Source organism: Molothrus ater, chromosome 23, assembly GCF_012460135.2.
Source record: "Molothrus ater isolate BHLD 08-10-18 breed brown headed cowbird chromosome 23, BPBGC_Mater_1.1, whole genome shotgun sequence".
NCBI classification, from domain to species: domain Eukaryota; kingdom Metazoa; phylum Chordata; class Aves; order Passeriformes; family Icteridae; genus Molothrus; species Molothrus ater.
This window is the reverse complement of record NC_050500.2, coordinates 4733720-4981337: the sequence shown is the minus strand read 5'-3', so window position 1 is coordinate 4981337 and position 247618 is coordinate 4733720. Positions and strand designations below refer to the sequence as shown.

General features: G+C 42.3%; 8 protein-coding genes across 14 annotated transcripts; 6 read left to right on the top strand and 2 right to left on the bottom strand.

The window, feature by feature from the left end:
* Positions 1–24995: 24995 nt before the first annotated feature.
* Positions 24996–30274, bottom strand: LOC118695093 (chymotrypsin-like elastase family member 2A). The gene is made up of 7 exons (XM_036396488.1): positions 30232–30274; positions 29910–29998; positions 28859–28956; positions 27830–27958; positions 26545–26681; positions 25712–25857; positions 24996–25190 (listed from the first exon to the last, which is right to left on the bottom strand). Exons 1-7 carry the CDS (start codon positions 30272–30274, stop codon positions 24996–24998), a joined length of 837 nt encoding a protein of 278 aa, XP_036252381.1.
* A 3975-nt stretch (positions 30275–34249) lies between these two features.
* KIAA2013 (KIAA2013 ortholog) lies at positions 34250–38786 on the bottom strand. The gene is given in 4 exon segments (XM_036396349.2): positions 34250–34385; positions 35860–36713; positions 37707–38527; positions 38529–38786. Coding segments are annotated over 4 exon segments (1848 nt in total). The 5' UTR covers positions 38675–38786; the 3' UTR covers positions 34250–34358.
* Positions 38787–43789: 5003 nt separating this feature from the next.
* PLOD1 (procollagen-lysine,2-oxoglutarate 5-dioxygenase 1) lies at positions 43790–64152 on the top strand. Its single transcript, XM_036396440.2, has 19 exons — positions 43790–43889; positions 48529–48620; positions 50231–50367; positions 51034–51197; positions 51403–51515; positions 52845–52908; positions 53991–54088; positions 54418–54519; positions 54627–54758; positions 55047–55168; positions 55848–55952; positions 56391–56516; positions 57340–57481; positions 58055–58168; positions 58443–58508; positions 58809–58913; positions 59090–59236; positions 59949–60074; positions 62692–64152. The coding sequence occupies exons 1-19, from the start codon at positions 43805–43807 to the stop codon at positions 62845–62847; spliced, it is 2196 nt and encodes a 731-aa protein (XP_036252333.1). The 5' UTR covers positions 43790–43804; the 3' UTR covers positions 62848–64152.
* A 988-nt stretch (positions 64153–65140) lies between these two features.
* MFN2 (mitofusin 2) lies at positions 65141–77566 on the top strand. Of its 2 annotated transcripts, none has more exons than XM_036396200.2 (19): positions 65141–65182; positions 66160–66314; positions 66818–66996; positions 67677–67812; positions 68158–68320; positions 68818–68942; positions 69251–69359; positions 69452–69559; positions 69912–70065; positions 70306–70373; positions 70528–70649; positions 70977–71103; positions 71273–71377; positions 71789–71891; positions 72524–72744; positions 72882–73031; positions 73271–73467; positions 73814–73948; positions 74600–77566. In XM_036396200.2, the coding sequence occupies exons 3-19, from the start codon at positions 66822–66824 to the stop codon at positions 74667–74669; spliced, it is 2268 nt and encodes a 755-aa protein (XP_036252093.1). In that variant the 5' UTR covers positions 65141–65182; positions 66160–66314; positions 66818–66821; the 3' UTR covers positions 74670–77566. The 2 variants fall into 2 exon arrangements, with proteins under 2 accessions (XP_036252093.1, XP_036252094.1); XM_036396201.2 differs by lacking the exon at positions 65141–65182 and adding an exon at positions 65254–65271.
* Positions 77567–79302: 1736 nt separating this feature from the next.
* Positions 79303–87874, top strand: MIIP (migration and invasion inhibitory protein). Its single transcript, XM_036396465.2, is given in 12 exon segments — positions 79303–79377; positions 80747–80898; positions 81000–81181; positions 81736–81907; positions 81910–82199; positions 82831–82933; positions 83386–83497; positions 83699–83757; positions 84193–84322; positions 85115–85211; positions 85994–86101; positions 87308–87874. Coding segments are annotated over 10 exon segments (1260 nt in total). The 5' UTR covers positions 79303–79377; positions 80747–80898; positions 81000–81010; the 3' UTR covers positions 87326–87874.
* A 7981-nt stretch (positions 87875–95855) lies between these two features.
* On the top strand, positions 95856–114709 carry TNFRSF8 (TNF receptor superfamily member 8). Its single transcript, XM_036396320.1, has 11 exons — positions 95856–95947; positions 102571–102661; positions 104877–105002; positions 106633–106782; positions 106880–106973; positions 107589–107863; positions 108104–108214; positions 108816–108863; positions 110456–110481; positions 112011–112218; positions 113359–114709. Exons 1-11 carry the CDS (start codon positions 95876–95878, stop codon positions 113601–113603), a joined length of 1446 nt encoding a protein of 481 aa, XP_036252213.1. The 5' UTR covers positions 95856–95875; the 3' UTR covers positions 113604–114709.
* Positions 114710–116656: 1947 nt separating this feature from the next.
* TNFRSF1B (TNF receptor superfamily member 1B) lies at positions 116657–131926 on the top strand. 2 transcript variants are annotated; one of them, XM_036396395.1, is made up of 10 exons: positions 116657–116785; positions 122401–122503; positions 124639–124767; positions 126262–126411; positions 127143–127236; positions 127319–127506; positions 128226–128300; positions 128841–128878; positions 129456–129723; positions 130290–131926. In XM_036396395.1, the coding sequence occupies exons 1-10, from the start codon at positions 116672–116674 to the stop codon at positions 130586–130588; spliced, it is 1458 nt and encodes a 485-aa protein (XP_036252288.1). In that variant the 5' UTR covers positions 116657–116671; the 3' UTR covers positions 130589–131926. The 2 variants fall into 2 exon arrangements, with proteins under 2 accessions (XP_036252288.1, XP_036252289.1); XM_036396396.1 differs by lacking the exon at positions 126262–126411.
* Positions 131927–132796: 870 nt separating this feature from the next.
* VPS13D (vacuolar protein sorting 13 homolog D) lies at positions 132797–234460 on the top strand. 5 transcript variants are annotated; one of them, XM_036396092.2, is made up of 70 exons: positions 132797–132874; positions 135278–135446; positions 136322–136399; positions 136628–136818; positions 137142–137222; positions 137557–137673; positions 137883–137987; positions 138318–138488; positions 139106–139206; positions 139651–139819; positions 141149–141241; positions 142175–142385; positions 142912–143091; positions 143308–143438; positions 144109–144181; positions 144675–144839; positions 146059–146189; positions 146529–146661; positions 147249–149471; positions 149806–149957; positions 150737–151771; positions 152475–152565; positions 153120–153246; positions 154734–154914; positions 156332–156514; positions 159245–159461; positions 159924–160134; positions 160391–160562; positions 161732–161844; positions 162387–162596; positions 164839–165101; positions 165308–165441; positions 165724–165879; positions 166451–166673; positions 167017–167091; positions 167784–167987; positions 168445–168534; positions 169835–169975; positions 171158–171280; positions 171890–171964; positions 174227–174332; positions 175081–175233; positions 175813–175948; positions 176942–176989; positions 177727–177877; positions 178983–179193; positions 180300–180547; positions 181577–181768; positions 183025–183151; positions 183622–183764; positions 184602–184732; positions 186015–186190; positions 186306–186429; positions 186985–187220; positions 187974–188082; positions 188701–188861; positions 190551–190659; positions 191419–191598; positions 192310–192426; positions 192759–192908; positions 193059–193208; positions 194032–194128; positions 195678–195826; positions 198543–198677; positions 199019–199186; positions 212220–212352; positions 214576–214771; positions 229166–229297; positions 233027–233267; positions 233901–234460. In XM_036396092.2, the coding sequence occupies exons 2-70, from the start codon at positions 135350–135352 to the stop codon at positions 234030–234032; spliced, it is 13167 nt and encodes a 4388-aa protein (XP_036251985.1). In that variant the 5' UTR covers positions 132797–132874; positions 135278–135349; the 3' UTR covers positions 234033–234460. The 5 variants fall into 5 exon arrangements, with proteins under 5 accessions (XP_036251985.1, XP_036251984.1, XP_036251987.1 ...); XM_036396091.2 differs by having other exon boundaries at positions 159242–159461; XM_036396094.2 differs by lacking the exon at positions 171890–171964.
* Positions 234461–247618: the final 13158 nt, after the last annotated feature.

Here is a 247618-nt window from a genome sequence, read left to right as displayed (position 1 = left end):
CATTTCTAGAAATGGCTAAACAGCTACAGGAATGAAATGGCACCTGTCCTAGAAGTTGCAGTGGTTGTTTACTTCCCTTCTCCCTCCCCTAACAGACTGGTGATGAACCTAAAAATAACCTAACTAACTAAAAATGTAATCATTACATAAAGCCTGTCCTCCACAAAACCCTCAGCAAATTTTCTTCAGCCTGTCAGAGTGGCACTGTACATAACCTAAATTTTGTATTCCCAGAGCAGGATCCCAATTGTCCATTAGTTTTGACATATCTCAGGTTTGTGGATTGTGTTTGACTAGAGAGTGGTGTAGGTCAGTGCCTGTGTTTTGAAAATAGGGAGGTAAACTGCCCTGATTTTTGTCCAGGATTCAGCATGTATTCTTCTTTTTCCTGCTAACATTTATGGTCCTTTTCATCAGTGCTTCTTATCACTTCAGGTACAACTGCACACTTACATGTACCTGTTGCCCTGTTCTTCTAAAGTCCTTCTAAGCCTTCTGATGTTTACATTTTTGTAATGGAGTTTCTCACTCACTTTTCATGTAAATAATAATTGATTTACATTCCTTTCTGGAGAAGAGAATTGATGGACCAGTGTGGCTGGAGAGGTGGCAATTTCATCCTCCAATCCATGGTCACTTTTGAAAGTCTATAAATACTGGAGTTTGAAAATAAACTGCCCTCTCTTTACCTTGGACATCTCAGCATGTGAGTGTCATTCATTTTGTGTCCTATTGCAACATGGACATGAACAGTTGCTCAATAACCCACTCTTGCTTATTGTGATTAGGAGGCAAATCCTTCCTGTTGAGAACTGCAAGCAGTTGTTTGTGCCAGGATGGCCGTGCTGGAATTCTGCAGTGGATGCACATCAGGCTGCATGTGGGCAGAGTCCCCTTCTTGCCTTGGGTGGGTGAGCTGCAGTGGGGAGGATGCAGCTTCACCCAGAGCTTGGAAAAGCAAAGCTGCTCTCTCCCTCAGCAACTCGGGGTGGCTGCTCTTATCACCCTCTGCTCTTGATTTGACAACCTTTCTTTGTTTTCCCAGAAAATACTCACCGTGATTGCCAAGCTTCTGGAAATAGCTGGAGCCTTTTGTGGTGGAGGGTGGCGTGGCTGTGGGCCAGAGGGACAGGATATTTTAGCTGTTGCTTCTCAGCACAGCGTGATTGGCAAGCAGCCTTTCAAAAACTGACACTCCTAAAGCTGTGATAAGGTGCTCAGGCTACAGGGCTGGAGGCTGTGCTCATGCTTGAGATAAAGTTCACTGTCAGCAGCACATTCACACCTCCCCTGTCACACCAGGCAGCCCCTGGCCCTGCCATTCCCACCAGGCACTTGCAAAGCCTCAGCCCGGGGGGATCAGGCCCTGGGCTGTGCCCACAGGGGCTGCACAGCTCCCTGTGCCCTTGGGATGACATTGAGCTGGTTACAGGGAATTCTGTGGGGTGGCAGAGATTTGTCACTAAGGATTGTCACCCACAACTTTGGACTCAAGCCCTTTCCCTTGGGATGCACTGTCTGGATAGAAGAGGAATGGGTGGAGTAAGAGCCTGAATGAGGGATGTGGGACTCCAGGCAGCTCTTAAAAATGCAGTTTATTGTATTCAAGGTGTTACAGCAGCCCAGGGTTGTGGGTGACAGAGCCTGTGCCTACAGCAATCAGCTCCAGCTGCAGGCCTGGAGACCCACATCCCTCATTCAGGCTCTTATTGATCCTTCTTATTAATGGCACCCCACGTTGGGCATCACTGTAAGAGCCTAAATGAGAGATGTGGGACTCCAGGGGCTCTCCAAAATGCAGTTTATTACATCCAAGATGTTACAGCAGCCCAGGGTTGTGGGTGACAGAGCTGTGCCTACAGCTGTCAGCTCCAGCTGCAGGCCTGGAGACCCTTTGGTTTAGGTTACAATGCATTCTAGACTTTTCTTTTGGTTACATTGCATTCTATACTTTGCTGAGCATCTTAATACAGTAGAACCAATCTATACCTTAACTTTCATCTATAGCTCATCATAACTACTATAATTCCCATATTCATGTTACTGTTCTCCAATCACTCAAAGTCAGTGCATTACAGTTTAAGCCAGAAGTTGTTTTTCAGTTTTCTTACAGTGGAAAATTCTGAGACCTTTTTTCTACTTGCCACATTTGCTGACTTGTTTGCCTGTGCTCTCTTTGTGCTTGGTAAAAACATCTTCTTGTTTGGGGTGGGTTTATCCTTTGCTCTAAGCCATAAAAACCCCTTCTAACTCACACACCCTTTGCCTCCTTGGTTATCCAGTGAGACTGGCTCAGCAATTATTTTCTTCTCTATCAAAACTTGCTTTCATTTCTATTCCTTCTTCAGATTCTACATTCAGAAATCTTTCTGCTAAGCACACATATCTGTGAGACTTTCTTGTCAAACTTTCATCCTTCCCAACAGGTGGAGTAGTGTATGCCAGGGGTGAGCTGTGGCATGTACAGTGCCATGGTTGCTTCCCATGTTGGTGCAAACACCAAATTTTGCATTCTCTGAAACAACAGAAATCGTGGGCAGGCAGTTAAATCTTCCTGTGGATGCTGAAGAAAGCAATGATTTCTCCCAAGTTACTTACAATCTCACTTTGTAAAAGTTAATTTGGAGTCAATTGTTTCGTGTCTATGGGCTGGCAGAGTTTTCTGGAATTACAGAAATTCATTAAATTAATTTACAGGGACAAAAGGCACTTGTGTTAAGCAACTGAATGCCACCAGAAAATCCTTGTGGCTGTGCCAATGGGCAAAAGAATCATTCCTGTAACCAAAATAGTTTAATCACTGCAAAACCCAGAGTTTAAACCAGTCCTTCAGGATGAGGGCAGCTTCAAAGGCTTCTACCTACACATATGGGTCAGCTTCAGCTCACAAAAATTCTCCTTTGTAATGTGTCATTCCCACCCTTCAAATGGACTTCTATGGATGGAGAAAATGAGCAGAATTTTTCACCAAGGTTCTCTGTTCACTGAGTCATTGGAGAATTGAGGTTGCCCCTCAGGTTAATATGGCTGTGGACTGGGTTGGGAAGCCAAGAAGCTGGTTGCTGTTGATCAGCTGCACAGGTACAGCTGCAGTTCTCTCTCCCTCTCTTGAAGTGTTTCAGTCCAAACCTCAACCTGGATGGGACTAAAATCTCTACTGTTATAAATGTTACAGCTCTGTTGATGCAGGGAAGGCTTTGGCTCATTGCACCATTGGCACACAATCTGCTTTTTATAGAAAATAGTGCTTCATTGCTTTCTGAACCAGGGGAGAACCCTCCAGAGGGCCTTCATTTGAGCACTCAAAACCCATCTTAGAAAAAAACTGCTTTATGAACAGTTGCTACACTTTAAATGCCTTAACTGTTCAGTTAAAACCAACACATCAGTATGGGCAGCACAGAGAGAGGCCACAGGACCTCAGAGGCAGAAAATGTTTTTAGTATTCCTTTCCCACTGGAGATTCTTCACATAACTTCAGTGATGTTTGACCAAGAGGATTTGTTTTACCCTGTCACCTCCCTGAGGATAACAGCAACACATTTTTTGCATGGTGTTGAAGTGTGAGGACCATTGTGAGCCATGACATCATATCTCAGGCCAGAGCAGAACAGGAAATGACCAAGAAGGCCAAAAATATTGGCCATGGGAAGAATGAACATTCTTCAGCCTAGATAGGTCAGATGCACCTGACAAGGGTAATGGGACAAGGAGATCTTTCACACTGTAGCACATGGTGATATTGTAGTGCTGAGAGATGGTTTGTGAGGGGTGAATCAGGGTGCAAATCCTCTAGATGACATGCTAATAAAGCAGAGCTGCTCTCACAAAGTGAGGAGTAAAGGGAATCTGGGTCTGAATAACTCCAAATCTGACCTTTATTTAACTTCAGGAGGGTCAAAATGAATTCTGGGTCCAACTTCCAAACACAGCTAGAACAGTAATTCCCCTCCAGATATACCAAAACTCCCAGTGAGACAATTGTATAAAATTAAATTAATATAAAATATATTAATATAAATTTATGATTAATATAAAATAATAAATAATTATAATATATAATTATATATATTTATATATTATATATTTTATATATATTGTATATATATTATATATAATTATATATATAATTATATAAATAAATAAATAATATAGAATATATTAATATTAACCAAGAGATATTAACATCTATATTAATATTAATAATATTTATAAAAGAAAATATATTAATGGCTATCTATGGCTTTTTTGGGAGGTAGAAGAGAAGGAAGGTTGTCTCCTGACAAGGGGAGAAAAACAGCAAGCTATATTTTCTAGAAAATTTAATGGTGTTTTGCAAAAATAAATAATTATAAATATTGTTTCATAAGCTGAATAGTTTCAACTATTTTTAATTGGTTAGTCAGTTTAAAATAATTTTTTAAAAAGGGAGTCAGGGGGGTTTATAAGCTAAACTATCTGTGAGGTCTTAGTGACTGAGTTATACAGCTGAAGGCTTTTTTTGGTCCAAAGTTCCATGAGTTGATCACTGAAGTCAGAGCCAGGATGAATTTCGGGTTAATGGGCTGCCTCATTTGGACTCATTTTTCCCATAGCACAGGAAACCTTCATTAAAGTTCCAACAGAGCTGACTTCCAGGTAAGTCTCATGTTCCCTTGCTGCTGGTTTTGTAGGTTCTCTGAATTGCTACACACACATCACTCTGCTCATCTTTCACCTTGTGTCAAGTATTGAGAGCAGGATCACTTAAACTAAGACTCAGCTGCTTTAGGTCTTTTATGCTGTAATTCTAAGGGGGGCATCCAATTACATTTGTATGCCAAGGATTGACCAAGGATTTGCTTTGAGAAGAGGAATGGGTTCCACTGTGATGATCTGGCCTGCAGTCTAAGCAATTGTCTGCATTTCTCCCCTCCAAAAACCTGTGTGTGATGCACCCCTATGGCACAAAGCAAGGTTGTTGTCTCTGCATCTCTACAGTCACTGAGGCAAGAATGGCTAAAGAGCTTTTGCAGGTACTCAGTAATTGCCTCATGACCAGAAAGTTTCTACTGGAAGAGAGAGTCTGCATTTCCAACTTTCATTCTTCCCCACTCTAACACTGTGTGGCTTTCCAGAGCTATTTTTCACACATCCCTAATCACTGTGCAGTGATAGTTGCCTCCTCAAGCCAGGTCTCATAAGCTTTTTGAGGTCTATTACTCACCCAGGATAGCTCAGCTACCTTTGGAGGCATAAAATCAGCAAGATGGCTTTTTTTGCAGTTGGAAACAAAAAGGTTTAATAAAAGGCAAAATAACAAACAGAGAAAAACCAAGCCAAGTGCAAGAAGTTCTTGCTCCTGGTGAAACACCTCACAAAAGCCATTTGTTTCTTTGTTCACTTCTTTTTCGAGCAAATTGCCCAGGCAAGACTTTTTAGCTTCTGTCCAATTAGCTATCCTTAAGTTTGAGGTGAAGTTCCTCAGGCCTATGAAGTGTCTTTTTCACCTAATGGAGGAGAGAAACTTCTGGGCTTCTTTCCTTTTTTAAGGGGACAAAAGTTAGTTTTGTCACTCTGGAGTACAGTGTAGGAGCACATTCCTGTAGTTTTCTTTAAACCTCAGAAAAAGGGCAAGAGAGAGAGCTTGATCTGCTACTCCTTAGCTTAGCTTCAGAGCAAGCACCTTCACTGAGGAAAGGAAACATCCCAACCCTCCAGGCTGAGCTTTTCTAGGCCCAGTGCCCACCAGTTTGTTCCTTCATGATCCCACCAGCCTGAGGTGTGAAGCACAACTGTTGCTTGTGGCATTCACATTCTCTGAAATAATCCCTTCACCCAGGATTTTTCTCTTGGGAAGCTGAGAAACCTCAAAGAAAATGAAAACAATTCTGATCTCATTTGCTTCTCCTGTGTTGTGCTCACATGTGGAATGTGGTTGGAGATTGTTTACCCACAGGTGATTGTTCCATTGGATTCTGCTGTGAGTTGTTTTCACTCTGGTCAATTGTGTCAGGACTCTGGAAGAGTCACAAGTTTTCATTATTATCTTTTTAGCCTTCTGTAAGTATCCCTTCTGTATTCTTTAGTATAGTAAAGTATTCTTTGATAGAATATAGTGTTATAAAGTAATAAATCAGCCTTCTGAGAACATGGAGCCCAATTCATCATTCCTGCCTTTGGTGAGACACTCCCAGCAAACACAATAGTTGCTGAGCCATGTGTGGAAGGCAGACAGCTCAGAAGGCAGGAATTCCTGGAGCAGTGAGAGGAGGGGGTATGACAGGAAGAGGAGGCTGATACTTTGCTGAACAGGCCCTCACCAATAGAGCAGGAATAGCAGTTCTGTGTCCTGGCCCCAGATTCCCTTATCTGGGAGTGTGGGTGGTGGGTCCTGTCCACACGTCTGCCTCACACCCTGCTCCTCTCTCACTGCCCCCAGATACAGAGTGCCTTGAACAAGTTCCAGTGCTCCATCCCTGAGCTTGAACAAGTTCCAGTGCTCCATCCCTGAGCTTCCCAGGACTCTTCCATGCAGCAGCCAGGTGACATCACTGCCGAGGCGCTTCCTGTGTCACATTCCCACTGGAGAGCCTCCTGCCAAGTCCTTGTCATTCCACACAGACTTTTTAGGAACAAATGGTCTAATTTTAACCTGCCTGCCACAAACACCTTCCTGAAATAAGTTCTTACTCTCTCCTGCCTTGTGCATGTACTTGAGAGTTTAAAAACAAAATCCCTCATCCGTAGGGTCCAGAGCTGAGGCCTGTGAGCTGGAGGAAGGAGCAGGAGCCTGTGCCAAAAAATGCTGTCATTGTCAGACCCATCCTGAGTTTCTCTGGGTCTGCATTGAAGGCACTGAGACAGGAGTTCATGTTCACACTCAGGTGTTTATTATTTCTTATCAGTGAAAACAGTCTCACTGCTGTGAGTTCTGCAGCTTTTCATTAGAAGGCACAAAATGGCCACAATCTCTTGGTACAAGGGCTTTTCAGACTAAACTGTCCAGTTAAGAGCTGACACCTGGATTATTTCCCTTTTATAACCCAATAACTGATCCCAAAGAGCTGCAATGTGGATTTTTCTGTGCAATCACAAAACATCACCCAAACCCATGAAGAAGGAAGAAGGTATAGAAGAACAACCTGCCTCCACCCTAAAACCACCATCTTGCTTCATATTTATTTCTATATTCTAAAATCCCAAACTCTAAGTTTTCCACCCTGTGGCAAGAATTTTGTCAGACTGACTGATTTAAATGAGCTGGTTTTGTTTCCAGATTCCCATTCTCCACTCATTTTGACACATTTTTATTAGCCAGCTTCTTAACTCCCTGAGAAGCAGTGCAGAGCTTGCAGGTTGGGTAGCTTACTAATGGGTTTGGGAATAAGGATCAGCTGGAAGCTGACAAATACTCCAGAACAAGGATGTGCTGTTTTCTATTTCATCTTTTCAATTTTCCTCTATTTTCCCCTGCTCTCTGGTTTCAAGTGCCCATTCCCATTTGTCTTTCAACAAAGACTTGTTTGGGCCTTTTAGCTTATCTGTCCTTCATCTCGAGAGGAAAATGCTGTGATGGCTCAGAGGTGTTTCCTTTGCCTTTCCCTGGCTGTGGCTGTGTGTGCCTGCAGTGCCAGCTCTCCCAGGGCCCTTTCCCATTCCTTTCCCATTCCTTTTCCTTTTCCTTTCCTTTTCTCTTTCCCATTCCGTTTCCCTTTCCCCCTCCTTTCCCTCTCCTTTCCCCCTCCCTTACCCTCTCCCTTTCCCTTTCTTCCCTTTCCCTATTTCTCTTTCCCTTTCTCTTATTTCCCTTTCCCATTCCATTTCCCTTTTTTCCCTTTCCCTCTCCCTTTCCCTTTCCCATTCCCTTTCCCTTATTTCCCTATTTCCCTTATTTCCCTTATTTCCCTATTTCCTTTATTTCCCTTATTTCCCTATTTCCTTTATTTCCCTTTCCCTTATTTCCCGTTTTTCCCTTATTTCCCTATTTCCCTTTCCCTTATTTCCCTTATTTCCCTATTTCCTTTATTTCCCTTATCCTTATTTCCCTTATTTCCCGTTTTTCCCTTATTTCCCTTATTTCCCTATTTCCCTTATTTCCCCGATTTCCCGGTCCCTGCCGTGTTTGGTCCCGCAGCGCCGCCTGGCGGCCGCTCAGGGAAGCGCAGTTTGCTGTCCCGGGCGGATCCAGCTGTGGCGTTCCCACATCTGGCGAGAGGAGCCCGGCCCTTCATTTCCCAGGCTCTGCATCCCGTGTGTCTCAGCAGTATGACTGATCCCGGATGGCTAAAATACCCCGTCTGATCTTTATGGAAATGAAGCTTTTGAGAAGCTGTCTTTGTTTGTCAGACTCTGTTTGCCAGACTTTATTCCTGCAGGATTTCTCTGTGCCTTTGGCTAGGCTGAAATCCCCCAGAATAAACTTGAGACTCTGAGTTAGCCCGGTCCAGAGCAAGGTTTTCAGTCCACAAGATGTTTCAAGTCAGTCTCAGAGTTAAGCCAGACAACCTGGTACAGCCTTAACCTTCATCAGTCCAAGCCTTGCTGTATGTTAGACATAAACAACACGAGAATCTTTGGGAGCAAGCCACCACATCAAAGCATCAGCCACATGCACAGCAAGGAGCACATCACTTCCTTCTTGCCTGAGAAAGGCAAAGGGATGCTCAGAGCTGAACCAAAGAGTGTTTTGTTAATAAGCACTAATTGCTGTCTATCAAGCACACACATTTTTTTCTAATTTAAAAATCCACACTGAAGCCTCTGAAGAGATGAAGATCAGAACAGGCTCAATTTTCCATGCAAATAATTTGCTTCTGATCTTGACCCAGGATTTTCATAACAATTGGAGGCAGCATGGGGGCTGCTGTGTCTCTGAGCCACAGGGCCCAGCTGTCCCTCTCCCCATGGGGTTCCTTTCATGCCTGCCTCTGAAGGGATCTCTGCACCTGAGACATTTTCCTTCACTGAGCTGAAAATCATGTCTCTTCAAACACATTTATTTCTGTCTCTCCTTTTCCTGTTTTTTTTTTTTTTTTTTTGTGATTTTTTTTCCACATTTGATCCCATTTCCTGAGTGGTAACAGGAACCAGATGAAAAGATTCCAGCCTTTCAGTCAATATTGGACATCAACCCAGATTTATATATGTTTGAGTACATGGGGTTCTGTGCTTAAATCTATTTGGGCACACCTGTGCAGGTTCCATACATCTCAGTAATATCAAGATCAGGCATCTTAAAAACACAAAACATCCCCATCTCCCTGCATTCAAGAGACTGACTTTAAAAAGAGGGATTTTGGGGAGTTTTGTTTGTTTGTTTGTTTGTTTGTTTGTTTTGGAAGTGAATTTCCAGGATGCAGCATGCTGTAATGTGATTTACCTTCGTTTTCTTTGGTGTGAAAGTATTGGAGCAACTTCCAAGCTACCTTAATGGAAAATCTGAACCACATGCTTGCAGATACCTTTTAACAGAAATTAAATTGTATTTGCGTGGATGTAAATATTCCATGTAGACAGGTTCTGGGATTTGGGGATGTGGGAGGGAAAGTCGTGCTTGAGATTAGTGAAGTATTTTATTAGGTTGTTTTATCAAGCTGTAAGCCTGGAGGGATCCTTGTGGCCATTGATGCAAAGTCCTGCATGAATTGAAGCACTGAATTTGCCTGAAATATTTTTTGCTTGAACTGGCAAATATATTTTTAGAACAACACCTGACCTTGATTCATAAACCACCATGCTGGAGTTAGTTCTGTGTTTCATTCTTTCTCATGTAGAAATATGCATGTTACATTTATCATGAGGACTTCAGCCTCCAATTTTATTTACTTTTGTACAAAAGCAAACAATTCTTCAGCCAACCTTCAGAGATGCTGCTTGGAGCCACACACCCACACATCCTGCAGTGCCTTTCTCTGACCTGACTTAAAGAAACAGCTCTTGGCCTTGGCTCTGCAAGGACTGAATTTATATGAGCTATACTCCAACCAACTTCCTTTGAAACTCATAAAGCTACTTTATTTGGGGGAAAAAATAAATTATTAAAAGCAAAGACTAAGAAATTATCAAAACCAAGACGAATTGCAGCTTTTCAAGCTTGACTTCCTCTTAAATTCACCCCTTCGTTTGTGTGGCCTTTTGCAGCCATTAAGCACTGCCTTGCCTCCTTTAGAAAGAACTTTAATCTGCTAAATCTCTTTTGCTCTACATGAACCTGTCAGCTGAGAGAAGGGACAGGCCAAACCCTATCCCCCACATTTCTGCTTCTGTTCCCTCTTCCTGGAATTGCTAAAAGAAGGCAGCAGGCAGGATGGGGTTAATTAGTTGTGCAGCTCTCATGCAAATGAATTGAACTCTGCCCAGAGTTCCTAACTGGGGAAGTAACTCAGTTTGCTTTGATTTCTCTGAGTCATACATAGAAAGGGAATTTACTGCTCTTCACTACAGAGACTCTTCCTCCAGCAAGGAAATGGCAAATTTCAGTTTAATGGGAGAAGCAGCTTCTCTCTCTCATATCTGCCACAGAGCTGGACTGCATCTTTGCCTCACCACCAAGAGACTGATAATGGAAAAAAAATACATGTATGGAGAGGAGATTCCACTGTAGGGGAGAGAAACTGGGAAGACAAAATGCTACAGAAACTTCCTAGAAGAAATTCAGCGTTGTCCTCGCTTTATTCATACCTCTGAAACAATAATCAAAAAGAGTTATTACCTTCTCCATCAGGATTTGGCTACTCCCTCTCCTACTGTCTAAAGTGCCACATTTTTCAAGCTGTGGTTCCCTGGGGAGTGGTAAAGGCCATTTTGAAATAAGCAGCTTGCTGTGATGTGGCAGGGTCTCAAAGCCCTGGACTTTGGTGGCTGCATTCTGTGGCACCTACAGCCATAAATCTAGAATGGCTTTAGTGAAGTGAAAGAGCTTAAAAGTTCATATTCTACCTCCCAGTCATGGTCGTGGTGGAGCCCCACCTGCACTTCAGTAGCTTCTTCTTGTTTTGAGGCACCTTCCTAAATTTCTACAGCTGTGTTAGGTTCCCACATGAACATACTAGCTAAAAATACCAGCTGTGGCTAGGAGCAAACAGAGAATGGTATTTCAAGGAGCTGTGTGTGCCTGGCACAGCCCAGTCACTTCTTCTGCTGTCACATCTCACCTACACAACCTGGAAGGAGCTCGTTTTCCCATGGTCTTTTAGTACCATGGCACCTGTGCTCTAAATTGGCCCCTTTGCCACCTTCCCCCAGAGCAGGTGAGCCCAGAGGAAGGAGATTCTCCTGGAGGCTGTGCTGGGAGCTCTGCTGGAAGCCACTGCTCTGCTTTTGGCTCATCCCATGGGTGACACTCCCAGGGCTCCAGTCTGGTCTGGAACTGCTTGGGCTGTGAGTGCCTGGGCTCAGCTCATCCCGAGACAGGGCAGGGCTCTGTGCAGCTGGAGCTGCTCCCACAGCAGCCTGTTGGCAGAGAGAAGCACACATTAGAGCTGGTTTATACATATTACAGCTGTTTTGTTCACCTTACAGCTGTTTTGCACACATTAGAGCAGTTTTACACACGGCAGAATTGGTTTACACACAGCAGAGCTATTTTACACACATTAAAGGTGTTTTACACACAGCAGAGATATTTTACACACATTAGAGCAGTTTTACCCACAGCAGAGCTATTTTACACACAGGACAGCAGTTTTACACACAGCAGAGCTCTTTTACACACAGCAGAGATATTTTATACACATTAGAGCAGTTTTATACACATTACAGCTGTTTTGCACACATTAGAGCAGTTTTGCACATATTACAGCTGTTTCACACACATTGGAGCTGTTTTACACACATTAGAGCAGTTTACACAGCAGAGCTGTTTCACACACATTAAAGCAGTTTTACACACATTAAAGCAGTTTTACACATATTACAGCTGTTTTACACACATTAGAGCACTTTTGCACACATTAGAGCAGTTTTACACATATTACAGCTGTTTCACACACATTGGAGCTGTTTTACACACATTAAAGCAGTTTCACACACATTACAGCTGTTTCACACAAATTAGAGATGTTTCACACACATTACAGCTGTTTCACACACATTACAGCTGTTTCACACACATTAGAGCAGTTTTACACACATTAGAGCAGTTTTACACATATTACAGCTGTTTCACACACATTACAGCTGTTTCACACACATTAGAGATGTTTCACACACATTAGAGCAGTTTTACACAGCAGAGCCCCCTCCTTCCAGTCAAATATTCAATTTCCACATGCCCCAGCCTGTAGTGAGTGCTTTGTTCTCTAGGAAGGCTCCCCCAGCCAGATGTTCACCTCCTTACTTGTTGGACAGATCCCTGGCTACTTTCCATCTTTTTTTTCTTGGAGATTGCTGGATTCCAGTGGCACACCAGGCTGTCATTTTGAACACTGTAGTTCTTGTTCCCAAGAAGCCAGTAGGTTTTCATTTTCCCTTTGCCCTGGACAAGAAAAGGAGAGAGGAGAAAAAGCTGTTTTCATGAGATATGAAGCAGAGCAGGGATCACTATGGCCAGAGCTACTCCCTGTCCTGCATTTATTATCTCTCCTTCTCTCATAAATGGCTGCTGATCAGGGAAAGAATTATAATTTTAATATATTTATTTTTTATATATTTTTATATTTTTATTTATTATAATATTATAATTTATGTGCAGTTTGAGTGCTAATAATCTCTTCTGTTCAGGCACTGCTTTGCTGGTCACTGGCAGTGTTGCTAAGGGTTTAAAATCAGCTTTAACCCATGTGTCTTTGACTGAATCCTTACACTCTTTGCCACACTCCTGTGCTTCCATGCAGGCACAGACACAGCAGCCATGTCTCAAAGCACACAGAACACTTTTTCTTCAACTTTGAGGAGCAATGTGTAGCCACTTCCAATTGAATTAGCAAAAGAACCTTGGGGACACAGTTAAAAGTTGATGTGCTCTTCACAGAAGAGCAATGGCCAAAATTATCATCTCCTCCCTATCCCATTGAATGCCTTTATTGCTATAAAGTTACAGAAAAAATTGTTACCTTGACTTCAATTTCTCCTCTCAGTTCAATTTCATAGGCATCGTCTGTGAGAAGGGCTTCGTATGTGGCAGAGCTGATGTGGATCTTCTGTGCTAGGATTGAGAGCAAAGCAGGGATGAATGATTCCCTGAATCCCAGAGAAAACACACCAGCCCTCCTGCATTCATCAGGGAGCCTCCTGTTTCCACCTCCTGGTGAAAAACGCCAATCGCTTGGTTTTTAAAATTTTTGAAGCTTAATGTTAAAATGGTTATAAAAATATATATAAATATATATAAAATGGTTATAAAAATAGTAATACAATTAGAGTAATAATAATTTGGACAATTTGGATTAGGACAATATGAGACAATAACAACAAAGAGTTACTGACAGTCCAGGTACCTCTTTCTGGGCAAAATAAGCCCAAGAAAGGACCCACGTTAACAGAGGATTAACCCTTAAAAGCAACAGCCAGTTGCATATTCATACACCTCATCCATGATGCATAAATTCCATTCAAACACAGGATTCTGTCTGGGCAGTGTCAGCTTCTTCCTCTGAATCCTGACTGTGCCTTTATGACTGAGCAAGGCAGGAAGAGGTTTGTTTTGCCTGATAATGGAGCAATAAATTCTCTTTCTCTGAAAGATCCAGGTGTCCTGTGGCTGCTACCTCTGTGGGAGTACCTCACTCTTTTCTTAAAAAAATATCCCACATACATAGGTCCTATTTTAACTACAAAAGTTACCCTTTAACTACAAATCTACATTTACCATACTATTAATGGTAAATTAATAGTAAATAAATTTTACCATAATATTAATGGTAAATACCATGCTGTTAATGCAGCACTACTAACCAATAGAACATAATACATCTAGTAAATATCTGTGTAGAACCATAGAATATGCACTTTCCACATCCTCTTTTGGCATGAAGGGATGTGACTCTACATGGCCATGCCAATGCACAAGAGTTTCCCTTGTCCATTTGCTAACTGGTGCATGTGCAGGAGCAGTGGGGATGGCAGCTCAAGGAAGGGCTCCTTCCTTAGATGGATGATAATTCATTCTGTGCCCTGGGTTGGTCCCAGAGGGTGCTCCTGTGTGGATGCCATGGGGCAGAGAGAGAGAAACAGCAAGTGTTTCTCACAGCGGCTTGTGAGAATTTTCAGGGAGTTGTAAAGATGTGATACCTTGTTAAGTATAAGCAATCTGCAGGTGGTGTTTTTCTACTTCTTCTTTCTGTTTTTCTCAAGGACAGTGTATGAGGAAGATGTTTTTGTTAACGAGCCAATCAAATAGAATCTATCGTATCACTCTATAAAACCACGTGGTTCTCTTGAATTAAACCTTCTTTGTTCTTTCTACAACACTGCCTCCCACCTGTTCCTGTGTCACTATAAAAACTGTGTGGTTCTCTTGAATAAAACCTTCTTTACTCCTTCTACATCCTGCTTCTCACCTGTTCCTGTGTCACTATAAAAACCGTGTGACTCTCTTGTAAAAAACCTTCTTTGCTCTTTCTACAATCCTGCCTCTCACCTGGTCCTGTGTCATTATAAACACTGTGTGGTTCTCTTAAATAAAACCTTTGCTCTTTCTACAATCCTGCCTGCTGCCTGTTCCTGTGTCTCTATAAAAACTGCATGGCTCTCTTGTATAAAACCTTCTTTGCTCTTTCTACCATCCTGCTTCTCACCTGTTCCTGTGCCATTATAAAAACTGTGTGCTTCTCTTGAATAAAGCCTTCTTTGCTCATTCTACAATCCTGCCTGCTGCCTGTTCCTGTGCCATTCTCAGCACTCAGTGTCACTCCTTCTCCTCCACAGACCTTATTTCCCCCTTGGCTGTGCCTGATGTGAGGGTGTTTGGGGATTTCCTTGCCCTGCAGTGCCCCAGGGGTGCAGAGTGCAGGTGTGGGTCTGGCTGGAGGGGGGATCCTGCCCAGGCACTCACGCAGGCTGGTGGATTCCATGCGGGAGGCTGTGTTCACAGTGTCCCCAAAGAGGCAGTAACGAGGCATCTTGTACCCCACCACTCCAGCTACACAGGCTCCTGAGAAAACACAAGGCAGAGACACCCCAAAAAGAAGCAAGTGGTAAGAAGCAGTGAGAAGTAAGTGCAGGGCAGTGTCAAATGCCTCTGCCTCTGCCTCTGCCAGTCACTCTGTATCCTCAGAGAGATGTGGTGACTGGGAGTGCTCTGTGCATCTGGGGCCTGGCTGCACAGCATTCACTCAGTGAGAGGAGTCACAGTTTGATTTGTGTCCTGGATTGCCAAGCAAATTGTATTCTATTTGCCATCTGGATGGCACTTGTCTTCTGTTCATTGGGCAGTTTTCCTTATCTCTTCCACACCCACTCCTCCCTCAGGAGGGGACACCTGCTGATCGCAGGCTATTGAATGTCACTGCATGACTGATAAGAGCAATGGGAAATGCTCTGCCCAGAGGGAGGAGCCAAGCATAAATTTTAAATTAAGGGGCTCTCAGCAAAAATATGGGAGCAGGAATAACAGTTCTTTTTTAGCGAAGAAAATAAAAGGACAAAATAAACAATGCAGTGGACTAGAACAACACTGACAGGGTCAGAACCCAACCTGACACCCTGTGGGTCAGGCTGTTGGCAGCAGAGCCATTGGAATTGTGGCTCAGCCCTCCTGCAGTGCCAGGGCTGGTTCTGCTGGAGCAGGGATCCTGGAGAAAGGTGCAGTCTCTGCCTCTGAAGATCCAGGGCAAGAGGCAGCTGCTGTTCCTCTGGGCAATCCAGTGCAGAAGCTGTGCTGGTGTTCCAGAATCTCCAGATTATATCCAGGTAGGAATGCTTGGCTGGTGTTCCAGAATCTCCAGATTATATCCAGGTAGGAATGCTTGGCTCCTCCCTCTGGGCTCACATCTCCCAATGGGATGCTGTAGTTCTTATCAGCCATGCAGGGACATTCAATAGCTGTTATCAGCAGATGTCTTATCAGCCATGCAGTGACATTCAATAGCTGTTATCAGCAGATGTCTCCCCATTGTGGAAGAGATAAGGAAAACTGCCCACTTAAGAGAAGACAACTGCCATGCAGATGGCAAACAGAACAAACAGAACACAATTTGCTTGACAATCCAGGACATTCTCACATAACTGACCGTGCCCTGCTGTGTTTTCCTGCTGCCCTCCCCCCAGCCCTGTGTTACCTGTGTGGATCCCAGCCCTGAGCTCCAGCCTGCCCGCGGGCATGTGAGGGATCACCACCTGCCGCACGGCTGCCACCAGGTCCAGGGCCATCTTGGCAATCTCGTCGGCGTGTCTGCTGCCATTCCTCTCTGGCAGGCCACTCACCACCATGTAGGCATCCCCAATGGTTTCCACCTAGTAGGAAGGGGCACCTGTCACTAAGTGGCAGGCACGGAGCTTGATAGGATAGGGATGAAATGTTTTTAAAATCATGGAATATTCAGGAGAGTTAGAAAGGCAGGGTAGGCCTGGTAGGCCCTGGGAAAATGTTAAGGTAGGCCTTGGGAATATGTTAGGCTGCACCTGTATAATCATTCAATGACTATGATAAATTATATGATAAATTATATGATTGTTAGATGTGATGATTGTTTGGCCATTGGATTTAATTCTTGTTTAATCATAACAAGAATCATGTTTGGGGGTTTGATGGAAATGACAAAAATCCATGCTTGGATGAAACCAATGTATACAATAGGACAATATCAGTTTAATAATTAATATGTAGTTATATAATGTTATATAAAGTAGTAGGTTATATGAAGTTTTATATAAGGGTATAAAACCATGTTCATCCCGAAACCATGGTGGGTCAGATTTGGGTTTGTACCCCTGACACCCAGAGCTCTTCAATAAAAGCACTTTTTTATATATTTGCACATATAATATGCAGATTATATTATCTGCATGTAATCATTCCAGATTATGTGTTCCTGAATGCTAACAAGCTTTCCTTTGGAAAGAAAATCAGAGTAAAATCTGTTTTAGCTGTCCAGCACTCGCCTGTCACTATAGGACATGAAATAATATGACACGGACACGCTGCTCTTCTTAAGGTAAAAAAGGCACTTTTAATTTCTGACTCCAACTTTTATAGATTTCTAAAAGTGTCAGTGGATTGGAGGGTGACAGTGCCACCTCTCCAATGACACTGGACAAACCAACAGTCCATCAAATTTCTCCTCCTCCATAAAAGAATGCAAAACAAGAAGTTATTTACATAAAGTGTGTGAGAAAATTCATTACAAAAATATAAACACAAAACACTTAGAAAAACTTAAAAATCAAAGCAACACTTGCCAAAATGTGGTGTAGGATGGCAGGTCTTGTGTTTCATGGATTTGAACTCCTGGCCTGGGGTATTTGATATTCAGCACAAAACAGAGTTAGAAAGATTTCAGCAGTTTGCAGATCCCTTTCCTGTGGGTTTGTACTCACCTTGTACACATCATAAGACTCAATCCTGGTGTCAAAGCAGACATAGAGATTGTTGAGCATCTCAACCACTTGCAGGGGAGTACAGGAGGCAGCAATGCTTGTGAAGCCCACAATGTCAGAGAAAAAGATGGTCACCTGTCACAGGAGAAGGAGAGCATGAGGCCAAGATCTCCAGGCAACACTGGTGAAGCCTTTGGGGAGTTTGGGGATTTGTGAAATCTTGAGCCTAAGCCACAGTCTGCACCAGTCTTGCACAGCTCAATAGAAACCATCCTAAATTAACAAGTTGTGACTCTGAATTTTTTTCTACTACTTTGAAGATAAAATTATTCTTATCTCCAAAGTTTAGCACCTGCACGTCTGCAAATACCTCATCCTAATGGGAGACTGAAAGTCAAATGCTTTTAAAAGCGATTTAAACTGTGATAGAGATAAAACTAGGTACCAAAAAACCCAGTGAAATAAAATCTTAGTTGCTGGCTCTGTTCTTGTTGAATTAGAAAGTATTAACTGGGTTTTGTTTCATTTTCAAATTATGTTTGTCATGATCAAGTAATTTACCGAAAGAAATCACTTAAAAAAATCAAACATAAAAGAAAGAATAGAATTGAGGAAGAGAAATGTGTGCTGCAGCTGTTGGCAAAGAATTTTCTTCTCTGTGCTGTCTGACTTGTGTCAGTGTTTAAACTCAAATCATCCTTGCTAATACCAATTAATCTGGAAGGGCCAGCTTTTCACTCTGCCTTGGTTCAGCACTTTTGATGTCATGACTATTGTGGATTATAATTAATTGTGCAATTACAGGTTGTTGTTTTGATAATGATGCCTACAGATTAAATGCAGACATTTAGTGCTGTGTTTCACAGCTGAAAGTAAAGGGGTGTCCAGGGAGAAAGAGAGAATAGAATTGCAGTTATTGTAGCATGAGGATTTGGGCCGAGGGCTTTGCAGCACAGCTGCTAAATTCAACACTGGCAGCAGCAATTCTTTTATTCTTCATATTTTACAAGGAGGAAATTAATTTCTTTCTCCTATGAACTCACGATCCAGTGGTGCTGTCTGGCCGTTGTGGGAGGATCCTAAACAGCAAGACAATTTGCCAGTACAGGATGTTTGATGTCCAAAGCTATGAATTTGGAAATCTCAGCTTTTCTTCCTTCCCCATCAGCCTGGGTGCTCCATGGCATCCTGCACAGCTCTTTCCAAAAGCCACCAGCAGTACTTGGATTTCCATCCACGCTCGACTCCAGCTACGAACCCAGGACGCTCCGAACTGTGACAAGGTAGGAGCTGTTTTGGGGGAATAAATACTTTTACACCCTTGGTGGCAACATCCTTTCCATTTGCTCACCTGGTCATAGTTTTCTGCCTCAACTTTTTGGCATTTCCTGAGCTGCTTGGCCACAGATTTTGGCAGCATCTGGTGCAGGAGGTCCTCGGCCAGGCGCCTCTCCCTTTTCAAATCCTCTGTCTTTTCCTTGAGGTTCCTGGCATAATTGTGGATCCAATCTGTCATTTGCTTGAAGGACATCAGTACAATGGGGTAAATGAGACAGGCAACCACCAGCAGACTGATCTTGAGGCTTATTGTGGACAGGATTTCCCTGGATTTCCTGTGCAGCTTTTCCTGCCCCTCCTGCAGCAGACATCTCTGTGCATGGTGCAATCCCCTCACTGTGCCTTCCAGGGACACAAAGTCACCCAGGAATGGGCTAAAGAAAGTGATTCCTTCAAAATGGGTGAAATGGAGTGACAGATTGACATTGTCTGTCCAGCACTTTTGTGCAGTCTCTGAGGAGAAGAGAGCATAGCTCAGAGTGGCCAAGTGCTGGTGCAGTGTGGTTTGAAGGCTCCCAGGGGCTGGCACTGGCTGAGCTTTGAGCACAGCTTCTCTGATTTGGAGGAAGAGTTTGAAAGCCACCGTGTCTGCCCAGTCAGGATTGTGTCTCATGGCTTTGATTTCCTCAGGGGGGCTCCTGAAACGCTCCAGCAGTTCAGAGATGGCTCTGGACAGCACCTGCCAGGCTTCAGCAACCCCTGAGATGTTCAGTTGGTGTCTCAGGTCAGTAGTGTAAAATCTACAAATGGAGATTCTCTCCTCCTTGCACTGGCAATTCTCACAGTACAGTTCTGCCTCACTTGCCATACAGAGGGAGTGTAAATTCCCCAAGGGCTGAGATTGGAATGATCTGTTCCTGGTGTGTGCTGCTGGGAGCAGCCAGCTGTGCCTCTCCTCCTGCAGGACAGAGATGAGCTGAGCAGCCCAAAGCTTGTCACAGGAGGCAAGTTCCTGAAGGGCTTTGCCTGTGTTCTTCCACATTTCCAAGCTGTTGCTCAAATCAAAAGAAATGGCCCCGAGGAGGCTGCAGAGGGAGACCATGCATGCTGTCAAAATCCTTTGAACTGTTTTTCTACCACCAGCATTAGAAGAGGGAAAACACCTAAAAAAAAAAAAAGAATTAAAAAAAATTAAATTAAAAAAAACAGTGGCATTGTCTGATCCTGAGAGTGTTTCTTCCAGCTCCTGAAACCAGTGGAGCTGGTTTTTTATATAAAAAAACTGTGTTTTTTTATATATCACTAGCAGTGATATTTAACAAATCCCATGCATTCTGAAAGCAAAAGGAGCATACATTATCTGGATTTTTTTAAGATATATTTTATTACCTTTTGTTCCACCTCATATTAATTTTAAAAGAGAAGCTGTATTTAGAGACTGCTTCCTTGACACACTCTGATCTGAAGAACCAGATGAATGATACAGTTTTTCTGTGAGAAAAAAAGCGAATAAAACCATTTTCTGTAGATTTTATTCTCGGTGATACTTCTCTCCAAATCTTAAGGAAGGTCATGAAAATATAAGTTACTTATTCCCCCAGTGATTCCAGTGATCACAAACTGGAACTGTTGATTTTTTAAAATCAGATTTTGAGAATTTGTTCTTAATAGGCATTTCCATATGGTGATTAATTACTGTTGATATGTTCAAATGAGCTCAGATGTCTTTTATAATATTTGCTATATATTTCATATGGGAAATTAATCACATTTCTATTTTCAGCTTTTACTGAAGCATTTGCACATCCAATTTTTATTCTTTGAGCTTCATGATTACCTTCTGTCTGTCTTTCCTACTGCACATAATGGACATCATGCTCCACACAACAAAGTGACCTCTAATGATTTTAATTTTCAAAATTATTATTCCATCATTAACAATCTTACTCCAATGATACTCATGGAAAAAACCTCAGGATGTTATGCTGGAGCTGGTGACTCCTGAATAACTGGGTAATCCTTATTTCCACTGGTAAAGAACAAAGTTCTGCATAGAAAAGCTGATTGAAAAAAGCCCTCCTCAGATCCCCTGTTCTTTCAGATATAGGAAATCACACTTTTAGTCAGGCAAATAAAATCCAATAAAACCTATTATTTCTCAGCAGAGGCTGATATCAAGGAAAACAAATTCTTGCTGGGCAGAATGGTTATCAATGGTTGTAAAGTAGAAGTGATAACAATACTGTCCCCAAAGATGATAAACAGCCATGCTTTCTCTTGCTAATTTAATACCATTTCTGTTTAATAATATATTTACTTTCAGTCCAAAGGTTAACATCTGCAAAACATCAAACTAAAAGGAACTGCAAGCCTAGAAAATGTATCTCTGAGGATTTCTGTCCTCACATCAAACTTCCAACCTTTTCCTTACTCTATCTCCTGCTTTAGGTCACTTGCCCTCCATTTATAATCATTCCTTTTACTTTTGAAAACATCTAGTACGTGCTGGGGGGAGAAGAAAAGCACAACAAAAACCCACCTTGGTTTTATACTGCCTATAAAGAAATATTAAGAGGTTCTTTAATTGAATTTATTGAGACTAATAAGAAAAACACAACAAAAACCAACTTGATTTTATACTGCCTGTCTTCTACAACAAAAGAAATATTAAGAGGGTCTTTATTGAGATCTATTTCTCACCCAAGATAGCTCAGCTACCTTTAGAGGCATAAAATCAGCAGGATGGCTTCTGTGGTAGTGTTGGAAACAAAAAGGTTTAATAAAAAGTAAAATAACAAACTCTTTACAGAAAAAAAACGATCTAAGTGCAAGATCCCTCTTGCCCCTATTAAAACACCTCACAAAAGCAATTAGTTTCTTTGCTCTCTTCTTTTTCTAGTAAATTGCCTAAGCAAGACTTTGGGTCCTGTCCAATTAACTATCCTTAAGTTTGAAGTGAAATCACAGAATCCCAGAATGATGAGGTTGGAAGAGACCTCTGAGATCATCGAGCCCAACCTATGCCCCAACACCTCAACCAGGCTATAGCACCCAGTGCCATGTCCAGGCTTTTATAAACACATCCAGAGATGGTGATTCTGCCACCTCCCTGGGAAAAGCATTCCAGTACTTTATTGTTCTTTTGGTGAAAAATTTCCTCCTAATATCCAACCTGTACCTTCCCTGTGACATAGCTTGGGACTGTGTCCTCTGGTTCTGTCAAATCCCCCAAGCCTATGAAATGCCTTTTCCACCTCATCGAGGGAAAAAAAAAACAAACTTCTGAGCTTATTTCCTTTTTAAAAAGACAAAAAATTAGTGTTGTCCCTCCGTCAACAAAGAACCCATTCCTACAATTCTGCTTTGCCATGGCAGCTGACAGTGCCCACTCTGAGCTGAATGACTAAAAAAGGAGCTGAATCCTTCACCTGAATGACCAAAAAAGGAGCTGAATCCTTCACCTGAATGACCAAAAAAGGAGCTGAATCCTTCACCTGAATGACCAAAAAAGGAGCTGAATTCTCCACCTGAATGACCAAAAAAGGAGCAGCAGGGCCATGGGGGAGACAGGTCGGCCCTCAGAGCTGGCTCTTGCTGTAAGAATCCGTGACTGCAGGGGCTGTTTGGGGGAAAAAGGGGGAGATCGTGTGGTGATAGGATACAAACCATGCGAACAGCGCGAATTACCAAACACCAAGTGCGAACAACTAAATAACTATTTAACTATTTATTTATACAACACCTTGCCCTTGCTGCCTTGTAGATGCCAGGTACAAAAGCTCTGGGAAAGCATCGCACTCACCTGCAGGGACCTGCGGGCTGCTCTGCCGCCTTCCCTCCGGGCATCCCCAGCTCCGAGGAGTCCCAGCCCAGCCTCAGGCTCCCGCTGCTGCCTCCAGCCCTGCGGTGCCTCCCTGCACCTCCTCCCGAGCCCCCGGAGGTGTTTCTGGTGATGCTCTGACTCTTCCCCCTGCCCACCCTCTGCAGAGCGGTGTCAGAGCCCAGGACATTGCTCTGGCTGCCCTGGAGGACTCCAGACCCTGGCAGGGGGCTCGGAGACCTTGGCATGGAATCAAAAACACCTGTGCCTTTGATTTTGGTCCATGGAAACAATTCCCAACTTTGTGTGAGGAGTTACAAGCCACAAGAGTTTGAGGAGGATGATAGTTAATTTGTCACAGGGTGAAAAAGTAGAATTTTGGGATTTTAGAATGGGGGTTCAAGAGGCAAGATGGAGGAATCTGGGCTTGTCCTGTCCTTCTTCTCCTTCTTCTTGTCCTCCATCTTCTGTGTGATGGTGGCACTTTTGGATTGGTTTAGAGTAGAGACAGACTGTCTAACATGGGTGATAGGTATTGGAAAATTATTGTAAATAAAGCACACATAGTTCTTAGTATAAAAAGCCGACACCACCCCAAGGACAGTCAGTGTGCCACAAACTGACCTGCTGGACAGATCTCAGCAGGTCAGAGAAAGAATGGAACAGATAAGCAAAAAATAAACAACCTTGAAAAGCAGAACTGATGAATCTCGACTTCTTCAGGCACGGGGCTGGGAAAAAAGACTCTTTAATATCTCGAGAGCCATTTCAGCAATAACAAACCCAACAGAAAGAACCTCACACAGCCTTCTCCTCCCTCTCCCTGCGTCTGCCCAAGGCACTTAGCAAGCAAAGAGCTGAAATCACAAAAGGAGCTGATAATCACTAGAGCTGATATCACCTAAGCTTGCTAAGGTAGCCTGAGGCTGGGAGCAGCCTGGGAACCCGAACAGGCTGTGCTGAACAGGACTGTGATATCCAGACCCCCTTGCAGCCTGCCAGGGATACCCCTGGGAAAAATGCACATTTTATAATTGGCTTTTCGCAAATATTCAAATGAATATGATATGTGTTATGTTAGAAAGTTATGCTGTATTAATGTTCTTAAGTAGTGTGTTAAATATAGTTTTAGGTTATAACAAAATGTTGAAATAGAAGCTGTGCTATGTAGGATACTATTTTCTAAAGAAAGGACTCACAGTGAGATAGCAGCCATAGGACACCTTATTGCTCCATTATCAGGCAAAACAAACTTCTTCCTGCCTCCCTCAGTCCTGAAGATGCTGTCAGGATTCAGAGGAAGAAGCTGACACTGCCCAGACAGAATCCTGTGTTTGGATGGAATTTATGCATCATGTGTGAGGTGTATGAATATGCAACAGGCTGTTGCTTTTAAGGGTTAATCCTCTGTTAACGTGGGTCCTTTTTCGGGCTTATTTTGTCCAGAAAGAGGTACCCAGACTGTCCCTAACTCTTTGTTTTTATTGTCTCATATTGTCCTAATCTAAATTGTCCAAATTATTATTACTGTAATTGTATTACTATTTTTATAACCATTTCATTACTATTAAATTTTAATTTAAAACCAGGTGATTGGTGTTTTCCACACCCTGAAAGCCAGTGGAGGCCGCATTGAGGTGGGAAAAGCTCTGTGTGAAAGCATCACTCCCACACTCACCTGCAGGGACCTGCTGCCTCCTCTGCTGCCCACCCTCCACAGAGGGGCTCACACCTTCCCCCAGGTGAGTCTGGCAAGCTCCAGCCCGAGGCAGGGGACAGGGAAAAATACCCAGTGTTACCCCCAGAAACAGGCTCTGGGCTTGCCAACAGTCAGGAAAAAATGACAGAGACGTTTTGTTTTCACCTTGCAAAAATTACAGTTTATTTAACTAGCATTTGGTTTAATATCTGTGTTGTTAAAAGTGTAATTTGCCAGGTTTTTTTGATCAAAGGTCATTTGGTATCTCCTCCAGTTCTCAGTGGATTAGTTGCTTGCCATAACCTACAAAAATGTAAAACAAGAGAAAAATCAGATCATGAGCTGCAGGAATTTGTGAACAGTATGTGCTGTGTCCAAGTCACAGGATTTAAATAAGTAAAATAAGATTTTTGCTTCTCAATCAAAATTTATATTAAATTAAAAGATGTTTGACATTCCAGACTTGAGCTGCATGTGCTACCTTTTTAGGGTGCAATTGCAACAATCAGTGTATTGATGAATGCAAATTTGAGTAATCACTTCTGAAATATATGGTAAATCTTTATGACCACAACAAAGCTCTAGGATAAAGGGAGAATGCATTCCTACTATCAAAACTTATTTGAATAAGTGAAAAAGAATTTGATATCTGTTTCAGAGGAGGATACTCTCAATTGGTCATGGTTGAATCAGGCGTGAAATCCCAGTGAGAGGGCCCCAGCACAGCCAGGTGTGTGGATGTCACCCTGGTTTTCTTAAAGTTTTTCTGCAGCAGCTGCTCACCTGCGCGATCCAGCTGTTGTAGGCAGAGACCCTGGTGAACACAGAGGGTTTGTGGTAGTAGTTGCAGCTGAGAGAGGAGCCGAAGCTGACGATGCCGTGCACTTCCCAGGTGCCATCAGCCTTCTGGCAGTTCAGGGGGCCACCAGAGTCACCCTGGCAGGAAGGGGAACAGAGTCAGAGGGTGAGCAGCTCCCTCTGTGGGGTTTTCAACCTTTCCTTCCCATCAGGCCTGTTTGCTCAGGGTCACTGCATTTCTCTTCGCAGAGAAAAGCAAGGCACGATTCTTCCCAAGAATATTTCTGGGTTTCACATTCTCTGAACCTCAGAGAAAGGAAAAACAATTCTTATTTGCTGTGCCTGTATTTGTGCCAAAGTAGGATGCAATATGGGGATTGTTCACCCACAGTGATGGGGTTTTGTTCCCTTGGCCTGTCAGGGACAGGTGTGTGTGTGTTGGGACTGTCACTGACAGTCACGGGATTCTGTGCAGTGTGTGCAGAGTTAAGTGCTTAGCAACTTCAGTTTAGATCTAATGTAATATAATATAGAATAATATAGTATAATAAAGTAATTAATTAGCCTTCTGATAAGATGGAGTCAGATGCATCATTCTCTCCCCTCGTTAGGGATCCCAAATTCAATAATCTAAACCCAAGCCCTGAGAGTGGACTCACGTTGCAGCTGGAGGTGATTCCATCCCCACCAGCACAAACCATGGTGGGTTTCACAGTCGTTCCCCACCAGGAAGATTTGGAGCAGGTGGCATAATCCACCACCAGCAGAAGGCCTTGCTGCAGGTCATCAGGAAGGGGTCCATTAGCTGAGAGAGAACAGAAACACAGGGCCATGGTGGTAGCTGGCATTGAAGGGAGAATAAAACTGCTCTGCTAAATGGTGTCTGGGTACCATCACTCCAGGTAAAGCACTCCATAGGGGCTATATTAAAGGAGAAGCTGTTATAGGTATGAATGTCCCTTAGTTCCATTCTTTCATATACACCTTCACTTGCTAAAAATTTGCATTCCATTAAAAAAGTCTCATTGTTAGAGAAACAAAGAGCTGCTCTATTTTCAGGAGTTTGCAATTTACTTATCCCTCAAGGAATTGCCTCCTGAGCCAAGCTGAAACCTCTGCTCGACTCTGAGAATTTCTTCACTTCACATCTATTCCCTTGTGTGCCTTCAGATATTCATCAGGTGTGTTGGGATTGGCAAATGCACCTGTCTGCACACTATTAACATTTGCATTACAATAGCTCCTAAAAGCTCAATAAAGGCCCCTCAGGTGCATTACCAGCTCTGTTACAAGGAAAATAAATTTCAAAAGGAAAAATCATAGTGTGTGAGTGAAGTGGGGCCTAATATAACAAACTACCTCACTACACTGAGTTTTGAGAGGATCTTAAACACCATTAATAATCTTTGCCATCAATCTCAGATGAGAAGCAACTTCTGAAAGGTGTTTTTATTTTTTAATTTCCTGGTTTTGCAAATAGCCAAGTACTCACTCTGCAGTCTCCCCCAGCCAGTGACATAGCAGGCAGTGTTGGAGGACAGGATGCTCTGGGCAGGGGGCAGGCAGGCCAGCTGGATGTGGTCGCTCAGGGTGACGTGCTGAGAGAGTTTGATCAGAGCAATGTCGTACCTGTGGGGCAGAGAGAGGGAAGGTGAAAAGGTTTCCAAAATGGATTAGGACACAACAGCCTGAGTGCTCAGCAGTTACACAGCTCCTGGCCTATGTCACTGTGAGATTTTCTGAAAAATCCCTTTGCCAGGATTTCTCTTCTCCTGGGAGGTGTAGAAGCCTCAGAGAAAAATGTAAATAATAATGATCTGATTGCTTCTCCTGTGTTTGGCTGCTTTGGAATGTGGCTGGGGATTGTTTACCAACAGGTGAATATTTGATTGGTTCCATGTGAATTATTTTTAATTAACGACCAATCACCTTCAGCTGTGTCAGACTCTGAGGAGTCAGTCACCAGATTTCCTTATCATTCTTGTTAAACCTTCTGTCTGTATCCTTCTCTAGTATAATTTTAGTATAGCATAATATAATATAATATATATAATATATTATATAATATAACATAATATAACATAATATATCAGCCTTCTGAGAACATGGAGTCAAATTCTCATCTCTCACCTCATCCTGGGGACCTCACAAACCCCACAGGCCTATTCCAAAGAGAAGCAAGGGAGCAAAGGCCAGTGCACAAACAGCAAAGATTCCTGCACCCCAAAGCAATTCCTGGGAAATCCATGGGCTGTAAGGCTGTTCCCTGCAGAACTGCCTGTTTTTCTGATGGAAGAGAGCTGTCTTTTATAGGTTTTTTTTCACCAAAACCAAGCATATGTTAGGACTCAGTCCAAGGACTGGAACTGAGGGGATTTCTTTGTTACTGCCCTTAGCCTGCAGCAGGACACAGGGGTCCTTCAGCCACATGGACTTTAGTGATCCATAATTCTGGGTCTCTGCTGCTGGCAGGAGGGCTTCAAAGCTGCTGTATGAAATGCTTCATTCCCTTGCATTGTAGAGGAGATATCATTGCATGTAACAGCTTCTGACCCGAGCATGAACGTGAAAATGGCTTCTGGAAACATTATTAATTAGTAAAAAATCAATATTGTTAATTGCTTTGTATTCTCTTGAGGGGGAAGGTAGAAACTGGACACTGTAACAGGAGGCTCTAAACATGAATTTAATGACCATAACTCCAGATGGGTGGGATTCAGGCAGTTTGATTTTTACCCTCCACCTAAAAACTGAAAAAATACCTTCCACCAGCTTACCCATTTGCAACATTGTTTGGATTCCAGTACGGATGAACAACGATCTTTGCTGGAGAAACTGCAACTGATCCTTCTTCCTGAGCTGCCAGGTTGTATTTTCCAAGAAGCACTTTATAGGTCAGAGTAGAACTGGGCAAGAAAAGGGTGAACACTCAGTTATGCAGCTGCACCTTTGGCTCCTGAGGGACTCGGTAAGAACACTCCTGACTGTAATCTCTCATCACAGGCAGGGTTTGTCTGGAGCTGAGCCAGTGATTTGCTAAGGGCAAAGATTGTGCTCTGGACTTGAGAATCAATCCATCTCTGAGCTGTCCTCTCAACTCCTGCTCAAGGCTTCCTGAACACATTCAAGGTGCCTCCAATCTTTGCAATATTCAGCTCACATTCTTCAATGCAGTAACAATTTGGACTTTTTTTTAACAGCTTCAGTAATGAATAACTGTGTGACAGATATAATATGCAGTATTTATAATAATAACATGCAGCCAATCCTTCTTGTTTCATATTATATATTTATAATATTTGCTACAAATTAATGTTACAATAACCCCAGAGCAAAATGGGGTTGTATTTGTGGAAGCAGCTTTGATGGTGCAATGACATTGCTGTACCTGATAATTTGTTTGTTACACTGCCACACATTATGAAGAGTTTATGAAAATTATTGGTATATTCAAAATATTTGTGATTATTTCTTCAGGGAGTGGATTGATTAGTTAACTTGTGGATCTCACTGACACATATTACAGAAACAGGCAACATAGCTGAATTTTAATAGCAGCTTGAAAACAGAAAGATGTTTGTAGTTTGTTTATGGAAATGAAGAATATATAATTCAGGTAACTGGGGCTTTTTTCCCCTTTTACATTAAGAATATAAAGAGATATTCTCCTGACTTTTAATCAAAAGATATGATGCAAAACTCAGAGCTTGCAACTGGGAAATGGAGAACTGGCATTGATGTGGTTTTCACTCATCTCTTTCAGCTCCTGTGCTTCTTCCTGGGTCAGATTTACCTTCATAACTCACCTGATGCAGTGGGCAGCTGTCATCACCCAGTTGGTGGCAATCAGGGTTCCCCCACAGGTGTGACTCCACTTGCCATTGGCATTGTATTGAAGGGAGACCTGGGATTGAAGAACCAAGTAAGGCTCAGGCTTTTACTCACTCACTTTTCCTCACTGTGCTTTGTTCCTGCACCCAGAGCACAACTTGCTGATGGTGGAAGGCTTTGAAGTTCCCAACTCCTGGCCACAGAAAGGTTTTCCCTCCTTCCCTATCATCCAAAGCTTGATTTTTAAAATACATCTTGCTTAAATAGCCCAAGTCTACTTGACTTAAAATGAGAGCCTGCATGACTGTCACAGCACATGCTGCAGTCAGTAGGGCCACAATACAGAATTGCAGAAGATTTAAGCTTTCTCCCATGTCAGTAGGGCCACAATACAGAATTGCAGAAGATTTAAGCTTTCTCCCATGTCAGTAGGGCCACAATACAGAATTGCAGAAGATTTAAGCTTTCTCCCATGTCAGTAGGGCCACAATACAGAATTGCAGAAGATTTAAGCTTTCTCCCATGTCAGTAGGGCCACAATACAGAATTGCAGAAGATTTAAGCTTTCTCCCACACTCAGTAACATCATTCCACAGCAGAAGGCTTCAAGCATCTGCCCATACTCAGTAACACCATAGCACATCAGAGAGCTTCAAGGGGCTTGATCTTTAGCCCAACATTTTACCCCCCTCATGTCCATGCACTGCACCCCTCTGTTCCTTTTGGTGGGCACTCCATGGCTCACTACCTTCAGTGCTGCTCACCTGCTTTTCACAGCTGTGCCCATGGGGCTCTGCAGCAGCCCCACTGCCAGTGACCACAAACTGGGCACCTAAACATTACCAGCAAAATGCAGCACACTCAGAGCTTTTTTAAGAAGACTGGAAAATTTAGGATTGATCAGAACGGAAGAGTCAAAAGGCGTCAGGCAAGATGCATCAAATGGAATTGGTTTGTTCAGTTCAGTTGTGCTGTGCAGAGAGAGCACAGCCCCAGCTGTTGCAGGGAAAGCACAGAATCACCAACCTGCCAGGGCCAGCTGTATGGCCTTGCATTTTGCCCTCCAACAACTCTGGACACAAAAGGTGGGTAGGCAGGAACCCCGCAGCCGAAGGCTAGAAGACATACAAATAGAATGTGTGTTCTGAAAGAAGGTTTAGAAAAGTATCTGTAAAGTATCAAACAGCACAGCACCCAGTTACTCTTTCAAGAGACCCTTGTAATGAACACCCTCCGCTGTATCCTTTTCTTTGATGCAGAATATTCAATTTGTCTAAAAAAAGGAAAGTTGGGTTTAGATTTTAATTAACTTGATCATTTAAAATTAAAGCAGAAGTTGGACACGTACCTGCAGAGGCCAGAGCCAGCACAGCAAAGAGGACTCCAAGCATGGTGCCAGTTCCTGGGTGCCAGTTCCTGGGTGCTGTGGGCTGCAGGCTCAGCTCTGTGCCATTTTATATGGTGCCCTCAATCTCTGGAACACATGACTTTAGATGCAGAGCTGTTCCAATACTAATGGAAAACTTGTATCACTGTGGGATAATTCTTTATGTACATAAAATCCTCATTTAGGTGGACCTTGGATACAGGCTATATAAACAACTTAGTTAAAAATAATTCTAAATTTGATGCTTATTATCTGTAGCAGCTGTGTGCATTTCCATTGCCTTGAAATTTCATCACAAGGTGTCCACAGAAGGACAATGTTAAATTAATAATTCTAACACTTGGTGATATGTCAGCAGTAAGTGCCTGATCTGTTGGGACAGTGATAGAGTCAGATGTGTTGGTGGAGATCAGCATTAGCTGATCTCTAGAGGCTCCCCTCCTACCTTGGTTATTGTACAATTATACAACTCCTTGGGATTTTATTTTGGTTTGGGGTCTTGGTTTGCTTTGTTTTGTTTTGTTTGTTTGTTTGTTTGTTTTGTGTGTAACTGAATGGTATCTACCACATTGTACTGACTGAAAACCTGTATTTTCTTTCCCAGATCAAGTTGCAATGTGCTTTAGCAGGCCAGACTTCTCCAGCACACCAGACTCTAACCACTTTGAAGTGGAACTTCAAGCTTTGAAGCAATACTTCAAGCCATGCAAAGAAACAGCTGTCCATGATGAAGCTGAAATCCTGGTATGCTCTGGTGAGTCAGACTCCATTCCTTCCCTATTTCCCTTTGTTAGATCAGTGGCCCTGAAGAGAACAGGGTTCCCTGCAGCATTGCAAATGAGCCTGTGCACCCCCAGAGCAGAGCTGGAAACCACTGTGAGCTTGCTCATGAGAAGAGCAAAGCACTTCCACTCACAGGACAAAGCAGGCAAGAGCAGGCATTGACACCACTCCAGAGATGCTGCCACAAAAAGAAGTGTCCAAATTCATTACTGACATTTGAGATCAGTGACTGGATATCAATGCTTTCACCTTGTCCCTTTTTTTCTTTTTTCTTTTTATCTTCTACTACAGGAATTTTCCATCCTCTGTCACCTTTGCATCCACCAACCATTCTCTGGTTATTTGAAAAACAAACATCTCCATCCCATAAACCAGGACACTCATCATAGGGAACAAACTTACTAGAATGGAAACAAATATCATAATGTCAGTTTTACAACCAGACTTGTGTTGTACACAGACACCAAACAAGGGGTACAAAAATGCTGAAATAAATCTAATGTTTAATGTCAGGATTAATAAGCAGCAAAATCCCTGATTTCCAGAGCTCCCATTCAGCAGTAGGTACTGTGCTGGATGAAAGATGCCTGGAGCACACATGTGGAAGGCAGAAATAGAGAATGCTTTGCTGATTTATCTGCTTCTAAATAATGTATAAATAATGTATTTTCCTACCCAGACAACAGCAATTGAGGAAGCTGCATTTTGAATTGCAAATTGGATCAACCAAACCCTGTTCTGGCATCTTGTATTTATTATCTGACAAAAGCAGAAACCAGGATTAACAGCGCAGAATTGAGATTCTAAATTTTTTTCCATTAATTTGTTGGCTCTTTTCTCAGTGTCTGAATTTACAAGCTAAACAACATTATGTGCTCAGTTTAACTTCCATGTCACTATCATTTTCATGATACATAAAGTGTAAATTTCAGATGGTCAGTTACTATTTTAACTTGCTTTGTTTGTTGTGTGCTTGTAAATGTGGAATTTTGTTTAGTTCTTTAAGCATTTCTGCATTTCACAAATATAACCTTCTGCTCTCTTGCATACTGTAAATAGAGAAACGCTGTTTCTTTTCCCCCTTCTTCATGAGGAATTCTGAAACAGTTATTCTGTTATGGAGGAAATTCTTATAGGAATCCTAATATATTTAATGTAAATAAATATGACCTTCTTCTCTCTTGCATACTGTAAATAGAGAAACGTTTCTTTTCCCCCTTCTTCATGGAGGAATTCTGAAATAGTTATTCTGTTATGGAGGAAATTCTTATAGGAATCCTAATATATTTAATGTAAATAAATATGACCTTCTGCTCTCTTGCATACTGTAAATAGAGAAATGTTGTTTCTTTTTCCCTCTCTTCATGGAGGAATTCTGAAACAGTTCTTTTGTTATGGAGGAAATTCTCATAGGAATCCTGATATATTTAATGTAAAACACTCTCAAAGCTGTTTTGTTTTTTGTTCTGTTCATGCTTTATGTGATGATAGCTTATCCATCTTTTCCAGGCCTGAACAGTTTTCCTTGGACTCCATGGGTGTCAGGCTGCTGGCAATTCTGCCAGGAAATATCAAATGGCTCAGCCTTCAGCTGATACCATGTTGGCTTGGAAAGAGCCCCCTGGAAGCTCTTATCATCTTCATGCCAGATATTTCACAGAAACTAAGCAGCTCATGGAACTTTGGTGAGAAAGAGAAGGAGCTTCTGGTATGTTCTGTTAAAGCAAATAGTAGATATCTCCCTCAATGCACAATGTACCTGTGTACAATTTAAAATGGATTCTGTTGCTTCCCTGTCTTTATTCCCTTGAAGGGCAGTAACTCTGTTGTACTAATTAGTAAATGGAATTGTCTGCAGAAAAGTTAGACACTGAAATCTGCTTTCCTGAGGGTTGCTTTTCATCTTAACCAGACAGTAACCCCTCTGGAAATCTGAAGTTAAATCCTGACCCAGTTTTAACTTGGGACCCCTAACTGTGCCAGATTTATTATTACTTGCAGGGTGGCTGTTAAACTCCTGCTTGATGGTTCCCTGGGATCGTTTCTGTGTTCCTCAAAGTAAAGTTTGGCCTTCATTCCTCAGGATAGAACAAGGTTATACTGAGCAAGGAAATGGAGATCAGCTTTACCCTGAGTGTTTTTGTCACTTGTTGTGCCTTCCAAATTGTCTTATATCCATTGATATATTATTTTCCACACTGTATTTGCAGTCAATACTGGCCACAGATGTAACATAAGGCCCTGCTTATCTCAACTGGGTGGGGAGCAACAGCAGGAGAGAACAGACACAAACCCAACAAAAACCCCAACCACACTTCAGCAATCAGATTAGACTGAAAGATATTTATTTAGAAACAACAGCTTTGGTATTTTAAAACCAAACAACCTGTAAGTCACTAGAAAGTGGGGTGTCTTCCCCCATAGCCAAAACAAATCAATGCACAAAGTCTCAATAGGTTTAGAATAAGAAACCTGTAGATCAGCATTTCCAAGTGCATATCCAGAAAACAATTTCATTAAATTGATTTTGCACTCTACAGTCATAAAACCTGTTACCAGAACTTATAGACAGTTAAAACTGTTAGATATTGACAGTTCAATTGACTGTAACTAAAGTGGAGGAAAAATTAACATACTCCCCCTCCCCCCAAGCAATAAATTACAAACTGTATACCAGAAAGGAAGTTACACTAAAGTTTTCTAGTTAACTCTCAGAAGGGAATCATTATCCTTTATTTTTTCTGTAGAACTAAAAAAAAAAAAAAAAAAAAACCCCAAAAAACAACAGATCAAAATATCCAAGGTCTTAGTATATCTTCAAGTATTTTCACCAAATAGATTACTCCTAGGGAACTGGACAGCTTACAGGGAAAGGACACATCTGTTACACAAGCTTCTGCGATAAACAGTTGAATCACCACACCTTCCAAGTCTCAGATTCCTGTAATAGCAAGGCACAGAAGGATTGTTGCTTTCAAATGCTCCTTGTTCTCAGCTGCAATATTGCCAGGTGTCTTGTGCAAACGGAGGCTGCAAGCAGGACTAAGTTCACTTGGCCAAGGGGATGTTCCCATTCCGTGACTGGAACAGGGTGTTATTTCAAGACCATCTATCTTGCTCACTGCTACAGATTCTGAGCTCCAGCTGCCTTCCACTTCTTCCCTGTTTCTGGAATCAAGTTCTGCATCACCTTCATTTGAAGCAGGTCCAGCTGAGAGGAGGCAGCAGAGCTGTGTGCTCTGCAGTGCCCAGGAGGATGAGGAGCCAGGTCAGCCCTCGCTGTGGCTGTGCAGCCTCTGGGCACGTCAGCGGGCAGAGTCGGGGACAGCCACCTGCAGCAAGGGTTAACAGGTCATGGTAAAGGCAGGAGGCAAGGCTTGGAGATGACAAAGGCAACTGGATAGACAACAGTGAAAGGACACAATGACATAATTCCAAGGACACATTTTAGGGGTGTTACACAGTAACTGACATCACCTCCTAACCCCTTCCTCCCTTTGCACTGAGGTTCTGATCATGATCAGAGGCTTCTAACTGCATTGTCTGATTTCCATTTCTATCCTACCTCTTCCTAGGTCAGTTTGTCTGGCTACAAGCACCTCCCACTCCATCTTTTATTGGATCACAGGTATTCAGACCTGCTTGGGATCAGGCTTGATCTCCAGTGCTCAAAATGACAAAACCAGTGAGCTGACAGGGAAACTTGCAGCTCACTTTAAATACCAGCTGTCAAGTTTAGTTCAATACCTTCTGTTCAGCCTTAGCTATCCAAAATCAAATTTGATTTTATAATTTGGAGTAACAGCACAATCTATAGCTAGAACTTTTCCTCTGACAGCTGTTTAACTACCATCTCCTTTTTTTTCTAAATGAAAGCTACATTTAACTCAGTCCAGCCCTCAGGAGGGAAGCCTCTGAACAGCACAACTAGCTCACAGTAAATCCAGCCTGGTCTTGCATTTCCACTTCATATCAACACACATAATCAGAAATTCCCAGTACTAAGAGCAGAACTCACCATCTACTGTCTATTCTGTGCTAAGTTTTTACAGCAAATAAGTTTTCCAAGGCAACTCAGAACAACTTGAAATTCTTTACACCCAGGTAAGATGAGCCTGGAGCTCTGGCTCCAGAACTTGGAGCCAGAACCTTCAACTCACAGTAAAAAGCACTCAGTACTTTCCTTAACACAGCTTTGTATTTTGTCTGACTGGGAGAAACACCCATTCAGCATCCTCCCAAAATGTTGGTGGTAAGTGTGGTGTGATGGAGGCTGCACAGTGTCTGTAATGTGAACACCTACCACAAGTCCCAGCATGTCAGCAGCTTCACCCCCAACACCAGCCTGCCTTTGGGTGTTGCTGTGGACACCTCACACATCCAGAGCAGGCAGGCAGGTGTGCAGGTCTCCACACAGCAGTACAGACAAGTACAGCAGCTCTCTCACTCGTTTTTTGGTACTGATTAACAAGAATCATCTCATGGCAACTGCAAGTGCTGGCCTAGAAACAAGCAATGTCCTACACTGATGTGTGTGTGGGAAAAGGACAGAAAGCTGTGTCTGCCTCCACCTGCAGCCTCACAAATGTCTAAGGACAGATGATGAATTTATCTTTTCTAATGATTCTGAGCCCTACTGCTCCAATCCCTGCCCTAATCCTCCTTGCAAGAAGAGGTCACAGATTGCTTGTTTCAAGAGAGGCTGAAAATCCTCACAGTCCAAGAGAGAGCCTGCCCAGGCACAGCTGACACAACATCAGGCTGACAACACTCAGTGGACAGCAGCCAAAGGCAGCAGTTTTATACCTTACTCCTGAAGAGGGGCTTGGCTCCCGGCCCACAATACTCGTTGTAGATGAGTTTGAACAGAAACAAATGAAACAAAGTAATTAAGGAGGCCACACTGAACCAGAACAGGAAGGGTAAGCCTGGGTATTGCTTGGCCATGTGTTCCTCATGAGCTAGAATAGCTTTTAGGTGGAGTGTGTGTCTTAGGTCCTGCAAGTGGACCAAATCTGTTGATATATAAAGCAGTGGTGTGATGGGCTGAGTGACCATGACGGGGAAGGTGTGACCTCGTGCCTCTGAGGTGAGCTCCACGGGCTCGTTCATGCAGCCTGCCTCACAGGCATACAGTCTGACAGGCTTCTCCTGGAACTTCACAGACACGTGCAAGAAGGGCTTTCCTTCTGCATCCAGGAGAACAGCTAAACTGATCAAGTCCTTGTTGTAATGGATGCCACGTAAGGAGTAGCTGTTATGGAGCACATCAGGGTCAGCCTGAAACTGAAGATGGTTTTCTGTGAACTGCAGACCCCCAAAACTAAGCACCATTCCCTGCATCAGCCCGTGCACTCCAGCTGTCACAAGGCCCTTGCAGCCCCGTTTTTGGAGAGTCAGCTTCCACAGGTCTGAGAGCTGCAGGATCTGGCTGACACTGGTCAGCCTGGGTGGCCACAGGTTCTGGGCGTGCATGGTGGCGTGGCCACTGAAGCAGTGGTCAGCATACTTCAGGCTGGCCTCAATCTTCTCCCTGTCCTCACCAGCAAGGAGAGGGTCCAGCAGGGGGGCTGGCACAGTTGACAGCACGTAGTAGAGGGTCATGTTGACAGTCTCACTGGATGGGGTATGTGCATCTGTGATCTTCCTCATTTCAATCCCTGGAGCAAAAGAAAACAACCAATAGTCAGGAATTAACTAGGAGGAAAAGAAGATCAAACATGCACACTGATGCTCAATATGGTGTTCTTTATCTATAAAACACCAAAGTGTGTCGCCCTGATTTTTTAAGATTTTCTAAGCCTTCTGATGTTTACATTCTTGTAACGAATTTTCTCACACACTTTCTGTAAATAACTTAGTGCTTTGCATTCTTTTATAGAGGAAGAGAAATTTGATGGACTGTTGGTTTGTCCAGTGTCATTGGAGAGGTGGCACTTTCACCCTCCAATCCACTGTCACTTTTAGAAAATAAATATAAAAGTTAGAATCAGAAAATAAACTTCCCTTTTTCTCCACCTTGAGAGCAGCAGTGTGTGTGCTCATGTTGTTTCGTGTCCTATAGTAACAAAAGTGAAATGTTTCCTTGTGTTTGTCTAAAAGACACTCTCTCTGCTACTTGGCAGTTTGGAAGCCAAGCTCCCACTAAGAAAAAGCTAATTTAATATACAGATGCCTTACAGGCCTGTCATCATGACTCTGCAAGAATGATCTGTCAAAAGAATATAATCTTGTTATAAAATAACAAGTTATACATTATTTGGTCAGCTACTCTTTTATGTAAGACATTAAAATCTTAAGAAAAAGCATCTTTGTAGAATGGCCCTTAATCTCCATGCAGAATCTGTCTTTTATGCTATCACTAAAGGTCAGCTTTATTTCCAACTGACATGCAGGCAAATCAGTGAAGTTCCTGAAGCCACAGGAAGCAGTACACACAGAATAATGATTATAAATGTTCTTCTACCACTTTCTATACATAGTCAGGTGTACTCCAGTGTAAGATAAGCTGGGTTCCAAACCAGAAACACTGTTTTACTATCCCACAGCCCATCAGGAAGACCAGAGTCTCTGGAGACCTCAGGAACCAGGACACTGAGCTTTCAGACACCCTCTGAAGCCACCCCATGGAAATTGAGCATCACTTTCCTTACCTGAAATGAACAAGTCAGACCAGGTCTGCTGGTGCTCCTGGAAAAGATCTTCCACCCCCATCTGCATCACCTCCAGCATCTCTTTCTTGGCTGCCTCCCTCAGCTTGCTGAAGGTCTCCTCCAGCCTGGACACCTCGATGGGCTCCGAGGTGTACACCACGGACAGCACGGTCTCGTCAAAGTGCGACTCGGGCGCGACCTGCACCCGGCTCACGAGTTTCTTGGCAGCCACCACCACCAGCACCACCTTGGGGCTGCCGGCCAGCAGCAGGCGGCCGGAGGAGAGCAGGAACTGCCGCTCCTCCACCTTCTCCAGGCTGGTGGTGAAGCGCCCGCCCAGCGCGGACGCGGCGGCGGGAGCCGAGGCCTCGAAGGCGGCCACCCGCACGGTGGGGTTGGCGATGCGGATGCGCTGCAGGTAGAGGTGCGGCCGGCTCCGGTGGGCCACCACCTCCTCCCGCACCGTCACGCAGTCCCCGGCGCCGGGCCCCGTCTGCACGCAGCGCAACCTCCGCACGGCCCCGTCCCGCAGCGCCGCCAGCGCCGCCCGCGCCTCGCCGCGCCCGCCCAGCGCTCTCAGCCGCACCAGCGCCGGGTACTCGGTGGCGAGCGGCGGGCCCGCAGCGGGCCCCGCGGGCCGCACCCAGAGCCGCCCCGCCGACACGTCCAGCAGCAGGAACCCGTTACCGGCCACCGCCAGCCCCGGGGGCTCGCCGGCCCCGGCCGCCTCCTCAGGCAGCGGCAGCGCATCGCCGCGCTGGGTCTGCTCCCGCCAGGCGCCCGAGGCCGCCTGCACGCAGAGCGCGGCGGGGCCCCAGGGCTCGGCCCCGCGCCCCGCGCCCCGCGCCCGCGCCTGCGCCCAGGTACCAGTAGGCGACGAGCAACAGCACCAGCAGCAGCAGCAGGCGCCGCGCCCAGCTGCTGGACAGCAGCCCCGGCAGCCCCTTCAGCCGCTGCTGCAGCCACATGGGCGGCGGCGGCGGGCGAGCCCCGGCCCAGTCCTTCCCGGCCCCGGCCCCGCCGCACCGGCCCTAGGCCGCCATGGCCGCCGCGCCACAGGCAGCTCCGCCGCGCTTGGCGGCGCTTGGCGGCGCTTTGCGACAGCCGCGCCCTCCGGCCCTCAGGGGGCGCTTGGCCGGGAGACGCGGCCCGGCCCCGGAACCACCGGGAACCGCCGGGAACCCGGCAGGGAAACACCGGAACCGCCGGGAACCCGGCTGGCACAGCCCCGGAAGCGCCGGGAACCCCGGCTGGCACAGCCCGGGAACCGCCGGGAACGCCAGCTGCGAAACCCCCGGAACCGCCGGGAACCCGGCTGGCAAAGCCCGGAACCGCCGGGAACCCGGCTGTGAAACCCCCGGAACCGCCGGGAACCCGGCTGGCACAGCCCCAGAACCGCCGGGAACGCCAGCTGTGAAACCCCCGGAACCGCCGGGATCCCGACTGGCAAAGCCCGGAACCGCCGGGAACCCCGGCTGCGAAACCCCCGGCTTCCAAGCTCCCGGTTTCCAACCCCCCCGGCTCCAGGTCCCCCCTTGCCCGGGCCCCCCCCGGCTCCCGGTCCCTCCCGTTACCGGGACCCCTCTCGGCTCCGAGCCCCCTCAGCTCCGGGCCCGCCGCACCCTGCCCTGCTCCCTCTGCGGTGTCCGTGGTGCCCTCGGGCAGCTGCAGCCCACGCTGGGGTTCAGTGTCTCCTCCCCGGGTCACTGCACCGATCGAAAAGGCCTGGAGGGGTTTTCCGTGATTCCCGTGGCAGTTTAGTGGCTTGCCACCACAGGCTATGCGGGAAAGGAAATTTTTTTCTATCAAACTCTGTCCCACTGTGTCGTAAATAATGGAACAAACTTTCTCAGATGCCTTAGATGGGCACAGGAACGCTTCGTGTCCAGAGCAGTGCTCGAAAGACAAAACGGGTTTCAAGCAAGTCAGGCAGAAACACTGTGAGTTAGGGTGAAATGTGAAATTCTCGACCAGGTTGAGGCAATGAACCAGCTCAAAAAATGGAAACAGAGGAGACACGTTCTTAATTTCTTCCTACAAATGAGCTGTTTGACTGGGGGGTGGGTGGGGAGAGCACTGGAATCCTAAACAGTGGATGAGACTCCATTCACTGCAGGTTTCAATGGGCTGGTGTCGCTTTAGGACACGAAATAAAATGACACAGACACTGGAATCTCCAGGATAAAAAGAAGAGTGTTTAATTCCTGACTCCAACATTTATTGATTTCCAAAAGTGACAGTGGATTGGAGGGTGACAGTGCCACCTCTCCAATGACACTGGACAAACCAACAGTCCATCAAATTTCTCTTCCTCCAGAAAAGAATGCAAAACAGTAAGTATTTACAGAAATATGTAAAATATAAAATTATATAAATATCATATAAAAATACAAAATATAAAATAAAATAATATAGAAAAGATAAACATCAGAAGGCTTAGAAGAACTTAAAAAACCAAAACAGGCTGGTGGTGTCAGCTTTGAGGCTGCTGTAGGAGCAGAGCTCTGGCCCTTCCAGTTTTCAGGAAGCTGCTGCTCTGCCTGGAGCACGTGTTGCACGTACTCACTGCAACATCTGCATTGGCAGCTGGCTCTGCTTAAAAAGACAGGCAGCCAGCTCACAAATGTGAAAAATGTGTATTTTATGATTGGCTTTTCGCAAATATTCAAATGAATATTATATGTGTTGTGTTAGAAAGTTATGCTGTGTTAATTCTCTTAAGTAGTGTGTTAAATATAGTTTTAGGTTATAACAAAATGTTAAAATAGAAGCTATGCTATGGAGGATACTTTTTTTCCTAAAGAAAGGACTTGCACTGAGATAGCAGCCACAGGACACCTGAATCTTTCAGAGAAAGAGAATTTATTGCTCCATTATCAGGAGAAACAAACTTCTGCCTGCCTCTCTCAGGTAGGACGATGTCATCAGGATTCAGAGGAAGAAGCTGACACTGCCCAGACAGAATCCTGTGTTTGGATGGAATTTATGCATCATGTGTGAGGTGTATGAATATGCAACAGGCTGTTGCTTTTAAGGGTTAATCCTCTGTTAATGTGGGTCCTTTTTTGGGGCTTATTTTGCCCAGAAAAGATACTCAGACTGTCCCTAACTCTTTGTTTTTATTGTCTCATATCGTCCTAAATCCAAATTGTCCAAATTATTATTACTCTAATTATATTACTATTTTTATCAGCATTTTATTACTATTAAACTTTTAAAATTTTAAAAACCAAGTGATTGGCATTTTTCACACAGATCAGCACAAACACACAAAGAGGGGGGAATATGCTTGCTGGGTTGGCATCGCTGCAGAATACAAAGCTGTCAAACAGAGACAGCCTGGCTACAGCAGCATAAACAATGAGGCATTCATGATTTGGAGTGTGCAAAACCGCTTTCGTTGTAGACTGGAGAGATTTAACTTCATTAAAATGAGAAACTTGCAATTTTAAAAATCCACGTTGAGTTGCAGACCTCAGTCTGAGGTCTGAAGGTGAAGGAGGGAACATCTATGCTGTGGCTCCTGCCTTAAACTGTTGAAGCTGCTACAGATTTATTTATTTTTGCAGGCTTTGTCTGAGCCTGCAAAGTACTGAAGAAATCTAAAGTGAAAGTATGTTCTTTTTAGTTTTTTGATTTAGGGAAACTGGCAGCTTTGCAAAAGGAAGTTTTCTGAAATCATCATCTTAGAGAGAACTAGGGTTGTTGCCTGGAATGCTCATGGCTTCAGCATGACAACTGTTCTGTATGCCTGGTAATTATGAGGGAATTCCTGCACTGGGGAGAAGGAATGGAAGGAACAGTGCTTTGAACACACTCAAGAATATTCTCAGTGAACAAACACACAAACAGTAGTGGGAATTCTTTGGGATGATGCTATTATGGATCATGGAGAATATCTGTTAGCTACAGTGTAACCCTTCTAATGTGCTTGATTTTTTTTTTCCTCGTCGTGCCTTCTTGTTTTATGTTTGTTTGTTTGTTTGTTCTTAACCTGAACCCTGTTATATCTGTGATTCCTGTTGATTTAAAGAGATGATTTACTGATAGGCCTCACATAGGATCTCTGTCAGATCTGGTGTCCTGCAGGCTCAAAAGGGTTTCCCTACATCTAAACCTTACATGCACTGCAGTGTAGAAATGACCATAAAGCAAATGTTAATTTTAAGATGTGTAACTTTCTAAGGCAGGATTATTTTGTTTATTCTCAAGGGCAGAATGAAATAGAAAAAGATGCCTACATAGGGGACCAGAGCTACAGCAAGAAAACCCAATACAAGGCCACAGAGATTAATGTAAGACTTAAAGATGTGTATAAGGCCAGAGAAAACCAGCTACTCCAGGAAACAAAACCACTGCAGACTTTGTGTTCACCAAGGAAATATGGGAGGTGACAGGTAGGAAGAAGGTATTTAATTAGGCTTCCAGTTTCTAGAGCTGTGCATAAAATTATAATCCATTTCTGCTTTGCTTTTTATATATAAATATCCCATAAGTGTCAGCCAGCTGCAGCCCAGCAGTAGCTGAAGCTGGCCAGAGGTGACTCCTCTCCTCCTATACCAGCGTTTGCTCAATGTGGTGGTCCCAGTTGTGGGTTTTTCTGGGTCTGGATTGAAGGCACTGAGACAGGAGTTCATGTTCACACTCAGGTGTTTATCATTTCTTATCAGTAAAACAGTCTCACTGCTGTGAGTTCTGCAGCTTTTCATGAGAAGGCACAAAATGGCCAACAATCTCTTGGTACAAGGGCTTTTCAGACTAAACTGTCCAATTAAGAGCTGACACCTGGATTATTTTCCCTTTTAACCCAGTAACTGATCCCACAGAGCTGCAGTGCAGACTTTTCTGCCCCATTACAAAATGCCACCCAAACCCATGGAGAAGGAGGAAGAAGAAGCATGAAGAAGAAACCCAGGACAACACCCTGTGCCCTCCATCTTGCTGCCATCCACAACATACTGAAAATCCCAAAACCTTAATTTCTCACCCAGTGACACACCTGCACTGCTCTCTAGAATCTATTTCACACTTTTGTGGATTCCAGTCTATTCTGGAGTTTAGGAAACTTTCTCCATGAATGAGGGTCAGAGTCAGTGCTGCCCTGGGGGTCAGGGCAGCCCCAGAGCAGACACAGAAATATTCCCAGAGCCCTGGGTTTCCACAGCTCAATGCCTCTTTGCCCCTCTGCTCATCCATTGCCCGCTGCCCGGCCCCCGCAGGATCCCGCACCCTGGGTGTGAAAAACGCCAATCACTTGTTTTTAGAACTTTAAAAGTTTAATAGTAATAACATGGTTCTAAAAATAGTAATACAAATTGAGTGATAATAATTTGGACAAATTGAATTAGGACAATATGAGACAATGGAGACAAAGAGTTACAGACAGTCTGGGTACCTCTTTCTGGGCAGCACGAGCCCAAAAAAGGACCCACGTTAACAAAGGATTAACCATTAAAAACAATAGCTTGTTGCATGTTCATACACTTCATACATGATGCATAAATTCCATTCAAACAGAGGATTCTGTCTGGTCATCAGCTTCTTCCTCTGAATCCTAACAGCGCCTTCAAGGCAGGAATTTCTCCTGATAAAGGAGCAATAAATTCTCTTTCTCTGAAAGATTCAGGTGTCCTGTGGCTGCAAGTCCTTTCTTTAAAAAAAGTATCCTACATAGCATAATTTCTATTTTAACATTTTTTTATAACCTAAAGCTATATTTAACACACTACTTAAGAGAATTAACACAGCATTACTGTCTAACACAACACGTATAATATTCACTTTAATATTTGCAAAAAGCCAATAATAAAATACACATTTTTCACACCGGGATGTGAAAAATGCGTATTTTATTTATTTTTAATCCGCTGCAGCTCCGGGATCAAACCCACGAGCTCACCTCGCTGTTCCCTCGCTTTACCAGGATCCCCCAGCCCTGCCCCGGCTCCCTCCCGCCTCTTGCGGGGGCTGCCCGGGAGGAGGAGCCGGCGCCTCCGCGCTTCCTCCAGGGCGGGTCTGGTGCGTGGCACAGCTCCGGCAGCCCCGCTCCGTCCCGCAGGCACCGCTCCTGCTCTGTGTGCGCAGGAGAAGCCGCTTCCATGGTGCCTCCGGCCGTGCTGCTGCTGCTCTGGGCGGTGCTGGCGCTGCTCGGGCCGGGGAGCGGCCGTGCCTCGCAGCAGGAAGGTACGGGGGGTGCTCGGGGCACCGGCAGCACGGAGGGCATTGGTACCACGGGGTGGGGGATTGGTACCACGGGGGGCTGCTCGGGCCACGGGGGATACTGGCAGCACTGGGGGGCATTGGCAGTATGGGGGGGGATTGGCAGCACTGGGGGGCATTGGCAGTATGGGGGGGGATTGGCAGCACTGGGGGGATTGGCAGCACTGGGGGGGGATTGGCAGCACTGGGGGGGATTGGCAGTATGGGGGGGATTGGCAGCACTGGGGGGGGATTGGCAGCACTGGGGGGGAATTGGCAGTATGGGGGGGGTTGGCAGCACTGGGGGGGATTGGCAGTATGGGGGGGATTGGCAGTATGGGGGGGATTGGCAGCACTGGGGGGGAATTGGCAGTATGGGGGGGGTTGGCAGTATGGGGGGGATTGGCGGCACTGGGGGGGGATTGGCAGCACTGGGGGGGATTGGCAGCACTGGGGGGGGATTGGCATTATGGGGGGGATTGGCAGCACTGGGGGGGATTGGCAGTATGGGGGGGGTTGGCAGTATGGGGGGGATACCGGCAGTATGGAGGGGATTGGCAGTATGGGGGGGATTGGCAGTATGGGGGGGAAGTTGGTAGCACGGGGGGGATACCGGCAGCACCGGAGGGGAGGGGCCCGGCAGCATTGGGGGCTGCTCGGGGCACGGGGGGCACCGGCAGCACCGGGGGAGATTGGCAGCACTTGGGGGGACCAGCAGCACGGGGGGGATGCTCGGGGCACTGGGGGATACCGGCAGCACTGGGGGGGCACCGGCAGCACGGGGAGCCGGCTGATGGACGGGCTCAGCCGCCCTGGCTGCCCGGCACTGCCCGGGCCGAGCCTGCGGCACTGTGAGCCCCTGGGCAGCACCTGGAGCCTCGGGCAGCTCGGTGAGACAGCATCCATCATTCCAGCCCCGTGAAGGACTCTCGGTCCTTCTTCCCACCTGCGTCAGCCACTCCCTGGTTTTGAGCTTAGGCAGTTCAAGAATTCAAGAATTTTGAACTTAGGTGGTTCAAGAATTCAAGAATTTTGAGCTTAGACGGTTCAAGAATTGGGTTACCCGAGGGTGTTTGATTCCAGACTGGCCACACTGTGACTCAAGATCAGGGATGCTCCTAAAATAGCATCAGTTTGTGTCTGCCCTGTAAACAGTCAGTAAAGCTCTAGAGTGGCTGGTAGAACAGCAGAGGATTAGGGCAGCTTCACAATGTCAGCTGCACTGACAAAGTGGTTCATACTCTGTCACTCTGCCAAGAAGTTTGGATAATTATCTCTGTCTTCATTAGAGAAGTGGCAATTAGGAGGAGATTTCATCTTGTTGTGTGTAATATTTCCCTTCACAGTGAGATTCTGGTATAACTATCTTTATGTACATTACTTAATACAGTTAATGTGCATCTGTGGGGGTGTTGGGAGTTCCTTGGCTACAGTGGTGTAATTAAAACAAAGGATCTCTGTGCTATCCTGCCTTCCTTGCACATCCCAAATCTTCCATGGTTTTAGTATGCATTAGAGATACAAAACTGAGGGCTGGGAAAGAGAATGAGGTAAATTGGTTAGGAAGAGGAATTTGGAATTAGCTGTTATCTGAACCATCACTTTTGGCATGGCTGAAAGAGAAAATGCCTCATCTTTTCTGTGCCTCAGCTTCTCCAGAGTAATGTGAGAGTAGTGATACCTCTTCTCTCTTGGATGTTATTTTATATCTCTGCAAAAGCTCTCAACATAGTTATTTGTAATTGATAGAATTTAGAAAAATTATTCTGTAAATGTAATACAAAGATTATATTATCCACTGTTTAATTGTGCACAGTTGATTTTTTTTCTATTTGATCCCCATATTAATGTTATTTTCTTAGACACTGTCTTAACAGGAAGTGACACAGTAAGATTTCCCAAATCACAGCCTGAGGATAAATTCATTCCTTGTCCTGAAATGCAGCTGCAGCTGTGCTTTCCCTGTGTAGTTAGGGCAGAAGTAAATAACTTTCTTTTTTTTTTCTTTTTTTTTTTTTTTGTTCTGAACTCATCTGGTCTCTGATTTTTATTCTTTATAAAAACTCAGATGTTTACTGAATCATTTCATTGTGATCTTGGTATCAAGGTTCCTGATCCAGTGCTTTGTTCTTACAGAATCCTTTTCATCTATAGAGCTCTAAAACCTTCACAAAAGAGGTAAATATCCTCTTCTATCATTCTACAGATGGAAAAGCAGGGATAGCTGCATTAGCTCCTTGTTGCATAGCAGAACCAGCAATACAGTCCAGCTCCCCAGCTTCTGAGTCCAGTGCTTGCTTTGCTTTTTGCAGCCATGCCATTATTAAAAGTATTTCTACAATTTCTAGTTGCTAGTGTGGCCCAGGGAGCCTCTGGGCCCAGGAGGCCTGGCTCAGCAGAACAAGCTGCATTTCTACATGTGGAAGTTGGCTGTGATATGGGAAACAGAGATGCATCAATCTGTTTAGGGAGTATTGAAAGTAAGAGGGTTTCCTGCTCTGTCCTTGAAAGTATCCATCAGCTGCAAGAGTGTTCAGCAAAATCTTTGTGAAAGAGGGGAAAGGGTTAAAGCAGAAGGAGTGGAGGCAACATAGCACAAACTCCAGTGCTGGGCTGAAGGAATGTCTCTTGGGATGGAAAGCTGTGGCTACTGCACAGAGTTCTTAGAACAGAAACTGAGCTTAGTGTCTCTGTGTCCTTTCTCACAGGAATCTGTGACTTGGGATTCTGCTGGGGATGAGAGTGGGCTTTGTGCTGGTTTTTCGTGCTCCTCTGAGTTCACAAACTGCGTGGGGAGAACTTTTCTGTCGTAGAAATAGGACACCACTTCCTGTGCTGTGTGAGCCTTTGGCACTCATCCTGTCCAGCAAATTTTGGCAGTCAAGTCATAAACAGTGTGTGGCTTCTTTGGGATGGCAGCACAAAAATGAATTGGTGATTTATTTAATGTGAGATGCCTGAGATTTTGGGCTGAAATAATTGCATAGCAGTCAGGATCCTTTCCTTTCCCTCCTTTCCCTCCTTTCCCTCCTTTCCCTCCTTTCCCTCCTTTCCCTCCTTTCCCTCCTTTCCCTCCTTTCCCTCCTTTCCCTCCTTTCCCTCCTTTCCCTCCTTTCCCTCCTTTCCCTCCTTTCCCTCCTTTCCCTCCTTTCCCTCCTTTCCCTCCTTTCCCTCCTTCTCTTATTATTATAATATGCTTTCTCCCCTCATGTACTAGAATTTGGGGGTTGTCTGCATTCCTCTCTGACAAACCCATGCTTGTCCCCCTCTTCCTTGGCAATATGATCCTCACTTTCTCAGGATCCATGAGCTCAGAGATCTCTCAAAGAGCTGCCATGGCTTTCTGTGTGCCATCATATGGCTAGAAACCTTAAAGGCTTTAACATATTCCCTGAGGAAATATGTATTTTAATCATTTATTTGCTGCCTCTGACTGGGCTGGACACAAGGCACTGGAGTGTGCTGGAGGTGCTGGGTTAGGAATGCACTTCATATGTCTAAAAATCTGCCCTTAAAAACTTCACCTCTATTGGATTCATATTCTTTTATTTATCACTTTGTGCATGTGTCTCATAAATACAATTAGACCTGACTTATTGATTGTTCTCAAGCTCTCTTCTCTTTTTTATTCTGAATCAGGTAAAGGATTTGAGGAATTTCTTTGGTGATATCTCCTTTCCTCCTGACTTGGAGTCTTATACTTATTTTTCACTTCTGCTGCCTTTGTGAGGTCCATCTAAACTTCTAGATCCTTCCTCTCTAAGACTAGGCAGAATATCAGTTTGGGTACCTGAGGGAGATACATCTGGTACATCCATTGAAAAAAAATCATTGTTCCAAAAGAAGCCTGCTGAGGCCAAGAAAATGTCCTTTCAGTTTTTCCTGGTATTTTCTGATGTTTAAAACGGATGGCCAGGATTTGCATTGAAGCACTGTTGCCAGAGCCTATACAAATTCCTACTTCAGCAAAACTGTGAAGGTGAAGTACAACATTTCATCATTGCAATGAGGAAAGCAGAAATTCCACGTAAAAATCATATTCCAGGGTACCACAGAGAAACTTCTGAAAGAGAACTTCAGGATTAAGTTTTATCCTTTTTAAGGGACTGGAAATGAAAAGCAAGTTTGGGAGGAGAATGTAAATTAAAATTATAGCACAATTAAAGTCACATTGAATATGTATTAAAAACTGGAAAATGCCTCAGGAATGGAGTAGAAAACTGAAGCAGCCATGGAGAGGGAAAAATAACATTTAATCTAATTTTGGTTTTCCCTACATCCAGTCAATGCTGAGTGACAAAAAAGCAGCTCTGTGGGGAACAGAAAGTCAAAACTGCATTAAATTGATGACTTTCAAATGGGCATTTTGTAGTACTTCTGTTTTTTTTATCTTCAAGTTTAATTTCTTCTGTACTTGTGTGAGAGAAGAGAATTGTAGCTTTCACTAGCAGGGCAAAAAACCCACTAAATTAATTTTATTCTTTTTTTACCTCAGAACTCAGGCAATGAAATTGTATCTTTACATAATCTCTCATTTTATACCCACAATCAAGTTAGGTGTGGAACCAGCAGGTTGTGGAAACCACACAAGCTGAGTATCTGTTGTGCTTTCCCCTGTGTGCAGAAAATCTGCTGGTTCTGACTGTGGCCACCAAGCAGACTGAGGGATTCCAGCGGTTCAGAAGATCAGCCCAATTCTTCAACTACAAAGTCCAGGTGATTTCTAGCACCTTCCATGGGGGTTGGTTATCAAATTTTCAGGGAAATCCCTGACGAGGGAAGGAATGATGCATCTGACTCCATCTTATCAGAAGGCAAATTAATTACTTTATTATACTGTATTATTCTATACTATATTACATTATATTGTGCTACATCTGAACTGAATCTGCCAAGCCAGGGGTTCAGGAGTGCAGCACATCACCTGGAGCAGCTGAAAACCCTGCCCTGATCCACATCAGGCTTCTTTGCACTAAGGATTACCATTAATGACTGGCTTAGGCTAGGAAAGACATTTTTGAATATAGTAGATATTTTTGTCCTCGATGAGGGGGAGAGAAGATGCATCTGACTCTATCTTATCAGAAGGCTAATTAATTACTTTATTATACTATATTATTCTATGTTATATTATATTGCATCTAACCTGAATCTGCCAAGCACTCAACTCCACACAACTGTACAGAATTTTGTGACTGTCAGTGGCAGTCCTCACACACACACACACACACACACACCTGGCCCTGATAGGCCAAGGAAACAAAGCCCCATCACTGTGGGTAAGCAATCCCCATATTGCATTCTACTTTGGCACAAACACAGGCACAGCAAATGGGAAGAATTGTTTTTCCTTTCTCTGAGGTTCAGAGAATGTGAAACCCAGAAATAATTCTTGGGAAGAATTATGCCTTGCTTTTCTCTGTGCAGAGAAATGTGGCAACAGTTGGTCAAAGGGAATTTCAAATTGTGGAATGGATCAGCCTTGGCCCCACAGTGATTAAATAAAAGCTCAAGAGAGGACACACATCTGCTCAGCTGGCTGAAAAGTGCTGTGACTGGGTTATTTCTGCAGTGTCCTGAGTGTTGGCTTGGGGTGAGATCCATAACTCCTGCTCAAGGGAGCCTCATGGCACTTTTCCATTGCACTGCCAGGACACACAGTACAGGGTGTGCTCCTGTCCCTGTGGCCAGGAGTGCTTTGTGTTACCTTGTGACCCTGATTGTCCAGCCCAGAGGCTGGATCCAAGGCTGCCTAGTCCATTTGTCCTGCAGCTGTTATCTTTGCTGTGATTTGCACTGGGAGTTATCAGAACCACCAAGTTTGTGGGTTCTGGTTCTTTCCCGTGAGCCTTGCTGGGAAAGTGCCCTGTTGAGGTGACCCTGTGTGGAATTCCCATTTTCTGGAAAAATCCCTTCTCCCAGGATTTTTCTCCTGGGAAGCTGAAAACTCTCAGAGGAAAAGAAAACAATTGTTGTCTCATTTGATTCTCCTGTGTTTTGCTGCTTTGGAATGTGTTTGGAGATTGTTTACCCACAGGTGATTGTTGCATTGGATTCTGCTGGGAATTATTTTGACTCTCTGGCCAATCACAGCCAAGCTGTGTCAGGACTCTGGAGAGAGTCACAAGTTTTCATTATTATATTTTTAGCCTTCTGTAAGTATCCTTTCTGTATTCTTTAGTATAGTTTAGTTCAGCATTCTTTAATATAATATAGCATGATAAAATAATAAATTAACCTTCTGAGACCATGGAGTCAGATTCATCATTCCTTCCTTCATCTGGGGGCAATGCAAATGCAGTAACCCTGTGCCTGTTGCTGTGTAGGTGCTGGGGCTGGATGAGGAGTGGCAGGGTGGAGATGACCAGCAGCCAGCTGGAGGGGGGCAGAAGGTTCGTCTCCTCAAGTCAGCTCTGAAGCAGCACGGGGATAAGGAGGATTTGATCATCCTTTTTGTGGAAAGGTAATGCTTGCAAAGAATTTGCCATGAACTGAATCTTACAGTGGTTTGGATGGGTTCTCACTGAGAAGAGATGAACTGTGAAATCAATTGCTTTTGAAAAGTGTGTCCAGATATCTGGTGGTTTGTTTTGTTTTTTTTTTTTTTTTTTTTTCCCTGAATGCTCTGTGGTTTCCTGGCAATTGCTCAGAGCTGCATCCGTGGCACTTGGGAAGGGCTGATCTGAACAGGCTGATGCCAATTCCTGCATGAAGTTGATAGTGTTGTACCTGATTCTGCCACAGTGGAATTTGGCTGCCTCCATCTGCAGAGAATGAGCAGACAATTCCTATGGAACTAGGCAGGCCTTTCTTACCAGAGTTATTTGTTTTATAAGGTGAAGTAGGCTGCAGCACGTCCTGAGAGCCAAGAATTAGTCTCCAGAGAGGTGGAGAGAGAAAAGGAAGAGTTGGAGTCTCAGTGTCTTTTCATATGCCCAGCATACAAATAAGACTACACTTTATTAGTTGCATTACCAAAAATGTAATACTGTTAAGCAGAATTAATACTGTTAAACAGAACTAAAAGAAAGATTCCCAAAGAATTATCTGTTTCTAGAAACATTTCTCAATGACATGTTTTTCTGACTCCATTCCTTTTGTCCTTTTTTTTGTCTGTCTCTCTCTCTAGCTATGATGTGCTCTTTGCTTCAGGCCCCACAGAACTGCTGAAGAAGTTCAGACAAGCCAAAAGCAAGGTGGTTTTCTCAGCAGAGAATTACATCTATCCTGACAGAAAGCTGGAAGCCAAGTACCCTCAGGTGCGAGATGGAAAGCGCTTCCTGGGTTCTGGAGGTGAGACACAGAGCTTGCTTTCAGCTTTCTCCTCCTATTTGACCTTTGTGGGAGAAGTGGCAAAGCAAACTGAAAGGTGATGAGTCTGCAGCAGCACAGGGTGTAGTGAGATTTCATGTGAGAGAAGTGAAAGTAGATGTATACAGGAGTATTTCTATTTTTTGGTCATCTGGGTTGAAACACCTCCTCATCCTTATTCCCACAGGCTTCATAGGTTATGCTCCAAACCTGAAGAAGCTTGTGGAGGAGTGGAAAGGAGAGGATGATGACAGTGACCAGCTCTTCTATACAAGAATCTTCTTGGATCCAGAAAAAAGAGTAGGTGTATCTTGATTCTGAGTTGGTGAAAATTTGCATTCTAGCCAGTACCCCCATTTTCTGGTATCAGCAGTTTTTCTATTTAAGCATAAAATGTGGATGGGAAGAGAGATGTCTGAAAACAAATCTTACTGGAGGCTCATGCCACTATCTGTAGGTGCTGGTGTTTAAAGCCATTGAGTGTGGAGGAACTAACCAGCCTCCTCCCAGGGGATGAGAAACTGCAGAGTGCAGTGCTGCCTTAGAGACAGCCAGCCTAGCACTGAAGTACCTTTTAGGAAAATGCCATATAATATCTACAGAAGCCTGGAATGGACCCTGGAAGCAGCACTGTGATTCCAGCACTGTGTGGTGCACTGGCCAGACCATGCAGCCCACAGGTCATTCTGGTTCTGGTGTCCCTGCCCAGCTGGGCATTACAGAGGCCAGTCTGTCCCTGGGGACAGACCAAATGCATGGAGAACTCAAACTGTAGCAGCAATTAAATCAAGAGGGAACATTTGAAATAGGGACCTGCTCTCAGACTAGAGAGACACTTGAAATTTTTTGCCAGCAAGGCTGGTAGAAAATTTAGAACAGCTGGTAGAAAATTTAGAACTTTTTTAGTTGCCCAAATCTGAGTATGGCCTGTGATACTTTCACATGAGCAGTCCCTTTAATGTTCTCATCTGCAGTTCTGGCCCTGTGCCACGCAAGGGCTGAGTAATTCCCCAGACTTGGCACTCAGACAGTGGATGTTAGCACCCTGCTGTCCTTTCCAGTAATCAGTCTTACAGATGCCTGCAGGGACACAGAATTCTGTTAAGTCAGAGCTGCATTTTAGTCCCACTCAGAGTGTGACTTGCAGCAGGAGATAAAAACAAAGATTGCACAAGCTGATCTTGCACCTTCCTCTGGTTTGACACTGGTACCTGGGGCAATGCTCAGGGTCATGCTTGCCCTGTGGATAGAAGGCAAGAAACTTTTCACAGCAGATGTTTTTGGCATTCCTGTGTATTTTATGTATTCTGGTTTATATGACTGTGTGTAAGTCTACTTCATTCATATGATGCAGATTTATTGACACACCCACAGCAGCTTTAAAAGAGGGGGAGAGGGGGTTTGCATAGTTTTGCCTAATAGAATATATTTAACTTGTTCTTGGAAATGGTGAGTTGTCCCAGATTTGAATTAAAATTATGATTATCTGGGAATGTTTAAGGCTGCAGAGTTTGGAGAGTTTACAAATGTCTATAGGAATGGGATATATCTTCACTGAGCATAGGGTCTGTTGTATGCAAAGATGGATGCCTTTTGTGTTCTAATTAAGGTTATCTAATTCTTTTAAAGGAAAGTATCAACATCAGTCTAGACCACAGAAGCCGGATCTTCCAAAACCTAAATGGAGCATTAGGTGAGATGGAAGGAAGGAGCTCATTTCTCCTTGGAATGCAACTTGCATGTTGACACCAGAAATAAAGTTATGGCTGAAGGGATTGTATTTCTGAAATGGCTGTCCCCACAGAAAAAGCTTTACTAAAAGTCTCTGCCAGAGTTCTGGGATTTGTTTGCAATTCCATTGAGAGCAACTGTGCTCTCATTGCAATTCCTTCCCCACTTCAGGGAATGCAGGTCAGGTTTTTCATCTCACACCTCCCAGCCACTTTGATCTCCAGGCATGTCAGATTGCATTAGCCTTGGGGATTGAAACTGGGAGGGACTTCAGTGCAAGTAATAACACAGAGCCCTGCCTAGGGCTCACCTGCCTTTCTGCTTCAGAGCCATGCTGGAATGCCATGGGAGGTGAGAAGCAGCCAGATATGCCTGTGAGCACTCACTGATTGTACCAGGCTTCTGACCTGACCTGCTCATTGATTTTGCTGGTCCTGGCAAGAGGGATTCAGTTACTTTCCTATCAATGCTGCCTAATGTTTTCAGTCTTGTCCCATTCCATCTTTATTCTGGTCAAGTAAAAAGTGATAATGGCAGTGTAGTTTTTGGCTCCTGTGCTCGTTATGTCAGTGACAGACTGCAGCTTGTATCTGTGCTAGTCTTTTTTCCAAAGGATTTTGTGGGGTTGTGTTGAGGCAACGTCCTCAATTATCTCTGCCAGAGGATGGACTTTTGTGAGGGGTGACAGAGAGAGAGAGACATCAGGTGCATAGAACACTTAGGTGAGAAGGGCCTGAGTCCTCCCATCAATAGCTGTCCCTGTCATCAGTAGCTGCTCCTCACTGCCAGTTTTGAAAGAACCTTTCAGTATGGCTTCTGCCAACTCCCAGTCATTTTCCAGCTTCCCAGGCATCCTCCTGTTACTTCACAGGATCATTCTGAATATTTTTCTCCTTTAAAGATTTTGTCTGCAGCCCTTAAACTACTTGTGCACGGTTATCCATTGTCCACACTTTTCATTTTTCAGCAGTTTTCTGTATAAATGAGGCATTGTGCTTCTAATTATCAATAAAAGCCTTAAGATGATGATAATGTCATTTCCAGATGAGATAGTTCTGAAGTTTGAAAACGCACGAGTGAGAGCAAGAAACTTGTTATATGACACTCTGCCTGTGGTGATCCATGGAAATGGACCCACCAAGGTAAGTGGACTGTCCTGAGAGAAAGATTTGTTCTGTGTTTGTTGCAAAGTGACCCTTTAGGCTCAATGGATCAGGTTACTGCCTCCACATAGACTGACTTTCCCTGTGTACATTTACATTTGAGAAACAATATCAGTCCAGGCCCATAGCAGCAAGATGGTTCTGGTTCAAAGACCCACATGTAGCTGGATGCTCAGGCTGTCCTGTTTTTCAGATTCCTTAGTTCATGGAGAAGGTTAACAAAGTTCAAATGTGACCCCACAGTGGGGATGCACACAAAGAAACTCCCCTGCCCTGTAATGCACAATCTGGCAAACTTGCTTTTGCAGCTGCAGCTGAACTACCTGGGGAACTACATTCCTCAAGTGTGGACATTTGAGACTGGCTGCACAGTGTGCGATGAAGGTCTGCGAAGCCTCTCGGGGTTTAAGGTAAGGCTGCTGTGTTTATTCAGAGCTCTCAAAACAAGTCTTAAAATTGTTATGTGTCTGATGTTAAACATGACTCACCACTGCTCTCCTCTTGTCCCTGAATGCAGGATGAGGCACTGCCAATGATTCTGATTGGCATTTTCATCGAGCAGCCCACCCCATTCCTCTCCCAGTTCTTCTTGCGGCTTCGTAACCTTCGTTACCCAAAGCAGCGAATCCAGCTCTTCATTCACAACCATGTAAGTGAGGTTGGCTTGTGATGGGCTTAGCAAATGTGGGGAAAATGTACACCTCATCCTCTACTCTAGGCACTTTTGCAGCCTTGGGCTAGACTTCCAGGCTGTGTAATCACAGTTATTGTCTGCAACCCACAGGATTGTGTACTTATCTGCAGTGACACCCACCAAGCTGTAAACCAGTGGGAATGGGTGTAAGAGCTGTTGCCCAGCTACTCATTTTGAAGGCAAGAGGCTGAGTGGCCTGGATGAGCCCATCTTATTAAGTGTTTTTCCTTACTTTTGGAATAGGAGGAGCATCACTTGATGGAGGTGGACTCCTTTGTGGAGGAGCATGGCACAGAATATCTCGCTGTCAAAGTAATCGGACCAGATGATGAGGTGGAGAATGCTGAGGCACGTAACTTGGGCATGTAAGTGAAGAGGCCATACATGATAGCTGGCAGAGACAGCCTGTGTCCAAACTAAGACATCTGTTTGTTCTCAGGATCATCCCTATCAAGTGATTGCTCTTCTTTTCTCCGTCACCCTTTCAGTTTTTCTGGCATTAACTCTGATGCCGTTATATATTGGGAAAAAAGCAGCTTCCATACCAGCTCACTTTGTCCAGTTTCAGAAACTAAGTTCTCACTGGTCCTTTGTTCTGACAGAAGGATAGCCCTGTATCTCCTGCCCTCATCTATATGCCCAGTCACAGAGCACAAAGGATATGCACCCATATCTCTGAAGAGAAGGAGTGCTGTAGCAAAACTAAGACTAGTGGGAGAGTATCTTCCTGTCTGTGATCAGGAGGTTTGAGCTCAGGTGTGGATTTGGACCAGATGTAAATAGGAATCTCAGTTCCTATTTACAAACCTTCAGTTTGAGCTGAAGAAACAGTTTGCTAAATGTGATTTTGGCTGTGTCTCAGTATCAGTTATTGGATACTGAATCTGATGTGCTTGTACTATGCTGGCCCTCTGGGTTGTACATTAAACCAAACTTCTCTGAGCACCCAGAAGACCTTTAGACTACAAGGTGAAGGCGTTCTTGGTGCTCTGTCCTTTGTCTTCCTCTGGTTTAGGATGTGACTTTCCTTTTCTCTGCCTGCAGGGATTTGTGCAGGAAGGATCCTGACTGTGACTATTACTTTAGCCTGGATGCTGAGGTAGTTCTGAAGAACAAAGAGACTCTGAGGATCCTGATTGAACAGAACAAGTGAGTTCTTTGGTCTGAGCAATGCTTACTGGTCATCTCACATGAGGAATTCAGTGCACATCCCTGAGATGTTTAGGGAACAAGAAGAGCTATGCCAGAGATGTTAGCCAAACACCTCTTATGTGGTTTTTTTTTTTCACTGTAATTGTAATCCCTGGATTTTAGGCAGGGGATGTAAATCATCCTTAGCTTTGTTTTTATATAGTCACTAGAACAAATTGGATTCTGACAGACCTGGTGCAGTGTCTAGTCAGAGAGGAGATTGGGACCATATTAACCCTTTCTTATGGGGCATTTCATTCCAACAGAGTTAACAAAACAGCAACTCTGTGAGTGAGGGAGGAAACAGCTCTTACAGTACTGTGGTTTGTAAACATTTTCCTTTTCTTCCTGTGGTAACATCCTGTACTGCAATTCCTTTTTCTTTCGTGCTTCCAGGCTGGTGATTGCCCCCCTGGTCAGCCGTCATGAGAAGCTGTGGTCCAATTTCTGGGGAGCCCTGAGCCCCGATGGATACTACGCCCGCTCGGAAGATTACGTGGATATTGTTCAAAGGAGGAGAGTGTGAGTGTGCAAAGGGAGCTTTTCACTGATAAAATCCCTCAAATGCAAAGCTTGCTGCAGCACATTGTCATCAAACTAATGTCCAAGAACCAGAGAGTGCAAATGTCTTTGTGTATAGGAAAGGAAATCTCTGCTCCCATTTGGAAGTTGCTTTCTATTCTGCCCTGAGCAGAGACAATAACATACTTGGGGCAGACTTTCTGTTGATCAGAGTAAGGGTTTGAGAGTGCTGACTGCTGAAATCATCTCATCTTACTCAAGTCATGTTTTCCCACCTGGGGGTTATAGTTAGTGTGATCCTTAAAATCCTGTAAAGTGCTGCTTAATCTCTGTCAAATCAATTTTCAGGTGATCTTTGAATGGAAGATTCACAAAATTGAGTTGTTGATTCATTCATATTCTTGAGGGACCCTCTTTTTTTATAGGCCACAATAATTTTTTTTATTTACTAGCCTATAAAAAAGAGAGACCCTCTTTTTTTATAGACCAGTAAATGCTGGAAATCAGCTTATGCACTTTTGGCTGGTTCAGTTTCTTTAAATCACTGGAAAAAATATGTTGATCTCTCTGGGAAGAGATTCAAGCCACTAATTACATTCCTAGCAAAAACACACAGTAGCAATTAATTGCTTTCCTGGTGGACTAGCATTTGTGCAGCTTAAAAGCTGTGGGCAGTACAAGTGATTTTTTCTGGAATGCCAATCTCTATTGGTGTGGTTTCTTCCTACTGTTCTGAGCTGGCTCATTTAGGCAAGCCTGGCTGATGCTGCAGTGCTGCCTGTCATCCTCAGTGGTATCTCACTTTTCTTCTGCTGTGTTTCAGTGGGCTCTGGAATGTTCCCTACATCAGCAGTGTTTACATGGTTAAAGGCAAGGCTCTGCGCTCGGAGCTGGAGCAGGGGGATCTGTTCCACAGTGGCAAGCTGGATGCTGACATGGCTCTGTGCCACAACATTCGCAGCCAGGTCAGTCAAGGAGAGATCCTGCCAGGGGAGAGCTGCCTGCCAGGCTGAAGGGGACAGGATTAAGCAGTTTCAAGGCATTCAGCTCTGCCAGGGCAGGGGTAGGGTGAACTCGTAGTAGTCAGTACAGTGCAGACTTTGGAACAGCTTGGGATTTCTGTGAAATGATGTGTAGCCATGGACCACTAAATGTAAATAACTCTTACTAGTCAGTACAGTGCAGATTTTGGAACAGCTTGGCATTTCTGTCTTGCTGTCAAACCTTGTGTAGCCATGCACCACTAAATGTGGATAACATTTTTGTTCTTAGGCCTTTTCAGGACTGCTCTAAATGGGATTGAGAGGGTAAGAAGGAAGACCCTAATCTCACAGCTGCTGCTCTCCTGTGCTTCCAGCCCTGGCTGACAGGACACAGAGTTACTGTCTCTGTCTGTAACCTTTCAGAGTTTCTCATGTGCAGGGTGGAAATAAAACTGAAAGAATGAATAAATTAACAGCTTGGAGAACTGTCCAGTGCTTGGTTTCACAGTGGCTCTCAGAAATACGAAGCCTTTATTATTTCTCTCTGTCCTGCAGGGAGTCTTTATGTACCTGACAAACCAGCATCAGTTTGGACACATACTGTCCCTGGAGAATTACCAGACAAGTCACCTCCACAACGACCTCTGGCAAATATTCAGCAATCCTGAGGTGAGATAACCTGCATACTCAGAAGGCACAGCAATGTGGGAAGATCTGATATTGGCTTCATCACTATGGGAAGCCCAGGCTTTGTAATAATGGTGACTCTCAGGTGGGATGAAGAGCACAGGCACAAAATTTGAAGAGAACATGTTTTTGGGATTCATAACACATGGATCTTCAAAGCCTGTGAAATACTGCTTGCATGAGTGCCTGGCCTTTTATTACCTCTTTAAGCAGGGGCCCCACAGAAATTAGTGGTTTGTTTCTCTTCTGATTGCAGGATTGGAGAGAAAAGTACATCCATGAAAACTACACAGCAGCTCTGAAAGGAAAATTGGTAGAAATGGTAAGAAAACATCATTCTTATCCATCAGAATGGGAAATGAGCTTTAGGACAATGCTTTATCATCATTATTGTAATTCTCAGGAATAAGCAGTTGAGCATAGGAAACATGACCTTGAAATACTTTTAGACCTAAATCATTCCAGCTTTCTTAAGTAGGAGTGGGGTACATAAATCAGAGGACAAATTTCTATCCTCAGTATTTTAGTTTCCTTCCACTCAGTCTGCACTCATTTTAGCCCTACTTCTTTTGCCTCAAGCACCTCCTTGTTTCTGCTGTTCTCACCTGTCTGTTATCTGCAGCCCTGCCCAGATGTTTACTGGTTCCCCATATTCACTGACACTGCCTGTGATGAGCTGGTGGAAGAAATGGAACATTATGGCCAGTGGTCCACAGGTGACAACACGGTAAGTAAAGGCAGGAGCTCTTTTGAGTTCTGGGCTCCACCATCTTCTATGCATTTTTCTATGCATTTTCCTGCAAATTCTGATAAACAAACATCATATTTATTTGTACAAGTACTTTTCATTCCTGAATTCCAAGGTTCCCATCTTTACAGGTATTTCTGCTGATTCTATTTCAGGACAGCAGAATACAAGGAGGATATGAGAATGTCCCAACTATTGACATACACATGAACCAAATTGGCTTTGAAAGAGAATGGTATAAGTTTCTTCTGGACTATATTGCACCCATCACAGAAAAGCTGTACCCAGGATACTACACCAAGGTATGTTTGTTGTATGCAGGGCAACCCCAACATCTGGGAATGATTGGCAACTCACTCCATTGATTCAGAATGCTGAACATTTGCTTTATTAAAACTGTATTATATTACATTATACTATACTACACTAAAGAGATACTAAAAGGATACTAAGAAAAACCTGTGACTGTCTCCAGTCAGGATGCAGCTTGGACCTAATAGGCCAATTAATATAAACAATCATCACCAGAATCCAATTACCAAATCCCTTCAGGTAAACAATCTTCCTACCATGTGCAAAAACAATAGGAGCAGTGAATAAGAGATAAGAATTGTTTTCTCTTCTCCTCTCTGTGCTTCTCACTGCCTTCCCATGAAAAATCCTTGGGAAAGCTTGTGCCTGCTGCTCTCTGTAAAGAGAGCTGAGGCCACAGTGTGTCCACCTTAACAGCAAAACTCATGGTGAGCTCAGCACCTCCTCCAGCTGCAGTTTTGTGACAAGAATGCTCCAGCAATACACACAGCTATTTCCCAGCACAGAGGAATTGACCCTGCAGTGTGACCCAAGTATGTGCATTAGGAAATAGGCAAAAATCAGGCAGAAGAATGTCATTGAGAAATTGCCTTTCTCCTTTAGCAGTGGGATGCAATTTCAGTGTCAGCCCCTGCTCTGCAGCTCAGAAGCCACAGACCCCTGTAGCCCTCTAACAGAGTGCTCTTTGTCCTTCTCTCTCAGACCCAGTTTGAGCTGGCCTTTGTGGTTCGCTACAAACCTGACGAGCAGCCATCCCTGGTGCCCCACCACGACGCCTCCACCTTCACCATCAACATTGCCTTGAACAGAGTGGGCATAGACTACGAGGTGAGTGCCTGCCAGGGCTTCAGGAGTGCAGCACAGCACCTGGAGCAGCTGAAAACCCTGCCCTGACCCACATCAGGCTTCTTTGTACTAAGAATTACAATTAATGGCTGTAAGAATTCCTGGGGGCCTGTTGGGATCCAATCCAGCTTGCTATGGACCCCAGCCCACACGAGAAGTGCTCTTCTCCACGTGGGGACAAGTGCTAATTTTATTTCCTTGATAGGAGACACCAGATCATCCAGGTGACCCCCCCCAGGTGGAAAAAAGAGGGTGATGCCTCATGGCAGGAGACTTTTAATCCTGGGGGAATGGGGAGTGGAGGAAGAGGAATATAGTGGGTATTTTTGCCTCTGATGAGGGGAGAGAATGATTCATCTGACTCTATCTTATCAGAAGGCTAATTAATTACTTTATTATACTATATTATTCTATATTATATTACACTATGTTACATTACATCTAACCTGAATCTGCCAAGCACTCCACTGCACAGAATCTCGTGACAGTCAGCCAACAGTCCTGACACACACACACACACACACACCTGGCCCTGATAGGCCAAGGAAACAAAACCCCATCACTGTGGGTAAACAATCCCCATATTGCATTCTACTTTGGCACAAACACAGGCACAGCAAGTGATAAGAATTGTGTTTTCTTTCTCTGAGGTTCAGAGAATGTGAAACCCAGAAATATTCTTGGGAAGAATTGTGCCTTGCTTTTCTCTGTGAAGAGAAATGTGGCAACATTTGAATGCATCAGAATATGGGAGAGTCCCCAAACACCTTGTCACATTTGCAGAAGTGCTGTGATGTCACATTCACATTCTCTGAAATAATCCCTTTGCCCAGAATTTTTCTCCTGGGAAGCTGAGAAGCCTCAGAGGAAAATGAAGACAATTAGTATCTCATTTGCTTCTCCTCTGTTTTGCTCATTTGGAATGTGTTTGGAGATTGTTTACCCACAGGTGATTGTTCCATTGGATTCTGCTGTGAGTTGTTTTGACTCTTTGGCCAATCAGGGCCAAGCTGTGTCGGGACTCTGGAAAGAGTCACGAGTTTTCATTATTATCTTTTTAGCCTTCTGTAAGAATCCTCTCTGTATTCTTTAGTATAGTATAGTATTCTTTAATATAATATAGTATGATAAAATAATAAATTAACCTTCTGAGAACATGGAGTCAGATTCATCATTCCTTCCTCTGTCTGGGGGGAACACAAATGTCTTAATTCAGGACATCCCTCTGGGTGTCCTAGATTGCCAAGACCCCTGCCAAAGAGCTCAGAGACCCTGGCACAGAGCTCAAAATGCCTCTAGTTTTGATTATAACCCATGAAGCAAATTACCAACCTTATATAAAGATCTGCAAGCCATGACATTTTAAGTAGGATGATAGTGAATTTATCATGGAGTGAAAAATAGATTTTTGAAGTTTTTAGCTTGGAGGTACAGGGAGCAAGATAGAAGAATCTGGGCGTGTCCAGCCTTTCTCCTTCTTCTTCTTGGCCTCCATCTTCTGCTGTGATGTTGGCATTTTTAGATTGGTTTAGAGTAGAAGCTCACTGTCTAACATAAGTGATAGGTATTAGAAAGTAATTATAAATATTGTACACATAGTTTTTAGTATAAAGACATAACACCGCCCTGGGGCAGGCAGAGTGCCTCTGACTGTCCTGCTGAACAGACCTCGGCAGGTCAGGAGAAAGAATTTTATAGATAAGAAACAATGAACAACCTTGAGACCGAGAACTGAAGAGCCCTGACTCCTCTTCGACTGCCAGACTGAGAAAAGAGACTTTCCAACACATCTCAGGGTCACTCTGAGCAGCTAAAGTCCCGAAACACAAATACAGCACTGTCAGAAGGCAGGGACCCCTTCCCTGAGGCGCTTTTTCCAAGCTGATGTGTCTCTGGTGTCCCACCAGGGAGGAGGCTGATGTGTCCCTTGTGGAGGCTGATGTGTCTCTGGTGTCCCACCAGGAAGGAGGCTGAGTGTCTCTGGTAGAGGTTCATGTGTCCCTTGTGTCCCCCCAGGGAGGACTCTTGAGTGTCTCTGGTGGAGGCTGATGTGTCTCTGGTGTTCCACCAGGGCGGAGGCTGATGTGTCTCTTGTGGAGGCTGATGTGTCCCTTGTGTCCCTTCAGGGAGGACACTGATGTGTCTCTGGTGGAGGCTGATGTGTCCCTTGTGGAGACTGAGTGTCTCTGCTGGAGGTTCATGTGTCCCTTGTGTCCCCCCATGGAGGACACTGAGTGTCTCTGCTGGAGGTTCATGTGTCCCTTGTGTCCCCCCATGGAGGACACTGAGTGTCTCTGCTGGAGGTTCATGTGTCCCTTGTGTCCCCCCATGGAGGACACTGAGTGTCTCTGGTTCAGGTTCATGTGTCCCTTGTGTCCCCTCATGGAGGACACTGAGTGTCTCTGGTTCAGGTTCATGTGTCCCTTGTGTCCCCCCATGGAGGACACTGAGTGTCTCTGCTGGAGGTTCATGTGTCCCTTGTGTCCCCCCATGGAGGACACTGAGTGTCTCTGCTGGAGGTTCATGTGTCCCTTGTGTCCCCCCATGGAGGACACTGAGTGTCTCTGCTGGAGGTTCATGTGTCCCTTGTGTCCCCCAGGGCGGAGGCTGCCGGTTCCTGCGCTACAACTGCTCCATCCGAGCCCCGAGGAAGGGCTGGACCCTGATGCACCCCGGCCGCCTGACCCACTACCACGAGGGGCTGCCCACCACCAGAGGAACGCGCTACATCGCCGTGTCCTTCATCGACCCCTAGAGCTCTGCTCCCCAGGGAGGAGAGGCCCTTTCCCTGCTGACTTTGAGTAGAAACAGGGAATGTTGCTGAGAGTTTCTGAGGCGTTGTTCAGAGATATTTGGATTTGATTTTTATATGATTTTTAATGTGATTTTTATTGATATTCTAAGACTCCACTGCTGGAGGACTTCACTCTCTGACACTGCAGGTAATATCTAGGAATATTGCTGTAGAAGTCCAAAGGAGATTTTGTGCCTTCATTTTTGATTCTGCTCCTCATCCACTGTTTCTTGAAAGTGCTGTTTACTTGAACTTTCTTCAGTGATTCATTGGCTTTAAAAAATGTTTTTTTGGAACAGAAATCCAGCTTTTAGGAGGCAAGTTACAAGCTGGAAGCCTGTTTTCATCCACAGCATGTACGGGACTGGATGTTACACAATAATTCCTGGATATTATTCCAAATATAAACCAATCAGGGAGCTGACTCCAGGAGTTATAACAGTTAAGTGTCACACCAAATGAAGCTGAGTTGGAAGAGCCTGAAGATCATCTGATTCTTTACCTCTTTGCTGTCTTTGCAAGCAAATCACAAAATTCAAAGCGGCAGCAGTGGTAACATAGGTGCTTCTGGTTAGCTAAGGGAAGGTCCTCTGATGGTGCTTTACCTCTGGGATTGGACTGAAGAGATAAAAAACCTCCCTACCTTCTGTTTCTCCAGCTAAGAGCAGCAGGCATACCCACACAAATTCATGCCATGTCAATATGTAGATTAAATCTAAGAAAGGGAAGGCTGGGAACAGCTCCATCAGTCAGGGGGGCTTCTCTCAGAATTGTCTGTTCTGTACCATGTTACAATAGCCAAAAGCTCTGATCATTCTCTGGATAACAACCCAGAGGTCCCAGTGGTCTTTGGTGACCTCATTCCATTTGTCAGAGATTGTTTTAATAATTTTCTTTGATGGCCCATTCACATTAGATGGAAAGAGCTGTTCTCTGGTTCTTAGAGGTAATAATTATTCAGTGTTTTTATTGTTTGAGATTGAAAACCAAAACACTCCATTGCAGAAACTTCTCCAATGGGGTCAAAGCTGATAGAAATGAGTGGTTGGGAAGTGCTGAGAGATTGGGGTGAGCCAGTAGTTATAAAAATATATCCAGACTAGACCTGTGGTTAGAGAGTGAAGGGGCAGAAACCTTTTCTGCCTGTGCCTGTGGGATACCTGCTCTGCTTATCAGACACCATTATGCCAGAATAGTGTGTTTCACAAGCAATAAATTCATAGAGTGATTGTCCTTAGGGGAAAAAAAATAATTATGTGCCTTTTAGTTGTGTGTCTCCAGCTTCTGCTGCCTGATTGTCAGAGTAGAGCCTTTCTTCTGGGACGGGTCACTCTAATGGGGCAGAACAGCTTCAGACATGGAAGGGGACAGACAGCTTTCCCAACTGCTTTCCTTGAGCTTTTTAGGTCTATTTTGAGGCCATACACTCACCCGTGCCCAGGAGAGAAAAATCCAGGCAGGGGCAAGAATTTGAGAAGTAAAACTGTACTTAAAGTCGTGTTATGTGAAATGCAGAACTGTTAAATGCCTGTTACCAAACGAAGGGATTGATCAGCAAGTCAGAGATGTCCAAAATGTGTATTATGTATTTATTCAGCAGCAGGTTTTTTGGTTTGGGGTTTTTTTTTTGGTAGGTTTTTTTTTTTTGTTTGTTTTGTGGTTTGGTTTCTTGGGGTTTTTTTGGGGTTTTTTTTGTTATTGGTTTTGGTTTTCTGGTTTTTTTTGGGGGGGGTGCTTTTTGTTTGTTTTGTTTGTTTGTTTGTTGGGGTTTTTTGTTTTGGGGTGGGTTTTTTTGTTTGATTGGTTTTTGTGGGTTTTTTCTTTTGGTTTTCTGGGTTTTTTTGGGTTGGATTTTTTTTTGTTCAGTGTTTTGGGGTTTTTTGTTGTTGTTGTTTTTTGTTTTATTTTTATTTTGGGGGGTTTCGTTGTTTTTTGGTGGGGTTTTGTTGTTTTTGGGGGTTTTTTGGGGTTTTTTGATTTTGTTTTGGTTTTTTTTTTTTGTTTGGGTTTTTTTGTTGTTTTGTTGTGTGTTTCCTCGGGCCGGTTCGGTGGTGGCGTTAACGAGCTGTACGGTTTGAGCACGGGGAACTCGCATTAAACCTTTCCCGTGACCCTTTCCCGGTCTGTGGGCTCTGTTCCTCTGCTGGGCCCGGGCCGCCGCTCGCTATCAGGCCTGGGACTACAACTCCCAGCGTGCCCCGCGCGCGGCGCGCGGCGATGACGCACACCTCCTACGCACCTCCCGGGCGACGGCGCCGCGGGGTGACATGGCGGCTGTGCGGGAGCGGCGGTGAAGGTGAGCCACGGGCGGGGCCGGCCTGAGGGGACCTTGGCAGCTGCTCCAGGCTGGCTCAGTGTCTCTGAGGGTCGCCTCCGGAGCAGCAGGTATAGGGACAGGGACAAGGGCAGGGACGGGTGAGCGTCGGACCCGCTGGGGCAGGGTCCTGAGGGGGCGCGAGGAGGGCGCTTCCCGCCCTTTCCTCCCGCCCCTGAGGGCTGAGGGAATGCGGCGTCCGGCCGGGGCGTCAACCCAAAGCGTTCTGTGGGCACCGGTATGGCGGGGGAGCAGGGCCCAGAGCATCCCTGAGGCATACCGGGATGGCGGGGGAGCAGGGCCCAGAGCATCCCTGAGGCATACCGGGATGGCGGGGGAGCAGGGCCCAGAGCGTCCCTGAGGCACACCGGGATGGTGAGGGAACAGCCGGGGGCATTCTCCGGGGACACCGGGATGGCGGGGGAGCAGAGCCGGGGACACTCTCTGGGCACACCGGGATGGCGGGGGAGCAGAGCCCAGAGCATCCCTGAGGCACACCGGGATGGCAGGGGAGCAGGGCCCAGAGCATCCCTGAGGCACACCAGGATGGTGAGGGAATGGATCCCGGGGCATTCTCCGGGCACACCGGGATGGCGGGGGAGCAGGGCCCAGAGCGTCCCTGAGGCACGCCGGGATGGTGAGGGAACAGCCGGGGGCATTCTCCGGGCACACCGGGATGGCGGGGGAGCAGAACCAGGGACGCTCTCTGGGCACACCGGGATGGCGGGGGAGCAGAGCCCAGAGCATCCCTGAGGCACACCGGGATGACAGGGGAGCAGGGCCCAGAGCATCCCTGAGGCACATCAGGATGGTGAGGGAATGGATCCCGGGGCATTCTCCGGGCACACCGGGATGGCGCGGGAGCAGAGCCGGGGACATTCTCCGGGCACACCGGAGCAGAGCCCGTGACGGCGGAGCTCGGTGGCCTCTGTCCGTCATCCACGGTCGCTCTGCCACAGGGGTGGAGACCGGCTGGACTCGGCGTCGCCGAAGGAGCTGCGGGACCGAGTGCGGCCGGGGCGAGGGAGAAGGCAGGGAAAACTGCTGCCGTTTGTTCTCGAGAGGGCCTCAAGCTGGCCATGCGTGACTTGTGAAAACGTAACTCATCCTGAAAGTAAGCGGAGGATGGGGAGGAGTGATCGCTGCGAGCCTGATTATTGGAAGGGAGAAAGAAAGAGTTTTGGTTTTTTTTTCCTGATGAGTTGTATAAAATGGAACAATTTCTTTATGAAGGACAGAAGATAGTCCTTCAAATTTATCTAGTTCTTGTAAAGATGCTCGGTTGGACCACAGAGTCATGGAATGGTTTGGGTTGGGAGGGACCTTAAAGATTATCCACTTTCACCTCTGCTATGGGCAGGGACACGTTCTGCCAGACAAGGCGGATCAAGTCCTGTCCAACCTGGCCTTGAGCACTTCCAGGGATGGGGCAGCCACAGCTTCTCTGTGAAACCTCTGCCAGGGCCTCACCATCCTCACAGGGAGGAATTTCTTCCCAATATCCCATCTAACCTGCCCTGTGTACGTGGAAAGCCTTTCCCCCTTGTCCTGTCACTACACCCCTTGGACAGGTGGTGACACTTGGTGACACTGCTCTTTGCTGGATTTTTCCTGTAGCGCAATGTCCCTGCTGTTTACTCGTTCCAACTCAATAGTTGCAGTGAAGAAGGATAAAAGACACATGGCTGAGGTAAATGCTTCTCCACTTAAACATTTTGTCACTGCAAAGAAGAAAATCAATGGTATCTTTGAACAGTTGGCTGCATACATCAACGAGAGCTCCTCGTTCCTAGAAGGTAATTTGAGTTCTTGGACTATGAGTGTGTAACAGTGCTCTACCTACATATGATTCCCCCAAAACACACACCACCCCCTCAGTCAGTTAAACAGAACTGCTAAATCTGTGTTTATTTATACATGCATGTCTGTTTATGCATTCATGTTTGTAAGAAAAAATGAAAATTGTTGAATTTGGGTGGAGTTCAGGTTCATATTTGAAGATGAGAAGTTCATGCATGTTAAGAAACTGAGCTAGTTAGGGAGCTATGCTTGGTTTTTATGTTTGGGAGATTTTTAATTAATTACACAACCCCAGTAGGTATTTTTTGCCTGTAATCCTTTCACTATTCTTGCCTGGACACATCATTGCTACTGACATGTAACATACACCAGTAATTGGCTTTAACAGCTTAAGGCACAGACAGATTTTATCTCTAAGGGTGCTGGCCTGTTTGCAGTGTTGGCTGTTGTGTTCAAGGCAGTCCCAAGAATGAACAGTTATGAGATACACAAAAGAGTCCATTTGATAAATCCTATTATAAAATTGCTTCAGGGTGTCATTGCCTATGTCAAGAACACCCATGTGAGCTGTGGGACACAGATAAATGTTAAGTGATACCATGGCAGAGAGAGGTTTCACCCAGGTCTGACCCAGATGGCTTCTGGCATTCAGAGGCATGATCTATTTTGATTTTAGAAACACACAAGAATGCAGAGCTTGATCCTGTCACCACAGAAGAGCAGGTACTGGAAGTCAAAGGCTACCTGTCAAAAGTCAGTGGTATTAGTGAAGTGTTGGCAAGACGACACATGAAAGTTGCTTTTTTTGGGAGGTGAGTCACATGCTTGTGTTGCCTATGCTGCCCATTCAGGAAAGCATTTGAGTATTGTAGCCAGTAAAAAATATTTATATAAACACTAGTGCTTTAGCTTTTGCTTGTAATGTCCTTGATACAGGTGCTCTTGTAAATTGGAAACAAGTATTGTATCACATAATTCTTCAATTTGAAGAATTCTTTAAATAGGGAAATAAAAAAGTCTTTTTGCAGGTTGCCTCTGGCACCTAAATTGTTAATGGCTCTGATACAGCTTGGCTGTAGAGAACTTGCTTTTGTAACATCAAAATGAGCACACCTAGCTCTTGAAAGCCTGAAACACTGTCCTTAATCTGGCTGCAGGACAAGCAATGGGAAGAGCACTGTGATAAATGCCATGCTGTGGGACAAGGTTCTCCCTTCAGGAATTGGACACACCACTAATTGCTTCCTGCGTGTAGAAGGGACAGATGGACACGAGGCTTTCCTGCTGACTGAAGGTTCAGAGGAGAAGAAGAGTGTAAAGGTACAATTTCCTTAAACATAAGGTTAAGGATAAGAGCTCTTCAGAAATGTCAGAAAAGGAAAGAAAAAAAAAATTCACAGTTAAGGATTTTAATCATTAAAGGAGTGGAGAAGAAGAATGAGTCTTTATTAGATGTAAGAAGCAAGTTGCAGAATGGGGACTTGTTTGTTTTATGGAAGAGATGATAGGTTGTATTTCTCAGAGATAGGAGGGAACAGTGACTCAGGAAGTTCTGAGCTTTGTATAACTGACAGAATCACAGACTTCCTGGTAATTCCTCAGTATCCTTTCCTGACAGGAAAAATCTCTCACAAACTCTCACTAGCAGTTGTCTTTTTGCTAGGACATTCAAGAAGGTTTTATGTGGAAAACCTTCCAGAGAGAATATAATTTGAACTTGGGCTTTATCTCAAATTGTCTGTGAAGGGCCCTGAAGGGAGGATAAATGTGTTAGTGGGTCTTGGCAAACAGGAAATGTTATTTCCATCTCTTCCTAGACCGTGAACCAGCTGGCTCATGCCCTTCATCAGGATGAACATCTGAATGCTGGCAGCCTAGTCAGTGTAATGTGGCCCAATTCCAAATGTTCTCTCCTAAAGGACGACCTGGTGCTGATGGACAGGTGAGAAATAGCTTTCTTTCCTTTCCTGCTTATCACAGACTAAGTATGGAAATGTTTTCAAATATGTATTTAACAAGCCTCCAGGGAATTGACCCTGTTCTAATCTAAGACAGTGACCAAAGTCCCTTGCTGTAATTAACAGTGTGATTTTCTTGATCATTACTTCCTTTTAGCCTGTACTCTGTCACCTCAGGATAGTGTAGCTCAGACATGGGAAATTAATGCTCTGAAAAGCTTTTACTAACTATTTAAATTTTGGTTTTGCTGTATTCACAGCACAGTAATATCTCATTTCTCTTTATTTCTAGCCCTGGCATTGATGTAACCACAGAGCTGGACAGCTGGATTGACAAATTCTGTCTTGATGCTGATGTATTTGTTTTGGTGGCAAATTCTGAATCAACATTGATGCAAACTGTATGTGCAAGTCCACTTGTTCAATGAATTTGGCTATAGGTTAAAAATATTTGACATATTAATTTAAAGAGGTTTTGTTTCATTTTCCTCAGGAGAAGCAGTTCTTTCACAAGGTGAATGAACGTCTGTCTCGACCCAATATATTTATTTTAAACAACCGTTGGGATGCATCTGCCTCTGAACCAGAATACATGGAGGAGGTTTGTGATGTGTTTAAAGTACTTTTCTTTGCATGGATATTATGGAGTCTGTTTTGACTCTGGTCCTTGGGGATGCAATCATTATCACCTGAGTGTGGAGACTCAAGGGAACATAGACTAGTGATCAGGACATGAATCTAGAAATTTCTGAGCAGGAAATCAAGAGTCTCACAAAAGTTAGATCACTTTAGAAAACCTCTGGAAAATTCCATAAAATAACAAATTTTTTTTTTTCTTCAATGCTGTCTTTGGTAGCTTAGACCAGCAGAGGTCATTGGGGTGCCTGGTCTAACCTTTAGGGATGGATAGTGTGGATTTAACTGCATGTGTGGTTTCTGATGGCTTCCCCCAGGTGCGCCGGCAGCACATGGAGCGCTGCACCAGCTTCCTGGTGGATGAGCTGGGTGTGGTGGACCGAGCCCAGGCAGGGGATCGGATTTTCTTTGTGTCTGCAAAAGAAGTGCTGAATGCCAGGATTCAGAGGGCTCAAGGGATGCCAGAAGGAGGTGAGGAAAGCTAGCAGAAACTTTCCATTGACTTATAGAGATGTAAATAGAGAGTATCTTGTTTCAAAAAATGTATAAAATTGAGTATGCCAAATTATTAATAAGGCTATCATAACAGAAGGGGTGACTTAGTAGCACTTTTACATTGGCTTCAGTGTAAAGCAAGAGCATTTCTTCATGTCCAACATCTGATTGCTTTCTCAAGATTTAAATGGTTGTTTTGTGCATTCCTTCTCTCAGGTGGAGCATTGGCAGATGGATTTCAAGTAAGAATGCTGGAATTTCAAAGCTTCGAGAGGAGGTTTGAGGTGAGCATTATGTGTGCCGAACTTTTGGTTAGATTTTACTCCTGAAAGACTGGCACTCATGGGGACATATTTTGGAAATGGATTGTAGAGGAAGGAGAAATTGTGTTTGTATGGTTCTGCCTGCTGCTAATCTTGGGCTGCCTTTTGTATACAGGAATGTATCTCCCAGTCAGCAGTGAAAACAAAATTCGAGCAGCATACGGTGAGAGCGAAGCAGATTGCGGAAGATGTTCGCCTCATCATGGACTCCGTGCACGTTGCTGCCCAGGAACAGCGGTGAGAACTCTGCTGGTGCTTGCATTACTGCACTTTGTATTCTGGGAGAAATGTGAGGGAACATGAGTGTTTGAAATGCAAAGCAGAATCCAGCATGTTTGAGAGCAGGAAGGACGTGTATTGGTGGTCTTGCTTCTAGTGTGTTATGGAAATATTGGGAAAAGGACCTTATTTTTGTCCTGTGCCATGACTGTGTAATGCTTTGCAGATATTGACATGTTTTGTTACTGGGCAGGAAAATCTGTCTTATTTCTGGAACTCAAATATATTTATAGATAAAAAATGCATTTATTTGGCATTTTGATGCACAGGTTTTTTTTTCACCAGAGTTTACTGCCTGGAAATGCGAGAGGAACGTCAGGATCGCCTCGGTTTCATTGACAAACAGCTGGAGCTCCTTACTCAAGACTACAAGCGGAAAATCAAACAAATCACTGAAGAGGTGGAGAGGCAGGTAAGGAGGAGTGTCTGCAGAAAACTGCAGTCTGAAAGGGCTACCAGCATGGTGGGGAAAATGCACAGTGCTGACAAAGCTTTGAAGTACTAACAACGTGGGAGTTACATATGGGAAGAGGAGAAAAGCTTTCAGAAGCTCTGTTTTCTCTCCTGTGCTATTTCTCTAGGTGTCCAATGCAATGGCAGAAGAAATCAGACGGCTCTCAGTGTTGGTAGATGAATACCAAGCAGACTTCCACCCATCTCAAGTAGTTCTTAAAGTGTACAAGACTGTAAGTGATGTTTGCTTAAGCAATTTAAGAGACCTTTTTTAGCTCTGAGTAATTATGCCAGCTCATTGTTAGACATTTCAATCTTCCAACTAGGATAGAGCTAAAGCTTTAGTTTTTTAATAATCTCAGTAATAAATTGATACACATTATATATCATACTATATAGATTGAACAGAACTTTTCCTGAACTAAATTCTATGAGATTTTTTAAATTTGCCTTTTCATCCCCTTCACTGAAAAATGGGGGGAGGTATGATATTAATGTTAGAACACTGGGCAGACAGATTGTGTGCTCTTGTTTTGGGAGAGTCTTTTTAACTAGCAACTCTTTTAACTCTTTTAACTAGCACCTTCAGCCTGCATCTTAGCTATGTTTATTCTAATCTTAATAACCCTTTCTTTATTTGTCAGGAGCTGCATAAACACATCGAGGAAGGCCTGGGCCGTAACATGTCAGATCGTTGCTCCAGTGCTATCACAACTTCCCTGCAGACAGTGCAGCAAGAAATGATAGGTCAGCTCCACAGGCAATACTGCCCTTTCTCTTCCCTTGAATTGCATTTTGAAATAACTATAGGTAGATGTTCTGGGTTTCTCATTAATCCGATGGCTGACGTGCAGCTGACACCACCTTAGTTTCCATCTTGATGAGTAATGCTGTTGTGCAGAGGACTAGTTCTGTGTCTGAGCTTATGCAGTGATTTCCTAATGAATGTGTACAGTCACACTGTAACCCTCATGACAGAGTGGAACTGTGGCAAAATCTGGAAGATGCTCACACCAAATCCTAATGAAATACAACTTACTTGGAACTAGGTGCCTGTCTGAATATGGTGCCTAAAGAACTGGGTTTCAGATTTTGTTTTCCTTGCTAATCTGTAAACTTCACCAGCTACCTGTAAGGATTTGAAGAGTCCATGGAAAGATTTCCTTCTGGGCTGGTCTGAAGAACCAAGAATTGAATAATAATTGATGATGTATCTCTTACTTTGCAACATGCTTGGCTTATGAAATTTAGCATACTAAGAAAACTGACTGTAGAGGATGAAACAATCCATAAGCACCTTGATTATAGAATACAAGACCAGTTAATTCTTGTGACCTCACCAGCTGTTTTTTGCATGTTTTTGTTTTCTCTCTGTGTAGATGGTTTAAAACCCCTCCTCCCAGTCTCTGTGCGGGGCCAGATCGATATGTTAATTCCCCGGCAGTGCTTCAGGCTCAGCTATGACCTGAACTGTGACAAGCTCTGTGCTGACTTCCAGGAGGACATAGAATTCCATTTCTCTCTCGGATGGACAATGCTGGTGAACAGATTTTTGGGACCAAAGAATGGTCGTCGGGCCTTGATGGGCTATAATGACCAGGTAGAGTGCCTCACTGAGTGACGGGGGTAGATTCTCATTATTTCAATGGCTGCTGAAGTTCCTTGGTGGGAAGAGCAGTAATTCACCTCCTTTTATTCTCTTCTTTGATTTTGTTTTGTCCCTGCTTTTCTGATTAGGTTCAGCGCCCTTTAACACCAGCAAATCCCAGCCTGCCTCCTTTGCCTCAGGGCTCTATGACCCAGGAAGAGCTCATGGTGTCCATGGTGACTGGACTGGCCTCTTTAACTTCCCGAACTTCCATGGGGATCATCGTGGTTGGTGGTGTGGTATGTGTGCATTCTAGGTAGCATTTTTATAACTTAAGTTGGAGCACTGATGTAAAAAGCACTTGCACTGCCAAATCCTGTAGATATTTGCTATTGACAGATAGGGTTCTCTATTTTCTATTTTCTCCTTTGATCTTCCATTTGAGTACAGTGAGCTGATTTTGCAATGCTCTGTGCACCATTGTTGGCAGTGAATATCAGTAATATTGTGCAATTTGTTTATCCTTGTGCTTCTTTAGGTCTGGAAGGCTGTGGGTTGGAGACTGATTGCTCTCTCTTTTGGCCTTTATGGGCTGCTCTACGTGTACGAGCGCCTCACCTGGACCACCAAAGCCAAGGAGAGAGCTTTCAAGAGGCAGTTTGTGGAGTATGCTGGGGAGAAACTGCAGCTCATCGTCAGCTACACGGGCTCCAACTGCAGCCACCAAGTCCAGCAGTGAGTTCCCTGTATTCAGCTAACACTTTATGGAAATTCTCTTGTGGGTTTTTTAGTGCTATTACTTCTATTCATGCTGAATTCCAGATTTTCAAAAATGTAATGACACCTGTTTTAAAATAATATTACTTTTATTTTGAATACGTAGTGTTTGGTTGCTGTTAGTCATTAGTCATAATAAACTTCCATGTCTCAAATCAAAATGCTCTGACATGTTCTTGTGCAGAAGTGTAAGGATGAGTGTCTGAGTCACAATGCCATCATCCCTATACATCAAAGGGATTTATTCCTTGAATGTGCTGCTTGATCTTACTTTCCCTTATACTCAACTCTTCTTGTTTCATAGAGAGCTTGCTGGAACGTTTGCTCATTTGTGTCAGCAAGTGGATGTCACACGGGACAATCTTGAGCAAGAAATTTCTGCCATGAATAAAAAAATAGAAGTTTTGGATTCACTGCAGAGCAAAGCAAAACTGCTCAGGTGAGATTTGATTATTCCATATAATTGTTTTTCATGTGATTGCCCCAGGATGTTCATATGAGCTGTGCCTTAGAGTTCATTCTGTCTTAGTCATAGCACTTCATGTGCAGCTGTCAGCACTTGTCCCTACCAGGTCATGTTCCCTTTCACTAGGTACTTTCCATTGGACTGTTGACAGTCATTTAAAACTTCTGTCTCACAAGGCACCTTTTTCTTCCTGTTTTTTATTTTTTTGGAATTACAGTTCCTTCCCATTTATGACAACGTACAGTCTTCCACTCCTACAAGCTCCTTCAGGCCCTTATAAAATTATGCAAAAAGTCTTGCCTTCACCTTTGCACTCAGTTGTCTGCTGCTTTCTTTACCCTGCAGAGGATGTTGGGAAGACTTTTTCAAACATTCCTTACCTACACAGTAAGGCCAATGAAGTTGTGTCCAAAATCTCTGTCTAAACCTCAAAGCTTAGTGACTGACAGCAGGCAAGCATCCTTGACCTGCAGAGGAATGCCAGCAGCCTTTTGGAATGAACCTCTGGCACTCCATGCCTTGCTGTGTACTCATTTTTGTTGCACTTTTTTCTGACTGGCTTGAGAAATGAGAAAGACTTCCTTCACTGTTTCATTCACCTAACAAAACTTTCTGTCCTTACAGGAACAAAGCGGGTTGGCTTGACAGCGAGCTCAACATGTTCACACATCAGTACCTGCAGCAAAGCAGATAGTGTGAGAAAAAGAGAAAAACAACAGTTTCCCTTCAGTGCTCTCTTAATTACTGCAGAGAACATGGTGGGTGATGGAATTCCCTAAAGGGAATGAGCGAGAGCAAGTTGCTGTGTTTCCAGTTGCTGTGTGAACAGTAGGGTTCTGCTTCCCTGTTCTGTGTCCCACCTCCAAACACTACCTGTTAATAACTCTTCTTTTTCCTTGTGAGACCAGGCTGTTTCAGGAGGAGTGTGTGCTTTATACATTTACAGGGGGCTTTTACTGTACTTTATTTTGCTTTAAACAAATTTAAAGCAATCAAGCAAATGTTTATCAGGTTAAAAGTTATTCTGACACATCTTTATGGAGTCATTTGTTTTACTTCATAAAGACAGAAGTTTTGAAGCCCCAGGCTGACGTATGTGTGACAAGCAGCTGTTTGACTAAACACAGATCCCACGCACACAGACATGGTGGTGGTTTCACAAAGCATTTGTAGCCCACACAGGCTTGTCTGAGGTTGACATTCCGTTATTCTAGAACATAACTGAAAATCACAGTGTCACTGCATTGAAAGGTTTACTGCTCTCAGGATGCTTAAACCTGTGAACAAAACCCAGTTCTCCTCTGGAGCAGGAGGGATTAAGATTTTGCTTTGGTAAGCTTAGTGAATTTGGAGTTAGTTTCTTCCTTTTAAGAGCTCTTTAATAACACAGTCTGGCCCATTTCCCATCGTGGACAAATAGTTTGCAAAGACAGAACTAGTTCCTGTGAAGGAGATAGTGCTGATGATTTGGCAGCTTGTTGATGAAGAAAACTAGGAAAGAGAAGCCAGTTGACACAATGTAAAGCACTGCATGATGAGCTCAGTTGATGAATGTGGGTTTTTTTTGGAAAAGCACAGCTGTCTTTCTGGAAGCAGGCCTGTGGAATTCCATTACCACTATTTGGCCACAAGAACAGCATGTGGATGACACGCTGTAAGAGATGTTGCTTTATGTAGAGTTCCCACAGGATGTACAGTCTGGGCAGCAATAGGATTTGGTATTTTTCTCTTCTGTTAAAAGTATCAGAACATGCTGGCAAGTACAGCTCCTCTGGGGTGGGGGGAGTCGTGGCTCTTGTAGTTCATGCCAGGGCAAGAATGGCTTAAAGCAATTTAGTTTTTTAAATACATTCTTTATTTGCAAATACATGAAATTAATTGTTGAGTTTTGCTCTGATGCATTTGGAATATAATAATTGGGAATTGTAAGGACTTGAGTCTCTTCCAGTCAGAATTGGCAGAGAAGAAATTCTGGCTGATTGTAGGAGCTTGAGTAGGATTAAGTTCCTCTACTGCAAGCTTCTTTCTTCCCTTGTAGGTCAGTATTTTGCCATGTGTTGGTTACAATCTTTCTGTTGCCTACAAAATATCTGAGGAATCCAGAATCAGATCCTGTAGTTCTGAGCTTAGTGACAACCTAAATCTCTTCAGCATCACACACATAGAATATGGGCTGTCCTGGAGCAGGTCCCAGCTGAATTCTGACCTGTTGAGCAGTGGTGTTTTTCATATTGACAAAGAGACTTTTCCCTTGAAAATGGCTTTAGGATTTCTCATTCATGCTCAGGTGTGAATATATGTGCCTGTGATAAGTCCCATGTTTTTCATATCATGGAACTTCCAGAAGGAAGCTGCCTGGTACTTGAGGGAGTAAAAATAGTGAAATGTCAGTAAGTACTTCTTAGGTAAGGCTGTTCTGAGATTTGTAGAAAGACTTGAGGTATCTTGATTGTGTAGGAGCTGGCAGTGAGACATCCCTAGAATGCAGAAAGGAAACAAACCTTTCCCTTCCAGTAGAAAGCTTTGACTCCAATTCAAACTGAAAAGCTCTTTCTGTCAGAAGGTTTTTTTTGACCTTGACTGGGTTCCCTGGGCATCCACCAGGATGGGAATATAGATTTGATCAAATCTGAGAACGAGCAAGAAAGAAATTGGAGTCCCTGCTTTTGGAAGTGGGTACTCTGAGCCTGTGGTGAAGTATATTGGAGTAAGTGGGATCATCTAGTCTTCCTCTGCTGCAGGTCTTGTTGAATAAATTTGAATCTTCAGTCTCTCAATCTGTCACATACACAGCTGCAATAAGCTATGTTCTGTTCTACTGAGTCCCGAATACACAAAGATATTGTCAATTCCAGGTCAAGGCAGAGGATGAGGTTCTACTGCTTAGCAGCTCATGACTTTTTAGCAGCTTTTGATGAGGCAGTGTTATCTCTTCAGCAGCCTTCAGAGGAAATCTGATAAATGAGCTGACCTTTAAGGGAGTGTCTTATCTGTGAAGGGAAAAGAGACTGATGGGTTCCTAGTTCGCAGTGTTTGGCTGCTGTGTGTGTGATGCTGCTCAGGCCTGGGTGCTGCTGGCATTCTCACTGCAGAGCTGAAGCCTGACCTACAGAATGGGGGAAAGAATCACTTGAACTTTTTCAGAAGCAAAACTCCTAACATGTGTGAGTGTAACCCTTGTCCTGGAAGCCCTAGTGATTGAGAATCAAACTTTTAACAGACAGGCCTATAAGCTGGATTCTTCTGAAACAAATTACAGCTGTACTTCTTTAATTGAGAGTGGTGGAGGAATGAACACTATCATGAGTTTGTTCTCTTCTGATTTTCATAAAGAATGCTAAACTATTGCTTAAGACAGGTAATTCCAGAAACAGTCTTCCCCAAACTCCCATTTAAAGAAGGTCAGCTAAATGCACTTTTATCTTATTGCTGCTACTTACTTTTCCTGTTGTATTATGTTGATGGAGCTCTTCGAAATACTCTTACCAGTGAGTTTTCTCTGCTGTATTTAAGGTGATAAATTTGCATGAGTTAGTCCTGTAACAGTGCTGTAAACAATGGAAACCAAAATAAAAATGAATTGGAAAAACATTTCTCCTGATGTGTCCTGCATGTTGTGATACAGTCTCCCAGTGTAAGCATATCAGCTTACATCAGTATGTACAGCTTTGCTGCTTTGTGTTACTGAATTGCATGTTTGACACTTGTGACCTTTTTCTGTGTTCTTACTTTGAAAATTAACAAGGAGACCAGTGATATTGAATTGCCTGATAGGAAGTTTTAGTTGCAGTAAAATTGTGAGTGTTGAATCAATGATTTCTTGAGAAAATTGTCGGAAATAATAGTGAGCAACTACTGGGTTGGTGGCCTGAAACTCTGGTGCATCAGCATCCTCAGCTGGTAAGTTACATCGGGCGAGTTAGAGAAGGCCAGATTTCCTGTGACGTGGTTCCAAAATATTAGGGAAATTAATCCACAAACACCAGAGGTTTATGTCCGAAAAGGAGACAGAGGAGTCCCTTCTGGCTTTATTCCAATAAAGGCAGAGGCCATGGGGCATTCCCCTCAATCTCTCCAGTTTTTGGAGGATGCAGCCTCCTTTTAATCCCAATTTCCAGCCACATTTCCCTTCTCTCTTTCCCCATTGGCTGAGGTACTTGAGAGGTTCAGACTTCCCAGAATGCCTGATACCAAAGATTGCCCTCTAATGTATAACCCTCTCTTTTCATTTTTAATTCTTATAGAATTTAGGGGTTTTTCTTCCCTATTGTTTCTTCCATCTCTCAATGTCTAATCTCATTTATCAGCAAACCTAAAATTTATTCATAAAAGCAAATCTCTTTTTCCATTCATCAATCAGTGGAATCCTTCCAGTTATTTATCTCCCAGTGCTGGTTTTATCTACCAGCAGCCTCACAGCTGGTTTGTAAAGACAAATCTGCTATTCCTCTCAGACACAACTCCTTTGGCCTGTGGGGGGGTGCTGGGGCTATGCGGCCCTTCTGACACGGAGCGTTGGGAGCAGGACGGTGTCAGGGCTCTGTCCCGGGCCGGGCCGGCCCCTCAGGGTAGTGCCAGGGCTCTGTCCCGAGCCAAGCAGGCCTCTCAGGGTCACATCAAGGCTCTGTCCCGAGTTCTACCCTGGCCAGGCCGGGCCAGGCCCCGCAGGGTCGCACCAGGGCTCTGTCCCGGGCCGGGCAGGCCCCTCAGGGTCACATCAAGGCTCTGTCCCGATCTCTATCCTGGCCAGGCCAGGCAGGCCCCTCAGGGTAGTGCCAGGGCTCTGTCCCGAGTTCTACCCTGGCCAGGTCGGGCCAGGCCCCGCAGGGTCGCACCAGGGCTCTTTTCCGGGCCGGGCAGGCCCCTCAGGGTAGTGCCAGGGCTCTGTTCTGGGCCGGGCAGGCCCCTCAGGGTAGTGCCAGGGCTCTGTCCCGAGCTCTACCCTGGCCAGGCCGGGCAGGCCCCGCAGGGTCGCACCAGGGCTCTGTCCCGAGCCAAGCAGGCCTCTCAGGGTCACATCAAGGCTCTGTCCCGAGTTCTACCCTGGCCAGGTCGGGCCAGGCCCCGCAGGGTCGCACCAGGGCTCTGTTCCGGGCCGGGCAGGCCCCGCAGGGTCGCACCAGGGCTCTGTCCCGGGCCGGGCAGGCCTCTCAGGGTCATATCAAGGCTCTGTCCCGAGCTCTACTCCGCGGCCGGGCCGCGGCTCTGCCCCAGCCCTACCCTGCGGCCCGCGGCCGGGCCGGGCAGGCCCCGAGCATGCCGGGAGCCGTGGGGCGGGCCCGCCCGCTGGAACGGCCGCGCCGGGGCGGCCCGGGGGAATCCCGGCGGCGGCTGGAGCTGGGCGGGCATCCCCCGGCTCCCGGAGCGGGCGGGCAGCCCCCGGAGCGGCGGGGGCGGCGCAGGTGGGCCGGGGAACGCGGGGCCGGCGCGGGGACTTTGAACGCCTCAGCCCCGGGGCCGCAGGGCCGGGCGGGACTCGCGGGCTCCCCGCACTGCCAGGGAGGGAGGAAGGAAGGAGTTCACCGATCTCTGCCGCTGCCCGACCGGCCTCTCGGATAGGAAAGGGGAATTTTACAATTTTAAAATGCTCGGGCTCTCGTTTGTGAGGATGGGACGTCCGAGCCAGCGCATCTGTGCAGAGCAGCGCGGAGTTTGAACAACCTCCTCGCAGGGTTCTCAGCTCCCCACACAACCGTTGTTTATTAACTGCGGGAGGCCAAGCTCCTTTTCAGAAAGATTTCAAATTACAGCAGTTTCATAAACCTGAGCCCCCGGGGCTGGACATGAAGGTTTTGTAGATTATGCCAAGAGTGGACCTCATCTGGTAAAACCCTTCCAGAAAGTCCCTTGACTGATGTTATTTTCCGAGTATTTGCTTTCTGATAAGCAATGATGAGTGGATGCTCATCAAATCTATTAGCTTTGTCCTGTGAAGGCTGTGAAAACTACTGTTTTTTCCAAATTGTCTCGAATTTAGTGCCTCAACACTGATATTTCTGTTTTATGTTTTGTAGTGAGTGCACCTCTCCCTTATTTTTTGCAACAAAGAGATGTTGTAGTTTGTTGATAGTTAGCACTGCTCTTGATTCCTCCCACTGCTGTTGTATCACATGTGCATTTGATTCCTCATGTCCAGTTGCCAAGGTAGCAGATGCAAAAACAAATTAGATGAGCTTTGCAGAAGTATTTGGGGATCCTTTAGAACAAAAGGTCCCAGAGAAACATAAAGTCTTCTTGAGGACATAATTTATCAGTCTAGCCAAAAGCAGTGTGGGAGTTCGGGTTTAGGGTTTGCAGCTGTTTTATTTTAAAATTCACTTTCTCCAAATTTAGAGGAGCTTGCAATATTGTAAAGATGTTGAACAGTGTGACAGCCTTTCAGTCAAACTAGGTTTTATTTATTTATCTGTTAATTAACTCCTTTTCACCTCCCTCTTCTAATAAAAGGGCATCCCTTTATGGGATTTAATTTAATTAATTTGTGGGATTGGAATTGCCTGAACTGTAGTCCTGAGTCATGGTTGAGCCTTTTGGAGCCTTCCTGGCCAGCTTTGACTCTGTATTTCTTTTGGATGTAGGAGATATTCACATTAATTAGTTATACTTTGAACTTACAAGCATCCTGGTGTTACCACAATATCAATTTCAATGCTTCAAAAGAACATTACAGCAGGATTGCATAAGTATGTCCTAAATAACAGCCTCTAAACCAAATATCTCTTATCTAGGTTTTTGATGTGAATTTTTTGTGTTTACTGTTTCCTCTGTCAGAGTTTCTTTGTTTAGTCAGCTCCCAGTTTCTGAGTGCAAAATATTTGGCAGTTTATCCAAGGGGAGAGAAGCATCTTGTGGTGCTGGTTCTGAGCATAAGGAGTTGTGACACTGGCTGATTTCTCAGGGGCAAAATCAACATTTCAACAGCTGTAAGTATTTTTTAGCAAAATTCCCCTGAAAGCGTGTCTGCTTCTTCACTTATTGCAGTGAATTTATGTAGTTCACTCTCCTTCTGGCTTTACATTAAAAGGTTTTTGTAGGATGGACTTGGAGCTCCTGAAGAGGCTGCGCCAAGCCAGCCAGGACCTTCTGCAGAGGCTGAGAATGAAGCAGGAGAAGATGAGAAAAGAACTTCCCAGAAAGCAGCTCCTTCCAGCATCTCATCATGGCATTGCATCTGCTGAGAGATTGATCCTCTTGTCCAGGAGAGTGGTATGTGCTAGAAATTCAGGGAGCAAATGGGCCTTTATGACAGACAGCAGCTCTGCCTGTGCTTTGGTGTGGTCAAGGAGGCATATGGGCATGGAAGAGCTCTTGGAAAGTGGTATGTGGAATATGGAGTCTGTCCTTTGGTTGTTGTTTGCTCTGTGGTCTCAATCTCTTCTCCTGGCAAAGGGTTTGGAGATCAATTCCTGCCTAAGAAAGGCAACTTTCTTCTTCTAAGATAGGAATGAGCATTGTGGAACAAAATCATTTTGTTTCTTCTAAGCACGAGGGCTGAAAGTTCAATGGTTCCTGAAATTGGGAAAAGCTGCATTTAAGGAAAAGCAGGGAAAAGCTTCCATTGGAAGTGGATCTCTTTCTTACACTCTCCAGAACATAAGGATTTTTCTTTTTCCCCTGTAGGAATTTAAAGGAGTGAACAGACTAGAATGGTTGATTCTAGAACAGAATCTAGAGAGGTTGATTTAGTGAGTGAAATGTTCTTACAAAAGGTGTTTGTAGTCTGGCTGATGACAATGTATTAAGAGAGTCTGTCCTCACAGAAGGAAAATCGGGTGGATGCAGTAAAATCTGACCCTGGAATAAAGGTGCCTGTGGAACCCAGAGCTGGCCCAGCCCTCAGTTCATCTCCTAAACACAGCAGCAGTGCCAGAGGGGTACAGCAACAACAAGCAAAGACACAGGAAGGAGCAGGTTTCAATTCCAACTTTCCTGGGAAGAGAAGAATGTTATGCCAGTGTCTGCAGTCATCATGTCTGGCAGAGACATCTCCAGAGAGAATGGGGATGGTGGTGCTCAAGGAAGTCCAGAGGAAGAATCCTCCTTCCTGGGGCATGGAGAGAACAGAAAACAGTCTGCTCTGCTGCATGCTTTCCATGAGAAATGTCATCCAGGGCCATCACTGAGCAGAGTGCAAAATAAAGAGACTGGTGAGCAGCACGTGGTCATCAGAGAGCCCCACAGCCCTAAGTCAGTCTTGCTGATGCCTCAGTCCAAAGAGTTGAAGGTAAATGTTAAACCAATGCTTTTCTTATTTTCCTAAGTCAACAGAATGATGAGGAGGAAGGGCTGGGTGAATGTTACCTCTCCTGTTCCCACTGTGTAAATTGGAAGTTGGGGTCAGAGCTGTTCCCAGCCAGGGGCTGTTGGCAGTTTGTTCAGGCCCTGCTTTCCGAGCCAGTGAACTGAAGACCAGAAATCTGTAACACTTGACTGGGAAGTGTTGTCTGGCTTTTGCACATGTCATCCACATGCTGAGGCAGAGCAGGCAGGTGCAGTGCTGCTGTCCCACAGTTTGTCTCCTTAGGCATGAAGGGCAGGCCCTGGCTGTGATCATCCTCCATGGCAGCACAGGTTGCCTTATCTTTGGTGATGTGTGATGCAGCTCAGCATTTTGTTTAAAGCTCTGAAAAATCCTGCCTTATTTGGGCAAGTCCCTGTCTCCTCTTTCTGTTTTATTTATTGACAAGACAAAGAGCTGGTGAGCAAATACTCAAATTTGCAAATGAGTAGAGGCATAGATGGAATCCAGTCTCAAACTAAGGCACAGCTGTCCCATCTGCTGGTTGTCTCCTCAGCTGTGCCTTTGAGTGTCCTGTCAGGTGATTAGGAAGTTGTCATGAATTGTTTTCTTTCAGAAGGAAACTCGTCATGTGACTTTTCAGCCTGACCCTAAAGAAGATGCCATGCCTGTCAGCAGCTGGTCTGCCCGTCCTTTCCTGGGCTATGACTGGATTGCAGGTGAATCCTAACTCTGAAGCAAAGCTCTCAGTGTGATATGGTGATATTTAGAGTTAAAATACAGCTTCTGACCCCTTTGGGGTGTGATGGAACTGCTGTCCTAGGGCCAATGGAGCAGGTCCCAGCAAAGGGGCTGCAGCTTTTTCTGAGGCCCCTCTCCACCTCACTAGAGGTGACCTGTGCTTACCTGGAGTGGTGAAGTGGCAGTGGGATGGGAATTCAGGCAGCAAATGGCAAAGCCTGGTGAGGTCAGAAGGGATAGCAAATACCTGGAATGAATGAGTGCAATAAGGGACCCAAACCACACAGTAAATCTCTGGCTTGACGTGATCTGCCCTTCTCATTTTCATTATTTTGTTTGGACTGTATCTTGTGAGGCTTGCTTTGGTACCTTCCCAAATTTTGTAAATCATTGAAAATCATTAATCATTCTCTTTCCTTGGTGTTCTCAGGGCTTCTTGATACAAAATCTCCAGTAACAGAAAAATCTGAGCAGTACTTTGCTGAGCTGCACGAGTTCCGACAGTCCAACAGAGAAACCTGCATTCATCAGCAGCACCTGGAGTAAGTGGGAATGGGGAAGGGCTGAAGCCTCAATGCTCAGTCCCTTAGTAACCCCTGTAGTAATGATAAGCATAATCTGATTGGAGCAGGACATTGTGAGTGTCTTTATTTACCTCTCAGTCATGTGTGCTTGGAAGAGGCAGTGCTGTTCATAGGGCCAGCCCCTCTGTCACTGACTGATTTCCTTGTGTGTTTCTGTAGGCCTGAGGATTACACAGCTCCTGAACAAGAACTGGATTTGATAATTGGTTCTCATAAGTGTAAGATCATATTTCTTCCTAATGCAATTTCTGTGAATAAAGAACTAAGCAGTCTTTACCTGTCATCCTGAGAGAGCACCACGTCATGCAAGACCAGCCAGAATGTGTTATTGTCAGCTGCAGCTTTTCAGCCAGACTTAACATCCTACTCCAAAGATACTTGAGTCTTCTAAGGATCCACTCTCAGTGTCATTTTAATTTGTTAGGGTTTCTTGTAATTGGCTAATCTTCTGTTTCTAAATTGAAGAGGTTGAAGTTTTGGTTTTGCTTTTTAGGAACTGACTTGGGGACAGGAAATGTATAAGATATTTCAGGAAAAGCAGCTCTTTTTATAGAATGCAGATGTGGTGCTGTGATAGAACACAGTTTTTTTGGCTGGGTTCAGGGACCTTGTGACAAACAAGAACCCTGCTGAAAGTTTGTTGCTGTGTGCAGGTGTTTACTGTTATGGATTAAACGAGCGCCTCTTTACCACCCCTGGGGATTCAGAAGCTGCCTGCCCTGTGTGTAAGATCCCACGTAGCCACCAGCCCCCAGGGACACTGGAGGAGCCAACCCACGTCAAGTAAATAAGAATTCCTGCTTTGTAATGTGCACAAATCAAGGAAACAATAGAGAATAAAATCTGATCAGGTGAAAAGAGCACCCCAACAGTTCTGTAGAAAGTTCCTGTTTTCAAGGCAGAGATATTTTGCTTAAAAACTCCTTACTAATTTTTTCTATAAGCATGAACAGTTTTGAAACCAATCAGAAATGCATGTTTTGTCTGAATTTGGTCCAGAATCTGAATGTACATGTAAAATGTCTATTGCCCTAATCCAGAATGGTTCACTCTGGGGTTAGACCCTTGGGTTCTGAGTGGGAAGGCATGCACATTCCTTGTGCCCTTGCCAGAGGTGTGGGCAGTTACTTCCTACACCTTCCTTTTTCCTTGGAACACAAGCCCTGTGAGGAATATTTGAAGGAGCTGGGGGTGTTTAGCCTGGAGAGGAGGAGGCTCAGAGGTGACCTCATTGCTCTCTACAACTTCCTGAAAGGAGGTTGCAGACAGGTGGGGTTGGTCTCTTCCACCAGGCAGCACTGACAGAATCAAAGGACACAGTCTCCAGCTACATCAGGGAGGTACAGGTTGGATATTAGGAGGAAATTTTTCACCAAAAGAGTAATAAAGTACTGGAATGCTCTTCCTAGGGAGGTGGTAGAATCACCATCTCTGGATGTGTTTAAAAAAGCCTGGTCAGGCAGTTGGTGCTATAGCCTGGTTGAGGTGTGAGGGCATAGGTTGGACTCGATGATCTTAGAGGTCTCTTCCAACCTCATTATTCTGTGATTCTGTGATTCCCTTGTGTGGTTCCAGGGTCAGCATTCCCAGGGGTGCCCTTTTGCCAGCCCACAAGTACAGAGCCCATCGCAGGAGGAGCTTTCAGCCCACAGATGATCTTGCACTGTCCTCGGTAAGTTGCTGCCTTCCTGCTGAAGGCCCAACCCCAGCTGGTCCTTGATTTATAGCAAGAAGGAAAGAAAATCTGGGACTCATTCCCTTGGCAGAGTTTCCACTATAATTTTTGATACGCATCAGTGAGATAGCCAGAACATCCTTTGGTGTGTTCTGAGTTCATGCCTTGCTGTGAGTGACATAAAGTGTGTGACAGATTTCCAATGCTTTACACTGCACAAAAGGAAATGCCATGTGGAGATTTGGCTGACTTGTTTCAGGCACTGGCCTCTCAAGAGGATGAAGCACAGCTAAGAGTGCCTGTGTTTGTTTCCACAGACATTAAGGAGTCTGAAAGGCGAGTGTCTATAAAGTATTCACAAAATCAGTAGTGGCAAGGGTGGATTTAAAACTGCTGTTGTGTTGCTGTATTCTGTTCCAGTCAATGCTGCAGGCAGTATTGTTAATTTAACCTAACCCTGGCCTGGAGATTTCCAGGGAAGAGGTGGGAGGGAGCTTAGTTTTGTGGTTTAGGGAACTGGATGAGTCAGTTGAGACAGGTTCAGAGGGGTTAGGTGCTTGAGTTCTCAAAGTGAGAGATCAGTTTAGAAAAGTGGAAGAGAACTGTTTAGTTCTCTTTTATTTGAGATTTCATTTATCATTATCTGTTAGTCATATCAAACTCCTCAAAAAACAATAGAATAATTACTCAGTTAAACCTCCCTATGCAGAAGTTACTTCTGAACAATAACAGGCCATAATAGATAAAAAAGGGAACAGCATTCCCATCTTTTTCCACAGCATTGCCTGGCTGGCTGGGAAAACATGATTCCTTCCAGCAGCACTCTGCTGAGCAGTTTGGATCTGAGAGCCTCCCTGGAAGAGAAGCCTTCTCCCTCCCCTCACCTGGTAAGCACAGCCTCTGGAGTCCCAGGAGATGTTGGGTGTCAGCATTATATTTTCTGAAAAATCCCTTTGCCAGGATTTCTTCTCCTGGGAAGCTGAGAAGCCTCAGAGAAACTGAAAACAATAATTAATCAATAACAATAATTATCTGATTTGCTTCTCCTGTATTTTGCTGCTTTGGAATGTGGTTGGAGATTGTTTATCCAACATGTGAATTGTTTTAACTTAATGACCAATCACAGTCCAGCTGTGTCAGGATTCTGGAGAGTCACAAGTTTCTCATTAGTATCTTGTTAAAGCCTTCTGTAAGAATCCCTTCTCTATTCTTTAGTATAGTTTAGTATAGCATTCTTTAATATCATAAAATAATAAATTAGCCTTCTAAGAACATGGAGTCAGATTCATCATTTCCTTCCTGCCACAGGGGACCCTGAAAATACCACAAATGGTGACACCAGACGTTGGTTGTAGCCTGAGCTGAAGAACAGACCCTGGAGACAGGCAGAGTTCACAGCCAGGGCTGAATACAGAAGAATCTCCTGAGTTTTCCCAGACAGCTCAACACAATTTCTTTTTATGTTAATTATACAAAAAGGGATTTTTCAGAAAATATGATGGTGCCAGTTGGGAATTGCACAAATGGAAATTGCAGCCCCATCTCCAAAGGGTGTGGTTATTGAGGGCTGAGCAAACAAAAATGCCTGGAGAGCATCTCCTCATCACTAGTGGGAAATGCTTTCCTTCTGCTCACTGGTGTGCACAGAGACAAAAAAGCAAATGGAGCTGAGTAACTGGCAAAAGCCTGTTCAGCTCAAGTCTTCATCAAAATGGGAAAAGTCACTTTGGCATTCTTTGATTAATATCCTCTTTATTTGGATTCCAGCACCCAGTGTCCAGATTGTCAGGAGAAGCCAGAACTGACAAGTTCCTACACTGCCTCCCCTGGCACACCTGAGGTTTAGCAGAGCAAGCCAGGACACCAGGCAGCAGCCTCAGCTCAGACCCCACTCCCTCAACACTCTGCATCATGACTGCCCTGGGGAAGGGATGGGCACAGCACGTGGAAACAACTCAGAAACAAAGCAATTTGGATAAAAATAAATATTGCACCAGATTTTCCCCAGTTTTCATAGTCATGTGCTTATGTGAGCAACCAATAGACAGATCTGAGTTTGTACAGTTCACTTTACATTTTTTTGCCTTTTACAGCTACTGAGAGCTGCATGAAGTGTCCCAGCTGGGGCTGGATAAAGTCATGTGTGCAGGATCATTGGTGCATCTGCCACCTCAACTGAGTGACCAGCAGTGGCACTAACTCTGAATGCCAGGGTGAGGAACTGGCCTGTGAAGGGCCTGGCTCAGTGGAGTGACACAAATATGTTTACTTCCAAATATTCGAAATGTGAAACACAGTTTTCTAGCCTGTTAAACTTGAGTTCCACAATGATTTGTAAAAATTTTAAAAATTCAGTTTCTTCTCAGTGCAATGTGTGTAGCTACAGAGTGTAGTACATCAGAGTAACTTGGAATGTGAAAAAAATGTTAAAGTAAAATGAGATTTTATTCATCAGTGAGCTAGATAATGCCTTAAAGTGGTTGCACAATTTGCTTACCTCTACTTTTCCAAGTTTTCTGGAGATAAACCAAAAAAGCATTTTAGAATTTTTAAATTGTACCAAACCAAGCTATTTCACATAGTGTGATTTGTTTGAACTTTATATGATCTTACTTTCCATGTCTGAAAACAATAAAACTGATGTTTTATTTTGCTTTGAATTTTCTGAAACAGAAGTTCCTGCCTCAAATGTATTTTAGGGAGCTAACTTGAGAGAATTAATTTCATTTGTGCAGCTTCTTGGCATTCACTTACTTTTATATGAAATACATTATTTATTAAATCAAATGCATGAAAATACTTTTTTAAACAAGGAGAGGAACACTGGAAGCATGATTTAGCATGACTTTAGCTTTGGGTTATGTATCTGTAGGGTCAACTGAATGGAATTGGTCACATAATTTCCATTATTGGGAATACTAACTTAAAACTAAACTAATCCAGTGACTATAGAACACTAGGTGCCAAATTTTATTCCAAATGGGACAAATTCTTTCTTCAAACATTTTTACTACTTTGCCTTCAAACTCAAGGCATCATAAACATTTCCTTAATTGATCCTGAAATAAATTACAGCAAGCCTGTCTCATACTATAAACAGAGAAAAGGTAATGCTGTAGATGGAGTAACCTGTGTTAGATCTCTCTGGTGCTGGCAGCAGTGCCATTGGAATTGTGGCTCAGCCCTCCTGCAGTGCCAGGGCTGGTTCTGCTGGAGCAGGGATCCTGGAGAAAGGTGCAGTCTCTGCCTCTGAAGATCCAGGGCAAGAGGCAGCTACTGTTCCTCTGGGGAATCCAGTGCAGAAGCCGTGCTGGTGTTCCAGAATCTCCAGATTCTATCCAGGTAGGAATGCTTGACTGGTGTTCCAGAATCTCCAGATTCTATCCAGGTAGGAATGCTTGGCTGGTGTTCCAGAATCTCCAGATTATATCCAGGCAGGAATGCTTGGCTCCTCCCTCTGGGCTCACATCTCCCAGTGGGATGCTGTAGTTCTTATCAGCCATGCAGGGACATTCCATAGCTGCTATCAGCAGGTGTCCCCCTCCCTAGGGAGGAGTGATCTCTTGTGGAAGAGATAAGGAAAACTGCCCACTTAGAAGACAACTTCCATCCAGATGGTAATAGCATAAATCTTGCCTTGCAGTCTGGAACAAGGGTGGGTACAGGAATGTTTTGTTCTGCAATAATGAGGTTTGCACGGGGCCTTTGTCCTGCAGCATCTTACACAGTCCTGGAGAACAGAACCTTTCATGCAGGGGATGGGACTGAGATGTCACCTGGGGGCACACTGTAAAGGAACACCTCTTACTGCTTGGAAACTTGCATTTCAGACAGTGTTAAAGCAGCTTCTGCACTTGGACTGTGGACTCTGTGCTGGAGGCAGTGCTGGATCTGCATTTCCAGGGAAAACAGAGAGTGGGGGGTCTGTGGGGTTCATTGGGATCGTAGGGTTCAGGAATACTGAAATGTTTTGAGGCCAAGAGTTTCCTAAGCCTCAAAATTATACAAACACTGGACTTGGTTGTGTAGGCACAGAAGTATGGGATAGCTTGTCTGCTATTCCTGGAGGTAGGCTTGACCTGGATTTATATTTTTTCCCATATTTAGCACTAGGAACACACTGGTTTAGTCTGGGCAGCTGTGTACCCTGTTAATGGCTGGCTCTCTGTGTGCTCATTCGTGTCAGTTCTCTTCTGCCTGATGTTTTTGTAGTAAAGCTGGTGGTTTAGTTCCCCTTGCTGACTGTGTTTCATAAATATAACACTGATTCATGAGATGGGAAATCCAGCTTTGCTTAATTAGACATATTAGATGCAGTAAATGATGTGTTTGTGAGTACTTTGAACAGAGCAATGTAGTTCAGCTGTTAAAATACAGCTCCCACCTACTTTTCAGTACCAGTGTTAGATGGTCTTTAGTGTTTGTTTGCCTTCTCCTATTAAGATCATTTTTGTGGTGTCTCAGGATCAGGTGTTTCTTGCTGCCAGTAAGAATTAATATCAAGAGTTTTCTGATTTATGTGTTCTGTTTTGTTATCAGCACATCAAGCAGTGACTCTCCCCAGAACTCCCAGGTGAAACAGCTGCATGTGGCTTGAACTTGCTTTTTGAATCATTTGCAAACTTTGATTTTGGGGGCTTTCATCTCTTTGGAACTTGTGTTTTCAAAGCCCATAAGGATTTGTTTTCAAAGTGTCTCAAATTTAAAAACACAAGAGAAGTTCTGTCTTTTCTCTTTGGAGTCAAACCCCTCGATTTCACCAGCTCCCTGGATAATGGCTGACCAAAACTAAGGACTTGGTTTCCTCCCTTCCAGAGCAAAATTGCCAGGAAGAGGAAAACAACACCCTAAATTTTTAAGGCTGAGATGCTCAATAAGTCAGAGTAAAGAAGTTTTACAGTCTTTAGAAAAACTACATCCTGAAAATCTTCCCCTTTGATTCTTTCACAAAAATTATTTCATATTTCCCAAATTTCTTTTGTTTGTGTCCACAAAGGAAAGTTCATCTGGTTTCTGTTATTAGGTAAACTTTAAAACTCAGCTTTTAGATGAGGAGAACCAGAGTACCAAGAAAGGATGTGAGCTACCCCAGAGGTCTGTGACACTGTGGGGAACAGATGAGTCCCACTTCTGTGTTTTAACCCACTGGCCAGTCTTCCCCAAACTTTTTTTATTTTCTATTTGGGACTAAAATACCTAGAATTGGAGCTCTTGGTGCTTTTCCAAATTGCTTTACCAAGAGCTTTTTCTATGGAGAGTGACCATGTGTAACTGTACCACCATTCCAGAAGCTGTAGTCAGAATTACTGAAAGTGCAGACATGGTGTGATCTCTCATCTAAGGTCATTTCTCTCTCCCTCCCTCTCCTCTCTGTCTCTCTCAGCCTGTGGACAGTAATTCTGTGATATGATTTTGGTTTCTTTCATGGAAGCCACTGCTTTCTTAAGAGAACTGAATTCTCTGTCAGCTCTTCTCATTTTTCAGTCTGACTCAAAATGTTCTTTAGTTTTGAAGCTACTATGGGGCAGTAAAAGACATTTTATACAGATTTTTTGTTGTTACATTAGTTATTTTGTCCCTTTATGTAAGGCAGTAGAATTAGTTAAGATAATGAAAACAAAGGTATAAGATTTTTTTGTCCACATAAAATTTATCTAAATGACACGTAAAGGAGTGTAAGTGGAAATTAAGACCTGTTATCTTTATTATTAATATGGTAACCTTTTTTTTTTCCTGATGGTACCCTATTTTAAGCCATTGCTACATTTTAACAAGAGTGCAAGAAGAGCTTTAAACCATCTTCATTTTTGATCACAATGGAGAAATATACTAAGGTAAATTGCTGAATCAAAACAGACCTCAGATCATGTTCTCAAGAGTACCTGCAGTGTATTTAATCCATTAAAGTGACATAATTAAATGGATTGACAAATATTTCATCCTAAGAATGAGAAGTGTATGGGTCACCAAATAAATATCAGTACCAGAGTGGCAGAGAGGGACAGAATTTTGTCAATCTGTGGCATAAATGAGGGTTTATTTCTTCCATGTGCAATTTCAAATACTGTGTCAGCTACAGCCAGTTCAAACCCCAATGAGTGGCTGTGATGGATCTTGGTGAGATCCCATGGCACCAGTGCTACTCTCCCTCCTGTCTGTTCTCTGTGGCTGCGGAAAGATTTATTGAGAAGTTCAGTATATACATTAAAAAATTAAAAATTTATATATATATATATATATATATATATATATGTATATATATATATATATATATATATATATATATATATATATATATATATATATATATATATATGTATATATTATATAATATATACAAATACATATTTTTAATATATTTATATATATTTATATATATTTATATATTATAGATATATAGATATTTTCTAGATATTATATTTTATATATTTACTGAGAAGTTCAGTATATATATTTTTAAAAATATAATATATAATATATGAACTATATAATATATATTTATATTTTATATTATATATTATATATTATATAATATATTATATGTAAACATATATTTTTATATATAATATATAATATATAATATATTATATTCTTATAATATATATATTTTATATAATATATTATGTAGATATATTATATATGTTATATTATTTATATTTTATATTATATATTTTATATTATAGATATATTTCCTGAGAAGTTCAGTATATCTAAAATCATCGAGACCCTGTGTTTTGTTACCACAGTGTCACTGTCTGGGGTACCCAGGCACAGAGCTCTCCAATGGCTAAAATGCCAAAATAATCAAGAAAGGCAGCCAGAAAATAATTCTTGGCTTCTTTCCTTTCTTCATTTCTTGCTTTCCTTCTTTTAAACATGAGCTTCTCTGCACTTCTCATTGCAGGAAATGCCTTCATTTCTCTTCTCTTTTTTCATTTGACCCCAAGGTGTGTAGAGTGTGTCTCAACCAGCCCTGCCTTCAGTACTCCTGGGGCCCCTTAGGAAGTTTCAAGCTCTGGCATTGTTTCATCTGGTAATGGGCAAGAGTTTGGTGATTTTTTTTGTCAGCATACTGCTGGCAAAATGCTCTTGATGCTGTTTCAGTGGTCCTAAAAGTACAAGAGAGACAGAGTTAGGTGATGATAGGGGTTCCCTATAAGGGATTCTTTATATTATCCTTTATAAGGTTATCCCTATAGATAGATAGATAGATATATCCCTATAGATAGATAGACATATCCTTATAAATAAAGATTATCCTTCATAAGGGTCCTTATAGCACACAGCACACTCGATGGAAAGTGCCAAAGATGCACATGTAACATAAAGCAGATACAATTTTTATTTGTTTATCAAATTACCATAACTGACAAGAGTCCCCAGTTAGAGGCATAATGGTGAAGTAACTCCTCCCTGCTTCTACCCTTTTCTGAAACCCTGCACCCTCTTGGACAGGAGCTAAAGTTTCTTTATGAAAATGTGTCTCAGAGAGCTGGTTTCAGCCTTGTCTCCCAGAGAGCCAAACCTTGGATCCCCAGGGCTTGGAGCCCCCAGGGTATTTATTTCTGTCTAAGAGAGTGGGTAAAATGCTAGCTATGGATACAACAATAGGCTACAGAGCTACAAATATATATGTAAAGAATATAGAGAATATATAAAGGCAAAAATCAATTTGGCATCACTCTGAATAGCAATACTGACAGACACTGAAATACAAATTTTAGACAAGGTATTTTAATATGTATCCTTTTAAATTTCATGGTCTCTTTTATCTGTCAGGAGTTTAGAGATGACACTTCTCTTGGTGGTTTTTTTTCCCCTCTTATACACAGCTAGATACATATGAACTGAACATACATATTTAAAAGCAGAAGAAACCATGGTAAAAGTACCACATGAGCTATTTCAAAATTAGAAAATGTCATGATTGCTTTTGCTTGAGTATGTGTGTATCAATGATCTTTCTGGAGTATTCCATTGCTGAAAGGCTCTCACTGCTAGAGCACAGAGAACAGACATTGCTGAAGGAATGTTTTGGGCATGTGGTGGAGACTTTCCTTTGTGGCTTATTTGGGTCTCTGCATTCTCTTGCTCCAGGTGCCAAGTGGCATTTGAACAACCCCTGACTGACAGGGTTTTCTGAATTAAAATAGAAAATGCCAAGAAAGCTTGTCTGAGGGCATCACTACCTTCAACACCTAAAGCAAAAGTGATCCAGCTGCCAGAGACAGATATGTGTAATAAATAAAGATTATAAATAATAACAGCATGCTCACAGGGGCCTGACAGACATTGTCCTGTGATGGAAGACCAGAGAATGAGGGGTTGGTTATTTGCTTCTATTTGTTCTGTGGGGTTTTTTCATATTAACAGAGGAGGTTATTTTCTAGGAAATAGAGCCACTATGTAGAGAACAGTAGCGTGGGTTTGTTGTAAAATGGAGGTGATTCTTCCAGTTACTGATAGGGCTTCTTTTGGAAAGCCCCTTTTGTTGTATTTGAAATCAAAATACACCAAGTCTGAAAAAATGCATTCACTTGGAAATGCACACAGGCTGTGATGTTCCTGTGGGACAACCTCTTCACCCTCTTTATTTGTGTTGCTTTTGTTACACACTTGTAATAACATTTTGTCATGTAACAGCCTTTCTGAAAAGCCAGCAGCAACAATAAGCACTTCCTATCCTGTTAAATATCTAGTTCAATCAAGAAAGAACTGAATGATTAAGAAGTTCAAGGAAGAATGGCAGCTGGGAAGTCCAGTTTCACTTTGGAGTTTTTCTTCTCAGGAGCATTAAGGAGCCTTTCCCTCAGTGAGTGCCACCAGACACTTGTCTCTTTATCCAAGATCATCTTGTTCCATGAACCTTTGTAAAACTTAATGGCATTGCCCTCTCAGAGAAATTTAATTGAAGTTATCCAATGGGTTAAAAAGTGATTGATGCCATTCATTAAAAAGGAATGAATAGACCTATATATAAAATATTCTTGGTATGCTCGTTTCAGTTTTCCTATGGAAAATAGGCCAGAAATCTCTCCCTGGTGCCAGTTCTGGGAAAGTCTTTTACATACAGAGTTTTGTACTCAACATCAGTCATGGTTGCATCAGATCCTTTGAATTCAGCAGTGTAACTTAAACCTTCCAGGCTCTCTGTGATGTTGGTGCCTGTCCTTTAGTTAGAAAAGCTTGACAAGGCTTGATAAGAGGAAAAAAACACAGAGGGGAGGGAAAAAATACAAACAGATCTCATCAGTTGTCCTGACTACTGTGTTATTTGACACTGCATTAATAAATTGGGATAATTACCTAATAGCATATTACTACAGAAGATTAAGGTGTGTTCTAGCCCATAACTTAATCAGGAAAATCAAGATTTGGCATTGAAATTCTTAGTTGTCTCTAGACCTATAAGGCATATCTACCCCAAGAACTTCTGCAGCTAAGAGAGCTTAGAAACTGAGCAGTGCCCTGGCAGAGTGAAGAGATGCATTGTGTGTCACAGACATCAGGCTGAAAATGCCTGGGCTTTGTATGATGGAATTCTGGAGAAAAAAATCGAGGTAGTTAAAATTGCTGCAGCTCTGAGTTGAAAATATTTACACAGGGTCCCTGTGGAATGCTCATCTTTGGTGCTTGGTGGTGATGGCAGTGAGGTGGCTGTGGATCTTTAGTAAAATAATAATAATTTATCTGACTTTCAGTATTTTCTCATTTCTTTTGTTGTTGTTGATAAGGGTGAGAAGCAAAGAAAAAACAGCTCAGCGGTGTGAGAATTCAAATTGTCATTATTTTCCTGTGTACCTCAGAGGGTTTTCAAGGCATTTTGTCTTTTTGAAGTGGCTAACCTTCACTTTTGACTATACTAGGGCAGATAAGGAGGCTTCATGACATCTTCAACCAACTGAAACATTTCCAGGCATCAGAACAAAAACCATCCAGAGTAACAAATGAAAGTGAGTGAAACAATGGGTGCAGTCTTAAGGATGATTGTCCTCAGCAGGAATTTTAGTTTCTCCTGGGATTGGAGGAAAGGGAAGCTTTCTCAGGGGGAAGGTCTGTAGTATGTTGGTATTTGAAGTGTGTAAAGCCTGAATCTTAGAGGAGTCACCATGGTTGGTGGTGACTCTTCACCCACTCATCCAAACAGGAGTAGAATGACTGTACTGAAAGAATTAGAGTTTCTAACTGGGAACTTCCTTGAGGCTTGGTTGCAACTTTGAAAAAGTGACTGCTGGCTGGGGCAGGGCTTGGACTTGTGCCTGGCCAAGGCTTTGGGGTGGTGAGGAGCTCTCAGAGGGCAGCACAGATGACTCAGGAGCCTGTGCACAGCCAGCCCTGTGCCTTGGGTGACAACCTTGACTCTCACAAGCGACTGGCAGAAACTGACAGCACCAGGACTGGGCATTGAGGCAGTTTTGGTTTGTTCTATTTTTACTTTGCTCTTTTGGGGCAGCCCCCCTCCCCTTCCTTCTCAATTGTTTCCTCAGCTCAATTGAGTCTCAAAGCCTGCCTGTCTTGAGCAGCTGTGATGTCTCTGGACTGAAGGAACAGGCAAGGAGCATGACTTGGTGGGACTGTGGAAGGGTCTCAGCCTCCAGAAGGGACAACCCATCTGTGTCACCTGCAGTGCTGGCAGCCAGGGGCATCTAACAGCCCCTCAGATGGCTGCCTGCAGCCTGCCTCTGGGACTGTGGCTGCTGCTGCTGCTCCAGGACATCCAGACCACCCCACAGGTAAGGCAGGGGGACAGCAGGAGCCTGCCTGGTGAGCTCTGGGGCACCTGGGGGTGCAGAGTCACCCTGCCCTCAGCTGGGTGTTGGGGTGGGTGTCCACAGAAGCAGGGTTTGTGTAGCACTGTGGGTTAAAGGTGGTGAGCAGAGCTCTCAGGAGATAAAGGCATAAAGCAGAGCAGCCAGGGGAATTTGCCCTCTCTGGGATCTTTGCAGGCAGGACTGTGGGATAGGAGCTGGGATCTGCATCTGGTTGGCACTGCTGGAGCTGCTGCAGCTCCAGGCACATAATCAACAAGTGAGAGTTCTCTGAGGAGAAAAAGAAACAAAGCAGCTTGGGAGTGAGGAAAGGTTTCATAGGGCTGGGGTTTTTTTTATTTTTCCTGTGTGCTCAGTGCCAGGCACATCCTTGCAGAGCTTGGGCCAGAGGGCTGCTGCCCACTCTGCTGATGCAAGTCAGGAGGGGCAAATTGAAAGGTGTAGAGGCTAAACAATAATAGACCTTTTCCTTTACACCCCCCTCACCCCACTGACACTGACTTCCTCATGAATCCACTACTATTTCTGAATCAAAAATCACTTCAAATAGACACAACCCACTAGCTGCACTCAGCTGATGCTGTAGATGCACAGCAGCTCCCTGCTCTAATCTTATCAGCTCTTGTGGGTTTGCTTCCACCCACACACTGCCACTGATCCCCTCCTCCCGTGGATCACATGGCAGTGAGCCCTCAGCACCTGGCATAAATCCAGGTGATTTCCCTCAGTGACACTGTAAAATTCACATTTAAAGAGCAGAAAGGTCAGGCACAGAGAGGCTGCCCAGGTGAGGTCAAGTAGGTGAGTTTTTGCATGGAGTGTTGGATCAGAAATGAGCTATATCCCCTTAGAGTGGAAATACCAGCATGTATTGGCCTAAAACACCTGTCAGTACATGGGAACTAAAAACTCCAGCACATCACTTGGGCTGCCAGATTTTTTTACAAGACACTGACTCCAGTGAAATCTTTGAAAATAACCAAGTTCTGTGCCCTCTTCATAGACATTGAAAAAGATCCCCCTGGTTCTTTTGGTAGGAGTGGGAGTTTGCTGTTGTGTCCTCTGTTGTAAATTCCCCTCCCACATTGTGAATTTGGTTTACTTTCCCCACGTTATCTGTCCTGCCACTGTCTCCTCCCTGAGGTACAGAGGATGAGTGTTCTGTGGGGTTGGAGTCTGCAATCCTTGCTCACCAGGGGAATGCTTGGGAAGGGATTCAGATCAGCTTCTCCAGTGTGCTGAATGCAGACTGCTTCAGGAGGAAAGCCAGTAGAAACAAAAAGATGATATTCTTCCTCTTTGACATCACTTTTGGTGGTTTGTTCACAAAGTGAATGGGGCAGAGAGAAAATTTGGTTTTCTGGCACTCATTGTCAATATTCAGAGTCACTGTAAACTTATCACAGACCTTTCTGGGAGGAGGACCTGGCTTTGCACTCTCCTGCAGCAATATTTGCTCTTACTGCTAATGGAGTACAAGTGATACTTTCTAATGTGAGCAAGTCACTCTTTAGTGGTCATATTTCTAAACCATGTTCCATCTTACCTCAGTCCACAGTTTGGGTTTTGTTTCTTTTTATATTCAGAGAACTCTCACTTGTTATAATGTCTTTACTATTAAGCAAATGAAGCTTGACTACTTGAAGCTGTAGATTATCAGCTTTTTCTGTGCTGTCAGAATTTGGATAGAGCTTGACAGGCAGTTAACTGTTTTGCTGCAGTATTAGTCAGTTCTAGAATAGCCACTGCTGGTAGATTTTTTTCTTTTTTACTGTAATATGCTTTCTTCCTGACTTACAGCTCATTTGTAGCAAGCCCCATTTCTTACTCTGCCTCACATCACTTTTTCTCTATGAGTTCAAAAAACCATAAATAAATGAGTCAAACCTTGTCCTGACTGAATTGCAGAGTAGCCACTGAATTCAGCACCACTTTTACAGCTCCATTTTTTAAATTGGAATAGCAAACATTTCTGTAGAAAGTCAGAAGAGCTGCAAAAAGCCTATTTCCTAAAACAAATTCTCTCAAGCAAGTGCTGAAAAACCCAAATACTTTTGATCTATATGTTTGCTTTATTTAATTGGTCCTTGATCTGCAATGCATTCAGAAAAGAAAAACAAAATTGTTGACTTGCTGAGTGACTGAAAGCTCTGAACCAGTGCATTCCTGTGCATGTTGTCCCAGAGCAGTCCAGGCAGGATAGGAATTGTCATCTTTCCTTTCACAAGATGTGTTCCAGCTCCTGCTAAATCCAAAGCTTTATTTGAACAGAAAGTCAGAGAGAAGGATAAATACCTACTGTCCACCACAGCCACATGCCTTACTGCAATACGTGTGTGATCTTGGAATGGTAAAGGGTTTTTTTATAATTCACATTTACAAACAGAAGTCTAAGTTCTAATGGCAATTGCAGATGTTATTGCAATAAAACTGGTATTTTTTCATTGACCCCTTAGGGAGTGCTGGGGACCAACCTTCCTGCTGAGTTAAGAGCAGAACTTTGCATCATTGTGTTGCTGTTGCAGGTCACATTAGGAGTCAAACAGCTTCAGAATTTGGAGGGACAAAGATGACAGGGATGGGGGCATGGTGACTGATGCTGAGCACTGACATGAATGTTATTTATCACTGAAAGGATCTATGCTAATTTTTACACTCATGAAACACCTCTACTGAGCAGATGCTGACTAACAGGCATTTTGCTTATGGATTAGATGTGATGGGGTCTTCAGAAGGTGATTTCCCAGTCATAGACATCCTGCTGTGATTTGTTAAAATGAATTTCTGCTGGATTAAGGGGTTTTTTTTGATTTTGAGATGGGGTAATTGTGAAAAACACCCATCACTTGTTTTTGGAATTTTTAAAGTTTAACAGTAATAAAATGGTTATAAAAATAGCAATATAATTAGAGTAATAAAAATTTGAACAATTGGGATTTAGGACAATATGAGACAATAAAAACAAAGAGTTAGGGACACTCCAGGGGCTTTTCTGGGCAAAATAAGCCCGAAAAAAGACCCACATTGACAGAGGATTAACCCTTAAAAGCAACAGCCTGTTGCATATTCATACACCTCATCCATGATGCATAAATTCCGTTCAAACACAGGATTCTGTCTGGGCAGTGTCAGCTTCTTCCTCTGAATCCTAATGGTGTCTTCAGGGCTGAGCAAGGCAGGCAGAAGTTCATTTCTCCTGATAATGGAGCAATAAATTCTCTTTCTCTGAAAGATCCAGGTGTCCTGTGGCTGCTATCTCAGTGGGAGTACCTCATTCCTCTCTTTAAAAAAAGTATCTTACATAGCACAGTTTCTATTTTAACATTACGTTATAACCTAAAACTATATTTAACACACTACTTAAGAAAATTACCACAGCGTAACTTTCTGACACAACACATATCATATTCATTTTAATATTTGCGAAAAGCCAATCATAAAATCTGCATTTCTCACAGTAATTGAGAGATGTTCTTTCACAGCAGAGCACCTTTGGCTCAGTAACAGTACAGAGAGGTCCAAAGCTGTGCTTGCAGCTGGCCCCTCGTCAGCAGCATTTGTGGAGGAGGCAGGGATGAGCTGTGTGCTGTGGGCGACTGCAGAGCAGAGCTGCCCTCCCGTGGAAAGGGGGAAGATAAATCTGAGTACCCTCTCATGGGTACACCTGCAGATTCTGTTCAGTATGTAGGCCTACTTTGTGATTTATCACTGCACTACCACCAGGTCAAGTCCGTCATCAGAATGTGCACTGTTGGAACCAGGAGCAGAATCTAATACTAAACTCCTGATTTTCATATTCTTGGCATGGTAACTGTTAAAAAAAGCTCTCATACATTAAAAAAGTTCTCTCAGATTTTTACACAAACACTATTCTTTTAGATTTATATATATTCTTATTAGATTTATATATTTATAAAATTTAAACCCCAAACCAGACAATTAAATAAGCTGTAAGCTTATGTGCTGCATTAGTAATTCAATAATTCAAGAGCTTCTATTCTTGTTTAAAATTCATTTGCAGCCAGAGTTGGTTGCCCAGGAGAACCAGGAAGAAAAAATTCGGTGTTTGTAGTGACTTCCCACAGCTCTTGCAGAGAACCTAATCCAGGCTAATTTAGCCACAACCACGATGCTATTGCTTCTGGAATTTTCTTTCTAGAAACAGTTAATTCACAAAGTAACTCGGGACTGAGTGGTCATTTCTGGGAGTGTCTGTGTGGCAATGGCCCCCTGCACAAAGAGGTGAGAATTCTATTTGTAGGGTGCCTTGACAAAGGAGGGAATGATGCATCTGACTCCATGTTCTTAGAAGGCTAATTTATTACTTCATTATACTATATTATATATATTAGATATATTAGATTTATATATTTATAAAATTTATATTATATCTATAAAATATATATTTTTATATAAATATATAAAATTATAAATTATTTTATATAAATATAAAAATATCTTTATATATAAAATATATATTTATATTTATAAATATAAATAAATATAAAATATATTTTATATTTATATATAAATATAAATTATATATATTAGATTTATATATTTATAAAATTTATATTCTATCTATAAATAATGCTTTTATATTTGTATATTAATATATGAAATCATAAATTATTTATATAAAAATATAAATATATTTTAATATAAAATATATTTTATATTTATATACATAAATATATATAAATAAATATAAATTATTTATATATAAATATATAAAAGTTATAAACTATAAAATAATATCTAGAAAGTGTATATATTTTATATTTATTATTTTATATTTTATAATTTATATATTTTATATATAAATTATATATATAATATTTATATATGTAAAGAATACTAAACTATACTAAAGAATACAGAAAGGATACTTACTGAATGCTAAAAAGATAATAATGAACACTCATTACTCTTTCCAGAGCCGTGACACAACAATATCAGTTATGTAGTGATGAAAGGTTATTTCTGAAATTGGCCAATGAGTCAAAACAACTCACACTGGAGTCTAAAAAGGCAATTACCTGGGGGTAAACAAATTTCAGACATTCTAGACGAGCACAACACAGGAGAAGCAAATGAGATAAGAATTGTTTTCCTTTTCTCCGAGGCCTCTCAGCTTCCCAGGAGAACAATCCTGGGCAAAGGGATTTTTCCAGAGAACGCGAATGCCACACGTGATGAGGAGACACCAGAGCCCTCTCCTCCAGTCTGGGGCTTCCTCCCCAGAGCAGGAGAACACCAGGTGCACCTTTTAAAGGTGGTTTGAGTCAGGCTGAGCAGCAGAAACTCCTGCTCTGGCCTCTACAGGCAGCTACAAAATGTGCCTGTAGGGCAGCCCAGGGGTCACAGGGCAGGGATGTGTCACAGCTCCCACTTCTGTTACTGCACTTGGATGAAATTTCATGGTTTCGATGTGTTTCTATTTCTTGTTCTTCTGTTAATTTCCTCCTTGACTGAAAGCTCCTGTTTTCTGATGGAAGTTACATCATTTTTATATTTTGTGTATATTAAATAGGAGAACAGGCTGTGGAATGAGTTAGGAATGAGATTCTGCACAATGCACAAAGGTGACAGCAAGTATTGTTTCATAGACCAGTGGGAAATTCACTGGCCGAAAGTGAGATGTGGAGTTTCTGAGATATTTAACTGCTCTACCAGTATCGTGTGGGAAAATCTCCAGGGGATTTATCAATTCTTAACAAAAAAACCCCCAAACCCCCCCCCACAAAAAAATCACTATTTATACCTTCTAGTAAATACTGAAAATGAATTTCAGATAACAACACTTTTAGGGGATTCTTAAGGGAGATGCCAAGTTCAAAAATCAGATTTTTTCATCAGAACACTTGTAGCACTGTAATTTCCCAGAGCGTGTAGTGGCCCAGCCATACGAAAACTAAATCTTATCATGTGCTTCTTGTTAGAAGTTGTAGCTGGGTCTCATTTTGTAAGTTAATATCAAAACTATTTAATGGGTTTTTTAAAAAGTAAATAAATATTGGCTATGTAGTGATGAAAGGTTATTTCTGAAAACCTCCACTCACAACAGAAGTGGGATTAGTTATTTGAATAAGGGCTTCATCATGGGAGTATTTGCATTCTTTTCAAGGCAAAATCCTCTTGCAGGATTTGTCCCTAAATGATAAATAAAATAATGTATTGGTTTATAATACACACTTAGATTGCTAAATTCAAACAGAATGACTGCATAAGTAACAGAAAACTTGGATACTGCAAACAGGAATGACCTCTGTGGATTACACCAAATCCTCAGCTCCAATTAACATGAAATAATTTTAGGGTGGTAATTTTTTTAATTTTTTTTAATTTTAGGACAGTTTGTTTTGGGTTTTTTTTTTTCTAACTGCAATTAGCATTGCAATTTTGCAATGTTTCCAAAGGAAATGCAGACAATAATTTAGTTGCTTTGGGAATACTTGCATTTTCAAAAGACTGTGGGCTTTTCCTTACCATCTGCCACCACCATTGCTTGAGACAGGCATTGGGATCTGCTCTAGCACAGAATTAATTGTTTTCTAATTGTGCCTTTTGTCTCTTTCAATTTCCAGCAATCCTTAACCCCACCTCATTCCTGTGGCACACGAGAGAATTGGTTCTATGATGAAACTTCACAAAACTGCTGTTACCAGTGTCCCTCAGGTATGTTTATAATTCAGTTTATTATTATATAATTTATATGGAGCCCTTCTCATGGAGACAGCAGGAAGCCTGTGTCTCTGCAGAGCTGTATTTTGTCCCTGAAGAAAGGGGCAGTTTCATTAATCCCTCTCTAATGAGGCTCCAGATGTGAATCTCCTCTGCACTGTCCTGCTCCTGGGCAGTCTGCATGCAAACCAGACAACCTGACAGACTTTTAATGGGATTTTATCACTTCACTTGACACTGAAGTAGCCAGGTCAAAGAATTAATTTCAAACTTGCCTGTAAGAGCCTAAATGAGAGATGTGGGACTCCAGGGGCTCTCCAAAATGCAGTTTATTGTATCTAAGATGTTACAGCAGCCCAGGGTTGTGGGTGACAGAGCCTGTGCCTACAGCTCTCAGCTCCAACTGCAGGCCTGGAGACCCTTTGGTTTTGGTTACAATGCATTCTAGACTTTTCTTTTGGTTACAATGCATTATAGACTTTTCTTTGCTGAGCATCTTAATACAGTAGAACCAATCTATACTTTAACTATTATCTATAGCTCATCATAACTACTATAATTACCATATTTATGTTACTGTTCTCCAATCACTACAAGTCAGTACATTACAATTTAAGCCAGAAGTTGTTTTTCAGTTTTCTTGCAGTGGAAAATTCTGAGACCTTTTTTCTACTTGCCACATTTGCTGACTTGTTTGCCTGTGCTCTCTTTCTGCTTGGTAAAAACATCTTCTTGTTTGGGGTGGGTTTATCCTTTGCTCTAAGCCATAAAAACCCCTTCTAACTAACAGACCCTTTGCCTCCTTGGTTATCCAGTGAGACTGGCTCAGCAATTCTTTTCTTCTCTATCAAAACTTGCTTCCATCTCTATTCCTTCATCAGACTCTACATTTAAAAATCTTTCTGCTAAGCACACATATCTGTGAGACTTTCTTGTCAAACTTTCATCCTTCCCAACACTTGCCCCTGGGTGGGAATTAGCACAGTGAAATTAGGCTAAATGAGTTTCTTCTCAGAGATAAAAAAATATAAAATGAAGGTATGGAAAATCTGACATTATTCTCACAGTCACAACAGTTTGCAAAGTGTCTCACAGGAGGAAACAGGCCTTGTCAGGAGCCACATTCTGCTGGCCTAGAAGCTGGCTGTGACTCAGAGGCACATAAGGTCAGCAACAGGAAACACCTTGGTGAGACAAGAGCTCTGGAAATGTCTGAAACTGCCCCACTGGCCAAAACCCCCTCAGTGGGTGGGTATTTTATTCACCACCAACTGTATCTTCTTGCAGAAGGCCTTTTCTTTCATTTTTCTTAAAGGAAATTTCTGACCTGCATTTGTGTTCTGATAATACAGAGGGTTTTAGTGTTTGATTTAATCCAGTAGTTTTATTTGCATCCAGTTCCATCAGGATTCCCACTGGGATATTCTGTGCTGCTGGGCACACCCCTAGAGTCCTTCAGAAGCTGGATATGTAAATCAGAGCAAGGGATGGAGAAAATGGTCCAATAAAAGAAAAAAAAAAAAGGTCCAATAAAAGAAAAAATGGGTGGGGATGTGACTTTGACAGTCCCAAGAAAAGGTCTTTTCTTCTTCAAATCAAAGCTCCTGTCATGAGGGATGTCATGGTAAGGCTGGGTGAGAAGCAGAGATCTGATTTACACCAGGCTGTAATGAGTTATTTACACCAGGCTGTAATGAGTTCACCTTTGCTGGTTCTTATTGCTACATCCCCATGTCAGTCCTGGACCCCTCCACAATAAAAGTTTTAAGAATCATTTTTCACCTTAATCATCCTTACTCCTTCAAGCAATAACCTGTTCAAATCTGCTACTAACTCAGCTGCTCACTGCAAAGAAAGAGGAGCTTTTCTAAAACTCCTTTTAATAAAATGAAGAAAAGAAGGAAACATGAAACCCAGCTCCCTGGGAACTTGGGAGTGGCAGGACAGTGGCCCTCAGGGAGCTTGGTTGTCTTTTCTGTCAGCAAATCTCTTGTCACCTGCCCATTCACAGCAGTCCACTCCAGCTGGGACTGTGTCCTGGCCCTGTTCCTTAACACTTGAATGGGAAAGGCAAAAATCTCCCAGAGACACCAAATAACTCAGAGAAGACTGTGGTAATGTGTCTAACAGGTAAACAAGCAGACAAGAACATTTCAGGATGGTTTTCTGCCCATTTTGGATATATTTTGCTTTTTTTTTCTTTCTCCAGGCTATGTTAAAAAGAAAGCATGTCCTCAGGACCCAGCTGCAGACTGCATGACATGTGGACCTGATCAGTACCTGAACAATAAATCCAAAAAGCCACAATGTGATGCCTGTGTGTCATGCTCAAAAGGTTTGCTTTTCCCCACACATACCTCACAGTTACATTCTCTCTCTGTATATTTTATTTTCACTTAATTTTTGTATTTTATTCATTTAGAATTTTCACAACAAAATTATCCATCCTTGGTTACTGAGTTAGACAGCAGAATGTTACCTTGCACTTAATCCATGTTACTGCCTGTGTCACCTGGGACTACCTAAAAATTCTCCCCTTCAATGCTATTCCAGTCTGGTTTCTGCTTTCTGTCTTATATTACAACATATTATCTACAGGCTTCTCTAATTATTCATTGTGGTCTTTGTGAGGTTTCTAGGATGAGGAAGAGATGAATCTGACTCCATGCTCTCAGAAGGTTGATTATTATATTATATTATATTATATTATATTATATTATATTATATTATATTATATTATATTATATTATATTATATTATATTAGCTATACTAAAACTATACTTAAGAAATAGAGAAAGGATACTTACAGAAGGCTTAACAAGAATGAATAATAAAAACTGACTCCTCAGAGCCTTGACACAGCTGGCTGGTGATTGATTATCAAGTTAAAACAATTTACATGAAACTAATCAATCATTCACCTGTTGGTAAACAATCTCCAGACCACATTCCAAAGCAACAAAACAAGGAGAAGCAATCAGGTAATTATTGTTTTCATTCTTCTCTGAAGCCTCTCAGCTTCCCAGGAGAAGAAATCCTGGCAAAGGGATTTTTTAGAAAATATGACAGTGACAAGAGACAGCACCTTCTCCTGCTATCCTGAGCCTTAGAGCTGGTGCTGTTCAGCTTTGGCCCCAGTTTACATTTCCCTTGCAAGGTGCTCTATTGGAATAATTACCAATATTGCAGATGGGATGTGCCTGAGCTTGTCTGGCCCTTGGTGCTGAACCAAACAGCGGCAACTGGTGTTTCACCCCACAGACACTTTTGGCTGGCTGGGTGTGTGGTGTTTCACCCCACAGACACTTTTTCCTGGCTGGGTGTGTGGTGTTCACCCCACAGACACTTTTGGCTGGCTGGGTGCTGCAGCTGGGCCCTGCAGACAAGTCCAGGCCTGCAGGAGCTCTGGTGGTGGTGGGATGGAGCTTCCCCCCATAACAGGGTCTGCTCCTCGGGTTTACCTCTGTGGAGAAGCTTTAAGGGGATGGTGAAGGAAAGGAGTTGGTTCTGATGGAGGGTTTGGATCCAGAGCTTTATTCTGGCCCTCAGGCCTCTGAATGCAGCACCAGCTCCAACAGAACTCCCTGAGCCCGTGGCTGCTGCTCCTTTAACCCCGGGGAGAGGGGCAGGGAAGGGGCAGGGAGCCACCAAGCAGGGACAGGAGGGGAGGGACAAAGGGACAAAGGACACCTGGATGGCCCAATGCCCCCCAGGGGTAGAGGGCATCCTTTGGATCTGCCAATCACTCGAGGCCCTTCTGGAATGCCAGGACTGACAGACAGTGCTGGGAGGGGAAAGGAGAGGTGACTGACACAAATGGCAGGGAATTATCAGGGGGGAAAGGAGAGGTGACTGACACACCTGGCAGGGAATTATCAGGGCAGGGACCCGAGGTTCTGAGGTAAACCCTGAAATCGCACCACAACATGGCTCCCTTGTCCCTGTGTGTGTTTCCTGCCCCCAGACCTGGTGGAGAAGCAGCCGTGCTCCCTCAGCTCCAGCCGTGTCTGTGAGTGCCGGCCCGGCCTGTTCTGCCAGCTGCCCGTGGTGGACAGCTGCTCCCGCTGCCAGCAGCACTCTGCCTGCAAGCCTGGCTTTGGGGTCAAAACCAGGGGTAGGAATCCCACCTGTGCACTTTACCTGTCCTGCTCCTGGCCATAGGCCTGGACTTGATGCGTTTTATTTGGTCCTCAGTTGTGATTTTTAATCAGGCACCTCAACAAATGATGTGACTTGTGAAGAGTGCCCTGCTGGGACCTTCTCTGATCAAAGCTCCAGCACTGACATCTGCAAACCCCACACCAAGTAAGTCTGTGCTTCTTTAATGGGACTGGCTAATTGAGTGAAATTAATGAAGGATGAAACAAGGTATGTCACTTCTAGTGCAAAGTACACAAATTCATCTTTGAAGCAAGGGAATCACTATGGGCTCATGTGCAGAGGTTAGAAGGCCTCTCTTTGTACCTGTGGAAAGAGGAAAGGAAATTTCAAGGAAAGGAAAGGAAATTTCAAGGAAAGGAAATTTCAAAGAAATTTCAAGGAAAGGAAAGGAGAAAGGAAAGGAAAGGAAAGGAAAGGAAAGGAAAGGAAAGGAAAGGAAAGGAAAGGAAAGGAAAGGAAAGGAAAGGAAAGGAAAGGAAAGGAAAGGAAAGGAAAGGAAAGGAAAGGAAAGGGAAAAGGAAAAGGAAAAGGAAAAGGAAGGATTCCTGCTTGCCTCATTTTTAGTTTACTAAGTACAGTGGAATTGCACACCTGTGTGAGTAGCAGCTTTGCACAGGCCAAGAATTAATGCCACAGGGATGAGAAGAATAATGACTTTTACACAGAAAGCAATAATTGTGGTTGGTACAAAAATGACCAAGGGGATGTTTGTCACATGGCAAACACGTGTGCCTTGTACCTGTTCTTTTTCACACCCAGCTGTGCCAAGTTGAACAAAGTCACCCTAAGGAAAGGAAATGCCACACACGATCAAGTTTGCCTGGAGCAGCTGCCCACTTACCTCACCCCAAGCACTTTGTCCATGAGATTCAGCAATGAAACAAATAACTTTGACCTGAGGATGGTGAAGGAGAACCTGGTGACCTCTGCTAGTGGTGACCTTCTAAGTGTTACAACAACCGAAAATCCCAGCTCAACTCCTGAGGAGAAAGCTCAGGCTCCCACCTCAGCCAAGGGGGAGATGACAACAGGAGGTAACACAGACACAGCATTTACTCTCTTTTAACTCATTTCACTTTACTCATTCAACATTTACTCTCTCTAGCACTTTTTATTTGGAAGTATCTTTGGTAAACACAATTTTTATGTGGGAACTTCCTGCAAATCCCCTCTGCCTGGTGAAATGATGCCTATGGTCCTATGTTCAAACACATGGATCTACTCAGGGCTTTGCCTTTTCTCAGCCTGTCCTGTGCTCCCTCTCTGTGCTGCAGGTGTGGTGCTTTGGGCAGTGGTTCTCTCCCTGGTAGTGCTTCTTGGGGCCATGCTGGTGTTTTGGAAATGGAAGGTTTGCAAGAAGAGGATCCTCGTCCTCAGGAGAAAGCGTGAGTTTTTCAAGCTGTAACACTGGATCTGCCAAACAGCAGATGGGAAACTCAAATATGGGGATATTTCTGGAGGTCCTGGGGGAAGGGAATGCACTCTACAGGCCAGATAAGGGTTTAGGGCAAGCTGCTCATGCAGGATGTTGGAGAACATGAAAGATGGAAGCAGCTGTGAATTTAGGGAGGGAAGCAGGTGGGTGACGTACAAGAGGGGAAAAGGTAACCAGCTGTTTCTTCTCTCAGCCGTTAGTATTAAATTTGTATCAGTATTGTCAGATGACAATGACAGTATTAGTAGTAGTATAATAGTATTAGTATCTCAGGCATTAGTATTAAATGATGCCTGAAGTGTTGTGTGAGTAGGTTTTGGTTCTGGGAACAGAGCTGGGCTTTGGGCATGAGAGGAAGGGTGATTTTTACTGACACTGACTTTGCCTGGAGTTACATGTGGGGTGTGTCTGCAGAACCACATTCCCTCTTTTCTAGAAAGCAGGGTGTGCACCTGGTAGGTTGGTTGGTTGTAGATCTGTGGGTATGGGGAAGCTGTTGGAGCCTTCAGGCTCCATGGTGAGTTGGACTAAATGAAAGTTTCTTTTATCAGCACACCTGCATTCGGTCATCGCACACAAATACGTGCTCAAGTCTCCAGGTGAGTGACTGAGGGGTCAGCAGTGCCATCCTTGTGTCTGAAGAGTAAATAGATAGCTGTCACCACATTTCTCTTCACAGAGAAAAGCAAGGCACAATTCTTCCCAAGAATATTTCTGGGTTTCACATTCTCTGAACCTCAGAGAAAGACAAAACAATTGTTATCTCATTTAGTGTGCCTGTGTTTGTTCACAAGTGGAATGCATGGTGGAAGATTGTTTACCTGAAGTGAATTGATCAATTATCTGAAGGGAATTGATAATTGGATTCTGGTGTGAGTGTTTTGATTCACTGACCACTTGGATCCAGGTGTGTGTGTGTTGGGACTGTTGGCTGACAGTCACGAGATGCTGTGCAGTTGAGTGCTTGGCAGATTCAGTTTAGATGTAATGTAACATAGTGTAATTTAATATAGACTAATATAGTATCATAAAGTAATTAATTGGCCTTCTGATAAGATGTAGTCCTCCTCAACATTCCTCTCCTTCATTAGGGGGAAAATATCTACTATACATAGCTTAACGTGGGATTTTATTTTACAGAATTTTATAAAAAGTGGAAGCTTCTCATGTCCCATGTCAGTCCGTGCTGCTGTCCCATGCAGGAGGCCAGTGCTGCTGCTCCTGAGCTGGGTGTGAGCAGGTGCCAGCAGATGGCACTTTGTCCCCACTGCTGCTGAGGCGTTGATGTGTCAGTGCTGGAAAACGCCTGATTGATTTCAATCAGTCACATCTGGGAGATTGTTCAGAAAAAAATCCTGCCCAGATCCCATAAAGTGCAAACATTTTACCCATTTAGCTGATCCCCTCTCAGCAATTCCACTGACAGAGCTATTCTCTGTTGTGTCAGATTCTAATCACCACACAGCAGAGCTTTCTATATTCATTAATTCGGGAATACAATTTAAAACTCTGGTGTGCAGCTTAATTTTCTCAAAATGGGATTTTTTTTCTCCCTCACTTGCCTTGCACAATAAAAACTGTCACTGTGCAGCATTACAGAGCTGATGCTCTGAAAATAAAGGTGATTGCACACCAGGGTGTAAGTAGACAGTAAGGCTGAGCCCATCTACCTTCATGGTGCTGCAGGGTGCTGTACACTCCCTCCTTCTCACCTCTTCTTTGCCCAGTGTTCCCTGCTAATGGAACTGTGCATCAAATCCCACCCCCTTAATAATCCTCTGACAATATGATGAACTGACCTGACTGGTTAATCCAGTAGAAAGTTATTAAATACTTTTTTTCTTTTTAATAAGCTTGTATTGTTCTTATCTAGACAGTTTCATCAGTTCATTTTTTCATAAGATGGGTACCAGTTGTGGTGTGGGGACAGCAGGATATCACAGTCTTGGCAGGATCCCGTTGCTGGTTCACCTCAGGAGTGTGAGGTGAACCTGAGTTTTCATTTCAGTGTGCCCTGAGTTTTAAGAAAACCATCATGCACATGGGGTGGTTCAGGAAGTACATTGTTAGGTGATCTTTCAGAGCATGTATTATTATTATTATTATTATTATTATTATAATATTATTATTATTATTACCTCATAAATATTTGTGAGGTTTCTTCTGATAATGTTTTTCCTTTCCATTGCAGGCTCGGATCTCGTGAACAAATGTGCAGTAAGTGTGAACAATATTCCACAACAGATCACTTTCCATGCCAAAGCAAATCATGTTCTTTTCAAATGTCCTGTCTAAAAAGTGTCAGCCTTTTAGTTTGGACTTCCCTCTACAATATATAATAATTTAGGTGGGATGAGATGTATTAGGACTCGATATTTTCATGTCTTGAACTGAGGTTAATGTGGTGTTAAATAATGTCATAGTTGAGATGGTCACAATACAAAGCAACTCTCCATTTTCAGAAGGCTTCAAACTGTTTTTATTATAGCATGCATGCTTTTTATACATTCTTACAAAACTCCTCAGTTTACACTTTACTCATTGGTCAGGAAAGACAAACAAAGTGCTCATTGGAATAGGCATTTGCAGGTTTCTCATATTTATCCTTCTTTCCCTCTGGAGCTTAGAACAGACATTTGCAGGTTTCTCTTATTTCTCCTTCTTTCTTCCTGGAACCTAGAACAGACATTTGCAGGTTTCTGTAATTTATCCTCCTTTCTTTCTTGGTTTCTATGTCAACAACCTTGGTAGAAAATTCTTTCAAGAGTGAACATGGATCCTCTTCTCAAACTTCTCTCTGGCTGACAGAAGTTGCAGTAAAACCTCTTCCACAGCTGCCAATCTTTTTTTTTTGTTGTTGTTGTTTTGTTTTGTTTTAAATGAGTTTGCTTTTAAATGTTGTGCACCTGCACACACACAAGATACTGCTTTTTCCAGTCTGGTTGCAATCAGCTGTCATAATTTCAGTGTGTAATTGTTAATTCCTGAATTGTGAGGAGCTTCAATTCTTGCCTCTATAGAGAGTCAGACATGAGCAAGGATTATAAAGTGCACATTTCATTTTTTTTTTTTCCTTTCCTAACCTTGTGGAAACAGAAGAAGATCAGAAGCTGCACAAAATTGTGAAAAAATGTGAAGGGTTATAAAGTGCTCATTTCAAAATCTTGTTTTCCTTTCCCAACCTTGTAGAAACAGAAGAAGATCAGAACCACCAGAAAATTGTGATTTATCCTCTCTCAGATTTCGGTTCCTCTTTTAAAGAACTGCTTGTTCTTAATTCTTGTATGTAATTAATTCTTGCTTGTAATTAATTCTTCATGTGTTAGGTATTCTGAGCTTGTTTCTTCTCTCTGACATTCTGCTGTGGCAATTGCATTTTGAAGTTAAATCAGTTTGGCCTCTGGCTTGTTCTATTCTTCCATAGGAACATAATAGGTCTTTGCAAAGTTTAAGAGGCAACTAAAACATATTTTCCTCAGTGGAAATGAGGCACATTCCTGAAAATGTCATCAGAAATCTGTGAATTCAGCTTAGAAACACTATTTTGAAATATGGTCTTGAGTGATGCAGGGAGTTTGAAGTTCCTGCATCTGTTGGGTACTTTGGAACATTCCTCTCCCTGTGACAGTGCTGGGAAGTCCATTCTGTTATCCTGACTGCCACAGGAGGATTCTGTGGACCTGTTGCAATGTCCAAGGTGTTTTTTACACTCGCCCCACTTCTGCTCTCCCTGTTTCTATTGGCAGAAGATCATACTGACCACTGAGAGTGGGCTGGAAGAGGAGGAGCTGATTGACAGAGCCCTTCCTTTGGAAACCAACAATAACTTGGTGTCCAGCCCAGAAAAAGCCCAGAGTCCTCACTGGAGCGTGGCTGAGGTGACACCAAGCAGTGGCAATGCCCCAGAGTGCCCCGTGGATCCTCGAGTCAGAGACCACACAAATAACAGAATTGGTGAGTCTTGCTTTCTTTTATTTCCTTTTCTCATCTTCTTTATTCAAATTTTCAAACATGGCACTTACTGGCATTACAAGATTATTAGTAAACTTCAGTGTCCAGATCTCCTAACAAAGATTGTGCTGAATCTCCAGATCTTTGACACAAAAATACCTATTCCTTGGAATATAACGCTTTCTTTTTTTCATCTTTGTCTTAGTCACTATGAATTTGACAGAAAATTCCCTTCTTCCACCTTTTCATTCTGGAATATGTAGATTTACAGAAGAAATTTGAATATGTCAGCTGGAAGATGATGCTGTCATACTGAATGAGAATTGTACTTAGCTGTAATTTTCTTCTCTGGTTTCATAATAATGGCTTGAAATGCATCTCCCATGTGTTCCCATGAAGTCTTTGACCATGGCACAGGGTGGGACAGAAATTCAGGCAAGGAGCTCATTCACAGGGGGTGAATTCTTACCTGGGACACCACCTGCATGACACATTCTGCAGTGCTTCCAAAGCCAATTCTGAGGTTATTTGAAGGTGTTATTTTTTCATATTACAAAACCTGACCTTTCCTTACTAAACACCCTTCCTGTTTTTACTGTGAGTTATGGATTGGGATGAATGTGATGGTTTGATTTACCATATCCAAATATCTCCAAGCAATTAACCTGCAGTGTCTGATGTGCAGCATCCTTCTGAATTAAGCCACTGAAAAGGCTTTATTGTCCTTTCTGTGAAGGAGTACAACAACAAGCTGGACCCATAATTCAGAAAATTTTGTAGTTTACTCTCAGCTAGAAAGAAGCTAATTTCTTTGCAGGTCCTAAGGATCCAGAACTTCTGTGCAGTGCTGATCTTTACCCAAAGGTATCTTTTATATGGTGCTGTTTCTTGAAACAGCAGGAGCATAAACCTTGGATTCTGTAGATCCCAATTGGTTGCTTCTTCTAACAGATCCTTGTGAATATCTTCTGCCTTTTCCACTTTGTTTTTCTTGTGTAGCCCCACCTCTAGCTAAGTGGCTTAACCCCATGGAAGCACAATCTGCTTGATGTGAAATAATAAAAATGTTGCATGAAAAACCAGCCATTTCTGGGGCAGCAGTGACTGCTCACCATGCTCAGCACTACTTTTTTCCTTCCTCAGAAAAACTCTACATCATGAAGGCCGACACTGTTATCGTGGGGTCTGTCTCAGAAGTGCCCAGTGGCAAGAACTGTGCTGTGAAAGGATGTGAAAGTACCCTTGATGCCCAGGAAAGCACAGAGGAGGAACTGGAAATGCACTACCCAGAGCAGGAGACAGAGTCTTTTCCAGGGAATGATGTAATGGTGCCTGTGGAAGAGGAGGGAAAGGAATTTCACCACCCTACCACTGCCACTGAGAAGTGACAGCCCACAGAGAGGGAAGACACAGAATCATCCAGAGTGACACTAAGGCTGAATTTGTGACCAGGGAGGTACACACACTGTGCCTTAGATTATTGGGAAACTCCTGGGAAACACTGAAACACATTCAAACAAGGAGAGTTGGAACCTATTTCACCTAACAAAGGACAGGATCATCCAAACTGCTGGCCTTCATGGCTGACATCAAATGCTTCCATTTCCCTGTCTCCCAGTCTCATACTGACCACAAATTTGAATCAAAGCTGCCTAATTTAGAGGACATCTGGATGTCAGCTGAAGTCTCACAGCTTGCTTTCTCACTGTGAAGGAATGGATTGAAATCTGGGTCTGGTTACTTCTATTAGCTGTGAAAATTCTGGCCAGGATTCTGAATCAAGCTTGAGACTCAGCCTTGTTGTTTCTACTCCAACACATTAAATTTTGTAATATATTTTGCAACATCTGGCATTTACTCAAGGCTTCAACTTTTGATTGAAAATGATAATAATCTCAGTTTTCCCTAGCATAAACAGAACTCTCAAGTTTGTGGATTTCATGTTTCTTCAGGAATTAGGATCAAAAGGTGCCACACAGGCTCTGAAAATAGAAGGCAAATAAAATTAATTGACATCCACTGTACTTTAGGCCATTCTTTCTAGGTTTTGAAGTCCAATTCTTATTTTTTGACTACATCAATTCATTAGTAAGTGTACAAAACAGCCTCTTCTCATGGAAGCCAAACTGGCTGAGCATCTGGCTATTGGATGAACTATGGGTTAAGCCCAATGTGGAGGCTGTAAAAAGAGAAATGAAGAAAAGAAACTATTTTTCTACTGAAAAAGAGGCACAGCAGTTATTTCCTATAACATTGTTAAAATCTACTTGTTTTAGAATTGCTCATAATCATCAGGGTGACACTGATTTGCATATCCTTTAAAAACAAACCTCTTTGGTGGCCAACTGGCCTGTGTTATGCTATTTTTAAATCTTTAGTGCTGCTTGTTCAGTAACTGTAAATGTAATAGAGCTGACTACACTTTTGCACAGGCCAATGGAAAATGAGCACTATGACAAAGTGTGTCTTAATAATCAAAAAAAGGAACCACAAAAGCCACGACTGGCTCTGTAGTTTTGTCCTGATCAGAGCACTGCAATGACAGTGGTGCAGCTGCAGTGACTTCTGCCTCAGAGGGAACACAAGGGCACAAAAACCCCTTCTTGGGCCAGGCTGGAGCTTGAGCCCAACATTTCAGCTCTGGCAGTTGCAGGAAGGATTGGTCAGGAGCACCATAGCTGCTGTTTGCATTCATCATGGCTCTGCAGATGTCAAAGAGTTTGATTTATTATTCTCTTATATCACCATCAGTTTTTCTTCTCTCTTTTCAATTTCCAAGTACAATCTGCCTCCACAAACACCTGTGGCAAAAGATTACAGCTATCATGCACTGTGTAAAGGACTTTTAGCACTTTGAAACTGGCCCTCTTTATTTCAGTGAATGTCACTAGCTCTTGCCTTACAGAAGTCAGTGAATTGCTTTTTATTTTTTTAACCTAGTTGCTTTTGTGATTGATTGTATCTCAGCTTTGATTGAACTAAGCCTCCAGGTTGAGTTCCCATATTTTCTTTTTACTCATGTAAGTTTGATGCTCCACTGCCTTGGTCACTTTAGCTGACCTTTTCCACATCTACTTTAACTTCACTACATATTTCATTTTGGAGAACACCAATGTGTGAATCCACAAACTGAATAACCACATTTACCTGGCTGTGATTGTTTGGGGCTGTTCTGCAATGACTGTAATCGTGTATTTCCACTCTGTATATTAATTAATCTTTTTTACTGGAACAACTTTCTAAAAGAACCATATGCATTGCAACCTGCTGGATGTGTTATAGTTAGTTGGTTTAATAATGCTGGTAATCTCTGAATTAAAAATTACTTGGGTTTTAAGCGATGGCCATGCTTTTCCAGTTTGATATGTAAATGTTAAATTGTTGATGATTTCAGTCTCAGGAGTTTAGAATTTAGGCTGGATAAGCAAAGGTTCAGTGAAATCAGGTGAGGATGACAGAATGTGCATTGAACCTGGAATTACACAGCGATCTTTTAAGGAGTATGGGGTGCTACAATGAGCTGATAATATAGTAAAATAATTATTTCATCTGTTTCTCACTAATTTTTAATTCAGCTCTGGTTTTAAGGTGAGAGTGTTTTGAACCTGATTTACTGAACACCTTGCAGTGGATTTTGCAAGAAAGCCATTTGAAGCTCACAGAGTTCTTGGTGGATTAGAGTTTTTCTCAGGAGCAGGGCTGAATTTATTGTAAAGTCTGTCTGTACCATCCTGGCTGCATGTGACACATGAGTGACTGGTGTTAATGAGTATTAATGAATATTGGAATGCTGCAAAGGTAACTTTGTACTGTGGGGTGAAGGAGTTGCACTTTGCTGATCCAACTCAGTATTCTATGAAGGGGCTGAAGAGACCTCCACACATGCTGTGAGACAGAGTGGAAATTTTCCAGAGTAGAAATCCATTTTGATTTGAGTGAAATGTACGTCTTTAAGTCAAGTCTGTAGCTTGCAAACATAGCTGTTGGTCTGACTGTTCTTGCAAAAAACCTATGCTGGAAGAAACTGCTTCAGTCAAAGGACAGAGATAAAGGAGAAGCCCCTTGAGCTCTGAAATGGACACACAGAGGCTGATGCAGAAAGCAAGGTCAAAATGAGCCAGGAATTCTTTATGATAAAGAAAAAATTAGCAGCAAAATCAGTAAAATGAATATGTATGAACCTATTGTGAAATTGCGTGCATATGCATTTGAGAGGGAGATACAAAAGGATCTGGAGTTCCCAGAGCCACGCATGTCCTGTTAAAGGGAACGATCCCCACGTGCGTCCAGCGCTGTAATAAACACACCGGCTTCAGAGCTGGCACAGGGGCTGTGGAGTTCGTTCGTTTCCGCAATCCGAGCGCCCGGAGCGAGCAGCGCCGCTGTCCGCCCGGGGGAGCCGCATCCTCGGGGCGGCGCCTGCGGGGCCGGGCCCGCCCGGGCGCTCTCGGCGGCGATGGGGCCGCTCCGGCCGCTGCTCCTGGAGCCCATCCCGGCGCTGATCCCGGCGCTGATCCCGGCGCTGATCCCGGTCTTCATCCCCGCGCTGATCGGCGCCGCAGCCGGGCGGGTGAGCGGGGCCGGGCGGGGCCGGGCGGGGCCGGGGCGCTGCTCTGGGGATGCTGCTCCCGTGATGCTGCTCCCGGGGCGCTGGTCCGGGAATGCTGTTCCGGGGATGCTGCTCCCGGGGCGCTGCTCGGGGGATGCTGCTCCGGGGATGCTGCTCCGGGGATGCTGCTCCCGGGATGCTGCTCCGGGGATGCTGCTCGGGGATGCTGCTCCCGGGATGCTGCTCCCGGGATGCTGCTCCGGGGATGCTGCTCGGGGATGCTGCTCGGGAATGCTGCTCGGGGATGCTGCTCCCGGGATGCTGCTCCCGGGATGCTGCTCGGGGATGCTGCTCGGGGATGCTGCTCTGGGGATGCTGCTCGGGGTTGCTGCTCTGGGGATGCTGCTCCGGGGATGCTGCTCCCGGGATGCTGCTCTGGGGATGCGGGAGCGCTGCAGGGCGGGAGCGCCGCGGGGGAAAGGCCGGCGGGCATCGCCTGGTGATGCTGCCCTGGAGGCAGCGTCTCACTGCTGTGTGTGTGCTCCATTTGTCACCTGTCTGCCCCTTGTCGCTTGTCTGTCCCTTGCCCCCTGCCCCTTGTCACCCGTCTGTCCCTTGTCTCCTGCTCCTTGTTGTCTGTCTGTCCCTTGTCACCTGTCCCTTGTCTCCTGCCCCTTGTCGCCTGTCTGTCCTTTTTCTCCTGTCCCTTATCACCTGTTCCTTGTCACCTGCCCCTTGTTGCCTGGCTGCCCTTTGTCACCTGTCTGTCCCTTGTCACCTCTGTGCCCCCGGGCTTGGGCTGGATTCACCATGATCTCTACAGCAATCTCAAGTCCTGCTCTTAAAACTTCAAAGCTCAGCCTTTGTCTGTGCTGTTGTTACTTCTTGGCTTCCCAAAGGAATGACTAATAAGTTTTCCTGGATTTTCAGCGGAAATTGGTTGATTTTGCAGGCTTATTTGGATGTTTGTAAAAACCATGGTGAGCATCCTGGCGAGTGCAGAGCGTAGACCCAGATCTATATGACATTGTTTACACAGGAAGAATTGTTCTGCTCCGCTGGTTCCCTAGAACTCTTCCCTATTAAAACAGAAAACCCTTTTAATTTGCATGAAGATCTGATGTGCTGCAGCTGTTACTGTGCTATTCTATATCCAGCTGCTGCAGCACTGTTTGGCAGTGAGGGTTTGTAACTGTGCCAGCCAAAGAGCTCAGTGGGATCTGTTTGCCTTCAACTCAGTGTTTTCTGTACTGGTGTATTGATAGGACTTTTCTGTCTGGTTTTAAAATGTGCAGGATTGTGAAGATAAATATGGAAATGTTGCTGAGATGTCCAGGTCTCTGTGTTCTTATGGGATATTTATGTTATTTACATGTTTATTTATTCATAGGAATTTAGGCTGGATAAGCAAAGGTTCAGTGAAATCAGGTGAGGATGTCAGAATGTGTAGTGAACCTGGAATTACACCTGGAATTACACAGTGGTCTTTTAAGCAGTATGGGGTGCTACAATGAGCTGATAATATATTAAAATAATTACTTTAACTCACTAATTTTTAATTCAGCTCTGGTTTTAAGGTGAGAATGTTTTGTACCTGATTTACTGGGCACCTTGCAGTGGATAGGAAAAAGCAGATAGGGAAGGGATAATCTCAGAATTGTAGCAGAACTTATCACCAGAATTTAAGTTTGTCACGTTTCATGCTGAGCAAGGAGCTTTGGTTCAAAAGGAATTAGCTCTCCTCTCACTCTAAATATGACTCAAACATAATGATGGAAATAATGACAGAAACTTTCAGCATCACTTTTTGTACTGTGACAAAATAAGGAAAAGCTTATATGTAAAGTTAGAAAAGCAAACACAGTAGTTTCAGTGATACCACACCTGCCACAGAGCTGGGAAATACCCCATGCCCGTTATATCAATTTTTAACAGTGATTTGTTACAGAAAACTTACTTTATATTTGAGGGAGACAAACTGGCAAAGCAATAGTTCTTGAGTGACACTACTTCTTGGGTTTTTTCTCATTCATCTGGAAGTCTCTGAAAGTTCCCAGCCTCAGTCCCTGTTAAACACAGGAACTGAACATTATTTTTGCCATTTTGAACAATTGAATCACCAAGGTAATCAGTAACAGCCCGAAGTTTTTAAAGAGAAGAACTGGTGAAATATGTATGTTTTCCCAAATACTTATATAATAAACTATACCTTGTCTTCCTACAAACTTGGACTTCTATAATTTTTGCCTGTTGTGAACAGCTTCCATATTCTGTGCATCCCCCTGCTTTGCCACTCTGGGAAGATGTTTTCATGTTCTGGTGGTGAGTGGCAACGAAGCAGAATTCCTGGCAGAAAGCAGAGACACTGTTTTCTCAGGGAAGGGGGGATGTTGAACTGTAAATCTGTTGGTGTGTGGCTGTGCAGGGACTCCTGCTTCACAGAAGTGTGATATAGGATGGGGGAATAATTCACATTATGGACCATAATCTTTGAGAGATGTGCAGCACAGCAGCTTTGAAAAAAACTTTATAGTTTGAGTAAAGTTGGTATGGCCTGACACAACTCCAGCTGATTTGGGTAATGCTGTTATCTGGTAACTAAACTTCAACAGATTTATTTTTTTTTTTAATTAGAAGTTTATATATTTTAGACATAATTCTGGTTTTTCCTGCCTCCAGTAGGTCTGCTAGCTCAGCAAATAGTGTCTCTGTACCTCAAGGCCTTTCCATAGAAACAGATTTTACACCAGAGACCTCAGTGACTTCATTGTGGTTTCACATGCGTGAAGAACACTGCACACAAATGTAATTCCTCTTCAGATCCTCTGACTGGCCGCTTACGTTTGAAGGCAAATGTTTGAAAAGGAGATCAACAGAAATGTAGACATGTAAATTAGGATTAAAATACATGCTTAAATATCTTTGTTTAAATGGCCTTGAGTGAAAACGAAAATGAGTGTTATATGAATGGATTTTTATAGATTCATCCGTTGTATTAACATGTTTTATTTTTATTATTTAAGGTACTGAAATTTAATTACATATAAAGCCCTTTCAGTTGGTGTGGAGGTTACTGTTATCCCACTCCTCTCCAGGGACCAATTAGGTCACCTAATTTATATATAGTATAGTAATATCTGTAGTGCAAAACAGGAGAAGGATCCAAACAATCAGAGAGTCTGGAGTCACTGACTTTGTGTATGTAACTTCTTAGTTATTGCTTAATGCAGAGGCATTGCAAGAATCTCCCTAGTGAGTTATGAAGTCAAAGGCAAACATGGTTTACCCATTTCTATGCCAAAATGTATTGCTTAATTTGTATTGCTTAATTTGCATAGAGCTAGACTAAATTTCATGTTTAAGAATGTTTGTGCCTCTGCTGATAGACAGATGAGGCATTTTATTTCTTCTTGTAGCTGTTAAATTAAATGAAGTCTTCCAAAGTCTTAATTTTGTCCTTATAAATTTCTTTTAAATCAGCTGCCATTAGGCACTGCTACCTAGACTGAGAAGTTCTGAGCCTGTAATGCAAAATGTGCAGCATCAGGTTAGTTTCCCTTCACACAATCTGCTTGTAAGACACTGAATCACAGTTAAAACAGGATAAAATTAAGTCTTGTGAAAGATACACACACTAACAAAATGCAGAGATTGTGAGATAGTAGAGATGGCCTCTACTCATCAGTCTTTCAGTCCAAAGTAGCCAATGCATCTGGATGCCAGACAGAAATCTTATATGGCCCAACTCAGACTTTACAATTGGTGAAATTGCTTGAAAATGGGGTCTACTAAATGAATTGAACCCTTCCAACTGGGAATTGGAAGGATTCCTTGGGCAAACCAAGCTAAGCACGTGTGTGTGTGTGTGTCTGTGTGCGTGTAAATCGTGTCTAAGCCAGTCACAACTCCCTTCTAGCTTCCCATTATGTTCTTTGAGGGCATTTGGGAAGAAACTGTCAATTATAAGTCACTGAGAGCCACAGCTCATCAGATAAATTTTCAGGGAGATTGTATCAGACAGCAGAGAGATCCTTCCAAGCACAGCTTCAGAGAACCAGGTGTGAACCCAGCAACTGACAGGTTTTCCTGTGCCTGCAGCTCACAGGGCAAGATCTACAAGAGGGAGGGAAGAGCATGAGATAAGAACTTTTTATTTTTTTGGCCAGGAAACCTCACCAGCAGGGTCATTTTTGATGTGGTTTATTGTATTTCTCCTTTCTTTCCCCCTGTGTCTGCCTTATGTTTTGAAAAGGCTCTCAACTGCTATTCTTAATGAAGTTGATCATAGTGACTACAAAAATGAGATTACAACACTTGATCTTTCCTCTTCTAATAAAAAAAGTAACTTAATGAAAAATTTTTTTGGTGAGAGCAGAGCCCTTTTCTCCTTCTAATTTTAGTGTCAGCTCAAGTTTGCAAACAGGATGATTTATCATTATCCATCCTATGATATGTAGATTTTTCTCTGTCTTCACATTCTCAGAAAAGGGGTTTTTTGAGTAGGTTGACAAAATCTTGTTTCTGATCACAGCTAAATAAGAGTGGAATATTTCAATGAGCTGCATAAGAAAATGCTAGTTCCCTTTAAGCAATTGCTGAGGGTAGGAAACATTAATCTCCTTTGTCAGTAATGTGAAGCCACAATAGATGTTCAAGATGTTTTTCAGTAAGGCGGAAGGATATTTTCATTACCGGCCTCCCAAGATCTTGTTCCTGTTTTCATTTCTCATTTTAGCAATGATTCCTCTAAATGTGTGTAGATTATGCATGGAGCAATCTCTTCAGACTGCAATGATGCCTTAAAGCTGAGCAGTGTCACATCCTTTTTTAACAGTGCCTTTTTGGTCTAGCAGGAAACTCCTACACTTGTCCTACCTAACAGGAGCCTTTTTTAAGTGAGTGTATTTTTCCCTTTGAAAATAGTCAGTAAGTCATCAAATAATTTGACACTTGTTCATTGAGCTGTGCTGATCAGTGTGAGCTGAAATTAGGCACCCTGTATTTATTTCATGATTGTCTCTAATGCATTTAACCTGCATATTTGTCTGCACCTTCTGCAGCAGTGCTGCTTCTCAGAAGCAGCTGTGCAGTTTTTGGAGACATTCTTTTCAGAACATCAAGGCCTTTCTTGCTCAGGAAGGAATCACTGAGTATCTGGAAAGATAAAAGCCTTTTTCCCTTTTCTTTGGAAAGATTGACTGAAGTTTTTGAGCCACTTTACAGTAAATGTTTCTCTCACAAACCCACAGGTAGGAATTGATGTTTCTCTGGTGTTTTGTCAGATGTTGTTTGAGCCATGGCAGCTGGGGATAAGGCACTCAGCCCTTTGGTTTGTGGGATGCAGTAGTGACAGGGTGTGATGCTAATCCCATCGTTCCACTGCACTCTTGAGCCAAAAACCTGGAGAAATCACTTTGTGGTGGATCTTTGGAAAACAAAGGAACCTCAGAAGAGTCACATGCAGCTCGTTAGCTGCTGATGGCCCTGCAGCCTCCTCTGCTCTGCGCTGTTCCACGGTGCCTTGGAAAGGGAGGTGCTTGGAATTGCACTGCTCTTCAGGTTTTTGTCTCTTTTGAGTCTCTAATTCAGGATCAGAAGGGACTTGTGAGTCATGACTTCCCCTTGATTTCTCCTAGGAATATTCATTACCTTACACACCCCAGCTGGCACAATGCAACGATCCCAGCACTGAATTCTATGATGAAGAACTTAATAAATGCTGCAGCCAGTGCCCTCCAGGTAGGTTATCATTCAAACTATTACTTTACACAGCCAAATTCATCAGTTTTCAGATGATCATAGTGTATTTGGATTATACATCTGAAGTGCATCAGATTTTTGCTGTTGTAATGCATTCTTCCTCAACCAAGACAACAAAACACCATGACTGCAAAACACCTGCAAAAGAGACACATTGTCCATCAGAACTGGAATTCTGCTACAAGGTTAACTGGGCTGGGACTTACCAGGAGGTAGTTCCTGAGCTTGTGTAAACACAGCTCTGTATGAGGTTTTCATGAAAATAATTAATTTTAGTCAACATTGGAGGGGAAGCAACTAAGGGAATTACAAAAAGTAGGCAACACAGACCCCAGCCCACTAATAAAAATACATTTTGCAAAACAGGGCGTGAAGTAAAGCTTGGTTTCTGTGCTATGATAATATCACTTATCTAAGGGGCTTTCCATTGGACAGGTCAATCTGTCATTGCTCATTAGGGGGGAGTTGTTGTCTTTTACTGTAAATCAGACACTGCAGAGCACAGTCACACTGGGCACAGGACTGCAGACACTGTCTGCTCTGAGCTGTCACACCCTACACTCCAGGAGTGATTATAAAGGACCTGTAGCTGGCCAAAGTTATTGTTTGTGGGTTTTGGGATTGATTTTTGGGGGGGATAGTATCATAGAGTTGATGCAATAAGTTGCAACTATATTATTATATTAGATACAGAAAAAAATGCCTTTTTTTTCTCATTACATGCTGAGCAAAGAAGATTTGTCTCCATGAATGCTGAGTGTCTGTCAGATCCGGAAGTTTAAACAGGAAATCAGTATTTGCTGAAACAGCTGCAGTTTCTGAAATTATCTAGATAGATCTGTCAAACTTCCTTTGTTCATGACAGATGAAAGATGAGAATTCATAAGAAAAACTTTTCAGTTGTGTTATGTAGTGTTCAGTGAATCAGCCTAGATCATTAGCACGATGTAGGATGCAGAATGTAAAACTTTAATTAAGTATGGGGGAAAACAAAGTCTTTGGAAAGAATTAATTTGGCTCACCTCCAGGGCCTCTTCTTTTGAAAAACAGATTCTCCAAGCACCTCTAAACTTTTTTCAGTGTTATTCCTGCTTTCTGAGTATGTTTTCCAGGATATTTTTGTAACGGATATGAGACATTGACTTTTATCTTCTTTCGCCTTTCACACGAAAGGGAAATGGCAATTGAGGTGTTTTCTCCAAAATTAATGTTGGAATGTCCCTTTCACAGTGACAAGTGGTGTGTCACTCCTGCACCAAGAGTGACACAGGAACAGGCAGGAGGCAGCATTGTAGAAGGAACAAAGAAGGTTTCATACAAGAGAACCACAAGGTTTTTATAATGACACAGGAACAGGTGGGAGGCAGTGTTGTAGAAAGAGCAAAGAAGGTTTAATTCAAGAGAACCACGTGGTTTTATAGAGTGATACGATAGATTCTATTTGATTGGCTCGTTAACAAAAACATCTTCCTCATACACTGTCCTTGAGAAAAACAGAAAGATGAAGTAGAAAAACACCACCTGCAGATTGCTTATACTTAACAAGGTATCACATCTTTACAACTCCCTGAAAATTCTCACAAGCCGCTGTGAGAAACACTTGCTGTTCCTCTCTCTCTGCCCCATGGCATCCACAGTGGTGAAGTTCCAATTCAGGCCTGTTTGTGATGTTACTTGATCTTGCCCTCTCCTGCCTGTAACAGCAGCAAGGGTCTCACTCAGGCACATCATTCTGGCACATGCCTGACTTTGGCTGTGAAACACCTCCACGTGTTCACCACAAAACAGCTTCTGTAAAGGTAAAATATTTGGGTTTTGTATTGTGGTAGCTGCACCTAAGTATGTGCTGAGGGGTTTTGGTTTGTCTTGTTTTGAATGTGTTTGGAATCCACTGAACTGAATGTAGGAAAAGGAGTCAAACATGGATGGACATAAATCAGACTTTCCCTGTAGAGACATGCAGTTCTCTACATCAGTGTATGGTGTATGACACCAATCTGATAATGTCAGTGAAGGGAAAGGATTCTACAGCTCAGAATGAGACTTAATTCCTAGTGATCTTTTCCAGTGAGATGATTTCTCTGATTTGGTCTGGGGTATTTTTCTTTTAATAGGTCAGTATAGGACAGGGAGCTGCAGTCACACTGTGGACACCAAGTGCAGCCCCTGCAGACCTAAAACGTACACAGCCATCTGGAATCATTCTCCACAGTGCTTTGCCTGCTCAGCACCCTGCAGGAAAGGTAGGCTTGGATTGGGAAAGGGGCTTGCTCAAAGACTGGGCTCGGTTTAACCTTGTCTTCTCTCCTAAGAAACCCAGGAGATTTTGTCAATCACTTGTATAGTCCTCATGCTTTGGGAATGTGTAAGATTTAGGAATCAAGGAAAAAAAATCTTGCAGGGAGCCCTGGCTCTTTTTCTTTTTAAGTCCTAAAAATGAGGACTTATATTATTAAAAACTAAGGCACTACATTGTCGTGAACGGCGGAAGAAATGCTTCACACAATATGCGTGAATTGCAAATCTCAAAGTTTATTGAAAACTCACACATATTTATACTGGTGTTAATGAAGCTTATACATACTGCAAAAGCTGAGCTCATTATTGGCTAAAGCACACTTAGATTAACCACACCTACTTCTATGCTCTAATGATTATTTTGTTTCTATGTTTACATTCTTCTAGCTTCTCTACCTAGGATATCTTCATTTTCTGGCAAGCGATTTTCTCTCCCATCTTCCCGTTTCAGCGAAGGTCACCATGACCTTTGTCAGTGATTGGACATTGGTTGCATAATCCCCAGCTTGTTTCTCCTATCTTTATCCAACGGTATCACATCGAAGTGTCCTTTCTCAGCTAACCAATTATCCAAAAAGCTCTCTACACTACATCACTAAAACATTCCAAATGCCATCAGTAGAATAAGCTCCTGCTTATAACATCCCATCAAGAGACCTTAATACCTGACTTGCACATGGGTAAATGGATAATTACATTTCCAGCATCCTGTCATTTCTCATTTTGTCTGCTGAAGTGACAACAGCAAACATGGATTTATTTTGCAAAATAAACCAGGTCTGTTTTGCAAAGCAGCAGTCAGTGAGAGCACACTGGTTCTGTTCACTGAAGCAGCTGAACAGTACCTAAGGTAGAACATTGTACCAACACCTGTACTTTGGGCTAAAGGATCACCTGCATTAATGAACTCAGTCATGCTGTTCTCCATCATTTCTAATGGAAATTGGTGGAGAACATTATATCCTTGATTCACTGAGAAGTAAGTTTTAAGGATACAGTCTAAGTTGAAAGGACCTTTGGTCTTGTCTAAGTAGATAATCTTACAAAAGCTGCTTAATTACAATATGAAAATATCTGTAGTAAAATCTCCAAACACATTAAATACAGTGACATGATCTGCACAGACTGAAAATCTCATGTGGCCCCCAGGTACGGCAGTGGTGAACACAAATGGCCACGTTTGGGGTTATGACAAAATATAACACAACTGCAGGCACAGAGTTTTAAATGTGCACTCTGCAGGTGCAAATTTCTCCTTGCCTGGAGAGAGAAAACTCTTCTGAAAACGTAGACATTGGGGCATGTAACACATTTGGTTTATGGTGCTATACAAGCCCAAAACTTGTATGTGAACATCACCTCATGTTCACTCGAAACATTGCAGGCTGTGATTTTAAATGCTGTCAATGACATCTTCCTTATTTCTGTTTTAAAACCAGGGCTTGTACAGAATCAAACGTGCACGAGGTCCCAGGACAGGATCTGTAGCTGCCCACCCCACAAGTATTGTGTTTCCAAGCTGGATGAGTACTGTGAAGTGTGTAGAACACACAAAAAATGTGGCAAAGGCTACCGGGTTTCCAGAAGAGGTAATCTGATTTTGAGCACTCTGCTTACTGCACATTTATTCTGGCCTGATTCCCTTCGGCTGTGCCTCCCTTTTTAGGGTTTATTCTTATATTCTAAGCAAGTGGGCACTAACCAGAGTAACTGTGTTCTCCAGAGGTATATCCAAAGTGACAACATGTTGCAATTTCTTATTGTCATATATCATAAAGTTCCCAATGCAACTTAATCTTCGTTTTGCTCTGCTGGGTGATTTATTCTGTACAAGTGGCTGAGATCCAAGACCACTTAAACACTCCTCAAATCCTTGAAAAAGGGCTTCAGGTGGAATTTTGGGTACAGTAAATAATGATGACTCTATTCTGTCCTGCAGAATTGATCTGGTTTTATTAGTTGATGGATGATAATATATCTGTCTCACAATGATAAATCATTTTAAAATATTTGAAATGCTAAACATTTTAAAAAAATGATGAATCATTTTGAGAAGATGCAGAATTCAACAGCATGGTAGTCAGCCCAGTGAAAAGCTCAGCTTTGTCTGCAGCACCACATTTGAACTTTAATGGCACCAAACTTAGAGCTGGTTGATCTTCTCTTCGGGTTGGGTGCATCAAGTGAATGTCTTCTGTGACAGTCTCAGACTGCATTTTTGCACTGCTTCTGAATCACTGCTGGGATCTCTTGCAGACCCTGATTATTCATTCTTGCTTCTCACCAGATAAGTAACTGGAGTTTTCCTCTTTCTTTAAAGGGACAGACAGCACAGACACAGAATGTGAACCTTGTCCTCCTGGCACGTTTTCCCCTGAGGAATCCTACAACACCAGCTGCACGCCCCACACCGTGTGAGCCAGTGTTCTGTCCAAGAGCAGCCTTAACTGTGCAGGGCTTTCTGTTGTTCCTAACTTCTCTTTTGGTCTCTTGCAGTTGTAAATCAGTGGCTGTCCCTGGGAACAGCAGGAATGACACTGTTTGCAGTGGGTCAGGAACAGCCACAGTTCTGCCTCACACCATTTTGAACCTACTTGTGACCCAAAGCCCAGCTTCCCGCAAAGCTGAAATAATAACTCAACCTGTCATGTTAAACTCTGTAGCTGACCTGTCCCACATCACTGGTGAGCTTTAACTCATTTAAAGTCACTTTTGTCTGCTCAGGAACCAAGCTTATATTTAGTTCTCAGTGACTTTCCAAAACCAGTCACCAAACAGAACCTCAGAAGAGCTCAATTAATTCAATGTGACACAGCTTGTAGTGAACTGCATTTTTACCCGTGCCTCTGCATTCTATGGTCCTTGTAAATCTGGAAATACTTCTAAGAAACCCCAAACTAGACTATACAAGGCATTTCCTGATAATTGCTGCTATAGCTGGTAGAAAAGGTTGTATCTTAAATTCTGGATTGAGGCAAACCTCACCTGGTGAGAGGTCTGTGAGTCTTCTGTCAGCCTTTCCTGAGACAGAAGGTCCTGACAGCATTCTGAGGTGTGGATGTGCTCTCTCCTGCTCACAGCCCATGCAGAAGGCAGAGATGTTTAGGAGCTTTTTGAGTACTTGGCCTTGTATGTGACAAAATTTTGCTTGCCCAGAGAAATACTTTTTGTGACCAAGGCCAAAAGTCTGTCCTCACTTTTCAGGAGAGGAGAATTCAGTTTTATGAAGTAGTGGTGACTGAAATGAGACCTGGTGTCTGACCATTGAGGCATCAAATGTGAATGTCAGACATACACAATACTTGCAAATTTAGCTTTTGTAGCGATGCACAGAAACTACAAAACTACCTTTTTCTAATTAGATCAAGCTGCTAAATAATTTCTTCTTTTTATTTATTTTCAGGAGCAGTAGCAGGGCCATTGTTATTGGTCCTGGTAATTGCTATTCTGGGGTATTGCTTAGTCTCAAAAAAAAAAGGTAAGATTCATGAAGTGAAAACAAGCAAATCTGTAAAAACTGTGAAGTGTTGCCTTATTTCCCATTAACCTGACTGAAATTAGTGTTTTAGAAGATGGCAGCTTTCTTCAAATCTCTCTTGTTCCTCAGATTTTAGGTAATTGTCTAAATACACAACAGCCTTGGAGTTGGACAACTGTGCAACAGTTGTGCTCCTGCTGAAGCTTGTTAAATATTTGGTACCTCATCATTTAAATATTAGATTATTTCAAGTGTTATAATTAAACAGACATGAATGTGGTTTATTGTCTCCAATACCTTTTTGCACTGACACTATACAAGAAAAATTATGAATTAATGCCGAGGCTTCTCTTTGCTTCCTGGCTAAATTTAAGTCCCAAAATTCATGCAATACAGGTTTCAATGTTTTCAAACTGTGTGTAATCAATGTACATTTGAAGTTTATTCCAGGAGCAGGGGATGCCTCAGCCTAGTTTAGGGTGCAGCTGTTGCAAATGGGACAGGTTTGGGTGCTAATAAACTGTCTTTGCTCACTGGCAGCCCCTGTGTACTCTGCAGCAGCTACAGAAGCAGGTTTGGTGAGTGTCCTCTCTTTCCATCTCTTCCATTTCTTTACAAGTTACACAGAAATCATAAACTCTCACCTAATTACCAGTAGAAAAAACTGCACAGCAGCAAGAAAACTGCAGTGAGAACAGGGTGGTTAGGTGCCCAAGCCAGGGTGTAAGATGGACCATTCCTATCCTACAGAATGTCCCACCATCTCTATGTAAGGCTGACAACAGCAGTAAAACCCAGGTGGGGTTTTGAAAACTAAATCTGACAGCCTTTGGTCCCTAAGTAATCAGAGCAGCGCTGTGGGTGCCTTCAGGAGATGGGTTCATTCTGTTGAACCCCTAAGGAGCTGTTATGGACTTGACTTGCACTCATCACTATGCAAATGAAAATAATTACAGAATGGCTTGGATTGGAAGGGACCTTAAAGCTCCTCTAGTTCCAATCATCAGTGGTTTCTTTAGCTGCCCAAACTACTGACCAATTCTTTGCTAGTGGGTTGCTTGGTTTTCATTTTTGGTTTTTATTTTTGGTTTTTTTTTGTTTTTTTTTGTTTTTTTTTTAATATTAACATTTTACTTTTCTCTGCAAATGTTCCAGCCTTTTCCCCCTCCAGAAAAACAGTGTGACAAAAAAGTCAGAGATCCAAAACTGCAGAACTCTGGGAGTTCTGAACAGGAACAACAGCATCTCTTGGAAACTTCTGGGTCCAGCAGTAGTATCCTGAATCCAAGTGGATCTGCAACCATCAGTGTAATAAGTAAAGAGAATTATGAAAATAAAAACTCAGGAGGATTTCAGCAGCAACATTCACCTCCTGAAGGTTCTAAATTCCTGAGTGGAGACAGACACAGCTCTGCAAGTTCAGGTATTAATGATTCTGAATTATCCAGAACCACTTGATATTTATCAATTATGAGACTTTTTAGCAGAAGTCTAAATGGCAGGATAAAACATCCGAGTCCTGTTCAGCAGAGAGAAAATTCAGTAACTTTTGAAAAGAAAAAATTATTGGTTTTGTACAAATACAAATGAGTGTATTGCCATCCTGAGACAGTAAAGAGAGTTTCCTCAGTGGACAAACAGGTATTTAGGGGCTGGAGGATCAGGTGGTTGGCACTTACTGTGAGTGGGAGAAGAAGCAGAGGGAGCAGTTACAAAAGAACATTGTCAAAAGCATTTGAAATGACAACAGATGAGCAAGGGATTGTTTGCAATCCAGGTCTCGGCATTAATTTTGGTAGCCTTTTTATTTCTGGGCAGATACGTGGATTTTATGGCACCAAAATGTTACAGAACCAACTCAACCAGCTTGACTAAATTAAGTGAAGAAAAAAGATATTTAGTGTCTATTTTATAAGTCAAAGAGCTGGATAAAGAATCCAGCTGCCCTATTCTGGTTTCATTCCTCTGTGTTTTGTGTTCATTTGACAGAACATTCTGGTAACGGAGGCACGCAGGTGAATGTGACGTGCATTGTTCAATTTTGTAGACCAGAGTGCAGCTCCCAGTGCCCTGAGCAGATCAGCTCAGCTGGCAGGGATAATGGGCACAGTCCCTGGAGTTCCCCAACAGGGGAAGAAACCCTCCTTTCCAAAGAAGAAAATGCCTTGAACAAAGAAACTGAAATTCACGTCACAGTGGAAAATGAGGACAATTTACTTCAAGACTTACTTCCAGAAGAAAAGAAGGTTCCTCTGGGCATTCAAGATGCTGGGATGAAAACCAGTTAAAGGAAATTCACAGATCATATGCTGATTGACTGATACAATTAATTAAACAATCTTGTCTTATAAAACAAACATTATGGTCAATGAAGCTTTCTCGCAGAGATTTCAAATTTCAGATGAATACAGACACTGATGCTTTCGAGGGTTTTAGTGTCTTCTGTCACTTTGCAGCTTAAAAGAAAAAGCATTGAAACTTTTTAAAATTGAATGGCCAACTCCTCCCTTTCTTCTGTGATACCCTAAGAGGATCTTTATCAGACTTGAAAAGGAATATTTTTCAAACTTTATGCCGTTTTCTCCGGGACTTCTTGTGATGATGATTTTTATTCAAGGTCTGCCACGTGCCAAGAACATGGATGTGACCAGCACTTCTAAGGGACTGGAGTTAAATTATCATTCTTTCAATGCTCAGGAATCATCCATTTGATTTAAATTTTAAAGCTATCAGTTCCTATCCTGTATTTTAGTTGTCATACTTTCCCTCACCCTCCTGGATATTTCTTTTATTACTAAAGTTTGTTTTTTCTCATTATCAGACCAGATTTCTTAAGAACATATAGGATATCAGGAAGTGAAACCTTTTACACAAGCTTTTTTTTTTACAACTAAAATTACAACTGTTATGTCTAAACAACAGTAATTCATTGCCTGTACATAGTTCATTTGTTTTAGAAGGGAAAACCTAGACTGAACTGTTGTTATCTTGGAGTAGGAAGTAAGTTCCATTTGTTGACAACCCTACAGTTTGTCACCTTTGTGTCCTGGCTGAGGTAACATGTTTCCCCAATCGATCCTAATCTCATTTTTGAGGTAAACCATAAATCCAAAATATTTTCCCTGTGTTCAGTGACTATTAGAGCAGATCCCTGTGATTATCTTTGCCAGAGAGCTCCGTGCCCTCAGGTGGCAGAGCATCATCTGTAATAAATGGAATTTACTCAAACCTCAGAACCTGAAAATCCTGTTCTTCTTCACTTCTTGATGATGCTGAAGCTCCAACCCTCTCTTACAGAACATCAGAGGAGGTTCTTCTTGAATTAAGTGGTTTGGAAGCCAGTATTCAGGAACCCACTTCCCATAATTATATTTTACATCTGTGACTTAACTGCCAGTTGTGGTGGCTGTGTTCAACCAGAATCTGCAATCCAGAGTCTGAATCCCATGGGAGTGAAGTCATAGAGTGACACATAACCCTTGTCTCATGCCATAAAAACACTGCTGGACTATGTGCTCCCTTTACTCCCACTGAACTGTCCTAATCTATCTCGAGACAGGCACAGTGGTTATTTCTGACGCCTGAGATGGAAAAGGATCTTTTGGAATAAAATTGCTATAAAGGAGTATTCAGATTCTAAAAATACAAATTTTAAACTTCCACAAAAGCTATGGTATCATATAAGCTGTAAGTATTTCTGGGACTGACAAACAGGTCTGTAGTTCTACTATGAAGAAGCTTTTTGCAAATCTGTGTTAAACTTACACTTGAAGGTATTTTTCAGGAAAGACTTGGAAAACGGGCAAATTGAAACTACTCCAGAAATGAAGGATTTAGGCAAGAACCTCATTTTTTACACCTCTTTGAGCCCATTTTCGTGAAGGCGGCGCAGAAACCTCGGCCACGTTCGGACCCCAAACCCGCCCTGTTCGAGGCCATTTCTGTGAGGGCGGCACAGAGACTTCGGGCGTGTTCCGGCCCCAAACCCGCCCTGTTCGAGCCTATTTCCGTGAGGGCGTGTTCGGACCCCAAACCCGCCCCGTTTGAGCCCATTTCCGTGAGGGCGGTGCAGAGAACTCGGGGGTGTTCCGACCCCAAACCCGCCCTGTTCGAGCCCATTTCCGTGAGGGCGTGTTCCGACCCCAAACCCGCCCTGTTCGAGCCCATTTCCGTGAGGGCGTGTTCGGACTCCAAACCCGCCCCGTTTGAGCCCATTTCCGTGAGGGCGGTGCAGAGAACTCGGGGGTGTTCCGACCCCAAACCCGCCCTGTTTGAGCCCATTTCCGTGAGGGCGTGTTCCGACCCCAAACCCGCCCCGTTTCAGCCCATTTCTGTGAGGGCGGCGCCGAGGCCTCGGGCGTGTTCCAATTCCAAACCCGCCCCGTTTGTGCCCATTTCCGTGAGGGCGGCACGGAGGCCCCGGTTCGGGCCCAGCCCAGGGGCGTTACCCGGCCCCGCCTGCAGGGGGCGGTGCCGCCGCCCCATCGATCGCTCGGCGCTCCCGCACTCGGGCGCACCCCCGCGACCGCCCGGCGCGCGCCCGCCGCCCCCCGCCCGCCCTCAGCGCAGCGCAGGTGAGCCCGGGGCTCCCGGGGGGCTCCTGAGGTGGCCCCGAGGGGCTACGGGGGGGACACTCGGGGCACCCCCGGCCCCGCTGCCTTTTCCCTTCTGCGTCAGCCGCAGCTCCCGCTCCTCGGGTCCGGCCTGAGGGGCCCCTCCCTGCCGCACGCCCCTCGCGGCGCCCCGCCCCGCCCCGGGAAGGGTGGGCGAGGGGCGTTCGCGGCGCGTCCGCTGTGGGTCCCGGTGTGTCCCGGTGTGTCCCGGTGCCCGCGCCCGCCGCGGGGCGCGGGGGGTCAGCCCGGCGGCGGGGCCTGGGGGTCCCTCAGGCCCTCCCCGCCCGGCGCGGGCCGTTCGCCGCCTCACGCTGCCCGGGGCTCCCCGGGGTCCCTCCCGCTCCGCCGGGCAAGGTGACCTTTCGCTTCCTCCCCGGCACGCCGGGCGAGCCCGCAGGTCGCTGCTGCCGATCCCCCGTGTGTCAGCGCTGTCCCGGAGGCTCCTTCCCTCCCGGGTTTGGGTAAAGGGGCGCTGGAAGAGCCCCCCCGCCCCTCCGAGCGCTGCCCGGGCACCTGCGCTGGCCCCCGGCGCTGCGGGGCCTGCTCTGTCTCCCCCTGCGGAAAATTGCATCCGAATTTCGCTTTGAGCCAGGGCCTGCTTTGGGCTTTGGTTGTCATCCTGACAGTTCTTGTACCGTGTGCTTTAAGGAAATTAAAACATTGGCATAGAAAAGAAATGCCTTTATTTTTCTTTCCAGGGCGCAGCAGTGCACTGGAGAGATAAAAATATAAAAGACTTAAAGCATTTGAAAGGTTTGTATATGGTTAGTTATGTCCCATGAGTTTAGGTTAAGGTTGTGATGTGCTTCATTTACAATTCTTAGGCTGAGTTCAGGCATGGTTCATGCACCAGAGCGTTTCAGGCACTGGGATGCTCAACTCTGCTGTGTTTAAATGTTTCCTCAAGGTCTTTCCTTAGCTTTGGTCCAAACACCTGTAGATTCCTTCTTTTATTAACTTTTTTTTTAACGACTGTGTAACAAAGATGACTGCGGATACATTTATTTGATCTTGACTTTCTTGTCACTTTCATTAGAATAAAAACCTATAATGTAAGCTGGTGGCCCAAGAGCACAAATGCTTAGTCTTTATTATGTGGAACAACAGTATTGTTTTTGAAAATTGTTGACAAATTTTACAAAGGCAAAACTGTTTAAACACATTTTAAAGGTCATGTGACTTGAGTTGAATCGAACTTGCCTGTGCTGTTTTGTGTTTCATTCTTCAGGACAGCACAGTTTCACTTTCAGCCTTTAGAAAAAGCCTTTCATTGCTTGCTTAATTCTGGTTATTTAATTTATCTATTAGTTAAATACTTTCACTGCCTTTTTAAGAAAGAAATAAAGTTTAAATGGGGCTGCCTAAAATCAAGCAAATCTCATAATGAGAAAACTCTAAATCTTAATTTAAAGTTTAAAATGTGACTCTTGAAGCTGTTGTTCCCTTCTATTGTCAGCTGTAAATAAAGGATGTATCTTGCTTTTTCTGCTTAGTAGAATTCAATGGTTTAGGCAGGTATATGGGATGGGGAGAGTTTTTTAAACACAAAATCAAGATATTTATTCCATTCTAATCTCAAGGAATAGCCTGCGTGCCTTTTTCCTGACTGTACCAGGCTTCACCCTGCCCTTGCAAGAGCTCTGAGTGGTTTTGTAATTCAGTGGTTAAAAACTTGGACAGGGACTTTGGGATTTTAATACCCTGATTGCCACAGAGGTGAAGCAGCAGTGCCTGGAGAAGAGTGAAGGGCAACGTTCTGCAGTGTGACCAGTGGTGCTTCTCTGATGTAGCCTTTTCCCTCTTGAGTGCAATAATCTCTGCTGCCTCTTTGAAGACCTGTTGCAGTAACTGTTGATGAGCTATTTTTGGGGCTTGGATCTGATTACTTCCCACACACACGCTCTCCCAAAAAGGGGTTTGAGTAGGGTGAGTTGCTTCATAGGTGTCGTGTAAGAATTCTTCAAAAACACAGAAGGCTTCAGGCTGTTGCTTCAGAGCAGCTGCCAAACCCAGCATGGTGAAAATGTTGGCAGCAGAGGTCAAGGAGGGGCAAACTTCAGATCAACGTGGAGTTTTGTCCTTTCCTTTTCTGCAGGGGGATTGTAGATTTGCCGTGTTGATTGTTGCACCAAAAGGTAATGTTTTGGTTAGAAAAAGGATGGAAAGATGAACTTCATGTGCAAATCTCTCTGTGAAGCTGATTTGACACTTCAAGGGCATGGGATAAAGGTTTTTGAAGGTGGAAATCAACCTTAGTGCTTTTCCTTCTCTTTAGATATATCACAGTAAGAATTGAAGTGACAGCAATGTCAGCCCTGCTGAGTGCATATTTCAGACAATAATTTTCTTGTTTTTTTCTTTCAGACTGAGACTAATTATGGAAGAGAAATCCAAAAAATGACAGAAAAGCATTAGTTTTCTTCTTCTAGGACAGTCATGTTGGAAGGATTGGTAGCCTGGGTCCTCAACACCTACCTGGGCAAATATGTCAATAACTTGAACACAGACCAACTTTCAGTGGCACTGCTAAAGGGTGAGGGAGCCTTTGTGCTATCTTCTCTACTGTTTTCATACTGTGATTTAGAAAAATGTTACTTTTTTGTGATAACTAGAAGGTGGAATAGAAATAATCACTTAATATTGTATTTAATATCTATATAAACCCTTTTAATACAGAGTTTGGTGCTAGAACTTTATAATGAACAGTAAATGATCTTATGTTCTTTGCTCTTTATCGGCACTCTTAAATTTACATAAAATTTATGTACAGGCAATTGACATAAGGTTTTCAAAAGTATGCTTAGCTACCTTAGCATGTTGAATTTATGTCATTTTTTTCTTGATACTGTTCACTACCTTTCCTGTCCAGGGACCATGGCAGGCAGTGTCCTGCAGCCTCTTACCTTTGGGTACTCATAGGTCCTCTGGTTTGAGTCATGCTGCATCCACGAGTTTTGTACTTTGTACAGAGTCCTCAAATCAATGCTTTCTGTTCACCCTTTGCTGCTGTTATCTGCTGCTCCTGCTGAGAATATTTTGTAATACTCCAAGGCTTTTCTGGGTGTGCTTTTCACAATGCTAAGAAAATAAAGTACCTCTTTTGAAAAGACAGTGGGGAGAGGTTTTGTCTGTGGCTACAACCAAGTTCAGGTCTAAAACCCCACAGATGATTGCTTCTGGATGACATCATGAAATAGTTTGAGCACATGGCATTGGAAAATTAACAAGTGTATTAAGTAACCATCATGATCTTAGCACACCCTGAAGTGATAGGTTGGCTGTTCTTATTAAATCCCATTAAAATTTTAAAAAACCAATTCCAGTTGTTTTAGGCTTACAGTGTTCAAGTTGGCTTTCTTCAACATAGTTTTGTTTAGCAGACTTGTCTTTTTCTTCCACTTTGTGTAGGTGCTGTTGAATTGGAGAACTTGCCACTAAAAAAAGATGCCTTAAAGGAGCTGGAATTACCATTTGAAGTAAAGGCAGGTTTGTATTTTGCTTGTGTGTGCAGGACAGATATTTTCTAACCAGGAAGTATTGCATGTTTTAGAGGACCTGTGAGTCAGAGGCTTGAACAAATGAGGTAGTTTGATTTTTAGGTTATTTCTGTTTTAGTTTGTTTGTTTCTTATACCACTTTTTCTTTGGGGATTTTCAAGATTAATAAAGTAATCTTTTGCAGGAATCTGATAGTGTTTCTGTTTTGTTTATTCAGGTTTCATTGGCAAAATAACACTACAGATCCCTTTTTATCGTCCACACGTGGATCCATGGGTGATATCTGTCTCCAAACTGCACTTAATTGGTGCACCAGAAAAAAGGGAAGAGTTTGATGAGGAAAGGGAAAAGTTGCAAGAAAGAGAACACAAGAAAGCCCTTCTGCTGGCACTTGAAGAAAAATGGAAGGTGAGTCACACCTGTGTTTCATGATGAAGAAACCTCTGTGGTGGATGGGCTGTGTTTAAGTCTCCTAACAAGAGACAGAACAAATGCACAGCAAATGGAGTTAGAATTTAATTTCCACATGCTGGCAGAGTGCAGTTTCTGTCCTACCACCCCTCACCATTACGTGGTATGTCCCACATATGTCAGAGATATTTACATCTCTTAAGTTAACTTGGTTTGTTTTTCTGTCTGCTTGTTAACAGTGATTTCAGTGTAACAAAGTCTATTGTCTCTTACCAGGTCTTACAGTGGTTAGTAATGCTTCTCCCTGTTTCCTCTTGCAGAAAGAACAACAACAGAAAGGGGAGTCCTACTGGTACTCAGTTACTGCATCTGTAGTCACCAGAATTGTAGAAAACATTGAAGTAAGTCCTTGCTTTTGAGTGCTTGGCAGTTACACATTTGCCTTTAAATGGAGAATAATTCTAGGATAGCAAAAATAAAGTACAGTGTGTTGTGAAAGTGACTCATTTATAGGGAAAAGGGCAGGGACTGCTGGTATCTGAGGAGAAGGTAGAAGCAGGGAGTACAAAACAGAAATGAGGAATAGGGTTTCTGTTAGGGTAAATATCTAATAGAAATTTATTGGAAAATTGCAGAAATTAAATATTAAATTGTTCCAGCATTAGTGAAAATACTACTGTTTGCTATAATGATGTGAATAGTATATCTCCAGCAATGTTTTTTTTTTCTGTCCAGTTAAAAATCCAGGATGTGCATTTGAGGTTTGAGGATGGTGTTACAAATCCCTCACAGCCGTTTGCATTTGGCATCTGCATCAAAAACGTCTCAATGCAAAACGCAGTGTTTGAACCAGTAAGTGCAAACTTGTGTGTACAAGAGCAGCTCAGATGGGATCCTGCTGCATTTTAGGGGTGCTAGCAAATATTCAAAAAAACATGTAGCATTTTAAAAATCTTTTGGTTGTTGTAATAAATTGACTCTGTGCATTTCATGGTTTTTATTGGGTATGTAGAACTAAGATCTACATGACATGTGTTGTGTGATCTTCACTTCTACTGCAGGTGGAGAAGCTGATGCGGAAAAAGCAGATGGATGTTGCTGATTTCAGTGTTTATTGGGATACCAGCTGCACTTTACTGGGTGACCTGCCTCCTGCTCAGCTACAGGTACATGACAGAGGTTTTGCATGTGAAACAGGGGTTGTTGTTAGTCTCCTTTCTGTACCACAGAACTGACTGATGTAGAGTTTATTGGATCTGATCTTTTAAGAGCTAAAGAAGTCTATGGTTTCATGCTTTACTGATAGGATACATGTGCAACCCACAAAGGCTGTGCTGTGAAACAGCTTGTTTTACTTTTGAAGGGAGAACACCTTCAAGAAGTTTTTTCCAGTGGACTGGCCTGCTAATAAAGTACATTCTAGTACATGAAAGCAGTGCATCCTAGTGACTATTGTACACTCACTTCTTAGGGAGTAATTTGCTTGTAACCCCCAGGAAGCAATGGACAGGAGTATGGAAAGTCGTGATCACAATTACATCATGGAGCCTGTCTGCACCTCTGCTCTTCTCAAGAGAAATTGTTCCAAGGAGCCTTTGAGATCCCGCCATACTCCACGGCTGGAATGTGACATTAAGCTTGAGACAATACCCCTGAAGCTTTCCCAGGTAAATACCAGCCTTTTAACTGCTGGAACAGGTATCATAAAATTGTGGCAGTGTTTGTGACAATTTAAATGCTGTTATTGTAGCATAAATACTCTCTGCATTAATAATTATTAATAATAATTACTCTAAGCATTAATACTCCCTGAAAGATTTTGTTTGAGAGGCAGCTCAAAGATATATATTGAATAAGTTGTTCTAAAGTCAAGTGTTCAAAATTACTTCTTTTACAGAAACTGATTACTGCAAAAAAATGAAATTGTTTCTTTATTTTAGTAATAGGAAGGGTCCATGTCGTGAGGGTGGGGGGGATTGGCCTGTACAATGTACAAAAGCAGCTGATGTTGATAACCTGACTTGGAAGATTTCATTCTGTGTGTTTGTAAATGAAGCCATAAATGGAATGTGACACATGAACCACTAGTGGCTGGGAGAAGATATGTCACACTGGGAACAAAACTGTGAATTAACAATAATCTTAATTCTGCACTGTGTACAGGCCATTGCCTCCAGTAAACCAAACCTGTGGTTGGGTTTTTGGCTGGGCTTTTTCCTCTCCTCTTTTCTTGGGAAAACACTCCAGTACCACCTCACTGATGTGTGTGTTGTTTCATTAAAAGATGCAGTATCAGCAGATCATAGGATTTTTAAAGGAGCTGGATAGAAAGGAACGACAGCTTAAATACAGGAAGTGGAAACCAAAGGTTACAGTAACAGAAAAGTAAGTACATCTCCTATGTGGTGTTGTCAGCTATATTAGAAAAACTAGAATGAGAGAAATACAAAAACATACATAATAATCAGATGTTAGAGATTCAGTCTTCGTGGTTTGTTCCCTACCCCAGAAATCAGTTAAAAATACTCAGATGAAATTCAAATGTCAAATTATCCTTACCTGAGCCTTTCAGTCCATTCTGTGTAACTCCAGATTTTGTTGTCTGTGCCTGCTGTGTGGAGTCAATCCCAGGGGAGTGGCAGGGCCTTGGGAGCCCTGTCCTGTGCATCTGTGGGGCCAGGCCTGTGCTGGCTCCAGGGCTGCTGCTGCTCCTGCCTTCTGGCCACTGCTTTTCACTGAGTCTCCTGGACCTTTCACCAGCTGCACATGCACTTGCCTTCGGTTTTTCTAGTGAAATCCTGGTCCTACAGTAATTCAAAATTGTTTCAGCTGCCGGGAATGGTGGATCTTTGCCCTGAATGCAAATCTTTGGGAGATCAGGGAGCAGAGGCAGCGTTCCACCTGGGCGTTCGCGCTGCACCGGGCCCGGGATGCTGTGTCCTACACAGACATGTACTACAGCAAGCTGAAGGGGGAGCCCCTGTCTGCTGCAGACCAGGTATTTACACTTGTGTCTCTTCCACAGTGATGGTTAAGGATATTACACTTGGTTTGTTTCATCTTTTCTTGTTTAAAAGCTGGACAAGTTAAGAAACAGCTTCAGTTGTACTGCAGGCTTTGCACTGAACTGAGTGTCTGCTGACTGCAGCAGAGATTGTAATGATGAGATGTGTGAGCTGCAGGGTTCATGTGTTTTTGTTTTGCACTGCAAAAAGCTGTCTGGTTTTTGATCTGTAACCAGGGTTTGCCAAAAATAGCATTAACTGCTGTAGAATGCCTGTGACAGTTGGTAAAATGTTTTCTTAACTCATGTTCTCTGTAGATCCAAAAGGTATTTAAGTACCAGAAATGTGTCTGCCCATATGCTTGGGTAGATAATTGGGAAAATTGTGGCTATTTGACAGTTTGGGTTGTTTATTAGTTTTGTTTTTCCAAGTTTATGTGAGGATGAAGAATTTAGTGCCCCTAATAATGAACCTATGGCCTACTTCAGAAAGAAAAAACCCATCAACTCTAATTACCTGCTTTTTATCTTTAGGTATATTGGGACATTTTCTTCCAATCAGTTCAGGGTACCTTGTACCACACCTGTATTAAAGGATTAAAGGAATTCTGTTGATACTTTTTAAGTTGTATGTAATCCTTACTTTTGTTATTTGAGTAGGAACTGTAGAAGTATCTTAATGTACAGAAAATTTTTATAGTACTTGTCAAAGGCAGGTCTTCTAGAGCACATATTGTGTTCAGCAGAGCTGTGAAATGTAACAGCAGTGGACTAGGAAAATGTCTTTTGCTTTGTTGTTTCATGATAGATTTTTTAGACTTGGGTGAATCATCAGTTCCTTCAAACAACTTGTTAATCAGTGCAAAGAAGACAACATGTCTGAGTAACTGACTATGAATACTACATTGTCCTCATTCACCCAGTTCACTTCTTCCACCTGCTTTACTCAAGACAGAAGCTTTTTTTGCTCCTGGCTAAGCAAGGCATTCTCTTAAATCAATTTATTTTGCCTGGTTTAGTTTTTGTGCTGCCACTCTTGCTCCTTATTTGTAATAGGAGGATATAGTTGTGAATTTTACAGTGCTAAAATAGTGAATTTTGCAATGCAAATAAGCTTTATTTATAATTCAGGGGAATGTCATTGTTTCAGTTACCTAAACGACTGTAATTAATTTTCATGTGCTGAGGCACTTGGATATGATCATTAATGCCATCTTAGTTCTTTCTACAAGTCCCTAAATCAGTGCAGAGGTACTTGGCATGTTTGTGAACAAGATTCTGTACTCCTTTAGTGCAGGTACTTAACCTTTTTTGTCTCTCCAGGCAGAAATGCATCGTATTGAGGATGAGCTGACTTATGAGGAGTTGAAGGTTCTGTATGAGATAGTCCATAATAAATTTCATGACTTAGCTGAGGTGAGAACATTCTCTCTACAGGGTAATACTTGGAATCTTTTAGTGATTTTCTGAGGTATTGTTCTGCTGGAGAGCCTGAGCATGTATTTTCATTGATTTAAAAGTGTGGCATTAATGCAAAAATTGCACAAATGCTCAGTTCCTGCAGTTTTTGTTGTTGTGTCACTTGCACAGTGAAATCTTCTCTTGCCATATGATGATGTTCCCCAGCAGGATCCTTGCCAGAATTCCTAGGTCAGGAAAACCCAAATTGGTTTTCCTCCATGCTGCCAATCAGCCTCTTTCCACCTGTCCAGCCATCCCACAGAGCATTGGCTGCCATCCATGAATCAGTGTAGGGGTAGAGCTTTGGCCACTTCTCCTGCAGGCATTTCCCCACCTCAGCTGGGTTCTGAATTTGTTCATGTGGAAAATCCCAGTCTACAGGGTCAGAAAATCAATTCCACTCCCCATCTTAAAAACAGAGAGTGGAAATGAAGGCCTGTAATGAATATTTTCCCAAAACAAAACAAACACGTGACAGAAGTGAGCCTCATGGAAATAGCTGGGGGAACACACTTCAGTAAGTATGGACTAATTTCCCTAACAACACAACATAATCTCTTGCAAATACAAATGCTAAAATGTAGAGCTGTGCTTTATGGTGTCAAATGACTTCTTGAGTTTAGTGTTTCTGGGCTAAGATTTAAATGGTGATAGATGGCTTCATATGTGCATAATCACATGCATGTTTTTATATTCATATCAATATGCTATTAAGTGATGATATGTTTGTTACTTCTTTGCTGCTGCTCTCCTCTAGGCTGAGTATTGATTGAGAATATCACTGAGTAAATAGGAGATGAAATTGTGTTTTTATTGTGCTGGTTTTGTACACTGGTGACACTCTTCACTCAGCAGCAGTAACCTGGATGTCCTTGGATGTTCTCACAGAGTGTTAAAGAGCCCTTGCCTGATGCCATTGGAGGTTCCCCTCCAGCAGAAGCCACCCGTGACAGCAGCTCTGGGATGCTGCAGTACCTGCAGTCCTGGTTTCCTGGCTGGGGAGGCTGGTATGGGTATGCTCAGCAGACATATGGAGGGGAGCCCTTTGAAGGGCTGCTGCCAGAGCCCAAGGAACAGTGGAATCCAGAAGACATACTGGGTATGGAAACACTGCCTTTGCCCCCAGGGTTTGCTGCCTGGTCCAGGTGGGCACAAAGAGCTCTGGGCTTGTTCTGTTGAAGGATTCTGTGGCAGCTGATGCACCCAGGCAGCAGAGCCTGCCTAAAGCTGAGCAGCCTGGGCACTGTGTGTGCCTGGGTACCTGCTTATTGCCAGAGCAATACAGGGAATAGATTTGCTCTCACTGTTGCTGTCATTTATGGCAGAGGGCTTTGGGACTTGTTCTGTTCAAGTCTATGTGTGGGTCATGTGCTGGGTGTAATGGGAATAGTACTGGGTTTTGGGTCTTTGTAAATTCAGACTTACATTACCTTGATTGAAATAGAAGAATTTCATGGAACATTCTTTTTTTTTAAAAGGAAAAAGAGCTGATCTAAATTTTGTTTCTATTTTTCCCCCCAAGAGCTAGAGAAATCCTTATTTTCATATTAATAGGAACTTTCTTGTTCTTCAGTAGCCCTCCAGAAACTTCTTTTATTTCATGTGTTGGTTTTGTTTTTTATTAGGCACGGATGAATTTTTTGATCCTGCTGCAGATGCTTCCAGCATGAATACCTTTACCAAGAGAGATCATGTTTTTGCTAAATTAAATCTACAGCTGCAGGGTGGCTCTTTCACTCTGTTGCATAGGAAGAAAAAGGTACTGCATGCTGAAGAGACTGCTTTTATGCAGCTGGAGTTTTCAGGTATTAAGCCCATTTTTGTTCTTTCATAAAAAAGATGAGAGCTGTCTCATTGTACTATATAACAAATTTCCATGTTAAATTTTTTAGTAGAGATAAATACATATAATGACTTCAAAAAATACTTGTTTGTCGGACAATATTTTTTATTTGTAAAATTTAAATAAAAGGTATGCTGTACTAAAAGAAACAAAATCATTTTCTGTATTTACATTGCAGGTGTAAAGGTCTTGGCAGAATCCCTTCCTCGCAGAAAGTCCTCCCTTCTCAAAGTTCAGCTCGGTGGTCTTTTCCTGAGGGATTTGGCAACAGAAGGGACCATCTTTCCTGTTCTTGTTTTTCCAAATCCTGTAGGTGACAAAACCCCTGTAATTTACTATGTGGGATGCATAATTGTGTATGAAAATAGTCATACTCCAAAACTCAGAACATTTCTTATCACAGAAAGGGAAAACAAAAGTCTTGAGGAAAAGTTTCCCTGTTTGAATTTACTTTTTCCCTCTCTTTCCAAATGTCATTTGTAGAACTGCTCATTTTTTATTCTGCTTTACTGTATGCTTGTGACTCCAACTTTTAGTTTTAAGTGTTAAGAAGATAATTTGTTGAACAACATTTGATTTTTGGAACAATCAGCATTGCTGCTTCATCAGTGATTGTTCTTTTCCATAAAGCTGTGGGGCCCAAGTAATGGTTCTGTTTCACCTGGATGCTGGTAAACTAAATGCACAGATAAGTCTAGAAAATATTTCAAAGCTCTCTTCTGAGTGAACAAAATTTGAATCTAAAGCCATGAGGGTTTCCCATGCATTTTGTGCTTTGTACTGAATGCAATTTGCACCTCAGGAGTGGGGAGTGTTTGCTGCTTGGTCATATTGCCTTCTTTTGCTTGACCATGTTAGGGGAAAAATGCAAATAATAATCTCAGACTGGACATAAAGTTCAACAGAAAAGACTTTTATGTTTATCAGCTGGCTTGGTTGATTTTATCTAATCAGTCTTTTTCTTTTCAATTCCTATTAGCAAAAAGAGGTTGGCTGCATGTCTTCCTTTGGACTCCAGAGTTTGTCCTCAGAAATGAATAATCAGAACACTGGTAAAGATTTCCTTTTTTCGTTTGTTGAGATAATTCCTACAAATCAGAAATTTTGAAAATAAGTATCTAGAGTTTGAATTAATGCAAATGCTTTTTGCACATGGTAAAGATAAAATCACAGAAGCTTTGTTCAAGATGTAAGGTGCATGCAGGCTGACTTGAAAGAAAGGAAGAAATGATGTATTTCAAGACAGTAGGAGTTGCACTTACTGTTTGTTTTGGTTTAAAAAGAGATAAAGTTCAACATTAGAACCCCAATTATATGAAGGTTTTTGTATTTATAAACTTGTTGAATTCTGCTGATTGTAGCAGTTGATCATATTACTTCCTTTTCTGTTACTGAAGAATTCTTAGACACTTGTACTTTCCCAGTAGTGCCAGTTAAAAATCAGTTATTCAATTTTTTGGGAATTGTTTTTTGCTTTTCTCTTATTTGTTTGTTTTGGGGTTTTTTTACAGCTGCTTTTTGTAAACCATTTTTATTCTGTTGCAGATCCTGATGCCCCAGTATTTGAGATGCTTTATGAAAGAAATCCAATTCACAGCACTTTTGAGAGGCGCCTGGAAGTCAGTACCAGACCACTAAATATTATTTACAATCCACAAGCCATTAAGAAAGTAGCAGATTTCTTCTACAAGGGAAGGGTTCATACCTCAGGTTAACCTTTAATGTGTTTTTTTGCTGGGGTTGGGGTTTTGTTGGTGGAATTACACCTTTCTTGTCTTTAATTTTCATTCTTAGAAATATAAAGCAAAAAATCTTCACTTTAAATTCAAGTTTAACAATACTCCAAGTCTTGTCTGGAGGCTTTTCTTCCTTTGTCCTGTTCTCTGTTTAATTGAATCAGGGATTTTGCTTTGATAGACTCATGCAACTTCTGCTTTAAAATTGCAAGTCAGTGTTACACCCCATGGTGGATGTTCATGTCCCCTAAATTAAAATGCATAAATAAGGAGTGGGGACTCGTTCCTGTCATCTCTTCTGGCAATTGATGGAGTTTTTTTGAGAGGGCAGTTAAAAGAGTGTTTCTGTAGTAATGATACAGAGGAAATATTCTGATTCCTGTTGGTTTCTTTTTGTTGATGAGATTAAGGCTGCCCTTTGTTACAGCTTCTTGAGATACCTTGATTTTTAGATTTGAACATACTTGATCCTTAAATTTCTAAGCCCAAGATTTAGGGTTCTTGTGCCTAACCTGGAACACTATAAAGTGACCACCTCTGCAGTTTTGGTTGTTCAGTTTCTGAGGAGATGAGAAGTGACAGTAAGTAACATTAGGAACATGAAAATGCTCTTGAAATACCAGCTGTTTGAAAATGTTCTTGAAATACCAGCTGTTTGAAAATGTTCTTGAAATACCAGCTGTTTTTCTGCTGAAGATGGTAAATACCAAAAGATGGGAGTTACCTGGTATAAAGATGTGTGTGGCATCTTTTCTCACAGAGTGAGAATATTCCATAAATATTCAAGTTTAAAACAAGCAAACCAATGAAGCAAACAAAAAACCACTGCCAACACATGCACATCTTAGTGTTTAGTCAGGATTTCCTCTGTGGCCTTACTTAGCGCCCTTTCTGCATTACTCCAATTTAATTATTCGGGCTGGAGGTCTGTGAGAGAATAGATCTTCCAAAATTATTTGGGAAGTATTTTTTTAGGGTGATTATTTGTTTTGTGCTTAAATACTTCCTTTTTTCTGTGCAGCAGCCTGGTGATTAGACACAGACAGTGACTTTCACCTGCTTTGTTTTCCTGTTCTGTACTTTACTGCTAAAATTTAAAAGAAATATTTTCTCTTTGTTTCTTCCGTTTTTTCTTTTGCTTCAACGAAGGGTGAACCAAGTTATACCTAGTGAGTTTTCCCTCTCTTGAGCAGGTTTTGGTTATCAGTCTGAGTTAGAGGCAAGAGTGGCTGAAGCTGCCAGAAGACAATACAACAAGCTGAAAATGCAGACCAAGGCTGAAATCAGACAAACCATTGATCGTTTATTAGTTGGAGACTTCATTGTAAGTTTTTGCCCCCTGAATGTTTGTGTAGACTTTGACCCTTTTGCTTTAGGATTTAGAGCTCTAAAGAGTGAGGTTTGTTGTTTGTGTGGTGTTCTTTGGGAGCAGGAGGGGAGTTTTCCAGGATTGAGGTGCGGGGCATGGTTTCACCTGCTGAAAATGTTCTTTTTTTATTGACTACAGTGGGAGTCTGTGGTTTAACAAGGTACCAAACCTGAGTGTGGCTGGAGTTTGTGACAGTCAGCTCATCAGGAGAAAAAGTGACAGATTAGATGTTTCACATGGCTTTTTTTGGTTTGTTTTCTTGTGGGTTATTATGTCTTTCTTCTAAACTTTCAGGAAAACAGCAAAAGCTGGTCCGTGTGCCTTGATATCTCTGCCCCTCAGGTGATCTTTCCCGATGATTTCAAGTTTGTGGATCCTGTGTTAGTTGTTGTAGATCTGGGAAGAATATTACTCACAAATTCTCAAGGTATGATCTAGAATTATTGCAGCTTTCCTTTTCTATCTTTATCAGAAAGTCAGAGCTTAAAAAAAAGGTAGGAAAAGTACAGGGAAGTTTTGGGGGGATGTTCCTGCTTTGTAAAGTAGAAAAAAATCCTTGTCTTAAGATAATAAAATGCAAGTTAATATTAGGCAGTAAAGCCAGTTGGAAAAAACGTGATGGTGATAAAAGAGCTGTAGTTAAGTAGCTCTTAACCTTTCATTTGGTTTTGAGGATCAGAAGAATTGTGTGGGCAGAGTAATGGGTTCTTTTTTTTGACAACTTGGTCAAGAGTAAATCTTGCAGTAAGTGGGTTACAAATGAGACAATAGTGTATTTTAATAGCTTCTGTACTACACTGGGGCTGACACCTTTGTGAAGGTGGAAGTGTAGTAGGTTTCTTGTTGAGGAGAAAGGAAGTCACAGTGGAAGGAGGCAAGGACAGTACCAGATATGCTTTGTGTTAAAAAAATCGAACTTCAGACAGAATGATCAGATAATCATAGGAAACATCTGAGAAGGGAGAAGAATACTTTTGTTTATTTGTTTGTTTACTGTTTTTTTTTAATCCACAGAAGATTCTAAGAGGAGTGCAGGTGCCATTTCTTCAGAGGTCAATGAACTGAGTGATGAAGAATATAAAACACCTCTTGCAACTCCTCCCAATACTCCACCACCAGAATCCAACACCAGTACTGGCATCAAAATGTCGGAATTTACTGGAGTAGAAATAAGTGAAGAGCAGCTACAGGCACACTTAATGAGTAAAAAAATGTATGAGAGATACACACTTTCTTTTATGGACCTTCAGATCATGGTGGGCCGAGTGAAAGACAACTGGAAACATGTTCAGGATAGTGATGTGGGTCCAACTCATGTGGTAGAAAAATTCAATGTTCACCTGCAGCTGGAGCACAGACTGATCTACACATCTGACCCAAAATACCCAGGAGCTGTCTTGTCTGGCAACCTGCCAGACTTGAAAATTCACATCAATGAAGACAAAGTGCTGGCTTTGAGGAACTGTCTGACACAGCTGAGTACATCTGAAGCTAAGTCTTCAGATGCCCTACATTTAGGGAAAGACAAGATTTTTGCAGAGTTTGACCAGTTTGGCAGCTTGCACGATTCTGTAATGAATCTGACACAGAGTGTTGTCATGCTGGAGCAGCACACCCGGGAAGTTCTTGTTGAATCCCAGCTGCTTTTGGCTGAGTTCAAAGTCAACTGTATGCAGCTGGGTGTTGAGAGCAATGGCAGATACATCTCTGTGCTCAAGGTTTTTGGCACCAATGCCCATTTTGTGAAAAGGCCTTATGATGCAGAGGTGTCCCTGACTGTCCATGGCCTGTTGCTGGTTGATACTATGCAAACATATGGAACAGATTTTGATCTTTTGATGGCTTCTCATAAGAACTTGAGCTTTTGTGTACCAACAGGAAGCCTTCGAGACAGCAGGGCTCAGTCCCCAGTCTCTGGACCACAAGATGCACATCCCATTGATGTTGCTGGTTTGGCAGAGAGATGCAGTACATCCTCCAACAGCTCACCCAGTAACTATGGAAAAGATCAAGAGTCCTTGATAAAATTGGAGTATCAGTTTGTGAGTGCAGAATGCCCATCCATGAACTTGGATAGCAGTCTGCAGGTGATCTCTTTACAGGTGAACAACCTGGATATCATCCTGAACCCAGAGACTATCGTTGAACTGATTGGGTTTCTCCAGAAATCTTTCCCCAAGGAGAAAGAAGATTCTAGTCCTCAGCCTTTAATAGCTGACTTGGAGAGAGATTGGAGGGAACAGGAAACATTCCAGTCTACTTATGCACAGAACACTGAGGTAGCAGTTGATATCCACTGGTTAAATGTACTCCTCCTCAGGACAGTTGCCATGACAAATGGAGAAAAATATGGCAGAAAAATTGCAACAGCCAGTATTGGTGGCACCAAAGTCAATGTCTCCATGTGCAGTAAACTGGATGTGAATGGCTCTCTTGGATGCCTTCACCTCATGGATCTGATTGGGGACAATGTGAAGAACCAGTATGTGGTGAGCATAGGGAACACAGGGAGGTGTGAAAATCTCCTTGGCAATGTGAATTTCTTTGAATCTTTACTCTTTAGGCTCGATGATGGAAATAACCTTCCAGATGCTTTAAGTTTCACTTTCACAGAAAAGTCAAAAGAGGAGTGTTCTCTCAATCTCAAAATGGCCTCCTTACACTACAACCACTCAGCCAAATTTTTGAAAGAACTGACTTTGACCATGGATGAGCTGGAAGAGAATTTCCGCAGCATGTTGAAAAGTGCAGCTTCAAAAGTTACAACAGTCTTGGCAACTAAAACTGCTGAATACAGTGAAATGGTTTCTTTGTTTGATACCACACCACGATCAAGAGATGTTGCCAGTGCAGAAGATACTGAAGGTGGCACATTTGGGTCACAGTCCCTCAAAGCTGATACTATCAAACTTATATTAAATGTAAACATTGAATCCCCAATTGTCTCCATACCTCGAAAGCCTGGTAGCTCTGAACTGCTTGTAGGTCATCTAGGACAAATATCTATTCAGAATTTTGTACCAGGAGAAGATGAGTCTACAAGTGATAGGCTGCAAGTTGAAATTAAAGATATTAAGATGTATTCATTAAATAGTAGTCAGTCTACAAACAAGAAGGAGCCTGCAGGTGGGATATCCCGTGGGCCACATTCTTCATCAGGTCCTGCCAGCATCAACAGCCAGGAAGAATCTCATTTTACTCGTCATGACTTCTTTGAATCATTGCATAAAGGCCATGGTATGTTAATCAGAGGAGGCTTAATTATTATAATATGAGTAGGATATGTGTTAAAAATGTGTATTGACTGTATATTCTGCTTCACCCATCCTGCTAAAACACATTGGTCACTTTTGATGACAGTGGGTTTATATCCATTTTTGGTCTCCTAAGCAAAAATGGAATGGTGCCTTCTAAGCAGAAATTGAGCAAAACATAACCATAGAACCTGAGCCCAGCATTGCTCAGATTCTGAGCAAGTTCAATAGCTCCTGTGTTATCTCTTCCATACAGAATTTATGGGCTAATCAGTTCACTTACTCTAATGTTGTTTTAATTTCACTTTCTCTTACAGCTTTCCACATTCTGAATAACACCACGATCCAGTTTAAATTGGAAAAAATACCACTAGAGAAGGATTTGGATTTAACTTTTCCTCTGTGTAATGAAGACTTTGGAATATCAAGCATTATGAAAATTGAAGGGAAATTTGTCAACCCTCTTCAGGTACAGAAATGTAGTATTTCCACTATCAATATAAAAATGTTTCCCTGCATAGAAGATAAGTATTTTTCAGGCCAGTGTCTTCAGTTTAACATGTTGGTAGTTTAGAAATCAGGTCCTTATAGACATGGTTAGAAGAGACAGTCTGAAGTTATAATAATAATAATAATACTGAGCAATAGTTAACCTTGTTTGGGGACATTTTAAACATCTTCATGAATTAGTATAACTTCTGCTTATCTTGAATACAGAAGGAAAAGTAAATGTGTCACTGTCCAAATGACATTGTCCAAACAAGTTTATTTGCAGTTGTAGTTGAAACTAAGAATTAATATGCCATTACCTTGAAAAAATCTGTGCAAGAGCAGAGGTTTTAAATAGAGAAAACTGGAACTTCTAATACTTAGGAGACAACCATGATGGCTACGTAGAATGTTTGTTTCATTAATTACTGTGTAAGTTCAGGTGGTGAATTATTTGTAATTAATTCTGTCTGGATGCTTTTTGCCCAGGAGTACAAGGTATCCCATTCTAGGATCCCATCCCATGTGGTTTTGGGTGGTGTCATCTTGCAGAGCTCATACAGAAGAACTTTTTTGCTTCAGTTTTGCATTGTACCTTGTTTTTTATTATTATTATCATCATCATCATCATCATCATTGTGGATGAACCTAAAATTTGTGTTGTTTGAAATTCCACTTTTGAGTTTTAGAATATATGCATTGATTACATTAATATAGAGAGCTGCAATGTGATGATTGTTTCTTTTCTCTGCATTGTAGGTGGTGTTAGCAAAACACGTATATGAACAAGTCCTTCAGACTCTGGATAATTTAATTTACAGTGAAGACTTGAACAAATTTTCAGCCACTTCTGTATCTCCAACTAGTCTTAGTTCTCCTTCAGCATCTCTTCATAGTACAGGCACAGAATTCTTGAGTGAACGGAAGGAAAATGGCTTATTCAGCCACTCTAGTTTTAATTCTGTTCCAAACAAGCCCTTAGCTATCAGGGAAACGAAATCTTTTACTCAAATTCAAGCAAACTTTCACATCTCAGAGCTCCAGGTTCAGTTAAGTGGTGATCTCACACTTGGGGCACAAGGTCTTGTCAGCCTTAAGTTTCAGGATTTTGATGTTGAGTTTGCCAAAGATCACCCTCAGACCCTGTCTATTCAGATTGCCTTGCGTTCCCTGCTGATGGAAGATCTCTTGGAAAAGAAACCAGACTCTAAGTATAAGAACCTCATGGTGTCCCATGGAGCACCCAAACCATCCAGTTTAGCACATAAGGAATATCTTTCACAGTCCTGTCCCTCAGTGTCCAATGCAGAATACCCAGATATGCCACGTTCCCTCCCTTCCCATATGGAAGAAGCACCCAATGTCTTCCAGCTGTACCAAAGACCAGTCTGTGCCTCCCGTAAGAAGCAAAAAGAAGATGCTGATTCTGAGTATCCTCTGACTCCACCTCCTTCTCCATCAGCAGACAGATCCAAGTTGCCCTGTGGAAAAAGTAACTTTGATGATTCATTAGTTCATATCAATATATTTCTAGTGGATAGGAAACATCCCGAATTTTCTTCTCGCTATAACAAAATTAACCGTAGTGTAGATGTTGATTTTAATTGTCTAGATGTGTTAATTACTTTGCAAACTTGGGTAGTAATATTGGATTTCTTTGGGATTGGATCCACTGCTGATAACCATGCTATGAAGCCGCAGCCTGAAGATACTCAGCAGACAATCAAAGCAGAAATAAATTCCTTGTCAGCTTCTCAAGTCCAAGAGCCTGTAAACACTAAGCTGGATCTAAAGGTATACTTGACATGGAAAACAGTAATTGGATTGTCTGTCATAAAGCATCTGGTTTATAGGAACTTAAGGTGACATTTACATCAGGTGTTTTATTTTCTGGTGGGCAGTGTACATAAATGCAGAAACAGAATTAAAATGTATTTGGATGTAGTTTAAAATAAGAGTTATAGAAAAGCTGAAGATTTTCAAAATGCTTGGCTCCCTTGCTCTGTGACCCTCTCTTGAATGAAAAGTTTATTTCAGTATTAAAGACCTAACATGCTGCAATTGGCACTGTGCTGTTCTAGGTACTGTGGAGTCTATTTATGCACAAAACTCTATATTTTATGAATATATCTCCATATATGTTTATACATCTATATGTATAAACATGTTTTTTGAAGAACACATGTTGTATGTGTATATAATGCAGTCTTTGCCTGGAGGCCCTGCAGTCTAACTTAGATGTGACCAAAGAGAAGAAGATGAAGGTAACAGTGCTGGGATTTGTTCTTGGGCTGATCATTCTGAATTCCTTGGGAGACCCATTAATGTGCAAACAAGGCACTAAAAATGTTGCTCTCATTCAGTGTCTCCTAATCAGATAATTGTTGTTTGCCATTCGTGTATTACAGTGCAGTTGTCTTGGAAAGAAGCTAAACAGGATGTTCAAGCTCTGAAGTCATGTTTTTCATACCAGTTTGTTCCTGTTTTATTTGGCCAGGTCCATTCTTTATCCTTAGTCCTGAATAAGACAACCAGTGAGCTTGCTAAAGCCAGTGTGGCAAAACTTGCAGCTCACTTGGAAGTGATTGGTGAGTAGATTGAGGGGCTCAGGTTGTTCACAGCTTAAAATAAAATCAGTGCACATGAGTAAAATATGCACTGGAATTAGGATTTTAAGTGGTTTTCTTTTGGTGCTCATTGGGGTTTGTGTGTTTTTTCTGGGCAAAATGTACATTCTCCTCCCACTTTGCTTTTTTGGGGTTTATTTTAAATCCTTACATGCCTCCCAGTTGTCAAACCTTTCATCATTTTCTCTGGGATTGGCTGTGATTTTAATACTTCACTTTCACAGAGTAGAACAATAGTTTTTATTACTGTTCTAGAGGAAACAAAGTAATTGTATCTAATTTTCACAAATCAAAGTGGTGTGATCACATGATGTGTGTAAAGCCTAGAGTAATGTCTGGGTTAATATAATCTTTACAGCAGAAACACATTATTTTCTTGGAGCATGAGGTTTAATCTTTAATTGAATTGACTTATTTAATTACTTGTAGTGAGGCTATCCCACTAATAGAAACTTTTGGGGTTTAGTAACTGATCTGTGTTTGAGGATCCTGATTGTCTGTCCTTTGTTTTCCAGAGGGAGATTTGGCCTTGCAGGGAAGTATTGGAAGTCTGTCCTTGAGTGATCTTACATCTCATGGAGAATTTTACAGAGAACGTTTCACTACAAGTGGTGAAGAGGCACTCATTTTTCAAATCTTTAAGTATGAATTTAAACTTTTTCTTACTCAATATTAGCTTGTTGCTCCATTAATTTCCATCCCCTCAAAAAAACCCCAAAAGTTGAACAAACCTAGAATACCCAAGCCCACAACTGTCATGGCTGCATGATTCTGATTGGCCTCTTGGGACTTAAGTGGGACTTAGAATATTTTCAGTTATAAACTTAAGATTTTTAACTTAACTTTGTCTTGCAAGGTATGGAGAAATGGAAAAGGAAATGTAGTATTTTATTTACCTCTAAAGGTGTTCTTAGAAGTATTTACATGATAGTTTGTTCCTAGCTAAAATGGTTCTTTTTTGTAAAGTTGGAAGAGTTTTTCTTCCATGATGAAATAGATTTTCCATTGCTTCTTGATTTTGGAATAAGGGGTTTGCTTTTATCGTAATGTAAATATGAATTTCTTTGTTATGTTTTAAGGAATAGGTGTTATCTTGTCATGTTTCCTGTTTTTTCCAATTAATCAGATTAGAAATTATCCAAGTAATGTTATGGAATTCATACAGCACACTGATTCAGAATTGAATGTAGGCATTTTCCTGCAGTAGAGAGTCACTGTTCTGATATAAAATCACCAAAGGTCTGACTGCTATGCAGAGATTCCAAATGCAGCATATTTCTATTTGCTTAATTAAAACTCAGCATCACTTAAATGTACAAAATCTAGAAGTACTTAATACAAAACAAATTTTTCATGTCTGCAACTGAAATAGTGTTAATTACATGCTGTGAACTTTAGTGAAATCTGTCCTGAGGCTGGATCAGTCTCATAATCAGAGTTTGAGCCTCAGAAGGGGCACCAGGTGTGGGGGTCCCAGTTGTGGGTTCCTCTGGGTCTGCAGTGAAGGCACTGAGACAGGAGTTCATGTTCACACTCAGGTGTTTATCATTTCTTATCAGTAAAACAGTCTCACTGCTGGGAGTTCTGCAGCTTTTCATTAGAAGGCACAAAATGGCCACAATCTCTTGGTACAAGAGCTTTTCAGACTAAACTGTCCAGTTAAGAGCTGACACCTGGATTATTTCCCCTTTTAAGCCAATAACTGATCCCACAGAGCTGCAATGCAGACTTTTCTGCCCAATTACAAAATGCCACCCAAACCCATGGAGAAGGAGGAAGAAGAAGCATGAAGAAGAAACCCAGGACAACACCCTGTGCCCTCCATCTTGCTGCCATCCACAACACCCTAAAAATCCCAAAACCTCAATTTCTCACCCAGTGACACACCTGCACTGCTCTCTAGAATCTATTTCACACTTTTGTGGATTCCAGTCTATTCTGGAGTTTAGGAAACTTTCTCCATGAATGAGGGTCAGAGTCAGTGCTCCCAGAGCAGACACAGAATATTCCCAGTGCTCTGGGTTTCCACAAAATCCTCTATATTACTATTTTGAATGCAGCAAAATGTCTAGTGCTGCTTCTAGAGTGTGGCTAAGATTGATAAATTTTACTTTCCCCCCTTGTCACAGGTATGGGAGGCCAGACCCCCTGCTGCAGAGGGAGTGTGACATCCGTGTCACCCTGAGGATGGCCTCTGTGCAGTACGTGCACACCCAGCGCTTCCAGGCCGAGGTGGTGTCTTTCATCCAGCATTTTACTCAGCTCCAAGATGTCTTGGGCAGGCAGAGAGCAGCGATTGAAGGACAAACAGTATGTCTGGGCCTTCTTTCTATCCTTTCCCAGCCTGGTTTTTTGCAGCCAGTTTTAAATGCAGTATATAGTTTATAATATATATTTTAATGCATCAACTCAAGTGAGTTGAAATGGTGGGAGGTTTTAGAGTTTTGGTGTTGGTAGAGTGTTGCAAAACAACATGAAATGAATGACACTCTGGTGCTGAGATGTCCAAGGCAAAAAAAGCCACTGGACCTCGATATTTCTAGAATATTTATTAATTTATAGAATATTTATTTCTGGACCTCGATATTTATAGAATTCCAAAAGTGACCATGGATTGGAGGATGAAATTGCCACCTCTCCAACCACACTGGTCAAACCAACAGTCCATTAATTCTCTCCTCCTCCAGAAAGGAATGCAAAACAATCATTATTTACATGAAAAGTGCACGAGAAGCTCCATTACAAAAATGTAAACATCAGAGGGCTTAGAAGAACTTTAGAACAGGGTGACAGTAGAGATTTTTCAGGCTCATCTTTTAGTCAAGAAACCTTAATTAGGACAATCCTGCTGCTGTTTGAAAGTGCAGAATACCAGATTTGCACGTTCATTAGAACTTTAGCACGTGGTTTCTGCAGGATGCACTGGAGAGAAAGGGTCAGGGTGTTCCCTTGTCTTATTCTCCACTGTTCATGAGGTGACAATACCTGAATTAGGAGAACCGAGTGAGAAGTTCTGTTCCACTCAGGTGTATGTCTCTGATTTAGTTTGATGGCTGGTAGTCTGAGAAAATCAGAACTTCTGCATTCTGGTAGAATGTGTGGATATAGAGCTTGTAAAGCAAGAGTCTATCAATATATCAGTATAGAGTATTGGGGTATGGTGGAGTGTTGCAATAATCAGGGCAGCCATAGACCACCTGACCCAATTTGGGAGTAATTAATACAGTCAATGCTCTTCTTTTAAAATAAACTTCTCATAACTGAAGCAAAGACAGTGAATACTTGGATATTAAAATGCTTCATTGTGCACCGGGTGGGAGGTTTGAATCTGATTTTGAAACATCTGTTCTAAATGCTGGGGTTTTGCTTTTTGCAAATAATTTTTCTTAAGGAATTTGTTATGTAGTGAGCTGAATAGTGTCCTGCCTCTCAGTTCAGGGCTGAAAGGGTGTGCCACTCTTGAGTGCTGCACCTCTTGCACAGATTTTTCCTGTTTACATCATAATACTTTTTAAATTACCCTTTATTCTCTGCCTAAACCAAGAGTTGGACGGGGTTTTGTTGGTTGCTTTGTTGTTGTTTTTGTTTGGTATAAACTCTTACCATCCCTTAATTTTGTTAATCAAGGGGTAATGATCCCTGAGTTCAGTACTAATCAGTGGAAAATAATCACCTGCTTCCTGCAATATTTGTAATTATTTTGTAAATGTATTTTTGCTCTTTCCAGGTGAGAGATAAAGCCCAGCGAGCTTCCAGAGTTCTTCTTGATATTGAGGCTGGGGCTCCTGTTCTGCTTATACCTGAGAGCTCCAAGTCCAACAGCCTTATTGTAGCTAATCTGGGGAAGCTGAAAGTGAAGAACAGATTCCTGTTTGCAGGAATGCCTGGTACCTTTTCATTAAAGAACAAGGTAGGAACATTGCTTCTTCATTTAGCAGCTTGCAGTTTTGCTAGTTCTTGTGTGTTTGATTTCTAAATCAAAATTTTAAATTATGCTTAAATTTTATTTCATATTTTGCCTTTATAGTTCTACTAATGAGAGTCTGTGCTGGTGTGCTGGCAAATCTTGTAGATTTTCATGCTGTGCTGCCCTTCCTGTCTTGAGCTTACTGTCTGAAGCACTGGGGCAGAGGGGAGACTGAGCTGAGTGTTTGGCGGGAGCAGAGGGAATAAAGGAGGCTGAACTCACTCCAGCTGCTCTGCTGAGGAATCAGGAGCCAGCTGGGTGCACACCTGAGTCTGGGACCAGGATGGGCTCTCAGCTCACCCTTTCTGGTTACTCAGCTGTTCACCACTCAAAATTTCCACAGTGTGAAGAGCAGAAAACAGGGGGCTGTGTTGGCTGAGACTTGCTCGAACACACTGGAGAACAAAATTGGGGTTTTTTTCCTGCTCTCAGTGAAAACTGAGTGCATGTAGTTGCTTTGATGGGGTGAGACCATGGGAAAGGTTTGTGTGTAGTTGCTTTGGTGGGGTGAAACCATGGGAAAGGTTTGTGTGTAGTTGCTTTGATGGGGTGAGACCATGGGAAAGGTTTGTGTGTAGTTGCTTTGGTGGGATGAGACCATGGGAAAGGTTTGTGTGTAGTTGCTTTGATGGGGTGAAACCATGGGAAAGGTTTCCAGTGGCTGTTCATGTGGCAAAGCACAGGACAGGAGCAGCTGGTGCTGCTCCTCAGAGATGCAGCCACAGAATTTGGGAGAAGGAGGATCCATCTTGGATGGCTTGCTGTATCTAACTCATTCAAGAAAACAGGGAGTTGTCTGGGACCCCTCTGATTCCATTTGGAAGGGATTAGAAGTTAGAGGGACTAAATTGCTGCAGTGGGTTTGTGGTGTGTCTGTTGCCTTCACCTGGTTGGTCTCTCCCTGTGTCTGCTGTAAGGAAACAGTGCACTGAGATGTTGGGTTGTACTGTAGGGTGTTGATGGTACAAGGACAGGTTTGTAAGCTGTAAACACCTACATTAACATTATAACTTAAAATAATTGTGCACAATAATTTTATTTCAGCCTAAAAATACTGTGTTAAGTTGCACTGTAGAAATGTAGGTGTTTGAAATGGAATTAGGTGTAGGGTCTGGCTTTTTTTTGTCGGTTTTGTTTTCATTTTTCCTCTGTCCTGTGTTTATTTTTGAGGATCGGATATTACAAGGCAATGCATACAAGGATCCTGTTTTATTTGAGGTATTTCACATCCTTATGGCAGTGTTCAGGTGCTCCTCATTCATTCTATAAAAAAGAAAGTATTCTTCTGGAATTTAGCACTTAAAAAAGCTACTTCATTTATTAAAAATGATGTTTCTTTTCTAAAGGTTTTGCTGAATTCTATAAGAATTGGATGTAAAGTTTTTGTGGTGTGATCTTAATGCATGTCTGAGGAGCTGCTAATTTGGATTTAATTGCATAAATTCATAGATTTATAGATGATGTGGTGATTTTCCTTTGCATGTACTTTTCAGTCTTTTCTTTATAGTATGAAGTTAAATGTTAATATCCTCAAATATTTTATTTTCTTAAAATCCTTGGTTGTGTTTACAATTAATTTTTCCATTTTTTTCTAATATTTAAAAAACACGTAAGGCAACAAAATATTAACAATTAAAACCAGAAAGGGAAGTTTATGGTAGGGATTGATGTGACATCAAAACCTGGATACAGAAGATGGGAAATGATGATAACAATACAGGAGTCAGGGGCAAAGTGAGCAATCTTGGAGTAAGGGCTGAGTAAACACTAAAGAGAATTGCTACCTGTATGTAGAACATGATGTTAATTAATGGAAATGATTGACAGATGAATCCCAAAGCTGGTTTTGGGCTATAAAGGTGCTGTGCAAACCTTTACACCAGGCAAATCCCAGAGTGGCTGGGGCCATTCCATTGCAGAAGGCTGTCAGATTGGTCAAGCAGGATTTTTGGGAAAAGACATTTCTAATGTTGGTGTGACTCTTTTTGTAGTGAAATTTGCAGGTTTTTGATGTATTTCCACTGGATATGTGGTGGTGGGGAGATGTCTAAAATGGCTTACATCAATATAAATGAATTTTTCTTTCTTCTCCTGTGAGGAATTTAACATTAAATGTAGGGATTTATCCAACCTTAAACCGCAGGAGAATTTTGTGACACATTTTGGTGTGGCAGCTGAAGTATTTAAAGTGCATAAAATGTGCATGTGCAGAAGTGTTAGTTCACATATTGTAATAAAATATGAAATTGCTGACATGATCTTGCGAAAATAATGGCATATGTTTTTTTCATCACCTGAAAAACAGCTTTAAATATTTAACAGTTTTTATTCTGCAGAAATGTTTAATACTGTCACAGTCTTACCCCTCCACTTTGGTATTAATTTCATTTACATGAGAGTATTTCAGTTTTATGCAAAACCCTCTGCTTTTGAATTAGTTTCTCATTGAAATGATTCTACAGCTTTTTGAGGAAGGTTGCTGAAATAAACTTTTTTTACAAAGAAAATGTTCTCATCTGCTATTAAGGCTGTAGGAGAAAAGTTTGCCCATTTTCCTACAGCAGAAGATACTGGCATTCCAGTAATTTGTTGCAGCTTGAACATTGATGCATTGGTTCCTTAGAATTCAAGTCAAAAATCTAACATTAATTACAACATTTCTTTCATTAGCAGGATTCTGTTCAATTTTCCTCTCCTATGGGAACCCCAAAACATAGTGTGAAGAAAACAAGTGCTGATGAGTCCAAATCAGCAATAGAAGGATTGGTCATGAAAAAATCATCAGGAGCAAACATTTCTAGGCTGAAGAATGAGCCTGCAGTGAGCACATGGAGTAAGCAGCAGGGGCAGCCATCAAAGCTGCCTGTTGTCCCAAACCCTGAGAGCCCAGGTATGTGAGAGGTGGAGGAGCCCCATGGAGCCTCTTTTGCCTTGTCAAATAGTGCAGTGACAGTGCTTTGATCCTATGTGACACTGGAAAGGTATGAGGCTCTGGGCCTGAAGATTGTAGATTGGAGAATAAATGACTTCTGAGCTTTAAGGCTGATTTTTTGCAGCTTAAAGGATTAGGGAGTTGTAGTTCAGTTTCTGGAAGAAGAGTCCTGCAAATTGGGTGTGTTTTGAGATGCATATTGCACACATACAAGGAGAGTGCTTGGACTCCTAATTAGGAATTTAGATTGACCCATGAATGAGCTTGGTATCTGCTAGTTACAGATATTAAACCTGAATTAAAAAAAAAAGTGGAATAAAATAAAAGCTAAATTAAATTTCTTTTTTAAAAGTAGTTTGCATCAGTTTTGCACGGATTCTGTTTTTCTTCCATAATGTGTTATCTCCTGTGTACTTGCAGAGGATCACATCTGCCTCTTGGACTGCATTGTAGTTGATCTGCAGGACATGGACATCTTTGCTGCTGAAAGGTACCAGAGAGAGTATTCCAAGGCTGTGGAAGATACCAGTGCAGACTTGAGCTTTCCATCCTACTTGGTGAGGCAGACAGGAGGGAGCCTGCTGACAGAGCCCTTCAGACTGAAGTTAAAAGTAGAGAGAAATTTGGACAAGTGAGTTTAAACAGAGTCCCTTTATGCTGTCACCTAGAGCAATAGTTTTGTATCCTAAAGGTCTTGCCTGCTGTTGGAGCTCCTGGAAGCACTGAGGTTTTCTCTTTTTCTCTTTGTTGCAGAGAGCTGAGTCATATTTTTGTATCCTAAAGCAATATTTTTGTATCCTAAAGCAATATTTTTGTATCCTAAAGGTCTTGCCTGCTGTTGAAGCTCCTGGAAGCACTGAGGTTTTCTCTTTTTCTCCTTGTTGCAGAGAGCTGAGTCATGCTGTTGCAGACATTTCAATCCATGGCAACCTGTCCTCAGTGCACTGCTCTCTGGATCTGAACAAGTACAAACTGATCCGTGGGCTGCTGGAGAACAACCTCGGCGAGCCCATCGAGGAGTTCATGCGCCCCTATGACTTGCAGGATCCAAGAATTCTTGTAAGGATCTATGTGCACCTGAAATTCTCTTGAAATGTCTTGTCTTGGTTTGGAAAGACAGGAGTGTGCTAAGGAAGGCAGGAGCCCCCCCTGAAATGGAGAATGTGAATCCTCCCCACCCCTCTGAATTGCTATACATTTTAAATTAAGGGGCTCTCAGGCAAAAATATGGCAGCAGGAAATAACAGTTTTTTACTAGGGAAGAAAGAAAAGGATAAAATAAACAATGCAGTGCACTAGAACAACACTGACAGGGTCAGAACCCAACCTGACACCCTGTGGGTCAGGCTGTGGGCAGCAGTGCCATTGGAATTGTGGCTCAGCCCTCCTGCAGTGTCAGGGCTGGTTCTGCTGGAGCAGGGATCCTGGAGAAAGGTGCAGTCTCTGCCTCTGAAGATCCAGGGGAAGGAGAGGCAGCTGCTGTTCCTCTGGGCAATCCAGTGCAGAAGCTGTGCTGGTGTTCCAGAATCTCCAGATTATATCCAGGTGGGAATGCTTGGCTGGTGTTCCAGAATCTCCAGATTATATCCAGGTAGGAATGCTTGGCTGGTGTTCCAGAATCTCCAGATTATATCCAGGTAGGAATGCTTGGCTGGTGTTCCAGAATCTCCAGATTATACCCAGGTAGGAATGCTTGGCTGGTGTTCCAGAATCTCCAGATTATATCCAGGCAGGAATGCTTGGCTCCTCCCTCTGGGCTCACATCTCCCAATGGGATGCTGTAGTTCTTATCAGCCATGCAGGGACATTCAATGGCTGTTATCAGCAGGTGTCCCCTCCCAAGGGAGGAGTGATTGTGGTCAGTCAGAGAGAGATAAGGAAAACTGCCCAATGAACAAAAGACAACTGCCATCCAGATGGGAACAGAACACATCCTGCCCTGCAATCTGGAACAGGGTGGTTGCTGATTTTGCTGATGGCAGCAATATGTTAAGGACAAAGAAGCTCTAGACCAGCACTGTGAAAATGAGTTAATGGTCATTTTCAAGTTAAAGGCCAAGTGTTGGGAAATGTAACATTTCCCCAGTAATGGTTAATGAAACCATTGATTAAACCATTTGGAGAAGAAGGACACCACACAAAAGCTGTTCACATTTTTCTGAAATACAGGTTAATTCAGAGATCAAAGTTAAGCTCTGAAAAAGAATGTTGGTGTTTTCCACTTACAGACAGTTTTGAGTGGAGAAGTTTATACTTCCATGTCCTTCCTCATTGACATGGTTAATGTGAGCCTGGAGCTGATGGATCCAAAGGGAAAAGATGGAAGCAGCTCTTTAGCCAGGTATGAATGTTCTTCTCTTACTGAATACCTTGTCCTAAATACTGTGCTCATGTGAAAGATACAGGACAAGAATTAAAATAATATGTGGAATTGCAATTTAATAATGCAGTGGAATGGAGTTTCTTAATTAGAATCCAAACTGAGAGTTTTAACTGCTCTGAGAGATGAAAGGGAATGACACTGTTCAAAAGATACAGTCTGTCTTTCCACTTGTCCTTGAAATAAGAGTCCAGCAATCAGTACTTGCCCAAAAGAAATAGTATTTTAATTAAGAAAGCAAAACAAGGGAAGGTTAAAAAAGCAGATTTCTGCTATGTTGGCTTGTTGGGTGTTTTTAAATCCAGAAGGCTTTTTATCAGTGGAAAATGAGATTACATTTAATACAGGTCTATTTTCTATATCTATTATATGATTGTAGTTGTTTTAGAAAATACCTAAATGAAGGATTTCAGCAGTGTGCCATACTTGTAAAATAAGTGACTCCAAGGAATAAATGAACTGTAAGTCTCTTGGGTGTGATGTTTTGCTTTTTATTCTCCCAGGTTTGATTTTAAGAAATCCAAGTTGCTTTTTGAAAGCTCTTCAGATGGAACAAAGTCTGTAAATCTGGTCTCTCATTCCATGATGGCCTTTGACACTCGTTATGCTGGACAGAAATATGCTACAGGCCCCCCAAATGTCTTCAATTGCATCTTTCAATCATCAAAGAACACCAGTAGCCCAGGAGCAATCCAGATTGAATTGCATTTCAGGTTGGTAATTCTGGGATTTGTTTGTTTTTAATAATGACATAATCAGTATTGTCCTGATTTTAATACATCTGTTATTATTGTAGATAAACCTGAGGGCATTGTATTTTAGTCTGATGACATTTTTGGGGTGATCAGTGGTACTTGATAGATTGAAATCTGCAGTTATTAATTCTCTATAAGTTTTTTTTCTTTAGTTTTCTTTTTCACTTAATGCAATAAAATTTAGGTTTGAATGTGTAATGGATCAGATGAAGGTTTTACCTATTAAAATTAATAGTGTTTAAAGCTTGATAAGTCTGGCCTATCACTTGGATGTGTGCATAAAACCAGTTTGTAGAATTTTTAATATGAGATGCACAAAAGCTGTTTCCCAGCAGGTGTCACATGTGGTTTTCTGAGAGCATCAAATACAGACAGGAATGGAACCTTTCAAAAACAATCTCTGTGTTCTGTCCTACCCTGTTTGTTTTTTCTTCCTTGTTTTGATCTAATTTAGTGTTGAAATTGGGAATATAAAGTATAATGTCAGTATTTACCTGTTTCAGCATGGTGGTTTTTGAGGAATGCTGACTATCAAAGAGGAGGGTGAAGTGAGATGACTGGAGATGTTGCTGTCACTTCTGATCTGATTTGCTGACCAAGCTCAGCTTTCTCACTCTCTAAGTATGATGCCTTCTGGAGCAGTTGCAGGAATAATGTAGAAAAAAAAAAAAAGTGGATTATTTTAGTCCAGTAGAAAATTTTAGAGACAATTTTTCATAAAAACCAGCTAAAGAATCTTGGCAATTGATAGAATTTTTTTTTAAGATTTGGATGCTGCATTACGGTTTTAGGTACCTAAAAAAAATGTGTTCAGAAAGAAGCCAACATTTCAATTTGATTAAAACTAAAATGGGATTTACTAAAAAATACACCCTAAAAAAACCCCAGATGGTTTTCACAGAACTGTTGATCAAGTCAGTGGGCAGCTAGCTTAGACCCAGTTAGTGAGTTTGCACAGTACAGCCTCATCTGCTTTATGAGTGAGAGTTTCAGGAATCTTCTTCCCAACTGTTGTGCTTTTCAATTTCAGCTGCAGCAGCATGTGGTCTGTTTTTAGTGGTGAGAGCATCCTTGGCAGAGGATGCAAGGGCTGGCAGAACTCAGTGATAGTGCTGTACTGCCTGGTGCCTCTTGAAATATCCTGGAGAGCCAGGCAGGGTTAGAGGCTTTGCTGTTGGAAGCTCCCCACTAAGGCATCACAGTTCTTTGGAGATTTAATGGTTCACAGTGTGCTGGATTGAAAATTGTTTCATGCTATTGAAGCACTTAGATGATTTTCCAGTTAGCATGATCAAATGTAAGTGGTATTCCAGACCATGAAGCCAAACACTTTATCCCTCCTAGCCAGACCTTCAGAATGTGATGCTGGAAGCTCAGGCAGGCTGACATTTTTTCTGAATGACAAAGCAGCTTCCTGTGCTGCAAAATGGTGTCAGGGTAGGAGAGGAAATTCATGTTGTACCTCTTACCTCAGAGCCAGGTCTGAATTTCACACACAGAATGTTAGACAGAAAATGATAATAAAAACATACGACAGAAAATGATAATAAAAACATACGACAGAAAATGATAAGAAAACAAAGGTATAAACTGATAATAAAACAAAGATATAAAATGATAATTAAAAAAGGTTTTAAAATTTGAGATTTTGAAAATTAGTCTTGATAATATAAGTGTGTTAAAGGGGCTTTTATAAATTTCCTGTCATGTTGTTTTTCAATTCATCTCTTGTATCATGATGGCTTAGAATTTGTGCAGTTAAGACCTATTGGGGTTCTGTGGGTATAGCAAATTGTTGAATTTCAGTGTGTTTAAATATATATATATATATATATATATATATATAAAAGTATGTGTGTATATATATATAAAATGTATATATATATATAGGAGTTCAAACTCATATATATATATATATAGGAGTTCAAACTCCTATATATATATGAGTTTATATATAAATGTGTATATTATAAATATATAAAATTATATATATAAATGTATATATATATATAAAATATATATTAAATGTATATCTGTATATATAAAAATGTATGTATGTATTTTAAAGGGCAGACACTGTAAAGCAAGTGTATGCCTATAAAATGCCATATGAGTCTTACTAGATACTGACAGTTGTCAGCATGATTTTAAATATTTCCAGGTTGTAAAGTTCACCTGTGTGATTCTCTCTTCTTAAAAGGTCTACAAAGGATTCCTCCAGTTTCACAGTTGTTCTGAACAATCTTCGTGTATTCCTGATATTTGACTGGCTCTTACTGGTCCATGACTTTTTGTGTACTCCTGGAGACACCAAAAAGAGGGAAAATCCCCATTCCCGGCAGCGATCCTGCATCAGTGACACCACTGTGGTTCCTAAAACTGTGAAAAGGGGAGTGGTTACCAAACGTTCCTCACTCCCTGTGACAGCAGAAAAGCAGCTGGAAGTCAAGGTTAATGTGACAGGTAAATGTGCTCTTCCCTGATGCTTTTGTTTTTCTCATGAAGTAAGTTTGTTTTTCTCATTGAAGAGTTTTTCTCATTAAAAGCTGGGTGCTGGTGTAAAGACAGCTCCCTTCAAGGAAATCAAGAAACCTGCTACAAATACCCAAAGTACCTTAATGATATTGCCAACTGCCCTGTTAGTTATTTGTCTCTTTTTTTTGGTTAAGGAACTGAATTTGTGGTTGTTGAAGACATGTCCTGCTTTGATACCAATGCAATTATTCTGAAGGGAACAACTGTTCTCACTTACAAGCCCAAGTTGATAGATCGTCCTTTCTCTGGTAGTTTGTTTGGCATTGAGGTAAGAAAAATACATTTGCTTCTGTATAACATCCAAAATTAGAGGAGTTTGTGAAGATACTTTACTATAAATATATATACAAAAGGAATAATCCACAGATGCTTTCTGAAGTTTGTTGATTTCTCATCAAATGCTCTCATTTTACAGCAGTTTTGAGAATAGTTTTATATTGTTTCTGTTAAAACATTGTAAGACTTGACTGTAGCCTCAAAATATTGCTAGTTCTTGCTAGGCCTGTTATCTCAGTTCATAATTTCTTTAAAAATAATTTGGAATTTTTAGGTGTTTTCATGCCGGTTAGGAAATGAGCAAGAGACTGCACTGTCAATTATTGATCCAGTACAGATTCATATGGAACTTATTGGGAATTCTTCCTATCCAATTGGTTCAGGACTGCTGGATGCTTTCAATAGTGAAGATTTTCCTCCTATTCTAGAGGTAATATTAAAACCTGAATAAAACTGCAGTAGAGAATACTAGCAGAGATATTTTTATGCCCAAGGATTCAACAGAAGACTTTCAAATGCATAAGAGAGTAAGGTAACTTTTTCCTGAGATGGAGAAGGAAAAGAAAAAAGCATGTAGAAAATGCTCTTAGTGGTAATGAAAAAGTGATTTATGGGATATGTTACAGAGATTAATAGTGAGGGAAAGAAATGGGCTGATTATGTAGGCTGATGGTATTAGATAGTTACTAATAGCTGAAAGGGAATTATATTTTTCTGTATTTTCTAATTGTTAGGACATTTTAGAGGGGAATTATATTTAAAGACTTTTTTACCATTGTATCAAAGTAAAACTTGTTTTCCCTGAGATGTAATGCTTTTGGTTGTTGGTAGAAAAGAACTAGTTTGATAAATTTATTATTGGATCTTTAAAACAGCATGGTGATCAGATTGTAACACTAAATTTTGTCTTCCTTTGGGAAAAGCTTTATTAATAGCTGAATTATTTAAGAAAAATGTGTAGAAAAAGTCAAGGGACTCTTATATTCTAATGTTTCATTTAGATTCAGTTGCAAGCACTGGATATCAGACTGTCCTACAATGATGTTCAACTCTTCTTGGCAATTGCAAAGTCAATTCCCCAGCAGACAAGTGCAGCCCTGCCTGACCCAGCTGCCTCAGGGGCTGGGAGTGCTGCTGATCCCTGCACGTCAGCACTGGGGCATGAGAGCCCCTTGGCTCAGGAAACCAGAGATGGCTCCAAACGGGTGCTGGATCCTGTTCTTGGTATGTGTTTCACTGTTGGGGTCAAGCCATTCCTGATTTTTAAGGGAGTTTTCTGCAAGGTGAGGCTAATCTGTATGCTTAACACAAAAGATGTTGGTATCCTCATGGGGTAAGAGCCTTTCTTGGTTGGAACTACCTAATAATGGCATTGTCCTGATGATGCTGGAAAAAATATAAAAGCAGGGCTGAATCATGTGCTCTTGCTATAGTTAAATAATTATAGTTAAATAGTTAAATCTTAACTAAACAAACCCCTATTTTTCATACAGCTATATCTTGATTTTAGAAGTGAAATAAGCAGCTAACTGCCAGGGATTCATGCCTGGTTCTCTGTTCATTGCAGAAGCCCAGCTGGCTCGGCTCCAGGAGCTGGGGTTCAGCATGGACGATTGTCGTAAAGCTCTGCTCACCTGCCAAGGTAACCTCAGATATTCTTAGCAGGGCTTTGCACTTTGTTCCTATGACCTTAATTGCAATTAAGTAAAGCCTTTCCACTGTCAGGTGGTTATGCACAGGCACTGTTTCCTTCTTTAGAACATCTTTGGCTCTGACCTGGCCTGTAGTTTGAAACTTTCTTCTTCCTGTTCTGCTGCTGTGTAAAATCCACCCCCCAAGGATTTTTCTGCCCTTTGGGATGTCACGTGTGGGTGCTTGAGTGTATTTTTGTTTGGGAGTTTTAGTTGTGTTCAGGCTGGTAATTTTTATGGTGCACCAATTTCTTGCTATTCCACATCTCTTCCTCTTGTGTTTTCATCTCTGCCTTTAAAAATCTTATTTCTCTAATTCTACATGCAGTACCTGAAAAGAAAACAAAGCTTTACCACAAGTGACTATTTTAGCACTGTCATGCTTCCCACCTTAAATATAGGCATGCATAATGTTACAGAATTTTATTACATTTGTGAACTTCAAAATACATTTCTTACTCTTAGGATATACTGATGTCTTTATATTCTTCTCATAGTTATATTACAAAATAAGCATATTGAAGTACTGCTGGGAATATTTTCTTAAGAGAAAGGGAGTTAGTTTTCTTCTATATGATTTTTACTAAGCATATGTCTTTGAGAAAGTAGGTGATGATTGATTGGCTGTTTGCTTCTATCTAAGGTGACTTGAAAAAAGCAGCAAGTTGGTTGTTTAAGAATGCTGAACCTCTGAAATCAGTTTCCCAGACTTCTGGTCGAGATAGCCAGGGGATTTTGCCTTTCCAGTTCATCTCTGGAGTGGAAATAAAGGCAGAAAGTGTTTGCATCTGCTTTATAGATGACTGCATGGACTGTGATGTTCCCCTGGCTGAATTAACCTTTTCATGTGAGTCTCTGGTTCTCCTTGGCATAAGCTGACTGTCAGTTCTGGGTGTGTTCAGCATCGTGCTCTTGTTTGTCAGCACCTGTCAAATTTCAGCTGACAGTGTCTTGGTGGTGGTTGTGTGGGGTATTGGGGGTTCCTTTTTCATTATTTCTGTTTGGTTTAAGTTTTGGTTTTAAGAAGATGACAGTCTTTGTAGGGTTAAGATTCTGGTTTCCCCTTTTTACATCACATAAGAAATGAAATCTCTCCTGAGCAGAATCCTAGGGAGGCTCTGTTATTGTAAGGTGTGGCTGTTTGCAGATGTTATTGGAAGAGTATCATGAAGAGCTTTTTGTCCCATTTCAGTTTAAAAGACAAAACAAAACCTTCCATTGCTTACTTGACACTTCACAAAATCAGGAAGTTTGTTTGTTTTGCTTTAGTTTAAATTTCGCTTCTTTTTTTTTTTTCCTCTCAGGTTTGAATTTTCTCCAGCATTTGAGGACCAGCCCTGAAGGCTACGCTCATTTTACCCTCTCTGGAGATTATTACAACCGTGAGCTTTCAGGTGAAATACCTGGGGGTTGTTCTCTTATTTTAATTTAGGAAAAAGCCTTTCCTACCACAGGAGCCTGAAGTTTACCCACCATGAAATGCCTCTAAGGGAATAGGGAAAGGTTGATTTTGGGACTGTGTGTGTGTGAGACAGTGTGATCCTAGACAAGATATCCTGATTTAAGATCATTGGAGGGATGTGGAAACTGGAGATTTGCCTGATATGAAAGTGGCACTCAGGTTTTCAAATGAAATTGCATAAAGTGGTTATCCAACAAAATGAGTTTTATGACAAGCTCTCTCTGCATTCTCTTCTCTTTAATTGTTTGATGGATTCAGTTTATTACATATTTCAGGAAGGAGAATCATGTGCAGGCTGAAGACAAAGGATTAACATAAGAAGACCATCACAGTTTATGTTCTAGATACAAAAAAGCAAGTTAGGCCTCAATACAGGCCAGATACTCACAAAAGTCATCTAGTTGTGTGGGTTTTTTAACTTAGAAACTAAATTTTCTGTTACATCACTGGTGAGAAGCACTCAGGAATTATCTGTCAATAACAAGGGGTTTTTTTGTTGTTTTAAAAAATACTTTGTTTTTAAAAATATGTAGGGTTGTCACTATAGGACACAGAACAACACAAGCACACACACTGCTGCTCTCAAGGTGAAGAAAAAGGAAGTTTATTTTCTGACTCCAACATTTATAATTTTCCAAAAGTGACAGTGGATTGGTGGATGACAGTGCCACCTCTCCAATGACACTGGACAAACCAACAAAGTCCATCAAATTTCTCCTCCTCTATAAAAGAATGCAAAACAATAAGTTATTTACATAAAGAGTGTGAGAAAGTTTGTTATAAGAACGTAAACATCAGAAGGCTTAGAAAATCTTAAAAAATCAGGGTGCCATGGGATGTTTTTTTAAATAGTTTCTAGACTTCTATCTTTTGAGATACTGAATAATCACCAATTTAATGTATAATTGTGTCAAAATCATTTTCAAAGCTATTTAGGAGCTTAGTTCCTGCTAGCTTAAATATAGAGCAGTAATTGACCCCTTCTAGGGCTTTAATTGGAACAAAGACATTTCTGTGAGACCCTACATACAGAATACATGGACTGAATGGAGGAGCTGGACCAAATTTGTGTTAGCTATTAAATTAAATCCTTAGGCTTGCAACTTCACCTTGAAGATTAAAAGTAGGGGACAGATTAAAAGCGAAGGACCTAATGATGAAAGTTTCTTTACTAAATACACAAAGAGCATTCCAGAGTGGGCTCCAAAGATGCTGCTTTGTGTTTCTCTCAGGGTGGGAGCCGTTCATTGAGCCGTGGCCGTGTTCAGTGTCTTGGCAACAAGAGGCTTCCAGCCGCCTCCAGCCTTCGCGCCTGAAGCTGGAGGTGAAGGCCAAGCCACGCCTGGATATCAACATCACCTCTGTGCTCATAGGTATGTGGGAATATTCCCTGAGGGCATATTCTGCTTTTCACTGCTGAAAATGACAGACATCTCTAATTAAAGTGCTGCTGGCATCCCGTGGAGGAAGTGGGGTTGGCCCAGGTCCCTCCATGCTTTGCAGGATGCTGTACCAGGTGTGAGTTTAGGCAGCCTATGGTCTGTCAGATGTTGTGAAAATGTAAAGACAGGAGCTGCATATGTTAGAGGTTAGTAGGAATTCTTTTCTCTGGTCATATGAATTCTATCAAGTTTGTATGGTATTTGAAATTTATTTTTAATCAGAAACAGGCTTTCATCTAAATCTTTCTGTTCTTCATAGGACTTAAAAATATTTTGATAAGCTCATCATTTTTCAGTGCACTGACAGGTGTAGTGGGGAGCTACTCATTTCAGTTCTTCAGTCTCTGAGCACCTGAGCTGTCAATGACCCACCTTTGGAAATCAAAATATTTTGTCCATCAGTAACTCCAATTTCATGTGAGCTTCTGTATTTGGAGCTCCAGTTGTGTGCCTTTCCCAGGAATATTGTTGCTCATTCAGAATTATTTGGTGGGCACAGTAAAAAAACTGCCAGCAGCTGAGCTTGTAGATGTAACAGAAAAGCTTTTGTTGGTCTTTCCCTTCCAAGGAGAACCTGGGGGTTTGGCAGAAAGAGGGGGAGCCAAGGTGGCAGGAGGAGAAGCAAATCAATGATTCCTAAGATGGTGCTTTTTAAAAGCAGTGATAATAAGTGTTGAGGCTGGTTTGTGATTAATACAGTGCCAGAGGACTCAATTGGTGCCTTGATATTTATGCAGGAATGTGTATGTGCCTCTTCAAATGAAGCAAACCCCAAAACCCCTAGGAAGTACTTCTAACATAAAAATATTTAAGGTTTAATTGCCTCAGCAGGGAGGGCTCTTAGACTGACATAGGAGTATCTTAAGAACATTAAAATTCCACTGACAGTTTTTTTTTTAAATAAAATCTTAGGGATATTTTTTTTAAGACACTGCTGTGATTTTATGAGCTGTTGTTTGTCTTTAACTTATGTGACTCAGAGAAAAAGCAGCAAAATGAAACTTGTGCTGTTAAAGTGGAGTCACTTGAGTGTGATGAATTTCACACACTTTTCAATGACTTTGTTTACTGCCACCTTGAAGATTTTGCCTGTCTGTGCTTACATTCCTCTAGAGCAATACAAATGCACCAAGCAGTCCTGGATGGAAGATTACTGTAAACAGGACAAAGAAGTGAATGTAATCAGCTCAGAAGACTGGATGGGTTCTTCAGTGGATCCCCCATGTTTTGGGCAGAGTATGTTGGTCATGAATCACACTTTATTTGAAACAGACCTGACACACAGGGTCATCTGTCTAATGTATTACAAACATAAGTATTTTGACTTCACAGAATACAGTGATTTGTTAGATGTGTTTGGCAAAAAAAAAAAAAAAGACAAAGAAGCTGTTTTCTGTTCAGTTATATTCAGTTATTTTAAAACCAAAAGCTTTCTGAGTGCTTGGCTTTGAGTAAGAGCTTTGCACTGCTAGTTCTGCTTCCTTTCTGTCTGCCACTCTCAGTTAATGAGAAGAATTAAGTCAGAGTGTTGATTTCTGGCTGTGTGCAGTTCAGACAGAATCTTTTTCTTTCTGTACCCCAAAGAGCTAAATAAATGAGTTTCTGGAGAAAAATACTGTATTCTTTGTGAAATAATCCCCCAAGTAATGGCTCTTTCCAGCTTATTTTCTCCCAGAGTTCCTTCTGGAAGGAACTTTATCAATTCAAATGCCAGCTTAATGTAAGCAACCAAGTAGAGACTCATAATTGCATGATGTGTATCTTCCCTTTATGCATGCAGGGGAAGATTTACCTGGTTTTGTGTGGATTTTCTTACCTGCTGACTTTGTCTTTCCTGTCTGCCAGGCCTTCCTCTTGTCTACCTTAGAACTAGGAGTACAGCCAGTTTGACTAACCTAGAGCATCAGATCTATGCTAGAGGTACTGTACAGCACACAGACAACCAAAACAAAAGGTGGTTTTCTTCTTTGGAAGGCTCTTGCACAATAAATACTGTGCTGGATGTGGGACTTGCTGCTCCATTGGCCTCTATATTTAAAAATAATCAAAACCAAAAAAACCCTCAAGACAAATAATAAAGCAGCTATTTTTGTTTTAGTCTGCTAAATGAAGTATTTCATCCTGTCATTCTCTGGGTTCTTCAGGAAAGAATGGAGAAATAAACCCAAAGAAGGAAAACTGTCTTTGTAGAGGAAGGTTATGTGAATTGTTCCCTATTCAGTGTCCCTCTTCTAGAGGGACAGTACAGTGGGATTAAAAATTGTGTAAGAATATCACAATATTTAAATTATATTCTAAAAATATCCACCATTATGTTCAATATACATATTTATGCTTCATTTACCATATTTAGGTACTTCAAACTGTAACTTTCAGATGCTTCAGAAGCACAGGCTGCTTTCAGTAAGCCTTAGGAAGTAAAGCATTCCTAAGAAATCATTTGTTAATTTGTTTGGGTTCTATTTGACAGGACAGGTTTGGGGCAAAACCATGCAGGATAAAGTAAGATTTTTCATTTTTTGACATTATAGAAGACAAAGAGCATACTTCACAAATATATAGCCCTGTAGAAAAGTTCATGGATGGGAGGACAGAAAATTTTCTAGAAATCTCCATCTGTTTCCTGTTCAGGTACCATTAGAAATATTTTCTCTGAGTTTAAAGAAAAAAAAACAAAATGGAAAATTTTGGATTGACTTTTATGAAATATTTTCTGGGATTTTTTTTCCCCCAAAAATCAAACAAGCAGCAAAACATCTGATATTCATTGTTTGGCTTTTAGTAGGGGCTGCAGCTAAATTACTGAACTAATTATTAAAAAATCCTCCTGGTAATGATAGTCTTCTTTTTTTAGGCAGTAGTCTCAAAATGCAGCTTTTACATTTCTTTTGAAAATCAGGCCATAGTCCCAAAAATCCTTTTTTTGAAGTCTCCAAAGATAAGCTGGCAATAGATTAAACACCAGAGTAAAAGTTCATTTGGCTTCTGGTCTGATTTTGTAGAACCTGGGATAGCCAAAACATTATATAAACTGAAACTCAACACTGAAAACATGTATTTGCTTTTGGCAAAAATCAGAGTTTTGATTTTCAAGGATTTCATCTTCTTGCCGTTTAATTGGAAATAACTTTCTCTGTAAGCTCAAGATCAGATTTAAGTCTCAGTGGACAAGGGGAGGGTTCATAGGGATTTGTTGATCAGACAGAAACTCGTCTGTCATGATCTGTAACTCCTTCAAAACCTTTCCTGCCCTCCTCACATCTCCCCTGCCTGCCTCGGGAAACCTTTTGGAGTGACTTCAAATCAGGCCTGGGGAAGAGATTTCTGTCTTGCCTGTTGTTTAAGCAGCTGATTTATTGTGTGTGCCTTCTTTCCACTTCCCTCATGCTAAACATGTTGTATATTGAGGTAGCAGCCATTTATCTTCCTTTTTAAGTAAATTACTGGACTTTGACAGGGGTTGTTCTGTGTCCAAACTCAGTAAGTATTTTCACAGATTTCATGCACTGCAGTGTGGAAAATGAGAGTAGCACTTGTGTGCCTGTTAGAAATTTGTGCTTAGAAGAAGTTGAACATGGGAGAAGTATCTTCCTCTGGTGTTTTGCTGTCCCAGCAGTTTAACAAAACCAGACTGCCTTTGTTTGCTCTCAAATTATTTTCCATATTTCAGTAGGCTTTATCCTGTATAGGAAAATGTTTTTGTTTGGGCTTTGAGAGTAAAAGTCCCTTTAAAGGGGATGCTGGCTAACCCTGTATTTGTCACATTAAATACAGCATAAATCCTAATTATAAGTGAATGTGTATTTAGTATTTCATGAGCATTTGGATGTACATGAAAGGTTTCTGATTATGCTTGGGGTTTTAGTTAGATTAGTTTTTAGTTAGATTTTCTACATGTAACTGAAGGCATAGTATTTTAGAAGACTTGATATAAAGAAACAGAAGAATGTGTAGATTAAGCTCAGTTCCAAGGGGGATTGATGTAGGGGAACAATGCCTGTTAGTTTTGTACCATTTCTGTAGCAGTTACTAATTGTAAAAGCTTTGCAGACAATCTGACGTTTGTTTCTTTGTTTTTAGTTAGTGAAGGTTGTGGTTTTCCAGGCACTGTATCTCATCCCACAGAAAGATCTGATGCATGTTTCTGATGGGCATTCAGACGAGTCTGTTGTTGTTTTGTAGCTGAAATGAAGACCCCAAAGCGCCGGCAGCCCTTTGTCCCCTTTGCTCTGAGGAATCACACCGGGTGCACTCTCTGGTTTGCCACCCTCACCACAACCCCAACCCGGTAAGGAGCTCTTTGGGGATCACTTCAAACAGATTTGTCTGCCTCCTCTTCCATGGCAGCCAGTCTCTGTTGTTTTCAGTGCTTTTGTTTTGCAGACACATGTAGGCAACTCCCAGTTTTACTCAGTTAAGAGCTTCTCCTTTGACACAGAGATAGTTTTATTATTAAACAAAAAAGGTTTTTTTTTTTCAAGAGACCTAGCAGAATGTGGAAACCAGTCAAGTACATTCATGGTGTGAATGTGTTCACTTGTGTTCATGGTGTGAATGAGGACTGAGGCAGACTTAAAAAGCACTTGCAGCTTGAAGTATTTATTGTATTTGTGGGGAATGCCCTGACAAAGGCAGGAATGATGAATCTGACTCTTTGTTCTCAGAAGGTTAATTTATTATTTTATGATACTATATTATATTAAAGAATACAGAATGGATACTTACTGAATGCTAAAAAGATAATGATAAAACTGGTGACTCTCTCCAGAGTCCCAACACAGCTTGGCACTGATTGGCCAAAGAGTGCAAACAACTCCCAGCAGAATGCAATGAAACAATCACCAGTGGGTAAACAATCTCCAAACACATTCCACATGGGAGCACAACACAGGAGAAGCAAATGAGATAAGAATTGTTTTCCTTTTCTCTGAGCCTTCTCGGCTTCCCAGGAGAACAATCCTGGGCAAAGGGATTTTTTCAAAGCATGTGAATGCCACAAGAGGTCATTTTGTGAAATGCTGTGATTCTCTTCCCAGGGCTGCGCTGTCCCATAGTGGGAGTCCAGGTGTTGTTCCTGAGGAAAACGGGACGTTGCTGGGTGATGCCCATAATGTCAGTGAATGGCAAGAGGTTATCACTGGGGAAGAGGTTCCGTTTGAGTTTGAAACCAGAGGGAAACTCAGACACAGGTGAAGGGACCAGGCCATGAGATGTTCTGACACTCTCCTATATGGAACACACAGGTTCACAGTTGTGAGGGTGCTGGCAGGTGTCACATTAAAAGTAGATTTCTGTAAAATTTTACTCTTAATGTTTTGTTTCTATTTTTAATACTCTTGTGTGTAGTGAAATTATAACTTCTCTGGTAAAGCAGCAAATACTGTTATTGTGGCAGCTATTCTTATATGTGATTTGGATCATTATAAGTTTTAGAAGGACTTGGGGGCCTCAGTTACAAATCAATGTCCTTTATTTTAAAGGACTACTGGGGCAGTGTTGGTTGTTAGCAGAGGTAAGAACTAGAGCTTGTTAACAAATGTTTAACATGCTTCTATTTTTTAATGTGTCTGTATGTTCCTTAGAAAAGGTGGAGTAATTAAGCATAAAATCAGGTCCATCCATCTATGAAATGGGAAAACTCTTGGGATTTTTTAATGTTTCAGCAAGATTTTTAAATAGAATCCAGAGGATGTTTGTGGTTTTAACTGTTTGGTATTTAGTCTGTACAATAATGCTTAATAGTAATTTAACTTGATCTAACCTGGCAGGCACACACATGACCTCAGGATTCATCAGCTGCAAGTGAGAGTAAATGGCTGGGAAGAAGTGAGCCCAGTGTCTGTGGACAAAGTTGGAACATTTTTCCGATATGCTGCACCAGATAAGAATTCCTCCTCTTCTACTGTAAGTTCTGATTTTGAGTGTTTTAAAAGAATATCTAAATTAGGAGTAATAATGTCTGCAAGATTTTGATTTAAAAGCATCTGCTGGCTGAGATTGTCCTCTTTCCAGTTAGCCTGGACTGGGAGAGCTTGGAGAAGCTGGGATCTCCTGAGTGTGTACCCAAACCCTGCCAGAGCAGCCAGCAGTGAATCTGAGCTTGGCAGGCAGAGCTTCCAAGGACAGGATGAATGCATTAGTGACAGGCCGTGCACTCCTGGAGACTGAGCTGTAAATCAGCCCAGCATTTCAGCAGCTACTTTCATTTCTTTTGTTGCAGGAATGCTTTTTATGTATTTAATTTGCTTAGAATAAACAACACTGGCAATTTCCTGTAAGCCTAGAGATTGGTTTTTAAGTATGTGGCTCTGTAGACAAAATATACTTGTCATGAAGGGAAAATGCTGTTGTAATAATGAGCAGGCTGGCATTTGGGGGAGGCTCAGTGATAAAAATGGTTTTGTGGATTTCAAGACTATTTTTTGAGACTAGCTACTGGAAGTTGTTGAGCACTGGGCAAATAGGAGGTTGAGATCTTTTTGATATAAATCGGAATTAAATTTGATTTAATACTGCTGACAAGAGCCAGTGGTCTCTTACTTGAATTTTCTGATGTTTTTATATTGAAGCATAAAAAGGATCATCTCTCTGTAATTCGAATATTGAAGGAAAAGGATGCAAATTATGAGATTATAATAAGTTAATGAGAACTCCTGTTCAGCAACATCTCCTGTAGACTTCTTTACAACAAACCCTCCTTAAGCTTCATTTTTTTTGCAAAGCAGTATTACAAACAGGCTTTGCTAATCTAGTTCTGACATGATTCCAAGTTGTACTGAAGATAAGAAACACAAAGTGATGGAAGTTTATTCTTCTGTAGTAAAGTTCTGTGTTAAAGCTGAGTGCAGTATATTGAAAGTTGAACTACTTTAACCTTCTTGTTTACTTTCCTCTCAGCTTGGAAGCCCAATAAGTAGAACAAATATAATACATCCACAAGTCTACGTGAGTATATATTTTCATTTTTTTGAGAGCTACTTAAGTAAGAGTAGGGAACCTCTACCAGTGAACTGACTTTCCCATCCTTCTAGAACCTGTTCAATAGAAAGGAAACAAAATTTAAGCAACCAAAATGAGAACAAATATTTATGATTTACCACTCCTCATCAGTATAAATGTTTGAAGAATGGGTCTTTAATTCCAGTATATGAATTCTAGCACATCAACACATAGTAAATGTTGTTTTCAGGATCAAAGTGGCAATGACTTTGTGTAATGTAGAAGGTAAAACACCACAGCAGAAGGGCAGATATGAGTGAACAAAGTATGAATATGTTAAGAAAGCTCCAACTTATTTTTCAGTTTTCACAGATAGGAATGATGAGTGACTGGTAATTATTTGAGGCTTAGACTTCAAACTCTGTGGATTTATTAAATAATGTAATAGTGAGAAGATGTATAAAGTTCTTGTCTTATGATCTATATTGCTCTTATTTCAACTTGAATTATTTTGAGAAGGATAATGGAGTTAGTGGTAGGTAGAATTGCTTTTTCATAATTTTCCTGTGCTGTGAGGAGGAGGTCCAGGGTTATAAACCACCATTATTGATACACCTGATAGCCACACATGGTTGGACTCAGTTGTAAGCTTTTCTCCAGCAGTTAGTGCTTCATAATGGAGGTGTCCCTCTTCTAGATATATTCATTACCTGAGCTTTTTAATGCTTTTAAATATCTTCCAGTTTTCTTCATTGCCTCCAGTTCGTGTGGTGTTTGAAGTGAGCATGGAGGGCAGCGCCCGGAAGGTGATAACGGTGCGCTCAGCCTTGATGCTGAGGAACAAGCTGGAAATTCCAATGGAGCTGAGACTGGACAGTCCCTCTGCCCCTGACAGTACGTGCTGGACACTCCTGGGATGCTTTCTGAAAAATCCCTTTGCCAGGAGGTCTTCTCCTGGGAAGCTGGGAAGCTTCAGCTTCTCCATGTTTTACTACTTTGGAATGTGATTTGGAGAATTGTTTACCCAGCATGTGAATTGTTTTTAATTAATGGCCAATCACAGCCAGCTGTGTCAGACTCTGAGTCTGTCATGAGTTTTTATTTTTCATTCTTTGCTAGCCTTCTGATGTCTCCTTTCTCTTTCTTTAGTGTAGTTTTAGTATATCACTTTCATATAATACAATGCAACAATACAATGCAACAATACAATGCAACAATACAATGCAACATAATGATATAATATTGATATACTATAATATTATATGGTATGATATGATATAATATGATATAATATAATAATCAGCCTTCTAAGAACTTGTAGTCAAATCTCATCTCTCACCTCGTCCTGGGACCCTCACAACACTGCAACAATTAATAACCACACTGTGGCTCATATTGCTGTAGCATTCCTTATGTGCTGGGGGGAGTCCAGCTTTCTCCCCAAGAAGATTCACCACTGTCTGTAATGCTTCACACCAGAATAGACCTCCCTGGACAGAATATGGGTCATGTTAAGAAGAAGACAATCAACAAGAGACTAGAGAGTCCAGCAGAATTTTCAGTTGTTGTTCAGGGAAAGCCGAGACTCTGTAAAGACTTAATCTTATTTCTGTGTGTAGCAAAGTTGTCTCTTTAGCAGCAATCTAGAGGGTTTTGGTGTTACCATGCAAAGGTTTAGCGTAGAAATGTAATGTAACTTTTGGTACATTATCAATGTATCATTATTAATGAGGTTTTTTAAACAAGGATTTTCACTGAAGAATTTGAGTACCAGCAAGTTTTTAGGCTGTTTCAGATTTACACACTGAAATTAGTCTGCTGCCAGATTGTCAATAGAGCTGAAAATAACAGGTTGGTTTTTAAAACATGCACAAAGCAGGAAGTGATTTACATTAAAATTAAACGTATTGCCTTAAAAATTTGAGACTTAGTACTTCAAAATTTTATAGTTTTCAGTAGAGGAGCCTCTTTTAATGTGTGTTTTCTTCTTTGGTTGCAGAGCCTGTGGTCCTTCCAGCAGTGATGCCAGGAGATTCCTTTGCTATTCCTTTACATCTCACATCCTGGCGTTTGCAGGCCAGGCCCAAAGGAATGGGATTCTTCTTCTCCAAGGCTCCTATTCACTGGACCAATGTGCAGAAGGCAGCAGAGGTGTGCAGCAGCAAGAGGGAGTGTCATTCCATGGAGTCTGAAAACAGCCGATTTTTCAGGTGATTAAAGCTTAGTTCTTCTTCTGTAAGCTCTGATAAATCCTGTGAAGGGTAAATAACAGGAAATAAAATGCTTAGAGATGAAAGCTGCTGCAGTTCAGTGGGATGTTTTATTGGGTCTGTGGAATAGTGAGGAAGCAGTGAAGTGTAGCTGCTCTGTTTGTGCAGGGCTCCTTGAAGCACCTCTGGCAGTGCCTGTTAAACCTCTGACAATACAAAGTGCACTATTAATATTTATTGTTTAAAAAAAAAGAAAATTCAGAAAATAGAATTGCATTAAACTGGCTGCTCAGTCTCACTTAGGATACTGAGTGGTTTTCCAAAAGTGTTCACAAATATTCATTCTTTGTCCTCAATGTCCTCTGCTCAGTTCTGAGGCCAATAATGTCTCTGCATAGTGAGGACTTAATGGAATTTTGTAGTTTTCTGATACCATTGATTTAGGGCTGCTCTGAATTTAGGAAATACTAGGGTAGAGATTATGGAAATTGTGTCAGGAAATGACCTTTGCCCACTATGTAGTTATTGCTGTGTGTCTGTTTCATAGTTCATTTCCTACTAGGTTGTTTTTTAATGTATCACAGGGAGCAAAATAAACAAATTATTTAAAATGAACCAACTCAATTTTTCACCTTAACGAATGAAAAACTGAAATGTCAAGTGGTTAGAGCAAGGATATATCTACTGGGAAGAAGGAGACATTCAGCATTTATGTTTAAAAATATGATTGTATTTTAGTTTAATGGTTAAAAATCTCTTTTTAGTAGCAGTTAAGAACATGCTTTTGCAAGTTTATGAAAGTTGGTTTTAAAGGTGGTAATCTCCAATAGCCATTTTCTGTTAGGTCTCTGAACAGGCCAGTTTTTGGTGAACTAACTTTAGTCTTTGATTAAAATCAGAAAACTCATGTTGTCTTAATGTCTGACATAAATACAAAATACCTTATAATAATCTACAAAGTGATTATGTGGAGAACAGCTCTAAATGCTGTTTCTCTTATTCAGCCTGAAGTTAGAGCATCTTTGAGGACTTAGTGCAATACAGAAAGACAGGATTTAATTGTTCTGTCAAATTCATTGACTTCTCCCTGTGTCTGCAATTCCCAGGTTTTGTGTGGCCATAAAGAAAGAAAATTACCCAGACTACATGCCTTCCAGCATATTCTCTGACAGTGCTAAGCAGATTTTCAGGCAGCCTGGGCACACCATTTACCTCCTGCCAACGGTGGTGATCTGCAACCTGCTGCCTTGTGAGCTGGAGTTCTACGTGAAGGGTTTGCCCATCAGTGGGACACTGAAGCCTGGCAAAGAGGCTGCCTTGCACACAGCTGACACAGCCCAGAACATCGAGCTGGGTAAGGCTCCTGCTCAGGGACCACTGCTGCTCCTCTCTGTACCACCAGGAGACTTGTTCTGCAAGGAAATATGGCACAGAATGGAAAAATAGAAAGCATTTAAATGATGATTTCATTGGGTTGCATTGCACAGCCCAGAACATGGAGCTGGGTAAGGCTCCTGCTCAGGGACCATTTGCTGCTCCTCTCTGTACCACCAGGAGACTTGTTCTGCAAGGAAATATGGCACAGAATGGAAAAATAGAAACTGTTCTGCAAGGAAATATGGCACAGAATGGAAAAATAGAAACATAGAAAGCATTTACATGATTATTTCATTAGGTTGCATTGCACAGCCCAGAACATCGAGCTGGGTAAGGCTCCTGCTTAAGGGCCACTGCTGCTCCTCTCTGTACCACCAGGAGACTTGTTCTGCAAGGAAATATGGCACAGAATAGAAAAATAGCAAGCCTTTAAATGATTATTTCATTGGGTTGCAGAGCTTCTTATTTTTAATGAAGTGAAGGCATTGGAAAAAATGCAACCCAGTGTTTTCATTGTTCCTCCTGGTTTGTCACTCCTGGTTTGTCACTCCTGGTTTGTGCTCCTCTAAGCTGTCACTTAGAATGTTCCTTGTTTAGTTCTTGTTTTGCTGAGAGTGGAAACTGGAGAGAACAGTGGTAAAGAGGGGGATAAATCAAATAAGCTCCTAATATTGTGGGTGGTTTTCTTTTTTCTTTTTAACAGAAATAATTGTTGAGAGTGTATGTGGAGTTACCCAACACAGGCTAGACCAGTAATGCCTAAAGCAATAATTAGCCCTAAGCAGGGTCCCTTACAGAACTTGTTTTGCTGTTTGTGACTTAAATTGAGGAATTTCTTCATGAGATCAGAGATATAAAAGTTGGGCAGATATAAAAGTTGATGACAGTGAGCTCTTTGTAATATTTCGGGAGATCAAGTTAAGTGAAACGCCAGCTTAGATGCTTATCCAAACTCCTGTTTGTGTAAGTGATGTTTTATTTTGCTCTGCTTTGTTTTGTTTCATAGGGGTATTGCTGGAGAACTTCCCAATCTGCAAAGAGCTGCTGATCCCTCCAGGGACCCAGAACTACATGGTGAGGATGAGGCTGTACGACGCCAACAAGCGCCTGCTCAACCTCACCATCCGCATCGTGTGCCGAGCTGAGGGCTCCCTGAAAATCCTCATTTCAGCTCCTTACTGGCTGATCAACAAAACAGGCACGTTCTCTTGTGATCATCACATGGGAAATAAGGATTTCCTGCAGGATTTTGATTTGCTTTCTAGCCAAATAATGTTTTTAAATGCTACTTAAGAGGAATAAAGCTCGTTCGAATTTATGTTTTCAATAGAAATATAGAGATTTATAATGTATTTATCATTTTACTATCATTATTTATATATTATATATTATCTATCTATTAATTTATATATTGATTTATTATTTATATATATTTTTTAAATCACTATCATTCTTTTTCATTAAATTATCATTACATTATTTATCAGTCAGAGATTTATCATGGCTTTGAATACTAATTTCAGCTCCTTACTGGCTGATCAACAGTCTTGATGATTCTCTTGTAATCATCACATGGGAAATAAGGATTTCCTGCAGGATTTTGATTTGCTTTCTAGCCAAATAATGTTTTTAAATGCTACTTAAGAGGAATAAAGCTCGTCCAAATTTATGTTTTCAATAGAAATATAAATAGAGATTTATAATGTATTTATCATTAGACTATCATTATCATTATTTATATATTATATATTATCTATTAATTTATATATTGATTTATTATTTATATATATTATTTAAATCACTATCATTCTTTTTCATTAAATTATCATTACATTATTTATCAGTAAGAGATTTATCATGGCTTCAAATACTAATTTCAGCTCCATATCAGTTAATCAACAAAACAGGCAAGTTCTCTTGTAATCAAGTGGGAAGTAAGGATTTCCTGCAGTATTTTGATTTGCCTTGTAGCCAGATAAAGCTTTTAAATGCTACTTAAGAGGAATAAAGGTTGTAAGAATTTATATTTTTATTAGTGCCAGCAGCTACTGTTTGATGCATGTTACAGCAGATAACTTAGACATTGAGTTGCTGTATTACAGATTTTCAAACATGAGCTGTTGTGCTTCTCAGTATGTCAGTATAGATTAGATCACTGTTAAAATTTGTGATTTTCAAAGACTGAAATACCTTGAGAAGGCCAAGATCTGAATTGCTGTGAGTCTGTGTGAACTTCACTGGCACTTTCAGGTCTGCATGGACCACTCTCATGACCTGCAGCTGTGAACAGCTGTTTTAGGAAGATTTAGAAGAACCTGAAGGAGAATTCATGCACAGTAATGGCTAAAATACTACAACAAAAATATCTTAATTTGAAATTTTTACAGTTCTCATTTTGATTTGTACAAAGGTGATGTGTAGTTTAACACTCTTTTCTTCTGTGTTCACTTAAAGGATTGCCACTTATCTTCAGACAAGATAATGCAAAAACAGATGCAGCTGGTCAGTTTGAGGAGCATGAGCTTGCTAGAAGCCTCAGCCCACTGCTGTTCTGTTATGCTGATAAAGAACAGCCAAACTTGTAAGTAAGAAGGGCAATCAGGAGGAAATTCACAAAGATGAAAGTATGAAGATGACCTGTGAAATGATTGGTTTTTAATACTGTGTTGAGCATACTGGAGCCTTAGACATTTCCTACTGACAGCTCCCTGGTTGGCAATACTGTTGTGTCTCAATTTATTCCAAATTTTAATTTTTTTATTTATTTCAAAGATAAAAGACACAGAAATGCTATCATGATTAATCAGGCTGGGAATTGCCAAGCTTTTTACAAGACATGGCCATTGACTCCTTACCAGTGTGTTGAAAGGGTTTATGGCAGAAATGCAGAATGAGGCACTCAGTAAGAGATTTATCATGGCTTCAAAGGCTCCTACATCCAGACACAGATGTTCTTTTTCCATCTGTGCACGTGTTTGATCACCAGCATTGTTTTGCTACCTGATCCTTCATTTAAATGACCAAACCTTTGTGTTTTGTTCTTATCCTCAGCTGTACAATGCGGGTTGGGAAAGGAATCCATCCTGATGGCATGCCTGGCTGGTGCCAGGGTTTCTCCCTGGATGGTGGCAGTGGTGTCAGAGCCCTCAAGGTGATCCAGCATGGAAACAGGCCAGGCCTCATCTATAACATTGGTAGGTGGTGATGGGAACACTGGAAAACCCTGTGGAGCTCTTGGTGAGATAGAATGGCAGTGACACAAGAAACAGCACAATTGCATCAGGGAAATGTATCTTCTGAAAGGCTTTGAGGGTCCAGAGAAAACCATTGAACAAAAGATAATCTTCTAAATATTTTTATATCTTTGTTTTGAACTTTATTAGGTTAAAAATTAGCTTTCAGTTATTTTTAAGTTTACATTTCATCATTAAGTGTTAATAACTACCTTGTCAAACTGTTCAGTCTGCTTCTGTGTTTTTATTCCCTCTGTATGTTAATTCTAAATCCCATGACATTACTCTGATTATTTTGAGTGTCTTTGTACTGTAACTGTTCAGCCATGTGCTGCTTCTGTGGGTTTTGCTTGGTGGTGCCTGCGTAGGCTGATGTGCAGGAGTGCAGCTTCTGGATTCCTTGTGCTCCTGGTGTACAGAAAGTACAAGCAGGTTTTAGTTTTGAATTCAATGAGAGTCTGGAAGTTACTCCACAGTGATGGTCAAGGAATTTTTCATATGTTTAGAAGTGAAATAATTACTTGCATTGATAAACTTGTGACTGGGAATTCTTTTGGGGTTTTTCATCTTCAGTTGTCATCAGTATCTAAGTTGTACTTGAGAAATAAGAGGGTAACAGATGGCATAAGGTTACATTAACTGTTTAAAATAAAATAATGTTCCAATGCAAGGCAGTTGTATGGCACAAAGCTTCATCTCAGAAACCAACAAAGAACTTATGTTCTCTGAAATATACAGTGGGACTGTCTTTTTCTTTGATAAATAACAGCTATATTTTCACCTTGTTTTTATGGCTAGGTATTGATGTTAAGAAAGGCAGAGGCCGTTACATCGACACCTGCATGGTCACCTTTGCTCCCCGGTACCTCTTGGACAATAAATCAAGCTACAAACTGGCCTTTGTTCAGCGGGAGTTTGCCAGAGGTCAGGTAAGAAGCTTCCTGCTTGTGACTTTTTAGTACAGTACTGTCCTGGTTTGGGGCAAATTTGGCTGAGAGCCTCCAATGGGGTTCCTCTAGAAAGCAGATTCAGGTGGCTCCTCTCTCAACCAGTTTGGGGAAAATATTTCCTCGGGGAAAATTAGAAAAATACAGATAATTTCATAGGCAAAGCATTCACCAGCACAAAAAATTAACAATACTAACCAATAAAACCTCTTGCTGCTCCAAAAGAGATGACAAACTCAGAAAGGCCCTCCATGGGCTGTGGCGCAGCTCACTCAGTCTCTTACCAGTCCCTGTGGCACTGGAGAAAAATAGCCTGGTGAGCTATAGGTGAGAGCTGCCAGTGCTCTTCTGGGTGTTCAGCCCAGAGCAGGTTTAAACAGCTCCAAAGAAAAACCACAGTCCAGGGAACTTCTCTGCCTCAGCGAGCTAAAAACTAACTAAAAGCAAAGGAGAGCTCTGTCCCGCTGTCTGTCCATCTGCAGACAGCACAGTCCAGGAGGAGGAATGTGGAAGAGTGAGTGGAGTTTCTGAAAACAAACTGTGTGCTTCTTCTTCCCCCCCCTTTGCTCTCAGAACCAGTCTTTAAGGTGCAAAACTTATTTCTGGGCTAAGCAGACAAATGGGGATATGAGCATCATAAAGTCACCCCAGGACTGCACTTAGTCACAGCTGCTGCTCACCAAGAAGAGCAGACATTGTTCTTGGAAGTATTGTTGGCTGGTTATGAGGATTTTTCTCATTATTCCAATAGCAGCATCCACCTGACAAAAGAATGGCTGTGTTTGTATTTTAGAGGAAATATTGAATAGCTGTAGTTACTACCAGAGCACAGGAGTACTATGAAATTTCTTGCTTTATTTTATGAAGCATTGAATGGTTCAAAACAACTGTTGCTTTGAGATGTCATCTATGAATCAACACAGGCCAATGGCAGCAAAGTGATGGATATCCACCCATCTAAGAGATTTGATGATAAGACATAAGCTAAAACAGTGACAAGGCAGAGATAAATGCTTGTGTTCAGATTAACATCTCAAGGTCAGAGTGCCTAGGCATATCAATGAGAAATTTCAGCTAACACTCTAAGAATATTCATCTAGAAATGTGTAATAGCAAACTAAAGAAGATACTGAATTTTAATGACCTTTTTTTTGATTGTCTAAGAAAATGTTTATAGTATACTAATCATGGAGTGATTGGAATTTGTTCTGGATTTTTCAGTGCTGGGATTATTTACCAATGATTTACCAATTTCTGGTCCTAGGGAGCATCCAATCCTGATGGCTACATCTCCACCCTCCCTGGTTCCAGTGTTGTGTTCCACTGGCCACGGAATGATTATGATCAGCTGTTGTGTGTGAGGCTGATGGAAGTCCCAAACTGCATTTGGTCTGGGGGCTTTGAGGTCAACAAGAACAATTCGTTCCACATTAACATGAGGTAGCTGTGACCTGGAAATCCTCTGCAGCTGCTGTGTTTTGATAGAAGCAGCTGTTTAACACTGCAGATAATGCAGATCAGAAGTTGACATGTCTTGTACTGTGATCTTCCTCAGGGACACCCTGGGAAAATGTTACTTTTTAAGAGTAGAAATCACCCTTCAAGGAGCCACGTATCGCGTTGCGTTCAGCGACACCGACCAGTTACCGCCGCCTTTCCGCATCGACAATTTCTCCAAGGTAGAACAACCAAACCCCATTTTTACTAAAAAAGTAATGCTGCTGTATTTGTTAGAAGTGGGAGATGACCAACTTGTGTAATGAAATAAAATGAAAGTCTGTCTATTTGTCTATAGTAATTGCAATTTTCTGATGTTGTAGTAAAAATTGGTAGTAACAGCCACGTCATCTTTTTCAAATAACAGTGGTAACGTTGTGGCTTTCATGGGTGCTTTAAAAGTCTTACAAGGAAGAGAAGTATTACCAATGAGAGGGATGGAATTTAATCTGTTCTAATCCTGTAATTTAGATTAGCAGGGTTTGAGATGCTCCATGGTCCTGCAGACATTTCACAGATAAAAGCAAAGATGATGATGTTTATCATCCCTTTAAGACTCTCTTTACTTGAGACCTGAATGGAAGAATTTGCATATTGAAATTATTGAGGGGTGGGGGAAAGAAGTGATCTGGACATGTTTCAGTCATCAACTCCTGGTAAATGAGCAAATGATAGCAAAAAGTCTGTCTGGTGAACAATTCCTGCATGAACAAACTCCTCTTTCCTGACTGTTGCAGGTGCCAGTTGTGTTTAAGCAGCACGGGGTGGTGGAGCCCAGGCTGTCCACTGATGTGAAGCCCATGACCTCTCTGGATTATGCATGGGATGAGCCAATCCTGCCTCCCTTCATCACCCTGACAGTGAAAGGAGCAGGCTCCTCAGAAGTTATGTGCTGCATGAATGACTTCCAAGACAGCAAACTCCTTTACTATGAAAACTTCATCTATATTGCTGCTACATATACTTTCTCAGGGTAATTCTTGATATCTTTGATGGAAATACTTTTAATGTTCACATTAAGCTTTAGTTAATAATATCAAATTATTATTCTCTTTATGGTTACCATTCAAGTTTTTCATATGGAGTTAAACTTTTGTCTACCTTGTAGCTAGCAGAAGAAATGCCAAATTCAGAAGCTCTCTGGCTGTTAGTAATTTCTGTGTTTTACCTCATTTGGACATAGTACCTTTGCTTTAGAGGTGCAGCTTGACAGTTTATTCTGTCACACAGTGAGAAGGATTTAGCATCTGGCATCTGCTGTGACCCCACTATGTGGTCTTGGAAGAGTTGGGATGTTTGGGGTCCCCCTCTGGGGACTTAATGTTTTTTGGTGTATAAAGGACACTTTTACAAGTCACACCTATTTACAACAAGCCTGTGAGGTTTAAGCTTGCACTGGTTTATATGCTACTGAAAACAGCTCTGGGAGATTGATAAGGGGGTTTGTTACTTTCCTCAAAATGAGGTAAGAAACTGTCTTTTAATTCATCTGTTTTGCCTGTGAAGTTCCTAGTTCCAATGAGAAATCAAAGCCCCTTTTAAGAATATACTCAGGTTACCAGCTTGCCCTGGTAATTCCTAACAAGAGGGGAAAAACCCCCAATAGAAATGTTAGTCTGATGGACTGTATTGGAAATGTAAACTTCCAGGTGAATTTTGATACAGCTCTAATTTGTGCTACAGAAGAAGCTGCTGAACAAATTTGATGCTGTTTTCTTGGTTCCAGGTTACAGGAGCCAAGTGTAAGACCAGTTACTTCAAATAAGGATGCTGCAAATGCAGAGCTTGTCCTCGATGTTTCTCCAAAGACTCAACGAGTTTTGCTTAAAAAGAAGGTACCAAGACACAGTTGACTTTTTTTAATGATACTGTTACTATGTGCTGTAGTAAAATCAAATGCTGAGAGTAGGACAGCATTAAAAAAAAAGTTCTAACTTTGAAAGGGTAGAGAAAGACTCCAAACTGATAGGTTATTTTGAATTGTGGTGGTGCTTCTGTATAAGACTTTTATAAGGGTAAAGGTGACAGAAAAGGCAACTGGAATGAAGTGGCAAGGAAGGTTGTAAATGCCTCCTAGACAATAGAATATGGTAGTTGTGTGTTGGATATTGTCATGAAGTTACAAGGTAGGACATGCTTCCTTTTTGGGAGCACTGTAAGCCAAGTCATCTATTCCTGGAACTCTTAAGAAATAGAAACTGTGTTTAAATATTGCTGAGATTAACAAACAGCTTTTAAATGCAGCTCTTCATCTAGCTGCAGTTGTGTATTCATTGAATATCAGAGTTCAATCAGAAGCCTTTATCCAAACTAGTTCCTAATTCTAGTTCAGGGTTCTGAAGTTAAATATATACAATTCATTCCAAGAATTAGAATTCAAAGCCTCTGATAGCAAAATAGAACAAAAATATTTGCTTTGTAGTGTATTTAAATGTTGAATTTTTCTGTAACAGGAGCCAGGAAAGCGATCCCAGCTCTGGAGGATGACAGACTCAGGAATGCTTTGCCATGAAGGTTCTTCAGTTCCTCACAACCCCCACAAACCTTCTCCTCGCTCTGAGGACTCCAGTATGATTTTAGATATTGCAGGCCTAGCAGCTGTGACAAATAACAGGTATTGAAATACATACATACAACTGAACACAGTTCATCCATTGAAATACACCCATTGAACACAGTTCATCCATTGAAATACATCCATTGAACACAGTTCATCCATTGAAATGCATCCATTGAACACAGTTCATCCACTGAAATACACACATTGAACACAGTTCATCCACTGAAATACACACATTGAACACAGTTCATCCATTGAAATACACACATTGAACACAGTTCATCCATTGAAATACATCCATTGAACACAGTTCATCCACTGAAATACACACATTGAACACAGTTCATCCACTGAAATACACACATTGAACACAGTTCATCCACTGAAATACATACATCCATTGAACACAGTTCATCCACTGAAATACATCCATTGAACACAGTTCATCCATTGAAATACATCCATTGAACACAGTTCATCCACTGAAATACATACATACATTGAACACAGTTCATCCATTGAAATACACACATTGAACACAGTTCATCCATTGAAATGCATCCATTGAACACAGTTCATCCATTGAAATACATACAGACATTGAACACAGTTCATCCGTTGAAATACATACAGACATTGAACACAGTTCATCCATTGAAATGCATCCATTGAACACAGTTCATCCATTGAAATACATACAGACATTGAACACAGTTCATCCATTGAAATGCATCCCTTGAACACAGTTCATCCACTGAAATGCATCCATTGAACACAGTTCATCCACTGAAATGCATCCATTGAACACAGTTCATCCATTGAAATGCATCCATTGAACACAGTTCATCCATTGAAATACATACATACAACTGAACACAGTTCATCCATTGAAATACACACATTGAACACAGTTCATCCATTGAAATGCATCCATTGAACACAGTTCATCCACTGAAATACACACATTGAACACAGTTCATCCATTGAAATACACACATTGAACACAGTTCATCCACTGAAATGCATCCATTGAACACAGTTCATCCACTGAAATACATACATACATTGAACACAGTTCATCCACTGAAATACATACATACATTGAACACAGTTCATCCACTGAAATACATACATACATTGAACACAGTTCATCCATTGAAATACATCCATTGAACACAGTTCATCCACTGAAATACATCCTTTGAACACAGTTCATCCATTGAAATACATCCTTTGAACACAGTTCATCCACTGAAATACATACACACATTGAACACAGTTCATCCATTGAAATACATCCATTGAACACAGTTCATGCATTGAAATACATACACACATTGAACACAGTTCATCCATTGAAATACACACTTTGAACACAGTTCATCCATTGAAGTACATACATCCATTGAACACAGTTCCTCAAGAAACTGATGGGGGTTTCTAACAATGTCTTTGAAAACATAATTAATCTGGTAGTCTCTGAATACAGAAAGAATTGTTCTGAAGGAATATGAAAGAGCTGGATTTTGTCTGGTTTTATTAGAAAATCTCACAATCACCTGTGTGACTTGGAAATACTTGTAAAAGCATGGCTGATGCCTTTTCAGCAGGTGACTCTTGACAGAGCACCTCAGAAGAGAGATTAGGAAAATGAACAGGGGCAAAAGAAATGTTCAGCATTAACACCAGTGCAGAGTAAAAGTTCTGAGGAGCATCCTGTGAGCTCTGAGGCTTCCCCTGCAGGTACGAGCCCCTGATGCTGAGGAGGCCGGACCGGCGGCGCAGCACCACCCAGACATGGAGCTTCCAGGATGGGAAACTGACCTGTGGCATCCCTGGCCTTGTTGTCCAGGTCAGTGCTGATTGTGTGTCTAACCTGCTTTGTTTGTTGTTTATGTAGATGACAGAGTTGTTTGGGCTTAGTATTGAAGGGAACTAAAAGCTTTGAGACCAGTTCAGAATACAGAGCGAAACAAACTTGTGCAAGCACCTTACCTTTTAAGTTTATATTTGAATGTTCTTATTAATTTCAAATAATTAAAGATCTTGTACTATTAATTAGAAAAGTATTTTAGTTAGTACCATGATACTGCATTGATCATTTACTGCAGGGTAGTAAGTTACTACTTGAAGCAACCAAAAAAGCTCTGTATTGCTGTGTTTAGACAGCAAGAAGTAAGGATTGACTCAGTAAGGATTTCCATTCTCATGCACAGGTCCAGAGTTCATCTTTTAAAAAGCTTCCTATCACTTTGGAAGACTTTTCAGGAAGGACTTTGCAATGTCCCTTGATGATGTGATAGCTTCAGTTTTAAACGTGCAGTGGGAATACTTAATTCCCACTTAATAATCTATTACCTGCCTGATTATCAATTACTTAATTATTGATCTTGGCTGTTCCTTTTATCTGCCAGATAATTAGAAATGAGCTAGTAGAAACTTCAGTAATATCAAGTAAAATGCTGTTGGACTGTTCTTCTTTTAGTTCTGAAGAATAAGGAGAGGAAAGTAAAATACTGTTTTAAATTAATGTATGTAAATAGTTATCTGAAGTCGTTACCTATTGCTTAATTACTTAATTTTCTTTCCTTACTTTTTTTTTTTCCTCCAGGCAAAAGGAGGAATACAGGGTCTTCATGATGGAGCTGAAGTTGTTCTAGGTCCTGATAACTCACTTGAACTTTTGGGGCCAGTTCCACCTGAACAGCAGTTCACAAACCAAAAGATGAGGCCTGGCTCAGGAGTACTGGCTGTGAGAGTCATCCCAGATGGGCCAACTAGAGTTCTGCAGGTGACAGTCCTTCCTGAACTAGAATCCAGTTACATTCTTTGCTTATACTGGAAATACTCTTTTTCTGTCTTACATCTTTAAATCCTTATGAAAAGCTGCCTTTATAATGACATGAAGGGGATGGGAATATCATAAACCAGAAGTAGTTAGTACAGAAGTTTCCTTGTCTTAATTTTTTAAAAAGATGATTTGCTAAGGTAGGGCAATATAGTTCTTATTATATGGGGGTAGCCTCAGTTATTTATATATATGAAAGGGGTCATTGTAGTAATTTATTTATCATAATATTTATATAGATGAAAGGGATCATTGTAGTAATTTATTTATCATTATATCTATATATATGAAAGGGATCATTGTAGTAATTTATTTATCATTATATCTATGTATATGAAAAAGATCATTGTAGTAATTTATTTATCATTATATCTATATATATGAAAGGGATCATTGTAGTAATTTATTTTTCATTATATCTATATATATATGAAAGGGATCACTGTAGTATTTTATTTATCATTATATTTATGTATATGAAAGGGATCACTGTAGTAATTTATTTATCATTATATTTATGTATATGAAAGGGATCACTGTAGTAATTTATTTATCATTATATTTATGTATATGAAAGGGATCATTGTAGTAATTTATTTATCATTATATTTATGTATATGAAAGGGATCACTGTAGTAATTTCTTTGTTTTCAGATCACTGATTGTAACCAACGTAGAAGCGATCGTTCATTCAGTGAAGGAGAACAACTTCCAGTTTCGGAACAAGATCTGCGCAAGTTCAAAAATCCAGATCCAGAGCAGGAATTGGAAGTAAGATATGACAACTAGTACTTGTCTTTTTTATTTTAATTTTCCTTTCTAGGTTTCAGGAGAGCGATGATGGTCAGTAACCTCTCCTAATGATGAGCTCGTGTTATGAACTTTAGATTTTCCTGCTACAGCTTCTCGTTCTTGGGTTAATATGTCTTAACCCTCTTGAGTCTAAGACTAATTGTTAAAGAGCTGCTAATTGTTAAAGAGCTCCAGGATCATCTGGAGATGATCCTAAAAAAATAATTTCTTTGCAGAAATGTATATTTGATATCACAGGTTTGTTCAGTGCTGGTTTGTTAGTGATGGGCTTTTTCCCCTTCTTTTCTCAGGTGCTTGTGAAACTGGAAGGTGGAATAGGATTGTCTTTGGTCAACAAAGTCCCTGAAGAGCTTGTGTTTGCAAGCCTCACCAACATTAATGTCCACTACACTCAGCTCTCGACTGGTCAGGTGCTAGAGCTCAGTGTGCAAGATATACAGGTATTTGCCATTTTGAAATAAATTCATTTATTCATGGGTCTTCAGTTTTTTTGAGTCATAATAGGTTTGAAAAATGTTTAGAGCAATGACTGAGATTTTCATTCCTAAATATCACTGGGATTTCAATGCCATTTTCTGTCCATTGTGTAGGTGGACAACCAACTTCTTGGCACCACACAGCCTTTTATGCTCTTTCTGACACCCAAGAGGATTGAGAATGGGCCCCTGGACCCTGCTCCTGCTGTGCAAGTCAATGCCATGAAATTTCCCAGTAAAAATGCACTGACTGATATATACAAGGTAAACCACAATGTTTTGTTTGTGTAACATAGGTATTACTTTGCTTTAATGACCTTTCCTGTTCTTAATTTTTACTTGTAATCTGAATTCAGTGGTTTGTGAAATACACTTTGTTGAATCAATTTTGAAGCTTAAAGGACACAGTGTCCACCTTCTCATGTTCACAGTGTTGAAAGCTATAGTACAGTGATGAACAGGGTAATAATTATGTTTAAAAATGTGACAAATCAGTCCAGACTCCTGGCTGTCCATGTCTGTGACCTTACTTTTCAAGGCAGTTATTCTCTCCTGAGAACTGTAGCACAGTGAACCAGAATATCTATGTTTTGCTCTTCAGGAGTTGAATACAAGGTTATAAATTCTCTGTGATAAGCTGTTATCTTGCTTCATAAACTGGTTCTGTGCACTGCAGTCATTTGGGAACATTGGTTGTAAATTTATCCACCAACTGTGGATAAATGTACTGTGATGGCAAAACTGAGTTGGTTGTCAAGGTTTACTTTCTCACTTGGAATCTTCACCCATGTATTTTGACTCTGTTCTGAAAAGCAGCTGATTTTAGTGTTGGAAATGCAGCTAAGATTTTGAAGTGTTAGGATTAGGTAATTAAATACAAGGCCTTCCAGAAATTGAAATAATCCTCACTAGTTGTAGATAACTTGAAGCGAAGAGAGCTACCAAGGACATTCTGAAGGTGGGAATCTTGCTACAAATCCATGAAAGTGAAAATATTCCATTGAAATTATTGAGTCCTTTTTAATAGCTTACATGGATTATATACCTGGTGTTAATGCTGTAAACTGAGACTTGTTTATCTCTGTAGCATCTGATGATCACTGCCCGGAAGTTCACAGTTCAGATTGAGGAGAAACTTCTTCTGAAGCTGTTGAGTTTCTTTGGCTACGGCCAGTCGGAATCAGGTGTGGTATAACATTGCACAGCCCACTTTTACACTGTGCAGAGAGTCATGATCTTTGTGTATAAAGCAGAAAACACCAGCACACTCTTGGCTGTGTGGAACCTCCCACTCTTGAACAGAGCTGGGAATGCCTCAGTGGCCCCTGTGAAGCTCCTCATGGAGTTGTGCCTGTGGCAGAGCTCAGGTGATGGCCCAAGTCCAGCCTGTCTCTGTATCTGCATTCATCTGAACTGGGATAAAAGAAATTGTGTTATTAATTTAGCAAGCCACTTTGTTTAGTGACTTGTTTAGTTTGTTTATTTAACCCAGGGCTAGAAGTGGGATCTGTGTGAATTTGTTCCTTGGGCAGTTCCTCTTGCTTCACTGCAAGAAAATTTTGTCTGACCTTGTTGTGGCATCCATACCCCTAATTTTAATTGTAATGTAAGTTTTCTTCCATTCACTGAGGCAAGACAGACCTTTTCAATCTTCTGATCTCATAGGTGCTATTCTAATCCTCCTATTTTAGTGTTTATCTGTGCTTTGGAAACTTTCTGAAATGTTTGTTTTGGAGTGGCAATTGAAGAAGTCACTTCTATTATGCAGTAGCCTGTGTGCTGTTATGTAATAAGTGTCACAGGAAAAGAACTGGTTTTGGCATGGTTCCAAATGGGGCCAGGCCTACAAATGATGCTCCAGAGTTCTGTCCTGCTAATCCACAGTATCCTCTGAATTGTCTCTGGAAAAATAACAGTGCTGCATTTCACAGAGCACTTTCAAAGTTAAATCTCTAGTGATGAGGAAGAAGTACAAATTTTGAGTTTTGCTCTTAGCCTTTTAACTAATCTCCCCTTTGTTCTGATTTACCCTGTTCCTTGTGCTCTTTTTCCTTACTTACTTTACATTATTTGTAGTTTGTCTGCTGATGTTATCCTAGATTCAGACAAAAATAATTTTCTCATTTTTAGTTAGCATGTTTTATTGTTCATAAGTCAGAGTTCAGAAGGCTTGGTCATCTTTCATCTTTGCCCTGCTTCCTCACACCACCCAGGTGCTCTTACAAATAACATGAGCCTATTAATGTCAACCAAATTTGAGTCACTCTCCATGTAAATTGATTTATTGGATGTCTTCCACGTAGGCATGTTGGCTATTGTGTAATGAATATTTGAAAGCTTGCTTTGTACATTATATTCCTGGTTAAGTGTGTAAGGAATTACAGAGAGGGTAGAGAGAGGAAAAGAGACTGTAAGAGCACAACTGCTCAGTAGGAACATTGCATAATCATGTGCTATCTCCTTGTTTCTGTGTGCTGATCAAGAGAAATCAGAAGTGAGATTAAAAGCTCAAATAACAGGTTTTAGAGATGCAGAGAGATCTGACAAAAATTCTTGAGCCTCAGAGGTCAACTTCGTGTCACAAGGCATGAGTAATTTTGCTGGCTCCACCAGCAGTCACACATACTTTTTATTTGTGCAGAGGATTGTTAACTCTTAGCACAGTGTGCATTCCTAACCCCATATTTATTTATCTTTGATTGGTTCTGATTCCTGTGTTTTGTCTGGATGCAGAGGTTGAAAGTTATGATGAAAACCTCCATGAGAAGGTTGTTGAACAAGGTGGAGCACAGAAACGCTACTACTTTGAAAATCTGAAAATCAGTGTGCCTCAGATCAAGCTGAGTGTCTTCACTTCCAACAAGCTCCCTCTGGATCTCAAGGTACACCAGTGCATTCCCAGGGTGGGCTTCCAGTAAAGAGGAGGAAAAAGGAGCAGATGCTTTAACTTAACACTCTCAGTTTCCATTTTACTCTTGCATTATCCAAGTTAAAAATAATAGAAGTTCCAGCAACTTCTGACATTTAATTTGCATAATTTCCAGTCTCTTCTGTAATAGTCCTTCATTTTTGTAATTTCAGTTGAAGCACAGCCAACTGGACCTAATGACTCACTGCTGTACAAAGGACCTTAGTTACACTGATGGAAGTGTAAAGAGCTTAAAGGGAATTACTGTCTTAAAATAAGAAGTTATTCAACTTCTTATCCAAACACAAGACAACTCTGAGTGTTTTCATCCAAAAAATGTTGTTTCATTGGAATTGAAGAATTTAAGAATTTGCAGGAGGACTGTGCAATATACTTGAAAATTAAAGTGAACTGAGATTGAGTATGAACTTAAAATCAGTGGGAAGTCTGGTCTTTTTCATATGGTCATAAATCTGGCACAGCTGGGGAGTGAACCAGGGATTCCAGATTATGGCCAGATCATAATCTCATCCAGTGTTCCCAAATTGTGTTTGCACCTTCCTGGACACAATCAAGTGGCAGCAGTCAGTTGCCACTTCAGAAATGATTAATTTAACATTTCAGTCAGAAATACCTCAGTTCTCTCTGAGCTAATACAACTACTTCCCTCCAAGGTGGGAGAATTAAAACAAAACCAACCAACCAAACCATAAAAAACCCTCCCCATCATGGAGGAACTGAGCTGCTGCCTTTAAAAAAACCCAAAACTGAGACACCAACTTGGCTTTTCTGTCCTTGATATTAAGGACATCATGATGAGTAAGCTTCTAAAGAAATTTAGAGTTGTGTAATGAATGTCTGTCAGGGAGTCTTACCAAGATGATCCAGAAGATCACCAGTCCTACATTCTTGTATTCTTTTTACTGAATCTTTTTACTTGTGCCAAGGACAGTTCAACAGCTAGTTGGGATATTCCTTGGCTGTGATATTCCTAGCTAGAATATTCCTTGGCTGTGATATTCCTATCTAGAATATTCCTAGCTAGAATATTCCTTGGCTGTGATATTCCTAATTAGAATATTCCTTGCCTGTGATATTCCTAGCTGGAATATTGCTTGGCTGTGATATTCCTATCTAGAATATTCCTAGCTAGAATATTCCTTGGCTGTGATATTCCTAATTAGAATATTCCTTGCCTGTGATATTCCTAGCTGGAATATTCCTTGCCTGTGATATTCCTTACTGCTCAATAACAGCAGCCCTGTCCTGAATATGCAGTTGCACTTCAGCTTCACCATGAATACCCCTGTAATTGCAGTAGTTGAAATGCAGCCTGAGGAAGCAGAACTAGTGGTGAGTGCCTTTAAGAACCCAGCCCTGTGCACTGTTCTGTTTGCATTTCTACCACCCTTGGTATAGGATTGCACATGGATCCATCTTGGCAGCTTTCCCAAGAAAAAACTTGGCATTTACATTTTTCTCCATAATGCTAACAGTCCCTGCATATTCTGTATATTGACTTTCACAGAAAGAGTTCAATTCAGTTCTGTAGCCCAGGAGAGTTCAGGGTAGGAGGGAGAGAATAATCACAGTAGAGCCTTTGTGGAAGTTTTTCTAACTGCCTCTAATGTTTCTGCCTTGGACATGGCTGTCTGGTAATTTGGTGTAGACAGATTATTTTTATTAGGTACCAGTATTAACAAAGTTGTCTTATATAATATCTGATAGTTAAACAGGAAATTACTTCCTACCCAAGTGAATAATGAGGACTACTCTGGTTGGTCATCCATTTAATGAAAAAATAAATAGCTCTTTTCTTACACACAAACTTAACTCAGACCTGTAACTTGCCTTAATTGCCTGCAGATGGCACAAAAACTCGTGTTCCTCATAGCAGGCAGCTTTGGTGGTTAATGTGTACAGATAAAACATCAGCCTGAAGCTTCTTGCCTTCTTCAGAGTGTCTGATGTTGGTGAGTCTGCAGATGCCATTATCAAGACCTGAAGAAGAAGGGTCTTCTTTCAGTCTTAAAAAATTAGTTTTCTTATAATTTTTCCAAGTTATTTTATTTATGTATGTCTCTGTTTGGTTGTATGGCTTGTCCACCTTAACTGTGGTTTTTTATGTATAAATTGTACAAAGTGCAGATGGCCTATGAACTAATTACAATCTTAGTTTTCTTCCTTGAAAAATAATAGGAAGTGCTAGTTTAAAGAATTTCTTTAGACCACATAATGTTAAGAAATGAGCCTCAGGCTTACAGGAAATTATGTATGTTATTCCAGCTCATCCTGACACTTAATCCCTTCACAGAAGTTCAGCAGGGTGGAAAATAGCCAGTTTTGTCAAGAAAATTCATTTAGGGTTGGAGTTGAATTGAACATTAGAACAACACAGCAAAGTTGTACATAGAATCTTAGACACATTTTGGTTTGAAATATTCCTGTCAAGTGTGGGAAACAGATTGCATTGGGAACTTGGTGACTCTTGAGTTATTGGAGAAATGCAGTGCTCAGAAGCTGCCAGTGTTAGACCTGAAAGGTTTGTGAGTGGCTGCTCTCTGTATCAAAGGGTCCACACTGCAGTGCAGAGAACTCCAGCAGCTTCAGAGAACTTGGGTTTGGTGCCATTGAAAGGATGCTGTGAATGAGAAGAATTACAATGGCAATGTCTTTTATTTAATACTCAGGCATTGAAAAGCACCCTGGGCTTCCCTCTGATCCGCTTTGAGGATGCTGTGATTAATCTGGATCCTTTCACTCGGGTCCATCCGTATGAAACTCAGGAGTTCATCATTAATGACATTCTGAAGCACTTCCAGGAGGTCAGTGGGATTGAGATTATGTTGTGGCAAAGGCTGAACTTCTCTTGGTTGAGGAGTTCTCCACAGGGGATGTGGGAACTCTGTCCTGGCTATCAAGTGTTAGTGCTGTGTGGCTTCTTTGTCTATGGAGAAGTAGCACCCCAGAGGAAATCTAAGAATACACTGTATTTTAAGATGAAACTATTGTTAATTTTACTGGTATTTCTGTGTTGATTTCTCTCATAAACCTACCTGGGCTGGCATAAGCTTCTGTTGTGGGTGGGATTTTTTTTTTCCCCTCAACCTTGCTGGTGTAACTGTGATCCATAAGAAATATTTCATTCTTCCTCTTGATTTTCCAGGAGCTGCTGAGTCAGGCAGCAAGCATTCTAGGCTCTGTGGATTTCCTTGGCAACCCTATGGGTCTACTGAATGATGTTTCAGAAGGTGTTACTGGACTTATAAAGTATGGCAATGTGGGTGGTCTCATCAGAAATGTCACTCATGGAGTGTCAAACTCTGCTGCAAAGGTAAAAATTGTGATATTAAAGTTTGCTAGAACAATAAGCAAAAAAAACAGGGAAAAAGTCAAATAGAACTACTGACCATGCTTAAATTGCTTGATCTTTGTTTTGTAAAAATGACATTTGAAGTGTAGATTTTCTTAAATGCTTTCTATACATCCCAGGGATGCCAGAAACAGGAGTCAGTGAAGCACTCAAAGCCCTATCACTGCTGTACAGATACTTGCAAGTTAAATCAACAGCTAACCAAAGGGAGAAATCATTTGCTCCTACATGCAAATTAACAAAGCTGTGTTAAATTATGTATATAATCTACATGGAGGGAGAGCACTGGAGAGAGGTGGAGTATTTAAGGGGTTATTCAGTATAACACGAGTTGTTAGTTGTTATTTTTAAGAAGTGATTAAGCTGATGTGAATAGCAATTTTTATGCTGACAATTGAGGTTTGGAGGTTTTGTGCCACATAGCAACAAACTAAAGAATTTCCAGATTGCTTTGTATTTATCTGTAGTTTATTTCCAAAGTCTCTGCATGGTGAACATTCTTTTGTCCTTCCTGATAACAGCTGAAGGAATTCAATTATATCAGTGAAAATAACTGTATTTAGTGCCCAAGAGAGGGATGGTCTGAGGCAGGAGTCAGAAAGAGGAAGGAGTTTGGATCATGGTTGATGCTGTACTTGATAATTAGCAAACATATGTTCTTGAAATGGTTTTGTTACATATGACAAACATATGGGGTGTCAGCATGAGTCCCTTCATGGGTACAACTAAATTAATGCTTTTTGACACAAGGACATGTTGGTAAGTTTGGTTTTGTGAAAATTCTTTACTTTCTATTTTTATTGTTTTCCTAGCAGGTAACTTTGTGTGTATTGTCATGGTTCATCTTTTAATAACCTTTCCCACTTGTTTGTATACAAGGAACTGCTTCTTCCCTTCCCTAGTGAAAAAAGGTAATTCAGAAGATGTGAAATGCAGAGTCTGTGTAATTACAGAGAGCATTATCAAACCTAGTCCATCACCAAGTGCAGAGCTGACTCTGACCCAGAGGGCTGAGCCATGAGGAAAGATGACCTGCACATTCTGTCACAATTACCTTGTTTGCAGCATTAGCCTATTTTACACAATTTCAAGAAACTCAAACAAAATTCTGTGTTGGTATTCCTGCCCTAATCTCCTAGTAGGTGCTGCTGTAACTCTCAGCACTGCAAATCCAAGCAGTCTGGTAGAAGACTTGCTGAGCTTCTGGAAGGCAGCTGGATCTGTGCACAGCTGAGTCCTCCTGTCCATGCTCTGTCCTCATGGCTGTGGTCTCTGGTGACCCATCCACTCCACCCAATGGAGTATGTTTCTTTAGAGCTTCCTTTCTAGAGAGTGGTGTTTCCTCATTGCAGTCACATCTGCAGCAACAGTCTCATAAATCTTCCTTTAAAAGGCACGAGCCTTCCTCTGTTTCCCACAAGGGCAAGGTCATTCTTTGAACTTTGGAGTCATTTGTAACCAAGGGGTTTGTGAAGGAAGATTTTCAAAGGCAGAAGGGCAGTTGGATGCTGAAGTCCTTTCAAAATTCAACAGGAGCTGAGTGCCTGCTTCCCACTTATACCTTTGAAAATCACCCCATGTACTATTTATTTGTCTTCCCAGGTATTTTTTTTCTTTCTCCTTGATATATCAGAAATGTCTCTGTGATGCAAGTCTCTCACAGTTCCCTTTTCAAAGCTTTTTATATGGTTTATGTATTTGTCCTTTTGGAACGAGGAGAGAAATCCATCATTTAAGAAGGCTTAGTAGTACATTGTGGAGCTCCTTGATTAATCCTCTTTCCAAAGGTTGAATCTTAATTCTGCTGCATAGAAGACAAAAGGCTCAAATAGTCAGGTTGAATTCTTCCTTATGTGTTGCACTGCTTGCAGGCATTTAAATCTGCTCGAAAACTAAGCCAGGAATGTCCACAGGATAAAAAATTGGCATTTCAAGTTGAGTTTGGGATATGTTATGTTCATGGTACAACACAGAAATTTGTCTTTTACTTTCTGTTTTACCTTCTTTGTGCCTTATGAGTGTGTCTAGGATATGTGAAGTATTGGTAAAGAAAATAATGTGGAGAGAAAAAAATAATTTGAGTTAGTCAAGAGAAACAAAACTGAAACAATAGGTCATTTTTATCTTGCTGTTGGTGCTCCAGGAAGGTATTTTTAAGTATATTTTCACTGCATAAATTTTCACCTGATCCAGCTGTGCCACAGAGGGCTCTTGTCTTTGCAGCTCATTCTGTGGATCTGGTAACTGAAGCAGCCAAAACCAGAGGAGCCTGTGTCCTGCACAGGCACTGAGGGCTGGGAAAAATCTCCATTTTGATTGTCTGACTACCTGACTTATGAAGTGTCTAAAATAAAAATCTATCCTAGATTTTAAGATGAGTTAGCTCTTGAGGTGTGAGTAGATAGATAAACAAAGAGTAATACTATAATCATGGCTTTTAAAGTAACACTGCTCGACTGAATCGAGAAGTAAGCTATTGGAGTTGTATCTGGTTTTGTCATTTTATTGCTTTTCTATTTTATAGTTGTGCTGATTATCCCTGTAATGGCTTTTCCATGCATTTCAGAGCATGCAGTGGGTAATGCCTTCTTTCAAGTGGAGAGCTGCAGTGTATTTAAATTGGCACAAAACCTTAGGTTAAATAAAGTTCACTACAGACAGTTTTGTAGCTTTATCCCTTGGAGATTCCAAGTTCTGTATTTTAAAAAGTTCTTTGATCCTAAATATAGACACCAGAGGGAATTACATTCCCTCTGAATGGAGCCTTCTATAGTTGCCATATGCCTGGAAATGTCTCACATTCTTGGCATCCACACTTTTTTTATTTCCCCCGTTAGGCATGATAGAACTAAATCCTAAATTTCCCCTGTTTCAGATGTGTTTCAATTAGAAATGAATATTGAACACTGAATTAGCAGCTGAACAAAACTCTTCTGTAGCTTGTGTTCTCCAAATGGAAAATAAGTGTGGTTGTATCTATCACTGGTAAATAGGTGTTCTGCTGGTGGGAAAGGATTGAAAAGATTCACAGCTTGTCAATACTGTATTTAATGTCTCTGATTTCTTTCCACCATAAATTCTCTTATCTTTTAGGAATTATGAGCAAATAGTAGTGTAGCTGTTATGACTCTGTTAGGTCATAGGATATAGGATGGAAATAATTGTTGTGTACCTCCCTTCCCCTTGAGAAAAAGAATTTCATGAACTTCATGGAAGAGCTTAGTTTTCATATTGAACTTTGAAGTTTCCATTGTAGTTAGGCTTCCTAAGGAGAGGTAAGCCATCAGTCAGAGCTGCAGGTCCCTGTTAGGTTTTTGGGAAGCATGCAGGGCTCTGGGAGCCAGGCTTCCTTCCAGAAGGAGGCACCTGAGATGCCAAAACTTCCCTAGAGCAGAGTTGCAGCAAATGGCATTTGAGTGTCTGTTTTCTTTCATGGTTGATGAACCTTTCTGCCCTGGACTTGCATTCCATCTATTTATTTCAGCTGAGTTCAGAGTGATGGCAGAGGTGCTTAACAGAGAAAGGAAGAGAGGTGAGGTGTTAGAACCAGATAAGAAAACTTTAAGAGCAGTAAGGATGCTCCAGGTGAGTGTTTGGCCTGGAGGCATTTGTAGAACAGGAGCATGAAAGCAACACAAAGGGAAATGTGAATTTTAACCCTCCTTGTAAGATAAATCAGAGCAGAATCTCGAGTGGTTGGCAGTGACAGGAAGATAAAGATAACTGAATGGAAAATAAAGAGGAAGTAATAAAGGGATTATTTAAAAACAAATCTTGAACAAGTGTTTGACTTGCATGAATGTTAACTTCAACAAAGTTGGCAGTAGCCACAATGAGAAGTGGCTGTACCAGAGCACAGAAGGAAGGTCCAGTTTGAGCAGGCTCTGTCCAAAACAGACAGAAAGGTTTCTAAAACAATCAAAGCAGATGATTGCCTTTGTTTAAAGTGGTTTTTTGTTCATTTAATCAATCACTCCTCTTTCATTCAGAAGCAAGAACTGCCACCATTCTCCCATCTTGGGACTAACTGCAGCTAAGCTCTAGCAACATCAAAATGCCAAGGAAGTAGCTGAAAACAAAATTATATCTTTGTGTCAGGGAACTTCTAACAAAAGCCTTTGTATCTGAAGCCTGAGAAAGAAATACATGGTGGTGTTTTCCTCAGAAGAGTCTTAAACAGAATCATCCAGTGATGCTGTAGAAAGGTCCTGGTGGTGTTTGGGTTCTGAGTTTGCTGAGTGTCCTGCTGCTCTGTATTTTCATGGTGTTTGTTTGATTCCTTGCTCTTTTCCTTAACTCCTGAGAGCAGAATGTGTGTGGTTAGTCTCACTGGATAAAGGTGAGGAAGGCCAGAATACATGTCATCTTCAACCTTACAGATTAGAATTCGTGTTTTCCTTCAGGAAAGCTGGCAGTCATTCCTTACAAAGGGTAGTTGAGGTATTGAAATTGTGGGATTTACTGTAATTTTTTCTATTCCAGCTGTGATTTGTACAGTTTGGGTCAAATGTAGCTTTTTTTGCATTTTCTTCTGTGTAATCTTTCTTTCCCAGTGTAGCATAGAGGCTCCTGCAGCCTGTCCAGGTAGCACTGCAGATCATCTTCAGTTTAACTTGCATTTCATCCACAGATTTGCAGCTTCACATGAGCAGTGAGAATCTGTATCAAGATGTGTAGATTATGATATGGAAAGCAATTGAAATTCCCAGGCAGAAATGCTGAGTACATGAGGGATATTACAGATGAGGCCATTTCCCCATTTCCTGCCAGTTTGAACAGACAGCAAGTTTTATGACCAATTAGTGGCAATCAAAAGCCATGGAAAGTGTCAGTTTTAATGTGCAGAACATCTGGTATCTGTAACTGGTATCTTTGAAAGAGGTTTTGGGATAAAGGATCATCTTTGAGAAGTTTGAAGTATTTCTTCCTGGTTTTCATTTGTACCATGGGATAAAACGTGTGTGGCCAGCATCTAGGTTAAAAGTTTTCTTCTCAATTTGGTTTAAATTCAGCCTTTCTTTTGCAAAGCTTCTTGCACAAAGTGAACACACTTTACTCCAGTGTATTTTTATGTGGAGAAATGGGTATGGGTAGATTGAACTGAAATAGTGATATATTCTATGGGAAGAATTGGTTTAATGTGGACTTAATGGCCTAAATGTACCCCATTCAAAAGCAAACTACACATTGGATGAGCCTTACCCAGGAGAAATTGCTCAATTGAGCACGAGAGTCCTGTAACAATGCAGCAACTGCACACATGGAGGTGCACAGCTGGATAGGAGAATGTACAGGTGACCATTGGACAATTGGAAAAAAGAGAGATTAGAGAGCTCTAGGTTTCACACCAGCTCTAGAGCTTCATTTCAAAGCAGTTACCAACTGATTTTGCTGTGAAATAAAATGCACTGTTCCTGTTTTGCTGACTCATTGGAGAATTCAGTGAGCAAGGGAGAATTTAAAATGAGGTATGCAAAGAGTTGCCAAGTCACAAACTGTGACACTGGAAATAAGCAGTTATCACAGATGAAATGAAATTTAGTTTTAACCTGCAGTTCTTGAGTGGTTACATGTCAGACAGGCACATCTATCCTATATATCACCATTAGCATCTGAAGGAGAAAAAATGGGGTGTGGGTTTGAAATTCATAATTTCAGTCTTGATAAATGGCTGACTGCACCTCCCTACTGTGTATTTAAAGTTGTGCAGTTGAATATTAAACAGTACAGACTTCAACTTGAAGCTCCTTGGCTGTGTATCCATGAGGAGTGAAAACAGCGTTTGTATGTGCAGGGGATCCAAACAGCTCAGAGTTGTTCACTCTTTACACACACACGCATGATGGCAGGTCCAATTAATGTGCTTGCTTGGGCCTTCCTTCAAAATATCTAGAAACATGGCAAGCCTGTTAGTTTTTAAACAGGAGGTTCTTTCAGATCCCAAGTGTGGTCACAGGTGGTCATGGCAGAAAAATAAATTGTCTGGAAAGAGCCTAAGTGCTGCAGTTAGTGCAGATGGAAATGCTTTTGGAAATCAAAATCAAGAGAGCTGGGAAAGATGATGTTAAAACCAAACCTAATGTGGTCTCTCTTTGTTGTTACCTGTCAACTCACGGTACTGCATCTCTTGAGGCTTTTTCTCTGATTTTCAGTGTATTGAGGGGTTTAAGGAAGGCGGGGGCGGGAGGAGGGCAAATAATTCCATTCCCAAAAAATAAACAAACACGAAGACCTTCAGGTTCGGTAAGAGTTAAGGCCGGGGGGAGGGGAATTATCTGTTAAGAGTATTAGTTGTTTAATAAAGCACAGTTGTCCTCCAGATGAACCCGCCAGTGACTCCGCAATTGGGGTCATTCCAAGTTCACGCTGTGGACTTTTGACTGCCTTGTGTGTCTGTGAAAACAGCCGGCGGTTCCTGCAGGGATCACTCACTCATTCAGGCCCTGTAACACAAAACTATTGCCAGCGGGCACCTGCCGCCGCCGCCGCTGCCGCTGCTGCTTCCCGGGAGGTGCCGGGGGAAGCGGCCCCGCTGCCGGGGCACGGCGGGCGCAGCTCCCCGGGGCCTCCCGGCCCATCGGGGGTTCCCGGGCCGCCAGCAGCCCTTGTCAGCACGCATTAGGAAGCTCAGTTAACGATGGGATGTGAGCTAATTAAAGCGCCTTTACTTTGGGCGTATGTCATAAATAGGGGTGGGGAGTGCTGCGGGGAATCTCAAGGAACGTGTTTGTTCAGTAGGAAAAGCCGGCGGCTTCTCGTGGTTGTCGGTTAATTTGGAGAGGGTCAAAGTTTATGTTGCTCTGAAAATGAGAAGCTGATTATCAGCCTTTTTGCTGATTTAGTATTTTCTAAATTAAGAGTGTGTTGGTGCTGTTCAGAGTGCCAGGGCTCGTTTCTCTCTGCACAGCTTGGCTGGGTTATAAAGCCTTGGAGGCTCAGCCTGAACTGTCCTTTCTGGTTAGGACTGGATCAAAGAGTTCACCTGGTCTGTCTTGATGTGTAAAGGAAAATGTACAAGTCTAGACCATGTAAATATAACTGAATTCACAATCTTCCCTGCTGGAATGCCCCAAGTAATTCTTAAGAGGCTGACCAAAGACATTGCAAAAATACTTTGGGGAACAGTTTCATTTGAAACCTGGCAAACAAACACCTGTTATGTCTTCAAATAAAGGCATTTTACTTTTCAGTCCCAGTATAACACACCATTGACCACGGTGATAGGAAGGGAGGAAGCTGTGTTTGTTATCTGTGCCTACTGATGGCCAATTTGTAAAATTGAATATATACTGCTTCCACTCTATAACAGTGTGTGTACTGATGAGCCAAGAAGCTGCTCTAAAAGTTATTTTTATGGTAAGTCACAGAACTATATTACATATCAATCCTGAGACATTGCAGTAAAAGCAGGGGAATTTAGGCTGCAGAATTTACTGGACAACTTTATCTGTCCCACTGCACCCAGTCCTTGTGTATATCCAAGAATCTGGCAGGGCTTTTTGATTTTTGCACTTTCCAAAGAATAGCAGCAAGATTTGAGGATGACTTTTTTTAGCCACAAATCCTAACAGCATACACATATGTCTCCTTAGCCTGGAACATGTACATTGTGAGGATTTTTTGCCTCCGTAGGCAAATGCTTGATTTGTAACTTGTAATTTATCAGATATCAGCACAAAAACAGCAGCATAAAAATTGGCTTCCTCTAAAATACCTTTAACAGGTTATTGAGTTGTAGGAATAAAGGTGATTTTTAATGATGTTGCTGCAACACAAGTGACCACGAAGGATTGAACTCCTTTCTAGATGAGTTCTGCAAAGCAAAGATGAGAACCAAATAAACCCTTTGGTTTCTTTTTTAAACACTGTTCATTGTGAGGTTTGCACAGAAATTTTAAGTGATCTATATTTAATTTCATCACTTTCTCCCTTAACATTCCATCTTGGAATGTTCTGCTTTGCTCAGTCAATAATATTTGTAAATGTACTGTTCTCTGATGCTAGAATTACAATGGAATGTTTGGACTCAGGTCATAATTGTGTATTTATCCTTTTGGGATGTCCTTAGAGAACCAGGCAGTGCCAAGAGCTTAAAAAGACTTTAAAAGATTACTTAAAACTTATTTCCATGCTGTGTGCTTCATGCATCTGGCTTAGAGGGAACAAGCAGTCCAAAGTCGAGTTTTCATTTGCTCTGAATTCTTTTTGTGCCCCATAAGCCTTAATTGTTTGGCACCAGCTTTGGTTCACAAAAACTGTATATGGGTGGTTTTGTTTTTCTTCTATTGCTTGAAACAGCAAGGGATATGTAGTCAGTGGTAAAAGGTTTTTGTGGTAAAACTTCCTTAATTTTTGTGCCTTTAAAAAGAAAAACAAAAGACCAAGTAACCCCAAACACGAATAAATCAGTTTCTGGTACAGATAGTATTTCATCTGCTTTTGCAGATCTTGGTGAATAGTTGGTATTCATTGTTGACACTGTGTAAATGTAAAACAAGAAATGATGAATCATTGATTTACTTGAATCTGCAGAGGAGGAGGCTGACCCCAGCATGGTCCAGGCTGGCAGAAGTGCAGTAACATCTTCAGTGATTGTGGAGGGCTAAGAGTGTTAGCATGCTCATCCAAAGGCATGTGCACAGTAGCACAGTGTCCTGGGACTTGGGGGAAAATGTCAGATTTCACCTTCCTCAGGAGGATGAGTTTATGTTCCAGCAGCTGGGCTGAAGTGGGGCTTGTTCTCTGCTTGCTGTATGTCACCAGTCAGTAGCTTCATATCATACATGAGCTGGTGTGGGACAAAATCCAGGTATCCAGGTGTCTTTAGAGTGTAGATCTGGAAGAAAAGATCAGTGTCCCTCTGGAGAAGGAAAGTACAGGAAGAACCATCTGCTCTGGGAACAAACAGGGTGACAGGAGGCAGAGGGTAGCTTGTGAATGGAGGTGAACAAATGCTCAGCTACCTGGGCCTTTTAGGAGGGGTTCTCCTTCTGTCAAAGCATTAAACAATACATCCTGATGGTAAGTTGAAATATTTTTAGTACATAAAATGACAGAACTTTAAATGAGCAGTCTGAAAGGCTCCTATTCCCCTCTGTTTGAAGAGGCCAAGGGGACAATAAAATCCCCACTTCTACACGTGCCTTGTGCAGACTGGCTTCATCCAGAAACACAGGAGCCTTTTGCTCTGGAAGCAGGTACCTTCCCTTAGCTGAAACTAATGTATGATGTTGCAGTTCTGTTTGCAAGGCAAAGGATGTCTGAAATGGGAAGAATGCAGAGATAAATCACCAAGTGACTAATTTTTATTTTTTTCATCAGCAAACAGGCAAAGAACTCATGAAAATTAGGGTAGAGAAGAGGGAGCTGGTTTTTACAAGTCCCTTGATTAGTTTTATGTTTGTTCCACAGACTGTTGTGTTTAGTTCTGTTGGCATTTACATGGTCTTGAGTAGGCTTTGAAGTTACCAGGTCACACCTTATTAACAAAAGCTGAGGAAGACAAGGGTGGGTTGAACTTTTGGTGTCACCTTCATTTATCTGGAGCCTATTTGCTGTGTGACTGGGTTAACAGCTCAATCAGGCACCATCTCTGCTCTTTCACAAGTTTTAAAACCTCAACCTCAGCAGCTGATATTGCACTCCCCGAAGGAGGATCTAAAAGCAAGACACAGGGGACAAAGGTAAATCTGCCTTTGTGCTTCAGCTCGTTCAAATCTCCCTTCAGAGCTTAAGCTGGACTTAAACTCCTTAAATTTCTAATGCTGGCTTAGGTTTCTGATCATGAGGTAACAGCTGAGGAACTTGTTCTCAATACAGTGATTATAACCTAGATAGACTGGGCAGGAGGTGTTGTGCAGGTGTTTTGTTAGTTGTGGGTTTTTAATGTTAGAAATCCTTCATTTCCTTATTGTATAGGTAGATACAATCCTGTTAACTGCAACAGACTTCAAAAACCATTTCAGGGTAAGTATTTCTGAGGTGCACAGAAACGTAAAAAGCAGTGTCCAGTTGTGATCCCCAGCAGGTATTTATTTCACTCAGGTGCTATCACCTGTAGTGGCTGATGAGGATGGATGTAGGTGTGATTCAGATCAGGAGTCAGGGTAACTCTGACACCACAGTCTGCACCTTTATTCAAATACCAGTCTAAACCTCACACAGTTGCCCCATTGCCCAGCAGCCCTTCCCAATGCCTGGAACATCCCCTTGTTTTCTCTCCCCTGGCATTTCACCCCTAACTGACAAACTCAGCTCCACAGAGCAGGACAGGGCTGGTCCAGCTGGAACTGGCTCAGGAGGGACCCACTCACTGTGCTCACTGAGGAAACCCCTTGCTTTGCAAATGGTGACAAAGCTCTGGCTGCAGTCTTGTGTTAGATGGGGCCAGGAAACAAACAGTCCTAGGGGAGGGGGGAGAAGGAGCTGCTTCAAAATGTAATTAAACAATTCAACATGAAGTTCATGTTTTGTAACTAACGTGTGCTGGCTTCAGGTTTTGTCACCTGAATCAGGGCAGAATGGAAACCCTTCATGATATGTTTGGTACCTTAAAATCCTTAAAGTGTTTTGCTTGCTTCTGTAATTTAATGCTATTTTCTAAATAACACAAACAAAAATGTCCCTGTTTAACTTTGGGTTTACAGCTAATGGAGTTTGATTTTTAAACTATGTGCGTGGGATTTTTTTTCTTTTTCCTCCTTACTAAGAAAAATACACAATTACATTAAAATTCTGTCTACATATAAACAGGATTACCATTGACAATTAGGTGTCAGATTCTGTGTAATGGAGGAAGGGATATTTGAGGAAAGACTGGATTGTATTCACAGGAAGAGCTGGGGTATTGGAGCTGGAAAATGTGGGTGCAGGTGGGGGGAAAGCTGTAAAGAGAGGTTACCAATTCTCATCAATAAGTTGGTTTATTCCTTCTGGCTGATTGCCCAATCATGCACTACTGTAACTTCTAAAACACGTTCTTGAAAAAGCATTTTCAGATCTTGAGAGATTCTGTAATGAGGTTTGAATTTTGAAGAGCTGTTGAGCCTTTCAGTCTTTATAGCAGCTACTCTAATCCACATAAGCAAAGTATTTTTCCAGGAAAAAAACCCTAACCTTAAACACAGTTCATAGATAGCTTCAGGTCAGTTTGTATTTCTAGGCTATTTTTTTTTAAATAACATCTGCATTAAGTTCATACCAAGGTCAGAAGTAACTCAGTCCATGCTCACTGTTTAGTCTCCATATGATGAAGTCACAAGAAAGGTCATGGGATTTCATTTTCATCCCTGTTGTTAAAATCTATTTGTTTAGATAATGAGAGCCACTGGACTGGTTTGTCTTTAAGCTGAAAAGGAGTGTTCCAGACCAGGACACTGTGTCATTAGTGAAAAAGAAACACAGCCTTAGAAGAAATAGCAGAGAAAGGAGGGGACCTTCATTGTGGCACTGGGCCCATAAATGAACTGTTTGTCTGGTTCCTTTTTAATATTCAGTGTATCAGGGTTTCACAGCAGGTCTCAGTTGTCCTCTGGTGCACACCTGAGCCAGGGAAGGGTTTTGCTGGAGCTGCTGTGGGTGCAGAGGGGATGGTCCATGAGACACAGGCTGGTCCTTTGCACAGGAGCTCCTTGTCCTGGAAGAGCTGTTGTCCTGCAGGGCTGGGGACATCAGCACCCTGAGTGTCTTTGCCATTCCTGTGGCACCTGGTCCATTCCCCAGCCCCAGTCAAACACACAACAAAGCTTTAAATGATCTTCCTTCCACAGGGGTGGAGAGGATGAAGGCTGTTAATTTCTTGAAAGGAGATACAAATGGTGATAGTTGATAGTGGTACAAGAGGTGTCCAACTACACATAATCAAAAACCAGATCGTTTTTGGAGAGTGTTCCAGGAAAATTCCTTCTAGGAGCCCTTTTCTCTCATAATATCCTAAATACAAGGCAAGGTTTCAGGTTTTTTGTCTCCTTTTCTTGCCTTCCTCCTTCCACCAAGCTTCTGGTTTCTATCTGATTACATTAGACTAAAGGTCAGCAGATCACAATAGATCATTTTTATTTGGTGCTTTTGCATTGACTCGCTCACAGCAATGGTCAGAGTTCTCAGAACAAATCCTGTTTGGACATAATGTTCCCTTTCATCCAGGAGCATGTCTCCAGTCCTCCCCCACACTTTTCAAGGTAAGTGTAAGGACTCAAAATGCTCCACACACACACTCAGGGTTCCTCCTGAGCTTTTGGTTTGATACCTGTGGACACTTGCTGGAAGTTAGGATTTTTTTTTCTTATTTTTTTTTTCTCTCAGGGAATTTTCTCCCATTTGTTGCCTAAGAAATGATAATGAGAGGCAAAATATACGTTAGTATACCAAATCTTTTCCTAAAGTCCAGTCATTTCAAAGTTACAATAATTTGGAGGGAAGGGGGTGTTGCATTCTCCAATTCCTGCCTTCCTTGGCAGACACCTGTCCTTTAAACCAGGACAACACTTCCAGCACAGCTGGGAATCCTGTCAGGGATCTCCCCACACTGTGCATGAGTGTGCCCTGGATCCCACTCTTTCTACAGCACAGCCACTTCTACTCTGAGTTACTGAAAAGAATTTAATTAGCTCTTAGAAATGTTGTAGTTTCATGAGAGGCATATTTGCCTTTAAGCTTTGCACATATCTTTGCAGAGGAAAAGCTTTCTCTCTAAATAACATTTATTTTAGGTTTTGAGGTGTTGCAGTTGCTTTCAGTGCATCTTTCACAGACTTGGTTTGTTTTGGCTTGGCCACAGTAGCTGGGGCACCTCCTTGTCACTTCAGCATTCCAGTTGCTATAATTGTTGATATAATTCTGAGCTTTCTCCATGGCAAAAGGATTGGATGGATTCTGTTATGTATCAAAATGAGTTGTGCATTTCACAAGTAGGATCCAAGAATTTTCTGCAGTGAATCTACTTAGGAGAAACAGCTTCCGTTCTTCCAGTAACAGAAAGGGTCTTCTCTTGCAGTTTGCTGGGACTTTGTCGGATGGTTTGGGGAAGATGATGGATAACAGGCACCAGACAGAGCGGGAATACATCCGATACCATGCGGCAACCAGTGGGGAGCACCTGGTGGCTGGAATCCATGGACTTGCACATGGTAACCCTTAGCTGTAATTTTAACTTGTTTCTCTCTTAAAAGGCATGATCAGATTGCAGAGGACAGTGGGTGTTACTGCTAGAAGCCTGGGCAGTGGAGCTGTCAGAGGCTTTATGTTTGAATTTCAGTGCTGGCAGGTCAGGGTGGGGGCACTGTTTGGTCTTCAAGTCAACAGAAACTACATTTAATAATCAGGATTTTTCACATGTAACTGCAAGTAAAAGCATTTTTAAGTTGAAATGAAAATTAATTTTTAAATTAAAATGAAAATTACAAAGAAAGTTCATCCAAAACATCCATTGTTTTGTAGAGGCATAAAATACCCACAGAAACAGGTTTTTTTTTTGAGGTCCAGACATTAAAAAAAAAAAAATTAGTATGCTTAGGTTATAGCTTTCTTATATTTGCTTTTAGTTCCAGAAACCTGAGTTTCCTTGGAATCAGTGCATCAGTTTAAAGTTACATTTCACCAGTTGAGTTATTTTGTGGGTTTTTTCAGTGTACTAGGAACTGGAGACATTTATTTGTGTAAAGGGTAGTGGACTAGTTTTAATTTGGCCAGAACTTCACATCGATTTAGTTCGTGATTTATCTGTTGAAGAAGGTTAAATCAATACAAGCCAAGTTTAAATCAAATATTTATATTTTGCATCATCTTGGCTCAGTTATTTAAATGTTAAATGTAACTGTTGCAGCCTGTGCAAAGCTGATTTGGCTTTGACTAAAAGAGGATTTTTTCCTATGCTGAGAAAAGTTCTTTTGCTTTGGTCACACAGAGACACTGGGTAGGTGTGAAATGAATCATGAAAGGTTCCTCTCACACTAATGTGCTGAACAGTCTGCCATAAATTGGTAGAAACACAGGAAATCCAAATTATCTGAATCTCTGCTGAAAAGTCCATTATAAAAGCACTTCACTGTATTGCATTATCCAGTAATTAGTGTGACTCTTCTAGTCCTAAGTCTGTGGCATTTTTAAATGCTTCCCATTCAGTTTTTTTTTAAAAAATAAAGGAACTGCTAATTACTACATTTCAACAGACAGGATTTAATCATAAACTCTAGTTACTCAAGAGGAGAGATTTAAACACTTTGTGCTTCCTGAGTTTGGCAGTTTAGATCTGCCTGGTCTGTACTTACAGAGCTCAGAGGAGCCCTGCGCTGCTGGAAGCTGGGCAGGTGAGTGCTTCAGCCTGGGCACTAGGAACTGATATTTTAATCATGGAGATGTGAAATCTCCAAAGGGTGTTCTCAGATAATGTGAACTGTTCCAAGTCTTTTGAAACCTCAGTAGGTGCTTGATTTCTCAGAGCATTGAAGTTCTCTGGAAGGGAAATGTGCACAAAAATGTCTGTCAGCAGCATCACAGTTAAAGTCACTTAAAATTACTTTAAAGACATTTAAAGTACGAGTTTAAAATAATTAACTTCATCCAGTGGAGAAATGCACACTGTTTTCTGTCTCAAATTGTACCAGCTTTTGTGGTGATGGAATTTTATCACATCCTAAGTAACCACTTAACCTGTGCAATAGATGAGGACTCTTGGTGTAAGTGCAGCTGGAAATGAACCACTATAGAAATACTTTTAAATACACGTATTTAATGATTCATTAAATATTTTTCTGTGGGATAATACGGTTTGTACATATGCATATGTATACTACATATACAAAGTATAAAGTTATTGGTTAATGTAATTGAGTTTGAAAGTTTGTGTGTTAAATTAAATGCACAATAAACCGTGTAGGCAGAGTGTGGCATTCACATTTTCTGAAAAATCACTTTGCCCAGGATTTTTCTCCTGGGAAGCTGAGAATCCTCAGAGAAAAAGGAAAACAATTCTTATCTCATTTGCTTCTCCTGTGTTTTGCTGCTTTGGAATGTGTTTGGACATTGTTTACCCACAGGTGACTGTTTCATTGAGTTGTTTTCACTCAATGGCCAATCAGGGCCAAGCTGTGTCGAGACTCTGGAAAGAGTCAGGAGTTTTCATTATTATATTTTTAGCATTCAATAAGTATCCATTCTGTATTCTTTAGTATAGTTAGTATAGCATTCTTTAATATAATAATAAATTAACCTTCTGAGAGCATGAAGTCACATTCATCATTCCTTCCTTTGTCAGGGCATCCCCCCAAATACAATAGCAGAGAGCATCAGGTGGATGAGGTTCTGGAAGTTCTAGAACCAATAATTTTGGACTTCTCTGCTGTCTTTGGCAGGTATCGTTGGAGGATTGACAAGTGTGATAACATCAACAGTGGAAGGTGTGAAAACAGAAGGAGGGGTCAGTGGTTTCATATCTGGCCTGGGCAAGGGGCTGGTGGGCACCGTCACCAAACCCGTGGCGGGAGCGCTGGACTTCGCCTCGGAAACCGCGCAGGCGCTGAGGGACACCACGACCCTGAGCGGCCCCAGGTCAGCCCCCAGCTGGGATTTCTTGTCAATAATACTCTAAAACTGTGTTTTAATGCCTGCTGCAACTTCTGAACTGATTCCCTTTCCTCAGGCAAAGCAGCGATGAGCAGAGTTAACGTGAGCTGTTACCAGCCCGTTGCGTTCCGTTTGCTTTTTGTTTAATAGATGGCATTTGTTGATACTTTAACAAGAGTGAAATTTGCCTGGAAAAGCTACAACATAAACTAGGAATTATTAACCTACACCATTAGATGAAGCAAAATTACTAGAAAGGCTAAAAATTATACTCCTACTACTGAATACGCACAGAGTTGAAATGAAGTTCTCCCTGCTCTACCTCCAGCTTCCATTTCACTGTAGAAAACAGTTATTGAAAGGTTTGAAGAGCTCTGTCATCAATATAGTGCCACTATGTTTTAATTTTTTATTCAGTGCAAAGTTCTCACTTATGAAAGGGGTTGGCTGTGTGCCCTTATGTGCATGTGCCCTTGCTCCTGTGGCTGTGAGGTGTCAGCACATCAGGACGGATGCTTTGGCTTCTTCCTGTGGTCAGTTGCTGTTGTAATGTGGGCCCAGCAAAGTCATGATGGTTTTGCTTAAAATAAATAAGTGCTTATTAGCACTGACTGTGAGTGTGGCAGAGGGAAAGGACCAATTTCTGAAAGGGCTGCTCTGAGAGAAGAGTCTTTGTGCTCTTTGTGGCCAAGAGCTTCCTTTGTATTACTGTGCCAAGAAGTCCTCTTGCATGACATGAGACCTCTGTGCTGAAGTGAAAGAAAGCACTAAGTAGGTTTTATTGTCAGAAAGCTTGGAGAAAAATGCTTGAAAAATGTTGGGGTTTTTGCTTGTTTTGTCTTCCCATTTGGCTTGTCCGTTTTCTGTATTTTATTATGCCACTCTTGGAATTCTGAAGGGTCTACATCAGGGTTTCAGTAAACAATAAATCTGATGAAGTGTGAGTGAGGTGCAGGAAGCCTGAAGAATTACCCTAGGTGAGCTTTGTTCTGAAAATGGAAGTTTGTACATGTGTGTCTTACATATTTGGGACTTACCCTGATTTGTAAAATCAAGAGGTCAAGGACTGAAATTTAGTAAGTGTATTTGCATGGACAAAATTAACTGAGAAATCAAAATGCATCCCTGGGAAAATTCAGTGTTTCACTTGTGCATGTCTTAATTTTGTGACTGTGCAGGTTGACTGATTTATGTAAAGGGGGGGGAGAAGCACACCTGTCTATGCTGGTAGCTGGAATTCTGGTTCAGCTGTGTGTCTATTGTAATTTGAAGAAACATATTCTTAAAATTCATGTTTTGACATGCTTCTGTGAGGTCCAGCCTGTACACAGTAGGTGTTATCAACAGTTGCAAACTGGACAGCAGCTGGGGGAGAGGGCAAGAAGATCCCCAGCCAGCCTGAACTTGGGCTTGTGCTTCCTTTGGGAAATATTTCTCTTTGCCTTGTTAACTGTCAGTTAAGAGGTTAAGACAGATGAGCTGAACCATGTTTTTGCTTCCCCTAGATTTTGAAATCCTGTTGTCACAGATGAGTATTGTGAAATTATTTTAGTGTCTGCACCCAGTCTGTTAAGTTTCTGACCCAACAACCTTTTACAAGATGAAAGAAAAGAAAAATGGGAAAAAAGCCCCAACCTTTCTCAGGTTACTCAGTTACTACAATTCTCCAGTCTACAAAAGTCTGATCAAAACCTTCTTTAGCTAAACAAATGTACTTGAGAATATGTAGATAGTGTTAGGGGTGTGGGGAGAGGTGGGACAAAAATGCCACCTCCATCTGTAAGCAACCTTGCATTCATGGTTTGTTTGGTGTGTGGGTTTTACGTGCCTGTATAATGAAGGAGCCAGATTGTTCTTTTGGGGGTTTAAAAAGCCCCACAGGACACGGGGTCTGTCTGTTTTCTGGGCTGCCGTGTCCCGCTATCCCCCGGCGCGTTTGTCACTGCTCAAGTATGTGTGGTTTGGAATGGCAGGAGAGCAGCGTTCCAAGGCTGAGCTGCTGGCTCTGCTTGGAGCCTGCTGGGCCATGTGGGCTCTTCCCAGCTCAGCACACAAGAGCAGCCTTCCCTGAAGGATGGGACTGGAAATGCATGGCAGGAGCTGAGCTCCAGTGGAGTGTCGGCGATGGAGATGGAGAGAGACAGGGAGACTGACCCTGTGATCAGAATCCAATTTTATTGTGGGATACAAACACTTATGTACTATTCCAGGGAGACTGGTAATGTGTACTACAGTGATTAGGCTAAGATCACATACACAAACTTATGCAAATAACAACATCTCTTGCTTGCAGAGTTTAATGGGATTTCCTTTTTCTGGCAAACCCGTTTGATTGAATCTTCTTGCAATCCAGGTCTAATTTTCAAAGTTCCCTTTGCTTTTGCCAAGGCATCCTGTTATCAAATCTCTTATGTTAACCAGGTCCAAAGTCCATCATCTGCCTGGTGTCCCCCAACATTCCAGCACCTGAGGACTGAGTTCATGAGTGTGACAAGAGCTGTTTGACCCTGTGCACGTTCCTGGTGCTGCTGCAAAGCTGACTCAGCCATTTAATTGCAAGTTGCATTTAAATAGCAGGATACGTAACTGTAAATTATAGGCCCCTTGCAATTCTCTAATTACATGGTTGAATTTTAAAAAAAGCTCTGAATTTCAGCTGCTTGACTTTAACCATTGGATCAGGTTTGAGTGGGATGAAGAATTTTAATTGAGGCTGTTGGCTTTCCTAAAAGACATAGTCTAATTCCAGCAAATCCACTTCATCAAATTCTTGAATGGAATGGAACAGTCTGCAGCATGTGTTCCTGTGATCAGACTACATGGACATGAGTGTTTTTTGTCCTCAAATGTGTTGATTTGTGTTGGAACTCCTGCAGCTGGCACATGCCCTATGTTGGGAACATGGAGCCAGAGCAGCATGGCTGAGGCACAGGTGAAGGCTTTAGACCTTAAGGGGTACTTTCAAAGGTGACTGGTTTAAATATTTTTTTAATCTGACTTTAGGCTGGACTTTTTCAAGGCTAATCTTATAAACTTATTATTTAATCATAAAGATGCTCTCTTACTTCTAAATTTAACGCAGAAGAGAGCATAAAGCAGTTGGTGAAAGTACAGCATAGATGTAATTTATAAACAGTTAATGCCTGTGATTCGATACCTTTATTGAGAGGGTTTTATGTGTTCCAAGTACTCCGGTGTCACATACAACAGTTCTGATTATTTCCATATTTTTCATATGCTGCCAAAAGTTTTAAAGCCCAGTTCAAAACAGGAAAGCTGTTATGTCTCTGGACATGCTTGGAGAGCTCTTGCCTAGAAACGTGTTTTACGTCCTGGTGCAGCACAAGTAAAGAACATTTATATTTAGACGTGTGTCTAACCTAACAAGTAGTGCAGGAAAGTGCCTTTATGGCTTTCTCTCAGGCTTCTGCCAGATCAGTGCAAGTTTAAGATTATTCTTGGACTGTTGCTGCAAGAGTTTGTGTTCCTTTCTGAGTCACAATGTGAAAATTAGAAGTAGATAACTCTGTGACCTCCCCAGTTCTGATGAATTCTGTCCACGAACCTGACTGTTATTAGTAAAGAATAGTTTGAGATTGGAAAACCATTAATGGTCAGAGAAAATTGTTATGTAAATATTTGATTCTTTTAAATGTACTTCATGTGGAAAGCAGCAACCTGTGCTAGTTGTTCTTTGCTCATCACTTAGAGTTGTGCAGTGAGGTTGCAAAGTTTGATGCAATGTCAAAAGCAGATGATTATAACTCAATTTTTTTTTGCCTTTTTGCATCCATCTCTATGTTAGCTGTGATTTGCATTGTGAGCTCAAAAGCAGCGTGGTTGAGAGCAGGAATATCAGTGACACTGAGCAATTGGAAATGGGGACCTAATGGTGTGGAGACCACCTCAGCCAACGTGCTGCCATGAGGGTCTCAGCTGAACAGATCAATGTTGTTTGAACCTTTGCACTTCTGTATGTGCTCCAGCCTTGGCCCTGACCTTGGACTTGATCTAGGTCTGACTTTACAAGTTTTCACAATAATGTCAGTCATGTAAGGGCCCTTCTGGTCAAGGGGATGTTGCTGCTATCCTGGTAAGCCCTTCCTAAGATTTTCCTAGCAGCCAGAGAGAAAGTGTATTTATCAGTCTAATCAATAAATTACTTGAGCAGTGTGATTTCCTTCATATCCTTTGCTCTTTTTCCCAGTGGGATAACAGGTCTTCCTGATAATCTGTTTTCTTTGAGCAGATTTGTCCATTCCTCTCCCTGTTGCACAGCTGTAGCCATGGGCTTTTCCTCATTGTCAGCCCAACCTCCTGTGCTCAGTGTCCAACTGGATTTTGTGGTTTACATTCTTCTTTCATTAGTGCCATGTTGTTACATGTGCCACGGTAGCAGTGCCCTGATGTTCCAAGTAAGAGCAGGTGCATTTCCATCCTTAGTTGAAAGGTGCTGCATCCAGTGAGCCATGCCCAGCTCCTGTTAAGCTGCTGCCTGGGCTGGCTTCAGTGCAGAAATCTGGGCTCAGATTCAGTTTGATGTTACTGTGTGCAGTAAGTGGTCTGGAAAAGGTGCAAGTTAATGAGGGAAGTGCATTGTGTGGTATGAATTTGGTCAGGTATGAAAGGAGAGCTGGCTGAAAACACACACTGTGGGTTCAGAACTTGCTCCCTTTCCAGTGCTACATTTCTGGAGGCCATGGGAAAGTTTCTTGGGGCACACAGACATTTGTAGTAGGTGACTAATGTTTTCCAATTCACTTAAATCCAGGACACTGTAATGTTGGCCTGGCATAGTCCATCAGAAATAGAAGCAATTATGAACCTCCTTCTGAAAAGAGCAGATAAATCCCTTGTTGGATTTACTACAGATTTATTCTGCTACTTAAATTTTGTGTGACATGAAATATTTGCTTCACAAAGTGGAATTCCTATTCTGTGTGTCCACTTCACAGTATTTAACTGTTAACTCAAATGCTGCTAGACAGGGAGAGAGTTTTATGTCTTCTGGAAATCTTTGTATTTCTAGAGCCTGCATGTTCTGTCTAACTTCTATTTCATCCAAAGCTCTAGAGCACAAAGGCTAAAAAGTAAAAGGAACATTTCTTAGTGTTTTGTGTGTTTCCTGGCATTACTGTGATTTTTAGAGCACAGCATCTCTGCTAAAGGATGCTGCTGTCTTGGTGTAGGCTGTGTAACACTTGCCTTGTGGGAAACAGTTCCAGAGAGCTGCAGATTTAATTAGTCTGCATTGGTGCCTCCTAGAACAGAATTTGAGAGTCTTTGGAAAAGAAAAAAAATCATATTCATGCATGACCATCAGCAGAACCAACTAAAAGTCATCGAAGATTGGGCCATAAAGTATTTGCAGGTCCAGTTCACAGTTCTGCCTGCTCGGAATGAGGTGGGATAAGTTGGGAGCATGTGCCCAGCAGGAAGGAACAAAGGCTTTATTCAGGCCAGCAGTGTCTGCTGCATGGACCAGGACAGCCCTGCAGGCTGTGGCCAGTGTCAGGCTCAGGCCCCAGCCCTGACAAACATCTCGTGCACATTCTGTGAGTTTTCATCATCTCTTCTGGCCCTTTTTCTAGGATTTTCACTTCATAAAAATAGCAGGAAAGTGTAGGGGGTCCCAGTTATGGGTTTCCCTGGGTCTGGATTGATGGCACTTGAGGCAGTAGTTCATGCTGGGATGAGGTGTTTATTATTTCTTATCAGTAAAACAGTCTCACAACCATGAGTTTGGCAGCTTTTCATTAGGAGGCACAAAGTGGCCAACAGTCTCTTGGTACAAGGGCTTTTAAGATTATGCAATTAAGAACTGACACATCTTCTCTCCATACAGTATGTCCAGTAATTTTGTGTCCTATTAGAATTTCTTTTTACATCATAAATACCAGGTTTTCTGAGGCTACTCCATGTGATTGAAGTGCTGGAAATGCTAAATTGTGTGGCTGTTTGCACTGATGGGTTATATTTTCAAACAAAGAGATACAGCACTGCTTTAAAACTAATACCACTTTTAAGCAGTGTTTTAAGACAGCTTAGTCAAGGTTCAGATTTATGCAGCTGTGGAAACCCAGAGCACTGGGAATATTTCTGTGTTTGCTCTGGGGTGCCCTGACCCCAGGGAGCACTGACTCTGACCCTCATTCATGGAGAAAGTTTCCTAACTCCAGATAGACTGGAACCCACAAAAGTGTGAAATAGATTATAGAGATCAGTGCAGGTGTGTCACTGGGTGAGAAATTGAGGTTTTGGGGTTTTTAGTGTGTTGTGGATGGCAGCAAGATGGAGGGCACAGGGTGTTGTCCTGGGTTTCTTCTTCATGCTTCTTCTTCCTCCTTCTCCACGGGTTTGGGTGGCATTTTGTAATTAGACAAAAAAGTCCTCATTGCTGGCTCTTTGAGATCAGTTATTAACTGAAAAGGGAAAATAATCCAAGTGTCAGTTCTTAATTAAAGAGTTTAGTCTCAAAAAACCTTGTGACAAGAAATTATTAGCCATTTTGTGCCTTCTAATGAAAAGCTGCCAAACTCACAGTAGTGAGACTGTTTTAGTAATAAAAATAATAAAAAATAATAATAATAAAAAATTAAAAATAATAAAAATAAAAACCACTTGAGTTTGAGCACAAATTACTGTCTCAAAGAGTTTAGTCTCAAAAAACCTTGTGACAAGAAATTATTAGCCATTTTGTGCCTTCTAATGAAAAGCTGCCAAACTCACAGTAGTGAGACTGTTTTACTAATAAAAATAATAATAATAAAAAAATTAAAATAATAAAAATAAAACCACTTGAGTTTGAGCACAAATTACTGTCTCAAGTACCTTCAATCCAAACCCAAAAAAACCAGCTGGGACCCCCACACGTAGCAATTACAGGCTTGCCTGACCTCAGGAGAGCTGGAGGTGCCGCTCAGGTGCAGAAGGACCGGTACCTGTCAGCAGACAGACAGACAGACAGACAGACTCTCCCCTTTGTCATCAACATCAGGTTTTGTGTTCAGTCCCAGGCCGGGGCGGTAGATGGGAGCCCAGGGCCTGCTGGGATGGGGTTTTACACTTGTGCTGTCCTTTTGCCCTTCCCCTGAACTCTTTTCATTTCAGTCATGAGCAAACAGTCAGTGCCTGAACTAACAACCCCGCAATCCTCCAAAGCACGCTCCTTACAGTACCAAACAAAGGGAGGCCCGCGTGGGCCGGCCCAGGCCAAGGAATGCAGCTTCGGGGTTCTGCTCCATAAATTTAACCAGCACGACAAAAAGGAGATAATGTGAGCCTTCGTGATGATCTGAAAGGGGGAGGTTTGTGTCCCATTGATTGCGGTCTGGCCCAGCGCCAGCCCCGAGCCTGACCGACAGTTGAACCATATCGTTAAGGCGTGTAATACAGCTCGAGTCTTGTACAGCAGCCAATGAGTACATATCCAGAGGGCAAAAGTTTATAAAGAGTCGAGGCTGTCCTGTTTAACCCTCTCACACTGCCTGTAATATACACTGCTGCCATTCACAAATAGGCACTTTGCTAGTAAAATGTAAACCTTCAACTTTCCGTACTTGTGGAAAATGTGCATGTGTGTCTGATTTCTAATGTGCAGCAGATTTATAAAGTGATCGTGGAAAAATATGTAAAACTGATCTTTTTTTTTTTTTTTTAAACCAGGAAAAAAAAAATCCAACTCGCTTTTATTTCAGCACTACTTCATCCATAGTTACTTTTTTGTTCAGAGATGTCTTCTGGGTTGTTCTGCAAACTCTTTCATACAGATGGAGCTATTTATTGCCTTGATGTCACCTCATTTAGCATGTGGCTGGTATTTTTATAGATAATTTTTTCACCTAATGTTGCTGTTAACATGTGGAATGCTCTTTATCAGTTTTGTAAGTACAGCCAGTTGATCTGAATCGTTCTTGCAACTGCAAACTTTAAAAATCAAAACAAACCTGGTGAGTAGCTTTTTGTTGGGTGAGGTTTGTGCTAGAGCTGTGCCTGTTGCAGCCCTAGTTGTAGTAACTGAGAAATATAAAAGGAGGGTTGGAAAGAGAAGAAACACCCAGTAATTAGAGTTGATTGACACAGTCCTTCATGCACAGCCAGAGTCACTGTCCTGTTGCTGGGCAGGGCCCCTGGTTTGGTTTTTTCCCCCAAGTAGATTTCCTTTCCCAGAAAGGCAGGAATACAGTGTGGAAGCATTTCTGTTAGATTGAAATATTTTACACTTGAAGTGACCATGTTTGTATTTGCCACAATTGGATATTTCTTGACCAGCATTGATGAGACCATTATAAACATGACTCCCCATCCCTGGCAGTGCTCAAGGCCAGCTTGGACTGGACTTGGAGCAACTGGGACAGTGGAATGTGTCCCTGCCCATGGCAGGGGATGGAACAGGATGAGCTTTAAGGGCCCTTTTGGCCTAAATCAGTCTGAGCTTCCATGGGCACACACATAAAAGCAGTGCTCCATCTGCTATAGGCCCTGCCTGGCAGCAGACAGTATTTAATATTTGAAACCCTCACACAGTGCCCTGAGGCTGAGCAGTGTTCTGGTCCTGGGCACTTTGGTTTCACTAAGGCATGCTCAGCTCCTGTTCTCAGACAGGTGTTTGCAGGAAATCCCTGCTGAGAGCCATATTTTACATCGAGTCAGGAGGTGAATGGGAACATTTTTCAACACATTGGTTTGACAAGAAACCTTTAAGGTGACAGCTGCTTTCATCCCTGTAATCAGTACAGGAGGAGTCTGGGGGAAATTGGAAGCTGGGATGGCAGTGTTGTGTTTTGTCAACTTCTTAAGCTTGATGTTACCAAAGTGCTTGAGAAAGTGTGAGTTTTGCTGCACAGCTGTTCCAGGCACAGGTGGGGCAAGTGCCAGGAGTTAGTTAATGCCCAGAGTGCAGCTGGTGTCAGTGCTTTGTCTGTACTGCAAGCTCATACACCTTGTCCAGATGCTGGATTTGTAATATGGATGTCACAATTAAGTCGTGTCTTAATTAATCTCTTCTCAATTCCTTTTGAACTCGGAGCCCGATGAGGTTATGTACAATTGCAAACACAGGGAATAATTCTTAATTTTGTTTTTATCTGGTGTACAAAAGAAAAGGCAAGGGGGAGAAAAGCTCTGTCTCCAAGAAACTGGCAGGAACAAGTTCCATGATAAACAGTTGCTCCTTGAGCATGCTGTACTCTCCTAAAGGCATGTCGGGTCAGCTAAAGGTCTGCAGCATCTGAGCTGGGAGATCCCTCCAAAGAGGAGGGATTTAACTGTAAGTGGGAGGTTTTAACCCTAGGCACCATTTATTTGCATGTTTCTGCCTGAAACTAGCATTTGGGGAACACGTTTAACAAGCACAATATATTCCATGCGTTTGCTGGAATAAACGGCGCATATGAGCTTCCTCAGATGTGCAGTCAGCAGGGAGCTGTCTGGCCCGTGATTTTACACATTCTTGCATCTAACTGAGATGTTCTGATGCCAAATCCAGCACTCAACTGACTGCACCATGTGTGCATTTTAACACACCTTAACAGCATCTGTGCTGGGACCAGCCAGTGAATCCTGTACCTGTTGTTGATTCCCCGACTTCTGGGCCTCAGGCTGGGCCCTCCCAGGGGGCTCCTCTGTTTGGGGAGACCCTCCTGGAGCAATCTTGTGTCAGGAAAGAGAGACCCACTGGATTCTTTTGGTCTTCAGGTTCTTGTTTATTATTATTTTATCTAAAGTTTTGCACGCTGTTCACACCAGGCTCAGCGTGCTGGAAAAGCACCACAAAAATGGCCACAATCTCTTGGTCCAAGGGCTTTTCAGACTAAACTGTCCAATTAAGAGCTGACACCTACATTATTTTCCCTTTTAACCCAGTAACTGATCCCAAAGAGCTGCAATGCAGACTCTTCTGCCCAATTACAAAATGCCACCCAAACCCATGGAGAAGAAACCCAGGACAACACCCTGTGCCCTCCATCTTGCTGCCATCCACAACACACTAAAAATCCCAAAACCTCAATTTCTCACCCAGTGACACACCTACACTACTCTCTATAATCTACTTCACACTTTTATGGGTTCCAGTCTGTCTTGATGTTTAGGAAACTTTCTCCATGAATGAGGATCAGAGTCAGTGCTGCCCTGGGGGTCAGGGCAGCCCAGAGCAGACACAGAAATATTCCCAATATTCTGGGTTTCCACATCATCCTGTGGCAGAGCTTTGCTGGATCTCTGGGATCAGTGACCTGCACCCCAAAGTGCAGCACAGGATGGGAGGCAACTGCACTGACCCCTTGAAAGAGAGCAGCAGTAGAATCACCAGGGAACAGGGAATCTGGATTGCCACATGTTTTCCTGAAATTAGGCCCGAGGCATTAAATGTTCTCAGGCGCTGAGAACTGGCACATCAAAAACCTGCTGTCTCTCCCCTTCTGTTCAGTGAATTCAGGGAATATTCCTGCTCATCACATGGCTTCAGCACATGAAACAAAGTTAAGTGCATCAGTGAGGAAAGAATTGTGGGAACAGTGGATTTTCAGTGCTGTGCAGAGGTGCAGTGTGCACTACAGACCCCATTACCAATGGCACACGTTTGTTTTCGTTTGTTCTCCATGTGTTCTCAAGCTATGGCTCCAGCACTGAGTTTGTCTCTGTGATGGCTGAGTTTTCAGCTCTATTTTTAAGGCATACACTGTTCAGCATTTAATTGGTTCTGGCACTCCCAAGTGTGCTTTGCACAGTGTCCTCGCATCGTGTCTGTGGCACAAGCACTGTCCTCGTTCTGCATTCCATGGAACTCATGTGCATGGTCTGGAACTCAAACAAGTGTACCAGGTATGAGTTGTGGATTTTATAGTAGAAGATAAAGGTTATTCCTCCCTTAATTTACCAGATCATGTCACTTTTAATATCTGGAATGCACTGAAGCCTCCTCAGACAAAGCACTCCCTGTATTTAGGGAGCAGACTTTTTTCAGAGCCAGTAATAGTTTGGTTTTATTATTTCTTGAAAATACCAGCAGCTTTTGAGTTGTGTCTTACATTACCTGCCATTTTCCTTTGTTTGAATTAGGATTGTTTTATAATGATTTCAAGGGGATAAAAATCGTTGCCAGGCTGAAAGTCATTATGCCAAGCTACACCCCAGAGCAGGCACTAAATTTTATGCAAACCTGAAAAAAAAAAAAATACTTTACAATGAAAACCCTGAATTTTATCTGTACCAGAACCAGCAAGTTACTGCTTAACTGGGCTGGGATAACGAGGTGATGAGACTGGACCTTTGCTGGTGACAGTTGCTGAAGTTTTGGCAGCAAGAACTGGGTCTGGCTAAAGGAAATGATTCCTAGAGAGTTTTGGGGGGAGCCCTGGGGCTGAAGGATCCCTTGGGAGGGAGCCCATGGCCAGGAGCAGCCCAGGGAGGGCTTGGCTGCAGCAGGTCAAGTCTGTGATGAGCCTGGTCCATGAAGGTTCCAGGTGCCAGAATTCCATCTCCTTGCACTTAGAGCTGCTGTTTGTGCTGTGTCACTACAGGACACGAAATAAAACTACATGGACACACAGCTCTGTGAGGTACAAAAGAGGAAAGTTGAATTTCTGACTCCAACATTTATAGATTTCCAAAAGTGACAGTGGATTGGAGGATGGCAGTGCTACTTTTCCAATGACACTAAACAAACCAGCAGTCCATCAAATTTCTCCTCTTCCATACAAAAATACAAAACAAGAAGTCATTTACATAAAGTGCATAAAAAAAGTTACCAAAATGTAAACATCAAAAAACTTAAAAACCAAAATAACAGTGAAGGATTTGGGGTGTGCATGCTCAGGCTGGGTTTTTGAGCAGATCTGTGGTTTCCACTGCTGTTCCCTTACCCAGATGAGAAATCCCCCAGATACACATTTTAAATGAAATCCAACCATTACTGTGTTGGTCATGGGATTTTGTTCATGTTGCTTTTTCTCAGAAGTTGCTACATTTCCTGAAGTTGTATCATGATGAATAATTATTCTGGGTGTGATACTGGGGAAACCGAAAGATGTAAATTTGTAAATAATTGCTAAATCATTTTAGAATAGGGATGGTTTGTTTTAGCAGAACACCATCTTTTGATATACAAAGTTTGAGGCCTTCTCAATTTTAGTTTTTCATATTTTTGTCAAGGTACTCAAGGTACAATTGAGGGAGACCATCAGAGATAAGTAAGAGTTGTTGTTCTCAAAACCACAGTGTATTTATGCAGCTCTGCAGGAATCACAGATCTGATCTGTGGTCTACAGACCTGATGGTGGGAACCTGGTGGGGTGGGTGCCTGAGAGGGGTGAAAATGGAGCGAAGGAGCAAGGACAGGTGATGCTGGAAAGCATGTGATGTCTCTTGGAGAGTTTTCTCAACCCAAGTTGGTCAATAATTCTCCCCACTTATATCTGAGCACTTCCTTCAGCAGGTTGGTGATGTGTTTGATTACAGAACTTCTGGTTAAAACTGGCCAGCTGAATTCCAAGGATTCTGTGAACTGCTGAGCACATGCCAAGCAGTTCATGCCATGCACTGGTTCCAGTGGGCAGAGTCGGCTGGAGTGGGAGCTCCAGTGCTCAGCTGGGAGCAGGGCAGGGCTGCAGTGTTCATCCCAGCCTCCATCCAGCAGCACCATTCCCTGCTGTGCCATTCCTGCCTTGGATTGCCTTTGTGTGCTTATTAAACAGGAATCAGCAGATCTGCTGAGTGCCTGGCTAATGGGAGCCAGATGTGGGCACTGCTGCCCGCTCTGCTTGACAAATCTGCAGCTTTGGGGATTTCACCAGGGTTGCTTCTTATTTACAGAACGTAACTTGAGACAGTAGAACAAATTTTTAGATTAAAAAAATCAAGTGGTGTGGAATGTTTTTAGCTGTGCAGACCAAACAAAGCAGTTTGCCAAGGGAGTGATGGATTAAATCCATGCAGTTTAGGCCCAGCACCAGTGGCACTGGGTTGGAGAACTGCTGGCCTTATCACCAAGAAGGGAGTGATCTGTTATCACCAGGATCAGTGTCTGAGCACTCAGTGAGCACTGAATTGTACTCTGAAGTGCTTCTTCCATTTTAAAAACAAAACCAAAACATAAAACCTTGTCTCAGAAATTGCCAAACCTTCAGAAATCCATTGTGGTGCCCTTTGTAGCACTGGTGCTTTTTCTCTGACCTGCTTTGAGCCAAACATTAGAAATTACAGAGTCTGTGGGATTAAAAGGCCCTGTTCTGTCCCACTGCCATTGGGGTAGTCTTGCTTGAAATGCTTCAGATGCCTCTTCTCAAGGAACTGAAAATATTAGAGAGGCTGGTGCATTGAATATTGCAGAATTACAGAATATTAGAGAGGCTGGTGTGTTGAATATTACAGAATATTAGAGGGGCTGGTGTGTTGAATACTGCAGAATTACAGAATATTAGAGAGGCTGGTGTATTGAATATTACAGAATTACAGAATATTAGAGGGGCTGGACATGGGACCTTCCTCCTGTCCCTGGATCAGACAGGCTGGAGTTCCTTGTGCAGGGTTTTACAAAGAATCAGGATGGGAAGGGAGAGCAGAGCACTAATCCAAAATGGTGCATTTGGCTGGGAAAGTTGTAACAGCAGTAGCCTGGAGGAGCTGTGAAATACCATGGAGCAGCCCCAGAGTGATGCTGCTGGGAAGGGACAGGGGATGAAGCAGGGCTCAGCAGCCTGTAACACAATTCTTCAGGGGCAGGGCGTTCCAGGAGCTTGAAGGAATTCAGAGTATTATTTTTTAACAAAATTCTGCTAAGGGAGGAACCGAGCCTGCAGTTCTGCAGTTCTGTGGCCAATATCAACCTCTGATGGCTGTCAGCCCACAAGTGTGTGTCCTTCTTACTGTCATTTTTAATAGACACACAGAAGGGTAAAGTATGTTAAACCCTGCTATGGGGATCCTAATTAATGAGGATTTTTCTTCTGTCTTAATTTAACTGCATGTTCCAATTGCCATAACCATAGAGTGTGCAGTCACCTGGCACTGTCCAGTGGTGAGAGCTCTCTCTAGGTTTTTGCACACTTTCTTTAGAGCAGTGAGAAGAAATGGTCAAATCAGTAAAACTGCTGATAAATACATCCCAAAACCTTCAGAGAGTATATGCTGCTTAGGTCACTTCTTCCTCCTGATTTAGCTACTTCCTTGTGGATAAAATTCTTCTGTTTTTTATTATTGCATGGTTCTGCATCTCACAGAAATGTGTGAGTAGCCACCACATCTTCCAGATCCAAGTGTTTGTGAAGACCTGGGTTTTTTGAGGGCTTTGTATTTCCCAAAGCCTCGAATTCAGTGTGCAGGCAGTGTCAGTGGAAGGAGAGGCTGCAGGAGGTGATCTCTGTGTGTCTCTGCCCGCAGGACCAAGGCAGAGCGAGTGCGGAAGCCCCGGTGCTGCAGGGGACCCCAGGGGCTCCTGCCCCGCTACCTGGAGAGCCAAGCAGAGGGACAGGAGCAGCTCTTCAAACTGACAGACAACATCCAGGATGAGTTGTGAGTACACAGCCACTTCCACAGCTGCTCTGAGCATTTCTGTTCTGTTTGCTGCCTTCGTGTCTTCTACGAATGTCTAAAACAGACACGTGTTCAGTTCTGGGCCCTCAGCACTGCAAGGACATTGAGGGGCTGGAGTGTGTTCAGGGAAGGGAATGGAGCTGGGGAAGGGTCTGGAGCACTGGGTGGGGGAGCTCAGCCTGGAGGAAAGGAGGCTCAGGGTGGACCTTCTGGCTCTCCACAGCTCCCTGACAGAAGGTGCAGCCAGTCCACAGAGCAGGGAACAGGAACAAGGGACAGGATGAGAGGAAATGGCCTGAAGTTGCAGCAGGGGAGGTTCAGGTTGGATATTGGGGTACGTTTATCCATGGAAAGTAATAAAGCCCTGGCACAGCTCCCCAGGACAGTGGTGCAGTCACCATGCCAGGAGGGGTTTAAAAGCCATGTGGATGTGGCACTTGGGTCAGTGCTGGCCTGGGCAGTGCTGGGGGAACAGTTGGATTTGGTGGTCTCAGAGGGTTTTCCAACCCAGATTATTCTGGGATTCTTCAGGGGGACTATCAGTTTCTTGGATTGGGGTCTAAATGCAGAATTCATCACTTGCCTGATCTCCACCATGGTTACTGATCAGCTGTGTCAGGGGAGGGATGAGATGCTGTGTCTGTCACCCACCAGAGCATCTCCCAGGGCACAGGGTCGGAACTGCTGATGGTGGAGCTGGCAGAGGGAGGGACAGGTTCAGTAGGGTCACTTGGTGTCACCAGTGTCACTGGGCAGGTTCCTTGTGCCACCCCAGGTTCTGCCTCAGGAAGAGATTGCAATCTGCCACTTGCTGTCACCCTGGGAGTTCACATTTGGGGTGTCCTGTTTCCATCTCCTTTCAGGATCTTTGTGCCTATTCAGGATGGCTCTTAGGCAGGGAGACTGGAAAGAGCAATTTGTGACTAAAAGCAATCTCTGGTGTAGCCCATAGCAGTGGCCTTTGTCACCAAGTCACACTGTTCATTCACTGTGACTCTGGCTATTAGAAACATCATTCAGCAGGAACACAGTGTTTCTTGTCATGGAAAATAAATACAAAATTATGCCTCTGACTTTTATCCTAGTATCATAATCAGAAACACATTTGAAGACCTGATTATTTGCATATTTTCCTTCAGAGTTAAATCCATAAAAGGGGGTTTAATACCTTGCTCTACTGTTCTAACTAAATGTTTCCACATTTTTTTCCAGTTAGGCTCGCTGTTTCACTTCTGGAAAATATTGTGTAATTACTTCCTGATGTTGTTAAGAACCCCACAAATTCTCCAGAGATCTGGTTGCTTCTACTTTGTTCTACTGGATCATGTTTCATTTAATTTTTCATTTTATTAATTTGAGATATTTTTAATAGTGTAGATGTATGGGTTTAAAAGAAAAAAAGTTGTATCTTGCAGTAATATCTGAAAAGGTTAAAAATACCAGTTTTAAGAACTTAACACTGAGAAAAAAGAAACAGCTGGCAAGAGCAAAGGTAGTGGTGCATGACTCAAACTTAGAACAAAATGTAGAGCCTGAACTACAAATTAGCTAATGTTTCTGGGCTTCTCCATTAACTCACTGACCTCTGTTTCCATTCCTCAGAATATATACATGCCACCAGTAAAAGTCTTTTAAGGAGAAGTTCATGCATCATGTGCTGCTCCCACAGAGCAAATGCAACCCCTGGCCAGTGCCCAGGGGCATCCCCTGGGCTTGGGAGCAGCTCTCAGTGCCCCATCTGTCCCCTGGGTGTCCTGGTGGCCCTGGTGGCATCCTGACCACTTGGATCTGGTGCCTCCCTCAAACACTCGTGTTTGATGTGCTTGTCCAGGGCACCAGGCTGTTCTTCTGCAGCTGTACTGCTGCTCTGGGTTTAAATTAAGTTTTCTGTGACACTTCATAAAAAATGTCACTCTCCATCCTATTTAACTAATTTCAAAGGCAGAACTTTACCCTGAAGTGTTTGAACTCCAGTGGAAAACTGCAGGGCAGGTGCTGATTTCTGGAGCTCTGTTCATGTTGTCTTTCACCTGGCTTCCTCTAAGCCAAACTCCACTTTTCTCCCAGTTTGTTTTACTTAAAGGAACACAGTTTTTTCTCTTCCTGGAGCTTCATCCAAGGTTAGAGCTGGGCAGAGCATGTTCCAGGCCCTTTTCAATGAGGCTGTGTCCTCCCCAGCACATGACAGTGTGGGCACAGTGTGGGCTGGAGTTGGTGTGTGCTCCTTGCCCAGTGTGAGGGGAGTGAGGCCAGGCACTCAGCACAGAGGGAAAGGGAAAGGCAAGTTCAGTGCAGAGCAGTGTCTTTGAGAGGACTGGGAATACAGAATTACTGGAGTTATCCTTTTATACCACAAAAAGAAACTATGGCCTGACCTCTTGCCATAGTTTTGGCTATTAACATATCTTTTATAGCTCTGGGTTTATTTAACTACAGATCAGAGTAGCTTGTGTGTGCAGTGATATTTAACTGGGAGAGCCAAGGGTGCATTTGGAGATTTGGGAACTCTTGTGTTTATCAGAAACACTGAGTTAGTGACAAAGGTCACAGATTCCTAAGCCAGTGGAGGGTTCTGCAGGATGTGAGGACAGCAGGCAGGTTTGGATGAGCAGTGGCTCAGGGGGCAGCAATTGGGAGCCTGCCTGACAGCAGCAGAATCCTCCTTTACAGATGCTTGTCAACCCTGGGGGCTGCTGGCAGAGCTTTTTTACTCTGTTTAGCACTGCTCTATTGCTCTGCTCAGCTATGATTCCACATTCATGTTGCTGAATTTTTCAGCTTTTTTAAAGCCCCACTAATGAGGTTCATTTCAGTAGTAAATCAGAAGTGGGGGAGAAGCATTTGTGTGTTCAACTTCCATTTCACTTTTGCACCTTACAATTACTCTTTTCAGCCATCGTAACTCTCAATATTCCTAACTCACTCTTCTCTCCCTCTTCCTATTCATCACTCAGCCTAATCTCCCTGGGGAAACCTGCTTGCTGCTTAACCTCTCACCCCTTGTTAAACAGCTAATTTCTCTTTTCTGCTACTGATCCTGGCAGCAGGTTCAACTTGATTTTGGTTTTGAAGGCAGGGAGGTGTGGGGAGCAGAGAAGCACAGGAGAATTACAGGACAGCTCTTGTCATAAATGTCTGCAAACCCTTCACGTACCAGCTCTGGAACTGAAGTGAGTTACAATTAAGCTTCAGCATTAGGACTTGGAGTGCTCCAGAGCATGGAAATTATTGTTCCTAAGTCCTTGTCAAAGGACATTTTTATGTGTACCTGTAATGCCCAAAGCTGGTGGCCAGGCAGGCAGCACCAATATTTGATTTACAGCATTTACAGCATTTGATTTACAGCATTTACAGCAATTTGATTTGCTGAAGTTAGTTACCATTAAGTTTCAGCATTAGGACTTGCAGTGCTCCAGAGCATGGAAATTACTGTTCCTAAAAGACATTTTTATGTGTACCTGTAATGCCCAAAGCTGGTGGCCAGACAGTCAGCAGTGATATTTGATTTACAGCATGATCTTTTTATAAATAGGTGAGAGCGTCCTTCATTAGCTCCATAGCCAAACAATTTAAATTAAATACAGAGGAATTGTACATGTGGCACTACTTAATTTTCTGATGGACTTCTGAAGGTCACAAGCAGGATAGGACACTTGTTAATTTGCTATTTTTAGCTCTAAGCTAACAATGCTCTCTCCTTTGCTGCAGCTTCATCGCCGTCGAGAACATCGACAGCTACTGCGTGCTCATCTCCTCCAAGGCCGTGTATTTCCTCAAGAGTGGAGACTTCACAGACAGGGATTGCATCTTCCTGGAGGTCAGGTATGATGACCTGTACCACTGCCTGGTGTCCAAGGACCACGGCAATGTCTACATCCAGCTCACCAAGAAGGCTGTGAACACGAGCAGCGGGCTGGCCATGCCAGGCCCCTCCCAGCAGCGGCCCATGGTGAGCACTGGCACCTTCCCCTTGGGAGCCAAGGGATTCAGGCACAGGCTTTGTTCTGTCAGCACTGGAAACAGCTGCTGCCAAGGTTTCAGTGGCTCCCTAAACTCCTGAGAAAGCTGAAGAAAGGAAAACACTAAAATAGTCCTACAGGCTGAAAAGTAACAGGAAGAAACATGTATTTACCTGTGAAATGCTTTTAACTTTTAACCACATGGGTTCTTTGCTGTCTGTTTAATCTTCTCCTACATGCAGCAGTTTTTCCTGGGAGTCTCTGATGCTGGAACAGTGTTTATGTTCTGTGCCATTACAGTAGTTGCTCAGGGGCTGTTTTACAGGCACAGTTACAAGCTCACCCCTGACCCAAGTCAGTTCACATTCCAAACAGAGCAGCCAGATAAAAGGTGGGAGGGGAGGCCAAGGAAATAACCTCAGATATGGCCCAGTGTTCCTGCTCTCACCCTCGAATATCTGTGTGTGTACCTGGTGCTCCCTCACCCTTCTTCCTTGCTCCAGCCCAAGTGCTGAGGAGGAAACTCCACTGAAACCTTTCTGTCCCTTACCTCAAATCTAAAATCTGTTCTGTTTTAGCTGACAGCAGGAGCACATTAAGAAAAATCCTCTTTCTTTCTGCAGGTGAAAGTGAAATCAGAAGCTCTGGCAGTAAAGGTGTCCCAAGAAATCAACTATGCAAAGAGCCTTTATTATGAGCAGCAGCTGATGCTGAGACTTAGTGAAAATCAAGAGCAACTCGAGCTGGACTCTTGAAAATCCATTTCCTCACTGCCAGAAGGAGCTGCAAGTGCCAGGCTGGAGCCAGGACTGGGTGACTAGAGAAGGAAAAAATAGAATTTTAGTATTTAGAGAAAAAAAAAGAGGTGGCTTTTCTTTTTTAAGCACTAGTTGTATACCAGAGGTGTAGCTGACACAGCTTTGGGTCTGGGAGAAGAAGCCCTGTATTTTGCTAACATGTATATATGTACAAGTGTCCATGTAAATACAACTGCAGAGGGTGTTGGTATAAATATGAGTCTGTTTACTGTGTAAAGAAATTAAAGGAGCTCTACTGAGTCATACTGCACTACCTGACAGAAGCCCTTCTCTCTCTCTGTCTTTTTTTTTCCTTGAGAAAACTGATTTTCACAGTACAGGAATGTAGATAAACCTTTAAAAAATAAAATCAAGAATTAATTTCAGCTTTTGGAGCACAGGTGTCCTGTGGTTTAGAGCTTTAACACCATGAATAGGGTGCATTAACACTGTGATTAGGGGGCATTGGTTGGGTTGTTTGTGGGTTTTTTGTTGGTTTTTTCTCTTAACTCACTAATACAGGTAAATACAGGAGACCTGGTCTTGCACTGAAATGTCAGCCTCTTTTTTAACAAAAAAATTGTATTTTGGTAAATAATACAGGGAGGATTCAGTTTTACATTCACAGTCTGGATCTCAAAGCCTCTTTTCTGAGTTATTTTTGAAGTAGTTGAAGTGAGCAGTCTTGGAAATTGAACATTTAACTTCAGATTTTTCCTTCCCTCAGGTGGAGGAAGGGTGGGGGGAGAGGACATTACCAGCTTGTTGGACTTCCCAATATCTTGAGAGCTAAACTTCTAAATAAAAAAAAAACAACAATTCTTTTCCCTGATGTTGTGCAGCACATTGGTATTTGTCTCATTCACTGAAGAGGGAGGAATGAGTGCTTTAAACACCTTGACCCACAGGAACTGGAGCCCTCAGTGTCTCATTGACTCCCTGGAGATGCCAGGTCTGGGTATGAAGACACAGCTCTCCAGTAACTGCTGAGTAACCTGCATTTCAAAGTGTGACTTCAGAAACCTTTTGGTTCAGTGTAAGTAAACCTTTTAAAAGGTAAAATAATTTGAAGGTAAAGTCCTTTCATGAAGACACATGGGAACATTTTGATGCTGAAGGTGAGGATGAAACCACTTCTAGAGCTCTTGTAAAATACTGGGCTGCTAAAGGTGGGGAGGGAGAACAAGGGGTAATTCTCAGTGCTGTGTTGAGCACTTCAGGGGATGGATGGAGTGCTTGGGGCAGTGACCATCCATGAGGAGATGCTGTGCAAGCACCAGAGCAGCCACTGAACACCCTTGGGATGCCCTGAACTCAGTCATGTGTGAGAAAAAACCTGTCCAGCTTCAAGGTGTACTAAAGAGTAGATGAAATAGCACCTCAGCAGGGGCAGGAAGGAGGAGCTGTCTCTGACTGGTGGAGAGACCCACACAGCATGGAAATGACACCTTTCATGTCTTCCCTCTCTACTCTCCTCCCCTTTCCTTCTTGTTTTCCCAGTCCTCTCATCCCCTTTACCCATCACACCCTTTCCTTTTCCCTCCTTTTCCCATCTTTTCCACCTTTTCTCCTCTTTACTGTCCTCCCCCTTTTCCTGCCCTCCCCTTTATTCCCCTTTTCTGTCCTGCCCTCTCCTCCCTTGCCCAGTTTCACTCCAGTGCTCCTGGAAAGGTGAAAGACTCCAGGGGCTGTGTCCCCACTGTCCCTGCTGGAAACAGCCCCAGCCCACCCTGTCACCAAGCCTGGCTCCAGGACAGACATCAGACAGACAGACAGACAGGCAGGCATCACTTGGCTGCCCGCTCCTGAGACAGAAAATGGCTTCACTTTCTCAAGGCATGAAAGAAAATTGAAAAGAGAAACTGAATTTTAGGTTCCAAAAGCAGGGCTGAAGGTGTGTGTGTGTCCTGTGGCTTGGTCACAGTGAAAACCCCTTCTCCTTGCCTGCTCCACCCTGATCCAGCCCTGCTGGGTCAGAGTGATCCTGTTCCCAACAGCTCCTGCAGCCCAAGGGGCTCCTGCAGGGATGGGAGCATGGGGCAGACATTGCCAACACCCTTCCCTGCCCTCTGCTCCTGCCACAGCCCCAGAGCTCAGAGAGATCCCAGGGCTCAGAGTGATGATCCCAGAGCTCAGAGTGATGATCCCAGAGCTCAGAGTGATGATCCCAGAGCTCAGAGTGATCCCAGGGCTCAGAGAGATCCCAGGGCTCAGAGTGATGATCCCAGAGCTCAGAGTGATGATCCCAGAGCTCAGAGTGATGATCCCAGAGCTCAGAGTGATCCCAGGGCTCAGAGAGATCCCAGAGCTCAGAGTGATCCCAGAGCTCAGAGTGATCCCAGGGCTCAGAGTGATGATCCCAGAGCTCAGTGATGATCCCAGGGCTCAGAGTGATCCCAGGGCTCAGAGTGATGATCCCAGAGCTCAGAGTGATGATCCCAGAGCTCAGAGTGATGATCCCAGGGCTCAGAGTGATGATCCCAGAGCTCAGAGTGATGATCCCAGAGCTCAGAGTGATGATCCCAGGGCTCAGAGAGATCCCAGAGCTCAGAGTGATCCCAGGGCTCAGAGTGATCCCAGGGCTCAGAGTGATCCCAGAGCTCAGAGTGATGATCCCAGGGCTCAGAGTGATGATCCCAGGGCTCAGAGTGATGATCCCAGGGCTCAGAGTGATGATCCCAGGGCTCAGAGTGATGATCCCAGGGCTCAGAGTGATGATCCCAGAGCTCAGAGTGATGATCCCAGGGCTCAGAGTGATGATCCCAGGGCTCAGAGTGATGATCCCAGGGCTCAGAGTGATGATCCCAGAGCTCAGAGTGATGATCCCAGGGCTCAGAGTGATGATCCCAGGGCTCAGAGTGATGATCCCAGAGCTCAGAGTGATGATCCCAGGGCTCAGAGTGATGATCCCAGAGCTCACAGTGATGTTCCCATAGCTCAGAGTGATGATCCCAGAGCTCAGAGAGATCCCAGGGCTCAGAGTGATCCCATAGCTCAGTGATGATCCCAGAGCTCAGAGTGATCCCAGAAGCTCAGAGTGATGATCCCAGAGCTCAGAATGATGATCCCAGGGCTCAGTGCTGATCCCTCTGAGCAGCTCCAGCCCCAAGGCTGCTTTCCAGAGCAGAGTTTACATTCTTGTGGGGAGAAGCTAAGTGGCAAAATGGGCCCCATCTCCAACCAGAGCCATAACCAGACATTTCCCAGTGTCAGGGACCTTTTGATCTCTCCATTATCTCATTTCCTAAACTGCATGATGCTTTTCAACATTTACCTATTTTCTCTTCAATAAAATACTGTGTGGCATCTTAGCCCAACTGTTGTACGTATTTTTAAAACTTCTTTTTCTCTCTAAAGCACTGTTTAGTACAAAGCTGCTTCCTCCAGTGGGCTGACAGATCCTCTCAGATTTGCTCTGTTTTCCTTCTCAGAGGAACCCAGCTTGATTTGCTGCTCACAATGGCTTCACCTCTGGTACCTCATGCTGAAAAAGCAGGTTTCAGTGAATATACTCTCTTTAGATTGTTGCACAGATATTTAAAAAAACCAAAAACAACAAAGCAAAATCAAAGCACATTTGAATTAAGTCAAGAGTTGCTCAAAATCCATTTATACACATTTTCACCTGACACTGTGCACATCTATGCATCTGTATTACTTCTTTAAATATATACACCCACCCCCAAATGTGCATACACTTCAAAATTCTCTTGAAAAGCAAGGGCTGTGTTCCAAACTCCTCTATTCCACCCTCCTAAAGGCAGCATTGTTGCAAAGAAAGAGCAACCTTAATTTTCTGAAAATACATCTAATAAAGTACAATAAAATAATAAAAAATAATACAAAAATAAAATAATAATAAAAAATATAATAGCATAGTAAGATTTGCTTCAGACTCCAGTTTGGATTGCTGCAGCATTCCAGCCTGACAGCACACTCTTACTCCACATTGCTTAATTTTATCAAATGTAGGACTGGGACAAAGCACTTCCAACTCCTTTTGTGTCACAGGTCTGACTTTCTTGCAGCTGCTGGTGGCTCCCAGCTGGTCTGGGAGCTGTGACAGAGGCTCAGGGCAGCTCAGACCCATCTGCTTTCCCCTGCCACTGCCGTCCCTGGCTGAGGAAATGTTTTGTTAACAGGACTCAGAGCAGCTTGAGCAAACTGGGGAGTTTCTGTGGCTCTCCAGAGCAGATTTTCTGCAGTGGGAGACAGGGAATTGAGAACTGGAATTGAGAAATCAGCCCCAGCTGGGTCTGTGAGCAGCCCTGCTCGTGCCTTGGGTGCAGGAGAGGGCAGAATCTGACAAGGATTCCTGCCAGAAAGAAAAGGTTACTCATTAACCACTGACAAACACTGGGGGAAAACAATCATATTGTTTTGCTTAGCAGAAGCACAGCACATTTTTGGCCAGAAATACAAAATGCTGTGGGTGCAAACTGCAGTTCCCTCAGAGGGGTCAGCTCTGCTCAGGGCCTGGGGACACTCATGATGAACAGAGAGCACCAGAATCCCAGAATCCAGGATGGTTTGGGTGGGAAGGGACCTTAAAGACCAACCCATCCTCCCTGTGCCATGGCAGGGACACCTTGCACTGTCCCAGGCTGCTCCAAGCCCCCGTGTCCAGCCTGGCCTTGGGCACCGCCAAGGATGGAAATGTCCTTGGACATTCCTGAGGCAGCCACAGCTTCTCTGGGCACCCTGAGCCAGGGCCTGCCCACCCCATGAAGGGCACTACTATATATTATAGGGTGTATTATGTATTATAACATATATAATATATCATAATACATAATCTTATATAATCTTATATTATATTATATTATACTATATTATAACATATAATATATATTATATTATATTATATTATATTATATTATATTATATTATATTATATTATATTATATTATATTATATTATATTATATATAGGGTACTATTATATATTATAGGGTGTATTATGTATTATAATATATATAATATAATACATAATCTTATATTATATTACATTACATTATATTATATTTTATATCATAATATATAATTTTATAATAATATATAATGAAATTATATATTATTATAATATATAATGAAATTATATATAAAAATTATATAGATATAATTATCTATAGTATAATATATATAATATATGATATATATAATATATTATATATATATATATATAAATATAATATATATAATACATTATATATATATAAAATATATATTATATATATAATATATTATATATATAAAATTTATATATATATATATATATATATGTATAAATTATATAGGGTGCAGGGTGTATTATGTATATCATACATAATTTATCCATAGCACAGTGTCACACAGGGCTGGCTGGTGTGTGTTTGGTTTTTTGGGTTTTCTTCCCTGACTCTGCACTGCCCAAGCCTGTGCTCAGCACAAAGTGTGGGTAAAAACAACCCTGCACCTCAGGCTGCTCTGGGCTGACTCAAAAGCACTGAAAGGCCATGGGCCAAGTAAACAGCTTCCATGTGCATTTCCATTTTGGATAAATGGCTGGGTCACCCAGAGGACAAGGGCTGTGGATGGGAGCTGCAGAACAATGGGTTCTGATAATGCCAGCAAAAAAAAAAAAAAAAAAAAAAAGTCCCCTGCATGCTGCAGCTGCAGAGGAATTCTAATAAATAAAGGAGAAATCCATCATACCAGCTATCCCTCAGCCCTGCAGACACCACAAAAGCAAACATTTGCTCTGCCCCAGGAGGGTGACTCACCATTCCTGAGGACTGCTTTGGCAAACAACTGACATCCAGCCCTACAAACCACTGGGTATCTAAATAATGATGTAGCAAAAAACCTGTGCCTGCATGCAGGTTTAATGGGAGGGAAAAAATCAAATCATTTTCACAAGAAACCCAGCATTTGCATGGCCAGACTCCCCCCAGCTCCTAGAGCAGGTCCAGCAGCAGGAGCATCACCACTGATGCCTCCCCCTGCCAATGGGCAATTCCAGGCCCTTCCATTCATCCTTTTCTAGATTTCTTTGACTCTCAAAGTATGAAGGAAACAATATTTGAAGTAAACATCCCAGAGATGTGAAGATTCTATTCAGCACACCTTCCATGCCAGAACATATCTTTATTTGTGGTGTAATAGCAATTTCACTGTCCTTCAAAGGCATATCCCGAGACAGCATCCTTACATCCTTATCCCCCAGCTCAGACAGGCAAATGTTCTAGAATTTTGTGCATAAATGGGCGCAATTATTTCTGACCTGGCTCAGTACAAGCTGACACCAATCATGATATTTATAGTCATAGAATTTTTGGCTTGGGTGTTTCCATGGATCTACCACTGCTCTGGGCAACCTGTGACTGCCTCATCCTCATTTGCTTCCTTATATCTGGTCTGAGTCTGCTCTCCTTCACTACAAGACCACTTTCCCTTCTCCTACAGCTGCAGGCCCTGCTAAAAGGTTCATCCCCATCTTTCTAGAGGCCTCTTGAAATAAAGGAAGGGGCTCTAAGGTGTCCCTGGAGCCCTCTCTGCTCCAGGCTGGTCTCCAGCTCTCCCAGCCTGGCTCCAGAGGAGCTCCAGCCCTTGGAGCATCTCTGTGGCCTCCTCTGGATCTGTTCCATGTCCTTCCTGTGCTGAGGGCTCCAGACCTGGATAATTTCCTTCCTCTCTCTGTTGGGTGCCTCTAATCTGTACCAGCCTCAGTAGACAATAAGATGTCACCTTCACATGGGAACTCCTTCTTTTGTGGCAGTTGTCATTCCTTGATATTACTACTCATGCAGTTTGCTTCACTAATTCTAATCACAACTGCTGATCCTGTCCATTATATATATATATATATATATATATTTTAGATCAGTATCTACCTGGAGAAATTCTGTGCTGCTGATAAAAGCTTGTGAGCAAAAATAAACGGCTGCCAAGGTCATAATCACAGTGAGATCACACCAGAGCTGACATTTATGAGCAGGTTTAAGAGCCAACTCCCCCACTTTCAGCTTCCTGATTTCTAACAATAAAAATCCACATTACACAGTAGAACTTCACTCACCTTTCTCTCCACAGGCACCTTTTCCCCTCTCCTTTGAGCACACACCAGAGGGAGATCTACATGCAGAAGAACATGAATTTATACATCACCCAGAACACATCTCAGGCCATGCAGGAATTGCCACAGCAGTGCTGGGAGCTCTCCCAGTCCCAAAGAGCCCAGGGCATCACTGACAGCTCAGCACTGCTCCTGTGCCTCATGGCTGCATTCACCCCAGGGTTATCCAGTGATGATTTGCTGTGGGTTCCAGTGGAAATAACCCCCCAGAGCACAGGGATCCACACCCACACCTGGACACACAGAGCAGGGCAGCACTGCTGTGAGTGAGAGAGGTTTCACTGTAGCTTCCCACACAAATCCTGAACTGGGCACCACTTCTGACGGAAAACCCATCACTGAGTGACCACGGGCACAGTCCAGGGGCTGTGCATCCACAGAAGCCACATCCACACCTTTTCCAGGGTGCACCCAGTGAGGACCCTCCCAGCTCCCCTGAGTGCATCCAGAGGAGGCAACGAGGCTGGAGAGGGGCTGGGAACACAAACTCTGGAGAAAAGGAGACTCAGAGGTGACCTCATCACTCTCTGCAGCTCCTGAAAGGTGCCTGTGCTCAGCTGGGGCTGGGCTCTTTCTCCAGGCAGCACTGACAGAACCAGAGCACACAGCCTCAAGCTGTGTCAAGGGAAATACAGGTTGGATGTTAGGAAAAAGTTTTTCACTGAAAGGTTGATAAAGTTCTGGAATGGCTGCCCAGGGAGGTGGTGGAGTCCCCATCCCTGGGTGTGTTTAACAAAGCCTGGATGTGGCACTGGGTGCCAGGGTTTAGTTGAGGTGTCAGAGAACAGGTTGGACTCGATGATCCTGAAGGTCTCTTCCAGTCTTGTGATCCTGTGCTTTGGTGACTGTGATTCTGTGCTTTGGTGACTCTGATTTGGTGATTTGGTGATTCTCTGATCCTGTGCTTTGGTGTTTCTGTGATTCTGTGATTTGGTGATTCTGTGATTTGGTGATTTGGTGTTTCTGTGATTTGGTGATTTGGTGTTTCTGTGATTTGGTGATTCTGTGATTTGGTGACTCTTTGATCTGGTGATTTGGTGTTTCTGTGGTTTGGTGATTTGGTGACTCTGTGATTCTGTGCTTTGGTGACTCTGTGATCTGGTGATTTGGTGTTTCTGTGATTTGGTGATTCTGTGATTTGGTGATTTGGTGATTTGGTGATTTGGTGATCTGGTGATTTGGTGTTTCTGTGATTTGGTGATTTGGTGTTTCTGTGGTTTGGTGATTTGGTGTTTCTGTGATTTGGTGATTTGGTTATTTGGTGATTCTGTGATTTGGTGATTTGGTGTTTCTGTGATTTGGTGTTTCTGTGATTTGGTGATTTGGTGATTTGGTGATTTGGTGATCTGGTGATTTGGTGTTTCTGTGATTTGGTGTTTCTGTGTTTCTGTGGTTTGGTGATTTGGTGTTTCTGTGCTCACAGCCAGCCACAGGGCCCGGTTTCCACCCCACAACCCCGGAGGAGCCCCGGAGCCCCGGGACGCACAGGGAGCGTTTCTGGAGGCCTGGCTCCTGCTCAGAACAGAAATATTTCCCTTGGCTTGTGCGAGCTGCCGGGACAGAGCGAGGCTGGAGGAGCAGTTTCCCATTCCCCCTCCCATTACTCTTTTTGATTGGCACTTTAATGAGGGCGCCGGGGGTCGCCCCCCTGCCAGGGGGCCGGTTCATGCCCCGTTTATCTCACAGCCCATGTAAGACTAAAATAACACGCCAGGCTGAGTTTCACTGCCTTGTGATCCCCCAGCCCACCGTGATGGATTGAGTGACTGCAGCAAGCTGGCAGCTGAAGTGTGTTGTAACAGGATCTTTCTGTCAGCGCAGCACAATGGATTTGCTGATTCCCGGCCTTTTCCCGGCGTTTCCAAAGTTCATTTTCCAGGGGACTGCAAAGTGTTAATAAATAACACAGCAAAGGTTATGCCAAGCTTCCCTTCCCCTCAGCTGCCCCGCTGCTGACGCAGGAGGGGCTGCAGTGCCAGCTCCAGCACTTGCACAAGAGCAGCCGTAAATCCACCCCAGAAAGGTTCTGAAGGTTCTCTGCTGCTCTTTTGGGGAGCTCGTTCTGCTGAGCCAACACAGTTGTCTTGATTTTTTAAGATTTTTCTAAGCCTTCTGATGTTTACATTCGTATAACAAACTTTCTCACACGCTTTATGTAAATAACTTATTGTTTTGCATTCTTTTATAGAAGAAATTTGATGGACTTTGTTGGTTTGTCCAGTGTCATTGGAGAGGTGGCACTGTCACCCTCCAATCCACTGTCACTTTTAGAAATCTATAAAAAATAAAAATATTTTTTAAAAAATATATATAAAAATATTTTTTAAAATATATAAATATTGATGTCAGAAATTAAAAAACTCATTTATCTTGAAAGAGCAGCATGTCCATGTCATGTTATTTCGTGTCCTATAGTGACACAGGGCCGCTCTCCCAACCCAAAGGGAACAGGGGCTCCCCAAGTCCTCTCCAGAAGAAAATTCCCTGGGGCTGAACTGCACAGGCTGCAGAATCAGAAAAATCCCACAGACCACCAGGGGTATAGCAGAGGGCTGCATGAGGGATATAGACCATGTGATGGGAGAGGGCAAATAACAATCTATGTGACATAACACACTCAGGACAAATTTCCAATCACCCAGTGCAAAACAACAACTCAATAAACCATTTAGTGCAATTCAACACTCAGGGATGTGCCCCCAACACCCTGGGTGACGCTGGTTGGGGACATTTACAGATCACAAATGGGACGGGGCTGCTGTGGAGCTGCCTTGAGCTGTTTTATTTTCCAGCATCAGCCTCATTACATGGCTATGACAATGGGAAGATGCCAGCAGCTCACATCCCAGGCAGCAGATCCCAGTTAATGTTACAACTCACTTTATGAGCTTCTTGACCAATCACACAAAGCAGAAGCACATTGAGAGTAGTTCCATCCAACCATTATAAGCACACATCCCTTTGGTTAAACAATGTTTGCTTATTTCAAATACAATACCTGCTTGTGAGCCTTAAAACACAACACACAGAGCTCCATTATTAACCTTCAACCTTCCTAATATCTTGCTAGATAAACTTTTCTGTAGCTTAGAGAGTTATTCTAGACAAATGTTAATAGACCATTGTTCTATTTGTCCTTGCTTTTCTACAGTTTAAATAATTTTTCTGCTGACCCATCTCATGGCCGCTGCCTGGCTCTAATCACAGTTCTGCTGCCTCTGAGGCTGCCTTTTGCAGCTTTCCCCAAACCCTCTGATCTTGTGGATTCCCACACCTGGGAAGCTCCCCTGGAGCTGCCTCTGCTCCCTCTGCCTCCCTGTCCCACCCCAGCTGGATCTGCCCCTACAGCCAGCCCTAAATGCTGCAGCCAAGACCCAAATGCTCCTCTGGGGAGAGGCAGACACTCACACCTCACCACAGGAGAGGGCACACAGCCCACAGGCAGAGCCTGGGAAATACCAGGGAAAAACGAGTGGGTGGGGAGGGAGCTCCAGGGACCAGTGGGAGGATGCTGGAAATCAGTAACAGTGATCTGAAGAACTGGTAACAATTATTAGATCTTTTTTTGGTATGAATCATCTCAGAGACTCATCATTTCAATGATGTCACTCAAGGGGCAGTAGAAAATACAGTAGAAGCCTTGACAGGGGTTTGGAGCCACAGCGTGATTGGCCAAGCTGGTCTGGGAAACTTCACCAACACATCCAAAAGGGAGCAGATTTTGTGGAGAATACACACTCTGACAGACCAGACAGGCAAATTTGTCTTTGGCAAGATTCTGATGTTACTTAGAGCTCTGATGAATCTGCCTGAACTGCTGGAGAAGGAGCAGCCTCTCTTATCTGATGACCTTGTCCTTGCCCTGTCCCCTCCCCAAGGGTGGAATTTGTATTTGAAGCTACAGGTTGTAAAATCAGCCAGGCAGAACCATCCTGAGGGAACAAACCCAAACCAGAGCAACAACACAACAGGCCAAGCCAAGCAAAGAGAGAGAGTTTGAACAGAATCTGCTCTCTGGGTTCATCAAACCCACCAAGAGCTCCCAGCCTTGCAGGGGAAGGGCAGCAGAGGCGGTGCTGCCTCGTGCACATCTCAGCTCCTTTTGCCTTCTTAAACAACTGCAGGAGAAGGAAAAACTCCTCAATCAACAACTGCAGGAGAAGGAAAAACTCCTCAATCAACAACCAGTAGCATCAGAGGGCTCAGGAATTCAAGAGTAACCACACCACAACCTCATCCCTTTCCACACCACACACCCCTGTTCCCAACCACGGCCATTTCTGCCAACATAAGACACGTCCATCACCCAGCCCATGTCTGCTTCTCACCTGTGGGCACATTACTGGATGCTGCCAGTGCTCCTTTGCAGCCAGGCACCCAGACCTGGCAGTGGCTGAGGAGCTGGGTGTGAACAGACATTTACAGGGAGTTCAAAGAACTTCCCAGATCCATCCCTGTGTGTGGAACGGGGCAGGAGGCAAAGCTGAAATGATTCACTGCTCCAGGAGCTCCTGAGCTTTCTGAAGTCAGGGATGGTCTCCAGGCTGCTCTTCCCATTTTCAGACACAGCTCCCAGCATCCAGAAGTTCACTGCCAGAAGGAGCTTCTTAAGAGGGCTCTACAACAATTTTTTTTCCTTTTTGGACTTTTATGGCATTTAGGCACACACAGAGAAAAATACAGGGCTTGGCTCCTGGAAATACTGTGCATTAGAGAGCTGCTGTTGGCTTCAGACCTCTGATGAGAGAAAAGGGAAAAGGAAGATTAGAGAACCCTGGAGCTGCAATTTCAACACCGTGGTTTTCAACCCAAGAATGAAGCAATACAAGGTCCTGCTCTCCAACAGACCTGACAAACCGGAGGTATGGTTTAAGAAAAGATAAAAACCTTCAGGCCTCACCACTATGCACTGATTGTGATGGAGCAACTACTTAAACCCCAGGAACTTTAATTTGCTTGGAGCTTCCTGGGGAGGAGGGAGTGGAGCCCATGGGGATTTAGGGAAGGGTCAAGAGAAGAAGTCCAGCACTGGGTTCCACACATGCACCTGGAGCAGAGCCCATTTCCACAAGGTAATGGGAGCTTGAGCCAAGCACACCATGTAGAGTTATCAGTATCTATTATTAACCTAAAAAAATTAACCTTAATGGTTAGCATAATGCTCTGTTTTTACAACATCTGTCAGCAATTATTTGTATTTACTTGCACTGCAAATGCAGAAGAAAAGTCAGAGAAATAAACACCAGAATCCCCACCAGTCTTGTGTTTTCCCACAAAGAATCTCTAACCATGGCTGTTTAGACTCACATTTGTTCCTTGCCCTCTCCAGTAGATGTGCAAACCCAGGGCACTGGGAATATTCCTGTGTCTGCTCTGGGGTGCCCTGACCCCCAGGGCAGCACTGACTCTGACCCTCATTCATGGAGAAAGTTTCCCAGACTTCAAGATAGACTGGAACCCACAAAAGTGTGAAATAGAGTCTAGAGAGCAGTGTAGGTGTATGACTTGGTGAGAAATTGAGGTTTTGGGGTTTTTAGGATGTTGTGGATGGCAGCAAGATGGAGGGCACAGGGTGTTGTCCTGGGTTTCTTCTTCATGCTTCTTCTTCCTCCTTCTCCATGGGTTTGGGTGGCATTTTGTAATTGGGCAGAAAAGTCTGCACTGCAGCTCTTTGGGATCAGTTACTGGGTTAAAAGGGGAAATAATCCAGGTGTCAGCTCTTAACTGGACAGTTTAGTCTGAAAAGCCCTTGTATCAAGAGATTGTGGCCATTTTGTGCCTTCTCATGAAAAGCTGCAGAACTCCCAGCAGTGAGACTGTTTTACTGATAAGAAATGATAAACACCTGAGTGTGAACATGAACTCCTGTCTCAGTGCCTTCAATGCAGACCCAGAGGAACCCACAGCTGGGACCCCCACAAGTATGGAATTTCTTGCCTCTGTGACCAGTAATCATCAGTCCTCATTCACCCTGCAGCAAGCAGGGACCAACCCCTCTGGAATTAGTAGTGTTCACTTCAGGGCTCTTATGACAGGAATCAGAGCTATGATGTTCCTTAGATTCAGAACAGCTCCTGCTCTCCTGTCACCATTAGGTTGGATGTGACACACACACACACACACATGGGATCAGGGTCCAAGAAGAAAAAAGTTTTTTATTCTGAGTGTTCTCCAGCTTATACACCCTTAATAAGGCATGATCCTAAGTCATTAATTACATCCCAATAACTTATTATATTCATTGGTGCAAAGCAATTAACGTCAAAATAATTGGCAAAAGTTTTACAGCAATTTAATAAGGGACCTATACACATCTATTTATGCATGTAGTCTGACTTATAAAAATTTTCATGTCTCTTTCCTAATCTGTTTCCATGCTGACAGCCTTGTCTTCTTCCTTGCTATGGATACACTCAAAACCATCAATTGTT

What these genes read in the sequence shown, in the direction of transcription:
- TNFRSF1B (XM_036396395.1), top strand. Translation starts at nt 116,672, where the DNA reads ATGGGGCCGCTCCGGCCGCTGCTCCTGGAGCCCATCCCGGCGCTGATC. An exon ending in CTCAGCACCCTGCAGGAAAG is followed by an intron (nt 124,768 to 126,261) that starts GTAGGCTTGGAT and finishes TTTTAAAACCAG; the next exon opens with GGCTTGTACAGAATCAAACG. An exon ending in AGCTGCACGCCCCACACCGT is followed by an intron (nt 127,237 to 127,318) that starts GTGAGCCAGTGT and finishes GGTCTCTTGCAG; the next exon opens with TTGTAAATCAGTGGCTGTCC.
- LOC118695093 (XM_036396488.1), bottom strand. Translation starts at nt 30,274, where the DNA reads ATGCTTGGAGTCCTCTTTGCTGTGCTGGCTCTGGCCTCTGCAG. An exon ending in CATACAGCTGGCCCTGGCAG is followed by an intron (nt 28,957 to 29,909) that starts GTTGGTGATTCT and finishes CTTCAATCCCAG; the next exon opens with GTCTCCCTTCAATACAATGC. An exon ending in CCAAACAATGTTGCAAATGG is followed by an intron (nt 26,682 to 27,829) that starts GTAAGCTGGTGG and finishes TCTGCCCCACAG; the next exon opens with GTACGACATTGCTCTGATCA.
- TNFRSF8 (XM_036396320.1), top strand. Translation starts at nt 95,876, where the DNA reads ATGGCTGCCTGCAGCCTGCCTCTGGGACTGTGGCTGCTGCTGCTGCTC. An exon ending in ACATCCAGACCACCCCACAG is followed by an intron (nt 95,948 to 102,570) that starts GTAAGGCAGGGG and finishes TTCAATTTCCAG; the next exon opens with CAATCCTTAACCCCACCTCA. An exon ending in CTGTGTGTCATGCTCAAAAG is followed by an intron (nt 105,003 to 106,632) that starts GTTTGCTTTTCC and finishes TCCTGCCCCCAG; the next exon opens with ACCTGGTGGAGAAGCAGCCG.
- MFN2 (XM_036396200.2), top strand. Translation starts at nt 66,822, where the DNA reads ATGTCCCTGCTGTTTACTCGTTCCAACTCAATAGTTGCAGTGAAGAAG. An exon ending in TCAAGGGATGCCAGAAGGAG is followed by an intron (nt 70,066 to 70,305) that starts GTGAGGAAAGCT and finishes TCCTTCTCTCAG; the next exon opens with GTGGAGCATTGGCAGATGGA. An exon ending in TTCTTAAAGTGTACAAGACT is followed by an intron (nt 71,378 to 71,788) that starts GTAAGTGATGTT and finishes TTTATTTGTCAG; the next exon opens with GAGCTGCATAAACACATCGA.
- PLOD1 (XM_036396440.2), top strand. Translation starts at nt 43,805, where the DNA reads ATGGTGCCTCCGGCCGTGCTGCTGCTGCTCTGGGCGGTGCTGGCGCTG. An exon ending in AAACCTAAATGGAGCATTAG is followed by an intron (nt 52,909 to 53,990) that starts GTGAGATGGAAG and finishes TGTCATTTCCAG; the next exon opens with ATGAGATAGTTCTGAAGTTT. An exon ending in AAATATTCAGCAATCCTGAG is followed by an intron (nt 58,169 to 58,442) that starts GTGAGATAACCT and finishes TTCTGATTGCAG; the next exon opens with GATTGGAGAGAAAAGTACAT.
- VPS13D (XM_036396091.2), top strand. Translation starts at nt 135,350, where the DNA reads ATGTTGGAAGGATTGGTAGCCTGGGTCCTCAACACCTACCTGGGCAAA. An exon ending in GAATCCAGAAGACATACTGG is followed by an intron (nt 142,386 to 142,911) that starts GTATGGAAACAC and finishes GTTTTTTATTAG; the next exon opens with GCACGGATGAATTTTTTGAT. An exon ending in TCAGTGTGCAAGATATACAG is followed by an intron (nt 192,909 to 193,058) that starts GTATTTGCCATT and finishes TCCATTGTGTAG; the next exon opens with GTGGACAACCAACTTCTTGG.